This window comes from Amblyomma maculatum, chromosome 8 (genome assembly GCF_055883805.1).
Source record: "Amblyomma maculatum isolate TAMU_Amacu chromosome 8, ASM5588380v1, whole genome shotgun sequence".
In the NCBI taxonomy this organism is placed as follows: domain Eukaryota; kingdom Metazoa; phylum Arthropoda; class Arachnida; order Ixodida; family Ixodidae; genus Amblyomma; species Amblyomma maculatum.
Genome location: NC_139351.1, coordinates 92,439,937 through 92,728,294, shown reverse-complemented (window position 1 = coordinate 92,728,294; position 288,358 = coordinate 92,439,937). Strand labels below are relative to the sequence as shown.

Here is a 288,358-nt window from a genome sequence, read left to right as displayed (position 1 = left end):
GCAGATATTTATGCCATCGGCTTTCAAGAGATTGTCGATCTCAATGCACAGAACATCGTCAATGCCAGGTATGGTAAAGGGGCTGCTTGTATGTCTGGTTTAGATTTAGAATACAGAGTTGTTGCTTGCTAGGAAAACATTCGGAAAGTTCAGTTTTGTACTGTGGTTCTTTGGTTAGCACCAGATGAAATGCGAACGAAGATTTGAAACGAGGACACAAACAATGAGAATATTTTACTTCAGGTGCACTATTGAGCTACACAGCATTTATTATTTCTCATTTTTTGAAAAGGGATCCTTTCTTCTAGGCATGAAATGGCCCTACCATACAGTCCAGCAGAGAGTTCAGATGTATTCTGCATCACTGACTTCACGAAAAACCCTCTGGACACTTCCGAAAGAATGTTTAAAAACTATAGATACTATGTTGTAAGGGGGATTATTATCGTGAGTTGATCTTGCCAGGAACTGCTGCCAGCACACCAAATTAGCCTAGCATGGAAGACTGGGGAAACAGTAACAGAAGTCCAGCGATGTCATCAGATATTTTGTATAACAAGTTCTTGTCATTTTTTATAGCAGTAACACTAGGCAGCACAATGCTTCAGCATTCTTCTCCCTCTCCTCCTTGTTCTCACTCTAGCTCTTCCAACCAGAAGGAGTGGATGGTGGAACTACAGAAGACCATCAGCCAGAAGCAGAAGTATGTGCTGCTCACTTCGGCACAGCTGGTCGGCGTCTGCCTCTTCGTCTTCGTGCGGCCTGAACACGCCCCTTTCATCAGGTCTGTCGCTTTTTGTGCCGCAAATTCCTCTATTATGTCCTGATGCATGTTGTGCCCTGCGGCTAGTCGAGCCGAAGACTTGCATCACAACAGTAGATGATTTGAGCAATGGCTTTGTCTCCAAATTCATTTAGCCTTACCTCCTTAGCCTGGGCCTCCTTGGATAAAGTGCAGTGCCATATCTGCTGGCGTAACAATCAGAATTGATTTTTAGGATTTCCTGCATGCCTATCAAAAAAGCTTAACCCTATGTATTGAAGTGGTCATGCAAAAATTTGATTCACGTTTAAATTTTGCTGTTTCTTCCAAAGGTCTCGTCCATTTCTGAACGGCTTCAAAAATAATTTTTTATTGACTACTGGGCAGTGATGATAATGCAGAAGGCAGTGCTTGAAGACAATTTTTAGCACATAAGCTCTACTTCTTCCATGCCAGACCTCAAAACGTTTGGTGTTGAACTCTTATACTGTGCAGCAAACATTGTCGTCTTCATTCTCTAAGGTCATTCATTTGTGCAAGCTGGGTACTGTGCCTCATGTAAAACTGCAATACACTCTCATGTTGTGCACTGAACAACGTCGTCTTCATCAAGTTCCATCTGCGTTGTTCCTTCATTTAACCTAGATAGTAAATATGCATAGACATATGCTATCTCGGCGAGCACGGGCGAGGTCCGCAAGCGTAGTGTTGGGCGAATACACTAGGTGGCATGTGACAGGGAGAAGAGGAGTGATGTAGAGCAAGTCAAGACAGAGGCCGCAACTGTTCCAGACAGGCTGCCGAGACCATCGAGCAAAGAGAAGCTAGACTAGCTCGTTGCCAGGAAGCTTACCAAGTGCAGAAGCGAGCCAAGACCAAAGCGGCAGCATCGGCGGCGGCTTACACTCGTGAAATTTAGATAATGAAGCATCTTAAATGTATGATTACATAGACTAGCAAGCATGCTTTTAATGCAGTTGAGCAGTGTCAGGTAATGTCTCATGCTGCATTGCACCAGCGCTTGCACCTGCATTTTTGTGGGCAGTTTGTGCCCAATACTTTTGCTCCATGGTTATAGCATATTATGTTTGGAGACAGAAAAAGAACAAGCTTTCAGATTTTTTTTGCTCAATAAAGAGACTGTGAGATGAACCCTTCCTCGACTTTCTTATTTCACCTACTGGACCGCATTCTCTTTGAGCATCCTATGAATGTAGGTGTTTTACATTTTGACCTACTATGACTGCAACACTGTTTAGCACAGAGATAGTAATCGACTACTGCCCCTCCCCCCCTCCCCCCCTCCCCCCACCCTTTGCACATACACACACACACACACACACACACACATAAAAACTCAAAGATGGAATTGCGTTCTCTTCTGCAGGGACGTGGCTGTCGACACGGTCAAAACGGGCCTGGGCGGAGCAACAGGCAACAAGGGTGGCGTGGCCATCCGGTTTCTCTTCCACAGCACCTCGCTATGCTTTGTGTGTGCACACTTTGCGGCTGGGCAGTCCAAGGTGTCCGAGCGTAACGCCGATTACGCTGAGATCACCCGCAAGGTCACCTTCCCCATGGTGGGTTCTGGAGTAGACAAGGACAGGGAAAGGGCTTATTATAACGTATGCATAAAAGCAGCTGAGAGTTATTCAAACTGGGAAAGGCATAGGGGGGGGATGTTGTTGCTTTTATAATGGTGGTGCTGACAGCAGGCATTGGCACAAGTGTGTCAATGTCCGTGAAGGGGTGCGCCAGAGGGATGCCAAGAGTCTGAAGGGCACTTTAAATGCTCCTAAGGTGAACTTAAGTGTCACCCAAGTCTTCTATTTTCTTTTTAGGGCCGCCTAATGAAGGTATAAAGTTTCGAGCTGAAGCATTTTGTCATTTCATTGGCTACAGTTGCGGTTAGAAGCATTCCACAATTTCACTGTACTGGTTTTTAAAAAAAAATATTTTTACTGAACAAATACGGGGTACTTTACGACCGGGGGAGTGGAGAGTGCCTGCTAAAATGTGGAAAAATCATGCAGCACTGTAGATTTGGACGCAGACTGGCCTCCCCCGTCAGACGCAAAACTAGGTAACAAACAGGCAATCGCGTGGAGACATTAGCAAATCTACACGTACCTGCATCCGGTTATGGCAAACCACATGTTCCCCTAATGTCAGAAACGATAAATGCATAAATTCAAGCACTGATGTTCTTTTATACGAATGTTTTTTTTTTTTTTGTTTTTTTTTTTTTTTTATTGTGGATACCAGACGATATGAATATTCTTCAACATGCCATGAGATTCATATCATTGGGCTAACTTACTTTTCTACATATGGTACAGTGAACCTAAGCAGCGAATGCTGTCAAGTTGTGAGAGCATGTTGCAGCGGTGAGGTAACCTGCTTTGGCATTACTGTTCACGGTTGGCACGTGTTGTCACAACCCAGGGAAGGACGTTGAACTCACACGACTATGTCTTCTGGTGCGGGGACTTCAACTACCGGGTAGACTTGGAGAACGACGAGGTCAAGGACCTGGTCAAGCAGGGAAACTGGTCCGAACTGATCAAGTACGACCAGCTCAGGGTACAGCAGCAGCAGGGGCAGGTCAGTCTTCTGGTCGCTACCACTGAAGACCATGAAATGAGAAAAAAAAAATATGCCGGTCTGTGTTGTCATCTTCGCTGAGCCGTCTGCATGCAAAAACAGTCATTCCAAGTTGGAGAGACCACTGCCGCTAATCGTAATTTGCATGCTTTTCAATAATTTGTAGTTAAGTGATGCACCAAGCCACCGTTTTGTATTTTGTGGAAAATGGTCATGACTGACCGTATTTAAACTATAGATTATCGGCCGGAATCGATTGTTTTCTTTCTTTTTTATGGGGAGCATTTAAAGAACTCAAGCAGGGGCTTATTTGGAACTAGCATGGTGCAGATAAGTGCATACTATAAGATATTCAGAATGGAGCCTTGCTGCAAGTGTTTTTCCTTTCGTGTTTTCTACACTCGGCCTTGTGAGCTTGAACCAACATTTTTGGTTCATGGCCCCTGTTCCCAAGCATTTCACCCCAGAAGAGCCGAGCACCAGGCCGGGGGAAATCTTGTACCCATTGCCACTTCTTTCTAAGTTAGGAAAAAACAGCCGAATTGCTTGCCAAGATATTTTGCTTTTCTGGGCCTGTTTTCTGCAGTAGTGGCAGTTTGGCTTGCGTTTCTTTTGTGAGACCCGTAATCTTGGAGCGAGCGCATCTCTCTTTTACTTTTTTTTCTGACATGGCAGGTGTTCAAGAATTACCTGGAAGGGGAGGTAAACTTCGCGCCCACCTACAAGTATGACCTCTTCTCGGACGACTACGACACAAGCGAAAAGTGCCGTGTTCCAGCTTGGACGGATCGGATCCTGTTTCGCAGGCGGCGGCTGCTTTCAGAGACAGGTAAGGGAATTTTCACTCGTCGTCAAGGATTGTTGTTTTACTACAACAGCAGTTAATGGGGCAGATTTTTTTTTTCTGCTGGATTGTCACCGTGATGTGAAAGAGAAAGGGTGCCGCTGCTTAAAGCAACAAATGGTGCATTGGGTGGTGCAAACAGCTGCTGCAGAATGTTGCAGTAGCTGTACCATATGGTAATGGCATTTTAAATTCACCTTTTCTAGTGAACTTGTAGATGTAAATCGCAACATATAACAGGGCAGGAGTGGTGGGATAGCCTCTCTTGTTTTGTGTTGTGACTTCATCGCCAAGTTTGCTTGAAAAGATGAATTTAGGCTGTACCATGGAGTCTCGGTCAGTTTTCCAATCCTTTACCAATCTCTGTGCAGTGTAGTAGTAGCTGCAGTGATGTAGTGGGATATTTACAGTGCGTGGAATAGTATATGCAGATTATGCCGGGAACCACTCATGACGTCTTTGGAAATGGTTTTCGAAGGTCGCGACAAATGCACAGTCCGGGAGAGAATACTGTGGAGCATTCCTCATGGTCAGCATTTTGTTATGTCTTACCTAGTGCAAACTGGCAAGTACTTTGTGCCTGGTTTGCTCGTTCTGCTGGTGTCGTTACCTATGAGCCCAAAAAACAATAGTGTCTTCTTCACAGAATGCTTGTGAAACTTTCAAGCACCAAAGTTTTTCTAGGTGCCTTGTAATGTTAACAGTGTCTCAGCCTAGTACTCGCAGAGTACAACTGTTGAAGTGCTGCTCGTTGTCTTTTCTAGAATTGTGAGTTGCAGACGGCGAAATGGCGAACAATCCTTCACCTTGTTGTGTAGATCATGAAATTTCAATTTTATTCGACGTGGCTTCAGAGAAAGGGGAAAAACTGACTGAAAGGGGGCATGTTTAATGCGCGTTTCGTTTGCTTACTTTCACCGGCTACAGAAACTGTCATGTATTCTAGAGACTTCATTTTTCAGTGGGTATTCCTGGAGGATCTTTTTCAGTTTTCATTTCTTTTTTTTCTAATTCTGACTACTCGAATGAAAATATTTTTCGCAGAGGACCCCTTTTGGAGCCCTGGACGCATTGCACATTATGGCAGGGCCGAACTAAAGACGTCTGATCACCGGTATGCATTTGCTCTGCTTTCCTGGCTTCCCTAGCTCTTTGTCAAACTTGATTAATCAGGTTGCAAGTCGTACAACACAGATGTAAATTCATCATGTCTCAAAGCATCATAGCCAAGGAGAGTTATGACGACTCGTTTGCCTTGTGACCTTATTGATATTGCATACTTTCATACTGATAAGATAGAATGCTCGTCATGTCGGCTGGTGCCTAAAACTTGATTTGATTTGAAATGATTTTTGGGTCTGTTATCTGTAGCTGCTCTACATTCGAGCTCAGTACTCTATATATTCATTGCCCCTTAACGTAGCTCGCGTGTTGTCAGCCTTTCTTCAGCATTTGGGGAATGTAAACAGCTTTCAAAAAATGCTGAGGACCTACGATGCACTAATACAGCGCAAACAACACAGATACATTGGAAGAAGACAGAACAAGCACTGTTCTGTCTTCTTCCTGTGTATTTGTGTTGTTTGCACTGCATTAATGTACTGTAATAAACTATCTTGACCAACTAGTCCATATTGCTACCCTTCATCAGTTTGCTGAGGACCTGACATGCATTCAGATGCACAGGATGAATTCTGTTGACAGTGGTGGGCTGTATATCCACTGTAAAAAAGTAGGGTATGGTTAGCCTCAAAGCAATAGAGTACACCACTCTACTGGCAAATAGGCTACTTTCCCGGAGAACGGAGCCGTAAGTGGTAAAAAGAAAAACAGAATTAATGGTATTACTACCAACACCCATTTCAGTAGCAAACGGCATTGACATCAATTATTTTTGACTCAGACCTTTGAGGCTAAGACACACCCAAATACACTTCCAATAGGTAATAAAGGGGTCCTTTTTCTTTATTGATGTCACGAGTTTGAACCAAGTTGCAGGGGAAAAAAGTACTCCATTTTCAAATTCCGTTCCCTTAGCGGAAAATGCAGCTTTTAGTGCTCCTTAACAAACATCAACATGGCCACAAAGAGCCAGACAGTTGATTTTAACTGAGAAAAAATGATTTGGTGGAGTTGTTTGCTGTGTTTCTTGTAATGGACACCTCTGCAATGACAGCGTACCTCTCAAATGATCTTTTTGTCAGGCCCGTGGTGGCGGACATCGACATCGAGGTCTCCAAGGTGGACGAAGCGGTGCGGGAGCAGACGTTCCGAGAGGTCGTGGACATCATGGGCCCACCGGATGGCACCGTGGTGGTACACCTGGAAGAGGAAGGTGCCGTCTTTGAGGACACATTCCTCGCGGCACTCATCCAGACATTTGCGACGGTCGGAGAGGTCATTCTGATCAGGTTTGGAAACTTACATTTCGGCATTTCGTGTCCTCCTCGGAGGACGAACGCATGGCCAAATCCTCTCTTTGTCCGATAGCGTGCAAAGATGGTGGGGCTCCATTCTTGAATGACTATAATATTAATAATTGTTATGCTATGCTGTGTTTGTTATAATTGCTGTGCCGTATTTTGCTATGGTATGCTGTGCTAAGCCAAGCCAAGCATAACTATGAACAAGTTTTCACCTCGGTGTGACGCATAATCTGGTGCACTGTCTCAGTGTAACTGAGGCTGCCTTATTGCATAGATAAGTTTCATTTGGGGTTATAGAGCTGCTTTACAACACTTCCATAGGCCTTGCGGATAGGCTGGTTTAGCAGGGAACAGCTATTCTCCAAGGCCAAAATAGAAGCTTTCATAGTTTTGAGAGTCCGCATTATTGATTTCATGTTCAGAGGAGACGTATGTCGGGCTGCCGCTGTCTGACCTATGTCAGTGGGTTGAGTATGACAGTGCATCGCTATAGCAAGCTTAAATAATAATAATTGGTTCACAGGAAGGGAAAGGCGCAGTATCTGTCACACTTGCTCTTGTGGATACCTGAACCACACCATAAGGGAAGGGAGGAGGGTGGGATTGAAAGTGGAAAGAGAGAAAGGGGAGCCGTAGTGAAGGGCTCCGGAGTAATTTCGACCACCTGGGGATCTTTAACGTGCGCTGACATCACACAGCACACGGACGCCACTTCATTTCGCCTCCATGGAAACGCAACCGCCGTGGTCGGGATCGAACCCGGGAACTCGGGTACAGCAGTCGAGCGTCTTACCACTGCACCACCTAAAAACAGTGATATAGTTAGGTGAAACTAGGGCCCCATTTCGCCTTCCATAGGCCACTGCACGTTATCTTTAGGTAACATCTGCACAACTTTCTACAACTTTATTATGACAGTTTTGAAAAATTTTCCTGCATCAACTGGAGGCTTGTTTGTGGTGAAACCATGCACAAAGCTTGCCTATTGATGCCCGCTTTTGTCTCGTACCAAGTTTTACAACAATACTTAGTTGGTTCCGTCACACATCATGCAAAAACGGAATAATAGGCCTCCAAATGAGGCGGGATAATTTTTCTAAACTGCTACAAAGTTGCAGAACACTGTATGCTTATTAATTTGCTTAATAAAGAAGCATTTTGAAAGAAGACCACTTCGCCATGTAGACGCATTTAGAGCCAAATGATGAGGTCTTGGTACAGGCATGTTTTTCTTTCATTGCAATAAGTTACACTAGACAACCAAGGAAAAAAAGCCAATTGAGAATATGTTCTTCCTGATGTAGAAACCTCCATCTGCAGATAGTATTCAAACTGTTTCATCCTGAATGAAATTGCTGACTTTTCTAGTTTTAAATCAGAAAAGTTCTCTTGTTATAAATCTAAACGTTGTGGCATAGTGGAGACGAGGGACAGTCGTTGAAGGCTGCCAATATGCTTGTGACATCAATTGGTGCATTAACTTAGCTGGTAATTTGCAAGTTAAGCCTGACTTTCAGAGAGTGCAACACTGTACATTCTTCATCTGTCAGAATAAAAAAAAAAAAGTTGGAGGAAGTAATCTTCCTCCAACTAGGCAAAGCCATGGCTTTTACATCATCCTATGGTTGTCCTAACGCACAATGTGTGTCTTGTGGTTCCAGGTACGTGGCTGACATGCTCTGGGTGACATTCCTGGAAGGCCAGAGTGCGCTTGCAGCTTTGCACCTCTCAGGGACACAGGTGAGGTACCGGATCCCACCACTCCAGGGTTCGCGCGAACGACGCACACAGAACAGAAACACACACACTGACCCAGAATACTGCTCAGAATTATTGCAATATACAAAAAAAAAAAAAAAACTTTCAGGGGAGCACTTATTTTTGGTCGCCCTGCTGCAGTTCTTGGAACGGCCGTCATTCCTCTAGAGAGAGGGAGAGAGTTAAAGAGAAAGAATCTTTCTCTCACAGAGAGAGAAAGAGAGACTCTCTCTCATCACTTTCACTATCTATCACTAACTGTCTCTACCGGTTACTGTCCACCAGTGACAGAATCCCATTGATATCTCGCGGGCAGATCGCGCCTACGAGAGATTTTTGCCGTGAGCCAAGTAAGGCTTTCACTTTAAAAATCCCGAGACTTCTCGTTCTATTTAAGGACAACTAAAAGGTGGTGATAAACTTGTGACCCCATTTCTTTCACCGGAGATGATATGATAAGACATTGTGTGCAACCACGACAAATATAATCCCAGAGCGATTTTTTTTATCTTCTGTACTCTTCTTATTCCATTAGTTTTTGTTCTGTTTCTTAGCATGAATTTTTATCGTTTTCTTGCAGTTGAAGGTTTCTCTGTCTGTGGTTGCAACCATTTAGATACCTCATATGTATTCAAAAAGACAACTAACTGTGGATATAAAATACAAACAGTGCTGTTGCCCTTGGCAAGCAATCATTTACGGAGTGCGTCACTTTGTGCTATTTGCTTGTCAGGTGGATGGCCAGCGCATTGTGGTGACCCTGAAGACCACCAACTGGCCACAGGCTGTGGACCACGAACTGAAGCTTTGCTGCAACAATACGGTGCCACTCGTGGAGCCCTCCAGCAGGGACGGCGAAGAGGACACCACTCCACCAGAAGCTAATGACGGGGCACCTGACGGTCTGTTTTCCACTTTTTCATGATGACAGTCGGCCTTCAGTATCTGATTGGGCAGAGGATCGAAAATTAATTTAATATTTATGGAGATTGATGCCGATGCCTATCCTGCTTATGCAGAATGTTGGAATTCAGCTAGTTCAAATTGATTCAGCGAGTCCACAGTTAATTTTTTCTTCCTTCGTTCTTGGCTGTGGTGGGTTTCGTGCGGCAAGTTTCTGTCTAGTGACTGACATGGCAGACTGTTTCAAGCAGTGTTCCAAATGTGCTAGCCCAGCTTCTTTCCTGCTGTGTTTCAAGAAGACCACAGTTCCACTTGGCTCATTTTTGCTCTTTTTTCCTCACCAACATGCAGATTGGTCGAACGACTACGAGTGCCATTCACAGTCTTCCTCGGGCAAGAGCAGCCCATCCTTCTCGGGGGAAGTGGGATTTCCCCCTGAAGAGTCATCTGCACCACCGCCTGTGCCTGGCCGGTCAACGCCCACAATGAATCCGCCAGGCAGGCCTCCTCCACCGCAGAGACCACCACCCCCACAGAGGCCTCCCCCGCCCCAAAGGCCTCCGCCACCTCCAGAACAAGAGTGCAAGGCTGCCTCACAGGAGCAGGTAACTACACAGTCACTTGCACCCCTGGTACATGTTGCCACAGTGCTCACATCAGTTCTTTTTGTGAGCCTTGACTACTTGTGCCCAAAGGTGCGAGATCGAATCCCGACTTCGGCGGCCGCTTTTCGTTGGAGGCGCTAAAGCAAGGCGCCCGTGTGCTGTGCGATGTCAGTGCACATTAAAGAACCCTAGGTGGTCGAAATCTCCGGAGGCCACTACGGCGTCTCTCATAGCCTGAGTTGCTTTGGGATGTCAAACCCCACAAACCAAACCAAACTAGCACTGGAACTACTTGTTTTTGCCCCAGACAAATTTTTTCGCATGGCCGAGTACTAGTTGCATGCTTAGATCTAAAATCTAAAATAAATTTACCAAACGTAAATTGCATAAGGTCTATTTCATTTTCATCACAGCTGCATCTGTTGAGTGTCAGGAACATGGTGATGCACTCTCTTGTTGAATCATTACAGGTGTCATCGGTAGCCCCTCCAAGACGAGTACCTCCACCTCGTCCTGTGCCTCCACCTATCCGGCCACCGCCACCGGCAGCAGGTCCTGATGCAGTGGCTTCAGGGGCTCCTCCCCCAGACACACCCCCTCCCCCGCCTCCTCCGCCTAGAGTGGACTCATTCGAGAAGAGCCCCCCGGATGCAGCAAACGGCGTCGAAGATGCAGACGAGGAAGAACCACCGTCATCCCCATGGCAAACCTTGCCCCCTGCCCCACCTCTTCCCACTCACCCGCAGATGGCGGACCACACCCACCAACACCCTGTACCCTCAGCCCCTCCCTCCCAGACTCCACCTTCCTGTCAAGTGTCGGGGAAGCCACCGGCTCAGGACTGGCACCCTCCTCCGTCTGCGCCACCTCTCGCGCCACCCTCCTCCCACCAACCTCTACCACCTGCTCCCACACAGGCCCCACCACCCGTGCCGCATTTCCCACCACCGCAGCAGGTGCCGCCAATGCCGCCTTCGTCAGCTGACGTCGTGTCTTCTCCACCTCATATGGCTCCACCCACTGGGCCAGCTCCCGGTCTCCCCCAAGCTCCGCCCATCCCTTCGAGGCCCAAGGTGATGGCACCTGTGGTGATGCACGCTGGCGACGGAAAGCCTCCACCGATTCCTGCGAGATCAAAGGCTGGCCCACCGGTGATGAGCAGGCCAAACTGAAGTTGTCGACGTTCTGTGCCACCGATACCAGAAGAGCAGACGTCGAGGAGAACTGCCGGAGGCCCCGATATATGCATTCCATTTGAGGGCACAGCTTCAGCACGTAACACACAATGCAACCAATATGGCACACTCTGAAGGCGGTTTTTCTTCTCCGGACTGCTGGGGAGAGCTCCTAACTGGCCAGCAGAGTTGAAAAAGTTTAGCAAATACTACTACTACTACTGTTGGACGGTGGTATGGCATAGGAGCACAAACCATGCCAAATATTTAAACTGGCGAGGCGATACCTACGTAAGGGCCGTAAAGTTTGATTTGCTGATATGTTCTTCTGTTCCTCTGCCTAGATCTTGCGGTGTGTATGTTTGCCCCGCTCTTCTTTTTCTTCTTTTTTTCTCTAAATGAAATGAACTTGTTTCAGATCCTAATGCAAAGGGTACCCTTTGTGGTGTTGGACTATAGATTACCGTATCAGCCATTGATAGCTCCCGATGCTGGTTGTGTGTGTATGTCATCATGTGAATTTTTTTTTTTCTGCCTCCCTCTCGTATGGTTTTGCATGCTGTTGTGTCTCTAGTCAGGCCTACATAGTTTTATTTTAGCCGAGGCATTGTGTGGGCATGTTTATGGGAGCCTCTTCTTAGACCCTTAGGTGCTCTCTGGTGGGCATCCATGTTTGTGAGACTTACTCCCTCTCGCTTATGTCGATATTTATATTTCTTTCTTAAGTTATACACAGTCGCTTGGAAACTGAGCATGGAAGAGATTTCAAGTTACCACACATTATATTTTAGGTGCCCTCATGACGATTCCTTCTACATTGTTACTTTGTCACGTGACTGTTTACGCTATCATTTTTCTTGCATTCCAACATTGCACTGTATTGTGCTCCTCAAGCTTTTTACCTTTTTTGTACCTTAGCATTATTTTTTGTTTTTCTTGAGGTTATGTGAGGAATAGCTTGCCCTGACTCGTGTTGTCTTTCAGCGTGTAATAATCCCTTGCTCGCCCTAAGTTAACACTCCTAGATGCCTGTTACTGCTGATACAAGGAACTCATATTGTTTACTTCTGCTGCTGTCTGTTCTGTCACTGTTGCAGCTAGCTGCTTGTGGAAGTGTACAAGGAGTACTACCACTCTTGAGAACAGTGTCTCTAGTCTTTCGAAGGCAAACAATTAATCTTTTTGGTGGCGTATACGTAGTGATCGTTATTGATGGTGTCTCTTGACTGTTAGCACGCTGCAGCAATCAGAAATACTCCGATGTCTGCCACTGGTTGCGTCAACTGTGTCACACGTGTACGTCCCTGTCCCAGTGCGTGGCAGCAGTCTCTCAATAATATATATACACGATGTGTAAAATACTTTTAACTCCTGTATACATTGCGTGCATACCATATTAAGAGTGCTTTATGTGAATCTTGGATTTTGGCATTGCATCCGCTAGCGTTTTGCCTGGGGTGTGGTGTCCTAAGCTATTTAATTTAATTATGAAATTTCAGAGTCACATCTCTTTGTTATTTTCTTTTTGGCTGCTGGGCCATCAATGGTTGCTGTTGCAGAATAAAACGCATCTTTATATTTTACTTCGTGCCTTCGGTGCCTTTCCTCATTTTGTTCTTTCAGAATAAGCCTTCCTGCTGTATCACACAGCTTTAATAAAAGCTTTTTAATTTTTATTTGAGATTGTCCAAGCTCTGCTACACTTAAAAGCCAGACTTGCAAGCCTTAACAAATGCTAGTAGTGCAAAGACGCAATTATTTAAAAACATGGCGCCTGTTTGCCCGTAATATCCTTTGTTATGGACAACTATGCCTTCATACATTTGTCTAAGATTAGGACTCCATCTTCTTCAGGCCAATATAATGTCATAACATGTTTTGAATAATGAACTTTAAACTTTCTTGTTATGTTTTTAGTCCCATGAAAGAAACAAGCAAAAAGTTGATGGAAACAGTGTATATGTAGTGGTTTTAAAGCTATGAGAGATGCCATATTTGAGGTCTTCAGTGATTTCAGCCACATGAGTGTGCATCGCAGCATTTTGGTTTAATTGAAACTTGGCCACCATAAATCTAAATGAAATTGCCATACGGTTCACCATTTTAGCTTGGTTTTAAAAGATTTTTTCAGCTTTGGGCCCTTGGGCTAGAATGGAACATGAATATGGAAATGATGCCACATATTTGGACTTACAGTACACCAACCTAGCTCCAATAGCTTGTTTGAAAGTGTTAATTTCATACAGTGATTTTTTTATGCAAAGTACACAGACAGGAATCGAAACGGTAACAAAACTTTGAGATTAAGTTTTAAATTATTTTTGTAGGTTGGTTTAGAAAAGAAGGATGACAGCTTATTTTAATCAGTGCTTTTTGTTTGAAACACAATGTAAAATGGCAATAGGTCTATCTTCAGTGGCAAAAAACAAATAACTTGCATGATGTAAATAGTGAGAAATGTTAAAAGTCAATATGGGATTCAAACTAGTGTCGTTCATGTTTAGAAGGAGTAAGCCAGCATAAATATCCTATTTTCTACTATGTTTTGTGATATACTTGCGCATGTACCATTGACAATAGACAGAGGAGCAGGAGGAGGAAACAACTTTACTAACGGAAATGTGCGGACTGATATATGACTAGATAGATAATTATTAGCATCTCCTCTTTAACGAGGTGGTTAAAAGTCTCCTAGCTTGTAATATATTGAGTGCTCAATATTTTTTATATGTTATTGATTATTTCCTCTGCACAGTTCAATATTAATCCTTTGACCTTTTCCACCAATCCTCAAGTCGCCTCTTACTTGCTTCCACTGTTTCATAATTTAGCCTGCCATGGATGTTCCGAAACTCTAGTGCTTCTCGAATCCTTACGTCAGCATTGTGCACTGGTGGTTGAAGTGCCTTACATTCTATAATGCTATGTTCGATCGTTTCCCTGCTTTGCATGCAGCAGCAGCAAATATCATCTGTGCTGTGAAATGTTTGCCGGTAGCATTTCAAGCTCTATCATCGGTTTGTCCAGCATTTCTCTTTTGCCTATGGGCATTTTTTGAGGATTTCAATTTTTATTTCAAGGTGTTTTTTTCTATCGTTTTCTTCTCCATGACATTTGTATTTATTTGCAAGCCATCTAGTTCTTATCCCCCATGTCGTATCAATACTGCACTGGTGCAGGTACCTGAAAATCTGTGCCGCCTAGCTCTTCTCGTTCATTCGCCTCAACCGTTCTTCATAGTGCATTTTTCTTTTTGCCTCCCGCGCTTCGAAAGTCGTTCATCTCATATCACCTTGAACTGCCTCATTAGCAGTGGCTCCATGTGTCCCCAAAGCAAGTCTGCTGACTGTCCTCTGCTTTATCTCAAGCGCTGAAGTTGTGGCAGATCCCAAGCACAGCACAGCGTTAGCAAAAGTCAAGCCTGGTACCATTGCGCCTTTCCTCATTCCTTGAATAACTTCATATTTGACACAGGCTGCATTTTTTCATGACAGCATGTGCTTGTTTTTGCTTTCTTTACAATTCCCTCTCTGCGATTCCGCAAGTATAGTCTGTGCTATCGCTTATCCAAATACCAGGGTGCTTGTACGCTTTAACCCTAGGTAACAAGTTCTGTAATGTGATTGTTCTGGGCTCGTCATTAAAAAGCATGAATCCTGATTTTTCTGCGCCAAATCTTATGCTCAAAGCATCTGCCTCTCTTCCACAACTGTCTGCCAAGTCTTGGAAGCCTTTCTGGCTATCTGCTAGAACATTATCTGCATATGTAAATCCCGATATGCAGTTAGTTTCCAATTCACCCCCCTTCCGTCATGACATCGTAAAACCCAATCCCATATAGGTAATATATTGGTACATTGGTACTATATTGGTATTGCGAGTCCGGAACTATATATTAGTGCAGTCTGCGCCATCTATCGCGACAAGCTGGCTTTGCGAGCGGCCTCCACGATCAAGCCTACCGTTGCTCGGCGCGCTGCAGGAGCTGATAGCGAAGACCAAGCGTAGCGCTGGGCTCATAGCCTTGCCCCTTTAGGTCCCAGCCGCCATAGAGTTAATATTTACTCTATGTCAGCCGCACTGTTCAACGTTGTACCCGACTGCCCGACGCTCGCAGCACCGTTTAATTCCCTGCATATTCATGGCATTCATATTCCTTACATCATTCACTTTATGTATGATCTCGTTAGGTTATGCAAAGGTATACACTCCAAAATTCATTGCACAAAGTTAATGAATGAACAAAGCTTACAAGCTTCGAAGTGCAAATGGCGCTGCAATTGCCAGCGACGAGTATCATCATCATTGCGCTGTGTCATTGTTTTTGTTTTGCGGGAATGCGAAAGCATGCCATGCATCGCCGGATCGGCCGGATCACCCTGCCCTAGAGGCCCTCTAGTCAACAGCTGATTCGCCACGAGCTCGGGGTAGCGTTTCCTTGATCTCCAAAAAACAAAAATGTGACGCTGTCGCTGGACTCGCTTTTACATTCAACTTTCAAAAGACAAGTCCGTGCCTTATCGCTGGTATGTAGCATTCGCTTCTGTTTTGGTTGCATTCAGTTTGCGTGGGAAGATAGAGCTGCTTGCTGCTGAAATTTTTGGACTACAAACCGGCTGTGCTTGTGAAGAAAGGAAAGAAGCCCTTGAGCATCGAGCTTTTCCCTTTTTTTTTTTTTTTTTTTTTTCAGAACTGCTCACCCTCCGCGCGGTTTAATTACTTAATTACAGGCGAGTGAGCTACGTTCGACAGGCCTCTGGTATTTATGTTTTGTGCTGTATTATTCCAGCTGCGCTTTCTGTAGCCATTTTTTTTTCTCTTCACCTTTTCTGCAGCTTCACTGAAAGCGCAGTGTATGAACTGCCTGGCGCACAACAGCTTCGTTAAAATTTCAGCGTATGAGCTACTTCGGTGGTGTTTCATGTAGACGCTTTCTATGGCGTCTCCCTCGAGTTCGAATTCAACCTACGTGAAAATTCGCATGGACATTTCAATGATCTAAGCTACAACTAATTGGAACTATTTAGAATAGGGAAAAAATTCAATTGGATTTGGTTAAACATTTCCATTATAATTCCAACTAGAATGGCAACTGGTACTAAGTGGAACCAAAAACTAACCAGTTTCAATCGGTTCCTTTAAATTCCAGTTGAAACAATCTTAGTTAGAACCAATGAAAAGGGAAAATTTATTCCAAGTTGTGCATAATCCGAATTAATGGGCACCTGCCAATAAATTCTGACAGCAAAGTGTTAGTTTGAATAACAGGGAGTGAACATTAACGAGATTGCAGTGTGGTTCAACTTTCAATTTGGGCGCAGCTTTGTGGATGTTTGTTTCAGGTGCATTAGCGAAGCCATGCCTGCTGCGCTCAAGATGGAAGTGTCGCTGGAGACGCTTCCCACTGAAATCCTTTTCAAGATCTTCTCCTTGTTAGATGCACAGTTCGTTGTTGAGGTGGCCTCAAAGCTGTGTACCCGCTTTGCACGCTTGTTGAGTGACAACGGTTTCTGGAAGGCAAAGCTTGCCACCACATGGCCCAAGCCTTATCCCGTGTCTTTAGGTAAGCTCACCACTTCACAAGAAAAGTACTAGGCATATGCTATTGCAAGACAAGATACTTACAGAGTAGGTTTAGTGGGACTTGCTTTCAATGCATTTGTTTTGAGGCCTTGTTGAGAATATGCATGAACTGCTCGAGCTATGCATGCTTCCAGCAAATGCCTCGAGCCTGTAAAGAGTGCAGAAAATTGCCTTTGTCCATCCCACCAACAAATTCAAAGCTTGCAATACTCTTCCTATTGCAGCTTGCATTGAAGAAGCCTTAGTGCTCTGGGTGCCGCTGTTGGATTACAGATCATATTAGTGTTGTCAGACACTAATCTGAGTTGGTAGATCGACTGCCCTGGACAGGCGGTGGTTCGTGGTTCAATCTCAGAAGTTTTGCAATGAAGTTTGAGAAATCGGTATAGGAAGAAGAGGAGGTACACTTCAATAATTAAACATGATGTCTTCATAGTCAACCCACTGGGCATGCCACTCCAGATAAGAGTGAAGAAAAATGAAATGCAACACATGCATCCAAAGCACACTTTGTAGACCTTTTTGGAACTCACCATGCACTCTTGGACAGCATAGGACAGCATGCCAATAACTGTCATTGCTTTCTGTACTTTGGGTGCATATTGATGCCTGTTCTGTGCCAAGAAGCTGGATTTATAGAGCATGGTTTTGCAGCCTTTACAAAAAATAAAGTCCTAACTTTCAAATGGCTGAGGACAGGCGATCTTCCTCTCTTTGCAAGATTTGGAATACTGGCAGTTCATAATGAACCATACATCATTACTCGAAAATGGAACTGTTGACCTGTGAACTTTTTGCAAATGCTGTACATGTGCAGTGCCCGTTCCCAAGTGCCCCGCAAAGGTGCAGAGAGTTGTCAAAACATCCAAAGGCCTTTACAGAGGCTGTTTAGGTGTACTTAATGAAAAGCTTGTTTGAAATTATTAATTTTGCAGCTAACATTGTACGTCTGTAAGGTCATATTAGTGTTGTCAGACACTAATCTGAGTTGGTAGATCGACTGCCCTGGACAGGCGGTGGTTCGTGGTTCAATCTCAGAAGTTTTGCAATGAAGTTTGAGAAATCGGTATAGGAAGAAGAGGAGGTACACTTCAATAATTAAACATGATGTCTTCATAGTCAACCCACTGGGCATGCCACTACTTAACTGGTCCCCTAATTTTCTTCATATTTGCAAACGTGTAGCAATGTAGGCATTAGTCGAAACTTGACCACTAGAGTGGTGTTGATTTTGAGCTTGCGGCCTGAACTCCCGTAAGAAACCTTGGACCGTGTTTACCAAAAGTCTAGTCTTCACGCACTGAGCCAACATGAATACCTTTAAGCCTCTAGAGCCACATTTATAGGCAAACAGTCAGTGGAAAATGTTTTTCTTTTCTCGGTCGGCAGTACTTGCATGTTCTCATTTTTTGTTTTTTCCACACTAGCGGAAGACTTTGACTGGAAAGAAGCATGCGTTGAAAGGGAGCTCCAGTTTAACCGATGGACCAACTGGGAGGAAGAAATGAAGTCAGTCCACATCAGCGAGGCGCACATTGGCATCATAAATTCAATCTTGCTGATGAATGTACGTAAGTCTGTGATGTGTTTGGATGGCAGTGGCTTTACTTATTTAAGTTAGTCAAGTAAAGGTTAGGGTTTATACAAATAACATGAAAACTGCTGCATTGTGATAGCATTGACGTACCTACATGAGTTCTGTTGCAAGCTCAGCCTAAATTTTTGTGTGATATATTTGCTTCGTTACCTGCGCTTGAGTTTCTGCATTTACTTTGGCCAGCCGACTGCAACCCTTTGGCGGATGTTTGTTTTGTTTATATGTGACGTCATCATGAGCTAGTGGCAATGAGACACTGAAGTTCTCACATTAATAAAAGACAGTTTTCTGCAGTGCACAGTATAAAACCTCAGGTAATCAAAATTAATCTAAAGTACTCTAGTACATTCTCCGTCATAACCAATTTGCCACTTTGGGATGTAAGAACTCTCCATAAAAACTCACTTCAAGTCAACTCTATTCCTTCTAGTGCTTTACTGATTAGGAAGATGGAATGGTAGTACATCTTTTTAACATTTTATCAGTTGAAATGGATTTCAGATATTACCACAAAGCAGAAATTTGGGCAGCTTAGTACATATTCATTTTACCCTACAGCACACCTAAGATGGGACACAGACAAAACAAAAGCATTTTTTTTTTTACATGAACGTCTACACAAATTAGGGCCCAGTGTACTAGAAGTCACACTGAGTGAAGCAGAAATTTGGGCGAGTTGGTATATTCATTTTGCTCTACAGTGCACCGAAAAACGGATGAAACAGGGACAGACCAGCACTCCCTACAGCATTTGTCCATGTCCCTGTCTTGTCCCTTATCTGTTCCTTATCTAGCGAAATGAAAAATTCTACTTGCCATGACAGCGAAAGCTACTCCTAAAGTTTGGCTGTTACAAATGCTTAGCATTTTGAAAGCCAGCCCCTAAAACCTTTATCATGTATCTTCAGCATCTGGTACTACCCTGATAGGGTGCCTGTGATTGTGATCTAACATGCTGCTGCTTTCTCATTACGGGCCTAATTTATTTTTTGTGTAATTTTGCCTACTCAGTGCATGCTTAACACGTTTTCTGGTACGTGCATTTAAAAGTAACTACTTTGTGCTAACAATTCAATTTAGTATTCATCCATGGACTCGTTTTTTTCTTATTCCTTTTGTGATAAAAAGTTCTTATGCTCAGATTGCTATGGCACGCCTAGTGAAAAGTCGCTAGTTCTCATAGTTGGTTATTATTTGCTGTAAATATGGATTGCATACAAATGAGGTAATGGCTAAGAATGGTCATGGTTCTAACCTGCATGGTCTTCCAATCTAAGTGTCACATTCAACATTCCATAGTACCAGCACATTTTTTTCGCTGTCTCGCCGTTTGAATATTGTTTTGTTCGTTCATTTGATTCGGTGTCAATCAAACGTGAAGCAAAAATAAACGGTTTCCTTAACCTCATCGGTCTTGGAATTCGCCCTGGAATTGAAACTCTTATAGCTTATTCCGCCCACGTGGAATTGTGATGTGCTCTGTTAGAACATCAGCAAAATTGGTGTGAAAGCACCGGTACTTGATCCACTCTTGGGTCCGTCGGCATTGTTTGCTGCAACAAAAGATGTGATGTGGGGGTTGTGAATATAATGATCATTGTTTGTGCAGTGTCCTTGGAAGGGGATGTGCTTTGTTTCTATGAATCCGGGTCCAGCTGCAAGAAATTGTTTTGGCATTTATATGGTCTAGTTGGTCACAAGCTAGCACTGTACAGACACCGAGCATTCGCCATGAAGTTTTTTACTCGAACTCCACATATTGTCGCGATATGTTAGGGAAAAAAAGGATTGCCTTGTGCTGTATGGAGAAAAATGTTTGATTTATGAAAGGCTGAAGAAAATTGATAAAAAATACAGTTGAAATTCATGTAAAGAAAAAAAATATTGAAGAAATCAAGGAATTTCGTTCTTTTCACGTTTCCGCCGCAGGTCTCGGAAAAGCAATACTCTGCGTTTTTATGGTGCCATATTAAAGAAGAAAGAAAAATCTCGAAAACTGGAACATTGAAAGTATTCTAGGAAATTCAAGACATTTTATTTTGAAAAGATATATATATATAGGCGGCTAACCATATATATATATGGTTTGGTTTGTGGTGTTTAACGTCCTAAAGCGACTCAAGCTATGAGAGACGCCATAGTGGACTCCAGAAATTTCGACCACCTGAGGTTCTTTAACGTGCACTGACAAGGCACAGCACACGGGCGCATTTCTTTTCGCCTCCATCGAAAAGCAGCCGCCAAGGCTGGGATTCGGTCCCGCGTCCTTGGGAACAGTAGTCGAGCACCGTAACCACTGTGCCACCTCAACGGGGGAGAGGGATACATATATATACTTATATATATAATACTATATTCTTTTTTCTTTCTTCAGGGTGGCTCTACATGCGTGACAGGTTCTCGAGATCGGTCACTCAAGATCTGGAACATGGAAGACCAAGGCGCAGCAGCAACAGAAGGAGATCGTCTCTTGCATACTGCTCATGATGCGCATGGGGTGAGTAGGGACACTCGCGAAGGAAAGATCACTTCAAAGTTTCTCATTGCGTGCATTTCATTTGTTGCTCTCTTTCTCTTATTCTAGGGATGGATCTTGTCGTTGCATTGCATTGGCAACACACTGATGTCCAGCTCAATCGATAGCACAGTCAAGTTATGGGATGTCGAGTGTGGCCTTTGTGAGCTCAAAAGCTTCACGTAAGTTCAAGGCGTCCCATTATTACTGCTCACTTCAAAAGTGTGTGTAGTCTGCCAGCAGCAAGTGCGGAATCCTTTTAGTCTTGCACTTGCCTTTACGAGTTTGGGGACATGTCTGTGTAACTAGCAGGTCATTCTTGAAGCAGTTTTTTAGTAAAAAGATTACTCCAGGTTGATTTTGATGCACTGTTTTCATGAGAAAAAGACTGAAACGTTTACGCCCGCTCAATTTTATGCACCATTTGTTTTTCGCAGTTCACAAACTCTTTATAACTAATAGTGGACACAGCTGGTATCTTGGCACTGAAATGGGGTATTTTACCTATTCATTTGTGTTTCGTTCATATACGCATTTCTTTACTTCAGTACAGAAATACATAATGCACTCCGAAGCTTATGTATAGAAGGGAGTGTTGTGCTATTCTCAAAAAAGTAAAAATAGAAAAACCACTAGTGTATTTTTTTAAACTGCAAACAACACAAGCTACTACTTGAGGTTTGTTAGTCCAGCTAGCTGGCTTCATATGGTCTTTGCTGTATGGTCAGTATATAAAAAGAAATTTAAGGGGGCGCCATGACGTTCGCCAGACCACTCATGCCAACCGGCCTCTATAGTTCCTTACACTTTTCCGATGCCCCAAAGCCCAATCATAACGGCAAAATTGTAGCGCCCAATATTTTAATCCGCTTCAATAATCAGCGTTTTGGCACCGATGTGAGCGACACACGATGGCGAAGTTCGTTAACGGATATGATGTATCCTTCTCACTTGGGCGCTGCTTCGCTGATAGGTTGGGTACGCACTTAAGATTTTAATTCGAATGTTCTTCAAGGTACTATGCAGAAAACAAATATAAGGCGTTTTAATTCCGCTTGTGTTCGTGGAGTGCTTGTAAAGATGGGGACTATAAGCTCAGGTAAATGCGGTGTTGTCAACAAGCGCGATAGAGCGTCTGCTTGCTGTGATGATGGTGATGGTGGCTTTGCCCTTCGTAGCGGGTTGCCGCTGCCATCTGGCGCGGCGGAGCCAAAAATTGAAAAACAAAAAGAACAGATAAAGAAAAAAAAGTCTGTCAATTCGCTGTCCAGGCTCTACGGTCAACAAGCACAAAGGTCACTCTTACAGGCTACCCCGCCGGGGTGGCGCAGTGGTTACGACGCTTGACTACTGTTCCCAAGGACGCGGGATCGAATCCCGGCCTCGGCGGCCGCTTTTCGGTGGAGGCGAACAGCAAGGCGTCCGTGTGCTGTGCGATGTCAGTGCACGTTAAAGAACCCCAGGTGGTCGAAATTTCCGGAGTCCTTCACTACGGCGTCTCTCATAGCCTGAGTTGCTTTGGGACGTTAAACCCCACAAACCAACCAACCAACCTCAAATCCCAAGGCAACTGACAGCGTTCGGAGGTTGGCAAAATCGCTGGACAGGCCAAAATCGCGTGGTTGATCGTTTCTGCCGACTCCACAGATGGCATTGTGTGTGTCGAAATTGCTCGTGAAGCACGCTCGCTTCCCTACCCTGTACAGGTACAGGGTAGGCTTCGCCTTAGCTCATGTACGCCATTCCCCTGTCTTCACCTTTCGCACTTGTCGAACGTTCTCACAACTAGCGCTCGAGTGATCCGTGACAGCAGCAGCGACGGACGCCGGCGGAACACCAAAACGGCGACGCAGATTTGCTGACCGTCGGGTCCACCTTGTCGACATTCCTGCAATTGGACTGGAAAACATTTATTGTCAGCATTTAACAATAAGTGGGCACTACACTCAGATGGTAAAGATCGTTTAGAGCAGCGTTTGGTGGGCTAGGCTAGCTTTGAGCAGACGAAGAAGCCGGTCCTCATAGCTGTGCTTCGCAGCTATGGTAACGACGCTGCCAGAAAGTGTGGCTGCAGGTTGGGTTGGACAGGCAACCATGGTGGATAGCTTCCGATACGTCAGTAGAAAGCTGCGTTTCTCATAGGTTCCATCCAAGTCGAGCGCCGGGCGAGCGAGATGGGAGAGGCTCTCTCTCGCGCCAGCTCAGACGCGCTGTTCTTTTTCTCTTGTATTTAGAACTTTATAAACCGAATAACTATCGTTTCCGTGCGTCGATTTTTGCATACCTTTTTTTGCTGACATCAGCACGGTGCAAAGAACCTAGAGGTTGGCTGGAATTAATGGCCTTACGCACATCACTGTGCCCCTTTAAGCCTCTCATGACGTAACGAGTTCTTATTCCAATGAAAGCAATGTTGCATCACCTGGACCAGGATTAGACTGAACGTTGCCCGAGCATTGTAGCGTAAAACTGTTGCATCGCATCTTGCATGGCATTCGAGGGCATGGCGGCAAGAACAAACAAAGCAGCAAGCACCAGGCTGCTTAGCGAGCAGTGAAAGTTTTATATTTGTGTTTTATATTTATATTTACCAAAGCACAAATCATTACTCTAGCTCCAGGTAGAAAAACCGAGGCCAAATCGAAGTCTGTCTGTATTGACTGATTGTTGCATTCTACCGAAGAGAGATTAACAAAGTGCTATGATGTTGCAAGCGTTCATTGCAGATTGCGCCACCATCCACTTCCAGTGAGAAATCATGGAGTTCTTAATGCTCTTAGTCATCATTAGTGTCACGAGCTTGAATCAGCTGGCACGAAGAATAAAAGCGTCTCATTTTCAGATCCCAACTTCTTTGCAATAAATGCATGTTTTGCAGTCAAATGGCATCAAGACAGCCTCGAGAGGCCAGAGAATTGAATTCTACAGGCAAAATTTAGATGGAACTGGCCTTGATGTGTCCCTGAAAAGTGTGTCATGTGTGATAGTAATAAAGAGCATGATGGTGATTTGTGCAGCATCTCTGCTACTAGTACTACATCTGAGAAAGATGCATGGCTTTCCATATTTATATGATTGTAACCAATGTCTGCTTCAGACTAGTGATGATTAGGAGCAGTGTTTGAAGAGGGGCTCTCACACTACTCATAAAAGGCATTAAACAAAGTTTCAAGAAAAAAAAAACTACAGAGGAAAGCTTGTTTAATGGCTCTAACTATTAATGGCATGAATCCGCAGCATAGCACACTCGTCAGTGTCCACACAACTAAGGACTGTCAGGATGGTATGAGAGGAAGAGGGGTAGTGGTATAGGAGATAAGCTGTGCTTTTTCGCGGTGCTGCTTTCTTGACCCGACATTGTTTTCATTGTGCGTGTAGCCTAGCATAACAGCCATTGCTGGGTCGCTGACGAAGCGCCGCATTTGAAACTAGGTCTCTGCTGGTGACGCTCACCGTCACCGGACTGTTGCAGCATGTCTAGGCCAACACTGGCAATGAGCTGGTCCGATGGAGAGATGATCCTTGGTTGTCAAGACGGGAAGGTGTACCGCTACGATCCACGGGAGCCCGGAGAACCTTCCCTATGCTACAAGGCCCTGCGCAATGCAGTCATCTGCATGGCTGCTGACGATCGTATGGTTTTGGCCGCCACCACTGGACCATGTGTGCACGCCGTTGACCGACGGTGCTGGCGAATCAGGCGCGATTTGAGCATGGTGAGACGAGTTTTTTGTCATTGATCTCTGCTTTTATTTTTGATGCGTCTTAAATTTCCTATCAATAGCAAGAGAAAGGCCCTGTGTAGGACATCTAATCTGTTGAGCTGAAAGCAGTTGGTCAACCTGTTAGGGCCAGACTCTTGGGTTCCTTGGAGCACTCTTTCTTTTTTATTCTTGAGCACCTTTTCATTAATTTTTCCTGATTTATAGTGAGACTAATATGCCACTACAATAGACCGAGTTCATTAGCAGTTGCTCTGCAGCACCGCCGTAGCAGTGCACTGTGGGAGTTGTGCTACTCCAGCCAGCGAGCCGAGTCAGCGCGGTGTGCAAGAGAAATTGTCCTCTCTATGTTGCCACACGATGCTTCTTTGCACGGATGGCAGATTTGTGTTGCAAACTAGTTGACTGGAGGGCCGTCGTGCGCTCCTATAGCTGTGCGAAGTGCAAGGCCCCGGATTTTTCATTTTTGTGGGAAAAAAAAATGCTCCCTAATTAAGACTGATGAAACTGGTTGTGGTAGGCAGCTGCGAAAATTGTTCTGCACATTTAGTTGGGTTCGATGCCGACCGGCGGTGGCTGCGTTTCGATGGAGGCGAAACAAAGAGGCGTCCATGTGCTGTGCGCTGTCAGTGAACATTTAAGAGCCTCAGGTGGTCGAAATTACTCCGCAGTCCTCCACTATTGCTCCTCTTTCTGTTTTCACTTTCACTCACACCTTCCTCCCTTCCCTTACGGTGCGGTTTAGGTGTCCACAGAAGCAAGCGTGACAGATACTGTGCTATTCCCTTTCTGTGAAGCAATTATTATTACTATTATTATTATTATTTAGTTGTCTTGTCCCCTTTGATCGGTGAACATTCAAAAACTAGTTTCAAAATGCCTTTTACGTGCCATTATTGTTTAAGGCAGGCTCTCATATGGGCAACAAGGAGGTGGTCTTTCAACCTTCATGCTGTTGTCAGGCCACATTTTGATTGATTTCTGCTTACTGTAAAGTTACGGTTGATGGACTGTGCTAATTTTATTTTTTTCATTTTCAGAAGTTTAGAAAGGAAATCTGTGCTTCATGCGCATATTTGCTTCTCGCAGCTTATTCTGGCATAGCAATGACAGTGATTTTTCTATTTCATGTGACCAGAGAGTGTGGCTTCAAAACACTACAAATATTGAACAATTTGTGTTAATTTGTTGCTCATAATTCTCTGATCATGCCTAATGTTGCTGTTCGAGCAGTATGGCGTTTATGTCTGAATGTAATTCACATTTTACTCAATATTTCATGGAGCGGAAAAAGATAGCCATATAACATTTACCCATCAGTGAAACGTATTCAGGAGCTACCTGAGCGGTAAAGATCACCATATTTTCCAGTGTATAGGACACAGCCTTTCAGTTTTATTTCGCTGAGCACTACACCGAAGTGCTCAGCGCAGCAATCATATTGCTACAAGCTCGAAGAGCTTTTCTTTTACTTCATATTTTTTGTTTGTGGGTGCAACTATGGTACAGATATACTAGTCATGAATAGCTGTGCAAGGCTGTATTCAGTGTGATCCAAAAAATTTTTGTTTCCTCCTAAGAAAGCCAATTTTGTACTTGTGTTCCTCATGCAGACATTCAAGGGTGACTATGTGACTGCCATGTCATTTGATTCGCGGCAGCTGTGGCTGGGCACGAGGGGCGGGAATGTTCACGCCATCGACATGACGTCAAGTCCACACAGGATCCTGGAGGTATGCCTCTGCAAGGTGTTGTGGGCACTACCCAAAACTGTTGTTTCTATTGCACAGTGTTTTGGCCAAAGGTACGTTGCAGTGACGTTAGCGGCACATCTGGTCATGTCTAATAACCAGAGAAGGAATGACATCATATCCGGTCATGACATCACGACTTGTGATAACATCACCAGGCATAGTTAACCCTGCCTGGCATTCGATCCAGGTGTCTGTTGCAGCCCATTTTTCTCCTCTGAGGTCCAGGTCTTTAGTCAGGGCTGCTGCAGAAATGCATTAAAAATGCACGGACGAAGAGCATGGGCATCATTGTTCTATGCAGTTGATATCTTGGGAAGCCTATATACTGGTCATCGCTGACTGCATGCATTGCACCTCGACTCAATCGCACATCTGAATTAACCGGAACAAGGCTAGCCAATGTCCAAATTAACGAGTGTCCAACGCCATAGTCTTACACGGGCCTCGGCCGGGACCATGCTCTCAGTTCGAATTATCCGATTTTTGAATCAACACGATTGTATTGCACTTATGTTCAAGAAAAGCAGTTACGCTCATGTACCAAGTGAACAGCGATTAATGGACCCCCGAGGGGTTTTCTGAAAAGCTCGTTGTTAGCTGTATGACATGATGGCTACTCCGTTCATGAGGTTTTCTTATGGGACAGTCGATTGTGGCAAGGAAGATTGAGGCAGTTGCTCACGCGACAGAGGTATTAGTATTTCGAATCGTTATTGGCAGGCAAAATGAAAATGAACTTACCCACCTGCATGCTGTTTGTTTGTTCTTTTTCATGGCACCAGTCTCTAGACATTTCGTTTCTACAAGATGGCCTACATCCACCCACACCAGTGACTGGCATTCGACACACTCTGGGTAGTGTGCTAGTGTCATTTCAACGCGCTCCCATGATCGTCTTGGAGCCAACTCTCAGCCCCGCTGTGATTTTCAGGGGCGCTGAGTGGCCGTATGTGGCACGCGTAAGTACACTGGCTGTTACCTTTCATGCACCGTTTTACGGGACTTTGTTGGACGCCATGGTTCTCGGTCTTTTACTGAGTCAGCTGCGTTTGCCGTATCATATTTGCACAATTGTAATGGGAGCTTCTTTTCAACGTGGTAGCATTAAAGACCATAATTTATAAAATATGGTGTCGGCATTACAAGTGAAAAATCATGTGCATGGTTTTGGCAGGTGGTAGTTGGCAAATGACATGGCCGAGTTGGTAGGTGCTGTGTGAAGCCTGAGTTGGCAGGTGCTGCTCGCATTGCCTAGGGGTACTTAGTTTAGGGATCCAAGGGCCCTAGAGGTCTGGATTCCAATTGCACTCTCCTGTCTTAAAACACTAGGCCTGAGCTTGCAGGTGAAACTGGAATCCAGACCTCTAGGGCCCTTGGATCCCTAAACTAGGTACCCTTAGGCCATGCAATCACCTTCATATGGCTTTATATGAAGCTTTATAACTTGGCAAAAGGCATCCGAATGGTGTAGTTTGGTGCACAGCTCATGACGGTGCTATTCTCTTGCCTTTTTTTTCTTGCACAGTTTGACTTAGAAGGCGGGACGTTGGCAGTGGCACACGACGAAGACCTCCAGGTTTGGCGGCCAAAATGTGAAGCAATGTAAGCATGCAGGAATAACTGTGCGCTGTGATAATAAAAAGGCCAAATGGGTCATTGTCATTATAAGATTTTATTAGTTAAAGATCTGTTATAATTGTTTGGTGCATCTCTGAATTGTAATTCACTCAGTGTGATCTAGAGCAAAAAAAAAAAAAGGTATTTTACCATGTTTTGCACAGTGCTGCCAAAATTTCTATGCAATTTGGACATTAGTGAACTCATTTAAGTGCAAAAACAAGGTATGGCTTGATGTTTTGAGTAGTTATGTAAGCTTTAATTTCCAGTTTAGCCAATGCAAATAAGTTCACTGAAAATGTCCTCAGTTCAGTTTTTAGGATTATTTGTGCCGTAAAAAGTTTTCAGGACAGTGAAAATTAAGTTCTTGCATGAGACGAGGACCAAAGAAGTGTTGCTAATGCCGCTAAAGCGTTTTCTTTTTTTTTTTTTGCAACAGTGTGTCTACTGGTTTAGGAATGCAAAGTTGTGCCTTCTATCTCAGGCCTCGTCATATAGAACAGTGCTGTTTTGTAACATTTTTATATATATTGGCTTGTATGCTGTGCTGTTTGTTTTATGAAGATTATGATTGGAGATATTTTTCTGCGGCCATCAAGTGTTCCATGTTGCCAGCATGAGCATAATTTGATGTTCAGGTGTGCGTGTATATTTCCTGTTTACGGTACCATGTGCACATGGCTTGTTGTTAAACGAAAGCATACCTCCTTTTGATGCTAGTGTAATATATATTGTATGTTTTTGTGTGTTTAACTGACCAGATTTACAGTATATGTGTAATTTATATTTGTGATTAATATTTATTGACATTGTTCTATCTCGGTGTTCTGCTCTCGACCAAGGCGTGAAGCCAGTTTTCATCATTGTATACAATAAAACTTTTGTCTAGTATGACTCTTTCTGACAAGAGTTAAAGGAAAACTGAAGAAGTGATTGTATTGTATTGTAAAGGTGCTCCTCTTAAGGGGTGTTGTTACCCACTCCAAACTCTTGTAGCTTGCACGTGGTTGTGGGACGTTCTGCTAGAAAACCAAAGACTGGAAAAAAAAAAATTATTTTCTTGCAATTCTGGAAAACATTGCAGATGAAGGATCATATTACTAGCCACATTCTCATTTCTTTTGCTGCCGTTGTTAAGAGAATCAGTAGGAAGCACGGTACAATGGGAAAATTAATTTTACCTTTAATTTTAGGGGGAGCTTATGAGCTCGCGAGAAATTTATGAGATATCTCTTATACAATCTCACTGTTCAGGCCAACCATAGCAGAGGGCCACCGAGAAAGCACAAGCAATGTGCCAAACTTATACGCAACAAATAGGTCGATGTTTAATGACAGTGATTCAGGCGCACATACCTCAACTGAGTGAAGTGAAATCTGGTCGCCGTGCCACTGCTACTCTAAATTTCTGCTTAACCAGTCCTGCATGCATTTTGTAGCGAGAACTAAATTGGCCAGTCTCGCCATTTCGCCATGCCTGTCCGACGCAAGCCGGCAGACATTGTCCGGCGGCGTCTCAGGCCAGCTGGATAGAAGAAGAGACGAAAACAAGCAGAAGAAAAAGGAGAAGAAAACAGATAACTCGGTAGTTGGTAGAGGCGAACGACAACAGCGAGTTGCTAGGACAGAAGGTTCGTTCGAATGTTACAACGGCGGTGTGCCCCGGAGTTTGATATAGACGTGACGACGTCTTTCACTAGAAGTCTTCTACACCCTGAATGAGAATGGCCAACGACGTGAAACAAGGCATGCTCATACATGAAGTGATTTAAGTGAAGTGATCCAGGTTTAACCAGAAGCTAAACCACAGCCACTTTTTTTCATATTTGCTTTCTTTACCCTTCGAATGCCTTGCAATTCTCAGCAACCCACACAGCCTTCTTTCTACGTCCATACCCATCTTGCTTTGCCCTAAGGTCATAGAAAGTTTTCTCCAAGCAGCTCCTCAGACTGGTCGTAAAGCTCGCTTTAGCTAAAAGAAAATTTATGCTACATAGCCTGAATACAAACAAGGTGCATTATGAAGCACTATTTGATGTATCTGGCAGAATTTTGTGAATCCTTTGTTCTCAATCCACAGAATTTAGTATTTTCCGCCACAGAAAGTTAGGGGTCCTAGTAGCTGCAGAACATGTTGGACTGATTTATGAAAAAAAGGTGAGCATTTTCTCCAGAACTCTAATACCTCGACGCCGTCAGAAACACACAGCTGAAAACAAGACTGTGGGCAGTTTCTATAAGGACAGATTTGTAAAATTGTGAGCTGATTAGAGCAAGGCATGTTATGCGTATGTTATGTGGCATCTTCCGCAATCCTACACCTTTGAACAAGATCAGACATTATGTATATCCCCTTCAGGGGATATATAACCCAAATTTCATATCTTTGCATGGAGTGCGAATTTCTGCCTTTGAATTTGGCACCAGTTACATTTGGACTTGCCCTGTCGAGTATGTGGCGATATCATGTTGCTACTGCAAAATCTTTTTAAACAGCAAGCAAAGATGGACATCACAGCGTTTTACGGCGGGACGACACAGTAGTTCTTATTTTTGCATGCCTCTTTCTAAACAAATGCCTAATAAATACTATTTATGGTAATGATTGTGTCAATAAGGTAATGTAGATGTTGCATGCCAGATTTCATTATCTTAGACGTAGAAAAAAGTGTTTCAGCGGACTCTCAGAGTTTCGCGTCCACAAATGTGGACACGGTGTCTTAATGCCGAATTTGTTGAAGTGGCACATTCTGTCCACGGCGCTTTATTATTTCGTGCAAGAGCAGTACGTAATATGTAGATTGCTTGCAGGAGTCCGAATCTTGAAGGCATCAAGGTATTATCAGTGGAAAATATTCATGCTTAATGATCAGTTAGAAAATGTTGCAATGTTTTCACTCATGTAGCAGATTTGAGGCGCCATATCCACATATGTGGACGCGAATAAAATATAAACGCTTTCGCGTAATCTTTTACGTTTGAATTATGCCTGGCCTACTTATCATGCATGGTGCAAAAAAATTTTTTCCTTTCAGAAACTTTAATTGCCACCTGACGGGGATATATTTAGGATTATCGGCAGCGCAGAATGAGACCTGTGTTTTATGATTGGAGCCAAGGGTTCTTGTTTACAAATTTGAATTCAGCAAGAGCAGTCTAATTGAATGCGAGAAAAGACTCAGTAAATTGAGAATCTTGATGCACATTGCGAGGGCACTATTTTGCTGAATTTCACAGCTGCAGTTGAGGACTGGAAACGCTCCTGAAGAGGTTCAGTCAGGGTCAGTGTCTATCGCACAGCTGGACAAACAAAAACTAAATCCTCGCAAAAGATTGCAAAAAAGCAGTTTATTCAACATCTAGAAATGCAGAGAGAAAAGAAAAGTTTAAAAGATAAAAATGGTACTTTCTTTGGATCAGGGAATCGAAAACTATTTTGGTCTTGAAGCAGAATGTGAGACGTGAAACCACGCCGCAAAGTTAAAAGTGTTCACGTAATCATGTAAAACATTTGGGTTGGCTTAATTGAGCAATAGCAAGAAAGAATACACAAAAATTGGACTGTAAAGGCAAAGTAAAACTTGCTAAGAGCAGAGAAAAGTCTTCTGCACTATATCCTGCCAACAACTGCATCTTAAACGTAGGTAGATTCTGGACTTTAGAAACCAGCTCTGTATTCTATATATAATCATATTTTGCACAATACCCTGGCTGCCTACTGCATTTAATCAACACTTTCAAGCCACACAGCAAGCCTGAGTAAATATTTGGCAGGCACTAAATGCACTGGCATGCTCCTATTTCCATATATAAAGCTATAGCTTTTATATTAAACTCAAGTGGACTTTGTCTCCACAAAATTTTAAAATTCATCAAAAATTTATTCACAACTTTCCCAACAAAAGGTTTTCCATATAAAACTATTTCAGTACTTGGAGAGGTAAATACTGGTAGTAAAAGCTCGTTGATTTGAACTTCATGGGACCGGAAAAAAAGTTCGAATTATTTGATGTTCGAATTATTGAATGGCCTCGAAAAAACTGACAAGAACCATTTGCATTATGGTAAATTTACCGTATTTACTTGCGCAACGAACCGGCTCACATAATGAACCCACCCAACTCCGATTTTTGCCCAAGAATTAGGGGGAAAAAAAGGCAGCGATAGCATCAGGGTGTGTTTACCATTTGATGTTAGCACTAGCAAGGGGGTGAGCGAACTTGGTCGAGTGCCAGCGCTTGTCCTGTTGCGCAAGCTGCATTATCATGCCATGGGCGATTGGGGCAGGCACAGTCTACTGCCACTCAATTATTGAAACGCACGATAGCAGCAGACTCCTTTTGACTCGAACGATGCTAAAAGCCAGCGTCATGATCGTGTGCTGTCGTTGACGGCTGATGTAACTCGTAGCGCGCGCCCGTCCAACGTCGTAGCTTCTCATGGGGGTTGGCTGGAACCGCGCCGACAGTGCTTATCCCTATTTCCAAATTAACAGGGTTCGAATTAACGAACATTTAATTGAGAGTTTCGGAGGTTGCGCGAAGAGAGCAGGCAGCCGCGGCCGCCAGCCCCTACCCTCCCGCGCTGCCAGCTGCCGCGCCAGTCATGGCGCCAATTAGGCTTTACCCACTCTGTCATGGTTTTAATTTTCTGTCTCCGTTTTGGACATGCGCAGCCTCTATGCCGGTGTTGTGTGCTAAGGGCGGCACATAGTTAAAATTATCCGTAGGGGAACAGACTTTCGTTCAAATTAACGGCTTTTTTTGTACACAGATCTCTATGGAGCTTGGCCGGACCAAGTAGTATAGTTCGAATTATCGAAAATTCGAATTAATGAGGTTCTAATTAACGAGCTTTCACTCAAATAGGTTGCAGGAAACGCGAGTGCAAGAAAGAGACAAAAAGATTTAGAACGTTTACCTGAGCACACGCATAACAATTCGAAGCCATATTTAACAGCATCAAACAGGACGACTGTGCAAGGATGCACAACAAACTCCTAGAAAGATGGAAGCGCATTGTCAAAACTAACAACACCAAAAGCGGCATCTAAGGCAAAGCATGCGACGAGAGGAGGCATGCAGTTATGCCGCTTTTTCCCAATCAACGAAGGCCCTTGGTCCCAGGGACTGGATGTCGCCACGTCCATTGGCAGTGATCACAGTGCCATCCCTCTTGACTACAATGAGAGTGGGAATGCCACTGATGTTGTACTTCGTCTTCAGCTCCCTTCATTTTGGAAAAGAAAGAGGGAATAGAGAGAAAAAAAATTTTTAGAATTGGTCGCACACTGAATTAAGCACAGCACGTTAAAGTCTAGTGGTGAGAAAGAAACCCTATCGTCCTCAACACCACGTAAAAATGCAAGCACGAAGTATTACCGGTTAAAATAGGCTACGGCTTGCTGAAATCATCCGATGAGTGTCACTGCAATGACCGCTTAGTCGTTTAATGGTCGACGTAACAGACATGGATGGAGCAAAAACAGGTAGCCAAGCACGTACCACACAGCAGCATTCATTAAACCCCCTCTCTCCTTTGCTTTCTTGTATTGGCTTCGATTGGCATTTGACAATGCTCAGAGTTTATCCATGTTCATGACTACAAAGCTTCAGCTACAGTTTTTGATGCGCTCCCAATAACGGTGTTCACCACAAAACAGTGAGTAGCCTAGCTGTGGATACCTCACAATTAGTCTGTAGCTGCGAGAGCACAAATGTGATTCATTTTTCGCTCTTATTTGCTACCTTTCCATACCCCAGCTTGTTTTTCACCATAACGAATAAGTTTATAGCTGCCTAACAGCCAGCTTTGTTACCAGATCACTTAGCTCTAGCGTGAGTCACGTTCAAGAACCATAAACTTAATATTGAGGACGGGTCACAAAAGTCCATTGCCACAGATTGGAAGAGTGATGCTTTGCGAAACTTGTTTATGCTCAAAGGCACTGCAGCACGCTTGTTATATATGATGCTGGTTTACAAAACCCGAGAAAACAGTGCTTCGATGCCCCGCCTTGGTGGTGCAGTGTTAAGATGCCCGACTACTGTGCCGGAGTATCCGGGTTCAGCCCCGACCGCCGGCGGCTGTGTTTCGATGGAGACGAAACAAAGAGGCGTCCGTGTGCAGCGCACGTTAAAGATCCTCAAGTAGTCGAAATTATTTTGGAGACCTCCACTACGGCACCCTTTTCTCTCCTTCCGCTTTCACTCCCACCTTCCTCCCTTCCCTTGTGGCGCAGTTCAGGTGCCCACAAAACAAGTGTGACAGATACTGCGCCTTTCTTTTCCCGAGAATCTATTATTATCGACAGTTGCAACTGTTGTTAATTTGGCAAAATTACCCAACTTGACATAACAAGTAATTTCATAACTGTATTGGCAATGACAAAGCTCTCCTTGAAACAGTATGCAAGGAAATCTTCGAGTGATGCTTTTTCTTAACTTTTTTTTTTTTAGTAAGAATAACATGACCAAGGCCAAATAAATCTATTAAGCCTTGAAATGATGTTAAAAGGCTTCAAAAATCTACTTTTAGGTTTAATCTCAACTGCAGCAACGATGTTTCAATGGAGGCTAAATGCAAGGCGCACATGTACTGCGCAGTTTAACTGCATGCTAAAGAACCCTCAGGTAGTCTAAATTATCTGCAGTGCTTCACTATAGCATCCCTCATAGCCAGAGTCGCTTCCTACATTTTACACATCAGTAAGCTGAACCAATTTAAATTAAAGGAGCCAGGAAATGGATTTAAAGGTTTCTGGTAAATGTGTTCGATGTGGTGAAAAAATGGTTTGGTTCATGGAGTTACACCCCAAAATGACCCAGGCTATTAGAGATACTGTAGTGGAGGGCTCCAACAATTTCGACCACCTGGTGATCTAACATGCACCGACATCGCACAGCACACAGGCACCTTGCATTCAGCCCGAAAGCTGTTTTCTATCACCAATATCTCAGTTGCTAATGAAGCTAGCTAAAAAATTGTGCCAGTGAAGTGACGAGTGATTGAATACCTACAGCTTGGCTGCTTCATTTAACCTCGGTAAATGGCAATTACTGGTCCTTTATGCTTTGTGTCAATGGCTTATCAAGCAGTGCTGACTGATGCATGTTCAAACATATTGCAATCTAAGAGAACACCATCTTAGGATAAATGACTGCTCTTAAGATACGGTTGAATACTTACTGCACGAAAGGGTCCCCAAACTTGACAGCATACCAATCCCCATGACTCTCCTTCATGTAGGACAGCATATCTGCATTGGCACGATCCGAGGAGACAAAAATGACCTCAACGGAGGCCGCATTCTCATCCTTCATCTCCTTGTAGGCCTCGGCCAAAGAAGGCGTGAACATGCGACATGGTGGGCACCAGTGCGCCGAGAAGTAGAGCGCCACCACTTTGGTGTTGCCGAGGGCCTCGTCGGCCAAGCATTCGGTGCCGTCCTTGCGCACCAGCGTCTTGCCCTTGAACAAGTCCATGTTGCAACCTTGAAGAAATTTCGTTGAGACGTGTCAGTGTTAGCCAACATTGAAGCAACACAGATGCCAAGAGTAAAACTGAATGTAAAGTACAGTTCGCTGTTAAAGGGAACACGAGATCGCGTGGCCCAAACAGTTCGCAAAGCACAGCCGCCGACCACTGGCAAGAATGGACAGCACAAAGGGCATGTTCGGGAAGAGCAGTCTGCCGTGCCTACTGGGCATGCACCTTATACGATCATTTGTGGCTGGTTCCCTCGGGAATGCTTTGTAAAGTGCGGCAGCAACGCGGCCTCATGTTCCCTATAACAGTGAACCATACTGTACACATACCACATAGCTCCTGAGCCACTGTGCCAATTTGACCACAAGAAAATCTTGTGCTCGCTACAGTACTTCAACTGAATGTTTATTTCCGTGTCACTAAGTATAAATATATAGAGTACGCCAGTCTGGAAACACACACAGATGATAGCAACAGAAACTTCACTTGGGAAAAGGTCAATAGAGATTATCAGCCCCCAGAAGTTACAGCTCTTTTTGTGGCAGTGCTACAAAAAGGAGAGGTGACACACATATTTTGTTGCTTCAATGTTTTGAACGGCCTGATTATTTCCCTTGCAGTTTTGTCCTCATTTTACTGCAATCACTTAACACTATACATCTAGAATATGTGGAAACTAAAGTGACGTCTCCCTACTGAAAAAGATTTATTTATTCAATATACCTTACATGCTCCTAAGACATAGCATTGGGTGAGGGGGACACATGAACAGTAAAACAAAAATGGTTTTTTGGTTTGTTGGGTTTAACGTCCCAAAGCAACTCGAACTATGAGAGACTCCGTAGTGGAGGACTCGGGAAATTTCGACCACCTGGGGTTCTTTAACGTGCACTGACATCGCAAAGCACACGGGCACATTATAGGCTTGTCAGTACATGAAGCGGGCATCAAGGCCTAGCAAGGATCCCTACAATAACCTCTGATGAAGATCCTTTTCAAACCAAACTGAATAAAATTAAATCAAAAGTACTTCTTTCATGAGAAATAAGCGAGCGTATAAAGGAGAGTGAACAGGAGAGGCATCAGTAAGATTTGTCAAGCATGAGATAACACTTATGTTTGAATATAAGAATACTCCACAGATATTTTCTTGGTTGAAAATGAACAAGCTAGTAACCCATGATTGCAGCTTGAGAATACTCTAGACAGATTAGAAAATTGAATGCAGTAAATCTTATGTAGGAATTGAGCACAACCTACAAAACAAAACAATATATATGCGGCGTTATCGTAGCTATCAGTATTTTGAAATATTAACTTTGCATGGCAGACTGGTTGCAAAAATATCTTGCCACTTTTCTAAGGGTTCTTCAGAAAGAAAATGGCAGCATTCAATACCAGAATAAGACCTCAATTTCTGCCATCACTAGTTGAAAACAAAATGGATGTAGCTGACTTTAAAAATTAGTTAACTTGAAAATGCAAAAATATTAGCACTAAATATTGTAATAAAAATATTAGCCTATGATGCCGATCTGAACGTATGGTTGTGTTGGATAAAATCTCGAAGATTTAACGGAAACTGGGCGGGGCTTTGGTTCATATCTGTCACATAAGAGCACTTTGAATTAACTACACTTTGAGGTCTATACCTACACAGGTTTGAATTATTCCGTTATTTTGTCGCAAAAACTAAAAAAAAAAAAAAAATAACGGGCAGCTGTATGCTCTTACAGCTACATATTATGCTAATATGGAAATCGTGAAACACGAGCGTGTTTCCACGTCAAACTGAATTTCAAAGTACAGCGATAATGACTTAACTCGTCATAAGGCTTGACAAGACGCGTCTGGCACGCGCTTGCTCATCGCGAAGGCCGCATACGGAACCTAGGGGCGGCAGCTGACGTCACGAATATTTGCCGCAAAGTGGTGAAACGGTACTCCACACCACCGGCGCCAAAAGGGGTAAACTTCCTCCTACACGCCTGTTCAATACGAACGGAAAGACGCGCGCACAATCGCCAAAGCTGCCTCATAAAAAACACCTTGGCCAGCTCCCAGCAACCGAAAACACTCCTTGCCAATCCCAAGGCAATGAATTTTTGTATATTAGCTCTATGGAATTTGCAATCCAAGTACACGCAAGGCGCGGACCGCCCTCACGAAGAAAACCAGACCGCCAGACCGCGGCAAATGAAATTGATCGAAAAATTGCAGCGTCGTTTGCAGTTAAGTAATATCAAAATCTAAAGCAGCGCTGATGAGTAAAGAGTTGAATACACCTCCTCAAGCTGCGCAACTCGCTTTCATTTTAAAGCCATATTTTTCTACCAACCACGCCGTCGCTATTTCAGAGCACAACATAAAGTTTCGCTGCGTGGAATGGGCCTAGCTGTGACTCGCCAGGCGTCCGCTCGAAATCTACATTTGCAGGAAAATCAGTGACCCCATTTGTGAGACGGTCGAAACTTTTGCGGGACGATCAAAATCCACATATTCGGGACAATCACAACACACATTTGCTGAAGAACTAATTTCCTCTCAGATGCCGCCTGAAAAGCAAGGGCGGAACTCATACCGCAACATGGAAACCGTAACTTTCCGCAGTTATGCCAAGATAATAAACGCGATGAGTAGTACTTGAAGAGTCAGGCCGTCAACTAGTATAGTCGTATAGTTTCTGGGTTATATACTGCAATAACTACAACACGGCTCAGAAAGGACGAAGCCATAGCATTTGAAAATCTTCGACAAGTGAATCTAACTCACGACTGAAGGAAGAATGCGCTCAGGGGCTCAGGTAGCAGAAAATTACCACGGCAGGCAATCCGCTCCGCTCTGTAGCTTTTATACCGACAACAGAAAAAAACGAGGGAACGAGGGCGTGTACTAGACAGATATCCAGCATTAATCCAGCCGGATCCACCTATTTGATGAACGGCTTGTCTCGCTTTATTATACAGTAAAAAAGTACCCCGTAAAAAAATTAGACATTAATTGAGCATAAAAATTTGAGAAGTCGTTCAATAATATGACTTCAGTGCTCATTAAAAGGGTAAAATTTTTTTTATAGTATTTACAGCGCCTCTTGCGGCAAAGACGCAAACTGGACACATTTTTTCACGGCCGGTCTCGAGGGAGAAGGGGCTTTAGGGAGAGAGCGCTTCTCGCGCCCTCTCCCTCGAGACCGGCCGTGGTTCGTGATACCATCGGGGTCCGGGGTTTTTAGGTTGAACAGTTCTTCCCTCCCCTCTGCCTCCGTAATGGGAGCATCGAGCATCTCGTTTGCCGCTCCCGTGTACACTGGGAGGGCGTAGGAGGCGGTATCCCCAATGTACATTTGCTTTAATTTATCCATGAATTCGGCGTCTATGCCTTCGTGCGCGTGCCCCGCTTTAGCCAACCAGATGCCCGATTGGGTTTTGGACTTTGTTGAACCGTGTAGGTGGCGTAGCAGGCCCCATGTCTTGGAAAAGGCCATACTCCCGTCCATTTCATCGCACCTGTCACACTATTTGTTCGCATAATTTAATCGCGTAATTCTCGATTTCTTTCTTTTGTCTAGCTAGCCTGCTGCGAAGGTTCCTGTTCCATTTTTTATTTTTAAGCCTACGTTCCATACTGTGTTTCGCCTCGTACATGTGGAGCTGGTGATGTCATGACCTGTCATGACGGTACATCGCGCTCCTTGTCAAACACATTCAGCATTTCATTGAACGCATCAAAGTTCACCGGCGTTTTGTAATTCGTTAGCAAGAAAGGATAGGCGCACTATCTGTCACTCGTGGAATCCCGCTATCATCCTCGCGGTAGACAAGGGGAATTATGAAAAGCGTTTCACAATCCGGGGTGTGGCGCTGTTTTGTATTTATATTGAGACCTTTTGTATGAAAATAATGAAAAACGAAACCTATAATGAGTTTAAGTTAAAAGCAGCCGAGGTGAAGTTGTTGGCGTACGCGGACGATGTTGCTGTTTTTACGGTTGACCAGGAAAGCGTACTTGAGGCTGTCAGATGTGTCCGCGAGTTTTCCCATGTTACCGGTAGTGGTTTGAACTGGGCCAAGTACCTTGGGCTATAGCGTGGACAGTGGCCATCGAAGCCTGACCACTTACTTTGCCAACGTGACGTGGGCGAAGACCCCGACCAAGTACTTAGGTATCGAGCTGGATAGTTACCGCCAAAGCGAGCAATATTAAAAAGGGAAGACGCAAGAACTAGGGAGAAAGTCGAGAAGTAGAAAGGCGCCAGCATATCCATTTTCGCCAGAGCTAGTACAGTATGTGATTGTTTTTTCATCAGCAAGCTATGGTACGGGTTGCAAGTGTTGTATTGTTCACGGGTAAACTTACAAAAGCGTCACAGGTTTTTTTGCCGTTTTCATTTGGGCGGCGGAATGGGGACGCTGCACCAGGACGAATTTGTTCCGGCGGGTTGAAGATGGGGATTTGTGGCTCGGACATCTCTTTTTACGTCAGGTGATCAATCGTTTTTTGTTTTTCCACGACGTTTCCGACCCATTCTTGCGCACCGTCTGCCAAGTTAGGCTGCGGCGCCTGTTGCCCGAGTTTGTTATCTCCACCGAAGGAGTAGTGTGTGGGATTTATGGATATTACAGGGAAGTCATCGAGAGTGTTAGAGTTCTTTCAGTGCGTTTCTTTCTGAAATATTTGTTTGGTGTAAAGAGGAAAAAGTGGAGGGGAAGGGCGGCTGTTCTTGGCCCTACGGGGCTGGTACTAGGATGTCTCGATGTAGCACACCGCGGCGCTGGCATCGAGGCACCCTAGCTGGGACGGTAGGTCAACGCCGCTTGCGGCGTGGGTTCGCCAGCCACCAAGTTTTTATCTGTTGTAGGCCGTCATTGCACCCGCCACTGCTTCGGTGGTGGAAGACGGCTGTTGTTGCGACGCGCGTCTTTCTCTCCCTCTTCTTTTTCTTTTCTTCTCTATTATCTCTAGGTGGCTCAGCTACAGAGCTAGTAGTAGGCCCGTGCATTTTCTTTTGCTTCTTCCTACAGCAACAACGAGGAAAAGTTGTACCGCGATCTGTGTGATATTGTCTTCCCAGAACCCTTCTACAGGGCCATATACAGTTAATGCCCTGGCACAGATGTATTAAACAGAGTAAAGAAAATGCAAGTTCCGCCAGGAGCTAACACCCTTTTTTTTTAAATTACATATCGGAACATTACCAGTAAAGAAGTTTTTGGAGGGGAGGGGCATTTTTTTTTTTTTTTTACCGTGGGGAGCCCAGTGTTTAATCTGTAAGCAGCCGGAAACAAATGTGGAATACGTTGTTTTGCAGAGCCAAAAATGATCCAATTATGCATCATGCGGTTAATATTTCAGCTAAAAACAAAATTAATGGATATCATGAATGATAATTGTAAACATATAACCTTAAAGAAAATAAGTTTCCAAATGCAATACCGAAATATAAACATGCAATATTCAATCTGCATCAGTTCCTGTCGGAAATCACCAGTCTGACATGTTTTCAATCAGATATCCGTTGCCTACATCTTTTTATCCTCCAACAAAAAGACTGCGAGAAGCAAAAATTGTGGCGTCTGTTTGTGTCAGCTTTCCAGGCGCTGGAAGCCCCTTGGAACGCCCATTCACACTCTTTGGTGTGCAATATCGCAGATAGAGAAGTGCAGGAGCGAGAGGCATAGAACGGTGTAGGTACGATGACCACAGTAGAGTCACTCGATAATTTTCAGAGTACTGCGAAGGTCCCGATGTTCCGACGCGTACTGGCAACCATGACCGGCGCGGCCACGAAGCTTCCAAATGCTCGAGGAGCGCTTCTGCCGCGGCTATATTCAAGTCAAACTCAGATGACATTTTGAAAGCAGGATGGGCATTTGCCTGTGCATTGCCTTGAAGAGCACCGCAGCTACTTTAGAAACAGTAGAATTTGCGAACTGTGAACGGTAAGCTTGTATGGAAGGCTGAGTGGCGGTCTGCATGAGGATTATTCCAGTCCTGCCAAAGAGCTATATCGATTAATCTGACACCTTGCCATTCTGTTGTGATCTTCGTGGTATTGTAATCATTCCCATTTTCTTGGCCTCTTCGAATACCACTGTAAATGATCCCATTGAGTGATTCTTTATGACGAGCGATGCAGATGCCAACTAACTGTACGTCGTCGCGTGCACACTTTGACACAAGCTCAGTCGTGCTTTCTTGTTAAACATCTTTATTGACGCAATCAAAATCATTAACGTTAATCATTATCCCTCATCGCTAAGCATTGTTACTCGTTTCCAGCAGTGGCGGTCATTCAAATAGTCGTTTGACGTATTGGTCGTATCGTAGTTGTGATGAGTCATGCCTAGTCATTTTAATCATTATCACTCATCGCTAAGTTTTACTCGTTTTCAGTCAGTTGTGGCCATTTAAGTCGTCGTTTGACCTTTTGGTCCTTTCGTAGTCACGATGAGTCATATGCCTAGTTTTTGTAATCATGAACACTCATACCGAAGCATTTTACTCATTTAATACAATCAGTTGCGGTCATTTGAAGTGGTTTTACATACTGGTCGCTTTGTAGTCATGAGCCATTCCTAGTCACTGTAATCATTACCGCTCATAGGAGCATTTTACCATTTCCAATCAGTTGCGGTCATTACAAATCATCGTTTGTCATATTGGTCGTTTCGCAGTCGTTAGCCGTCATGATGAGTTATGCCTTGTCATTTTACTCATTTCCAATAAGTTCCGATAATTTCAAGTCATCGTTTGACATATCGGTCATTTTGTAGTCATGATGAGTCATGCCTAGTCATTGTAATCATTATCACTCATCGCTAAGCCTTTTTACTCGTTCCCAGTCAGTTGTGGTCAGTCAAACCATTTGACATATTGGTCGTTTCGTATTGTCATATAGTTACTGTAATCATTATTATCTTTAAGCATTTTTACTCGTTTCCAGTCAGCTGCGGTCATTCAAGTCGTCGTTTGACATATTGGTCATTTCTTAGTCATGATGAGCCATGCCTAGTCACTGCAGTATTACCACTCGTAGCTAAGCATTTTTACTAATTTCCAATCAGCTGCGATAATCACAAGTCGTTGTCTGACATATTTGTTGTTTCGTAGTCATTATGAGTCATACCTGCTTATTGTAGTCATTACCACTAATAGCTAAGCATTTTACTCGTTTCCAATCAGCTGTGATCATTAAGTCGTAGTTTAACATACTGGTCCTTACAAGTCATTATTAATCATCATTATCTGTCATTAGCTATATCGATGTCTGTTTGTAACTTTTATTCATTGCCTATCACCATCAATCGTTTTCATTCTTAATCTCCCTCCTCGTACGTCCGATCTTCTCGAGCGACAGTAGTGCACAGATGCGACGCACAGATTACGTGCACACATTTTAGCTAAACGAGCTAGCCTAGAAAGGCTCTTAAAAATCTTTCCGGACTCATGCAGGCTGCTGCACCCGAAGACGCTGTTGCTTGCCATTCTGCTGCTAATTACTTCTTACAAGAAAAAAAAAAGAAAACGAGCAGCAAAACCCAGACGCGAAATACAGCAATATTCGCACAAGCACTGCGGTGAAAGACGTTCAAGCTGTGACTGTTTGGAAGCTTGATCATTGATGGCGAAAGCGGGCCACGGAGCCCCACGTGACCCATGCTACAGTCGGTGGCGCAGCGGCGCGGGGAAAAGAATCGAATCGCGGTACTCTGAAAATTATCGAGTGACGCCAGGCCGACATGCCTTAATGATTACTGTTTTGGTAATAAAAGTTGTTTCTCTCTCTCTCTAGACCACAGACCTTATCAGCGCCCCCTTCTGAATGGCTTCCTGTGAAACCGCACTGGTTGGCGTGATTCCGTTCTCTAAACGGTAGGGTCTAAAGTAGGGTCTTTTGAGCAGTGTCACCTGGCGACAAATATTGTCAAAACGAATAAGAGCGCATTTAAAGCCCACTATCCTACACAAAAAAAAAGAAAAAAAAAGCTTCTGTGGCGCAGTGGAATAACACTACAACGGTAGGGTCTAAAGTAGGGTCTTTTGAGCAGCGTCACCTGGCGACAAATATTGTCAAAATGAATAAAAGCGCATTTAAAGCCCACCATTATTACACAAAAAAAGAAAAAGAAAGCTTCTGTATCGCAATGGATTACCACTACTTACCTGAGCACTAAATCTTGCGTTCTAATCTTGTGAAAGCAATATTTTTAATCTTTTAAAATCGCAGCATTCAATTAAATTAATAACACTTTTCCTGGGGTGTGTTCCCCTTTAGGTTGAATTATGCGATGTTTTTGATTCTTAATAGCCGAAAAACCAGCCTTGAACAGATCCAGGAGGGACAGTAACGCAACGGTTACACTACGTAATTTCCTTCTCTGTAATATTTCCTGCCTTCAGCGAGTGTATATGCTACCTTTAGGTTGCGTTCAGAGACGCCTCTCAGCAAAACTCACTGTTTATCTCTTAACAAAATTAACTTATCAAAACTCGCTGTTTAAGACACAAACAGTGAGGAGAAAGAAGTTGCGGGACCCTACCTTTGAGAGAACAGAATTTCGCCACTGGTCGCCTAGGGCCGGCACTGATTCCGTTAGAAGCCGCGCACGCGATGCTGCTTATCGCAGAGCACCTTCGATGTCTGCTATGTATAGTGTGCTGTTTCTGCAACCATGTACCATTAAATTTATTGCAGTTACTGCATGGGCTTTGTGGGTGAGCGTTATTTTTACCTTGCTTTGTCTGTGACAACGGCCAAGAGGAGCAGGATAAACTTTACTATCGTAAACAAAAAGTAGGATACTGGAGTGGGGTTATGCGAAGCAAGTTCCGCGATTTGCAGCGAGAGTTCTAAGTGTAGTTCTCAGTTTTATAATTGACGCGATATTAAAAACCTTTGCTAAGTAATATCCTCCAAGTTTTTTTTTTCGTGTATTTTAGTGTCAAAGAGTCAGAGAACAAGGGCGCTTTAATGAATCGACTGAGACTAAAACTGATTCACATTCTATTTATTTATTTATTTCTCAAAGGTCTCTTGTGAAACATTACATGAGGCAGTGGGCGTTATATGGGCGAAACAAGTATAACGGAAATCACAATGAAAGGTTTTCAATGAGCTGCTTGAATACTTTGGGGTCGATGAATATTCAAAAATTTTGGTGAAACAGCAGATAACAGCCCGAAATGCGGGAATTTTTTTATTAGTCCGTTTTCTTCACTCCAAGCCGAACCCCTGCTATTCATGTTCTCATGAAACCACATTATAGTGCTCCTGCCTGTCATTTGCGACACAACATTACGTTACAGTCACCGATAGAATTTCAAGCGTTCTAGTGTTTGCTTCAAAAATAATAATGAAAATTACTGCTAAAGATAAAATTCTGCAGAAAAAGAGCGCTTAAGCGCCGAAGTCTATCTATTTATTTATGAAGGGTATGAAGTAGCAGCGTTAATGGCTCCCTCTTGCGGCTCCCCCTTGTTATGGTAATATATACTTGTGAATCCTGTAGTTCACGCACATGCTCATGTTTTTACCTTACTGTGTACATCTGCTATTATCTCACGTATTCTTATTAGCATACATCTGACAGCTACAACGTTTTGTGTGAGACCCCACGAAGCGTATTGCCGTTCCCCGAAAACAGCAGCGACGGAAGTGCCGGGTACGTCACTAAAAGATAAAGCACAACCTTACGTTTTGTTCGCAAATTGAAGTGCACTATTAATAAAACAGATTTCTGGATTACAATCACTTACAGTAGACAGCTTAATAGATTGGTTGCGTCGGTCGCGCCATCTTTGCCGCGTTGAATAAGCTTGCATATCGGCGCGGCGTAATTCTAATTTCTCAACGGTAGGGTCCCGCTACTTCCTTCTCCTCACTGGTTGTCAGTGATCGAGTTAAACAGTGATTGTTGCTGAGAGGTGTCCCTGAACGCAACCTAAATGTAACATACATTCACTGAAGGCAGGAATTGGTTACGGTGAAGGTAATTGCATAGTGTAACCGTTGTCATACCATCACCTCCTGGCTATGTTCACGGCTGGTTTTGCGGCTATTAAGAATCAAAACATCGCAGTATGCAACCTAAAGGGGAACACGCCCCAGGAAAGATGTTGTTAATTTATTCGGATGTTGCGATTTATTAAATATTAAAATATAGCATTCACAGGATTTGAACACATCATTTAGTGATGAGATAAGTACGGTTATTACTTATTGCGCCAAATAAGTTTTTTTCTCTTTATTTTCTGTTAACAATGAAAAATACAGTGGGGCAAAAGTCTCAAAGTATAATACCACGAAGAGTGCTAGCAACAAGTAAGACTTCACAGAGTTTCAAAAACGCTTTAGGTTAGCCAGCTCGGTCAAAACTGGCATCGATTCAGGTTTCTCGCCTTTGGCATTATAGATGACGTTCAGGTAGCTTACAATCTCAATGAAATACTTCCTCGCGGATCAAGCATCCACGTCCGCGTGTCTCACAGCCATTCTCGTTTTTCATACACTGTGGAGGCAAAGCAACATGAATAAGTCGTATGGCACACCCCCTTGATTAAGGACCGGCAGGAACCGTATACCATATGGTGCAATTGGCAAATCTTTTTTTAAAGTCTTCTGCAATATATCACACAGAAAGACTGCATCCCAACAGTCAAGGAAAATATGGTCTATGGTTTTCCGTTTATGGCAAAGCAATCAGTCCACCGACCACGAGACAAAGAAACCTTTTTCCCTCAACCACGGCTTAACAGTTAATGTACCACTATGTAAAAGGAAGAAACTTTTTGCTGACGACCATACTGGCATCCTTACCTTCCCCTCCACAGTTTAATGATAGATACAAGAGCACTGGCATCCTTACATTGTACCACAATGTAAAATGAAGAAGAAACGTTTTGGTGCTGGTATTCTCACCTTCCCCTCCACAGTGTAATGATAGATACAAGAGCACTGGCATCATTACATTAATCAAGTCCTTATATAGGTGCTTTTGGGTTACAGCACTTAAATATTCCAATGAAAATCTCACTTTTGAAATGTTTAAAGGAAGCCACAACCCCAAAATCTAGCGCAAAAAAAAAAAAACTCAGCCTTTTGCGTTTGATGTTACTAGAGGACACCAAAAATTCGGGTAAGTCTTGGATTGCGGGCTTTAAATGCGCTCTCACTCGTTTTGATGCGCCACCGTACATTATTCAACGTGCTAAAGATGGCGCGATGGATGCAACTGGCATGATCAGCGGATTACTGGACGAAATTTTAATCCAGCAAGCTATTTTATTGCGTATGCATTATAGAATGAACTGCATTATATACTCAACAAGACATATGGCTTTATTGATTTCCTCTTTGTTATGTTTTAAGCTTAGTGACGCACCCGGCACTTCCGTTCCTGAGGTTTTAGGCGAATGGAAATACGCCCCCCCCCCCCCCCCCCCCCCCGCACCCCACGATTTAGATATAAGCCGTACAGACGTACCCGTGTGGCTTGCCTTCGCTACCTTCGCTTCTAAATAGAGCCACCAGAGTTGGCAGCTCCTGCCATGCCATGTAATCCCGTGACGTCATACAACATGACGACCAATCAGTGCCCCGGCCATCTTACCTGCCAACTACCGCCTGCCATTGGAATGCGTTGTTTTTCGATAAGAATTGCGGCTCGAACACTGCGATTTTTTCAGCACAATGATTCTTTTCAACGCTGGCGTGTTAATAAAAGTGCCAACTGAAATCTACAAACAAATCTGAATATAGTAACCTAGCGCACCAAGCGGCAATTTCTTAAGCGCGGACGGTCGACCAGCAAGAGCTATGTAGAAAAGGTCTTCGAACATCACAGGTGGTTTACCCTGTGGCGGCATCTCTGTAGCAGCCGGAGAACAACCTCCGCGCATGGTCAGTGATGCTCTGCCCGCGGAGTGTGCGGAGAAGCAGCAGCACAGCCCCGCTGCCGCCAACGCCGCCGCTCTCTCCCCATGCAAGAGCAGCAGCTTGCATTCGCCTATGCGAGTGGATGCGAGTCGCTGGCTGTCAGCTCGTTTCCATGTGATCCCGCCGCCCGATGGGTTACGAACGCCGTACTCCACCGGGCTTGCCCAGGCTCCGACGGTGCCCGCTGGCATGACGGTAAGCGCTGCTGCCTTCAGTTTCTTTTCTTACCACCGTTTCGTTCACCGGTGCATCGTCGCCTCGCAGCAAAAACAGTGCGGTCAGAATCGACGACGCTGCGACGTTTGGCGCGATCGCCTTGGGATGCGGAGCGCTGGAATTTGGGGGCGAAAGCGGAAAGGTATTGTTTTTATCGCGTCCGAGGCAGCGAGCAGTTCGCAGCAGCTGTTTCTCGATCCTGTGGCGCCGATATAATGCTTGTGGTGCGTGCGCTTTGGTAGCTGCATGCACGCGTTGCTCCTTTAGCTATTTTTCTTTTTTTTTTTTTTTTTTTTTTGTCGTGTTGAATATTCGCATCCGCCGTGCCGTTGACTGTTGCTTCGCGTATGTCATCGCCGTTCGCGAAATCACCGTACAACTTGTTCGCGCTCGCATTATTATTGCCGCGTCGGACACGCAATTCTGATAAGCTCGTCCCCCAAAACTTCTGTGTTCGTTCAATCCTTAACGCCTGACGATACACGTCTTGCCGTTCGCTTCGCTGAATTTTGTGGTATAAACGTTTCGCGCACTGTTGTTTATCGGAAGTGGCTTTATGTGTTTCCTTGTTCTGTTTGGTACCATCGATCACTTTTGACATCTACGACCGGTCTTGCTACTGTTTTATTTGTTCAGCATAGAAGCGCACACACATGTTTTCTTAAACGCGCGAACGTGTAGCAAAGGCCTAGCAGACGACGCGTTGCTTCATGTGTGCGCGCGCTTCGAGAAATTTGGACCGCTTGAATTGCGTTTGGGAATCGATTAGACTTCGCTTGCAATTCTCGAGTGAATGTATTAAACATCGGCTCCTAGCGCCTGACAAAGAGCATTAGCATTCGCTTTAACCATGCTAAGAGCCTCTATTGGATATACGTCTTGCTTTAGTGGCTTAATTAATTTTGGAAAAGTCACATTGAGCCAGTTCAGGCGCTGTGATGTGAAACCTGTCAGATGGCTCCGTTACGTATTTGTGAAAGCGGACCATGGTTTGCTGTAGTCAAGTTCTTTTGAAGCACGTACAAAGACTCAACTTTTGGTATAAGCTGCTATCACGACGTCACTTTGTATATTGACGTCATTTGATATCGGTGATGCCATCATTATGCGACTTGCCTTTTTGACATATGAAAGAATGCGCGATGGTTCGAAGCAGTTTTATGCGAACATTTTTGCTTCCCAGTGGCTGACAGTGAATCGATTATTTTCGGTACGTGAGCCAATTAAGCTTCATGGGCAGGCTATTGGCGATGTTCACATGAGCGATCGAGTTGAACAGGCACTGTGCTGAATGCAACACGTCCTTCGCACTCACTCCGAAAACGGCTCACGTGGGCAGTTTGGAGTGGATGTCTGATGTCGTTGGGAACCTTCGGGAAATCCTTCACAAGATTGTGCCACTTGGTTCCTATGATAATTGCAGAGCAACAATTTTAACGCGATATCGTTAAGTGTCCCGTTACAGAGAAAATCTGGCTTCGCGAGCGAAAAATTGCGGACATGGCACCGGCAGGTGGCAAATGGCAGCTAATGCGGCCGAGCACCGACTTTTAGAGGTGTGTGAGATTTAACGAGATCACATGTCAGAAAATTGGGATGGGGCTTGGGTTTATTTATTTATTTAAAATACCCTCAGGGTTCAGATGTACGTTACAGAGGGGAGGTGCGCATACAGGATGTATATATATATATATATATATATATATATATATATATATATATATATATATATAAAACAGAAGGTTAATACAATAAGCGTACAAATCTCTGAAAAACAAACAACATAAAAAAGAACAACGAGGTACATGGGTAATTTAGGAAGACGGCATAAGTGTAAAAAAACAAGAAAATATAAAAATAGAATAAGCAAAACAGTATACAATGAAGATAAGCAAATAACCATACAATAAGTTTTAATACTAGGCAAGAAATAAAGTTTGTAGCGCGGATTAAAATTTTTCTTCTTCAGTTATACTTGTTAGGGATGCAGACAGGTTATACCAATCATTACAGGTGCGGAGAAGAAACGAGTTAGAATAGGCAAGTGTGTTTGAGTGTGGAATGTTAACCTTTTGACTGTGGTTACGGCGAAATGAAATGTAGGATGGTGGTTGAACCCATAAGGAGTGCAATGTTGAGTTATGGTAGTATATTTTATAAAAAAGTTGCTCATTCAAGGTGGTAAGTTGGAATAAGGATCAACCTTCCACTGATCTTGGATGCTGAGTCAGCCACGCTTCTCCTATAGTACACTCAGGCACGTTGACGTGGCTTGGTTAAAGCGGGGCTTCATATGTCGGGTGGTAGCGTACACTATCACGGTACACCCTTAAAGGCGGAACTTAGGTGTCCCCCATAATTTTTAATTGCTAGTTGTCGGCTATTTAATTTGGGTAATATCACTCCTTAGATCATTGCGCACCAGTCTGTGATTGGAAGCGTCTATAAGAGAATTTTTGAAGCGATTTCGTTGGTTTCATTTAGACACAATTAATGGTCGAAAGCGCCAGTACTGAACCCCATCACATATACGGGGGGGGACACGCCATCCTATAATGAAGTAAAAATGGAGTATTATGCCATCTAGCGAATCATATCAGAAGCAAGGTATGCAGCTCAAGCCCTGGCCTACATTTTTCATCACCAAAAAGCGTGATAGCCATGGTCGGCAAAGGAAGCAGAAGCTCTCGCTGTTGCAGATATTTTACCCCAGATTTCAAACTCCTCTAAATGCTAACCTCTAGATATCTAGTGTCGAAGTTAAATGACCCATGCAATTGCTAATTGCATCAAGTGAATGTTATTTGTGTTGACAATATGCCTTTGTTGCCAACAGTATATAATTCTGTAGATTTATTGTGCGAAAATCTGTCCCGAGGTTTGAAAAGATACCCATGCTTCTATAGGGAGTGCGCTATAGGACACTGTACTCCATTTTACAGCCTTATAGGGTTATTACTGGCGACCCTGTCTGGTTGCTGCACAGTTTAGGCCCAAAGGGCCTTAACGCAGTGCGCGCGGCAACCGCCAATGGGGTGCCTGGTGTTGTGCCCTGCCAAAGCAGCCCAGAAATTCAGCCGGACGCCAAACTTCTCCGGCGAACGCCTCCTTCACAAAATCCGGATACTTTTCTGCAAAGCACCGGTGCACTGGAGGCGAGCCGTGCCAAGGGGACAGAAGCAACGTGTTTCAACATGAGCTGAGCATCCAGACAGCTCGGCGCCGTGGCCCTGGCGCTGGGCCCCCTCTCGCCCCGCGGCATATTTGAATCAAGAGCGCAGCATGCTCTCCCATTGGCCCTGCGAAAGTGCTGCCGTCGGATCGGACCATTTGAGCGTCAACAGTTTCTCGGTTTACGGAGCCTCAAGTGCTTCCGCTCGAGACTCTCCAGTGTGAGTTCGTCACTAACGTCCAGCGGCAGCAGTTCGCCTCCTGAGAGAGCGGACGCGGTGGAATCTCCCCGGCCGTCACTGCGCGAAAACAGTCGCGTATGGCTATGTTAGCTTTCGGCCCCAGAGCCGAACTCGTGTAAATGCTTGTATATATAGTGTATAAAACCTTTTCTTCATCTCACCAACGCCGACTCGGATCCATCGCTACCGCCCAGGAAGCTGACAGCCCTCGTTCACGAAACGGGTGACGAGCGCTACGCAACCAACTCCTTGGCACAACCCTGTTGACGGTGGGCTACTGTGTGATAACTCCACCGGCATAACACAGGCTAGACATCCCACCTTGTGATTGCAAAGGTGTGACCTTTCAGGCAACGACACCTAAGACCTCTCTTTATATATACCACATTGAATATTTTCACCATCCCACCCCGACACATGTTCCGAATACGCTCAGTATTAGACGATTTTCAGCATGGCGTGAACACCGTCACGAGGAAAGCATGCTAACGTTTTATACATTCTCTAGTCCACGAGGACAAAATAATAGGGTCGTAACACTAGTGATTAAAAACATTATATACTTGGCCGCATGAATTAGTCCTTTACAGGATAAAGTCCTGTAACAAACTAAGAAAAAAAATCTTTCATGGTAGAATACACTCGTCCAGATTGTTTAGATTTTACAGAACAAATTTTTTGTCTTGCATTCTTCTTACTTTGTCCTGTAAAATCTAAACATTCTGGACGAGTGTATTCTGCCATGAAAGAACTTTTAGAGCGCAGCTCTTTGGCGCTCGTTCCTGGGTTTCGCGTCGGCGTCGGCCTCGTAACCAGCGCCTCCCCACTTTCATCCCCCCAGTTCGAGCCGGCGCTTGGCAACCGAAGCCTCGCAGGAAGCGCGGAGCAGCCGGAGAACACAAGGAAAGGAAGGGGGTTTGGGGAGGGGGGTCGCCGGAGGAAGCGCTAGCAGCGACTGTCTGATGCCGCTGCCGCCGCTAGCGAGTCAAGACAACGTGACCGCGTAGATAATAATAATAATTGGTTCACAGGAAGGGAAAGGCGCAGTATCTGTCACACGAGTTCGTGGACACCTGAACCGCGCCGTAAGGGAAGGGAAGAAGGTGGGAGTTAAAGTGTAAAGAGAGAAAGAGGAGCCGTAGTGGAGGGCAACGGAGTAATTTCGACCACTTGGGGATCTTTAACGTGCGCTGACATCGCACAGCACACGGACGCCTCTTCGTTTCGCCTCCATCGAAACGCAGCCGCCGAGGTCGGGTTCGAACCCGGGTATTCCGGACAGTAGTCGGGCGTCTTACCACTGTACCACCCCGGCGGGGCATGACCGCGTAGAAAAACTGATTTATTTTTTATAGGAAGGGAAAGGCGCGGTAACTGTCTCACTTGTTTTCTGTGGACACCGCAACCAAGCCGTAAGGGAAGGGAGGAAGGCGAGAGTGAAAGTGGCAAGAGAGAAAGAGGAGTCGTAGTGGAGGGCTACGGAGTAATTTCGACCACCTGGGGATCTTTAACGTGCGCTGACATCGCACAGCACACGGACGCCTCTTCGTATCCCGTTCCTCTCGCTCGTAACGCGTCCCACGGCTGTGACAACCTCGCGAGGCACTTGTATAGATCTCGTCTTTGAGAATCAAGCATTGGTGTACCAAGTCGAACAAATATTAGTCTATTTCTCCGACCACAAAGCTTCCTTCATGACTGTCAAGAACTGTTAGTGGAGTCTTTGTTAAAGGAATACGTGTGAAAAATAAAAAAAAAAAATTCTGTGATAGCGCATACATGTGTTGCTCGATTTCTTTGCCTCAATCTATCGAAAAGGTGAAACAGCTTATTTGCTGCGCTCAAATTTCGCATTAGGAAGTAACGTAATCGTCGGTAATTTTTTTTCTTAGTTTGTTACAGGACTTTATCCTGTAAAGGACTAAGTCCTGCGGCCAAGTATATAATGTTTTTAATCACTAGTGTTACTACAAAGGTTTTGTCTTGCATCCTTTTTTTATAGCCCGCCGGGGTGGTTCAGTGGTAAGACGCCCGACTACTGTGCCGGAGTACCCGGGTTTGATCCCGACCTCGGCGGCTGCGTTTCGATGGAGGCGAAATGAAGAGGCGCCCGTGTGCTGTGCGATTTCAGAGCACGTTAAATATCCCCAGGTGGTCGAAATTACTCTGTAGCCCTCTACTACCGGCTCCGCTTTCTCTTTCCACTTTCAATCCCACCTTCCTTCCTTCCCTTACGGCGCGGTCCAGGTGTCCAGAGTAACTAGTATGACAGATACTGCGCCTTTCTCTTCCTCTGAACCAATTATTTATTATTATTATTCTTTTTGCCAGGTGACTATCTATCCCTTGCAGGCTCTAGAGGGCTGGTCCAAATTGTAAGGGAATCCCGCAAAATTGAGATCTGTAAATAAGGGAATAATATTACCACCTTTTTACCGGACAATACTTCTAATCACCGCTACAATCCGCTTCCACTTGTGAAAAGTCGGGGGAGGGGGAATGATAAATGGGGAACCACAATTAACGCGCGAGGGGGGAAGAAGGATGCGGTGCATTGGAGGTAGGTTCTGGACAAATTTCGACCGCCTAGAATTCCTTAACGTGTACTGATAAAACGACGTTATGAGCAGGGTTCTATAAAACCCTGCATTCCTTAATTTACGGTCGCCGGCCGAATCTTCCTATGACGTGCGTCATAGAGGGCATATTCTATGCCCCAAATGTTCGTGGCGTTGGCGATAATCTCGGCAGTGAAAGCGTCACGTAAGCTGTCAACTTTGCCGAGACAACTGACGCTCGTTCGTACGCACCCATGTCAGAGCGTAGTTCTTTGTGCGCTCTTCTGTCACAGCGGTTGCGAGCGCCGCGGCCTTTGGAATGGCGTTCTTAATTAAGCACGTGCTGACCCCCGAACCTCGTCAAGCATATTTTTCGGCTGAATTAGAGCTCTTGCAAAACACAAGCACGTTTTGGACAACGAAAGATTATACTAATAATAATAATTGGTTACACTAATAATAATAATAATGACGTCATAGAGGTCTCGACCAATCACAGAGCACCACCACAGTATGCGCGAATGCGTGCCTTAAATGGCCATATGTCAATCAATTGCCAAATATTAGTTATTTGCTAATTAATTACTATTTAGGAATAATTATTGAATAATTAATAAACACCTAATAATTAATTACCTACCTACTTAACGATCAATTACTAATCAGTGCCAGTTGCGTGGCAGAATGCGGCACTCAGGTTTTCGCCTTTCACTACTTTAGTCTCTAAAGTCCCTCGTAATTTTTTCATCGCCGTGGGTGACTGCGCTTCCGTTAGTCCGATGACAGTTGCGTATGCACTTGTCACTCAGATCTCCGCTGCAAATTAGGGAGAAAAGTCCGGCAATTTTCTTTTTTCGGGCTTCCCGTGCTTCGCGTAACTCTGATTCCAACAGTCGTTCTTGACGCCATCGCTATTTGTGGTATTGAGGGTGGTCTTTATTAGGGCATTGCGGAACGCGACATTTAGCCATTTTCCAGACTTTGTTGCTTCGCGGAAGCAAAATATTTCTTTTAAAAGTCTGTAATGGCTCATGCTGTCGTGGACAAAATGTGTCCCACGTTTGCGGCGGCTCTGATTGGCCGAGCCGGGATGACGTCATAGAGGTTTCGACCAATCACAGAGCACCACCACAGTATGCGCGAATGCGTCTTATATGGCCATATGGAAATCAATGATCATTTTCTAAATAATTAATTAATCACTAATTAATGACTAATTAATTTATTACTTAACTAATTAGTGACTAATTAATCAATGATTACTGATTGGTGCCAGTTGCGTAGCAGAATGCGGCACTCAGGCTTTCCCCTCTCACTACTTCGGTCTCTGAAGTCCCTAGTAATTATCCTATTCTCTCTTTTGGGTGCTGTACCGAAAGCGGTATAGCATGTGCACCATATAGCTCTCACAAGCCGACGACAGTTAAAAGCATGGCTACCACTCGATCATGATTCGGAAATGCTTGGAACACCTGCTGTGCCTGCAGGCGTTCTGTGGGAAGCGAGCGGTCCAGCGACGCTTCGATGGACAAAGCACGCCACGTGCTGTGCTCGCCTTTCCGCACGATCGACATTCATTAATTTCCCACCGCTTACCAAGTTTCCTCGCTAGCGATTATTTCCAAGCATCGAACGTTGAACATTGTTCTTGGAGTTTATGAGAGTCTTATTTGCTTGTGCACCGTAGAACCAAACGCAATAATGTAAACAGATTTGTTGAAGCGATCGATGCTTTGGGCACGCTGTATTGAGGAGGTCCCGACGTTAGCAAGGCGAGATGCTTGCTTTGCTATGTTTGCGAAAACGTGTGCGCAAGACGTGGAAGCAAAACATGCAAGGAAATATAACGTGTGATATGACGTCACATTAAGCTGAGACTGGTAGTCACGAATGTGTATGTAATGACAAGTGGTGTTATGTCATGCCCAGTCATGTCTTGTGAGTCGCTATAGCTTAGTCAAGAGGCATAGTCACTTGTCGATAGTCAGTCAGATCGGAGATCCTATATGCATGGCTATGGAGTCCATGGCTTCTAATTCAACTAAAGTCATGTGCATCACCAGTGTCATTTATTGACTCTCAAAAGTGCTGAGTCATGACATTCTAGGAGCTGCTAAAAAGCAGCCAACACACATGCTTTCGAATTTGTGCAGTGCAGATCTCTGCACTTCTCTCGACGTTTTTTCACGGAGTTCTTTGATATGTCATTGAATATCAGCGCATGAGTGTTCTTTTAGTTTCGTCCAGAGCCAGGATCGAACCCCTCGAGCTTGAGCTCGGCGTCCGAGAGCCAGTGGCCGGAATCTAGAAACTGCTCAGGTCATGCCCGGAAATGGGAACTGCCTTTACATGAGACGTTGTGCTAGCTGTGTTTCGTTTCTTGATTGCGAATGGTTAGAAACTATCCGAACGTTGCACTTACTGAAATCGCCGGGCTGGAAAAAAAGAAGGTGAATATGGCCAGCGCGGTTGTACTTGGGTAACGGGTCGAGACAAGTACTATACTGTCTGTCATTCTTGTGTCGCCTCCTTGTCACTTTAAAATGTGTGATCTTACTCCAGCACAGTCAGCATGGGAAGGATCGTGGGGCGACAATACAAGAATAACATGCACACCATTCATTGTCCTGTAGGGCAGACTGTACGAGGTCCACATCAGTGGTGATTAGCGACAATTCGTAGCCTTAGGAAGGCGAAGGCCTTTAGACAGAGCCTTCTGCGGATGAGTTTCAGAGTAAACTGTTCACGTTAAATCACAGGACAGCATAGACCATCAACATTTAGTTAGGAAGGCGAAGGCCTTTAAACGGAGCCTTCTGCGGATGTTTTTGATCGTAAACTGTTCACGTTAAATCACAGGGCAGCATGGACCATCAACATTTAGTTAGGAAGGCGAAGGCCTTTACACGGAGATTTCTGCGGATGATTTTGAGGGTAAACTGTTCACGTTAAATCATGTTAAATTACAGGACAGCATATACCATCAACATTTAGTTAGGAAGGCGAAGGCCTTTACATGGAGCCTTCTGCAGATAATTTTGACCGTAAACTGTTCACGTTAAATCACAGGACAGCATAGACCATCAGCATTTAGTCACACAGGTGTTATCTTACCGTTTAAGAGGGGTAAGTCCACTGACGCACTTGGAAGCCCCTTTGAATGTAACATTGAACCATCGTGGGGATTTAAGTGAGAACGGTGTAAATTTAGTCTGTTGGGGAATAATGTTATGCCATTTGGGTTTCAAAACTATTGTCTACGTGGGCGCCCGAAGGAGAGAAGACGGAGGAGGGGTGCATTGCGCGCCACCATATCCGCATATCTATATATATATATATATATATATATATATATATGAAGGAAAGAAGCCAGCAGTCAGCGAAACCAAGGAAAGCGTTGGGGATGGTACTTTATGTCTTTTTTTTTTAATGTTTACCTGGATAATCACAGAAATTAGTAATGTAATCTGTTTAGGGGAAAGATAATTAAACACAAACTAGAAGAAAATATATATATATATATATATATATATATATATATATATTGTAGGGGTGTGTTTATTCGGTGAACCCAGGTGATTCCAGCCGCTCAGGGGAGACTCGCAGCGAAGCGTCAGGCGTGGCGAAAGAGCAAGGCAGCGAACAACTTCTTCGTCCTTGAGAGCGGCAGCACGCGACGTATGTCAGTGGTTATATCGATGAAGATTACCACACTACAGTTTCCCCCCGGGCAGAGAAGGAGCCATCCTGGCGACTCATGGTGCCGAAAGGACAGACGGATCGTAGTAAGGCTTGATTCGGTCCACATGAACTATTTCGCGTCCACGGCGACGCAAGTCCGCAGATGGCGTAACCGGCTCAACTACGTAGTTTACAGGAGATGTTTTTTGAAGGACTCGGTATGGACCGTGATACCGAGCAAGAAGCTTCTTTGACAGGCCGGCGGTTGTGGCAGGAACCCAGAGCCACACCAGGGAGTTGGGCGCATATGAAGGCGCCTCACCAGTGTCACGATGGTGTTTTTGTTCCCACTGATTTTCCTTTGTAAGCGAACGAGCGAGCTGACGGCATTCTTCTGCGTACTGGGCGGCGTCCGAGAGTGGCGTCGATTCAGAAACATCAGGGCGGTAGGGAAAAAGCGCGTCCATTGTGCAGGTTGGCTCGCGCCCGTAAAGAAGAAAAAAGGGAGAAAATCCGGTGGTGGTCTGTATCGCAGTGTTGTACGCGTAGGTTACGAAGGGAAGAACGTGGTCCCAGTTGGAATGAGCGTCGTTGACGTACATGGCCAGCATGTCACTCAGAGTACGGTTGAAGCGTTCTGTCAGGCCATTCGTCTGAGGGTGGTAAGAAGTAGCGGTGCGATGAATGATGCGACATTCTTTCAGTAGGGCCTCGAGAGCGTCGCACAAGAAAACGCGTCCGCGGTCACTGAGCAGTTCCTTCGGAGTCCCGTGGCGAAGAATCAAGTTGTGGAGAATGAACAAAGCAACGTCTCTTGCAGAGGCAGAGGGTAACGGTGATGTTTCAGTGTAGCGAGTCAGATGGTCTACTGCCACAATAATCCACCGGTTTCCAGCAGGAGTAGTCGGAAGAGGGCCATAGAGATCTATGCCAACGCGGTCAAACGGACGAGCAGGGCAGGGTAACGGCTGCAACGAAACAGAGGACTTCTGAGGAGTTTTTCGGCGTTGACAAGATTCGCAAGCGCGCACGAAATGTCTTACGAAGCGGTACATTCCACGCCAGTAAAATCGCAGACGTAGGCGCGTGTAGGTTTTCAATACGCCACCGTGAGCACATTGTGGGTCACCATGGTACGCAGCACAAATGTCGGCACGGAGATGACGCGGGATGACTAGAAGCCACTTCCGTCCATCAAGCAAATAATTGCGGCGATAGAGAAGACCGTCACGAATGGAGAAGTGGTGGGCTTGGCGGACGAGCGCTTTGGATGAATGACCGGGAGTAGGACTTGAGAGAAAATCCAAAAGTGCATTGATCCAGGGGTCATTCCGCTGCTCGGTAGCCATGTCGATAGTTGTAAGAGTCGACAAATCGTAGGCACAGACGTGGTCAGACGAATTATCTCTAGGCAATGGCGAGCGGGAAAGAGCATCCGCGTCCGTATGCTTTAGGCCTGATCGATAAATGACATGAATGTCAAACTCCTGGAGACGAAGAGCCCAGCGAGCAAGGCGACCGGATGGGTCTTTCAGAGAGGCAAGCCAGCACAAAGCGTGGTGATCGGTCACAACGTAAAACGGTCGACCATACACATAAGGACGAAATTTTCCGATAGCCCAAATAATGGCCAAACATTCCCTTTCTGTGACTGAATAGTTAGATTCTGCCTTTGTCAATGTTCGGCTGGCGTATGCCACAACATACTCGCTGTAACCAGGCTTACGTTGGGTAAGGACGGCACCAAGCCCAATACCGCTGGCATCAGTGTGGATCTCCGTAGGCGCAGCCGGATCAAAGTGGCGTAGAATGGGCGGCGAAACCAAAAGGCGGCGTAAAGTGTCGAAGGCTTTATCGCAGGCTGGAGTCCAGGCGGAAAGGTCGGAGCTGCCGGCAAGGAGCTGGGTCAGAGGAGCGATGATAGAGGCGAAGTTCAAGATGAAACGTCGAAAGTAGGAGCAGAGGCCGATAAAGCTCCGAAGCTGCTTCAGGGAGGTTGGCTTCGGGAACTCTGCAACTGCGCGAAGTTTGGTGGGGTCGGGAAGAATGCCGTCCTTAGAAACTACGTGGCCTAAAATTGTGAGTTTTCGGGCGGCAAAGTGGCACTTCTTCAAATTCAACTGAAGCCCAGCGCCGGCGAGACACGTGAGGACATCCTTTCAAGATGTGTCCGATCTTAGCCGCTTCGGACATTACTGGGTCGACACGTTTGCACAGGTCAACGATGTCCTCTATGTAACTTGTGAATGACTCTTCGGCATGCTGTGTGCGCTCACGCAAGCGTTGTTCTGCTCGGAGTTTGCGAACTGCAGGACGGCCAAACACTTCCGAAAAATTCTTCTTAAATGCAGACCAAGATGGCAGGTCTGCCTCATGGTTGCGAAACCAGAGGTTCGCCACGTCGGTCAGGTAAAAGATTACGTTACCTAGCTTAATAGTGTCGTCCCATCTGTTATAACTGCTGACACGTTCATACGCCGACAACCAGTCGTCGACGTCTTGGTCAGCCGTGCCACTGAAGAGGCATGGATCACGCTGCCGTAGAACGCCAGAACACAGTACCGTGGTTGGTAGGGGCGCCGATGTCGAGGTGGTCTCGTCTGGCATGGTGGAAGCAGTGGTCAACGTGCGGCTTCTAAGTTCCAGGGTGGATGGGAACGTACCCAGCACCTCCACCAATTGTAGGGGTGTGTTTATTCGGTGAACCCAGGTGATTCCAGCCGCTCAGGGGAGACTCGCAGCGAAGCGTCAGGCGTGGCGAAAGAGCAAGGCAGCGAACAACTTCTTCGTCCTTGAGAGCGGCAGCACGCGACGTATGTCAGTGGTTATATCGATGAAGATTACCACACTACAATATATATATATATATATATATTTCATATTCCCACTAGCAAAAGAGCACACAGCTTGATCAGCATGCTCAGGTCACGCATACTCATATAAAACGTCTTTCATGATTGCGAGCTGGCTTTTTACGTTACACACTATGACTAATTTTGCCGGTCATGTGACTTCAGTGAAAAAAAGACTCGCGGCACTGAGAGTAACGTTTGATGTTTTATTTTCCTACTTTCAACAAGATTCGTGAAGTTTATCGCCAGAAGGTGAGTTTTGGTGTAAATTGGTGGCTAATTTTGGCAGGAAATGGAGAAAGGGAAGGGGGGGGGGAGATAACACGCTCCTGTAACGTCACATCTCGTTTTAAACCACCTCCGTCCATCATATTTAAACAATGGGTGCCTCTGCCTTCGGGCGCGTAAAGCAGCACCATTTTCACCAGTGACTGAAGCGTGAGCTTCTTATTAGCATAATTATCTTCTGTAAGACGGGAGTTGCTGGTTAAATGTCTGCCGCTGAAGAGGTGCTGAAAAATGAAAACTTCGCACATTTTGCTTCTGTCTCGGTTGCATATGGCTTCTCTAATTAACTTTCTCTCATGAGTCTAATTAATTGCATCGCTTAATGCATTGCAGTAAACTTGAAAGTCTCGTAACTGCTGCTTCTCCCACGAGTTGCTAAAATTGCCGTCTTTCGGCACACACGTTGCAAAGGGAAATAAAAAATAGAGAAAGCACACTTCCATTCAAGTTTCCGCTGCCTCGGCAATTACCTCCATATATTTGCTTGCTACGTGAAGCGATAAAGTTTGCAATTTCTCTGTTGGCTAGAGAACTTAAGATGGTGTTCGAAATTTTCTGGAGCCTTTGCTATTTTGCGCCGTTAACTTGCCAGCCCCAAAGAGTTACATGGACACGTAAAAATTATTGAGTATATAAGGTACAACACCTGATTAGTTAATCATGCAAATCAGTTAGTACTATGGGCCTCGTCTAAATGTAGCCACGATTAAAAAAAAAAAAAGAAGACGGGTTGCCCTAGCCACGAGAATTCAACTGAGGCCCGTCGAGGGTCGCTTGTACTGTAGTTAGTATGTAGTATTTTTCGCTCTCCAAATTTGCTGATTAGTGAAGACTAATTAGCTAACTTTCCAGTTATTTTCTTTAGAAACAAAGAGTCAAGAAGTTGTAGATCGTCCTGAAAAACAGCTTACTTGAATGTTTACACTAGGTTACTGATTGCGTTAAGTACAGCTATATTTACTAGCGTTATAAGTTAACTCGCACAAAAAGAAATCTTCCACTTTTCAGCGATGCCATTCCTCCATCGCAAAATTCGTCTCATAAAAAAATCAGCGAGATTAATCATCGTCATCATCATCATCATCATCATCAGCCGGATAATACCCACTGCAGGGTGAAGGCTCCTTCCATGTTCCTGTACTTAATCCGGTACTGTGCTAGCTGCATCCAATTGAACCCTGTGAACTTCTTAACCTCGTTCACCCACCTAACTTTCTGCCGCCCCCTGATACGCTTTTCTTCCCTTGGAATAAGGTTTGTTACCCTTATCGACCATCGGTTATCCTCTCTTCATAATACATGCCCTGCTCATTTCTTCTTCGCCCTGCCGTGGTGGTGCAGTGGTTAGGGCACTCGATTACTGTGCTCATGGATGCGGGGTCGAATCCCGGCCTCGGCGGCCGCTTTTCGATGGAGGCGAAAAGCAAGGCGATGTCTGTGCTGTGCGGTGTCAGTGCACGCTAAAGAACACCAGGTAGTCGACATTTCCTGAGTCCTTCACTACGGTGTCTCTCGTAGCCTGAGTCGCTTTGGGACGGTACCCTATAAACCAAAGCAAACCAAACCGTTTCTTATTCTTGATTTCATTTAGAATATCAGTAACTTGAGTTATTTCTCTGACCCACTCTACACGCTTCCTACCTATTTACCTTACAACTAACATTTTCTGTTCCATAGCTCCCTGCGTTGTCCACAGCTTAAGTAGAACCCTTTTCGTTACCCTCCAGTAAGATTCTTGCGGCCTAAACGCTTTGAGACCTACTTTAGCACAGCAGGCTACGTGGAGACGTTATCGTCGGTGTAGTAAAATGAGGGACATGGCCTTCGAGTCAGAGTAGGGGACACTAATGTATCTGACATCTCTGATTGCTCCTTGGTTGGGGAAGGCGGCATCTGTGAGGTGTTTCGCTACTTTTACGCATACCCTTTAGGATCTGACAGGCCTGTTTTACACTTGAGCTCCGCTATATTAAGGCAGCATTATTCGTTCCCGGCTGTGGCTCGATTCCCACGCAGATCCTGTTCCGTGTACATTTGTGCCTCTATATTGTCCCACACTCGTTAGCATGCAGTCGCAGGCTACCACATTACTTGAAAGAGGGTTTGGCATATGTGATTTAACGTCCCAAAGCGAGTCAGGCTATGAGGGATGCCGTAGTGGAAGGCTCCGGTAATTTTGACCACCTGGTGTTCTTTAACGTGCACTGACATCGCACAACAAACGGATTACGTGAAAGACAGTGCGAAATAAAGCCCTCTTTTATACCGAGCCAAGCGCCCGCTCCTGTTTTGAGCGGCGTCGTTGTAGGCCTGACCTCTGGGATGATACAAAGTGGCCCATCAGGGTCCACCCAGTTATCACAGTTGGCTCTGGCCAACCTATAGGGTGCGACATTCTGCTCGACCTCGTGCAGCCCGCCATGATCATCTGGAATGCAGAAGTCTCGGACAGTCTAGTAAATGGCATGGATGGGATCCAGAGGGAACTATTAACTTTATTACGTCATATAAAGACAGTAAGGCCCAGCGTGAGCATCCTATATGTTGCAAGTGGCAAAGATCAAGCTGGTGCACAAGGTTCTACTCTTCTTCGGGCTACCTTCCATGGTCATACGGAACATTGACGTCTTGAACAGCGTGGTTCACGGCAGCGTATAGGCATCCTTAGAGACCCCTTGACGCGTGGAGGCTCCACGATTAACGCAACAGGAGCCCCTATAGACTGCCAGTATACGGCACTTGCAGAGACCACAGCATAGCAGCGGGAGTGGCCATCTACCTGCGTAATGCTCTTGCAGTACCGATCAAGGCTTCCAATAGGGTTGGTGAAGTGCGGATTGCAAAGTTGGACACCAGCTTGCCGGCAGTGGCTGCCCACTTCTCACCTGCCGTGATCAGCGAAGGAGTCGTACACTTACTGCACCACACATTAACGGCGCATAGATACACACCGGTTTTGGTAATGGGGAACCTCAATCTACACATCAAAAACTCAAGCCACATATGCGCAAAAAAAACAAAGTCCCGTTCCTCTCCCTCGTAACTCCTCCCAATGCTGGGACGACCTCGCAAAACACAGTATACTCTCTTTCAGAATCAGCCATTGGTGCAGGAAGTAGAACATATTATATTTATACGACTATGCGGGTTCCTTTACGATCAAGGACTGGGGGAAAAATGTGCACACTGAAGGACGAGTGTGTCAGAAAATTAAAGCTTGTTCTTCAATTGTACATACCTACACGGGCCTCAATACACCTAAATAAATGTGCTCATGTTTTGCATTGCAGAGTATCGTAATCGTCGGTACAGTTTTCTCACTTTTGTACCCCCTTACCTGTATGTGTTAGCATAATTCAATTACACAAAAATTACACTAGCCTGAGCCGATGAATGGTGCAGTAGTAACGAAAGTATAAACGAATTCGACAGTTCGAGTAAAACAACATGCTCCTCCTAATGATGTAGTAATGAAACCATTTATCTCAATAAAATATTTCGTTTGGCTGGGAGTTCGCGGTGGCGCCAAGACACCGACACCAACGGTGGCTAACCGAAGTGCTCCTGCGAAATGCCCTTAATCCATTCAGCATCGAAACGGACCATGTTAAGCTCGGATAACCACGGTGGCGCTAATCACCGAACAGCCACTTTGCTGCTCCTGTGGTTTGCATTCCAAACCCGGTCTCAGGACGGCCAAATCCCAAGTGCTGAGGTCGAGAATACAAGGCGCACGGGCCAACGCTTGCCAGGCCAACGAAGCACAGGCGCCGCTCGGAGTCCGCGGTGGCGCTACGCACCGACACCCAAGGGCCAACAGAGGTGCTCCTGCGGAGTCCTGTTTCGAACGACGTGGAGGACATTAGCTCGGAAACCCACGGTGTCGCAACTCACCGACACGCCACACTTGGACGTGCTCCTGTGGGAGGAAGGTTTTGCACTGAGCATGGATAGCAGCTTCGACCAACCTGGGTTGCTATACCTACCCTCACGCAAGTGCAGATTCCTACCTGCTTCGTAGCTAGTGTCTTCGTAACAGAGTCTACATTCCACGGCAGTTGTAAGGCTGTTGGGCCTTCTTATACCGACAAGGTTCACACGTTGGTGAGTGCAAATTTGCACCTTGGTGTAAACATGCCTTAACTACCACGATATATGGCATGGGACGGGAGAGGGAAATCAAAACTCTCCCATTCTCATGAGAAGATCCTACATACGTTTTCATGTTCCAGCTCCTTTTTTGTAAAGTGACCACACCTAACAAATTCTAGAGAGAGTACGTCGTAGGCGGGCATAAGAGTGCATTGCATGGGGCTGTCGAGTAAAGGCGGGACAGCTAGCGGCAGAATGCACTTACTTAGACAAAAACTTTATATAGCTCGAGACAAATTCTTGTCCTCAGAACGTGTCGCGGAAGTTGTCCACTTGCAGTGGTACCTAAAGTTGTGTTACGTCAGTGTGAAACAAGTATCTGTTCACTGTCCCACTTGCCGCATCGATGGCTCGACAATGGATAATGTCAGTTGCTGCGATTCGAGCGAGGGACTCGAACCCACGACCTTAATTTACGACTCGCACCTATATCTTCTCTCTCTAAATGGTACCAAAGGTCTTAGGGAGAGAGAAATAGAAGGTAGAAGATACGAGTCCCAAAGTATGATAAAGGGTTCTAGTCCTGAATTAAGGTCGTGGGTTTGAGTCTCTCGCTTGCGTCACAACTGTGATGCCAAGCATTGTTGAGCCATCGAAGCGCTGAGTGGGACAATCAGCAGATACTCCTGGGCAAGGGCTTATCCACTCTTTACAGCCTCTGGCGCGCCATTTGATTTTTGGGTATCACTAACGAACCTCCCTCTGGCGGCAGGTTTAATCTCTTTCGTGTAAATTTATGACGCAACCGTATTTTGGGCAGCTTTCTTGGTATTCACCCTTTCTGTGGCTAATTAGCATCCATCTGCTAGTATAGTAGCGATATTCATTCGAAACGGCATATGTGCCTGTATGTCCTAATAATATCTCACTACACGACGTGACCTAGCGCGACGGTCGTTTTCGAATGGGGTGTTATTGCGCTAGCGAGCTTTTGTTTTTATGCACTTACGCAGTCTAAAGTTTTCCGACATTCTTTTGTCGTGTTTGCTGCTAGATAGGTATGGTGGCCCGGGTTCTAAATGTATACACGAGACAACGTATATATCTTTTATTAGTTCAGCAGGCGCACCTATGGGTACTCCATTTTATCAGTCATATTAATTAACCTTCTTTGCAATTCGTGGGCGAACTTCTTAGGCAGCAAGCATTAATTGCATAAAATAAGCGTGCCATCGTGTAGTTGCGAAAGCTGGTGATCAAGGGCAAGAAAGGAAGGCAGTGTCGAATTTTTTGAAACAGGAGTCTATGTCCAAGTCTATGTCTCATGGCAACTTGAGCTGCACACGTCACGACCCTCCTCACGAGGTTGCCACTGACAGGTAGTAGTTGGGAGGTAGCAAAACCGGAGTTCACCTCTCTTAAAGTTACTTGCCTGCTTGTTTGCTTACATTAAACATGTGTGTGTGTGACGTCAGCAGCGAGCAGTGTTTCACGTGGTTTAACCGCATAAACTCGCATGTTGAGCCAGCTGAATTCAGACTGCTTGGAAATAGATAGCGAACCTTGTCCATCGCAGCAGCTGTCGTCGGAGGCTAATATCCGCCTCGCCAAGCGGCGCTAACAACCGTGGGTGAGAAAAGAGCGACAACGTCGACTGTACATTAACCGTCTAGCAAGATAAACTGCGCTAATCTACTGCCTTCGCACCAAGTTAAACCTCTGCCTTTTTTTTTTGTTTTACTTTTCTCTTTTGGGTTGCGTCCTGGAGCCGATGGCATGTGCGCTACATAGCTCGTATGAGCCGGCGGCAGATGAAAATATGGTCCGCACGCAAGCTTGACACGGGAATGCTTAGAACACCTGTTGTGCCTGCGTCCTGCGCGAAGGGGTCCAACGATGCTCCGATGGGCGAAACACGTCACGTAATGTGCTCACCTGTCTACACCAGTCACGTCGGTTCGTTTCCCGTCACATCAACTGCGAGCTTCCTTGCATTTTCGCTCGCTATAGCGATTATTTCCAAGCACTATTTAACGCTGTTCTTAGCGCATGATTGCCTTAGTTGCTTGTACGTCATAAAGCCAATCACAACGGCACATTTTCACGCCAGCCATTATATGCGCTCGAACACCAAAGCTTAAGACAATTTGATGGGCTAGCTCGTATTACATACTTGCATTTACAAATCTCGACATCGAACATGAACGAGGCGGGAGGCAGCGCAAAGCACTTAGTGGCGTCTCGCCACGTGTTCATTTTAAGCCGATAGCGTTAAAGACACTGTTTTCCAGAGAATATGACGTCGGCGTAAGCGTTGTGGGGGAAAAATAGTGGAGGTTCAACTATCCTTGAACTAGTTTCACGAACGTATCGGCAGCAGTCACTGTTGCCGCTTTGATCTTGGCTCGCTTCCGCACTTGGTAATTTAGAGGCCGGATTTTACATTACGAGCCAAATTTTGATTATTCCGGAGCCCTCCACCATGACAGTACTTTCTATATTCTTTCAGTCCCTCTTTCATCCCTTCTCTTGTGGCGCGGTTCAGGTCTCCATCCAGAGGTGAGACAGATACAGCGCCTTATCTTTGAACCACCCTGTATAGAACGGCGTTCGTATGGGGAGGTTCGTTGGACTACCGTCTACACACCTCCTCTCCACTGCAGCTGGAGCGCGGCGTACGAAAGTCCATGAGAAGTACAGTTTTGTATGACAAAGGAGGTTGGTGCGAATTCGGAGCGTGCACTAAGTTCTGACTTAGTAGTTTTGTACTCCGTAACACGCTGAATCGTATGATACCACGAACCTTCTGCGTCAAATAAGCGGTCCAAAATATTTATACTAATGACGGTGTTAATTGGTCCCACCTAATGGATCACAAACTGGAGTATAAATATCGCAACGAAAGCAAAACGTTGCACTGCAGCCCTTGAGTGGTGCGAGCAGTCGGGTTGACGCTGTAAAATCGGGCATGGCTCGGAAGGCGGAGCTTGCAGGTGACATGGCCATGCCGGGTGGTCTTTCGCATATCTGGTATCTTACGAGTTTATACCAAAGATGTAAGATCTTATAGACGTACAAACTAACATATTAGTGACAATCTGCAAAGTGCATGTACGCAAGCAAGGGTCCGCTGTGAGAGCCGCCCGCCCTACGGCTCTAAAAGGCGGAACTTAAACCCATTTCTCAAGCCGATCTACAATTATCGAGTTCAGACTTTATTCCTTGATATACACGCACGCTCACACACACTGTAAGAAAATAGACCTACTTGGTTGCTTGATGTATGCACAAGTAAAAAAGGCTGCATACTGCTTCTAGTTTTATTTTTATTTTTTTAGACCCTCCCCAACCCTTAGGTAATTCCACTAGGCTAGGACACGCCGTCTTTCTTGAAAGTATTAGATTTTCCTCGGACGCCTGTATGTATGAGGTTGGAGCTGCAGGCGCACGCCAATACAGAGGAACTGTGATTTCTCGCTGTTTGGGCAACGCTGGCTGCCTATGCGGTCAACTAATGGCCGAAGTGAGAAAATTTAAGCAGGTAAAGTGACACGAGTTGCGGAGAGCGTGGGAAGAGAATCATTTTGTATTTGTTGTTTGATGGCCGCGCGTCATGGATTAGATCGGTTCACACTATCCTCGGCTCGTGATGTTGGCACGCGCTCCGCTGCTCGGACCAGGGCATCCAAGCTCGGGTCACTGAGTGGGCCGAAGAGATCACCGACAGGATGCAACTGGCGGCCATCTGGCGCGGCCTAAAATCAAACTGAACCCTCACCTCTAAAAACCGACGAAAAAAATTTATACCCCCCCCCCCCCCATGTCACGCGCCGTAGTAGTGGTATCGTCATATGACCTACGGGCTGCATGACCACTTTGTCATGACGAAACTTTCACTTGATGGTTATCCCCGACGTCCTTGGGCTACCATCCGGTCATATGATGACCTGATTCACGTCACCGTTGACAAGGGATCAGGTATATGTTAACGTCAGTGGTGGTGGTCCCTTGGTGATGTTGGTGGTGAATACTTTTATTGAAAAGAAAAAACGAGAGTGCAGGCCCAAAAGGGCCCTTTACATAAGGGGAGTCCCTAGCCTGAGTCCTCTCTGGACAAAACCGCCGCCCTTGCCCGTTTGGCCAGAGCCCGTTAGGGCTCTAGCGATGAGCAGCTGAGCAGGGCCGCCTCCCATGACACTATGATGGGGGAAGAAGTAGTAGGGGGAAGGGCAGGATTTTTTTACATGCCCGCACCATGTGGTAGACATGGTGTGGGCATGTAGAAAAATGGTGGTGCTCCCCACAGTGTGAGCACCACCCATCTATCTTATTATCAAAACACCTTACAACTGCAGGTCACAGCAAAGGTGTTGGCCTGCAGTCACCGCAGGGTTCATTTGTTCATCCTACTCAGGCCCTTTGCTGGAGCTGGGTAAAGCTGCGGTTTCGCTAATCAGAATTTTGCGAAACCGCCGGAGCGGTTGTCTAGGCTCGGAGCCGGAAAAATCTGGAGGGGGGGGGGGGGGGGGGGGGCGTTGTTCTATGCGAACGACACTATCTAACCACACCCTACCTTTGAGAAGTTACACTGGATAAAGACAGCAAAAAATTGCAGCATTGCACATAGCTTCGCTCAAGGGTGTTTGTGTACTCTTTATAATTTCATTACTTTCTTTGGTTTTGTCATCAGAACCTATTGCGGCGTCCTTACCGGAGAGATTACGTTGACGTCAAGACCTATTGCGATGTCCTTACCGGGGAAATTATGTTGTTGACGTCAGGACGTATTGTGACGTCTCGTTGACACATCTCGGAGAATCTTGCGGACACACCTCGGAGACGTGAGATATTCACCATGAGCTTATAAATGCTTTCGCCTTAAAAAACACAAAAAACGAACCACCCAGTTTTAATTGTGTGTTGATGCGTTGTTGATGTTCACAACTTTAGGTACGCGTCGACAGATTAGCTGCGACAGCGTTGCCATTATTTGTATTGTTCCTTTAAGCTCGTATTCTGACATTCCCTAGACAACTTTCCAATGAAAAGAACGCCGCCGCGGCGTGGTTTAGAAGTTTTCCCAGTAAATAATTCCGAAACTCTCCTCGCTGTTCGCGGCGCTCTATACCACCGTTACCTCGAAGCCTTGCTGAGGGAGTTACCCGCGAGGATTCAAGCTTTCTCTCGTACACAATGTACCAGTAGACTAGCGTTGAAACTTATTCCTCGCTCTTTCGATAGGATAAATATCCTATGTGCCCCCATATTCCGATGCATATTTGCATAACTTGCAACGCATGCCTATATTCGACCGACATAACTGGCGAAGCGACACTAAGTTACAGGAGCGCTGCGTTTAAGTACGAACTCGGGCGGCGTCGGCCATGCTCGCTTCAGCGACTCGTTCGATGCTAACGAGCGCAGCTTTGCGCTGTAAGCAGTAAGGCCTCATCGCTGTGCTGGGACACAGCGTTTTTATTGGGTGTTTGTGTTCGGGGGTTCTTAGCGCCGCGAACTATATGTAATGTCGGGAGTGCGGTGTAGTGCGTTAAGCTTTACCCAGGCAGCAAGGTTCGCCGTGCAATCAGAGCGCTGCGGACTAGAGCTCTTTAACGTACTTTTAAATTTCCGTAGTGGTTGGTCGGCTATCAGGGGAGGAAAAATGATTGGCTATCAGGGGAGAAAAAATGCACGGTAACTATCTCGCTTCCGGGCGTAAGCCCTAACCTTGTCGTGGAAGAGGCGGAAATAAGAGTATACCCTATAGGGGAGGGCTGCGTGAATTCCAATTGTATGCCTAGGGTTGTTAGAAAATGTGGTCGAATCCAACAAGCTCAGCAGCTTAGCGTTAAGCCTCTACATCACTTCATTGCGGTAGGCGTTGTTTGTAGCTTACGGGTGATTTGCAAGTCTCACTGTTAAGTGCCATTCTTATTACGCGGCATAGCCGTAGCGCGCGGTGCGCATGTATGTTTGGTTTGGTTTGTGGGGTTTAACGTCCCAAAGCGACTCAGGCTATGAGAGACGCCGTAGTGGAGGACTCCGGAAATTTCAACCACCTGGGGTTCTTTAACGTGCACTGACATCGCACAGCACACGGGCGCCTTGCTTTTCGCCTCCAGGGAAAAGCGGCCGCCGAGGCCGGGATTCGATCCCGCGTCCTTGGGAACAGTAGTCGAGCGCCGTAACCACTGCACCACCCCGGCGGGGCGCATGTATGTATGTATGTATGTATGTATGTATGTATGTATGTATGTATGTATGTATGTATGTATGTATGTATGTATGTATGTATGTATGTATGTATGTATGTATGTATGTATGTATGTATGTATGTATGTATGTATGTATGTATGTATGTGTGTGTGTGTGTGTGTGTGTGTGTGTGTGTGTGTGTGTGTGTGTGTGTGTGTGTTTGTGTGTTTGTGTGTGTGTGTGTGTGTGTGTGTGTGTGTGTGTGTGTGTGTGTGTGTGTATGTATGTATGTATGTATGTATGTATGTATGTGTGTATGTATGTATGTATGTATGTATGTATGTATGTATGTATGTATGTATGTATGTATGTATGTATGTATGTATGTATGTATGTATGTATGTGGGAGAGGGGTGTTCAGGCGAAAATGCGTTTTCCCCCAGTGAGCCTCTGCGTACAGACTACACACTCACCGCCGTTTTCAAGGAGCCCAACTACCTCCACCCTCCTTCTTTCTTTCTTTCTTTCTTTCTTTCTTTCTTTCTTTCTTTCTTTCTTTCTTTCTTTCTTTCTTTCTTTCTTTCTTTCTTTCTTTCTTTCTTTCTTTCTTTCTTTCTTTCTTTCTTTCTCTCTCTTTCTTTCCTTCTTTCTTTCTTTCCTTCTTTCTTTCTTTCTTTCTTGTCCCATATGACTCGTCTTTTCCATCTCATTTCGAAGACAGCCGTCTATTTTGTATGCTGCGCACACGATCATCCTTTCGCAGAGCGCAGCGCGATCGGACCCGAAACGAAGCCACTTCCGAGTGCCTTTCTCTATACCACGGCGGAATACGCGCAAGGGGGAGGCCCTTTTTTTCGGGGGCTCGCCCCCCTCTTGATGGGCGCGCAGGAGGCGGCAAACTGTCCGCGAAGGGCAATGAAAATTGTCGCCTCCCTCCTCTCAGCTCGTTTGCCAGGAAACGCTATAGCTCCGGCTAGGCTGCCAGGCGTGGCACATGCCTCTCTTTTGGCTCCGTTCTGTGCTTGTCGCCTCTGCGTAGGCGGCAGCCCATGCCATCTCGCAACAGACAGTGCTTGCACTTGTTTGCGCAGTCCGTTAATGAGGAAGCGCGGTGTCCTTTCGGCAACTCGACCGGACCGATATCCGGCGGTGGTGCTTTTCCGGCCTCGGATGCCCAGAGGTGGGCCCTAACAATACAACAATTTCATTTTGGTTATATCCCAAGTTTCATTTACTGCGTTACTGGTGCATTCCTCTTTCGGCGAGCAGCCGTGGTGCGTGCGTGCGGCTTTTGTGTGTGTGTGAGACAGAGAGAGAGCGAAAGAGAGAGAAAGTCTCCACCAATAAGGGGCCCAGGCAACAGCACAAAAAATAGAAACCGACAGCGATATTGAATTCCAGGACGTCGTGACAAGGGAGGCTCGTAGAACTGTAATGGGCAACCAGTACTTTAACGTGTATTCTTCGCATCACATCGTGTCATCGCCTGTGGATTCTTCCTTCTTTCTTGCGAATTATTCAATGGGTGCTGCCACCGTATAGCTAGGTGTTGTATTATAACGGGGATTCACTCGCGACGTCATGATCTCTGTTTTAGCGTATAGTGCGTAGGTTCAACATGTGAACCGAAGGTGGTGGCTGTTGTGGTGGCAAACGTTTATTAGTGATTTTGTGTTGGAAAGTATCTGCTCCTATGCCCTATTGGCCCAGGTTCTCGCAAATTTATGTGGGTAGAGCTCCTATTCCGAAGCCCCAATGGCTCCTAATGCCGCTCGAACCTTGGTGACTAAGGTCCGCTGGGACAGTAGTTTATGGCAGCTGAGCAGCGCCATGTCCCAGGCCTCCCTAAAAGGGTAGGTGATGAAGTAGGGGGAATAGGGCATGGGGATCGGAAGGGCAGGCGCAGATCACGTGGAAAATTTCCGAGAAGGTCGCTCCACACAGGCTGCAGCCTTCATAAAACTGTGTTGAAGGGCTTCAACTCTGCCGGGCACAGCATTGTACTTAAAGCGATAAGCTTTTTAGATATGCGCGCGTCTTATCGCCGGGGTTAGGGAGCATAGTCTTAATACTGAACTGTACAGTACTATACTATACTATACTATACTATACTATACTATACTATACTATACTATACTATACTATACTATACTATACTATACTATACTATACTATACTATACTATACTATACTCTACCTAGTCTACTCTAGTCTAGTCTAGTCTAGTGTAGTCTAGTCTACTCTGCTCTCCTCTCATCTCCTCTTCTCCTCTACTCCACTCTACTCTACCCTTACTCTTACGCTTACTCTACTCTACTCCTACTGTACTCTACTCTTACTCTACTCCACCCCACTCTACTCTTACTCTACACTACTCTTACTCTTTAGTTTTACTTTTACTGTTACTCTTTCTTAGTTTTACTTTTACTTTATTATACTATACTGCATTACACTACGCTATACTATACTATGCTATAATACGCCCTACTGTACTATATTACACTGATGTTCGAAACTATCTGGAAGCCTCAACTGCTACGTTCTTCGCCTACGTGGCTTTGAGAAGTTAGAACACATAAAACGAAACTATGCTATAATCTACTGTACTATACTTTTCTGCACTGTACTATACCTTTTATAATATGCTATTTCTATTCTGTGCGGTGTTTTGCTGTTCTGTGGTATGTTGTGGTGCCCTTACTCTGTTGCGCAATATACAACGCCTAATTTGGTGGAGTACAGTCGTTAGTGCCTAGGAGTTCGTGAAGGAAAATGGTAGACAGTATGGGCGCTCGCTCACAATACATCCTGCAATGCAATAGGCTGCTGCAATGCATCCAAATTCTCATAATGCACGCGAGTTCCTTTCCGCACCCCGCGTCTTCCCCTTTCGGAACGCAGGGGCCTCCGAAACGGGAGCACAGGACGGGAAACTTCTCTGCCGATTCTCAGAATGGGTTGATTATGCCGCGCGGGAGGCTGCGATTGCGAGTGTACTGAATGGGGCGCGGACAGGGAGGGAAGAAGGAACAGGGGGGGGGGGGGGGGGCACGAACGAAGATGACGGAGCCTCCTGCGCAGGCCTTTCACCGTTGCGTGCAGAGCGGCAGGCTGCGAAGAAGTGTGGTGGAAGACGGAGGGCAGTATAATGGCTCGCGTGCCTCTTTCCTTTGTGTCTCCCTTTGCGTACGCCACGGTGCCAATATGGATAGTGAAGGGGGATTGGAAAATCTTCGGTACAGATGGATCGGCAAACTGCATTATGTGAGTGCACACTTAGCCGCGGCGATCGAAGGCTCTTGGAGACGGATATTGAGCCCGTTCCAGCGAGGAGGCACGTTTCGCCCATTACTTTTGTACAGCCTCTGAGTGTAAGCGCTCTCACGAACTCCTCTTCGTGCCTCATAATTGCGCACTCGAAACTGCCGGCATAGCAATCAGTATAGAGACTGCCGTCGAGAGTTCGTTGGGATAATTGGAAAACGCGAGTTAGACGGACTCTCCTTTTGGAAAATGGTTAGTTTCGAAACATGGATCACTAACGATGTAAACGTAACATTACGTCATTTGTGTGGATATCTCTAGTGATATATCGAAACCGTTGTCGAAGGGGTGTAGGAAGCCTACGATTCGAACTAAACGAAGAAAAAAATGTATTATTTAAAGTTTATTTCATATAACGAGTTATCCGCGCGGGCGAACTCACAGCGGAGGCTGTGACGTTCCACTGCGGAGGCGTACAACTACTGCCGCGGCTGCAGTAGTTTTCGATGGAGATACTACGGCGTATTTCGTAGCCCTGGTGCAGTTCGGGGATCCCCGCGCATGCCATCATCACAAGATGGCTATGCTGCGAGCAGTCACGCCGTTTACATTCTTTTTACAGCGAAATCTAAAGCAGGATCGATGTATAGATACATACTCTGCATGCATTCTGGTCTGAAACTTGTGCAGTCTCAGACGTAATACCTTTATGGCAATATTAATGATTTTCAATCAGCTGAATCAATTCATTTCAATTAGAATTGCACTAAAGTATGAACTACCTGCCGCCTACCACAGTTGGCAAGTGATCCGTCGCGGTAGTGTGACTGTTAATGCGCCCGACTGCTGTGTCCAAGGATGCGGGTTCGAATCCTGGTCACGGCGACCGGCCCGTTTTCAATGGAGGCCAAAAGCAAGGCGTCCGTTTGCTGTGCAATTTCAGTGCACGTTAAGGGACCCCAGGTGGTAGAAATATCCGGTGCCCTCCACTACGGCGTCTTTCATAGCCCGAGTCACTTTGGGACGTTAAACACCATAAACTAAACCAAACCAACTGTTGGCTACCATGCTGAGGGAGGGTCAGTCAGCCATTGCCAGTAAGATTTGCGCTGATTAATGCGCCTGTTCGGCAACCTTAGCTCCACGATTTCTTTACCGACATTATCATTATACTTATTATTCGGGGGAAGTATCTTTGCGAGTTTGACCGCTTTTGTCGGACTGAGCCCATATAGCCTCATCGCATAATCCCGCGAGTGCTGCGTTTTCGTTCTTTCCGACGCATTAGATTGTGAGACCGGGTGGAAATCCTCGCTGCGTGCTTCTTTTCGAGATGAAAGGCAGCTAAGCGAGGGCCGGCGGCGCGACGGAAGGGTCAGGATTACGGCGGGCGTTCGAGAGCGGCCAGCTGTGACGCGACGCGCGAATGAATGCGTCCTCCACTCCTCCACTTATTATAGCACGCGGTCGTTCACAGAGCCCAGCGCTGCGTTGGAGTTAACGACCATTTCGCGAGCCTGATTGCTCCATTACCCGACTCCTCTTGATATCCGTCTCTGCTCAAATGAAAGACGGAAGGACCGTTAAGCTCGTCGTTATGAATGGAGAGACTGTCAACGGTAGCGAATTCCATGGACCGTGCTCCCGTCTCACAGCATTTTCTCATTAGCAAGAATTATTTCTGAACTAGTTTTTATTTCTGAAATGGGTCTCTTGGAAGACTTTTCTGCACAACGTCAGTTTATATGTGGTTTATTCGGGTGACGTCACTGTTACCCGCCACGTTTAAAACTGCGAACGTTCGTGCTATTGCTTTTTTTAAGACCTTGTACAGCTCATCGCAGCTTGCTCAAACACGCAATGTGCTGGCAGTATACAATGCACCGTCTTGGTGATTGACGCCACTTCCGAGTCATCTACAGTTCGCTTTGTACCCGCCTCGCAGTGTAAACTGCGAACACTCAGGGATTGCTCCGGGCGTCCGTTAATACGGACATTACCCAGGCAATTTCGCGGCGTCCGTATCAGAGTTGTACCTCTGCAGAATCACTAGTGTTCACTCAGGCTCACTCACAAAATTTTGGCAAACCATGTTGGATCACTCAGACTCACACATGCTCGGGCTCACCGAATTTCACTCAAACTCATTTAGACTGACAATTCATTCGGACTCACTCCGATTCACGACTCATCCAGACTTAGCCACTCGTTGCGGCTAACGGCTCGCTTCGGCTTGAGGCTCACCTGGGCTCACTCACTCATTTCGGATCACAACTCATCTGGGCTCCACTCATTCCGGCTCAGTCACTCATCTCGACTCATTACTCACCTGCGCTCACCAGTCATTTCGACTGGCGACTCATCTGGACTCACTCACTCATTTGGGCGGAGTCATTTTGACTCGATAGTCATTTGGTATCACTCGCTTAGCTGAGCAATTTCTTCAGCCCAAGTGCCCTGACCAAGCTTCGCTTTTTGAGCTTTAGTTAGGTTGATCGTTTTTAATGGGACTTTAGTGCCACATTTGATTTTTACTTTTTGTTTCGAACACAATCAACTGTTCAAGTTATAGGTTGTTTCCGGGCTTAGTAAAGAAGATTATTCTTTGCAGCATAAACAAAATATGAAAGAATTTGACTAAGCCACTATCCATCTAAAGTTTTATTCCGGTGGCAACAGTCATCCTGTGTAAAATGCATAAAATATGCCTGGGAGCGCACGTACGAAGACGTTACAGATATCTCTCTTCCGGTCACCGAGAGACGATGCTACGCACCAGGACACATGACCTTGACTTTGTCGTCAGCTGACTTGACCTTGACTTTGACAGTGGTCACGGGCCACTTTGTGGCCTACGTGACTATGTCCCAAAGTCACATGGCGGCCATCAGATCACTTGGCTTTGACCTTGCCAGTGGTCACGGGCCACTTGTTGGCCTGCGTGCCTACGTCCTTAAGTCACATGGTGACCACCAGTTCACGTGACCTTGACGTCACCTTACATGACCTTGATAGTAGTCACGGGCCAGTTGGCGGCCTACATGAATATGCCCCAAAGTCACATGGCAACAAATACACTGGAGGCCAACTCGATCCCATATTCCCTCGATTTTCCCATCTGTTGTTCCATCCCACCCTCTTCCGTCCATACTGCAGCACTTGCGGAAACGCGCAGCCCTCCCACACTCGTATAAACTACATCTGGGATAGAGTCGCTGCATACCTATAGATACTTGTTACCTTTTGACCCCAATATGGGAATGGCTACGCGCAGTTAGTGTCTCACCCAATCAAGCATTCTGGGGGACCGTCCATCTTCCCGCATCAACCGGCCACTGCGAGGGGACGGTCGGGGGGGGGGGGGGGGGGCGAGACCAGGGGGCTTTTTGACTTTGAGATGCTCCATTTGGAACGTTTTTAACAGAATTCCTAAATGAACTTCATTGCTGTGAAAACATTAAAAGAGAATCCTGGTGTCCCTCAGAAGGTGGCCTCGTAAGATCATCCGCCACAATCAGTTGAATTAGTTAATTGAAGTGAATTCAAATTTATTTAAATGCAAACCAGCCACTACCTGAGAAAAAAGTGGAGAAAAGAAGATTCGCTTTACTTCGGACCTTTAAGATAAAGAACATTCGAAATAAAGGCCATTAGATTTCAACGTTTGAGAGAGAGCAGAAAACACTCTAGATGCCATCGGGGTTCAAAAGTTTCGCATTAACAAGACTTAAGATACTTTTCGGCAAAGAGAGCCATGGCTAGCATTGACCGCCTAATTAAAAGCAGATACATCAGACTGCCAACCAAGATCCGTATAACTCGTGCTATGGTCTTTCCAGTTGTGATGTATGGGTGCGAGAGTTGGACTGTGAAGAAGGCTGACCGCCGAAGAATTGACGCGTTTGAATTGTGGTACTGGCGGAGACTCTTGAGAATTCCTTGGACTGCCAGAAGATCAAATCAGTCAATATTGTCGACCATAAACCCTGACTGCTCATTGGAGGGTCAAATTCTAAAGTTAAAGCTTAGCTACTTTGGTCATCTGATGAGAAAATAGGAGTCGCTGGAGAAAGCTTTGATGTTGGGAAAGGTTGAGGGTCACCGGAGAAGGGGTAGGTAGCGAACGCGATGGCTAGATGGCATCCTCGAGGCGCTGCAGAGGAAGTTATGTGATGTTAGGAAGATAGTGACAGATCGTAAAGCGTTGCGGGATATGGTCCTTAGGGTCACGAAGAGTCGGACACGACTGAACGACTGAACTGAACTGAGGATACTTTAAGGTTTCTCAGCAAGTTTTTTTTCTCTCTCTCTACCTCTCTATAGCTGTCTGTCAAAACTCTGTCGTCTATTTCGTTAATGAGCGAGAAGAGACACTGAGGAGGAGCAGAGGGCAGGTGAAGTGGGGGAAACAAGCGGTCCGAGACGTGGCTTTCCTAACTGGAGCATTTCCGCGGTGTTGCGACCTCGTCTTAAATATGCCAACTGAGAAATTAAATTGTAATCAGCACCCTACAACTTTCACCTTTAGATCGTGATAAGACAGAACAGGACTTTTTTTTTTTGTTATGAAAATTCGAATGTGCGGACATTCTAAATGATACAAGTTCTAAATGTTAGAACTTTAGATAGAAATTTATAAATTGTGCATTTAAACAGTGACAAGACTGAATTTTAACGGAATCCCAATTACGGCGCACAATAGGAATGTTTATTGTTTCTGCATGTTACGAGAGGCCAACGTTTCTTTCCGACAGCTTCGGACAAGAAACGTGTAAGAGCACCCCTTAAATGCATCCTTCAACAATACCCTTTCACATTACATGGTTCGGAGTCGCGCGTAGTACGAGAAATGTTTGCAAGCGCCGACGGTATTGCGTTGAGATCACTCTGCAAGACATTTGACACCTCTGGTCTAAACGAATCCGTTCACTTTTTTATTTTTATTTCAACCCTTATTTCTCTCCCCCTCTCCCCTTTCTCTCTATTCGCGAGTCCCGAACAGAGTGGAGATAACGTTTGCCCCGGCAACGAGTTCAGTTGCAGATTCCAGGGAGCGGTAGAGGATAACATAGCAAAGGGAATTCAAGAGCGAAAGGAAAAATAGATGAAAAAGCAAACATAATGGAAGAAAAAGAGAAGTGAGGGAAATGGAAAAGGAAAGAACACTCGGAGAGAAGAGGAATCCGGACAGGTTTATAAGGGAACCTCGGAAATAGAATGTGGTCTCCGCGCGACGGCGTTCTATACCTTAGTTTCATATCGCCCCGTACCGAGCTCATATTTCTCGCAGATGTACGACGACTGTTCCCATTTCGTTTCGTTTCTTTTTTTTTTTTTCTGTGCGCTGGATCGCAATAACCGCTGAGATTTCCTGCCTATGCTCGCATTGAATAGGTATAGGCACGGTTATATCAGTATAGTACCCGGGCGAAGGATTGTTGTTTCTCGGTTGTACGCTTTTCCTTTTTCTTTCTTTTTCTGTTAAATCGCCTGAACCGCCCGGAAAGAGCCAGGGATGGACGGAAATAAAAGGTAAAAAGTTGCAGGACGACTCAGGTCCGATGTGGCATATTATGGGCGGGGCTGTATATCAACAGAGCAGGAAGGAAGATACGGGGAAAAAATAAAAATGAAATAAAATGAGCGGAGAAGCTATGACTTTTTTTCTTAGTGACATGGCAAACCTAGTGACAGGAATTTTTTTTTATTTTTTTTTTTCTGTTGTACTTTGCTCTTTCCTTTTGTGTTTCTCCCGAGAAACGCGCAAGATGATTCCGGGGGCTCTTATATATGACAAATCATTTGCTCTCATATTTGCTGCTCCACTTGCGCAATTCATTGTCCGCCTCGCATTTGAATTGGGTTGCAAGCGATTGTGTTCCGTTTGTAACTGCCATGCTCTATTTCCTGCGTTTCCTCGAAGCCCTTCGAGTGAGGATGCTTTTCCAGATGCGCATTGTTGCGTTAGAGGATGATTCTGCCAATAGCGCACATTTATTTTTTTTTTTCATACGTACATCGCCTTGCTGCTGTATTCTTTTGCGTACCTTTGCAGCAGTGCGCTCTTTTTTCCTTGCGAGTTATTTGGGCGCCGGAAGTAGCGCCGTCTCCTCGGTGTCCTTTCTATAAACATAGACACAGTGAAGGACCTTTACTTCCGGCTAACCGTATACTCACATGATATATACTACTTGAAAAATCCGACTGTGCTTTCTTCCCTTTTTTTCAGTATAACCAAGCTTAACCATTCCCTCTCGCTACGTATATCCTGGCATAGCTGAGCTAAGTTACAGGCAATTGTTTTCCTGGTTCTCTCTTACACGCTGCCTTTATTTCTCTTCCTTGCCTTCTCCCGTCCTTTCTTCCTCGCCTTCTTCCTTTCTACTCTTTCCTTTCTATCTCTCTCTCTCATTGGCTTCGTTTTATCTTCCTTTTTATTGATTTTTCCTTCAACCTTTTTTCTGTCTTCCGTTCCGCCAGAGTCGCTGTGGGACGTTAAATTACGGAAACCGATCATTTGCAAGACTTTTCATAAGGTAAATTTTGCTTATTGCTACAGTCATTGCCAGACTCTGCGGAGCACTGGCTTGCAACGATCACTCGCCAGAGAGAGATGGAAGCTAGCAGGCCAGCCATCCACTACTCGAATGCCTGCCCATTATGCACTAGGATATCTGTCCATGACATTCAGTGTGCTTTATAATCTCTTCTCTGAGGTTAAAGAGGTTAATAACTTTTCTCTTGTTCCCGGTAACTTTCCTCTTGTTCCCGGTATGGAATACAGGTGGGGGAGGGGGGGGGGGAATGAACACATGATGCTATAAAAAACACATACATTCACATCTGGCATGATAGGCTTGTTGCTTATCTTCGCCACATGCGCACAAAGGTCTCACCTTTCGGTTTGTACCTTACCAATGATGTTGCGGTTTTCGGTTTGTGGGTTGTCCGTTTGTTAATAGTGGGCAATGCACGGGAAAACACAGGTACATGAGATGCACACAGCGCGTTTTGCGTCTGGCTATGTGCTCCTGTGTTTTCTGGTGTCGTATTCTTCATTCCATTTCCAGTTGTCGCGATCAGAGTTACCTGTATAGTAACTCTAGTCGCGGTCAAAAGGCAACGACATCGCTTGCTTCGCACCGTTGACCAGACGGTACAAAGAGTGGGCCACTGATCAATCCTCCTGGTCTTAGTCTGGTCTCGTTTTTCAGCTGCATTCTCTATACAAATTTCGGGCCCCGCCGCATTCGTAATAATTCCTGGCTTCATCGTTGACCTCTCGTTAAATATGGCACTGAGTGAAATGAGTATTAGTAATTTCTCTTTCTCTATTTTGTTAGTTAGATGCAAGAACACGTTCCTACCGCACCCTAGGAAGTGACACGTAGAGATGTGCAGGCTAATCAGTGCCGGCCACCGTTTCCCTGCACACCATCTCCATCCTCTTGATAAAGCCTCTTGATAATCAGTGCCACTACTCTTCGGACCAAATCCGGAGCACTCATTTGCAAACAGCATAAGGACATTTTTTTTTCAAAGCTGTGCTGCGTGATGGAACAATTTCGCAAAAGAGGTCGACGACGCAGAAGAACACTCGCGTTATCGTGCCATTTCCTTCGTCGTATTTTTTTGCGCTAATTTTTCGTCATGCGGCAATGATAATTTTGCACTGCAATTTTAACCACACCCTGACGACATTTGTGTGTCTTTTTTTAAGGTCAGGGTGCCCGTAAGTGTTACCGAATTTTCTTCAAAAAGTTTCTGAACGCTTGTTCAAACAGTCTTTTACTCCTCCTCCTCGGTAAACACTCTTGGCCGTACAAGAATGTACCGGAGGAGGCCGGCACAAACACCTATTCGCTCTATAAGCCGTCTAGGCACAAACTGGAGCGTGTTAGAGAGTTCTAGTTGCGTCAACCCTACGCGTACCGACGTAAGCAGTGACGACTTCCGCATTCTTTGCCAGCGAGATAGGAACTCCCCCCTCGCTTCTCCCTTTCTTTGCGCGAAACCAAAGATCGCTCTCTCATGTTTCCTAGCGTTCCGCTGTTTTCATTTTACGGCGAACAACCACCTCTCATCCTCCCCGTAGTCGTCTGTAGCTGTTCCTATATCCGGCTCGAGTATCCCTTCCACCCTCAGCTGTCGGGGTGGACGGCGAAGTCGTAAATTGTCAAGTGCGATTAGAACGGCAAACCGTCTATGGAGCCTGCTTCTCTCCAGCCTACTGCGGTTCTGGCAGAATTTGGTGCATGCGACTACCAATTAGTTGAAGCATGGTTGGGGCACAGTGAAGAGAACGCTGGCCAAAATCGAAGCTGACCAAAATCGATCGATTACCACGTTCCAGTGACAAGCTATATTTCCCGCAGTAAACGGAGCCTTATATAGGGCCAGAGAAGGTCAGAAAATGACATTGACATCGCCGTTGCCTTGCCGCTGTGGTTAAAAACCTGGTTAAGATGCTTGACTACTGTGTCGGAGTTCCCGGGTTCAATCCCGACCGCCGGCGGCCGTGTTTCGATGCGAGACGAAAAGGCGTCCGTAGTTGTTGTGGCTGTAGGAAGAAGGAAAAGAAAAACTTACGAGGGACTTTAGCGACTTCGCATTTTTAGCGACTTTCGCATTTTAAGGCGAAAGCCATTAGAGATTTTCGCTTTAAAATGCATGGGCCTGCTACAGGCTCTGTAGCTGAGCCACCTCCGCTGCCTCATGCGGACAGAAGAGATAAAGTAGAGAAGAAAGAAAAAGAAGAGAAAGACGCGCACCGCAACAGCCGTCGTCCACCACCTAAGTGGTGGGTGGGTGCAATGACGGCCTACAACAGATAAAAATTCGGTGGTTGGCTAGCCCCCACCGCAAGCGGCGTTGACCTACCGTCCCAGCCCCGTAAGGCCAGGAACAGCCACCCTTCACCACCTCGACCTGCTGAGCCACCTACGCTGCCTCGTGCGGACAGATGAGAGAAAGTAGAAAAGAAAGAAAAAGAAGAGGTGGAGAAAGACGCGCGCCGCAACAGCCGTCGTCCACCACCTAAGCGGTGGCGGATGCAATGAGGGCCTACAACAGATAAAAATTCGGTGGCTGGTTAGCCCCCGCCGCAAGCAGCGTTGACCTACCAGTCCCAGCCCCTAGGGCAAGGAACAGCCACCCTTCACCACCTCTGATCGCGTGCGTGAGCTATGCGATGTCAATGCCCTCCTGTCAATGCCCCAAGGGGTCGAAATGACTCCGTAGCCCTTCACTACGCCGCCTCTTTGTCTCTTTCCACTTTAGCTCCCACCTTCCTCCCTTTCCTTACGGCTCGGTTCAGGTGTCCACAGACCAAGTGCGACAGATACTGCGCCTTCCATTTCCCGCGAACCAATTATTACTGTTATTATCGCCGTCATAGAGTTTCTCTGCATTGCACAGAGGAAAGAGTGGCGCCATCCACTATGCGAGTTTCTTAAGGAGCGCTCCATCCACCGCGGGAATGCCGGGAAGACGCTGCTTCATATTCGGCTTGACTATTGTGTCGGTCCGAAAACGTGGATTCTGCCTCGTATTCGGAAGCCGCGCTACCACGATCTCCCCTATACACAGAGGGTCCCTGAAAAGCAGAGTTCAGAGAGTGGCCATCATATGTGTGCATTGTGTAGAGGAAGTAACACTGAGTGCGCGATAATTTGCTAGGCATTATTAAAAATTCGCACTGTCGCATCGCGCTGCGACGCGTGGTCCCGGGCCTTCGCCCGAGTTCTCGCATGTACGCTCTTGCGCAGGTGACATCGCAGCAGAGACTGTTGAATAGCGCTAGCGTTGGCTCGCCGTGCCTCAGAAATGAAGGCAGGGATTCTCGTCTGGCTCGACAGGAAAGAGCGCCGCGTCTCCGTTTGCATCTCTGCTGTCTCGCTGTTGCGGGGGGCATAGCCTCCTCTATTTTTCATGCCTGGGCATCAGCTCTGAAACGGTCGTTCAAGAAAAATCAAGGCTACCAGCAAGGATTTTAGGAGAGGATGTTACGATGCTCCAATGGACGCGCTGCGGGCCGCGGGCACTCGAGCTCTCTTCCCGCCGCGAGCTTACGTCATCGCCATGCGCCTACTTTCTGCGATCGCCGCGAGGCGCTGCTCGCAGCCTTGACAAAAAGTGCGACGGTCGGCACCCATTGACTTTGGCGGCGATGACCAGGTATGGAAAATAGAGGAGGCTATAGGGGGGAGCAAGCAGCAAAAAAAAGAAAAAAAAAACGAAAAAAAAAAACGAGACATTTAAGCTCCACCTTATGTATTGACGCTACTGGCCTCGAGATCGAGCAGAGTCGCCACCTTGCGGCTCAGCGGCTAAACCTACTCAGTGATGATGCGTTTTCGCGTCGCGTGCCAGCCTGCAGTGATTTACGCGCGTGCATGCGGCGTGTACAGGAGTGTTTTTGTTTGTTTCGCAGTTCCTGTGAACTTTTGCTCACCTATATGCCTCTTACAAAATAAATATGAACACTCTATTACCCCACGCTTCATTAAAAAATATATATATATTTCTCCGTACCGAGCATGTCATGCTTGGATAAGGATATCATTCATCGCGGTCTTCGGAGCTTGAGATCCTTTGACATGCAATGTCTCAAACGAAGTGGTACTGTCGTTACCGCCGTGTCAAAGCAAAACAGGTAATTGCCTTCAATAAAAGTTAATGCAAACGCTCAGAAATCGCATATTCCCGTTTCTGTTTGGAATACCGCAGCTACTAAAACATATGCCACCGCAGACTGCTTCATATAGCAGAATGCAGTTTGAACAGACCACTCTCTGCCTACTACGCCGTCTGTATGCACGATAGAGTTGTGTGAGTACGTTTTTTTTTTTTTTTTTTGCTTTTGCTTTTAAACTTCTGTCGCGGTGTCTCAATGGTAAGGGCGACTGCTGATTTCGAGAACGGGGGATTCAATCCCAACCGTTTCGAAAGGCGTTCCCCTGCTGTGGGATTTGACTGCACAATAAACAATCCCACGTGGTAAATGTGGTGTTAATAATAATAATAATAATAATAATAATAATAATAATAATAATAATAATAATAATAATAATAATAATAATAATAATAATAATAATAATAATAATAATAATAATAAAAGACACCAAAACCAGCCTCTGCAATCATCCGTCATAGCCGATGCCGCTTTCATGCGTTATACCCGGGCCAATATGGATTTCTTTTCTTTTTTTTTTGTTGTTGAAGGCTTCTGTGCATCCGTAAAAGTTTTAGTGAGCACATTTTGCTTTAGAGAAATGCTCGAATGTTTGATAAACATATTCCCTGCACCTAATTGTTACCCTAAATATTACATAATACACCTAGATCAATGTGCTTTACTGGTAGCCTATTATATTCATTATAATCCCTTTTCATCCAAGTGCTATCTTCCGACAAAACTCGCCATTTCTGATAAGGGGAGTAAAACAGCTTCATGCGGGCTTAAATATCAGTGTTTAGTTAGGGAATAAATACATGTTTATAGTCGCATGCATGACCTCCATTTCTTTCGGAATAGTTTTATATCTGGCATCTGTTTTGGAAGCAACCCTAATATTTTACTTCGCATAAGATTTAGTCACTGCTAAATAATTAGTGATAAAGAAATTCTCAGCCTGTAAAATTGCTTTCCAGAACATGACAGTGCCCATGCGCAGTTTATAACGATGTCTTCGCAGCAATTAATTCGTAGCTTGCCCTTTAACGTTACTGAAAATTAATCGCTGATCATTGTAAATTCTGTCAAGTGTGTAAAAGGTCTTTCACACGGTGAAATTTATTCACATTGCAAAACAAAATAATTACAGTACTAATTTACCGTTATATATTAACATCACACACATCAGAAATCCCTTATACTTTCCTTGGTTTCAGGAAATCATTTACAGTTAGTGGCGCATGCATTAATACACTATCACATTCTATGACAGTGGCCGCAGAAAGCATCTCGGCAAATTCAATCCACTCAGCGCTGTACAAGTGAACAATCAGCTTTCCTGTGCGGCGAGGTTTCCTGTATAGTGTCGGCGTGATCTCATTTTTGGGAAATACTTGTGCGTGGTTGTCTGGAGCCAGAGTTGATGTGCACTCAGTCTAAAGCAACTCGCCATGCAGTGCGCTGCCAATGCTACATTTAACCTGCTTAATCCTCGAGTCAAGTACGATATAATGAACCAGGCTTTCTCGATTCAATCTAAATTACTGCAGGTCAGAGCACGAACCTTGTATCTGCGTGGGCTTGACACTAAATTCGCCGGTCTCACTCGCATGAGACACGCGCAAACTGTTTAAAAGTCGATAAGAAAAATAAAGCTGTCGTTATAGGCAGGCCCAAGCATTAGGCGCGTGAGCGCGGTACAGCGCAAGAAACGTGGAAAGTAAATCTAGAAGACTGGTGGTTGCGTGCTTTGTTTTCCTACAATCCGCTCTTCTTCTGCTGCATTGGCGAAATCCTTGGATTTTTTTCTGCAATATTGCAGAAATACTGCAGAAGACACGCTTTCATCGCCAACAAACCTGCCGTAAACTCGGAAACAGACCTACGCAGCGTTCGTTTCTGCGAGCGCCGCCGGCTGCGGATCCACACTACCGGAGTGACGGTGGCGCCGCCTCTAGGCCGATCTCGCGGCGAATAGCGACCTGTGGCCCTTTTGAGTGCTTCCGCATTGAGAAATCGACGTTGACGCGCTCTTTCCACTGCGGAAGCCGCTTTCAAACTACTTAAAACCCCTTGATACTTTGAAAGTTACGCCAACGATTGAACTTTGCCGCCGCCGCGCTACCTCCTCTCCTCCTCCTCGCCCCTTGCGTGCCCCTTCGCTGAAGGCCGGCTCTCCGCCCGATTTCCTCAGCGACGATTGGTCTCCCTTCCGTTGCCATTGGAAACCGACGCGCGTCCGGCGTTTTCCTTGTGTTTTCTTTTTCCTTCGCGCCATTTTTCTCCTAGTCTCGGCGAGCGAATATTGCGCGCTGTGCTTTTATTGCAGCGTGCAAGCTCTATGCCGTGCTGTTGCGCGTACAACTTCAGCAAGCGGCCTGAAGATGGTTATGCGGTATTCATGATATCTCAAGGCAAGCGTGACGGCTTGAGCACGAGTCAATGGATTCGCAAGATTAGTCGAAAGACGTTTATTCCTGGAAACAACAGAGTTGTTTGCGATTTCGGGTGCCTTTCTCACTCCCCGTAATAACGCGTCACCTGACGCTGCGTTTTTTATTCCTGCTTGCTCCTCAATATTTTTGCGGCGGCAGCATGTTCATTGTATAAAAATAAGGTTGTCCTCTGCAGCTTGCTGAATATTCTGCGAGGCTCCAAGGCTCCATCATTTAACACGCTTCGACTTCTGTACAGTCAGAAACAGGGCGCTATAATCTGCGTTTTGCTGTCAGAAATAACTGGAAAAGTACAGTCTCTCGATTGCATTTGTCGCGATTATGCTAGGATCCCTGGCCTCATTCACTAAAAATCAAAATTCGGGCTTGTAGAGAAGCTAGCCTTTCCAGCTTGTACTTGTAGTGTGCGTCAGTTACTCAGGAGCAATTAATGCTGGCCCTGAAAAACTCTTTGGCAAGTAAACCCGAGGTATTGTGGGTAATTTGCACTAGTGAGGTCGTACGGCATTTTTTTTTTTCAATTCTTGAATGTGTCTTGCCATGCTTCGACGCACGCGTGGGTTAAAAAATATGCGTTCGTTTTATCAGGGATACGGCCAATGTGCAGGAGGTTGTTCATATGATCACAAACGCTTCACTTTGACCATGGCTACTAGGCGTTGGCAGATTACCTTCGCTTTGAAAGCTGGAGCTCTAAAAGCGCGATTCCGCGTATTCATTTATTGCGAGAAAAGTTATCCCATCGATGTCAAATCAGCCGGAATCATTGCATCAATTTTCTGTATTTACGAAACTTAAACAATCAATAGTGATTATAGTTATGTAAAAATAGGGGAACATTTTGCGAGCAACAATTCTTAACACTGTAACATGTTACTCATTTCAATTGTATGCAAGAAGATTTTTTTTTCACCTAGCCTGAGTAATTATCTCATCGCTCTATGTTCTAGCTACATTTCACTGAAGACCAGTTTGAGCCGCCAATATTACACGAACTCGAAAAAAAAAAACAGGCCAAACGCAGTTCCATCAATTTTCTCTCACTGACCTGTCCTGAAGTAAAGGAAGCCTCCTCGACAGAGACATGAACCTCGCGCTGATAGTAGTCAGTTATTTCTGTGGCTTGCTCTTTTCCCACCTCCATTTATGAGAAAACAAGAAAGTATAAGCATTAAAAGTCAATGTATAGTTGTCTCGTCAGATATTATGAGATAAGAGATATGACTGACAACGTAAGTCAATGAAAATTGAAGTATATCAATGGGTCATGGGACGGCATCAGATTAAATAGTGATGGTTATGAATAGTGATAGGTAATGATGGTGACTGTTACGGATAATAATAGTAAATTATAGTAATAAGCCCGGATAGTGAGGTGATAGTTTCGTTGCGGATAGTGACAGTTACGATAGGTCTCTGGCATTAGTAGATATAGTGATAGATAGGATAGCGATAGTTAATGAATTGGTAATTATATGCTTTCTCATTTCCGCACGTTGAAAAACTATGTGCACCTTGTAATTTTTTTATTTGATTGTTGCGTTCAATGAAATCAAGCTCTTTTACACAGCGCATGAGACCACAGCATGCTTGCCCCAGAACTTCAGTGTATCGGCAGTAGGGCCCACCACTTCTCCCAGTGTACCCTGCTGTCTTTTAACCACATGCGAAGTCAGTGAGGGGCCGCGTACTCATAAATTTATTTAATTCCTCCATCCGCATCATATCAAGACTGCCGTGGCAAACCTGTTGCTTGCCTCGAAGCAGCAAGGAACAGCTCAAAATTTGGTTTTATACAAAATAACTAATGAACGCAGATTATCGCGGATCGCTAACTAGCACAGTGCCATTACACTTGGCCTGAGCTTTCCAACGGTATACGGTTGGATGTTACAGCTAAAATTTAGATTTTAATTGCAATTTACTAAATATCAAATTATTTGGCCCAGTAATTGATCGAAATACATGTACAATTAACCAATAATCCAATATCATGGTTGATCACGTGACATATACTATGGTTAGAGAGATAGCTTGACAGTAGCGAAATAGACTAAGTCCTGCTTTAACCTTCTCTAATCTTGAAGTTCAAAGCACCAGCCTGGATCGTTGTCTGAAGTTTTACCGCGGTGACAGATTTCACACTCTAAAAAAAAACAAACACAAAGTCAGAGGCAGTACTAGATTAAGTGCACAAAGTAAAACCTTATCATGAGACTTAAAAAGTGTCTGTAGCACAGAACTCGCCTGAAAGCTTTGTTTATCAGTATTCCCCATTCAAACAGTTCTAAGAAGAAACCAATCAATTCATGAACTTTACTTTCGGCATTCTCAACGCTTTTCTCGCAATTTTTCAAAAATTTTGTGCACTCCTGGAGCGCAGACCTGGCCCAAAAGCTCGCGCTTCACTCACTGCTGCGGCCGGCCGGCGGGCGTCAAGGGGAAAAAGCGTGTCGTGCGCAGCGCTCGCCGCCGCCGCGCGAGGGGAATCGAGGAGGAAAGCGCGGCGCGGAGGAGAATGTCGCTACTTTCAAATTATCAAGGAACTACGAACATGGAGGCGCCATCTGTCTTGGTATCGACGTATCAAGTGTCCATTTAGTTGCGGTGGCCGCCGCGCCGCACTTGGGCGCCACAGGATATTAATGCGAAAGCCTTTAATGGCTCATCGTTGTCCGTCCGTCAACAAAACCTGGCACACTATAGCTGTCAATCATCCCGCATCTTTCCTTTGGCACTTTCTCGAACGCCGTGCCATTTAACCTTAAAGAATAAAAATTGTGCTCCAGCGGGAATCGAACTCCCTACCCCTCCGATTACCAGGGAAGCGCGTTAAAGACAGCGACGTCCGGCACGTGACGAACGCAATTTAGTTCTCCTTAATATAGTGGCTTGCCAATGCGATTGCCATGGAGACCGCTGCCGCTGAAAGGCCGTGCGCGTCGCATCCGCTTCAGGCGCTTACACCGCGCTGTAAAGGCTTTCGCCTCACCGCACTTTAGTGGTTCAAAGTACCCCCTCTAGTTCTTTATTTTCCGAGACGTTTTTCTCAATTTCGATGTTAGGCGACGGGCTTTTGCGTCGAGTGAGCACTATGCGCTATCGCGTAAAATGTAAACTGGGCCGGGTTAACTGTTAACGCTTTCGCGGGCGGAGAGCCGTACCAGTCTAATATTTGCTTTTCTCGCTCAGGCCTGTCTATGACCTGGGAGGAATAACGTGGAGACCGTTGTCAATCGCCCGTTTCTCTGGTGCTACATACGCTAGAGCCTAGAACGAATATTTTTTTTTTTTTGGGGGGGGGGGGGGGGTGTATAATAGACGATTTAGTATCAGCATCATCAGCTTATGCTCGACGGGCCCCATTTCAGTGCCCTTCTAGATTATATCAGTGGTGCGCTATAAGGCAGAAGCCTTACATGCCTCACAAGTGGCGTTAGCTGGAAGTGTGAGCAGGAATTGATACCAAAGATATCACTTGATTTACTATCAAAATGTGACGCAACCGGCATTTGTGTAACGTCTAGTGTAGTGCCGTGGCATCTCAAATTCAAATTCCTTTATTTAGCACCGCGTACATGGTGCGGTGAGAGGAGGAGGAGGAAACAACTTTATTCAACGCATTACTAAGCGTCAAGAATGTCCTCGGCCAGGCTCACCAAGGCCAACTGATCATTCGGCTGGTCGGATGCTAACCAAGCCCGCCACGTTGGGGGAGGAGGGTGTGGAAAGTGGGGTGATTTAATTGCGACAGGGCATGGAAACATGCAATGTTCCAAGTTTGCATAGTCTTCGGAACTATTTTGGCATGCGGGGAATGTCTGAATCGGTATAAAAATGTAGCCAGCACGAACGCTGGCTTGAAAAATACCACACACCTATTTATAATGACAGCTGCGAAGGCGTCATTCCACAAATGAATAAAATCTCAAGATAATGTTCTTAAGAAAGAAAAGAAATAAAGCAAAAAGGCCATCATTATCTCCATTGATTTGTACGAATCAGAAAAGAGTCCCGATGCAGTTACAATAACAGTATAGATGACTAGTCTGCGCCAAATTTATAAGAGTACCATATGTGAAACATTGGTGAAGAAAAGATTGCAAAAATTTAGTTCTGGTTAAACTCTGGCTAACCCTAGTTGAATTGCGATAGCAATGGCGGAAGCTTCTTCTGCCTGCTACATTATTCCCCTATCACGCCCTATCAGTCTAAGGTGCTACATTATTGGGGACACTTAAGCTCATCCTTTAAGAGTATGACGCGAGAGCGTAGGCTACGAGCCCACATATAAATGAGGAGGGTTCAGTGCTGCTGAAACCAGTGCTGCTGAAGTTACCGACATTCTAGTAGAAATTAAGAAGAAATGGACATGGGCAGGACATGTAGTGCGAAGAGAGGATAACCGATGGTCGCTGAGGGTAACAAACTGGATTCCAAGGGAAGGAAAGCGTAGCAGGGGGCGGCAGAAAGTTAGGTGGGCGGATGAGATTAAGAAGTTCGCAGGGGTCAAGTGGATGCAGCTAGCACAGAACCGGGTTAAGTGAAGAAATATGGGAGAGGCCTTCGCCCTGCAGTGGGTATAATCAGGCTGATGATGATGATGATGATGATGAACCAAATTTGGAGCGAAATCATTAGCTGCCAGTGACCGAGCGTTCTTCTTCTTCTTCTTGTTCTTCTTCTTCGTATTCTTGGTCGTCTTCGTCTTCTTTGAGGCTTTTCAAGGTCAAACGTGGCCCTTCCCGGGACGACGCGACGGGCCGAAACCTGGTGCAGTATTGCTATCACAATAAAAGATGGAAAGAGTGTACAACCAAGATAAGCAACATGCATTGTTCGCTCCTAAAACCATAAGATAACACGACATCGATACAGCAGCACACGAAATGGAACTGACAGAAATCGTAGTTCAAAATGCATGCTAATATGTAAGGCAGTGAATTTCCCATGAAAGAGGCGAAAATGAATCAACATGAATATTTAGTAGGTGTAATTTGTTTAACACATGATGTAATTGGTGCTTTAATTTTGGTGTTCATAACTGGATCTGCTGAATCAAAGTTACCAGGCGGGATGCATCGCAGCGGTCTGATTTCCTTGTTCGACGTTAATCTTGCAGTGTGTTCTAGTGGTGTTCTGCTATAGTAGTCGCTTCCATTCGCATCTGCAAGGTAGATGCTAGTTTTAGATAGGGACTCCAACCGACGACATGTGTTCCTCCGATTGTATGCCGCTAATTGTAAGAGGTGCCCGCCGAGACAATGTGCCTTTGCTTTCCTCAAAACCAACCCGTTTTCCCTTTGAGAAAGACACACATTACCAAACTCTGTTCAAGCCTTTCAGTGCTTGAGCGCCAATCAATACAATGCGAAACAGGAATTTCGCACGTCTTAATAGGTTTAAGTGGACTCGAGTCCCATTGACACTCGAGTCGCGAAGGGTGAGCGACCGGGTGTCGCATGTATGCGACCATGGAGCTGCTCATTTCGACCGATGTTCGCGCTTGCAAGGGTGACTCATGGGTCACTGCCATCGCGACCACCGTGCGATGACAGCGCGGCGAGCAGGAGCGGCCTAGGGTGCCTCGATGCGCGCTCACTCTCCGCTGGAGTGCATCGAGGCACCCTAGAGCGGCCGTTCGCCCGGCCGCCGGCGAAAATATCTGGCCCGGCTTGATCGGCGGCGAACGGCCGCCGGGCGGCAGTTCGCAAGGTTTACCGCGAGAAAATCGCTCCATGTGGTTCGGCCTTAAAGCAGTTGCCTTAATTGGCAGCTCCAGGAAACTGTAAAGTCAGGTGGTCTCGTTACGTCGCACAACAGGCATGCTTTTTATTAAGGCGAAAGCCTTTAATGGCTCATGCTGTCGTGGACAAAATGTCCCGCTCCTGCGGCGGCTCTGATTGGCCGAGGCGGGATGACGTCACAGAGGTCTCGACCAATCACAGAGCACCACCACAGCATGCGCGATTGCGTGCCTTATATGGCCATATGGCAATCAATGAAATAACTACTTATTAATAACAAGTTGAGTAATTAAACGAACAATGGCTAATTAATGAAGTAATTACTTTCTGGGTTACTAACTAAATAATTGGTACCTAATAATTCAATTACTAATTAGTGCCAGTTGCGTAGCAGAATATGGCACTCAGGCTTTCGCCTTTCTCTATTTTAGTCGCTAAAGTCCCTCGCAATTTTTTTTCTGCCACAACACCGACGAACTTGCCCTAGCAGTATCTGGATCAGCCCTGCTGTGGTGGTGCAGTGGTTAAGGCGCTCGACAGCTGTGCCCAGTGAATGCGGGGCCACGGCGGCCATTTTTGGATGGAGGCGAAAAGCAAGGCACCCGCGTGCTGTGCGATGTCGGTGCACGTTAAAGAACCCCGAGTGGTCAAAATTTCTGGAGCCATTCACTTTGGCGTCTCTTATAGCCTGAGTCCTTTTGTGACGTTAAACCACGTAAACCAAACCAAACCAGTATCTCGATCTATCGTCCATCGGGACCGCTTCAGCAGGCTTTCCGCCTGCAGACGAGTTCTGCGGCGATCAGTGCGCTAGAATTTTGATGTACGGGCCAGGTGGGAGGATTTCGAGACTGCTGTAATCAGACAACTTTGAGATGGGGAGGTGGGCGGGTGGATTAAGGATACGATAGAAAGTAGTAAGGGAAAACTAAAGTAAAGGAAGAAGTGAGGAAGGAAACGTTATAAGGTACAAGGAATTAAATGTGAGGATAGAAGGAAAGGAGGAATGATGCCAGTGAAAGAAGCAGTGAAGGAAGGAGAGGAAGAACGATGAAAAGAACGAAAAAGAGGAATAAAAAGAGGGAATGAGAGAGTGCACGCATATTTACAGGTACATTTGCGCCTTCTGGCTTCCATCGCTACGCCGTTCAGCCAGCGTATAAGCGTATAGGCGATGGCGGCGGGCGGCTGTCACGCGTCGAATTGGGCCGTATATCTCCCGCGGCGAGAGCACTTACTGCAAAGCGCCGATCGGCCTGTGCTTCACCATCTCTTCGGATTGGCACTTCGTCTCCGCATAGGCCTTTTCTCAGGGAAATGTGCTTCGATGCTACGGCTCCCTCGCCAGCATGTATTTTGAGCGGAGGGGAGGAAGTAGGGGGCCGCTGTACTTATTTCGTTTTTTTTTTGTTCGACGTATTGCCTGTTCTTCCTTTTAATTTTTGCTATTGTTTCAACGCAGCAGTGTTTCCTCGTTTCTATTAGTGGCAATCTTTCTGGATGTTTACGGGATTAGCGAATTTTATCACCGCGGACGGCATGTTTTATTAAACGTTGCATGAATTTCGGTGCTTTCAATCTGAGGTGAATAAAACATATTGGCAGTGGCTTAGTTTGGCTATGCCAGGATATACGTAGCGAGAGGTACGTTTCTCTGGCTGAGCTTGTTGTGGTCAGTGTATGTTTAGCCTAGTCTCTCTCATACACTACACATGCGTCCAAACGGATTGTTTACGAAGTCTGCTTCGAATGCCCGGGTGGCAGATGCGCTTTCGGAAACTCAAATGGTGTGATCAGTCATACGACGGGTCTTCACATCCTCTTCTGTTGGTTCCTGCTGACTGACGTCTTCCATAGGCTCCATCTTGGCGGATATGCGTCGTCTAATACGCTCGGCAGTCTGGCATCTCCGTTTGGCAAGCCGTTCCTCTCTGCTCGGGCGTCTCTGCTGCTCTCTTCGCCTTCTTACGCTCATTCTCTCTTTGCTAATTGGCTAAGTGCCAGGAGACAACCCCAAGATCGGAAGGGTTAAGCCTCGAACCGGAGCGCGCAACGCCGCTCGTCCTCTCTGGTATTTGGGGACGCGGTGAAAGCAGCGGGGGCGCCAGAACATTCTATATACGGAGAAAGTGCGCGCGTTTCGGAATCTTTTGGGCACAAAGTCTCTTGAATAGCGGAAACGTTTCCGAGCTGGTTAGCTGATGCGAGTGATGCGCTATCTTTGCAGCCTTTTTTATATTTTCTACGCTTTTTAATTTCTCAACCCGCTGCTTTCTTCTTTTAATCCTTTTATTTCCGTCCTTTCCCTGATCGTTTCATTTCCGCCGGTCGCAGTTTAGCTGCTAAGAGGCTCTGCGACTAGCAAACTTGTTTCTTTATTCTTTTGTCGAATTAGCAGGAAAGTCCCTTGAAAGAAGGCAGCAGAGCAGGTAACAACACAAAGCATAAGAAGCACACACAAACACAAGGACAACTCTGCACTGACAACTATATTGACAAGAACCCGCACATCTTCTCCCTTCACTTCGTCAGCAGCCAACTTCTTCCTTGCATTTAACATCCTGCCGGTTTGCGCAGAAATTCTAATTCCTTCTTCAACAAAACCACTGAAGGCATACCGACACATTGGTCTCCCGAGTCACAGATTGCATATGCTTCATAAATTTTCCTTGCTAACTTATCCTTCATCCTTTTCATAACCTTAACATTGTGAAGCTCAACGTTCGACTCTATTATTAGCAAGAAAGTGTTCTTGACGCTAAAACTTCGTTAAAACTTCAAGTTGGGCTAGTTGGTAATTTCTTGTTGGAATCATTTTCTTAACGCATGTTAGCCTTAGTAGCGTATGTGCCAAAAACCCCAACACGTCAACTCCAAGAGAGTAACAACACAAGATAAAAAATTAACAGCGCTGGTATGCACGTGTGTCGCTCTACGCTGGCCCAGTTGCAACTCGTTCAATTAGGCGAATACGAGCAGCCTCTGAATTTCAAGCCTCAACAGAAAGTGATTCACCTTGGCAGCCTTTCTTGGGAATTCCGAACACTGCGCTTCTAGAGAAGGGACAGGCAAAACTGAATACCAGTGCAACAACGGCAGCATTTGGGCAACAAGCGAATTATATTCATTGCGGCAAATATTTACGAGATGCCACCTGGGAAAGAAAAACTATCTCAATGCATTCACCTGATGTTTATGAAAGTATGGAGGAACATGTCCCACTTGTAGACAACGATGCCTTAAATTGGTTGTGAACTCTGTTACTCAGTGAAACAGCGTTACAAATTTTCTTTTAGAATACGCATCTCGTAAGCTTTTGCTGCCGGTAATAAATAGGAGTATGGTCACAAAAAACAGCGCTTTCAAAGTAAGCAAATCTTACGAATGGGCTATATAATTGTTGATAAAAGCAACTTTCATGCCAATATGGTATAATTTAGGGTCACTATTAAATAAGAATCAATTGTCCATTTTCTATTTCATCTGGATGCCTGCATTACGGTAGCATCAGACTACTAACTAACTAACTAACTAACTAACTAACTAACTAACTAACTAACTAACTAACTAACTAACTAACTAACTAACTAACTAACTAACTAACTAACTAACTAACTAACTAACTAACTAACTAACTAACTAACTAACTAACTAACTAACTAACTAACTAACTAACTAACTAACTAACTAACTAACTAACTAACTAACTAACTAAGTTTTACTTACTTACTTTTACTTACTCTTAATTACTTGCTTACCTACTTACTTACCTACTTACTTACTTACTTACTTACTTACTTACTTACTTACTTACTTACTTACTTACTTACTTACTTACTTACTTACTTACTTACTTACTTACTTACTTACTTACTTACTTACTTACTTACTAGCTAACTAACTAGCTAACTAGCTAGCTAACTTTCCGGACTAGCGCACCAGTCCTTTCTTCGCATTTCGCGCACCCTCTGTGTTCGAAGCGATACGGGGACTTCTCTTGCTTGGCGTATGACGTGGCCGAAAAAGAATTAAGGGTGGAGGAAAGCACGTGATGCCATGAATGTGTGCCGGAAATTGCTGCTCTAGCTTATCGTCAGGTTTACTTTCCCTAGTTATCGCCACGAACACATATGCGGCGTCGGTCAGCTTATGCTTTACCGCAGACTCTATATTCAGAGCCAAGCAGATATGCCATAGGCGTACAAACTCTTGGAGATCGGAACCTTCTGGTTCTTGGGTGAACGCCGAATGTAGCTGTGCACGATCCTCATACATAATTAGTAACCTGTGTTGAAATTGTGCGATCCTGTTTCCTGCTGCTCATTATATCTGGCTGTGAGTACAACACCTTCTGGTTTTCTTTTTTATTGCCCTGTTTAAGTATAGGGCCATATTCTCGGTCATGGCACTATAGGATCGACGAATAACCATGGTTTATGGAAAACGCTTCCCGTCTCTAACATTTGCAGATATGTTTTGTATATAGGGGACCGTTCCGTAAGTTTTGCGATGGCATTGACTCCATTTCCAGAAAATCAGATATTCTCTTTGTCGGAATCGGCGTTGCGAGAAAAACAATTACGAGGGACTTTAGCGACTAAAGTTGTGAAAGGCGAAAACCTGACTGCCGCATTCTGCTACGCAACGGGCACTGATTAGTAATAAACAAATTAATTAATAATTAACCTATTAGTAGTTATAAGTATGAAATTAATTAATTACCGAAGCAAATAATTCATCATATAGATAATAATGAATTATTTATCAACTGGTAATTAATTAATTAGTAATTGATAATTGGTTTACATATGGCCATATAAGGCACGCGCATACTGTGGCGGTGCTCTGTGATTGGTTGAGACCTCTGTGACGTCATCCCGCCTCGGCCAATCAGAGCCGCTGCAAAAGCGAGACATTTTGCCCACGACAGCATGAGCCATTAAAGGCTTTCGCCTTAAAAATCAAGGCCACGGCAGGTGTTGGTGGCTGACATGGACGAAAAGTGATTGGTCGGTTGGCTGACGTTACGCGACCACGTGATATGGCCGACTTGGCAGGAGCTGCCAACTCGGACCTCTCCTTCAGATGGAAAGTTGAGATCAGAATCAGCTTTCCATGACTTAAAATTTGAGTATGACACGTTACCCCTAGGCCGGGCAGATACGTTCCTATAGCTTGGTTAAACAGGCGTTTATGTCTGAGTCAGGTGGGCTTTCACAAACGACTGTATGTAAAAGGGTATGTGTGAGTGGCTAGAGGAAAAAATTAATGGTTTAGTAATTACACGAATAGCAATGTCCATGAACGATGATCCGGTAGGAGAATTAGCAAACTGGATCTATACCCTTAAAATCAGAACTTAAGCATGCCCCATTTATATAACATACATACATACATACATACATACATACATACATACATACATACATACATACATACATACATACATACATACATACATACATACATACATACATACATACATACATACATACATACATACATACATACATACATACATACATACATACATACATACATGCATACATACATGCATACATACATACATACATACATACATACATACATACATACATACATACATACATGCATACATACATACATACATACATACATACATACATACATACATACATACATACATACATACATACATACATACATACATACATACATACGCACATACGCACATACGCACATACATACATACATACATACATACATACATACATACATACATACATACATACATACATACATACATACATACATACATACATACATACATACATACATACATACATACATACATACATACATGACGTCCAAGCTAAATGTAACCAAGGTTTTAAAATATGCGATGGATCCCAGCCCATTGAAACCAATTCAAAGTTCAGAATCGTCTATGCTGATCTACACTTTTTCGTTCACCAAACGTAATCGACTAATTAGCAATTTTTTATTTATTTCCTTGAGAGAAAGTGTAAATGCAAAAGTTGTGCACCGCCTCAAAAAAAGAAAAAGGCCAGCTACGTTGTTTCCATAACGCTATGACTTGCGCATCTCTTTTTCAAAAAAGAAAATGGTGACCCGTGACCAGCTGTTATTTTAAATCATTCGCCAAATGCGTACAAGCAGCTTCATCGGAGGGAGCACTGCATAGAAAAGATGGTTTTGTTATCTGGGACGCTTTTCGGGCTTTAAAGTGGCGCTGCTGTCACGAGGTAGATTTTTCTTTTTTTTTTTTTATTGCACCAGATATCGTTTTCGGCTGGTAAAAAAAAATCACTTTATCGCTGTCTTTGCCAAAAGTAACCAGGCTCCTTGTTCTGTTTCCGAGTCTGGTAGTAGAGAATTCACACCACTTCTGAAGGTGTAAATCTGTGCAAAGTAAAGGCGAGCTCGTGTCCTCACTTCTCATCAAGTTGTGATCCCCTGGGAATCCATATCGGCTTTAGAATACAAGCGAGAAGCAAAACATGCTGCCTGGTTGCTTTTGGCAAAGACGGTACATTCTATTTTGGCATTTTTCGAATAGACCTGCAACTTATGCAATGCCACTTTTTCTCTCATGGCAGCAATTAAAAATAGCTAATTAGTCTTCGGTAAAATAGCTCCTCCAAGCTAGTAGCCGAGCGCCCTAATCATTGATCTGCTGCTGTGGGGGATTACGAGGAATGTCGGAATGCTGACCTCAGAATCAATCTCGGTCACAGCGGGTTATGTAGCGACGTGCCGGATTTGTGAGCAGCTTTGTCATATATGGAAAAGCGAGGGAACGGCCTCGTTTGCATCGTGCATTTCTGCAGCTTTGTTCTTGCCAGAAAAACGGGCTTCATGTCGTTTTCTCTTTTAAAAGTTTTGCTTGACGGACACTCCTCTTCACCTCCCTGTTTGCAAACGTAAGCTTTTCTATCGAAGCTAGCAGGTGTCAGCTCTGCCAAGAATTTGTTCGGTTGTCTATATACTGGTGGCGTGTCTTTCTTTCCCGTGTTTAAAACAGAACAGTCTTGAACAGCTGCGCTTTGCTTCTGAAAGTGTCTGGGCTATCTGCATATAGCCGTTTTTTTTTTTAACCAATAACTGCGCCGTATTTTGCTAAATGGATCCTTTTCGGTGAACTTAAAGGGCAACTCCGGTGGTTTTTTCATCAATTTGTGTTTTTGGTTGAGTGACATTCCTCGGCACGCACCGTTTTTCGAAATTCCAATTAGAAGTATTTTTAAAAAAAGAGAAACAGCAAATCGAAACCGAAACTGTTTTCACAGCTAGAAATGACGTCCCAGTTGACGAATTGGTGACGTCACACTCAGTATTAGAAAAACACTCGTACGTGCGTTGGATGGTGAAAGTAAAGTATGGAAATCAGGACGCACTGCATAAAATGTCGCAGGTAGTTCAATATAAGCCTCACCAATTCCATAATTACGCGGGAAGTGGACAGTAAATCCGGCATACTGCTTGTGATGTCAGAAACTCAGTGTTGTCAGCAGAAATAGTCTCAACTTAAGCCATGAAAACGGCATATTTTAAAGTCGTGTTGCGCGTGAACAGATTATCGCACGGCGTCCAAATTTTGTAGAATGCGTCAGGACGGAGAGGAGCACCTACAGTAAAATTTTTGCTAGAATATTCGAATGTAAAAAAAAAAAAAAAAAAACCTCCGGAGTTGCCCTTTAAGGACTTATGTGTTCGGCCAGCTGTGGAACTAAATAAAGATATAGGTAGGGAAGAAGTAAGGGAAACGAGGGGAGCGTCCACGAATGGGAAATATAGTGGAAATACCTAAATGGGTGAAGCAAGCGATAAAGGAAGGAAAGAAGAAAAGAATCAAAGGGAGGCGTAAAGTTTGAAAGCGAAATGGATGCACGCAGATTTGCAGCTGCATTGGCGTTTTCTGGCCTCTATCGCCGCACCGTTCAGCCGGTGGGAAAATGTATAGGCGATGCCGGTGACCGGCTGTCACGCCTCGAATCGGGTCGTACATTTCCCGCGGTGGCAGTACACTTACCACGAAACGCCGGTCGGCCTCCGCTTCACCGTCTTCCCGGATTGGCGCCACGTCTCTGCGTGCCGCTTGTCACAGGATATGTGCTGCTTTACTGCGACCGCCTTCGTGCTTGTGTGGGTGCATTTTGTTTATTTGAGAAGAGGGTGGGGTAGTAGTCACTTCGACACTTTTCTTTGTTTTAGTGTTCGATTTATTACTCGTTTTATTTCATTTTTGCCGTATTTTCAACGCAGCATTTTTTTTTCTCGCTCTGATGTTTGGCCATATATATATATATATATATATATATATATATATATTGCGATTACGCGACATTTTGCACCTACCTTTCCAGCCCTGTTCCGTTTCAAGGTTCGTAGGTAGTACGCTTCTTTTGGTACCTTTAGTAAATTGCTGAATAGAATATGGATGTGTCTTGTGTCCACTGAACAAGCGCGCATGTGCGTGCGTGCGCGTTCGTGTTCACGCGCGCGCGCGCGCGCGCGTGTGTGTGTGTGTGTGTGTGTGTGTGTGTGTGTGTGTGTGTGTGTGTGTGTGCGTGTGTGTGTGTGTGTGTGTGTGTGTGTGTGTGTGTGTGTGTGTGTGTGTGTGTGTGTGTGTGTGTGTGTGTGTGTGTGTGTGTGTGTGTGTGTGTGTGTGTGTGTGTGTGTGTGTGTGTGTGTGTGTGTGTGTGTGTGTGTGTGTGTGTGTGTGTGTGTGTGTGTGTGTGTGTGTGTGTGTGTGTGTGTGTGTGTGTGTGTGTGTGTGTGTGTGTGTGTGTGTGTGTGTGTGTGTGTGTGTGTGTGTGTGTGTGCGCGCGCGCGCGCGCGAAAGGGACATTGCGTAACGTCCCAACGAGGCCCTACAGCAAGTCAGAGGCGTATGCGAAATTTATATGAATGGATAACGCTACGGTGTGAAAGGACCTGCCTGGCGAAGCTTACGTAACTCGCGATTGTTCACATATCCTCCCAGCCTATACATCCTGCCTGCTGACACGACTAGTTGCTGAGCATGTGAATGCTTAAAGCAGTGCATTGCGTCCGAGGGTGGAATGTTTTATTTAGTCGTCGTGCTTGAGGAAGATGAGAGTGCAGGCTGAGCACGTGGTTAATCTCGTTGACTAATGATGATGCGGAATTGTTTGTACATTTTGTTTTGTTAGAGCGGCACGTTTTTCGTTTCCTTTATTTTTCTTTCCCGCGTCTAAATATCCGCCTAGGTACGCAAGCATTATCGCGTCCTGGGGCAACGGTGCTTCGTAACGAGTAACGCAGGAGCATTTTCAACCTGAAGACAACAATCTCAACTGAAACTGTGGACAAGGGACTTTTGTTATGTGGCATCTCCTCTTCGTTTCGTATCATAACCTATTATCTTTTCTTTCTTATCCTCTCCTGTAATCGGGGTGGAATTTCAGCCACAGCACCAACAAGCAAATTTAGCACTAAAACCTAAGCTGTAATGTAACATAGCATTGCCGTATGTCCATATGCATTGTTGCTGATAGTCTTAAGTGGTGCTACTGCTAATTCGAGTGTTAATTAATAGTCCAAATTCATGGTACTAACCAGGACTGCTTAGAAATCTAAATAGTAGTGCCTAGCAGTGGAGGTAAGTAGTGGTCCTAGTAACAACTAACTGTTGCTTTAATGTGTGGTTACTGTCCCTTCGAAAATGTGAGGCAGGCACGTAAGGCATCTAGACTATTGCACTGAACGGACGTTTTTGAGTCCCGACGAGGTAGCGCACATTGTCTTTGTACCTAAATGGCTTATGCAGTTCGATTCCCGCTCCACCTCCCTATCTTTTCCGCAAAAGAACGTTGAATTTTCTCTCCCCCTGTGACGTCATCGCCACGCTAACCGACCAAGGAATTTCGCTCTGAGCTTGCGGGGTATTCGGGGGACGCGCCATTTTGTCCAGCCGCCCTCATATTTAATTGGTGTGCGCGGTGGACGCATTTTCAGTGCTGCTGCGCCTTATAGTGAGGATAAAAGTTGCCTGAATGTCAAGATTAAGCAATGGCTTGGTGAAATCTTACTTGGACTTTTCGCAAGTCAGCTCCTCTGTAACAGAATCACTGGAACTTCGGTCGTGACGCATGCCAGTTAACTATTTGGGCGGCTGTACAACGTTATTACGTGCAAACCGGGAGTGGAGTTTCGCGCCAAAGATACAGGCAGGCTGGCAGCCTTAGCTTATATGTTTCGTTTTAGTGAAGATTGACTCTAATGTCGCACCTCACTTTCATATGTGCAGCGTGTGCGTTGTGTATTGATCACTGATTACTGCCCGATGCAATCGTAATGTTGACAGTGATTGTGATGGAGTTTCAAGGTTCAAGGGCACTTTTTGCCAAAAACCGTGGTGGCAGTGCAAATTCTTGACACGGGGTGGAGTCGGAGACCCTTTTCCCAATCAATTCACTCCACATTCGGATAAGCCCATAAGCACCAGGCCGGGGGAAATCTTGTGTGAATTTTGTACCACTGATGGTTACCAGACGGCACCGGAGCTCGAATCCCGCATGCGAATACGATGTGATCGCACGCGTACTCGGCGCTATATGCGTGTATGGAACTTCATACTTCGTATACAAGGGGAAATCTAGTCTCGCGATCCGCAGGAGAAGGCTGAGCCATTCGCCGCGGAAGTGCTCAAGAAACAGACAGCCCAGAAAAATGTACAGGTATTCATGCGTAAGTGTCAAAACTGTGTCGACTGTTCCGTTCGTGTTTCACGATGATCAGTGCTCCAATAAATGTATCGAAAGGTGAAAAGTAACCAAGCTTAGTAATTCGAGGTCTGCATCATAATGACTTGAAGAATTACAGAACAATTAGCTTGCTATCCGTTACATACAAGGTATTTACTAAGGTAATCACTAAGAGAATCAGGACAACCTTAAAGTTTCATCAAACAAAGGATCAAGTAGATTTTCGGAAAGAATGCTCTACTCTCGATCTTATCCCTACTGTCAACCAGGTGACAGAAAAATGCTCGGAATATAAACAGCCCCTATGCATGGCATTCATTGATTACGAAAATGTAATACCTCGGCAGTCATGCAGACATTACGAAATCAGGGTGTAGACGAGCCGTGTTACGAGACGAGACGAGCCACTATATATATGAATAAAATAAGCCAACAGTCGGCGAGGCCAAGGAAAGCATTGGGGATTGTACTTTGTCTTTTTTTTTAATTTTTACTTCGACAATCACATAAATTAGTAATGTCATCTGTTCAGGGGAAAGATAATCAAACACAAAGTAGAAGAAAAATCAACATGCCGATGGTGAGATCCGAACCCACGACCTCCGAATATTGCGTCCGGTGCTCTTCCAACTGAGCTACATCGACCGCTGTCCCCCCTGCTACTTTCTTCGGTATTAATGTTGTCTGTATACGAACCTTGAGAGTGTTCACCAGCGCCACCCTCGACCAAAGCGGCGGACGTGGAACGTCCTGTGTTACCGCCAGCGTCACGTAGAACGTGATCAATAGCGAGAGCGCAAGCTGTGCTAGAACCCTCTTACGCTACCTATGGCTTCAAGACTGCCAGAACCGAGACCCCTGTAAGCTACAAGCAGATAAATGAAGGGGAAATGAGGGTGCTCGTTATAATACATGAATGAAAGAAGCCAACAGTCGGCGAGGCCAAGGAAAGCATTGGGGATTGTACTTTGTCTTTATATATATATATATATATATATATATATATATATATATATATATATATATATATATATATATATATATATATATATAGTGGCTGCAGAGCAACCACAGTTCTGCATAAAGAAAGTGACAAAATTCCCATAAAGAAAGGTGTTAGGCAAGTAGACACGATCTTCCCAGTACTATTCACAGCTTGCTTAGATGAAGTATTCAGGGAGTTGGAATTGGAGCAGTTAGGAATAAGGGTCGATGGAGAATACCTCAGTAATCTGGTATTCGCTGATGACATTGCCTTGCTAAGTAACTCAGGGGATGAACTGCAAAGAATGATCGATGAACTAGACAGGAACAGCAGAAAAATAAGCTTGAAAATCAATATGCAGAAGACTAATGTAATGTTCAACAGCCTTTGAAAACAACAGCAGTTCACAATAGGTAGCGAGGCACTGGAAGTGATAGGCGCGTATGTCTACTTAAGACAGGTAGTAACCACAGATCCAGATCATGAAAGAAGAATAACTAGGATAAGAAGGTTGGGATGGAGTGCATTTGGCGAGCACTCGCAGATTATGACTAGCAGCTTACCAGTATGTATAACACCGGTGAGTATATAACAGTTGCATCTTTCCTGTACTCACCTATGAGGCTGAAATAGGGAGGTTGAAGAAAAGGGTTCTGTTTAAGGTGAGGACAACGCAGGTAGCTAGGGAACATAAAATCGTAGGTGTGCAGTGTCGATCAGAGAAATAACTCAAGTTAATGCATTCTAATGGAAATCAAGAAATGCACGAGCAGGGCATGTAATGCGGAGAGGATAACCGATGGTCGAAAAGGATAGCAAATTTGATACCAGGAGAAGGAAAACGTAGCAGGGGGTGGCTGAAAGTTAGGGGGGCGAATGAGGCTAACAGGCTCGCAGGGGTCAAGTGGATGCAGCTAGCATAGACCGTGTTAATTGGAGGATTATGTGAGAGGCCTTCACCCTGCCGTAGGTATAGTCCGGCTGATGATTCATAAATCATAATGCGTGGGTCAGAATCACGCACCGGCCTCCTTGTATATCTTTCTCGAAAAGCGTGCGTGAACCTAATTATAATGGGCCTCGTGTAGTATAGTAGGCTGGTATAAGAGGAGAGTGTTGTGTATTTACGTCGTTAGCAGTAGGGAGCCTGTAGAAGTGGCTTGGAATGCTCTTCGCCTGAGCACCTGTCTCTTTCTGTGACATATGTGGGGTAGGAAATATAGCGGCACTATGCATGCATAACAAGTTTTTAAAAGATAGGAGGTAGGACCTCTTGCCGGTTTCTCATTTCTTCCCAACACAGCGACCGCGAAACGGCGTCACAGCTGCAGCTGTCACACGTCTTGAATGCGGTAGCATCAATAGCATGCAGGGCTTTTTTATTTCTTGGGGGATGGGGGGATGGGGGGAGGGGGTGCATCTGTGCATCTTAGAGTAACCTGTATTCACAGCCCGGGAGCACTTCTACAGCGTCGATTTGCACTCCATGGCCACGCCAGGTCCTGGTCCTGGTCTCTCTGGCTACCGGAGCTAGAGCATGCAGGATGAACGCTTTTGTCACCTTCAAGCCAATGATAGATAAAATTGGGCTAAACGCAACTTTTGGTCATCTGGATAAACGTCCATATATTGCCCGCGACGGAGGCTACTCTTTGCAGTTGGACTCCAAGGGGGTAATTGTTGGCCCTTTGAGGGATTAAGGACAGTGGCGACGCAGTGCGTTTCCAGAGGAGGCGTGACACATTCAGTCCTGCCTCTGCTTGCTCGCTTCGGTCCGAAGCGCCCCTGTTTTTCGAACACGAATTTTTGCTATTGTCTTTGCGCAGCAGTATATATTTACCCTGTATGCGCAAACACGCTAAAATGAGACTTTAATTGCAGCAACTGATCATTACGACGAACGGTCAGTCCTTGTGATACCTTCTGACTGGGTCTTGAAATGGAGTGAAGGCTCGTGCTTCAGGAAGTAACGGCCCATTTCTTCCCTGAACTCCAGTTAGGCTTGAAGGGATTATCCCCGTGCGTCTTCACGTTTCGTCTTTTCTGGGTTTGTGAAGTGTAATGTTTGAGCCAGCAGAAGACGCGTACCTTTGTGCGGTCTCTTTAGCGACCCGTAAGGCGCGTTGTTCAGTAGACAAGGGTAGAAAGTTGAGAGCCTCGTTCGATGAGTGTATGTCAAATAAAGTTTGAGGTAGCGCATGTAAGAAGCCTCAAGCCAATCTGAGCCGCAGCACGGAACGGCTGGACAGTTTTGACGGCTGTTTTAATGTTTTCCTTATGACACAGTGGCGGCGGTGTGGGGAGGTTCTTAATCGTTTTTCTACGCCACGAACCCCTATTAGACAATTTTAATTACTGTTTGACTGACCTTTTGACTACTCTACTTACTGGCCGACTATTTGCTAACTATTTCACTGAATAGTTCAGTGAGTTTTGATTACTGCCTGTTTTACGGCCCGTTTGACTGGCTATTTTCATTCAGACAGGCGAGTAGAAAAAGCCAAAGCCCTGCGCAAGCAATACCAGTCCAAACATGACGTGGTCTATGTCGATGCAGTCGAAAACGCGGACCGTGATGCATTCACGATTGTGACTGTAAATTATCAGGGTCAACAACTCACGGCCGGTTCAGTCATTTCCAACCACCCGGAGGAATCGGAGGAGGCTGCGATCGCCCTCGCGATAAGCTCAGCCTCAGCCCTTCATATAATTAGCGACTAGAAAACCGCAATAAGAAATGACAGCAAAGGCAGGATATCCCCTATAGCCCTCAAATTGCTGCATGCCTCTCAAACAACTCACCGTTCAATACAACTAATCTGGACACCAGTATATCCCTCGATCCCTTCCTCGTAATGAGGCTGCCGACAATTTCACCCGAGGACTCGTCAGCCGGGCGACGGGACAACCCCTCATGAGGTCGGCGAGAGACCGTATAGTTTTCTATCAAGAAATTACACTACACTTCCGTCAAACACGTACCCTGTACCCTCCAGGACAAAAATCTCTTACAAAGGCACAGGAGGCCACCTGGCGAAAATTCAGACACATTGCTTTCCAAATCCAGTCACCTACGCCCATGCATACCCTGCATTATACACCCCTTACTGTAACTTGTGCCACCAGAGGGCCAATTACTTACACCACATACTATGGGCATGCCCACGAGACCCCCTTCCGCGGGATCTGCAGCTCTCCACCTGCGAGCAGTGGGAAGCCGCTATGCTCCGCTCGGACCCGGTAATCCAACTGCGGGCCATCGAGCGTGCAACCCAGGTCGCCAGAGCTCAAGGGCTCCTGGCCATCTAGCGCGGAAGCACCTGCCTGCCTGACTTCCTCAAATAATAGATGTTAATCCTCCTCCTCCTCCTCCTCCTCCTCCTCCTCCTCCTCCTCCTCCTCCTAGCCTATTTAAACGACAACAGTAGCCACTCTTGACTTTTTTTTGCCATCCACACCGTGCTTTCGCGCCACTGAACGAAGCGCAGTGCTCTGCGAAGCCTTCATAGTGGATAAAAAGCAAAACAACGCTGAAGAGAAGCGAAACAGCTGTTGCGAGCAGCGGTTGGTGCCCGCTTGCGTATGCCCTCGGCGGGCGAGTGGAATATGCAGCCGGGCTCAGCGCGTGCGCGTAGTAACGGCTTGGCACAGGTGTCGAGTACGGACATCCATCCCTCTGCTCCCTCTTCACTCCCGCTTCGCCCTGTAAGAGCGTTTCCTGCGACGCCTGTGTTTGCCTCTAAACCTAATTAACGCCGTCTCTCTTCAAGGAAACGCAGGTGGTGATTTCAGGGTTTAAGCCATGGCTGTTTTGCAACAGCCAGTTGCGAATTGCCGAGGTCTCGCTCGAGCCAGTCGGTTTGTGCTCGTCTTGGCCGTGCGGCTCGACACGTGCAGGCGCAGGTAACACGGATGTTACGTTGTAGGGCACACATTAAACAAAAAAAGTTGCTCATTTTATAGGCGCAGTAGTACGCGGCGTGCTTATCATTCCGCTGAATAGTAAGGATAATTAGTTTTTTAATAATTGACGATACCAAACAAGCCAGGCATCGAAGTTCTTACGCTTTTAACTTCCTCTCGTGGCTAGCTTAATATTTGGCTAACAACAGACTACTTCATGTCGGAGATGAAAGCGACTCAGGCTATGAGAGACGCCGTAGTGGAGGGCTCCGGAGATTTCGACCACCTGGGGTTCTGTAACATTCACTGGCACCGCACAGCACACTGACGCCTTGCTTTTCGCATCCATCGCACAGTGGCCGCTGTGGCCGGGATTCGATCCCGCATCCGTGGGCACAGTAGTCGACTGTCTTAGCCACTGCACCGCCACTACGGGACCCTTCGCAAGTGTATTCGATACGTATGTCGCTGTTTCAAATGCTAATTTTTTTTTTCTCATCATTTACCTGCCATGCCAGTTTCATTTATTCAATCTCCTTATCCTCGTAGGACTCTAAATAATCTTTAGTGGCGCTATGTGTCTCAAGTCCGGTCGCAAGGTCAGGTAAACGGAGTGAGACCGGAGGTCTGAGCAGGTTTTGAATATATATGCAGTTTATTTGCACACTTAAAAAATTTGGTCGACAAAGCAGGGTGGAGTTTAACCTCTTTCTTCCTCTGTGTACTGTGTGTGCACGTGCCGTTACACTACAAAACGCGCACGTACCTTCTATTGTGTTTATCATGCGACAGCTTTCGCCATGAGGTGGTGGGTGTGGCTTGCTCGTACCGGTGGCAATCCTTTGCAGTCGCCGCTCCGAGTTGCGACTACGCGAGAGTCATTTCCTGTGCGTCATCGCACCTGTCCCACAGGTGAGTGCCTTGCGCGAAGAGGGAAGAGGCACGTTTTTATAACACTGATATAGGAGACAAGGAAGGCGAAAAAAGCTCGCGTGTATAACGGTGGAAAGTACCGACGGTTATGTGGCAGAACGTCAGAGGAAATACGGGAGAAAAAAAATAACACCTTGTGGAGTCCTCTGGTTGTCTCTCCTCGTCGAGTTTAAGCCAGGGTCGTGACTTGTGCATATTGTCAGCCCCCTAGATTTTTTTAAAGCTCCTGTCTTTATTGTTTCCGAGTTCTCAGTGCTGTCTTCAAAAGGCCTTCCACCGGTCGCCTAGACGGACCTGCAAACAATGGCAAGTGCATGATGACGCTCCGATAGGATCTGTAAATTACTTTTAGTCGCGATGCTGCAGCTATTTAATAGTTGGCTTCGACGGTTAAGGGTCGGTTAAGGCTCACTTTAACCGAAACCAGCGCCTCCCAACCACCCTTAAAACGTAATGTGAGTGATTATTCTGTTATTCGGTGACCTTGTCCAGAGTGAATTCGTTCCACAGAAAATCTATATCATGACACGGATACGCGGATACTACGAGTGCTGCTTTTCAGAGCAATGTGCAGAAGAGTGCAATGATTCCTCGGAAATCAGGTCAAAGCGGTGTTCTAAAAAGGGATAAGCATATTCACAAATGCTTAGGTAAATGTTCCGGTCGTATGAGAGCCACATTAAGTTATGCATGTGCGTGGTAGCTCGGGGAGAAAAATAAATGGCATACGTGTACTATATTAGAATACAACTTAAAATGGAAAAGAACATATGCTAACGGTAGGCAATGGTTCCCAGCGTGTGTATTACTCCGCTGAAGAGTAAACAGAATCAGTTTTGGATGTTTAAATGAACCAAACAAGCCAGAGGCATCGAAATTCTTGCGCTTTTAATTTGCTCTGGCGGTTTGACTTTTTATTTGGGTTAACATATAAGTCCGTGACCAGTCCCCCTTCATGGATCACTGCCTTGTCGTGGCGGAGGGGCTTGCGAAACTCGATGAAGTCGTGAGCTCTGCTGTATAGGGCCACCCAAGATAGACAGGTCACGGCAGAGAGTTCTGACAAAATGTGATTCACTGGAGATGGTAATGGCAACCCACTCCAGTATTTCCTGCCAAGAAAACCCTATGGCCAGTCACAATACCATTAATGATATGGCGCCGGAAGATGAGCCCCCCAGGTTGGAAGGCGTCCCACATGTTACTGGGGATGAACAAAGGGCGATTCCTAGTAGCTCCAGGACGAATGAAGCGGCTGAGCTAAAGCCAAAAGGACGCTCAGTTGTGGATGTGTCGGGAAGCGACCGGAAATTCCGATGTTGCAAGGAGATATATCACATAGCAACATGGAATGTAAGATCTATGACGCAAGGTAAACTGGATGTCGTCAAGCGAGAAATGGACAGATTGAACATTGATATCTTGGGTATCAGCGAGCTCAAGTGGACCGGAATGGGAGAATTTAACTCCGGCGACCATTATGTCTTTTTTTTGTGGGCACGAATCCAAGAGAAGGAATGGGGTTGCTCTCATAGTAAACAGAAGAATGGGCAAAGCAGTGCTAGGGTACCATCCCGAAAACGACCGAATGATTTCACTTCGGATCCAAGGTTAGCCTTTCAACATAACAGTTATCCAAGTTTATGCACCGACCACTGCTGCTGAAGAAGCTGACGTTGAGAGCTTTTATGCGGACCTACAATGCCTTTTAGACCGCACCCCATCATCAGACGTCGTTTTTCTCATAGGAGACTGGAATGCTAAGGTCGGGAGTGAAGAAATATCCGGAATTATAGGCAAGTTCGGTCTCTGCGAGCCAAATGAAGCTGGGCAGAGGCTAGTAGAGTTTTGTCAAGAAAACAACCTGACCATAGCGAATACTCATTTCAAACAGCCCAAGAGGCGCCTGTACACATGGACTTCACCGGACGGTCTGTACAGGAATCAGATCGATTATATTCTTTGCCGGCAGAGATGGAGAAGCGCTATACAAGCAGTAAAAACAAGGCCTAGGCCTTGTTTTTACTGCTTGTATAGCGCTTCTCCATCTCTGGGGCCGATTGTGGCACCGATCATCAGCTTCTTGTTGCCAAAATTAAGCTTCGATTGAGGAAAACGCAGAAAACTAGAAGGCCTTTTAGGTATGATCTGGATCAAATTCCATTAGAATATGCTGTGGAAGTGAGGAATCGATTTCAAGATTTAGATCTGGAAGACAGAGAGCCCGAAGAGATGCGGACTGATGTTCATGATATAATACAAGAAGTTGCTACTAAGGTAGTTCCAAAGCAAAAGAAATGCAAGAAAGCAAACTGGTTATCTCAAGAGGCTTTGCAAATAGCTGAGGAAAGGAGGATGGCAAAAGTTATGGGGGAAAGAGAAAGATACAAGGTTCTCAATGCGGATTTTCAGAAAATAGCAAGGAGAGATAAGAATGCCTTCCTGAATATACAGTGCCAAGCAGCTGAGGACAACAGCCAATTAAGGAACACAAGAGCTCTTTATAAGACAATCAAATATATCAAAGGAAGCTTCTGTGCTAAGCTGGGCGTGATAAAGGACAAACAAGGCAAGGACCTCACTGAAGCCTCAGAGATAAAGAAGAGGTGGCAGGAATACACAGAAGAACTGTACAAGAAGGACCCGAATGTGCAAACCCAACATAAGACGGTTGTGATTACTGATCTCGAGCCGGGCATCCTGAAGAGTGAAGTTGAATGGGCCTTAGCCAGCCTTGCTAAGAACAAAGCTAGCGGAATTGATAGCATTCCAGCTGAGTTGCTTCAAAACCTCAACCATGACGCTGTTAACATTCTGCATACATTATGTCAGAAGATTTGGACAACCCTGCAGTGGCCACAGGATTGGAGGAGGTCAGTTTATATCCCTATTCCAAAGAAAGGCAATGCCAAAGATTGTTCCAACTACCGCACGATCGCGCTTATTTCGCATGCTAGCAAGGTGATGTTGAAAATCCTCCAAGGTAGGCTGCAGCAGTATGTGGATCGGGAGCTTCCGGACGTGCAAGCTGGGTTTCGCAAGGGCAAGGGAACTAGAGACCAAATTGCTAACCTTCGCTGGATCATGGAAAAAGCAAGAGAGTTCAAACTCATCTACTTCTGCTTTATTGATTATGCGAAAGCGTTTGACTGCGTAGATCACAGCAGATTGTGGCAAGCTCTCCAAGAGATGGGAGTTCCAATTCACCTCATCTGTCTCCTCAGGAACCTGTATGAAGGGCAAGAGGCCACAGTCAGAACTGGGCATGGTCTTACTGATTGGTTTCCGATCGAGAAAGGAGTGAGGCAAGGCTGCATACTGTCGCCCTGCCTATTTAACCTATATGCAGAGTGCATCATGAGGAAGGCCGGTCTGGACGAGTCTTCAGCTGGAGTGAAGATTGCTGGAAAACGTATCAACAGCCTTAGATATGCGGATGATACCACTTTAATGGCAGAAAGTGAAGTGGAACTCAAGAGACTTCTGATCCGCGTACAAGAAGAGAGTGAGAAGTTTGGGCTTAAACTGAACATTAAAAAGACAAAAATCATGGCGTCTTGCCCTATCAAGTCCTGGAGCATCAATGGACAAGAAGTGGAAGCTGTGACAGATTTTCTGTTCTTGGGCTCCAAGATTACCTCGGAGGGAGACTGCAGCCATGAAATTAGGAGACGCCTGCTTCTGGGAAAGAGAGCAAGGGTTAGCCTTGACCGCCTAGTAAAGAGCAGAGACATTAGTCTGCCAACCAAGATCCGTATAACTCGTGCTATGGTCTTTCCAGTTGTGATGTATGGATGCGAGAGTTGGACTGTGAAAAAGGCTGACCGCCGAAGAATTGACGCGTTTGAATTGTGGTGCTGGCGAAGACTCTTGAGAGTTCCTTGGACTGCCAGAAGATCAAATCAGTCGATATTGTCGACCATAAACCCTGACTGCTCATTGGAGGGTCAAATTTTAAAGTTAAAGCTCAGCTACTTTGGTCATCTGATGAGAAGAGAGGAGTCGCTGGAGAAAGATTTGATGTTGGGAAAGGTTGAGGGTCGCCGGAGAAGGGGTAGGCAGCGAACGCGTTGGTTAGATGGCATCCTCAAGGCACTGCAGATGAAGTTATGTGATGTTAGGAAGATAGTGAGAGACCGGAGAGCGTGGCGTGACATGGTCCATAGGGTCACGAAGAGTCGGACACGACTGAACGACTAAACTGAACTGAACTGAACATATAAGTCCAACATGGGACTTCTTTTTGTTGCCCAGAAACTGTATTTGGCGGTTAGTACAGACTTAAGCTTTACCCGGCTATATGAGATTTGATGCCATACGACCTGCATAAAGCTTCTATTCTATGAGAGTTGTGACCAGCTGTTAGCTTAAACGTAGTTTTTGGCATCGAATATTACGCATCTTAGTAAGAATTGGTTACTATAATCTATACTTTCCGCACTGATCTGATTTACTCTCAGAATGCTGCTTATGTCCTGCTTGTAAAACTGAAAAGTTTTGCTTTAAAAACTAAGAGATGCCACTCAGCATTACTGAAGCTGTTCTAAGCGACAGCATGAGAGCCCCGCGTCGCAGAAAACCCGGCGCCAAAAGAATATGTTGTCAGTGATCGAATAATCCGAGCAAAATCAGTTGGAACAGTGCATGGAATGAATAAACCAAAGCGAAAACTGTTAACGTGGTTCCTGTAACACAAACGAAGAGTATCGAAACTTGAAGTAAACTAAGACGTGTATAGGGGGCCGAACTCATGTCCCTCGCTTCGCAAGACAAACGCGCTGCATACGCGCGCGCGCGCGCGCACGCACGCACACGCACACGCACACGCACACACACACACACACACACACACACACACACACACACACACACACACACACACACACACACACACACACACACACACACACACATTCTCACATTCTCACACACTCACATTCTCACACACTCACACTCACACACACACACACACACACACACACACACACACACACACACACACACACACACACACACACACACACACACACACACACACACACACACACACACACACACACACACACACACACACACACACACACACACACACACACACACACACACACACACACATTCTCACATTCTCACACACTCACATTCTCACACACTCACACTCTCTCACACTCTAACTATCTCTCACACTCACATACACTCACACTCACACTCTCTCACACACTCACATACACTCACACTCACACTCTCTCTCACACTCACATACACTCACATACACTCACACTCACACACACACACGCACGCGCACACGCACGCGCACACGCACGCGCACACGCACACGCGCGCACACACACACACACACACACACACGCACACACACACACACGCACACACACACACGCACACGCACACGCACACACACACCCACACACACACACACACACACACACACACACACACACACACACACACACACACACACACACACACACACACACACACACACACACACACACACACACACACACACACACACACACACACACACACACCCTCTTGTGAATTAAAAGAAAAGAAGGGAATGTACAGACGAAATTATGTCGTTGTGCGAGTTGACTGCAAGATATACAGGTGGTAGCGGATGACAAGAAGGAAAGCGGCTCCTAAGTGTCTCTGAAGTTTTTAAACGTTGGGTAAAAAGCACTGCCAATGGGGATTTATATTGGATGGAGCCTTGCATTGCAGGGGGTGGCCGCCCACGTGCTGGAAGGCCACTGTTTGCTTTTTGGGTCGGGTGGCCGGGACGACGTGATTAATTTTGAGACTTTAGTAATAATTAAGCATCCATAAATTTGTAACTAAAGGTAAATGAAGTTGTTTCCAAACGCTCAGGTACTACCAAGAAAGGTCTGGATGACAGTCGCGCAGTAATGGTTCTCTCAGCCTTTTCAGTCTCTCGCTTCACTGTGTTTTGTTTGCCGCTCGCTCGCACACAAAGCACACACGAGAGAGTACGCAGCTTCCGGGAACGTCCTGTACCCGAAAGAATCCTGTATCCTACTCGGGCCATTCTTTTGAAATGGGACACCCCGGATGGTTCACGATCATGCGAACCGCTATACGAGAACTTCATTTCCCTGGCTTCCGACAGGAAACGCGCTTTCCGCTATCCGTCGGAAGTAAAGAAGGGGGGGGGGGGGGGGGATTGTCAATTACCGGCGGCACAAAATGTTCGCTAGTGCAGTGTAAAACGGGAACAAGATTCCACAAGGACGTTCGAAGCAAACTCGCTTGGTATGCATGTGCAGACTCTGAGCGGAAATACACGCAGCAACCAGGCCTGCATCCTTATTGAGCAGAGTGGAAAGTTTCCTAGATACCTCGACGGAGGGGGAGGGGGGGGGGGGGTATCTACCGACCGCACTCGTTGGTGTGCTAGCCATTGGGCAGCCCTAGTATGCCAGCGTCCACTCTTCTCCACACGTAGTGGAGCTGTCCAAAAGAAAACGCACTGAAGATATAGTAATGCCGCGAAGGATATCTTGCTCGTAGTTTCGGTTTGTTCGTACATTTTTGCGTGAGAGTCGTAACTCAAGGTGTGAGCATTTATTTGCCGGTATTTTTGGAGAGGTACGTTTCAAACAGCTGTATATTTCCAGTAGTCACCAGCGTGGGCTGAGCACGGAGGTGGACGGAAAAACTCGAGATAAAATTGAATAGGAAGTGAATAGGAAGAGAGGGTTGGAGAGCGAACTAGAGTTAATGTCATCCTAGCGGATGGGGGAGGGGGGGGGGTGGCGGGCAGAACATTTATTAGTGCGGACAGGATAGATAACCGACGGCCATGTATGGTGGTAGAATGAAGTCATATGGGGAAGGAAAACGCATATGGCCAGGAACGGCGATTTTTGATTTAATGACGTCTCCTCAAATGTATAAAGATGTGGGATGCTGGCGGTTGAGGAGAGCGCCCCTGACACGGACCAGAGCTGTAGTTGGAGAATCGAGAACAGCATTTTTGCTCCTCTTTGCATTGTAACTTGGTCGATATTATAACACGGACGAGAGGAGAACAGCTTTCCTTCATCACTGTCTCGCAGAGCTTCAGAAATAAAATTTCTTAAATTGCTCTTGTTTTTTTTTTTTTTTCACTTCGCTTTACGTACTGTAGTAGCCTCAGAGCTGCTGACAATAATAATAAAAAGATCATGGCACGTCGAGTTGACGTTTTATTTTTAAGGCGCGGTTAAGCGTTAACTTGAGGCGTTCGTTTCCAACAAACGTCAGTTAGCAGACGATGACAGACCGTTATGTTTTTGATGGCCTTATTTATTGGGAGTTTATTATAGGTGATATAATAGTGTCAGAGTGGATTCTGAGCGCGAACGAAAGTGAGATACAGGTCAAGCTTATAAATTTTGTAGGAGGACCTTGGTCGGCTGGTGCTAGACAAGAGTTTCAAGCACTATGGTAAGGACCGACTGACCAGCATGCACGTCACGTGGTTGTGCACCTACGCGTCTGTCTACCACGGTGTCAGAATGTGGAAGGTGCACAGTCTTGTTGTGCCGCATGATCTCTTGCCTTTCATAGTGCTGCAAATAGCGTGGAAACAGAGTTGGGCAGCTCCGTCTATCGGTTGGAATAAAGCCAGACTCAACGTCGCGCTTATCCACCGTAGTGGGAAAACCCCGCAAGCGGACATGGCGGCTGCGGAAATATGTCGCTGAAGATTCAGTTTCGGCTGCGGTTGAGTCTAAAAAGAGACTACAGAACAATGTAAAAATTATGACAAAATATTCTGTAATTCTGTCGTACACGTCAGATTTTTCTGTAGTCCTGCCATACTTTTCTGTCGTTCTGTAGTTTTTCTGTCGCAGATTTCTGTTGTCTGTATTTCTGTAGTACTTTTCTGTCGTATTTATAGAAAACGGTTATGTATACTACAGGAGTTTGTTACAATAACAGGATCCTTGTCAAAAACGGGACAGAAATTCTGTCTTGACAACAGAACATTTTGTGTAGTTTTTTTCCGACTGGGAGGGCTTAGCGTATGTGGTAAGAAGCACTGCAGTTATTTGAGATATTTGAAACAGAGAACATGAATGCTGTCATGTCAGTCTTTGGTTGGACGGTGTAGTGGAGGGCTCCGGTTATTTTCGAGCTCCCGAGGTTTTTACACGTGTACTGACAGGAAAGGAAGGAGTGTATACCGTCCTACCACGTGCTATATGGATGACCCGGCCGAAGGCAATGACAGCAGGCGCCAGCTCACATGCGGTGCGCGGGCGGGATAGATTCTGAGTTTTGCGAGAACGAATTCTAGCGGTATAGTATCATTTCAGCCCGACTGAGCGGGCCTGCTAAAATATATTTTGTGGGCACCAGGTGATGATGTCTGTATGATTCTTCTCCGCTACAGAAGAAAGGGCGGGATAGTTAAACGAGAAAGGAGAGAGAGGACCGGGAGGGAATAGAAATAAATTAAGAAGGAAAATAATAAAATAATAAAGAAAAATGATCCGATCACGCTTTCTAGGCATCCGAGCTTCTGTATCTTGTGAGTCTGCAGCGATACAAGTAAATATTATTGGCAATCCCCCTCCCCCCTTAACGCTTTCATGGACTGCAGGTCCCTTTAAATAAATAGATAAATTAGTGGGTGACCCTTATGAGCAATACGACCGGTAGGCACTGCCAGAATCCGTTTTCCTGAAACAGGCGTAAATCCAAAGCTGGTTATGATGAGGACGAAAACGATCTTCGTGCATTACCTGAGGTTACACCGGAGCCGAAGGAACTTTTATCACGCCAGTCGCGGGCCGCTCGCGTGGCGCCATGGCTTATCAGCGTGAGCAAACACTGACGTTGCTCACTATACAGGTATCACCTCCCTCCCTTCTGGGAAGTAGCTGAGTCAGAACAGATAAGCAGGGCGTGTAGGTAAGGGTTTGCATATGGTAGGGGCGCTTCGCCTGCCGTCGCCGTTATCTTCCCATGAGAAGCTCACGACTACCGCCATCACTATCCGCTCCTTTCTTTTCTGTCACATGCCGATATCTTTCTGTCGCGCGACATGTTTCCGCTTTTGGCAGGTTGCCTAGCCTAATCTTTATCGTCAGCCCCCCCCTCCCTCCGCCCCCCCAACCTGCCTCCCCCAAGTCGACAGTCGGCAAGTGATCACGCTGGACACGACGGAGGTGGCGAGATCCCGGTTTTAAATTTTTCTCTTCACTTAGTTTTCATAGTGCAAAATCAGCGCTTCGAAGTTTAGTCCAGTGGGCCGTGCCCGCAATTCCGCGTCATACTTTAAACCCAAGTGGGCCTGCCTTCAAGGAGACCATGGTTCGGTGTTTGACGAAGTGTGCGACGCGGTGAGACCGAGCCAAGCTGTCATCGGCCACGTTCATCTTCGCAAGGGTGCTGACTGGTTCCAGTACACGTTTCAACGAAATTAACGCCGTTGCGTGTGTAGCTCGGAGAGCGTGTGCCTTAACGGGCCACGCCGACTGGCTGAAGCAAGAACGTACGTAGTCGAACGATTAACTATTAGAATTATTAGTAGATGAATCGGAGAACTCCCGCTCCGCCTGAAGGAGCTTAGACACCAAATTTTGGTGCTGTTTTTCTTCTTTTTCGTGATGCGTGACACATTCACGTACATGGATCCACCACGTGGTCTTGGCATACGACTGCTAAACACTTTCTAATTTTCTTTTCTCACCAGTTTCGGTTGCGGTTTCAGCAGCCGTGAGATAGATGTGACGTCATAATCTAGTCAAGGTCACGCGCAGCATAATTCGTGTTCTTGAGGCAGTCTGGCATTAAAATAACCCACATAAACAGGACCTTTTTGACAGTATTGATACTATTCAAACTCGCGCCGTTAGATCGGTCTGTTCCGATGTTTTATCCTATACCAGCGTAAGCCAATTACAGAACCATGCCTTGCCGGCTTATCCCCCCATACTAAAGTACCGCCAAAATTTAACCGTTTAGGTCCTTTCACCAATCCTACTATTCACTTTATGCAATGTTTATTCAAAATCTATCCATACCTTTGGACGCAGTCTGTCTAGAATGAACAGGCTGCGTGTCATACGTCATGAAATACCTCATATATAGTCAAGGCATGGCGACTAGAATAGTTCCGGCACGCGTTCTACAGTCAATTCAAGCGACGGAAGAATGATTATATCGTTTTTTTTTTTCATCACTCACGTGACCTATAGACTAGACTTTGACGTCACAGCCATCGCTCGGGTGTTGAAACCGAATCAGATGAGGAAAGATACTTGATTATAAATTATTCAGTAGGCGCAGGCGATTATCACGAGGTGATACGTGTACCGTAATGTCTCGCGCTTCATTAAACAGGGATAAAACACGTACCCCAAAATTTTGTGTCTACACGGCTTTAAGTCATTCGATTATAAGTGAACATTCTTGTTCATTGTTTAATTTTTTTTTTGTATGTGAGTGTTGTGAGCGATTCCTTTGCCCGAGGGAGACACAAGGCACACAACGGGCCGTGAAAAAAACATATCTTTATCTCACTGAACTTGACGCCATCCGTCGAGGCACGTCCGGGGGTCGCAATCGGGAATCAGGCAGGATCCAGGCAGGAACCAAAGGGGGTGCGAGGCGCCGGCGCATCTCTCTTTATGATTTCCGAGTGAGGGACCGGTTTTCATTTGGAGGGAGAGGGAACAACTCTTCTAATGTCATTCATTTCAATTGTTTTAGGTTCACGAATCTGCTGGTGCCTTAGCTCGAGTCACCCGGTTGTTGATCATGATAACACAGCGGAATCTTGTTTGTCCGACCACGCAGGTCCGTTTGCACAACTTGGTAAAATAGGGCTTTATTTCATTTTCGGGTGGCTGTCTGCTTTATAATGTTGTAGCTTAGGACTCCGTCTTCCTAATAAGAATGTGTGAGATATATAAGAAGGCACAAATTAAAGAATCGGTAATTCAGTGAGCAGAGACTATATGTACGTGAACGAGGAACCGCAAGGGGAATAACAGGCAACAGACTTTAACCCTCGCGCGTCATACCCTTAAAGCTAGGGCTTAATTTTACTCATTTATAAATACTGCAATACCATGCGGGACTTAAGCAGGGGGGGGGGGGATACAGCATTAATGCACAGTAACATAAGCAAAAAAAAAGAAGGATACAAAGTTCAATAAAGGCAAAAAACAAAATAAGTCATGAAGATACTCCCCAATTCTTTTTTTTTTGTTTTTATTTCTCGCGTAATGAACGCGCTTACGTAGTAAAAGCGTACCTTGCATTTATTACGAATAGTTTTCAAATTTGTAATCGTCCACAATATTATTTTTTCTTCGGGTAATAGACGCGCTAACCACCGTATAACTCCTCAGGTTTGCTTAAAAAAGGATTTCATGTATTGTAATAAATTATGGTTTTAATCGGTCGTTTGCGCATCAGTTTCATGATGTGCGATAGGAATAGAGATTTAAGGCGCGCGTGTGGTAGGCGAAGTCTTACGGATGAAACCTAAAAAAAAAAAAAAAAGTCGACTTTTACGCCTGAAAACACGGAATGTAATCGGGTTGGACGCCTTGAACGGGAACGAATTTCAATTGGCCGAAATTTTAATCTCCCCCTTCTTTTTTTGTATACCCGGGGGTTGCTGTTTCTTGGTCGAGCTACATCATCATCATCATCATCATCATCATAATCGCTGCCACCACCATCATTTATCATCCTCTCATCACTTTTCATAGCTCATTACGTAATGGGTGTTGAGTCGTTATTGAAAGACTGGAACACATAGCTAACTAAATACGTATAGTGTCGCTGCATCAGTCCACATCACGATAGACACCACCTGACAAGGAGTCTCCCCAACACACAACGCGGAACTTGGCGAGCCTTACCGCAACCGCGATAAGAGACGACCTACGTCGCGTTGTACCGCTTACTGAAGACGTGTCATGATCGTTCTGTGCACCACCTGCAGGCGGGCGGTTGTCGCATCTTGATCAAGCGAAAAAAATAAATGTGGACGACATAGGCATGACCGTCAAAACGACTTTAAAGTTAGTTTCTCGCGTCGACTTCAGTTCGGCTTTTTTTAGGCATCCACACATGAATAGAGCGCGCCCCCTCTCCGAAGTAGTGGTTTTGACTATCGTGACCTCCAAGTAGCCAAGCATATTGTTCCAGATAGCCCTGCACGTGGGTTTTACCTCGGGAGCGATATAGCCTGCGGCTGCTGTTATCGCCATTATCTTAAGAGCTCCCCATTTTCGAGTGTTTTTCCGCCCCCGCCTCGTTCACGAAGCACTCGCTAGCCTTTGAAGGGCTTCGGAGAATCCTATAGCATCGCCTACATGGTGTCGATGCCGAAGGGCAAGCTCTGTCGCTAAGTTCCCGGTTCGGCTGATTGATGCAAAAGTGTACAAAAGACTAAGGTCGTATGATTCATTATTACTCGTCGCATGACCTCCAACAGTCATCTCAGTGAGGTCGTGATGACGATTGGTGACATAAGCTGCCCTCAAGAACCATCCTTAAAGGTAACGTGACCCTTTAATGGGACCACCATTTCTCATATTCATAAATTCTTAGTTATGTCATAGACCCACTGTTGAATTCATGGCATATTATTTGATATTATCGATATGACCGTCTTAGCAGTCGATATTGAAAAAAGCACGGCAACACAGCGGAGTCGCACTAGGGGCGGCCTGTCGCGTTTTCCCCAGTAACATTGCTCGAGGGAGGATTCCCAATCCCGCTTCACAAGTACTCACTGAAACAAGAGAATCTTCTCTTTTGAGAGATATCGAACTAATTGGACCCCAGCTCATGTAGGGAATTCGGGAATTGAGGCTGCCCACCAATACGCTCGAGAATTAGCTGGCCGAGCGGTGGCGCAAAATAAGGAACTGGAACCGTTCGGTGAGCCAGTCATATACTACGAACTCGCTACACATTACAAGGAGACTTAAGCGCACCTCAAAAAATTTTCCCACACGCTGCTCTCTTTGAGGACCCTCCGTTCGGTGCGTTCTCTACGTATCCCCGTTCTGCCAGAGCAACTATTCTTGCCTTGAACGTTGTGACAAAGTGTTTTAGCGCCCGTAAGGAGTGGCTGGAAACAGTGTGGTACTCCTATTAAGATATCGAAGCCGGTACGATGCATGGCGAAGTGGCGCTCATTGTATTCTCGTGTTTCTTTTATATGCAAGTGTCATCCTCAAGGTATCACATGATTACTTTATTTATTGTTACACGTGCTCCGCACGCTTATTGTTCGGTTCTGTTTTGTCTTGTTTATGTTTGTTTTGTTTGTTCAAGATTCAAACCTTAGACACTGAAATTATATCTGTATGCTTTGCCCTCTCCGGTAATAATCCCGAAAGGCGTTGATAGTATTTCAAAATAAAATAAAGATGTGAACGTGCAGTATATATGGCCGATGCATCAAATACACTGTACGCCGAGGAAGAGCGCACGTGCTTGGAACCTTCAAAAACTGAATAGCCCATATGCTGTCGCACCTTTCTTCACTATAGCCACATTTATGACTAATGACAAATGGAAATGCTATCAACCATCATCTTACACACACCTAGTGCTGCATTTATGCGTGGATCTCGGTAGTCATATTAGTGAAGAGTGCAGCAGCCTCTCAAGTTTATTGCTTTACACGATCAAGATTGAGGTTCCTTTGTTTTGTTTTTTCTTTCGCGAAAATGGTTTTCTGCGTCCTCCATGGGGGCCGCTGTGGACATTGTTTGGAGAAATCTTGTTTAACAAACCGTGTCGGGTCCAGCGGGAACTGCGCGGTCTGCTCTCCTGACTGCGCTCCACATCAACATTTCCTTGCAGCGCTGTGGAAACTATACGCGCCTGCTCAGCCAATCAGGAGGGAAAGTACAGGCCTTGGACACGTTCTTGCGCGTCTTGTCATTTGCGCGCTTGATTTGCATATAGTAAATGCCTCGAGCAGACGCGTTTCTGCAGACGGCGCAGTGTTCGCTTCAACCAATGAGGAAAGCGTGCAGGTCTCAGACGTGTTCTTGTGCGTCTCGTCGTCTGCTTGTCGTCTGCCTGCGGCATTCGCAGATGCGGAATCCAGACGAATCACTGCAGACGGTGCACTGTTCGTATGCACGCCTGGAGGAACATCAAAACAGTATCTGACAACCAGAGGGCAGCACCGCAGTAAAATTTACATTGCGAATGCCTTTTGTACATACCGTAGGCCTGCAGTCAAGAAAGATATATACTTATTTTGGTACTGTTTTCTGCCGCGCAGAAATGTCGCCTTTGCTGGCTTCGTGTTTTTGACAGCGCTGCAAGGAACCGCTGAGATGGAGCAATGTTCTATGACGAGGCATATAGGAGCTAGATTTGTCGGTTTTCTGCGGCCACGTGGTCAAGGTTCCATCGTGCAGTGAGGTGCATAGGAGGCAGCGGCGCCAGCGCGTCCAGGTAAAAACAAAAACACAAAAATCCAAGGTCACTGTGGGATCTACACTACAGAAATGCGAAAGCAGGAGCGTTGCTGATACACATGGTGCATCACGTTTGTTCGCATTGTCATTATCAACTAAATGCACCGTCATTACCATTGCTATTGTCATCATTGTCACTATCACTAATTGCAGTGTCATTGCGATCGCTATTATCATCGTCATGATAGACAAAGAGAAAACGAAAAAGAAATGATGTGCGTTTCACGATCCCGGACGTGGCGCAGTTGTTTAAAGCGCCCGGCTGGGGGTCCGAGGGATGGAGTCCCGATTCGCGGTGTAGACAGGATTTTTATTCCTATGATAACGTCATTAGGATGACTAACAGCTAATCCCCCCCCCCCCCCCCCCCCCGTCATACATTATTAGCAAGTGACACATCAGCGCACAGATCCCGAGCACATCTCGCGTACGGGATTTCGTTCCCAAGGCTCTCTCTCGCCTTAAAAAATCGAAGACGATAGATACTGCGGTCCCTTGCATTGACTACGAGAAAGATGGGCTTATAATTTTTCCCATATTGAATGGGGGAGGCCCTCGAGGATTCCGGTGTTCTAGCATAAGCATATTACCTCTTTGCTCAGCTCTTGCTTGTCTGCACAAGAATCACGGCAAAGTGACATCCTATATGGGCGCCATATGTCGCGACCTCGTAAATTTTGGCTTGTGGTGAAGTACTTGTGATTGTGTTAAGATGCAGCGACTTTTAGTGTTACAGTTGCTGTTTTTGCCACTGAAAGAAATAATTTAACCTCCTGTCATTACCGCAGGAGGCCATCGTCTCCACTAAAACCTTCAAATGCAGTTTCATTATGCCGCGTACCTTAGTGCTCCCCATAGTACATCAGGCCTCGGGGAACAAAGCCCGGATGTGATTGCTCATTTGCGCATCTGCCCTCCTCGGGTCCCGCAGCAGTGTTCGACGATCATCGCCTAAACAAAGGCTCACTGGAAAGGAACGTTCCGAGCCACCTACAACGGCACAGTGCATTCACAGGGGTGATAGGACCCGTTGAATATTGCGCAACAACCGCGGCGCAGCGAATAACGAGGGATTTGTAACGGGGCAGCGTTAAGGTTGTCATTGAGCGCAGGACCTGGCGGCGTGTAGAGAAAATTCCGCTTGGTCGAAAAGGTGTGACGTCATACGGGGAGCGGCGGAATCGAAAAAGTGAGTGAAACGTTACATAAATTATAATTAGATGTCCGCAACACGATTCAAACATCTTTAGGACTTGTATGTTGAGAGGGAAATTTTCGGTAACATGCAAATAGAACCTGCTGGGACTGATGATCCCGATGCAGAAACGTTATTCCTAGAAGCCGCGCAGCCACGTGTGTACGGCGCGTTTAAAGCGGGGCTTTATATTAACGTCGGCTTTATATTAACGACTGTGTGCTGATGAGTGTATATGAGATATAGAGAAGCACTAAAAATTAAAAAGCACTGCAGAATCTGCATTGGGGTAATGCGAAAGCACGGATGCTACTATTGGTTGCTTCTAGTTGCTTCTATAGTTGCTTCTAGTTGCTTAATTCACTTCTTCTTTACCCATTTTAATCGGATAATTTCAAATTGCACGCCAATCCCTTCTTATGCCCATTTTCGGCTCTACTTCCGGTTGCGTGATGTCACATCCTTGACGTCACCCTAACTGACTGCCTTAATTAACCAATTTAGTCTTTGGTACTTTCAAATTGCCCGCCAATTCCTTTCTATGCCCTTTTCTGGCTCGACTTTAAGTCGCATCTTTGACGCCACCTTAATTGACTGATTTAATTAACTATTTTAGTATTTGATACATTCAAACGTTTAGCCAAGCCATTGGCTAATGAGACCATTTTTGCCTATAGTTTTACATTTTGTCTGTAATTAATCACCTGATCAACAAATTAGCCTAATTATTTTTTCGGACACAACGTAACCCTCTGTCTATTGACAACACTCATTAACATCTACCTCTTCTCAACTGCTGCGGACAACTTTTACATTTGTTGCTTGTAATTAATTACCTAATTAACTTATTGGCCTAATTATTTTTCGGACACAACTTGCGTCATCCTCTCTCGATTGACACCCCTTATTTACCTCTACCACTTCTCAATTACTCAACTGCTGCGGACACAATTTTGCTGACGCGGTCTACGGACGCGACCTGCGGACGCGGGCTGCGGACAGAAATCTGTGAACATAGCGAAGTAATGTTTTCGCATTAATAAGAGCTTATAGTGATTAAGCGAATATCAGAGGGTATGTCCGTGAGGGGTGAGTAAGCGACCGAGGATCCGCGGGAGGAGAAACTGGCGGGAGCCATTAACGTTGTCACATCATACTCTTAACCTCCTTTACTCCACGCCGAAATTTCTCTCTAGTTGACCGCGTGCTGGGCGGTATAAAAGCTGCCGTTAATTCTGTCAAAATTGTTAGCTTGGAAACAGACCTTGATTTGTTTTGTTTACAATTATGTATTCCATCGAAACGCTCAAAAATATTTGCGAATGCAAGATGCCTTGACTTCATATACAGGCGCGTGTTTTTAAAGATGCTCCGCTTATAAGCGAAATTTTTAAAAATTCCATTTATAACCGGAATGTACGTGAAACCAGACTAAAAGTGAAAAGAAGTATAACTACGTTTCGATGAACACGTACCAGCTCTTCTCGTTATCACGGTCACCGTCAGCATTTTGTTCTTCATCGTCGGAAGGAGCGTCCTTATCACCGTACACGTCACTTTCGACATCACATTTCAAACACGAGTTGGATAATTTGTTCTGCGGTCAAACCACGAGTGTTCTAAGATCCCAGATTTGCACGAGATGAGGACGCGAAATTTTTGCTATTTAGAAAAAAATGTGCCCCAACTCTGACATGGGCATCTCTGTCAGAAATGCTTTGGTGCGGTCTGTGCAGGACAGTAAACACGAGCTTTTTTAACTAATTAACTTTCTCTCACGTAATTTCAGGTAACAAAATTGCGCTGCGAAATCGAAGGCCGTAAAGAACCGAAGGCGAAGGGAGTTGGGAAATATTCTTAATCGCCAGTGCGGTTCAAATAATGGAACGTGAAAAACTGTGCATATGAAGGTTCGTTGAGCTGGCTTTCTCGCGTCGGATTATTTATCAAATTTTGCCGTTCACATTCTTATGCCTCAAACACAGACAACTTTTGTGCATTGTATAAAATGTAACACAGAAGATCATTTGATTTAGTCTACAATACCATGTGCAGCGAAGCCTTTCTCTGAGTAAGTAAAATGGGAAACTCATGCAGCTTTTTAACATGCATTTTTGACGTTCGATATTTTAAACCGCATGGAGAATTCGGAAAATTTAAAATGGAGCTAACATTAGACGCTGGCGGCCTTCAGTTTCGCTAGTAACTTTTACAATAAACTCAGAAGTAAAAGAAAGCTCCGATTAATTCAATTTGGCTAAATTATCGTCAATTACACCTCTATCACGTACACAGCGTTAGCCTTGTACTATCCGCGCCTGCACTGACCCTACCAACGTATCTAAGTTGTCTCTATGAACATCTTGTTAATAGATTTAAAAAAAAAATTGGTCTTTATAAGTGGACGCGTAAATTTCCAAGCAGGCTACGCGGTTCCACATAATACTCTGGCTATCCAGATGCGCGTCAACTGGTCACTGTTGCGCTTAACAAAGAACCTTTTAAAAAAAAAGCTCCATTAATGTTCCATTTAGAGCAACTCAGAATCGGCGCGCTATCTCTCACAGTGTACATCGTGTAGTAACGGAAGAGATCCAGAATCGGCCGAAGCTATACGTCGGTTGCCGCCAGGAGCTTTGCCAGGCATCCGTCTTTCGGGGCCACCACCTCCACAGGCGTGAGTGGCCATTTTGCATAGCCAATTATCATCATCATCAGCCTGACTATACCCACTGCAGGGCGAAGGCCTCTCCCATATTCCTCCAGTTAACCCGATCCTGTGCTAGCTGCATCCACTTGACCCCTGCGAACTTCTTAACCTCATCCGCCCACCTAACTTTCTGCCGCCCCCTGCTACGCTTTCCTTCCCTTGGAATCCAGTTTGTTACCCTAAGCGACCATCGGTTATCCTCTCTTCGCACTACATGTCCTGCCCATGCCCATTTCTTCTTCTTAATTTCCACTAGAATGTCGGAAACTTGAGATATTTCTCTGACCCACTCTGCACGCTTCCTATCTCTTAATGTTACCCCTACCATTATTCGTTCCATAGCCCTCTGGGTTGTCCTCAACTTAAGTAGAACTCTCTTGGTTATCCTCCACGTTTCAGCCCCATAGGTGAGTACTGGTAAGATACCACACACGATAAATGTTTTGCGGTGATGTCCGCCGAGAATAAATTGTTCACCAGTATGGAGAAATTCGGAACCTTTGCAGCATGCACTTTCGTTGCCTGGACCAATACTTTGCGGTTAATTGACAACTGCTGGACATTAGCATGAGTTTCCGTGACTGCTAGAACGAATGTTTCGCTTTCTGTCTTTGTTGACCTGTCCGGAGTTCGGCGGTTTCAATATGACCGCCCTTCGCTGGCCGAATTAAGTAAACTCTGGATGCTCTTGCCGGTAGAGTGCACACGCATCTGTGCACGGCCGAACGCGCGCGGCTTGTTGCTATTGGAACGTGGCTCCTCGTGGAGAACTCGGCGCCAGCTCCATATAGTTCGCGCGCGCGCGCGGCGCACATCGAGCCGTGACATTCGGAGTGCCGTTAGTTCGTGCTGCGCGTGTGGCAGCCCCTCCCCCGCTGACGGTCACGTCCCCATGTTCTCTCCCCGCGGTTCGTGCACCCTGCTTTGTTTATAGCGCTTCTCGTCTTTTCTTTATTTTCTCTGCGCGCGCGTTGCTCCCATTGTGTTGCGCTTGCGTGGCGCGATCCCGTTTGTGACGTCACATCGTACACACAAGGACGCGCTGATAATACGTGCGCGGTAAACAGTACATCGTTTCTTTATCTTTTTTTTTTCCCCCGTGTCGAGTGTTGAGGCACCTACATTGCCTATGGACAAGATCAGGGTCGCCAGTGTGTAGCCCTGCAGCTGTCGCGGGTGGCAGGTGCCAACGCTCTCTGTTACGCATTTTGTATGTTTGTTTGCCAGAAAACTTTCCGCACTTCATTGCGCAAGCGATGAAGTATGTGACAGTCGCCAATGGCTTCATGACACGTCCACTTTGTTCTCTTTGCTTTTTGTTTTTCCCCTCTCTCTCATCGATTCGGCATTGATTGAACACGTTATGTAACGTTTACATATGACTGCATGCGCGCCGCTTCAGTTTATTAGCACTCTGAGAACCGGAACTTCGGCTCCGTCTTCGCTTCATTGTATTTATCAATCGATGCGTTTTACAGACCCTTTGTAGGTTAACGGATGAAACGTGCTCCACTGAAGTACCATCGAGTCACTATTTTCCCGATCAGAGTTGGCCTCTGAATGCAACGTGCAGCAGGACATATCGAACCGATAAATAAGTGCGTGTCGTGGCTGACAAGGCCTTCGTCAATCTTTCTTCCTGCTCTGGAGGAGCTGCTTTATTTAGCAACAAAACGAAGTGAAGTCGGCTTTATCTGTTAGTTACACGGCGTGGCTTGGCCGTCGTATGAAGTTCACTGGCCAGAATGTTTGCGCGTGCAGTTAGCAATCTACTGGTCGCCTCATTCAGGCCACGCTTATCGTTCCGTTCATAGGTCAAATTGAATTGATGATGGAAGAGAAGGCGTTGTAATAGTCTCGTTCTATACTTCATCACTGTTGAGAGAAGGAACGAAGTTTTTAAAGTGTAGGGTTACAGACCAACTCCACTCGATCTGATCTATAGACTAGTCAGAATCGTGCCACTTGAGCTAGTCTATATAGGTGGTGGCACCCAGACGCAAATTGTTTCATGATATCGCACAATTGGTCCCCCATTTATGAATCTCTTCTGCGCGTCTGTTCCGAGATTTCGGATTGTGGACCATTCACAGCAGGCTTGACTGTTGCCAGGTTTGTATCATAGGAATTTGCGCACATGACTTCACGATGTGGGGCTAGCAGCGTTTCCCTCTTAGTGCATCGGTGTACCAGCGCTCGCACTTAGTTTTTGTGCATCCAAAATAAAATATTTAGCTTCGCAGTCGCAGGTCTTCGCGGGTTCACCTTTTTTTAGCGTTAATCATGAAATCTATTGCCTTGACACTAATTAGCCAAGGGTACGCAGCTCTATTGGCGCGTATCAGAAAGGCATTCGCGTGCTAGGCAAATGGTCTTGCCGAAAGTTGTATACGTTGTCGCCGCCACTGCACGCTCACCCACTCGTGCTACTGCTGACAAGAAGGGTGAGGTGAGAGAGTATTGTGAGCGGAGGGAGCGAATACACGGGGAAACACATGCGTAGCTCTTATTTCACGGGATTTCTCGGAGATGGCATATTGCATCGACACGTGGAAACCGCCATCAGGGGAAGCGTGCTACACGCCTGCACACGGGACTTCAAGTTGTCCGTTGTCTGTCGATGCTTTTCGTGGCGGCTCTGTGCCGTGGCAATGATTGCCGACGTTCTGCCGCGTAGCCTTGGGAGCCGTTTCATTAGTCGTTGCTAATTTGTAATGACAAATTTGGGCGCTAACTGTCATCCCTACATATAATATTAGATGAGAGGTGTAGTATTATGAAGCGCGCCAAAAGAGCGCCTGCTAAACCGGCGGCGGGCTTTGATGTTCCGATTTTGAAGGGTGGCGACCGGTGGTCATGTGCTCTTCGCTCAAGACAGTCGACTTGGTGATCCTGCGTTCCGCTATGAACAAGCGACCACTGATCCATGAACTACGCCACGTATAGGTCACCGAAAAAGAGTGAACGCTTGGCTCGCGAGATAAGGCGTGAAGCGACCTGCTGTGTGCAGTGAGTCTTTCGACTCCTCTGTGCTCTACTGTAAATATTGCTTTATGCCGCAACGGCGGACTCCAGTCCTCTTCTTCTCTTTCTTAGTTCGGCATGAAAAAAAATTTGAGATAAGAGTAAGACACGTAAGATTTGTCGCGCTACACCCTGACTGTTTGTCTCTTTCCTTTGCAGCGGCATCGATGAGAGTCGTCGCGGACCCGCTTGGACACTCCCTAGGGTGAGTTCGCTTTCGTCATTTCACTTCCTAGAGTACCATTTGTTGCTATGTGTAGCGTATGCAGCTGAAAACTGCTAAAAAGTTCTCGTCAGGCTTCTTACTCCCAGCCTGTTCGTCATGTTCGTCATCACGAACTTGCCAATGTCCGTCCTAGTTGCAAGTATGTCACTGCGGACTTCTTGGAAGCGAGCAGGGCCTCATTTATGCATCGCTTTGCCAGAGTACTCCCTCTTAAGGCAAAAGTGTTTGCACGAGCCGACTTGCGACCAACCTGTCCACCGTGCGGTGGTCGTGAGGACACTTTGTATACCTTCATGCAGTGTCTTCTCCTTGCAGCTTTACTGCGTCGTGTAGCTGACCTGTTACAGCTTTCAGGTGTGCCATATTTGACAGTTTGACACCTGAACCCGTTACTCAGGCATGTATTCAATCAGTTCGTCCTCCTGCTCGTGGAGTGCTCATACCAAGTATGGTTGGCACGCTGCGGGGCTGCATACGGCAGGGAAGTCACACGGCCCTCCATGAAGCGCTTGCAATAGTGCGGAAAGAGGTATGGTTCTCCCTGCAACGGTTAATGCGTCTCCATGGTGAGCAGAGGTTCACGCCCTCTTGGTGTCAGCTGTCTGTGCTAATATGATGGCTGCTAAGGAATTGGTCACCCTTCGAGGCACTCCAGGTGCGATGAAGGTTCGGTCACTCTGCTGGCTTGCTGCCACAGTGGTGACTGAGGCTGTTTCGGTGAATGGCGCAACCAACTTGGGCGCGTCACCGGCCCTCACCTCGAACACAAAAGCTCCCCCACCCAGGGGAGCTTTAACCCAGGGGGGGGGGGGGGGGGGGTTAACGAAGGTGTACACATGATGACGGGTCGATGAGTTTATGTAACTCCGGGGCAGGGTGCTTTCGGGTGCCAAGTCTCCTACCATCTGACAACGGTAACAGCTGACAGCTGATGAGAGCGAGGAGGGCATCGCGGACGGCATCACGCGGCCGTCTCACTCAGATACCGCCAGAGGGCAGTACCGTTTTCTAGAAGGTGTCCGACTTGGTTGTTTGTTCTATTCAGAGGCAGTCCTGGCGGAGGTCATCCGTGTGCCTTCGCTTCCCAGCTGCAGCCGCTCGCGAAGACGGTGGAGATATTTAAACACAAAGCTAGGAGCGAGGTAGAGGCGCAAGAGCAAGAATGGCTGACAGCACTTGTGTTAACAATATCGTCACTCGAGTCGACTGGAGTGGCCGAAACAGCTGCGATATCAAGAGACGGGAAGGCGAGAGGAGCTGCGCCCGTTTATGTTTGTTTTTCTCTTTCTGTTTCTGTCCCTGACAGCGTCTCTCCATTTTCTCCCCTTACTTTCTCACCACCGTCCATCTCCATTTTCATCTCTAGTGGCCGTTGTGACCACGATTTTTGGTGGATGGACCTCATCCTCGCGATGGCTCACGGTGGGCTCCGTATGAAGGCTCACACGTCAGCAGGTACGCCGTAACTAAGGTATCATAAATCTTTTAATCGCCATTCGCTTCAATTACGATTTTAATCCTACACATTTCACCTTGTCTCCTGTCTGCTTGAGCCCGCAGTCTTCCAGTCGCGTTTGCTAACTTCTATACCGCGCATTCACTCAGCTGACTTTGTTTATCTCTAAGCCATAGAACCTCAGGGAGAGTGACTATATGCCTGCGTCGACATCCGGATGAATACCATCACATTAGAGTATACGATGTTCAATTGTTTCTACGGATTTACCACACTCTACGCGTGCGTCATCTTCTTGGTTAATCCATTTATGTATTCACGTGTGACAGGAGAGTTGTTGCTTATTCATGCGATCTGAGTGATGCTTGTAAGAGCAAGAATAGCACAGAATGACGGAAGAACAGCAGGCAAAGGATACCAGCGCTCTTTATTGCCTTTGAAGTTTGAGCTTTTTTGCATCATGAAGAAGGGTGGTCTGGGTACAGTACAAAGGATTATGTAGGAGTTTCCGGAAGAAAGGAAAGCTGTTTAAGTAATCAGCCACCGATTCCAAGGGAAAAACGTGGCGGCGAAGCTGTGCTTCTATGTGCTCCTTGTCTTCTGCTAGCGTGTGTGCAGAGTATTCCTTTCCAACCATTCCAGTTACTTTTTTCTTTCGAGAAGTCTAACCCATTTTCTCTAGAGCTCCTTATCCCCCACCATCACAAATAGGTTTGGTTTTGGTTTGGGGGGTCTAACGTCCCAAAGCAATTCAGGCTATGAGAGACGCCGTAGTGGAGGACTCCGGAAATTTTGACCACCTGGGTTTCTTAAACGTGCGCTGACATCGCACAGCTCACGGGCGCTTTGCTTTTCGCCTCCATCGAAAAGCTGCCGCCGAGGCCGGGATTCGATCCCGCGTTCTTGGGAACAGTAGTCGAGCGCCGTAACCACTGCGCCACCCCGGCGGGGTTCATCATAAATAATTGGTAAATAATTGGCAAATAATTAGCATACGAGAATAGACGAAATGCAAATAAACAGATGCCTATAACACCTACTTATTTCGGTTGCCTGGAGTGCTGCTTATACCCTCGGCCAAATGGCGAATATTTCTTGCTGTTGCTATTTTTCGACTTTGCTGCCACGCGCCATGACGGGCGTATATTAGATATAGCAGCCATCGCAGTTCAGTAAACAATGCTGCAGTTGTAGTGCCTTCAGCAAACAAACATCCGCCAAAACCCCTTGCAAAAACCATTTAATTGGCTTAGCGGAATCTGTACGCTGTTTACTTTAATTTATCCTGCACAGAGAGCAAATCATTGCATTTTGAACCCGCCGGCGCAACCGCGCATCTTGGTTACACGTATGCCTTGTGGTTATCAAAGCTTTGACATCGCCTTTCACATTCGAGAGACTGTACACCGGTAAGCGTAACAATGGTTATACCGCTTTCTTACAACGTTCACCCTACTGAGGACCTTACTGGTTGTTACTACTTTTGCTTCAGATTGCGATGGCACTTATTGGACGGCGTTAGCAGGGATTGTTTAGATATCCCAATATTTTTAAGGGAATACACCTAGATGAAGTAAAATTTGAAATATGGAAGTAATAGCTCACTGGCGCCCACCCACATTGGAGTTTACCCGTGGACGCTGTAAAGCTTTCCACTGTAGCCATATGGCTGCGCTTATTGTAGCACCTATAAGCACAGCCATACGGCCACAATGGAAAGCATTACAGATCTCACAAGAATTTCGAAGTTGTAGAACATTCGATTCGTCCTGATCCAGTTAATTCCTGGTTCTAGTCGTCTCCCGCTCTTCGTCCGCGGAGAAACTCCAATGTGGGTGGACACCAGTGAGTTATTACTTTCACATTTCAAATGGCCGCTGCATGCAGCCGCAAGTTGGAGAGTCTTATGTGAGCTGGTCATTTTCTCGCTCAGTAGCGTCATTTCTTTGGTCACGTTAAGAGCTTTCCGGAGGTTTGCGGTTTCCGAATCGGCTGAGTTGAGCTTTTCCATTGCTTGCAGCAGAGCATCAAAGAAACGAGCTCTCTCAAGTCGTGCTGAGTGAGCACCCAATCATCGCGTCTTTTGATCCTTTGTATCAATCTATCCCCGCTCTCGTGCATCCCCAGACGCCCCATGCCCATCAATCCACCTATCTCCAACTTTCCGCAATGCATCCACCCATTAGAAGCAGCATTGAAATGAAAAAGTGAAACGAAACTGAATTCGAAGAGGCAATAGGAACGCTATGGCTGCTCTTGAGAAGGAGCATCTTCCAATCACCTCTGCCCACCATCAACCCCATCAAAAATTACCGTGTGAAGCCTCGAAGTAAAATAATTCACCGTCTATAGTAAAAGCATCGAAGTCATCATCGAGGATAAAACCTGCTGCTGACATCGATCGCCTCATAATTTTTTCCTTCTTTCCTAGGTTATCAGAATTTCACTGACTGGTGGAGTCTTCCTCACCGTACCTCCAAAGCAGCCGCAGTCCACTGCGAGTCTGGTGAACCGCGGCGCAGAGGCATTTCGTTCTCGCCTGCCTTACTGTCGTGTCTACAATCCATTCACGCTTTATGCATCGCTTGCGGGTCAGTGAATGGCTGGCTTGCTGCGCCCCATCGGCCACGTCGCTATCCATGCGTCTATTTTCGGCCATTCTTACTAGCGACCCGTGTCCGGTTGGAAGCCATTTGGAAGTTGCGTTGACCGCCACATGATGGCGCAAGTGGCGCAAGCGCATGACCACGCGACTGCGAGGAAACAAGCTATCCACTAGATAGGGCCTGTTGCGTCCGGCAGTGGCGTGCCCTTTTAGAGAGCGCCCACTCGGTGGCCGTCCACATGCTGAGTGCATGGGCAACCGTTTGCACCGGAAGATTCAGAGCGAAGCGCGTTTTTACAGCGTCCACTTAATGGTCTCCGAACCTGCGTGGGGCCGCGGGGTTGTCGGAACTCCCCGTGCTTCACATCCGACCCGAGTCGCTGCCGTTGTCATCATCGCTCAGTTGCTTGGCCAGCGAGGAAGTAGAAATGGATTCCTTGCACGACATCGCGGCGGCCCTGCGCTTTTACGGGCCGAATGACCTCTCTGCATAATGGACGACGAGATGTGTGTGTATATTATAAATGAACTACGTACGTGTGCTGAGAAATTGGCGCGATCAGGCGCGGTGCACTAATGGATAACGATTGTACGTTAGTGCGTCGCGTCAGGTGGTCACCAGCGGTAGGAAACGGCAACACGAAGCGCTTTCGGAGCTATGCTTGCCATATCGATCAGTGTTTGGTAGCGAAGTATACAGGTGACCCGATGTTTAATGGCTGCTGTTCTTTCGCGAAATAAGGGGGCCTGCAACGCTATCTGCCCTTTTACACGCCGATGCTTTTTTAAGCTCCGCCGTCAGCGGAATCGAAGAACAGAATTTTGAACAGCATTTGCCTGGAATCCCGTCGCGGTAATTTGTATTTGCAATGCAGCTACGGAAGCGCAAAGCACTTATGTACCGCGTCATACAAATGAAACGCCACTGCGCATGCGCGAGATGCTCAAAACGCGCGCACATACATGGCGTTGTATCACGCCGCCCGATCGGCAGTCCGCGACGTCTCGTGACGTTATGGCTGCGTGGTAAGGCTGTGTTCCGCGTTAACTATTGTATTTGGAGCTGTTGTAAATTAGAGAAGCTGAAGAAAACCTGGAGCGACTCATGCTTGCTTTCACTGTAGTAATGTGAACAATGGAGCAAGCGCTTCCGATCACGTGAGTAATTGGTCCACGATTGTGGCTAGCGATGCAAAATTCGACGTAGTAAGTTTGGGTCAATCTAAAAATTCTACCTCACTGTGCTAATTCGAAATCTGAAATCGCATTTCCACTACACTTGTTGCACGTGACAGATAGTGTTTATCAGATGATAGCGCGTGTCGGAAGTTTAGCTATTTAGTATACAGCTTAAAGAAACAGCGGTTTATAAATGTACAATGGTAGGCGGCATGTGTAATATTCCACTGAGCTGCAAACATAAACAGTTTTTGCGAAACAAGCCATAGGCATCGAAATTCCGAGTTTTTAATTTGATCTGATAATTGGCTTTTTATTCATGTAACCAGAAAAACCTCAACAGCGCTCTATTTTCTGCCGCGAAGGAATTGTGTGCGGCGGTTACTGCATACCTGTGTTGTATCATGGTTGCATCCGAATATAGTATGTTGGAGCGCTGCTTTCGTCAAGAAAATGTCAACGAGCGTTTTCTAAACTGACAAACGTTTATCCACAATAATTGCTTGGCTGCAATATGCAGAGCGACATTTTTTTTTTTTTTTTTTTGCTTCATTACATCGGCCAGTCGGTACCACTTTAATCGCGGCGCAAGACAGACTTATTCAAAGCTGGAGACAGTCTGAACAAAATGAAGGGACAAAGCGATCGAATATTCCCGGAAAATTAACTTCTCTTTCGTGAGTAAGGTTTATACGCCCAGGGGGAAACATCAGGCGCTCTTTCTCGAATCGTTGTGTTCCTGTGCCCTGCAGTGGTGTCCTTCTTGATAATATTTTGTCTTGGTACTCTTATTTTCCTTTTCTCCTTCGTACTCTCGTTTTCTTTTTTTCCTTTGAAGGCACGAGATCGCTATGGGCACCTGTCGATGCTTCTTTTGTCTTCCTTACCAACTGTGAGCCGGGCTACAGTATGTGTGTGCATCGTCTTCACCCTAATTGCGCTGTCAATGCCAGCTGGCTGCCCATCCAGTTTGCCCGTTTGGATATTGAAGGGCTGGGAAGGAGTGCCGTCGGCGTTTAGGCCCAAAAAGAAATATTTGTCGTAATCTTCAAAGGAGGTCGAACGTACACTGGTCAACTCTTACACGGGCAGACAAGGCATTCATGTTTAGTACGGTTCTATACTGCCGTGATAAAAAGCATCAGCTTTAGGGCGTTCACTTCAATCGACTAAGAAAATAAAATAAAAATACGTTAGCTGCTGTTGTCTGCAACATTAGCTGCAACAGAAGCCGCTAGTAGAAGCATCAGCAATGACCGGATTTGAAATGCGTGAATTGCTGATCTCTCGTCATATTTTAGAGACATGCTTCCGAGTGACATCAAAGTGCGTGGTCACGTGGTTGACTGGGAGGGCAGTGCACCGGACAGCTCCGTTCGCGTCGACGTCACTGCATAGGGTTGCGTGGAGAACGTGGTCGGCTGACGTTAATATTTTCATGTTCATCGCATGCCATCCAGAATCGTGAGTATGGTCACTCGACCGGTATCGTGGCCGCTACTTCGCCAATGTCTCCGGATGCAGCGGGCGTGATCAGAAAGCCGCGCATTAAAGGAAAGCAGTTAAGAAAAACTATAAATTCAGCTATCCAGCTAAACTAGCGCAAGCAGCTACATCCATTGGATGATCGGATTCGGCCTGACGCTTGCGCTGAAGCGAACGCACAGACGGCCCAGCCACCGCACCATTCATGGCGAGACTGAGCAGCGACCATCGTGAAACAGCGGCTATTCCCTTAGAGCAAGTCGCGTGATAGTGCGGCGTGACGTCACTCACACACCTGCCAGGCTTCGCGCTCCCATCGAGCTCAATCTCACGGCGACGAAGATGAATGTAATGACCTTGGGAGTCATGAAGTAGAACTTATGCTCTGAAAAGCTCACGGAAACGACTCGCGCCCGACCTTCCGGCTGTCGTTACAGCCCGGAGCATACGATGCACTTAAGACGAGCCGACCATTCGCTGGGCCGTTCTGTAACGACAATCGGGCAGCGAGTCCGCTTCCTGGTTTGTGGCCAGCCGCAGCTTCTACTCTGGAGCCAGCATGGTGCGACACTAACACGGGGAATGTCTCGCTCTTGTAAACCCAGCGACCTAGCAGCGAGTGATGTCAAAAGGTGCGAAGTATGCAGACATGCACCGGTACTACGCCGTCCGATTGCGGATGATGATGATGATGATGATGATGATAAGCTCATTATTTACTCCCAGAATAGGGGAACCAGCCGAAAGACTGGTTACACTGCTCAGAGGAGGTCAGCAGTGATCCCTTGGGACTCTGCGGTCTCCAATGCGCGCAAAATGAGCTGGCGCTGTTGGGCGAGTTCGGTACTGGTACGCAGGAGGGACTCCCACGCATCCAGTGTAGCTGAATTGTCTGCGTTTTGTTGTGTACATATGCACATCATGTAAATGAATGTGGCCTGTTGTGAGCAGTGTTTGCACAAGTGCAATAAGATTTGGCAAAAGGTTGCTATATAGGCTCCTGTTTGTATTTGGCGCCAATGGACGGCTTCGAGCCGGGATAGTCCCCGGTGTGCTGGGGGATATAGACACCTTTCCAGCCGATAGTGCTGGAGGATGTCCGTGTACGTAACAAGGCGTGAATGAGTGCCTTGGGGAGTGTCAGATGAAGCGGAAGGCTGAGGAGGGTGCTCCTCCCAGTAGTTGAGGGGCTATAGAGCATGCGCCTGTGCGTTCCCACTGAGCGTCTAATGGGCTGGGGCCAATATAAGAAGACGAGGTGTAGACGGTAAGGGGAGAGATCGGAGGATAGTGTGCGCCTGTCGGGATATACGACCTGCATCGAAGTTACGAATTGCTTGTTGAGAATCGCTAACGACTACTTTGGTGGAGGGGTCGGTCAGAGCTAACGCGATGGTAACCTCTTCCGCGGTGGTAACAGTTGCGGCGTTGATGACGCTGCAGGCATTGTGCAGGTTTCGGTGCGGTGCCAATGCAACCGCAACCGTAGCGGGGCGAAGGGGGGGGGGGGAGGCATCTGTGTATGTAGCGTCGGGGCGACCGGCAAAACTTTTCTGGAATTCCCGGGCTCGGTCGGCTCTGCGCTCTGTATGATACTCTGGATGCGTACGTCAGGGAAGCGGAGGTATACGAAGACTAAGTCTCTGATCAAGCGTGAGGTCCATGTACGTAGAAGTCGCCCTCAGAGGGGTGATTCCCACCTGGCGCGGCACTGCGCGGCTCGCATGTGTAAGCGAGAGGCGCTCATATTGCGAAGCTAGAGTCGCTTCAATCAGCTCGTCGACTGTGTTGGAGATCCCGAGGGCCGTCAGTTTGGGGGTGGAAGTGGACATGGGTAGACCCAATGCTGTCTTGTATGTCTTGCGTAGTAATGCTTTCAGTCGCTCTCGATATGTTCACGTGAGGCGAAGGTAAGGGGCAACGTAGGCAATGCGCGTACAAACGAAGGCTTGTACGAGGCGCAAAAGGTTGAATTCGTGCATGCCCTTATGCTTGTTATGTTATGTAGATGAAGGCCCAGGATACGGATTCGGTCGGTACGGGGTATGGGGGTGCCCTGTACTTGCAGATTGAAGGATACCAGAGGTGATCTGGGGCGTCTACCCTGGGTTGGGACAATGTGTTCAGACTTGGTGGCCGAGCACGATAGGCCGACTGTGGCCAGGTAGGTACCAACGCGATCGATGGCTGCCTGCAGAGCCTCCTCGATCTGGCCGTCACTGCCATGTGTAATCCATAAAGTGAAGTCGTCGGCGTAGAGGCTGTGGTGCAAGGGGGGGGGGGATATGTCTGCCAAAAGATTGGGTAGGCCAAGCAGCGCAATACTGAATAGGAGTGGTCAAAGTACCGAGCCTTGGGGTGTACCCCGGCTCCCAGGAGAGATGATGGAAAGGTCTCCTGAGCCGGTGTCAAGTTGCACTGTGAGGTTCGTGTGAAAGTCGCGTATATATGAGGTTTGTGGAAGGGAATGCCATCGTCTGTGAAATTTTTATTCCTAGCACATCGTGCCATCACGTCGAACTGCGCACAAGATGCCAACCCACTCACCCTTGGGTGCGATGTGGCTCGCACAACAGCACGCCAGACGCCACAGCTTTTCAATCTTTTAATTCGGCCGCGATCACACTTTATTCAGCTCTCGCCACATCCTTAATATTTCCTTGGCCCGTGCTTTTCCTCCGCCTCTCACTCTGCTCCCTTCAGTCCTTCCGCGGACGCTGACAGGGCAACGCCGAGATTTATAGCATTAACAGCTATTGCTGAAAAACGTTCCATGAATGCTGTCAGTAGCGGACCCCATAGAACCGGGTACATTCGCGCGATCTGCAATTGTTGTTGCAGCCCAATAACGGCTGGCTTCCAATAGGCGTTATCCTAATGGGGCTACCACTAAGGTTTACTCCGGCGGCTAGCAAGAATGTTAAGGGTGTGCATGGAGCTCAAGTCCCGCTCTCGTTGCCCAGGTGAAAATTTCCAGTTGGGAATCAGCTGGTCCCAACTCAACTGATTTTTTGGACAATTCCCAACTGCAGTTGGCACCAGCTGGTGTTGGGACCAGCTGCAGTTGGGACCAACTACAACTGGGACCAGCTGGTGTTGGGACCAGCTGGTGTTGGTCCCAGCTGCTGCTGGGCTCAGCAGCAGACAGCGGAACAAGCTGTGTTGCACCAGCAAGAAACACACTTCTCAGGTGCAGCAATATAGAAGCCGCAATATAAAAGAAGCCAAAAATATTTATTTCAGTGCCGACGGGGTACATGTGCAGCTTTCAAGACTAGTGGCTTCTGTCTTGTATTTTCTTCGAAGCTTTGGTATCATAAACAGCATCGCCACTCCGTCCATATCTTTCAAACAGCCCTTCAGTGGTGCGCGGCTGAAATAGAAAACCGGAAAAAAATATGTTACTCACACCAGAAGTTTAGCTAAATAATTTCGTGAAGCGGAAAGCTAAATTAGAAAATGCAGGTTTCCAGCATATCACATGCACAAAAAGCCGACGTTTAGATCAGCCTAACTAAAAGCTATAAGTTCAACGCACAGCCTGTGGACAATTTGATCCCTGACTTCATCTTTATTTAATGCAGTTTTTGATCGAGGACTAGCGCGGCAAAAAATTATTTTGCTTCAGTTCACGCTGTTTACCGCATATCGTGGAGATACAGCAGCGCGAAAATTTAATGTCCGCGCTAAAGCAACTAAACTTATATTTTAACTGCACGGCAAAAATAATGCCACGGTAGAGCAACGAAAGTTGCGGATGATGGCCTGGACAAATGAATCGCAGGCCAGTACGGCACTCGTGATTTGGCATGACTCGAGCCGTACCAGAATCATCGAACCGCTCTTGGCCGCGCTCAGTTTCATGGGGACGACACTCGAGATGAGCTCCGGAAAGCAGCGACAAAAACCTCGAACGTCATGAAAACAGCTGCGCGATTATCTTTTCAGAGAAATCTTGACTGCGTATTTTGTAGCTGATATGGTCGCGTGCTCCCGTTTAACTGCAGAACACATTTAACGAATAAATAAAACAACCTCTTCGGTTACTTAACGTGCAGATATTAAGAACACAAATAAGTACCTCAATATATACACTCTTCGGGCAGCTCTGCTGATCGGTATCAGTCTTCGCCATGCGATGACATCCAAAGTGTTGTCTTCCTCTCGCCTAGAAAACAACTGATGAACTATTTCGACTTCAGAGCAAGTTTGTGAAGAATAGGCGCTAACACGAGTTTCTTCAAACAAAAAATTACGCTCACGCACCACACATATCAAATCGACAAGTCACGCCGTGCACGTGTGTACGGCCGCTCCTGGCCGCCGCCATGGCCGCCATGCTGCTGTTAATGCTGTTTACTGCGTACGAAACTAACTCACGCAATCTTAATTTTATATAACATTATGTTGCTTGCGGCAGCGGAAAAAATATAACATAATTTTACCTACTAGTTCGTTGCTAATATTAGAGCTTTTGTTGCAAATAATAAAGTACGCAACTGACCACCACACTGAATGCCAAATTGCTCACTGGCCGGATGCCAGCGGAGACTATTGAATGCTAACAAAATTATTCCTTCAACTTATACCTGTGTAAACTGTTACTAAAACTAAAACCAACGATGCTACTGTTACCATCAAGCCCGGAACAAAAACAACACTTGCTAAACTAACTACCTTCACAGAAACCAACAGATGCTGTTGGGACCAATTTCTGCTGGGACCAGCTGGCCCAGTTGAAACCAGCAAGGTCGCTGTTGGGACCAACTGAAAACCACTAGAGTTCCTGTTGGGACCAACTGGCCCAGCTGAAACCAGCAGATTCCCAACTAACCCCAGTTGGAAAGCTGCTGGTGTTGCTGTTGGGACCAGCTGGCCCAGCTGAAACCAGCAAGGTCGCTGTTGGGACCAACTGAAACCAGCTGATTCCCAACTGGAATTTTTCACCTGTGTGGAGTTGTTAGTGCAACTCTGTGATGTGCGCAGAACTATTTCTTGGCGCCGTCTTGCAGTTTTCAGAAGCTGCCGTGGCGCCTCCTAGCGTTGGAGGCAGCAGTGCTGCCAAGAAGGCCGTATCGTTCCGCCGTCACTGACAAAGTCGCCAGTGCGTGCACGCGTTGCTCGTGCAATGCGCTCTGAGGCGAAAATGATGGATGGGGCATTTCAGTGACTGGTGGCGACAGCTGAGAAGGAAGCACCCGCTCGCGTAAGAACCGAGAGGAAAGTAAAAAAAAAAAAAGAAAGGTGGCTTTTGGGTACGCGAAAGGCGACTTTGAGATTCTCTTGTTGGCAAGAGATCGTCGCGCAAAAGCTTCCGGGAACAGGAAGCGAAAGCAAAACGTATTACGAGCCGGAGGAAGTTGCCTGCATGGCGGCGCAAAATAAAACCGGAGCCATTCTTAGCATGCCTGTGTCACAAATGGGGTCCTCGCATAACTTGCCGAGAGTTCCTGGGAGTTTCTTCAGCTGCTTCTGTCAACATGGCTGGGAACATTCCGGGCGTCTGAGTGAAATGTGACCAAACTTTTAATGAAGACGGAATGCTCTGTCCAAGTGCAAGCATCCAGGCGCCGTTGAAGGTGTCGGTGCCTAGCCTGCAGCACCTTTTGCGTTATCAAAAACTGATGATTGGTAAAGATTAAGTTCTAGATCACCTTCAAAAACGGCTCGCTGGAACGTTTCCCTCTGTGAGATTTCCGCATCTTTATTTAGCCGCCTAAGTATTAAGTCCAGGATTAAAGATACCACGTGGCTGCTGCTGTCATACTTAATCGCCCAATGTACACCCAAAGCTTCAGCGGGGACACTGCGCTCCGAAGAACGGGTTTTGTTCTCGTGGAGGCTCGTGTTTGAAGACTGAATTAGCATCGCAGTGACTTAGCTTTACTTTAAAGCTGGTAAACAAAGCTACGTGATTGGTCATCATTGTTGTCATCAGCCTGACAATGAGCCGTGAAATACAAAGGACTGTTCCGTATTCCTCTGTCCTGCGCAAGCTGCGACCCACCGCATCCCCGCAAACCTTCCTGATCTTATCTGACCGCTAATCTCATCCTAATCTCATCCGCCCGGTCATCTCTTGGAATCCAGTCAGTTACCATCGGCGAATGCCGGTTATTGGCGGCAAATGTATGGCGCACCGATCTTTTCACACTATTTCTCTTGATCACATAATTCTTGTCTCTGGTGAACGAAAGTGAAGTTCAGGCGCCGCATTTCTGCATTTTCAACATTTCGAGCCAAGCGCGTACCTCACGGAGCGGAAATTGGATGTCACCCGGCGCCTGATCAACGGCGAGCCAGTGGCACATTGAGAGTGGTCACTGCGCCATTCTCACAAGGAGACTGCTCTAGTTGAAAAGGGAGCTTTTGTAGGCCAGAAAACGCGACAAATCGAAACGCAGCTGTCGCCATCACCGGCCGTCTTCGCAGGCGCACAACGTGTGTCGACGCCGAATTTTTCACCGCCAATCGCAGAGGCTACGCTACGCCTCAGTTCACTCCAGAATGGCGGCAGTCAGCTTGTCTCAGCGTGGAATTAATGATTTTTAATCAGTTGGCCAGAAAGCTTATAAAAAGTGTTGGCCGACATGTATCCTTTGCTGTCGGACGAACGTGAACATAGCCAGGAGGCAGATCGCTTTTAATGCAGGGGTATTAGGTCTTGTCAGGTTTTTAGAATTTAACGTCCCAAAGCGACTCAGGCTATGGGAAAGCCGTAAACGAAGGCTCCGTATAATTTCCACCACCTGCAATTCTTTAACGTGTACCGACATGTAGCGCAGTGTACGGGCACCATGCTTTTCGCCCCATTATCACGCGTCTTGGTGAAGGAATGCCGGGAAGGCGAAAATAGCCCGGCGTCGGCGTTTGTCTGACCACCTGCCCACCTAAACAGGGTGTTCAGGGGAGAGAAGAAAACTCCCTTTTCACTTGAATAAGAGAGGAAAGCGAGGCCGGGCTAAGAATTGCTCAGCAAAAATGACTGTCTGTACAATGGTGCTCAACTACTGCGCCCAAGGATGCGGGATCGAATCCCCGTCTCGGCAGCGGCTTTCCGGTGGAGGCAAAAAGCAAGGCGCCTGTGTGCTGTGCGATGTCAGAGCACTTTAAATAACCCCTGGTGGTCAAAATTTCCGGTGTCATCCACTATGGCGTCTCTCAAGCCTGAATCGCTTTGGAGCATAACCAAACCAAAACCATTTGCCCTAAAAATAGGTGGGAAAAGAATCTCATTAAAATTTCATTCGGATGTTAGGACAGAGGTTCACAGTGATGTTTGATTTGGAGAATTGTTTTTCTCTCAGAAGCATAATGGGCGAAATCTGGCAAAAAATGAGTTTCGACAGTTTCAAGTTTTCGCCTTTTCCAAATTGACGGATTTTTTAAGTTACTGCCGGAGGAAGGAGGCCTGTAATATGAAATTCGGGGTCTGATCTGAGGGAGTTTTAACCCCAGAGCGTTCAATTGTCCCCTTTCTCCAGAAAACTCGGCGCCGGCTTTGTTCGACACAAAAAAATATGACCACGCCTCTGGCAGGTGGTAACTGGCAGGTAACATTCGGCCGGGTACTGTTTTGTCGGCAAGTTGTGTGAAGTCGCAAGACCACGTGACATGGCCGAAATGGCAGGGGCGGCCAACTCAGGCAGCTCCACTGAGATGAGTGGGTGAGATAGAGATCAAACCTTCTGGGAACCTTGGATCCCGAGTCGGACAGGATAGTCCTATAGGCCCCGGATTGGAGTCACAGCGGGGATTTATATCTGTGTCAGGGGATCTTTCACATAATGTGGTAGCTTACGACTTTAATGGTTTATATATATATATATATATATATATATATATATATATATATATATATATATATATATATATATATGTGTGTGTGTGTGTGTGTGTGTGTGTGTGTGTGTGTGTGTGTGTGTGTGTGTGTGTGTGTGTGTGTGTGTGTGTGTGGTAGATATGAGACACAAATAAGTTTACTAATAATTAGGCTAGGAGTCAAGAACATGTACGCGGAGGAGGATCCGCAAGGCAACCTCAGATGAGATCAGTTAAAGCTGCCGCGTCATACTCTTAACTGATATATGTTCTACAAACTACTTTTTAAGGCGAAAGCATTTAACGGCTCATACTGTCGTTCGCAGAAGGTGTCACACTTTGCGGCCACCCTAGGTCACGTAATGCCATCCAAAATGACGGCCACCATAGGTCAAGGTGGGCCACCTTGGGCCCACGCCCCCAAAGGTGGACTGTAAGGAGCCTTAATACGTGCTTTCGTTACTTGGGAGGCGGTAGCTGGCAGCTGACATGGCCGAGCATTAACTTGAAGTAAGGCTTCCTGACATTACGCTTGGAAGGCGCTGCCAACTCGGGTCTCTCCTTTCATATGGGAGGGTGATATCAGAATCAGCCTGCCGAGACCCTTGCATTCGCGTTATGCCTAGCCCACGCAGGCGCGTTCATACGGCTCAGTTAAAGCGGGGCTTTATATGTTGGCTGGTAGCTTACGCTATCGCGTTATACCGATCCAGGTGTGCATGCGGCGCCTTTCATTTGGCGCTTCCTCGAACGCCGCAATACACAGCCTGCAGAAATAGACGCAGTAAAACCAGGAATCAGGGAAGTTTCAAACAAAGGCTTTCGCCTTATCGAACTTTAATGGCTCAAAGGGCCACAGAAATTTGTTAATGTTCTGTGTTGCTATCGAGTGCTCCTCTGTGCTGCTGCTGCTGCTGCTGGACCGCGGTCGTGTGCTGCCCGCAGGTCGTGACCGTAGCTGCGGCGCCATGCTGCTCAACGGCGTCGTTGGCCGCGGAGTGTCCTCCTGCGGTGGCGGTGGGACGGGCGGTAAGACATCGCTGCACGAACACCGGGTCACACTGCTGGTGTCGTTCGCACTGCTCACGTACTTCATGTGGATGGACGTGGCCCTCTACCACCGCATCCAAAGCCTCAAACTGGTCGGCCCCACGCCCGAGCCCACCGGACACTTCTCGCCGTTCCGGGGGCTGTCGGTCAAGATGATGATGCTTGACCACGTCAACAACTACATCGCCGTGCCGCTCGCCAATCTCTTCGACCGGGTGAGCAAAAGCTCGTTGCAGTATGTGGCCGCCTAAAACCCCTGCTGGACAAAGAGTACGTTGGTTGCGTAAATGTCAGCATTATGTCGACCTCCATGGGTATGCGCACTGGCTTCATAGAACGTGCCGCCCATATATTAAACTTACCCGGTTCATGTGGGTGACGCGACTCATTAACAGTGACATAATTGCACGGTTCTCGCAACCACTTCAAAGGCTGATACTGAGAATGCATTACGCGAGTATCCACTCCGCACTTCAGTGCGATAGTATTAGAAGCATCATTGGAAGAACAATGTTTCGTCGGTCATTGGTTAGAGCGTGGAGAGGTAGAGACGTCACCAGACCGGAACTGATAACTGTGCGTTTCGATGTAACTATTTTGCGTCAGTGTCACCACCTACAGACAGCTTTTGGGAAACGTCTAGGTACCAGCTAGATGATACGAAGAGATGTCCGGTTGTGCGCAGACGGACGTGCAAAGGTCCACAAACACAACTGAACGCAAAATTCGATGTAAAGGCGTCGAAGGCTTATAATGATATCGCACTGCCAACACACAGAGTAATTAGCTTAAGGCGAGCAGGAAAGTTTGCTTTAGCGTTCTGCTAGGTTTGCAATATATCTGCTGGATGACTTCCGAAACGCGGCAGCGTTCCCGTTCTCAGGTACCTAGGCACGGTTTTTGAACTCGATGGAACATTTGGCACGGTATGCAGAGGCAAATATTATACAGCAGTGCTGCTACGTCGCTCGTACTTGCTTACATGTGCGCTGATATTCCACGGATCTCTGTTACAGGTTACACGCTTCACGAAAGTGTTCTACTTTGTCACACCCAACATGATCAGCGTCGCGGGGGTAGTCTGCGCGATGGCTGCCGCCAAGCTGGTGACATCAGAGAGCCTTGGCATGCGGCAGTTCGCCGTGCTCTTCATGACGCTGCGCACTTTTATGGACTCCCTGGATGGACAGGTGATACAACATTGCATGCAAATATAGTAACAGTGTTTAGGGACGTTTCGCTTAGTTCCCAAGCCATGAGTGGCAGACAGCGTCTGCTTTGTCTTCTCAAAGTATGGCTGACCGCCGTGTATGGCTTCTCAAAGTATGGCTGACTAGCTTTATAAAAAGGATAATTAAATCACGCTATTAAAAAGTTGTAACAAGATGTAATTAGTGACGTTATGAATTGACGTCTATAAAAAGGAATGAACTTAAATATGTTACTTGCCAAAAGCATTGCAGTTGTCTTATGATCCATTTGTTTCTCTTGACGCATGCGAAGTAGCTAGCGAATACCACCCTAAACTTTCCAGGCTTATTTGTTTCATTGTACGGCAGGAGCGACTGAATTTCAATGTGGCCTGGAAAATTTTGTTCCGCTCTGCTGGTACAAAGAGCAGGAAACTTGGTGGCACAAGCAGTAGGGATGGCCTCATAGAGTAACTTCGAAAGTATTTAATTGACTGAATTTCAAAGTGACATCGAAAATTTTGTACCGCTTTGCTGCTACAAAGAGCAGGAAACTTGGTGGCACAAGCAGCAGGGGTGGCCTCATAGAGTAACTTCGAAAGTACTTAATTACTTTACCTGCGAAATTATTGCCCCTAAGTCATTTGTCATTAATCTGGCTATGCCCACTACAGGGCAGTGGCCTACCCCACAGCTCTCCACAAACCATTTCCTCTACCCACTGAGGCCATGCTTAAAATACCAGACGAGGCAAGCAAATTAACTGTTTAGTTAAAAATTACATGGGAATAAATTTGGATTTCATTGCAGTAATTGTTCTTACTACCAGGCGTCCATTGTCTGTTTTGCTCCCAAGCATGGATAGACCTCCTGCCTGTATTGACATTTCTTGCCTTGGCTTACCTTCAGGCATTACAATAATAGGTCTTCAACCTTCTGTAGGCAACTTATCCATGTATAGACCTACTATCCACGGTAGACGACCCATGCATCGTCGGTAGACCTCCCATCCCCATAAAACTAACTTTCCGACAGAGCACCCAGCCAGACCCTTAGAACTGCCAGCCGCTGTAAAACTGCCAGACCTTTTAGAACTCCCAGCCCCCTTAGAACTCCTGGATCCGGTAAAACTCCTGGACCTGGTAACACTCCCGGACCCGGTAAAACTCCCGGAACCGGTAAAACTCCCGTATCCGGTAAAACTCCCATATCCGGTAAAACTCCCGTACCCGGTAAAACTCCCGTACCCGGTGGAACTCCCGTACCCGCGGTAGAACTCCTGGACCCGAGAACTCCCGGACCAGGTAGAGCCTTAGAACTTCCAGTCACCTGAGAACTTCCAAACACCTTAGAGCTTCCAGACCCGTTCATTAGAACTTTCAGACCCTAGATCTGTTCGTTAGAACTTCTAGACCAATTCGGTAGAACTTTCATGCCCTTTAAAAATCCCCGACCCGCTCAACCACCAACACTCGTACACTTTCCATCCCCGATAGGCCTCCCTGATCCGTAACATCCCATCTCCGATAGGCTTTTCATATCCACTAGACGTCCGAATTCTCAGTAGGCTTCACTAGCCCCAGTAGACCTCCCCTGCCCGGTAGACCTTGAGAGCCCCGGTAAATATCCTAATTGTGCTGTGCTTCATCATTGCAAACTCTCTCATGCAGTATATGCATGGCATCTAAAGTAACGAAGTAAAACAGCGGTGTCACAAGACCTATTCCTCTCGTGCACGCGACACAGGTGGCGCGCTCGCGCATGGGAATCGTGCGGCTCATGTCGGTGCGGCAGACGTCGGGCTACGTGGTGGACGGGGTGGCCGACACCATCGGTTTCGCCGCCTTCCTGGCTGGCTGTTTCGTCCACCTGCGCCGCCGTCTACTCGCATCGAAACTCTACCTTCCCATGGTGCACGCGGCCGAAAACGGCGACAAGACCTCGCCCAACGGTACGTGAATCGCACGGAAATCCGTCTCAGAGCAGGCCGAGGTCAAATATTCGTAGCGGCAATGACTGTAACGGGCGTTTCATCTATGGTGCATATATAGTAATTTTCTAAATGGACGTTTTTATAGTTCTTACAGCGTTGACGACCGTTCCTCACTTTCGCGTCACCGTCGTCATCGTCCGCAGCGCACTTTCTATGATGGGCAGGTGGAAAAGTAGAGGGAGGGGGATATTCCCCTCCACATTTAGAGAAGAGGAGGAAATGGGGGAGAAGGTGGCAGGCAACAGATGGCATGTAGTGGCTTGGGAGGTTGAGGCGAGAGCGGAGGAATGTACAACGGGAAGGCGGCTGCCACAAGGACACACGGTGGTGGGTACTTTGGAAGGTGGAGGTTATGACGAGAGCACAGGAATTCGGAGGACACGACAAGCACTGTATCCAAACAGGCGTAGAAATGTTTAGGTGTCACTGCAGCTGTAATCTATCGTTCGAACGAAGTTCTCTTCATAGCGCCACTGCAGTTCTTGGCAAGTACAGATTCACCTCCGGCATATTACAAGAGAAAAAATGAGAGCATGTCCGTTAAAATTTATTTACGGTTAGACCACAGCTAGGGCTTAAACATTCACACTGCGCTGTTGTAACCGTCCTGTGATTTTTTTTTTTTTTTTGCACTGCTGACATCTTTAGGCGTCCTAATTAAGCAGACGTTTAGGGCTCACCGTTAGTAACGTGCATACTAGTTTTCATATTTTTGAGTATGCCATTATCGGCGGCGCTGCAAACGGCGCTGCATGTAGCGCAACGAAATTTGGCCGCCTACGCGCGCCAAACCAAAATCGCAAAGCTTACGAGCTCATGCATGCAGGGATGACTACAGGCTCTTTCCTCGACAGGGCGCAAAGTCACGTGCTTTCTTCTACTCTCCCCTCCATGAACAAATGTCAGTTTCCGCGGCCGGCAAACATCTTTTGTCATTCTGCTGCTGCCTACATCTACCAAGTAGCATCTTGATCGGTTGCCATAGTGACGGTTACGCAGCCAATCAACGCCGAACCAGAAGCGAAGCCGAGGTGCTAATGCTCTTTGCACGTCGGGACTAGACCGCCTATGCGGACTCGACTGTTCATGGGCCAAATTACGCACTGATCACATCACAAATACTATCACAAACCTGTCAATTAGTCCCCGCTCCAATATAAGTCGACATGTCCGCCCGTGTGAATCGACTTGTATGAGAGCGCAACTAATTGATCAGTTTGTGGCAGGTTCTTATGAGAGTTTCTGTGATATGTAATTGGTGCGTAATTACGCCCTTGTTCTGTTCTCTGCACAGGATGCCTTTGTGCGATTGGTAACACTCGCCGCGAACTAGCGTATTCGCGGTTACGCGCTGCCGTGGTTGGATTTGAACTTCACTTTGACGCATAGGATCATCTTCGGACTAAAGCGCTTCATCATGGCTTCTTTTCTGGGCATTGTCGTCCCTTCCTCGCGGTCCCTTCTTCGCGTGAGAAAATTACGCTCACATGCGTCTGAAAATGTATGCGCTCGCTGGGGATGCGCGAGAATTGACCAGTTCCAAATCCTCCTCTCCCCGGGATGTTGAAGCAGCATCGGGCGTGCGCCTGCTGGTGCTGGGTGAAAAAACATATTTCAGTCGTTTGAACCTCAGGTTATTTCGACGGGACGAAAGAGCGCTAGTTCGAATAAAGCAGAAGTTCGAATTATGCGAGTTCGATACTTTGGCCTGCGTGGCGCCATGACGTGCAGCGCGTGAGTTATTTGCGACAGCTAGCTCGCATTCCATAAAGCCATAAAGAAGATCACTAAAGTATTTTCATGTACCAAGCTTCCCATGGTAAATTTCTTTTTTGAGGAAGGAACATTATTGAGAAAAGTGTACTTGCGAAAACACCCACAACTTGGAGGGTGGGGTTCAACTCCCCATTTTTTATTTTTCAATTCGGAACGAGTTATTTTTAATACTGATGACTACCGAAAATCACTGTTATTTATCCTTACACTAAGCCCCACCATCCCCTTCCTACTTAAAATCCTTAGAAAATCTCTGGGGGCGCGCAAGTATTCGGAACTTCGAATAATTGCGATCAAAATTAGATTCCCTGTTCGATTTGATTCGTACCGCACATTTGCTATTCGAAGTATATTCGAACCTCAGTAGCACTTAAAAGTAGACAAATTTCGTGTGGATCTCAATTCATGAGGTACCATACATCACGGCGTTCCTAAATAGCGCTCACTCGTGCCTGTCGCAAAAATTAACGTTTTCCCTCAATGCATGGAGTCGGCTGTGAGCACGCGGCAAAAGCGTACGCGTGCGGCTGCATGCTAGGCCTTGTACAGTTGCGAGCACGGTGGTCGCGAGTAAAAAAATATTAACACAAGTGACTGGCTACCAGAGCTGTGATATCTCACCACTTGGCGCTGCGGTTCAAAGACATGCCTATCGGGCCGTTCCCATTTTTGCAGCACAGGGAAGGGGGGAGGGGAGCGGCAACAGCCTTTATCAAACGTGCCATCACTCGAGTGTCGAAGTGCTGACCTTACGTGACTGTGCATGTGGCATTTCTTTTTGACTCTGTCATCATGAGCAACGATGGCTTCTTTTATGTTACTTTTATATCAGGAAACAAAAGTTTTGTTGAGCCGTGAAAGTACGCTGAACCCCCCTAATAGTGAAGAATGGGAACTGCCCGGTACTCTCGCTATCAGTCTCTTCGTCAACCGCAGCGCCACATATGTTGCCACTCCGGCAATCGTGGGATCACTTGCGTGTGCCAATCTTTTTTTACTCGCGCATGCACGCAACGATTGCGTCGAGCTGATGTGGCGAGGTGGCTACGCACTCGCCGATAGCAAAACAGCACCCGGCACGTCTCCCGCTGTGACTGGTTTTAATTAATGGGTTTAACGTCTGAAAGCGACTCAGGCTATTAGAGACTCCGTAGTGGAGGGCTCCGAAAATTTTGGCTACCTGAGGTTCTTTAACGTGCACTCACATGACACAGCATACGGACGCCTTGCTTTTTGTCTCATTCGAAAAGCGGTCGCGATTCGGTCCCGCACCCTTGGTTATAGCAGTCGATCGAGCGCCCTAATCACAACGTCACCACGGCGTGATGTGCGAAGAAAGCGAACGGGCGTCAGTGTCTTCGATCAGAACCCTAAGACACGGTGCTCACAGAAACGGGCCTTGCAGTGGAGAATGAAACGGACTAAGACAAGACAGTTGTTCCGCGGTAGCACCTTTAACCTTGAACAGTCCTTGCCTGTTGGAACATTTGTCATTCAGCTGCAGGGGTTAGGAGAGAAGTGGGTAACGGAAGCAAAAGCCTGGGAGCCAGCTCTATGCAACAGCGTTGACTGCGTATCGCAGAACGGCTCAAGTGCACTCTCTTGCGGCGTAGTTGTATAGTTTCGTTTTCGCGCCTCTTTTGGATTCGTCTCGCGGCTTGTCGATATGCGAATGCTAAGCGCGCTACGTACATCCCGTTGAGAATACTGCATGTTTGCTAGTCTTAGGTAGGAAGCGTAGAAACGGTGGTTCCTCTCACGTGGTAGCACGTGGTGCTGACCTTCGTCCGTTCCGTGAGGCAAGCACTGCACCATGCCCTGCCGCAATAGCACCCTCTGAGGACACTTCGCAAGCAACGGGATATTTGGCTACTTAGAGGTCTTCATTACGACGTCCAGTATATATAAGCTCCTTTGCATAAGAACTTTACCAACCCTGCCACAGTGGCTCATTGGTTTAGGGATTCGATTGCTCAGTTCGAAGGAGTGGGTTTGATCAATGCGGCTACGTTTCGAATTGGAAGCGAAACACGAAGCGCCTGTGTGCTGTGGTATGTCAGTGCACATTAAAGAACCCCAGGTGACCGAAATTATCTGTAGCCTTCGACTACGCCACCCCTTATATACGCCATGCGCAGCGCCTATAGGGGCGCCACTGAAAGCCGCCTAGCGGCGGCCGTCGGAACCCGAGGCGGGCCTCATGCGGCAAGCCTGGCCGGGGTGCGCGCGGGCGATCTGCCGTTTGTGCGCGTCTCGCGGGCACTTCCGCGGTGACAGTGTGTGCAAGGGGATCGCCCTTTATAATAGTGGACATCTGTTTGATATCACGGCCGTCTAAAACTGCATCTTCACCATATGCATCAAGTGTCTCCTGCAGACTGGCGTAAACAAGGTTCGTATATATACGAAGTGCAGCTCATTTTGGGTGCCACCCTAATTCGTTCATTCCTTGACCTATGAACCAATGTTCTTTCTTTGATTCATGGTACACGCTTGCTTCGTTTACATGCAATAAATTGCTACAGCAAACTAGGTAGCGTCTTCGAAACTGCGAGCGGTTTCGTAGCGGTGCGACCGCAGGAAAAGCCAGTGAGCTAGCAAACCAGCATTCTGAGCTTCAGATAAATAGCGCATATTGGGCTCCTGTAGCAAGAGTTCAGATTTTTCATGCTTGCGCTTTACCACTGCCTGTACAGCATGGATTTCACGTATTCCGTCGTCAAAAAGGCAGATCGGGTAGGTAATTTCATGGGGGAATGAGATATCAACATATCTGAAAAGAAGCATCACAGGTTAGCCAAGAGCATATTAGATTTAAACTTTATATCCTATTTTATTATTGTAATATCATGTTCATTTCATTTGTATCACCCTCGCGCCCAACTGCAGAATTACAGTGCGATTTATAACAAGCTCTAGAACATTTAGATTGAATATCAAGTACAGCGACATGTTATGTTTTCGTAATCTTGCCAGCCAACAGGAACACTGGCTCTGGTCTTCAAAGTAATTGCATGACAAGTTTCAAAACGCCTATTGGAAATTGTCTGTTCAATAACCTGCCGCAGCGGCTCAGGCTACTGAGGAAGATCGGGTTATCAGGACCGAAGTCGACCGCGCCGCCCACGTAAACGCAAAATGCAACCGTGTGCTGTGCGTGTGCTGTGCAAAATGCAACCGTGTGCTCCTATAATTGTGCAGCTTGTCATGTTTGTGAAACATACCAAATATCATCGTAAAAAAAAAAGGACAAAACTGGCACCCATTGCTGCTAGCCAATCCGTAGCCACCGCACCCAGCGCGGGCGGAACAGGTCGCTCCTGCTGCCGCGGTCTGTCGGCGCCGAGTTGCCGACACGGCGAATTTCTTTCGCCACCTTTAGAAACGCATGCTCTGTTGATTATGGATAATAAGCGCCTAATTTGATGAAGGAATAAAAAAAAATACTATTTCCAAAGCGTTTCCAGCTACGGCTTTGATGTGAAACCGTTTAGGCATTTAGGCATAGCGACGACTAGGGCCTAGCACGCGGCCAGAGCGCCGTCGTCCGCTGCTTTCGCGGGAAGCGTCGTTGCGGTAAGCTCGCGGTATCCGATGTGGCAAGCGTTACGAATTTGCCATATGCTTTCTTGATGAGGCCAAGCTCGGGCATTTTTCGACGGGCCTTAATACGCAGAGCGAACGATCCGGTGAAAACGTACGGGAGTCAACGAGGCCGTAGTATGCCTCGTCGTATGGCGATACTCGAATGTTCTATAAAAGCGCCGTCGGACAGTACTTTAGATACTGCCTATTTTACGTGCTGCTCTTGACACTTGCTTTAGTGCGCAAAGTGTACGCGTTGTTGAAACTCGTACGCGTTTCGCAGTCGAGCGCAGACGTGTGCACCTTCCGTGCCCTTTCGTAAACAAACGCCGCCGACATTGCCGCTGACTTCGTAATTGATAGTCCTAATCAACAGGTTGGTTGCAACGGTATAAATAAGAAGAACTGAACAAGGGTAAATAGGGTACGCCTCAGGTCGCAGATGAGCCAACGTTTCGACAAGTGGACTTGTCTTCGTCTGGGCATAGCGATCATCACTGGCAGGGGTTTAAATACGCTTTTGCTTCCAAAGAAGAAAAGCTGGGGAGGGGAAATTGGGTGCGAAAGAGTGGGGAGGAGAGGATGGGTGAGAAGAAAGTGGGTCATGAAGTGGGGAAAAAATAATAAAAAAAAAATATTGAGTATGTACTTATCAGCCATGGAACCAGGGATTCTGTAGCCTGCAAAAGAAGTAAAAGCGGCAGTACCAGGGGAAAAAAAAAGGGCATGCAAGACAGGAATGTCAATTTAAAGCCTGCTTTCGTTTACAGCGCAGTGATCTTCGCAACATATTGAAGGCGCACCAACATTTGCATGTCAATCGCAGTTACCATACTTTAGAAATGGCATTAGCTTTGGTCGTCTAGCAGCGCGTCGAAAAAAAAAATGGCATTAACCCGAACAAATGTAATTCGGTGCGATTGCTTGCTTTCTGCGTCGAAAAACCACGATTCACGGCCGCCGTCCTTCTCGTGAAGCATCACTGGAAACTTATACAAACGTGTTCCTGGCAAGGTTTTATGTCTGTTTGAAAAACCAACTACGCAGCAATTCTTCCCGGAGATTGCTAAAGATTGACAGCGGCGTTATATCTGTTAAACCACGACCAAAGACGAAAACGCGACGCGCGCGCACAGAGGCTGACATGAACAGCGCCCGACCGAGCCCGCCTACGCTTTGCGGCTTTGGCGACAGGCGGCGTTGTCGGCGTTTTGCGCATCGCCTATAGCCCATATAACTTTGAGATGTTAAGCCCCACATACCACACACTGTATATTGTACCATATCATGCATGTAATATAAAAAAAAAAAGTTACTCAAGGCATAAGTTCAAAAGTATTGTTTAATTTGCTCTTTGTACACGGTTCTCACTCCCCATTCTTATTGAATGCCTAGCTGGTAAACCTCTGATAGAGCAGACAACAAATAAAATTTCTTCTATACATACCTGGTGTTTCACCGAACACTTTAAAAAATTCGTATAATTAGTGGGTTCAAAAATAAGAGAAAATATTTGCAGAGACCGACTCTGCCGCGGCGGAGATAACGTGCTTCGAAATTTATCTAATTATCCAGCTAATCAATTGAAACTCACTGAATAATTTTTACTTATAGCAGTTCGGTGGTTTTATTCCCAGCAGGGAGTTCAAATCTGTAAACAAGGCGATGCCAAAACAGTTTTCGAAACGAATAATAAATTCATTTTCTAAAGCCCTGTAGCGCGAGGGATTGCGGCGCTTTGTTCCGTACGAAACCGAAACTGAGCGCAAAATACCCGCAGGAAGCTCAGTGTAGTCTCGACGCCCCGGGGATGACGTGCGCGATGGCAACAGCGCCAGGTTCGAACTTCCTCCACTATTGTGACGTGTCATGTACTTTATTTCGCCCATTGCTGTACAGGTAACGACCTCGCAATTGGGAATGACTGGTCTTTACCTTGCACCAAGCTGCGAGGCAAAAGAATGTGCATGAGGTAGCGCATCACCGTTTTCAGTTCAAAGTGAGTGCCGTAATCACTGCACAAGTGATCACTGGACGTCACCCGAGCTTCCTACGTGCGTCTCTTGCACTCAGTTTCGGTTTCGTACGAAAAAAAAGCTGCAGCACTGCGAAAGGCAGAGGAGCCCTTTCAATTGTGCTCCTAAGTGCCTCTCGCCTGTGCGCACTATAATAGAGAATTGTGCTCCTACTGTCACCCCCGCCAATTTGGGGGGGGGGGGGGGCGAGAGGGGCTTAGAAGCACAATTGCCTATTGTACGCGTGATCCTGGTTGGACCGGCTGGGGTGCCTCTGCCTTTCGCTGTGCTGCAAACATCTTGTGAGACGAAGTATAGGCAAGGGAGGGAAGGCTCTTGCCCAATTGTCAGGGCGCGTATTGTTCGAAGTAGTGGTGCGGTGGGAAGAGGGGAGTTCAATGGGGCAGCCCATGCTGCGCAGGACGGGGACAAACTCCCTCCCCTTCTCTGCCTGGACACTGCTGTGGAGCCTCAAAAACCTTTGAAAGTCCACGCAGCAACACAAGAAAAGCGTTCAGGCAGCTCAAGTCGAGAGAGCTGGGTTGCTGGGTACTCAATTCCTCAGTCATGGATTTAGTGGCGTAGCCTGGTGGCAGAATCTGAACTACTTCCAAGATGGCGACCGTAGAACCGCCACCTTAAGAGCGTTAGCTCTTACTCCCCCGGTTTCTCGTCCGTTTCTCCGTCGCTCTCAGATTCAAGATGGCGGCTAAGTCACGTGACCATAGCTTTAGTGCTCTATATCATAGCTACAGCATTGCAAATAATTTCTTAGCTACTACGTGACCACCCATACGATGAAGTCCACCACCTGGTCCACCATGCGTGGCGTCATGATTTCCCAAAGCCACATGACCGAGGCTCCACATACACACTGCATTGACTACTATGCTATTGACTGCATGACCTTACATACAGCACTTGGGAATAGGTGTGTGTGTGTGTGTGTGTGTGTGTGTGTGTGTGTGTGTGTGTGTGTGTGTGTGTGTGTGTGCACGTGTGCGTGGCGCGCGCGTGTGTGTAGCATCATATGGCGCACAGAATCGTTTTTCGAGCTGAATCCTAAAATGTGCAATGGATTCGCTCAGGCGACCTCTGGTTCTCGAAACCGTGATGGGGTACAACCTTCGGGGGGCCGTGGCGGACGAACCAGTGGTCGTAGAAAGGTGCGGGTGGTACCAAACGAATTATTTCGTGATGTGCATGCTGGTACCAAAATTGAGGGCCTGGGATTAAATTATGTACAACTCGAGCAAACGCTCTTAATCGTATGCCAGCTGCAGCAATCGAGCTTCTGAGTTCATAGCTTTGAACTGCCCATTTGGTTTACTACCCAACTGCCATTATTAAAAGTCAATTAGTTAGTTTTAGTTGATTAGTTGGATAATGAGAAGAATTTTGCAGCATATTTCATCTTATGCTGGAGAGAGTTTGCTCCTACAAGAATTTTTTTTATTGTTCTATTCTGAGCCCATCACTTTGAGAAATTTTTGGAAGTGTTCGCTCAAACACTAGGTATATTAATTCGCTTTCACATGACAGCTGTGTTTTATTAAAAGCTGCTATTTTAGAATTGTATTTTACCTAGGTTTTTACTGAAAGTATTAAATATGCTCAATTCAGTTTTAGCAGGTTTAGATTGTATATTTCTGTTTGTTCACAGCCAAGAATTTGATATTTGTACATCTTTATTTTTCACAGCGACATCATGCATTGATTCTAGCTGCCTCATTTCTGCACTGCAGATGGGGCTCATATACCCTTCTAGTTGGCCAAGAGCTCCATCATAAAAATGATGCAGAATTTCTTGCATCACTTGTTGGAGGAAAGGGTGAAGGCATCAGAGACTTTTGGCCACAACAGGACCGTCTTTTTATGCTGAAACAATTCTGGTAGAGTTCCAAAACAATAAATACCTATTGCTTTAATTTCTCCGTTCGGTATGTCCAAATTCAAGGATTACTTACTTTTCAGTCTCAATATGTACTTGTTTTTGTGCAACTCAGTTGTGGAAATGATAATAATATATAACTTGATATAGTGATTAAAAGCTATAAACAAGAATCAACAAATAAATAAATTTTTAGAAACTAATATTTGGTTGAACAATGTAGTTGTAATTCTGGCACATGAACAGCATTTAGGACTGATTTTGCTTCCATGCTGATGTACAAGCTGTACAAAGGTGCGAGGTTGAGGCTCTACATTGCACTGTTCCACTTATTGTGCGGACATATAATGCACATTTTAAACAGTTCTTCACATCATAGCTTGCACCCAGGCAAACTCTCTTCAAAAAGAAAGAGTGTGATACACTTAACAGTGCCCAGGGTATGTGCACTGATGCTGGAGTCGGACTAGCCAAGATAGTAATAAAGTATAACATTCAGTATGTTATTTCGGTTAGTTTTATTTATGACATTTCCAGCGGTGATTTTTGACCCTGTTTCTTGCTGAACTAGTCCTGCCATGAAGCCTGGTTGTATTCTTACAACTCGCAGAGCTTTTCATATGTGCCCTGCTGTACGGCAGCACATCAATCGTCATCAGTTGCTGGTCTTTTTCTTTTTACAGAAGTTAGAAAACGTGTTTTAGAACATGGCTACTGCAATATAAAAAACAAGTTTGGTACTGCGACTGATGTGTAAAGAGGTTTAGTATAGCATGATCCACGATATGCCACTGTTACCCTCTACCGTGCACGGCCGGTGTCCGTGCGCTTACTGGTCCTGACGTGGCAGGTTTATGTGCCCACTTCCAGCATGTGGTACTATCTATCGTCAAGAGATCTGGGCATGTGCAGTGGTGGATCATGGTAGTGGATCGCGGTACACTATAGCACTCTAATGCTATGTGTGCACTACTAAAATGTCATATATATATCATAACCATATTTTCAAATTTGTAAACCATATGTATGCTTTTTTTTTCTTATCTCCCTGTCGCTGTGGTAGGGGGTGCCACATTCTCTGTGGCTCCGCACCCCGTGAAGAAGATCATGGTGGTGGTGCTGTGCTTAGGTGCCCAGATGGCCATCAGCTGCTTCTTTTGGGACCGCTACATCAACGAATACCACATACTTCTAGAGCTCCCTGGCTCCAGGAAAGAGGTGCGTGGTTTTTAATTTGTCTATTCTCTTTACACGTCTTTGCCTGGCCTCACTATAGTGTACAGAGCTTTGCTCACGACAGCAATGTAAGCATGTTCAGTAGTGGTCTTTACATCCATTACTTTAAGGCTTCTGCTGAATTTTTGTACAATCCCTGCCTTGTGCCCATCAGAGTGGTTGGTTTAGGTTTCCTGAAAGACCCCATAATTGCACTCTAGATGAGGTTTGACATGTCTGGCATTAGCATTAATTAACTGAGAAAAACCATAGTACAAAGGTAAAGGTACTGTAATAATACTACATACAACAAATGTTACCTCGCCATTATTTAATCTTCAACCTTTGTTAGCTGAAATTCTTTTGCATGCTGCTGAATAGTGCATGACTTAGCATCATATGGTTTATGGATACCTTAGAAAATTTATCTATGATGTTCCAAAAACTTTGCATCCATGTGTGAAAAAAGCCAAATTTTTCCCCCTTGCAGTCTCCTGAGGTAAGTATACGTTGTAAATGCGTAAGTATGTGCATATGGCACGAGTAAGGCCATTATGCAGTGCATGAATCGAAAGGGAGCCTTAAACAGCAAAACAATGGTGTTGAAAAGCTTCCGGTATAGTGAAAGGTACAGTTACAGACTTGCCTAAAATACAACTGACTGATTTAGATAGTGCGGTTATCGACAGCTTTCAATTTTGCCAGTTTACAGTTGCAGTAAATTTAGCGTAGCTTCATAGCCTGTGCTATAAACACTGAACTGCAGAAGAAACATAACTCAGCTACCGCTTGGCCTAAAGGCACAGATTTTTGATTGTTAATACCTCTGATGGTATGGTGGGATCAGAGTTCACCTAGTCTTATGCTTGTATTCTATTCTCAGTAACTGCAAGTGCCTATACCTCCATCTGGGTGTTTGGGTTTCTGCTCGAGGGGTGGTACATGAGCCTTGAAGTGAATTTTTTTGAAGGATTCAGCTCAGAAGACTTGGATCATATATAACCAAATGGTTAATAGTGCTCAGAATGTTAGAATGCAGATCTTTGCACTGGGAATTTGATTAATTCGATTTAAGGTGCGGGAGTGTAACGTCTGGATGTTATTGTTAGGCCTGCGTTTCATTATGGCAATACAGTAGAACCCTTTTATAGCAAAGTCACTGGTACCAGCAAAAATATTTACTATATCAGGGTCTTTATTATATCAGTTGGTGATGATATGGTCCTGAAGATGCTGTCTGGTAGTTAAATAGGCACTTACTGAACACGTCTTGTTGCTGAATTAAAAAAACAACAACTCTGAAATACCTTCCATCTCACTTTTATCATCTCTTCGTGCAATTTTCGTGTTATAAAATTTTTTTTACATCTTGTGGAAGTGCCCCTTAAGCATGAGGACATGCAACCAAATTTGATTTCATGTGCAAACCAAAGCCTTGCATGAACGTGGTGTCACATTTTGTTGCTTCTGTCTTTTAAAAGGCAATGAATGATAAATGCGTGTGGCAGTCAAGTGCTGTAAGACTGCACTCGCCGCACCTCCACTTTTTGACTCCGCTGCCTGATGATTCGTGCTGCACAGTGCAGTGAATGCTCACCTGTTTCTTCCCCTTCCCTAGTTCTTGCTGCACCTTTACCCTCCTTTACTTTCTGAACGAACCACGCCGCCTCCTTTCCATGTTTGTATACAGCTTTACTTTTTTTTTTCCTATGCGCTGCGTGCTTTCCCTCACGGCTCTAAAGCCTTCGTAAAGTAGGCTTTTTCTAAATGTTGCTAAGCCTAGTGGTAAAGGCACCTAAACGAACACTGTTATTTTTCTGTTTTCAAAAACAAAAAATTTTTGCCTCCCGATTCTATAGGTAGTGCGCGGGCGGAGATGTCATATCGTGGAGTCGTCGCCATGGCCAGGCACACTTTACTATTACCAATCTTTACCAAAAACGTCTTTACTATAAAGGGGGAAAAATGTACAGTTGTCTATGGAAGATGAACTCGGACTTCAGTTTCACTTCACTATATCAGAGTTTTTGCTATATCCGAGTTTACTATAGCAGGGTTCAGCCTTACCCCCGCAGGGGGCACCTGTTAAAGCAGGTGTTTGTGTGTTTTGTGCGACACCACGGACCCCGAGCACCCACGCTTAGCCGTGCGTGGCATCGTCGTGTCTGGGGAAAAGGGGATCCTGGTGGTTGAGCCGATGCCGAGTGTTTGGACCTTTAAGGCCCCTCGGCGGAGGCAACACACCACTTTGGCCCACGCTTCCCATAGACGGCACCTCCGGGCTGACCCACCCGGGGGAAATCGGCAGTCGCCTTTTCCTGTTCTCCCCTCCATCTTTCACTTTCCTATTTTCTTTCTTAGAACTGTCCTGTCCTCTCTTACCTTCTTCATTTCTTCCTACTTCCAGGCGGCGAGGGTTAACCTTGTGTGGCTAGCTACCCTGAGTTACGCCATATTGGGTTATAGTTGCGGTGTACAGCTGGCGTGGGCAGGAATAGACAATTTCTGTCCCGTCCCCTCGTTGGGCTCCATGGTGGGTGGCTGGCACTGCAGCCGAAAAATACACTTTTTATGGCATCTAAACGCCTTAACCCCGATCGTCCTCCTTCTAAAAGGGGGCGCACCGAGACCACCATGTTCTTCTCAAAGAACATAAACAACTTTCCTCGTTTCCACGTGGTCCACAGTGACCACGAGGAAATCACTGCACGACTTGTGTCCCCATTTGTTGTTTCTCGAACGTTAACTGAGGCCATTGGCCAGGGCTATAAGATAAAGAAACTTGGAAACGGTGACCTGCTACTAGAATTAATATACAACCATCAGTATCAGAAGCTAAGTGCAGTCGAATCATTTGGAGAAATACCGGTACAGATTAGCCCGCACCGATCACTAAACACTGCCCGAGGAGTCATCTCTGATGATGACCTTAGGTACGTCAGTGAACAAGAACTTCTTGAAGGCCTGAAGGAACAAAATGTCACAGATGTTTACCGGATAAAGATCAGACGAGATAACAAAGAGATAGAAACAAAGCACATTGTACTCACCTTTGCTGCAAGCACTCTCCCAGAATCAGTCGAAGTAGGCTACACAAAGATAAAACTGAGGCCCTACATCCCTAACCCACGCCGCTGCTTCAAATGTCAGAAATATGGCCATGGCTCTCAGAGTTGCCGTGGCCAACTCACATGTGCAAAGTGTGCCTCGCACGAACAGCCTACAGACAACTGCGAAGAACAGCTGCTTCTCTGCTCAAACTGTGAAAGTAACCACCCAGCTTATTCACGCTCATGCCCATACTGGAAAAAAGAAAAAGAAATAATTACACTGAAAGTCACCGAAAACATATCTTACGGAGAGGCACGAAAGCGGCTTTCTCTTCCTCAAAAGCCACAATACTCCGTTGTGACGCAGCAGGGCGCGGCATCACAGCGGTCGTTGGCACCTGCCCAGGAAGCACACAGTTCTTCCAGGGCAGCGCCACCTGCGCCCTCGGTGGAGTCAGCTAGCGCTACTCCACCACCACCCGCAAAGCTGGCTGCGCGGACCCCCAGGTCAGCCGGCCCAAAGGCCTCGACCCATGAGTCGAGGCCTAAAACTGACAATCCTGTGCTTTCTGCACAGTCGTCCACCACATCTGAAGATGCGATGGACACAACTTCTTCACCCCAGCTGCCTAGGCGGCAAAGCTCACTGGAGCGAAAAAGAAAGGGAAAAGTCCCAATAACAGGTCCCAAGGACCTACAAACCTAAATTTAAACTTGTCCCTTAAATAACTTTTAATTATGGCGCTCCTCATTTATTGGAACTGCCGAGGACTCTTTAAAAATTTAGATGATATATATGAAATTCTTGCGGACTATCAGCCAAACATACTTTGTCTGCAAGAAACCCATTTAAAACCAGCAGACTCAAATTTCCTTAAGCAATATAATGTATTCAGGAACGACAGGCAAGGCAGCTCTCACTCCTCTGGTGGCGTTGCCATTGTAACACAAAAATCAATCCCCTCTCGAAACATCTCACTCAACACAGACTTAGAGGCAGTGGCAATCAGAAGCTTAGTTTATGGCAAAATAACAACCGTATGTTCCCTGTATATTGCTCCAACTTATAAGCTAAGTAGCGAAAGTTTTGAAAAATTGATTGATCAACTTCCGGAACCTTGGTTGCTGGTCGGAGACTTTAATGCTCACCACCCATTATGGGGATGTACAAGAACGGACTCCCGAGGTGTTCTAATCGAAAAATTCTTATTGTCCTCGGGATCATGCTTACTAAACACGAAACAGCCAACTTACTACAATATAGCTTATAACTCTTACACATCCATAGACCTAGCCATTGGCTCCTCGATGTTCCTGGCAGCTACAGAGTGGACTGTCATTAACAATCTATACGGAAGTGACCATTTTCCGATCTTAATAAAATATACTGGGAACGGAAATGAAAATGTGTCGAATCCCAGAAAATTCAAAGAAAATGCAGCCAACTGGAAGATGTTCAGGGAACAGTCATCATTGGCCAGTTCATCAGTTACTGACTTAGGCGTTGATGAAACTCAACGCTTAATCACGCTGCACATCATAGAGGCAGCAGAAAAATACATTCCACAGACGTCAAGTAAGCCACGAAATAAACGAAGACCCTGGTGGAATGCAGAATGTAAGACTGCTCGTGAAACTCAAAACAGGGCATGGTCGAAACTACGCCGATACCCCACAGCCGAAAACCTAATAGCCTTTAAGCGTGCAAAGGCAAATGGCAGGCGTATTCGACGCATCTCCAAGCGAGAAAGCTGGTCATCATTCCTGTCTTCAGTGAACTCCTATTCTGACGCACACAAAGTTCACAACAGGATAAGAGCACTTAAAGGATATAGCACAGTCCCAACGCCCCTTGTCAGCACCAGTGGTGACTCTCTTGAACATCAAGCAGACACACTAGGGCAACACTTTGAATACATATTCAGCTCAGCACACTATACAGATTCCTTTTTGCGGCACAAGGCAAGAGAGGAGAGGAAGCACATACATGATAAAAGGCCATCCTCAGGAGGATACAATAGCCCATTCACCATGCAGGAGCTGAAGATTGCACTAGACACATGTGGTAACACAGCTCCAGGTCCTGACAGGATCACATATGGAATGCTCAGGCATCTGCATGTGAACACTGTTGAAACCCTACTCTACCTGTATAATAAAGTATGGGCCACAGGACGCTTTCCTAAAGCATGGAAGGAAGCGATCATCATCCCAATATTAAAACCCGGAAAAGAACCCACACTTGCTGCTAGTTATCGGCCTATCGCACTAACCAGCTGTCTATGCAAGCTTTTTGAGAAAATGGTAAATCGTCGCCTTCTCCATTTCCTTGAATACAATGGTCTTCTTTATCAAAACCAAGCTGGTTTTAGAGCTGGGCGATCAACAGCTGATCAGCTCATTGCCTTTGAGTCTTATGCAAGGGATGCTTTTGCACATAAACAACATTGTTTATCTGTCTTTTTCGATCTTGAAAAAGCATATGATACCACTTGGCGCTATGGTATCATCCGCGACCTCTTCTCTCTTGGCATCACAGGAAACATGTTGAGCACAATTCGAAGTTACTTGTCTGAACGGACCTTCAAAGTTCGTGTTGGCAATGCGTATTCAAAGCAGTACATTCAAGAAAATGGTGTCCCTCAAGGTGGTGTTCTCAGTTGCACACTTTTTGTAGTCAAAATGAACTCTTTAAAAAGCGTGCTGCCAAAAACTATTTCTTGTTCTGTATATGTTGATGACGTCCAGATAAGCTTCAAATCTTGCAACTTGGCCATCTGTGAACGACAAATTCAGCTAGGTGTAAACAAATTGTCCAGGTGGGCTGATGACAATGGGTTTAAATTTAACTCTGGAAAGAGTGTTTGTGTACTTTTCTCTAAGCAGCGTGGCATCAGGCCTGACCCCAACATTACACTGAATGGCCAGAGCCTTGCCTTTAAAAAAGAACATAAATTTCTTGGCGTAGTTGTTGACGAAAAACTTTCCTTCATTCCCCACATAAAACAGTTGCGACTGAAGTGTCTCAAAGCGATGAATTTGCTAAAAATTCTCTCTCACCGGTCATGGGGCACAGACCGCGACTGCCTTCTGAACCTTCTGAATAGTGTAGTTCTATCACGCATTGACTATTGCTCGATGGTTTATGGGTCAGCATCATCCTCTGCGCTAAAATTGCTCGATCCCGTGCACCACCTCGGCCTTCGCCTCGCTACAGGCGCTTTCCGAACTAGCCCAATTGCTAGCCTCTATGTCGAGGCGAACCGATGGTCACTGCAACGAAGGAGACAATTTACTTCTCTAACTTATGCTATGAAGGTACTATGCCAACTGGACCATCCATGTCGTCGGCTCCTGCTTGACAAAACTGGCACAGCACTTTTCTCAAAAAAACCATCTCTAACACCACCATATCCAATCAGAGTTGCCACGCACATTGAATATCTGAATGTTTCGGTTACCAGTCTTCATACAACTTCCATAAAAGACCTAATTGCTCCTTGGGAAATGCACGGTGTTAATTGCGACCTGTCGTTTCTTGAAGTGGGCAAACATGCATCCCCTATTGCCATACAGCAGCATTTCATGTCACTTCAGGAGAAGTACACTTGTGATGAATATTACACTGATGCTTCGAAGTCTGCTCAAGTCTCCTGTGCAGCACATGGACCACAGTTTTCACAGTCAAAAACCCTGAACAGAAATACTAGTATATTTACCGCTGAATGCAATGGTATCCTTTTAGCTGTGAGACACATTATAGAAAATAAAATACAGACGTCGATCATCTACACAGACTCCCTCAGTGTTTTAAAGTCACTATCCTTTTGGAAATGGCAAAATAAGAACCCAGTACTGAACTCTCTTTATAACACCCTTATGTTTGCCCATGAACAAGAAATTAAAATTACACTGTGTTGGGTGCCAGGCCACCGCTGTATACCTGGTAATGAGGCAGCTGATAGGCTAGCTGCTTCAGCTGCCCTTAGAAATGACACAGACATTGATAAGATAACTTATCATGACCTCAAACCACACATAAAAAACATGATTCGACAACAATGGCAAGAGGAATGGGACGCAGCATCAGAAAATAAACTACACACAATAAAGGCAAAAATAGGCAGGTACACCACAGAAAAACAACACAGATTTAAAGAAGTAGCCCTGTGCAGGCTGAGAATTGGCCACACATACATAACCCATACATATCTTTTAACCAACTCTCCTGCACCACACTGCTCGAGATGTGGTGATCGACTCACTGTCATACATGTTTTAATCATATGTGCACAACTGGAACCAGAAAGAAGACGTCATTTTCCCTCCTTATTCACTCATCAAATACCTGCACACCCATCCATTTTTATTGGCGACAACCCAATGTTTCCTTTAAAACAGGTGCTTAAATTTTTATCACAAGTAGGCTTTTTACATGAAATTTTTTATTGACGTGGGTCTCAGCCCGCTCCTCCTTGAGAGGACGGATGAGATCTTTTAATACATCTACTTATACATTGCGCATCCATTATATATCACAAATGAATTTTAGGCCCTATACACCATTGTTTTTAGCGATATTACAGAGCGAATACATTTTTAGGCCCTATACACCAGTTTTTTATCCCTTCATGAAAAATCACAACATTCCAATATAAACTTGAGTGCACCATTAACCTTGAGTTTGGCGCTCTTTGGCCTGAGTCGCCCTTGCGCCATTAAAATCCATCATCATCAGGGTTCAGCCTTACCTAGCTGTGCTTTCCATTGACTGCACATATATTTTCACTCCTATCTTTTTTCTTTCTATTAGAGCGAAAACCTTCATTTCCTCATTGTTGTCGTCAGTAAAAGTGTCACGCTTTTGCGGTGGCTCTTATTGATCGCTACGGCATGACGTCACGAAGGTCTCGACCAATCACAGAGCACCACCACAGTATGCGTGAATGCATGCCTTATATGGCCATATGCCAATAAATGATCAAGGAAATATTAATGACTGAATAATTATTTATTAATTAATCAGTCATTAATTATTTATTAATTAATCAGTCATTAATATTTCCTTGATCATTTATTGGCATATGGCCATATAAGGCATGCATTCACACATACTGTGGTGGTGCTCTGTGATTGGTCGAGACCTTCGTGACGTCATGCCGTAGCGATCAATAAGAGCCACCGCAAAAGCGTGACACTTTTGCTGACGACAACAATGAGGAAATGAAGGTTTTCGCTCTAATAGTTGTTAATAAATTGCTACTATTATTTAATGCTAATTACTTGGTTAATTACTAGTTACTAATTACAAACTACTAGCAAATGTCCAATTGATTATTAATCAATGACAGTTGCATAATTAATTTCTAAATAATGCCGCGCACCCGGTAAAATCAAACACACAACAGTAAACATATAAACAACTGTAAAGCTACAAGGAGCATGATCTCATCTCTACCAAGCAGAAATAACTAAATAAATGTACCCGCAGAATATGTGAAAGAGTAGTCGCCCGCTTTACTTGTAGCAGCATTCATCGCTACATGTGCAACAGTCGCGTAGCAGAATGCAGAACTCAGGCTTTCGCCTTTCATCACTTTAGTCGCCGAAGTGTCCTCGAATTTTGAAGCTGAATGCCAATCTGATATGTTCAGGAAACTGTTTTGCACTTAACAAAGATATTTAATACTAAAGAAAGTTAGCATCAGAATTGATATGTATTTTTCTTGTTTAAGAAACCGTAAATTCTTCACCAAGTTAAGATTTTCACATCATTAGGACATTTTCATTGTACTTTGCCGAGAATTCTGATTGACTAAACTGTAGCTGCCCAGTATATCTTGCAGTGCTAATTGCTGCCTGTTAGTTTCTACCAGAAGTAGCATCATTTCAGTTCTCTACCTTCCTTTTTTTCTCTTCCCAGGTTGCTCAAACAGAGGTGCTGCGTTCTTCCATGATGTGGATCATTATGTGGTTCTGGCGCATATCCAATGCTCATGCGCTCATGGAAATGTTCCTGTTTGCAATCTTCATCAACCGCATGTGGGTGAGTGATGTCTTTATGCAGATCCATAGTGACTGAACTCTTCAGCTGGAAAGAAATTATGTAAAAGATTGGTGCAAGCATAGCCATGATATGGAGGTAGTTATACGTAATATATGGTAGAGAAATGAAAAAGTTAACAAAAATATTTCATTCATATTGGGTGAATATCTATGTTTCAAAGACAAATAAAAGTCTAGGTGGCAAGCTTGGTTGGTGCTTAATGAACTGAACATCATTGAATTCATTGTGATTTCTGGCTATTACATTATATGTGACGTCTGCACTTGATGAATATTTGCTTCAACAAAATGCAGAATTAAGCGTGTGCAGGTATATGCTAGAACCGGACAGTAGGGAGGGGCCAGAGCCCTTGCAAGTATTCGTATGTGGAGGCTGAACTCCCCCCCTCCCCCCTTTGTCTAAATTTCTGCCTTGTTTACATTTCTTTTTGCTATAACCTATCCATGGACCTCTTTACCATGACGTCGTAGTAGGCAATTTGATGCTAATGACGCATACCTATAAAAGATGAAAAGAGGTATGGATTACAGTAGAACTCCGCTGTAGTAAACTCGGATATAGTAAAAGCTGAAGCCTCAATTCATCTCCCATAGATGACTGCAGTTTTCCCCATTTATAGTAAAGACATTTTTGGTAAAAAGCGGTCATAGTAAAGTGCGTCTGGCCATGGCAATGTACTTCCGACGAAATGACTTCGCCGTACGCTCGTTGCCTATAATCACGAGGCAATTTTTATCACTACGCGTAGCAGCACTCAGGAGAAGTCAACTGTACGTATGCTTTGGAGCTGTGAGGGAAAGCATGCAGTGCGTAGAAATATAAAGAAAAAAGTGGAGCCGTCTGCAAACATGGAAAGAAGACGGCACAGTTCATCCAGAAACTAAAAGAGAGTAAAAGTACAGTGAGAAATAGGGAAGAGAAGAAACGGCCGAACATTCGCAGCACTGTGCAGCACGAAGCACAAGGCAGCAGTGGCAAGAACTGGAATGCGGTGTGTGCGGTATTGCAGGACTTGACTGCCGCACGCATTTCTCATCTATTGCCTTTTAAAAGACAGAAACAGCATAAATTGACGCCGTGTGCATGCAAAGCTTTGGTTTGCATCAATTTTCTATATCTAAGAATGTTGGTTTGCACATGAAATCAAACTTGGTTATATTCGTAGTCACGGTTGTATTCGGTTTCGTTCTGCGCAGACATGCGAGAACAGGGAACAAAGTGAACAAGCACTTTAAAAGTGCATAAACAATAAAAAATAATTTCTTCCAGTCCCCACTGCCTTTCTTCCATTCCCTGACAGGAAATATACTTCTGGTGTCGCTGAGTGTGCTCTCCCTCAAGCTGTAAATGCATGCAATAAAGATGCATGCAGGGTTTTAAAAATAAATTGTGCTAGCTACAAGGAAGTTAAAGAAATTGCATTTTATAAGATTGGAAGTCATGTTTCCCACTTGGGGGCATGATGTTCCAGCTTTCTTTCTGTGAAAGTTGTGGCACCTGCATTCATGCTTTTGCTTCTTGCCCTCTTCCAGGAATTCCTTGTGTGGATCCAATACATTGGCTTCGCAGTACTTGGAACCCTTGTTTTATTTACGGAATTTCATTTGAGGACTGTACGTATCTTTAATGGTTATTTTAATTGGTCTCTATATTCAGCACAGCAGCAGTTAGCAAGCACGTAGCCAGTCAGTTTGCTTGTGCGAGGTTACAGAGTACAAAAAATGACTAAGATGCTTAATGAAAAATGGACAGATGCTATGCCTGTCATGATAGATCAATCACTTGATTCTAATCTTTTTTTTTTATTTCGCTAACTTGCCATAAGCCATACTATAGAAAGTCATGCAATTGTATTTTATTGTAATATTCACCAAAGCTGGAACAATTCCTTCCGCAACATATTTATTGTTTATAACATCAAAGATGCCTAAATTTAAAAATAATCCATAAAATTGAAACCTCTGTGCCTATTATCTTAAAGGCATTTTCACATGTTTTTGATTATTGTACTTGGTAGAACTTGAAAAGACGCTAGTGACGTAGTGCTGTGGGAGGGGTTGAAAGTTTGTTCATGCCTAGATTAGGTGTACAGCGAGACAGGCAGTTTCAAGCCATTTTACTAAAATGGGATTTGCACCACAAAGAGAAATATGATATAATATGACATCATAATGTCCTCTTTGAAAACATTCACTAGATAGACATCAACAGCTCATGGCAGAGCGAGCTAATATACGAAGGTATGACTTCAAGCAACAGCACTGTCGATCAGCTGTGGTTTGGGTCATTCTCTAAGTCATGCCCAGAATCATTCCACGCCTGCATCATGTCCCCAGTCGGGCCCCTAGGCTTGCATTTAGTTAGAGAAGGGAAATCACCATGGTTGTGAAGGACCTAGTTTTGTTATAGTTAGCAGTAGTAGTAGTATTGGAGAAATTACTATATTTGTCCATTCAATATCTAGCAACAAGGGCTCAGGACCAGCATACAAAGGACAGGCGATTTTCATGGTTGTAGTGTAGCCATATCCCTCCATGATCTTGTGGTCATTTTCTAGATAAAGTATCATTTCATTTAGATAGATAAAATGACAATGTTCATGGTGCAGCATTTCGTAGTGTGATGTTTTTTCATAGATGCATTGTTTGAGACATTAAACCTTGTATACCAAACTGCATTTCATCATCATCATCCTCAGACTGACTATACCCACTGCAGGGCAAAGACCTCTCCCATATTCCTCCAATTAACCCGATCCTGTGCGAGCTGCATCCACTTGACCCCTGCGAATTTCCTAATCTCGTCCACCCACCTAATTTTCTGCCGCCCCCTGCTATGCTCTCCTTCCCTTGGAATCCAGACTGTTACCCTAAGCGACCATCAGTTATCCTTTCTTCGCACTACATATCCTGCCCATGCCCACTTCTTCTTGATTTCCATTAGAATGTCAGTGACTTGAGTTATTTCTCTTACCCACTCTGCATTTACTGTTTACCTATTTGTTTTTTTTTTACCAAGAACTCTGCAAGATTATATGTTTGTCATAATTTAAAACAATTATAATGCAAAATGTGAAAGCACGTATAATTAAACATCACAAAAAATATTCATGTGTAACTTGTAAATAAAAGAAAGAATATGGCCACTGATGTACTTGGCTAATTCCCAGGGTACATACAGCAAATGGAGGTACAATTAGGGAAAGCGAATAGAGAGACATCAGGTAGTTGCACTTGCACTGATATTTGTTGAAAGTGCATGCCATGATTGTTGGTTTCCTGTGCCTGCCATTTGGCTTAGGAAGTTTCCTCTGTCATTCTTTGCAGGTCCGGAGCTACCTTTTATGAAAGTGGCATATCATTCGAGAGGGGAGGCAGTTCAATAAGAAGGCCTAGCCACCACCACTCATATCATGAAGCATTCCATACACTTGAAGTGGACAAGACATTAGAGAACCTTTTCTGCAATTTTCTTTTTCTGCCGCACCCGTCGCTTCGTGCTGCTAGCTCTGGTGCCACGTTGGTTTGCCCAAGTCACATCGTGCATGCCGGAATGACATTTTCAAGGCCATCGAGTGAAGGCCTTCAAAGGATTCCATCAAAAATTTTCCAAGGCCTTCTGTCAAAGCAAGGGGACGACCTTCAGACATTTTGAAGGCTGTGTGCTCACTGTCAAGTCACAGACATCTCCAAATGACATTTCAAAGGCCTGCTATATGGCCTTCAGGGCATGGGCGGCCAGATTTGAAGGCTATCGTTCTCCGTACTGTTGGGCGAGTCGTTTTCACATTCCTTGCGATTTCGTTTAGTGTGGCAACTTTTCTGCCTTGGCGGTAATTACAGAGCTGTGGCTTTAAATTACCGCCTCTGCTGCATATTACATTTCAAAGCGATTTTTTTTACCCCCTTGCTTTAACGCTGCTAGACATTCAGTGACACTTTTGGTCATGTTGACATTGGTATATGAAAGAAACAGCACAATTGTAGTAATGCCTTGATCAGAGTTGTGTATCAGTACACAGCAGTATCTTGTTACCTGCATGAAGTTGAGTGTTTCGCACCCAAATGTTTTGGGCAATCGTCTCATTCTCGTCGTTCACGCATTTCCGTCTATTCTGTGCTTCCACTGCTGTGCCATCGCTTATGTGGTGTACAATCCTATGGTAAAGCAACCACTGACCTCACGTCTGGGCAAGTTAGACTGCATACTAATTGAATGTTCTCTCTGCCGAGGCCCTGGTTGTCAAAACAGGGCATTACAACTACAGTACTGAGTTCGCAACCACCAAAGAACCCTGTGTGGTGCCTTTGGAAGTATTTAGCACCAGGTTAATTTTTACTTAATCAAATAAGTTTTTTAGTTGTTTGCTTCAAGTTTGACGGTCACCTCCCAGTGGAACAGTGCACATGACTTGTGCCTTTAGGTACGTGGTTAAAGCACCAACTTCTGCAGCAAGTGGCAGGCATGTCTTGGTGCCAAAGATAACTTATTCAGTCGACATGCTGTGACAGCTGAAGAAGAATGCCAGGAATTAGTTGCTCCGTGCTATTGTTTATGGGTGGTAGGTGTGGAAAAGAGGTATTAGAAGAGCAGCTATGATTTTTATAGTACAATTGTGTTGGCACGTTATTTTGTGCTGAGAGGAAAAAGAGAAAAACGTTAGCCACTGCAATAATTCATTACACAGTTACCTTGTTGTCTTTGACTAGTTTATGTCACAGAGTTTTAATCTTCTTGCCTAGTCAACAAACAATCGTGGAGTGAAAAACGGTGAAGAGTTGGAAAAGTGAAGGAGTTATGACTATGCAGCCATTCATGGGCGATATTTATTGTGATATGTAATACTGCTTCAAAGTAGGATCGTATGTGTACAATGAATGTAGTAGACATGTACAAAGCAATTTATAGCTGTTGAACCTCGAAGCTATCACAATTCAGGATGAGCATGTTACTTGCATGCATTTGTTACGTTGTATGCATTGTACAAGTGAAGATTAGATTTGAGCAATTTTTTTTACATGTTGGTTCACGGGCATCTTGCAAAGAGCCTCACTGATGTATGTTGTATATGCAGCAAGGAAATGCTGTTCTTTCTGAGTAAGACATCAAAGTAGAGCGTCTAGCAAATGAAATCTGTATGAATAAATATGTGAGTAAATGTTTGTAGTTATTTATAAATAAAAGATATTTTTTTACTGTGGGTACACCTTGCCGAGCCCCTAGGATATATTACTTGAAGCTTTCCAACAGACGAAAAGGTCATTTAATCTTGCAGCATTGTATTAATGCAAAACCAAGACATATGGCACGAAAGATAAAAATATAGTGAATGTTGTAGTTCACGGGGAAGGCACATGGTGAACAAACTGGCATTTTGCGTCAGTGCATGAAAATGATTGAATACTTCCAAAATATTCTACCTCACTAGCCACCATTCTCGACAGGCTGCATGTTATGTCAACAGCTCTTAGCTTATGTGAAACAGCCAAACCAGAAAGTTGAATGCAATGCTACAAGGTTACAGTCAATTGCATTTGCCAATGAAGTACTCTGCGTTCATTAGAAATTTTTGGACATTTTTGATTTGTTGGTGGTTCATTTTCGATGGAGGCGTATGCTGTGTGATGTCAGCGCAGCACGCTAAAGATCATGAGGTGGTCAAAATTACTCTCTAGCCCTCCACTAAGGCTCCTCTTCCTCCCTTTTCACTTCCACTCCACCTTCCTCCCTTCCTTTACTGCACGGTTCAGGTGTCAACAGAACAAGTGTGACAGATACTGTGCTTTTCCCTTCCTGTGAACCAATTATTACTGGTGGTTCATTAGCTCAAAATGCAGACAGTAAAAATGTCCCTTACTGCTACACTATTTTTCTTCTGGGTTTAAAAACATTTCTGGACAACATGATTTCCTGACAACCATGTTCAAAATTTAGATGAATTCGAGCCATACGGGCATGCTTAGCGACTAGCAGCCCACGTAAACATGCGAGTGGGTTGAACATGAGGCATAAGGTACGAGCTGGACTGCAATGACAGCCACTTACCATAGGGGCTATTCCGCACTGCATACCTGCAAAGAAACTAAGCATAAAATATAGTGTCAACATATGTGTAATTGTTGCCATGGGAATATGGTATGAAAAAAAAAAAGTGTCACCGCGGCAGGTTGCCGCTATGCAGTAGTGCAAGGGCCAAAGCACCGAGAACAAGGTAGAGATCCCAGTTACTTTGGCATTGCTGCTGACAAGCCAGGTACGTTATAGGCTTTTTTTAGTGCCTTGGACTCTGCAAATGTGGACCTGAATCCATGAGCACTAGGAAACGAGCTGTTCAGACCTTGTGCTACAAAACGTTAATAAGTATCTTTGCAAACTAAAGTTGCCAAAATAAATTCTGATCTCACAAAAAAAATTGGGCAGTTTCAATTGTATGTTTCTCCGGATACACTTTCTTTGCATATTAATGTAAAAATTAATGTATCAACGAGGTCTTATTGTATTTTCATTTAGTAACAGTCCCTGGATTAGAGCCTGGTGTCTGTTTACATGTGAGAAATGTATTGGAACTGCTATCATCCATTTGATCTAAAAGAATGACATAACACTTACTAATTAACATATCATTTACATGTAGACTAACTAAGGCACCTGCTGCGGTGGTGCAGCGGTTAGGGTGCTCGACTTCTGTGCCCAAGGTTGCGGGATCGAATCCTGGCTGTTGTAGCTTCTTTTCAATGGAGACAAAAAATCAGTGCGCGTTAAAAGAACCCCAGGTGGTCGAAATTTCCACAGCCTTCCACTACGGCGCCTCTCGTAGCCCGAGTCACTCTGGGACGTTAAACCCCATAAACTTACCATATGTAGCCTAACGTGAATCATAGTCTTTATACTGTCAGCCATGTTCCATCCTCTGCTACCATTGTAATAACTTCCACAGTCAACACCAGCAAAGGATGCTTTTGCATGGCCTGAAAAAAAACCTAGCATTTCATGCACTGACGAGCTTTCCTGAATGTTACTATTTTAATTTTTATCATTTAAAATTTGTCAGACACTGCACACGCACTGTGCTCTTTACGCCGTTCTCTTTCTCTGTTAGTTTGTGCACAGCTTTTGGTGAGCATGCAAGGTATAGCGAGAAAGTGAAAGGGTTTAGGCACTAAAAGTGCTTATACTCCGTTTCATACATCAGGTGCAACGCAGCGAAAGCTACGCAAGTAGTCCGCAAGGAAAAAAAACAGGAGACGTATCACTACGCGCTCGTTCTGTAGGCGAGTGGTTCCTGCCGAAACGGGCTCTATTCCGAGCATACACGTTTGCAATAACATGCTTCGCATGCTTAGACATCTTCACAGAGCGGATCTTATAGAAAAAATGCGCACCAAAGAACCATTTTCTCAAAAAGAGATGCGCAGCGCGGAGGGCACAGCCAGCGCCATCTGGTGGCACAGCTGGCAAGGTTGTGGGGCAGCAAAACGCGGCACGAACAAAAACTACATAAAAAAACATACAAATTAGCCAAATCCGACCTTTTCTCCCTAAAAAAGGTGCTTTTTATGAAGTTGATGGCAAATGTAAAATGTATTAAGCTTGCAGACAAAGCAACTATTATTTTCTCTCGTCAAGAGCTGGCACTATTTTTTATCGCGGATGCGGAGAGCGTAAACAAGAGCTGTAGCTTTGGTAGTGTTGCACTTGATGTATGAAACGGAGTATAGGCACATCTCTATTAGTGATGCAACTGTCCGTGCATCGTAAAGGCGGTCCTTCTCTGTGTGGTTGAAAAGAGAAGCCAATCGCATGGCCTTCCAACTACTGCTAGAACACTGTCGAACAAAGGAGAATCAAGGCTCAGGGTGCTGTGAGCACTGGTGTCAAGTCAGTTGTACGTGTATCGCAGCCGTCCCACAGAAGACTCATGTTTGTGTGTACAGCGCAACGGTCTAATATGGTATGTGGCAGCTTTCCAACATACCCCCACACAATATTGAATGCTTGACAGTTGCTGAATAAATGCACACATGTTAAGCTACAGTCACGGCATTTGTAATTTGAAACATAGATGAACGTAAATTTTAACCTCGAATGCTTACTAGCTGTCCGGTCATATTGTACTGCACTGTACCTCATATGAGACAAAGTATCTGTGCTTCCTGTTATACGGACAAAAAAAAAAAATGTGTACATATTTTTATCGCTGCATTATGTGTTTTGTGTAGTGAATCAATAAAAATGTTCTAGCTCACACATTGCGGACAATCTTACATGTGTTCAAGATCCCACTATGAAGTCGCTGGAAAAGTAACTGTAGGTCCTCTTTGTGCACATATGTATTGTTGTAATAAACACAGCGTTTATTCCAAGCATCAACTGAAATAAAAGCTCTGCACATGTGTGACCATGTTAATAAAATTAGTTTGTAGCTACCAAAAAACTAGTCACCTGGATCCTTTGTACAAATATCACAAAGCTAAATCGATTTACGAAGAGCTTACAAATGCATGCCCATATCGACGAAGCGAAGGGTGGCTTTCTAATATCAAGTAACATCTTCGTATTAACTCTTGCAAAAAACTTGCAAAAGAGAAAGACGATGACAAGCACACATCCCTGGGTTTGGCTTTGAGAACCTGAACAAGGCATAAAATACCTAGCACTTGGTAATAAAACTTTGAAACTTAAAACCACGTTCACCACAGAAAAGCTGTATAGCGTGCGTTCACAAGTCTCGCGACTAGCGGCCACAACTGGCAGTAGCAGCTCTTGGCAAACATTTGAAGCACCAACATTCAAAATGCCACACTGCATGAATCATACGCTTTCCAAGTTCCATGCCGCGATACGCAGCAAAGCCCTTGCACTACATGCCCGCAACATTCACAATTCCGGAGCCACGCCCCACTCGTGGTCCTCATCAAACAAATGCAATGGAATACGTAGTGTTGCACATCCCAGCCAGCTCCTTGTCAGAGGCATCTCGCGCGGACCAAGCCAAGTGTCTGCTTGTGCGTCGTAAACCTCCATAGTGGCATGGTGCTGGTCCCAACTCTCTTCGCCACCGAACACAAAGATTTTGCTTCCTACAACGGCTACCCCAGGCTTGTACCGCCGCTCTTTCATGGGCTTACAGAAGCGCCACGTGTTGGTCCTCGGGTCAAAGCATTCGACCTTGTCGGTGTTCTCTTCAGAAACATGCCAGCCACCAATCACGTACAGCTTTTCATCAAACACGCACGCTCCAGCACCCGACCTTGGCATGTGCATTGGAGTGAGCTCCTTCCAAGAGTCTGTTTTGGGGTCGTAGCACTGAACACTGTCTTCTGTGCATTCCCCTTCCTCAGAGTAAGAACACTTAATAAGTTCAGCATTGCTGTCAATATCTACATGCACCACACCTGAGACTATCAATTTGCCCCGAAGAGATGCCACAGCGGGGCAGGTTAATGGGGCCTTCATCGGCTGCACAATCTCCCATCGGTTGCAAACGGGACTGTAACACTCGACGCAAGCCAAACGTGACGAGCCGTCCCACCCACCCACGGCATAAACACAGCCATCAAGTGCTGCGAGCGCAACTTCTGACCGTGCTACATTCATCGGTGCCACTTCACACCAGACGTTCAAAGATGGGTCAAAACGCCACGCTGCTTTGCTGACAGCACCGTCTGGGTACTCTCCACCAGCCATAAAGAGGACATTCTGTCCAGTAGCAGTCACTCCATGCTTGCTCACTGCATAAGGAAGCGAAGCAAGGCTGAGCCAAGTACGACTGCTGTGGGCATAGCAGTCTACGTTTCGTAAAACCACTTTCTCGTCCTCCCCTCCGACCAAGATGGTGACTTCGACCATGGAAGAGTTCCTTCGGACAGTTGTCCACGGCAAGTTGCGCTCTTTCCGCCTGTCGGGCAGCAAGTGATATGCTTTCGCCTGCTCCAGCAGCTCGCAGCACCTCTGATTCCGGGACACAGCCGGCGTCGTCGCCACTACGTCCACGAGGTAGTATGGGCTCATGAGGGGTAAGCGAATATGTTCAAAAATTTTTTCGAAACCTCCCATTCGCGATTCGGGGCAGTGGTTAAGCCAAGACAAAGCGCCTTCGAAGAGAAGTTCTTCTTTCTTTATTCTGAGGTTGTCGGACGAAATGAATTCGATGAGCTTGTTGGCCGAGATTTCGAAAAACTCCTCGTGACACATCACTTGCCCGAAGCAACGGCAGGCGTAGTCCTTGGCTTTGTTCTGAAGCTCGGCGCAGGCGTGCATCTCTGCAAATGTGTGGATACCGAGGCAGTTCGTCTCGTCGATATGATGCTCTAGGAAGGCACAGCACACACTTTTGACTTGAGCCACGTCCAGGAGGTTAGCTGCCGACAAGAGTGATTGGACGTTGGCCCGGGTAATCGTGATGTTCGACGTGTAAGCGTAGTCAATGAGGTCACGGAGTGTGTCTGCCTCCACTCCATTGAGAACTACACGATTTTGCGTTTGTTCGGCCATCTGACTGGAAAACATAGCCTTGAAGTATGGACTGAAAGACGCCAGGACAACTTTGTGGCACGGATATTCGACACCTTCGGCACACAGAACGACATCGCAGAATGCTCCGCTCGCTCGGAAGGAGCTGAGGCCCTTGAGAATTGAGTCGGAGTGCTCTTCGTTTGCGTACTTGTACTCGTCCTTCATCTTGGTTTCGCAGCTTTCAGAGCTGAATGACTCCGAAACGAGTTCCATGTCGACCGGATCAACGGTCGTACAGAAGGAGTTGAGGGAGTCGCTGCACCGCAGATTAAAGTTCATTGGCGGGCTGTAGCGCACGTTACTTAAGCTTACCTAACGGCGACGGGTGCAAGTGGCGGGAGGGACACTTCCCCCGTTGCACAAGTCAACTCCGCCAACCCCGCTTTCTTTGCTGTCATTTGACTGCGTCCATGATGGCCGCCCACACGGACCACGGTTTCGTTTTTCGTTTCTGTGTGTTTGTTTTGCCACTGCTTACTGCAAAAGAGGTTAATACACACTATTGACGTTAAAATTCCTAAAGGTGTAAAAAAACTAAGTTCTGAAAAATATTTGGGCATTTTTGTTGTCATTGCGGTACCAAGAGAAGCAAAGACAGTTCCAAATGTGACGCTACACTTGCGCCTCGTAGTGTCCATGACTAGCATCGAGCAAAGCACCATGGACGAGCTGCTGTGTACCGTCGTATCGTTTGAAACGCACATGTGGATTGTTTTGTGACAAAGTTTCGAACGACATGATGATAACATAATCGAGCGGGTGTGCACAGTTTTCAAAACACGGTGTTTAGGTGTGGCTGCGACGTAAGGCGACAGTGCCCCCAGCTTTCATGGCGTCATTCGAAGACGATGTCTGCTTTTGGGAATCCGTGGACGTCGAAAGCGACTTCCAGGCAGACACAACGTGAGTGCCAACTTGTCCAGATTCGTTCTGATTGCTTCTTTTATTTGTTGGTCAAACACATCACGTTATTAGGTATTCATGATTCCGTGCGTTTTGTAGCAGTTGTCATGAAGCTTACTTGTCAAGACCGTGGAAAATGAAGTTATTTCAACTCTCGGTGCACCTAGCTATTTTTTTTCTACAAAAACACTCTTTTCCAAATTCATTATTCACCTTTACTGACTCAGAAATGTTTATGTACCGTGCGATCTAAGTTCGGACCATATTTTATCTGCTTGTGTCTGCGCCAAACATTGGCCAATCCCTCAACACGGGTATGTGCCATTCCATCAGGGGCAACAAAAACAACCTCCTTACTACTCTTGCGAAGGTGGAGTTTGTATTATATTTTCTGCCCCTTTATTTTAAAGTGTGTTGGTGTTGTGTCAGGCGGTTGGGCACTTACTACAATCTGTGCTAGCTATTATCTGGTGTCGACTATCACAACAGACCCTTGAAGCATTTCGAAAACAGAACGTGTGAACAGAAAGACGACAAATGGATTCATATTCTGTCATTGATAACCTATTGTTTCTGGAGGTATTTTAATGACCATTTCTTGTCGCCTTTACATCGGTGTATTTGTTTCTCTTTGGATGGTTCTTTTTTGCGTAACTGTGCATCTTTGCTTCTAGTATTGACAGCATTTGTGCACAACATTGTTGCTTCATATACATTGGCTTATGCTGGTAGAAAAATCACATGTGTTGTCACTGTTTGGTGTTGTAAGTGGCCTTACATCTTTTGCAGGCTCTTCAGAGATGCAAACTGTGACGATCTTCTCGAATTCAACGACACATTCAAGCCCCTGTGGCATACTGAAGCACGAATTGTAGGTTCACATGCTTATCCTCAGTTTTCGTCTTTCTTGTTGTGAACAACAAGGACAGTCACAGCTTCTTTTTATGTTCATGTCGAGACCAGGCCACAGGATATGCTTTGAAGCAGTTACCAGGTGTCTCAGCTAAATCTAACCAAAATTTTAAAAAGCACGCACTATCCCATCTCTGAAACCAACTGAGAGGTGTTGAGTACTTGGCCTAGTCTGCAATATTTTTTTTTATTCACAGAAGTTGGCCAAATATCGGTGAATAATTAGATGACTTGTTAACTATTGGTTTCAGGAACAGATTGTGAAAGTGAAAGTTGTAGGTAGTCTCGAAAAACAGCCAGCGGGGATGTTTCCATCAAAGTATAATTTGCATTGCATAATTTATTGTGGATTTTGTTCTCCGAGATGCGTCTCACGAGACTGAACTAGCACCACTGTCATCTCGAAGCTTTTCTAATTGCACAAGTAAATTGCTTGAGGCCCCTAAAAAAGAACTACATTGCGTAAATGGTAGCTTGGTGCAAATATTTTGATCTGGTGTTCTTCAAGACATTTTCTGATTTTTTCTTCCTGAAGCTGATAAATAAAAAGTTGTCTAACTAATCCTAAAGTCTGGCGAACAAAGAAAAAAAAAGAAAAGAAAAACAGTGGTCTAGGACACAGTCACATTTAGAACATTGGCTAAATTTAGGTGGACACCTGGCATACATAGCTTCCACTGGTGTCAGTGAAAGGAATAATCGTTGGATATGCATCCTCTGTGTTTAGATATTACCAGCTCTCGCATTGTGCACGTCGTATTGTTTCAGTGTGGATTTGAGTGAGATACTTAGTAGCTTTGCATTCACTGGTAACTGCGGAAGGAAAGCTCCAGCAAAAATAACCTACGCATGGAAGGTACCAGAGGGCTAGTGGGAGTGATTGAAGGCCTGCTGAACATGGAGCTAGCATGTTGTATGCATGAACATGGCAACTTCGACCACGAGAACCGCCCGCACTGATGTTGAAATCATCAGTATGATAATCATTGTGACCGCATTGTCCCATCCAATCTCTCATCCTTGTCTTTCCGAGCACTTTCAAATTGATTATAAAAGAATCGCTGTGTAATGTGATTTCTTGCATTGAAATCAAAACCACCAAAGTACCCGTAGAATAGGAGTCTGAAGCTCATATTGCTATGCAGGATGTATTGAGAAAATTGTGTCTATTGCGGGCCAGAATCCTGCAGATAAAAGAAATAGCTGTAAAAATAAACAAGAACAATATGAAAATTAAAACCTATGAATAAAAATAAAATAACCCCCCTCCCCCCCTTCCCCCATATTGTTCCCAGACTACGCTCTCCCTTTCTTCTGGGAAAAAAAAGTAACACGCTCTTCCTTCTGCCTAAGCGGTGGATTGTCGCCACTTCAGGATGGGTTGCAGAGAGCTACTGAAGGGGTACAACAGTTAATGTCAAATTCACTCAACCTCAAAACGAAAAAATGCGGACTTGAAGATGAGAGTGAGAGCGGGTCGTCTGGTGCTTCGCTCTTGAGAGCAGTTGACTCAGATTAAGGGGTCAGTGCCTTTTTTTATTCCCACAAAGAATGCGTGCTGTCTGGAGATGAAGCCTGTTGTGTCATAAGACGGTGCGCAGGCAGAGCAGTTTATTTTATTTTTACTGCCCAAACTATTACATGTCTGGGGATGAGGCTTTTGAGTTGATTTTAGTTGGAAAGCGAGTTCTGTGGTAAAGCTGACTCATGAAGACAGCGCATGCTTTGGGAACAAAAAGCAGAAAATTTGGAGCTGGCAGGCTGCATTCTACAGCTGCGTAGACTGCATTCTGCTGTGACAGCTATGAAGCTATTGTGAGGTTGATACTTTTCCTACTCTTGATGGAGGTTTTCAGGTTCGGAGGTGTCGTGAATGTTCCACGACATGGACCATGTGCTGACATGTGGTGTAGGAAATTTTACTGATCTAGTGGCTTGCATGTCATCATTATAGCTTAGCATTAGAAATAGCTTGCTTGAAAACTATTCTGAAAAATGCTCTGTAAAAGTGTAGTACTCTCACTGTCCACAGGCGGCACCGGTTGAAGGAGCCGGAGAAGGTGACACTGGACTCATGGTGGTTGCGAATGCACCTGAAGCCAAGTACGCATTTGTCTTTTTAATACTGAAACGTGTGAGCTTTGTTGGCTTAACATTTCGCTGGCACATACAGGTGCATTAACCCTTTCGCTGTCTGGCATTTCTGGTCTTGACGCACCCCCAGTGTCGGCTTGGTTTCAGGCAACGAGCATAGTGATTTATTTTTGATTATGATTGCTATGCAAATAATGTAGTCAACTGAATATGTACACTTCAGTGTTCTGCAGGTGTTGTTAATTAAATCATCATTATCAGCCTGATATAAATTAGATAAATGAGGATAATAAAAAAAAAACTGCTCGATACCTCTTGAGAGACCAAATCCGAGCTCGACTTGTATTTATAATCAAAAGAGCCATCGCTCCAGCCCGCAGTCGAAGGTCCTAGGTTTGGACCTCCCAGGAGGTCCAAACAACCTCCTTTGCTGCTGCTAGCCGCAAGCAAGGGCGCGGCAAAAGAGAGCGAAAGCAGCGATCGAGTCATGTGTCAACCTATTGGAGAGGCAATGGCGCGAGCCCCTGAACGTGACGCGTCGTAGTAGACTCGCCAACTGAATAAAAATAAAAGCCTGCAAACCTGCGGAGGATGGCAGAACAACCCTTGAACCATGCCTTGAACCCGTAACTGCACACACGCATCGCACAATGCGCGCACCGCATGATCGCTTAGTGCGATAGAGTAGCACGCACGGAGCGACCGCGTCTCCTAGCAAAGAAGGTGGCGGGGGTGGGCGCGGTCGCTCCATACTCTTCAGTATATACGTACCAACACAACGCGGGGCAAAAATACGAACTTGTAGAAAGATTTGACAGATAGCGCAGCCTGTCCAAGCGCTCCAGTGTCGCGCTTAGACGTGAAGTTTTGAATGCACGACTGAGAACATACCGGTACATCGGTGACACTGTAGGGAGGAAGCGTGAAAACGTACCGGTACGTTCATGACAGCGAAAGGGTTAATTCCCAGCTGACACATTAATTTGGTTGCTTGATTACCAGTGAGATGGTCGCTTTTACTTTCTGTCTAGGACCGAGAAGTGGTCGTCAGCTGCGTCTCCAGGCACCAGCGGAACATTGGTGCCAAGGAAAAAATGGACTGCTGAAGAGGAAGCCTTGTTGCTACAATGCATGGCAAGCTATCTTTACCTATCTTGCTCCAAGTAGCATTAAAAAGGACTGGAGATTTCACGCGTCATTATTCTAATGGTTCCATTTTATCGTTATTCTTTATTTATTGTTAAAATTGCAAGCACATGAAGGTAAGTCTGCTAGGTCTAAAAGAGCAAGAAATAACAGTCCAGGCATTTTTTTTTTATGTGGCATAGAGACTTGCATACATAAGTCTGAATAAATTTTTTTTTAGGTCCTGTGTCATTGCTGCTGCTGCAACTGCTTTACTATTTATTTGTTAATACAAAATACTTACAGTGTCCCCACTTTAGGCGTTGTGCCATTGCTGCTGCTGGTACAACTGCTTTGCTATTTATTTATTTATTTGCTCATATAAAATATAGCATCCTCATTGAGGCAGTGTTTTAAGGGGAAAGCACCATGAAAAAACACATGTGCAAATTTTTTAATGCTTAGCCATAGTGGTGCCCTTGATCGCCAGCTGTTTGAGGTGTTCGTAAGTTCTGCTTGTACATAACCGTATTATGTGCATTTTAGGAGTACAGTAAAGTCTCGTTACAAGAGACATGGTTAGAAGAGACACTCGGTTATAAGAGACACTTGAAAATGGTTTGGTTGGTTTCCCTATGTTTGCCATGTTAACAACATTGCATACAACAGACGTGGTTACAAGAGACACTCTGTTACTAACGGCAACTTTTGCAGGTCCCTAAAGTAACTTTTTCACCGTTTATTAGACACACAATTAACCCAGGTATGCTCATGCAAGGCAGCTGGCTCGTACCAACTCATATATGTGGCAGTTTTGATTTCCTTATCAAAATTCTGTTCCATATCAGTGTCCTTTCTTGCTGCAATATGTCAGGAACCCAGAAGGAGTGCCTCCTCTTGACTGGGAAGTCAAAATGTCTCTGTTGTTTCAATCACCCAGGAATGTGATGACAGTGGCTGAAGCAATAAGGACATTTTGACTTCCCAGTCAAGAGGAGGCATTCTTGGTTCCTCACATATTGCAACAAAAAGGGACACTGATATGGAACATAATTTAGTTAAGGGAATCTAAACTGCCGCGCATACGAGTTGGTAAGAATTTTTGGTTGCAAGAGACATCTTTTTCGGGTCCCTTGAGTGTCTCTTGTAACGAGGTTTAACTGTATGTTTCTCGGCTTTGTACTTTTGTTGGCAAAATATTAGTTTTGCTAGAGTTTTGTGGGTACCGTAGTGTCATGCAATCGACTGCAGCGTGACGTGACGTCAGCGCCGGCTTATCTGTATAAAAGCGTACGGACAGATCTCTCGTGACTCCTTTCCAAGGATGGCCCAGCGTGCCGAATAAGCGCGCTACTTAGTCGCTCCATTTGTGCTTCGCTCACCGCATTTACAACTGCCACGCTTATTGCTCGTACGCTAGCAGGATGTTAGTGGCACTACTTACTTGTTTTTTAATGCTCTTGCATTACTGGCCACAGTGAGCATTTTTTAGCTGCAGAAATAAAACTCCGTTGGAAAGAATTTGAGCCCTGGAAATTCTCACGTGAAGCGAGCACGAAACCTCATAGCTATGGCAGCACTGTGTTACATTAAGGATTGAAGCGAGCCTAGTTGTTGTGCTTTGGTGAGTGATAGAAAGGCGATGTCCCCTCATATGAAAGTGATGAAAAGCCTCGACGAAATCAAAAGTAATAAAACTGCTCAGTGGCGATCATACATGACTATCCTAGTCATTTCCAGTAAGCGGAACTTTCTGCGATTTCAGTGTAGCTGGCGTGTGTGAACAGGGGCGCGAAGGCAATTTGACAACATAAAGCCTGCGTGTATCTTTCCATGAGTGAATGAAAGAGGGTGTTCGTTATGACCTACAAAAGGTGTTTGCAGTGGTGTGAAAAATAGTCAAGTAACCATTAGCATAGTTTTGCCAGCACATTCAGACCTTGCTCTTGCAGAGCATGACTGATTTTTTTCTTTCCCTTTGATTCCTCTGCAGGAGAAGCATGGGAATAAATGGAGCAAGATATCTGCAGTGATTAAAACAAAGAGCACCATCCAGGTTAAGACGCACGCACACTACCTCTTGAAAAAAAATGTAAGTGTTCTGCATAAGTGACAGAGTTTTTTTGTTGAGGTGCAGTGTCATGTTATGTGTGTGGCTTGAAAATTGGGCTCAGCTAATTCCTTGAAGGGCTGAGGGAACAGTGTCTATAATGGAACTTTCGTTGCTCATCGTATGATTTTGGGAAGTTATTTTCCAGGCTATTAATTTGCATTTTTTTATTTATATATTTTAATCGTAAAGAAGTGTTACTTTTCTTTTGTAAGGGTACTATTTGTGGGAGCTTGAAGGGTTTGGCGGCACCTTTGGCTCTAAGCATTTAGCTGCATGGTCAGCAGTTAGTTACCTGACAAGTTATGGCTTCAAGGAAGCATGCGTGCTCTGCTCTTGCTTGAACAGAGAAGCAGTGTTGAAAAAGGAATCAGGTCTTTGTGCAGACTATGTAATTTGAATGTGGAACCAGTGGTTAGACCTGTGCATAATTTTGAATGCAAGGAGATGAAAACACTGCACACACAGGTGGGAACTAGTATGAATTCGTCAGGCAGAGGGATGAGGTCGATATGAGTTCCTCTTTATTCGAATTTATGACATCTATTAAACATAAGTTTTTTTTGTTTTTAAAGGGAAGTGTAATAGTGTGTTCGTACCTGTGGATAGGTTGCTTTGTGTTATGAAAGGAAGTTCACCTGTAAGAGCACAGATCCAGGAGTAAGTTCTTAGTTAGTATAACCTGAGAGTACATTTTTAGCATGAGTGGGATATTCTGCCGGTCTTGAACTGTCAGTTAGGGAAATCGGATTTCTCTGCTATTTTCAGCTTCTAATCTGCCCCTGCTTTGGGCAGGGATTGACCCCTCAAGATAGGATGGTTTTTCGGATCAGACTAGTGGTTTTCAGAGTACACATTTTGTGGCTTTAGGGCGGCAGAGGTGTGGCAGCTCCGATAGAAATGTGCTAGTGTTGATATGTGTCTCGTAGCTAAGACTTTTCTGTGTAGCTTATGGTTTGGCTTAGCTGTCCAATACAGAAACTTTTCTTTTGTTACAGTGTTTGCTAATGGTAAGCTACTAACCATCTAGCCATAACCTGTTACGGGTAATCATGTACTTATTTTCAAACGGGAAGCAGGTACTAAAATAAAGGAACAGAATCGAAGCATACATTGTGAGTGCAGAGGCCATAGATGTGCTAGTGCTATATTTCCAGGTAATAACAAGAAAATACAGATATAAGTTAGAAGAAAAGCTGGTTCTGCTCTCTTGACATGCAAAATATGAGCGAACAATGGAAGGTATTAGCTCCATCTGGTTTTTCCAGCAGACGTGCAGTCGACCCTGGACGTAATGATAAGAGGTTGCAAAGAATTAGCCTATTGTAGGGGGTACTGTGACAGCGTATTTCATGAAGCAAGCATTAATGCATGATTACTATTCCTGTAGCTGTTCTTGGTGACAAAATGGATTGGTTTTTAATTTTTTTTCTAATGTCACTCGTACCAGGCCCAGCATGGAAAGTTCCCTAACCGTGCCAGTGATGCTTCCAACCCCACTGGTGGACTGAAAGGGCCTTCAAGATCACCCAAGAAACCATCTCACTCCAAGGTGAAGCAGCAAGGGACCGTGCGCAATGAGAACGTGATTGTGCTGAAGGAAGCCGAAGCCATCGAGACGCTGAAGAGCAAATTTCCGGAGAGTGAAATTGTTAGTATCGACAAGTCTGCCGACGAGGAGGATGACATAGACATTGATTGTGACGGAACCGACGACGTCGTATTCTCACCCCCGGGCTCGCCGCTCAGGAGGAATGACGTGTCTGAAGGAGTTTCAACCCCTAAGCTGGCAACGGACTCCTCTGCAGATGATACTGAGAGTGAGACGAGCCCAGACAGGTTGCTTGAAGGCCACGGGGAAAGTGTAATGGCCATGAGGACATTTGAACCTCCCGTTCAAGAGCTTGTGCTGGACAAAACTACCATCAGCAAGGAGGAGAAGCTGGTCCATTCAGAGTTCTTCTCTGGAAGGTCCTCTAAAACGCCTGAAAGGTGGAGTGAAATTTGAACAGCATATCAGAGTGCATGTGGGGCAAGATAAAGGGATGTGAAAAAATGAACTTTGTAAAGCTTATCTTTGTACACTCTTGTAAGAATAGATTGCCCTTTCAACTTCCATCAAAATATTCATGTGATTTAATTATTGTAAAATATAAATTAAGAAAAAGAAACTGCTGTCGCCAACTATGGGTAATGGTACACGAGGTTATGTGTATTACCTTAAAAACCAGCGCATAATATGAGGCTTTTATTTTATCATGTCAGATTTCTTTCTCGTATTATATTCGGATGCAAAAAAATTTGCAGCGTAAATTCGCTGTTCAGGCCTCGTTATTAACCCTTTATAGGGCGCAAGCAAACCACAAAAGCAATATTGTTTTTTAAAGGAAGATGTGTTTTTTCAACTCAAAAAAAAGAAGTTTGAAGCAACTTGGAAGATTCTACTTGATTCTAATAATGCACGGAAGGTGGGACAACGTATGTCCCACTGTACGGATAGGGGTATAAAGCAGGGTGGGACAACGCATGTCCCGCTGAGCATGAGATGCTGTTATTTGTTGGAAGGTTTCGTTCAAAAAGCGTTCATTTGCCTGAATGGAAAGGCGAGAAACACTGGACACATAATGGCACATTGCAATCGGCGCAGACGAACTTTGTGCGCACCTCCGAGCGCTTTGTGGAGCACCAGCGGCACCTCCTCCTTGTTCCAGATGCTTTTGGGAAGTGATCCATGTTGGCTTGCATAACTATTTGTCTCTTCAACTATCATCTGCCATACTTATTCATCAAAATAGAAGGTGAATGCATCACACGCTCTGCTTTGTGGATTCAAGTTTACAGAAAATGTCGGGGGCTTTTCATTGATATCAGGAATGTCGGTCGGCAATCCTGCAATCCACCCTGTTGATTGAGGTTCTTCATTTTCATTGATGCAGGATCATAATTGATCCCTTAATCAAGCACTTTCTTCCCTTGTTTTTTCTTTTTTCGACATGTTTTACGGATTTTAGGCGCTAGCTCGTCAATGCTATCACTTTTGGATGTTTCGATCGGCACAAGGGCTGATGAGGACGGCATATTGAATTCGTCGCTTGAGGAATCAGTGAAAGGATCACTACCGTAGTCATCCGGGAGGCTGAAGAGTACTTCTAAAGCCTCTTCAGCAGTAAGGGTTCTCTTAGCTAAGGTAAAAATGAATACATCGGGTTTTTTCAAGCAAGTACAGGTACTAGGGAGTAAACGTGAAGCAAACAATAACACGTGCTATATCAGATTTTCATATATAAATCGTGGTTCGCTGTATGCAAACCGAAATACTTGTAATGACACAATCTAGACACATACATAACCACGGGGAATGGAAAATAAGTCTTACCATCCATTTGGGAAGGATCATACGGAAGTCCGAAAATCACCGAGAAAGAAACTCCACACCTCAAAAAAAAAAGCGGCACATTTGAGCGCTTGTTGGACTGTCTACGCCACCTTGTCTGGCGAATATAAACTTGGATATAGTTAACTGATCTGTTCATAGATGGCACAAATAGTACTTGACGTTCCAGTTGACTTCAGATTTTCGCTACCGTGTTTTTCCTAAAACCATCCAGGTGGGACACGGGTGTCCCTATGAGGTATAAAGGGTTAATCAGCGTTATCAGCATTAGGCTTCCAGCCAGAGGAGTAGCTATCTAGTGGTGGCATCGGCTGACTGTTTCGATGGTTTCGGTTTCACCACGCAGACCCCACGATCCTCGCGACCATGGTGCTTGCAACGCACACGCGACCGGAAGCAGGCCGGACACACCTCGCACGATTTAGGGATAGCGAAAGGATCACGTTGCATGTTGCATGGGTCTCTCACGGGCCTCTCCAGCCATGCTTGCCATGCTCTACAGCCAAATTGCGGACACTTCACGAGCATTCCCAAGAAGTGCGTCGTTCACGCTTTCGAGAAATGCTGGACACCGAATGCGTTTGGAGGTGTGAGAAAGAAGTCTTTAGCAAGGGAAAACGATATACCGGACGACGATCGCAAAATCACTGAATCCAAGAACACTTCCTGGGCATATATGCCATGCACCTGCGTATGGTGTTAGGGGCAAAGAGGCACGAGTGCGTCACATCTAGCCGGCAGCTCGTGCTTTGCCGCACTGCGTCCGAGCTGGAAGTGGCATACTGGTTTCAGAACAAACTGAGGACCGTGTGGCTTCTGCGATTTCTAGGGTAAACGTGAGCTGCTTTTCTCATGGTGCGTGAAATTCTCCGATCTAGTGTGTCAGTGCAAGAAGGGGAGCGAAGCAGTACTGGCATATGAATGTTTGTGACACTATTCAGTGCCTGTGGGTTAGTGTTGGATGCGAAAGCGCAGAGCGCGTAGGTCTTGAGGTTCAACCACAAAATTTAGTGCAAATAAATACTTTTACTAATCTTTCCCTGCTCACATTATACACGGATGATATATATTTTTTTTAGTTTTTGTTATCCCGAAATTACACTTTTTATTATGCACTGGTTCATATTATATGCGGATTTTTGTGGTACTCCGCTGAACAGTAGTAAAATTAGCTTTTTATATTTGACCATACCATACAAGCCAGGTGCATCTATATTCTTGAGTTTATAATTTTGTGTAATGGTTAGCTCTTTATTTAGGTAACAAGAAATGCCTTAACAGTGGACTTCTTTCTGTCGTGAAGGAATTGTGTTAGGCGGTTACAGCAGACTTCAGTTGTATCCCTCTATAAAATTTCTGCCAAAGGTGCTGCTCTTTGAAACAATTGGACTTTCATTCACTCCCTTCCAGGTACCTGAGAATAAGGAATTTCATAATTGAAGCCTGGAACAATCAAAAGCCTCGGTACTTGAACAAGACGCAGGCCAGGCAAGGACTGAAGAACTGTGGTGATGTCAACTGCATTGGAAGAGTCCACGACTACTTGGAACAGATAGGGGCCATCAATTTTGGTTGTCGTGAGTCGTTTACACATGCTTTCTCATTTACCCATCTTTAGGGGCTCAGCTGTAAAAATTGAGATTTGAGGGTGTTGAGATTTGAGGGTATTGAGATTTGCTAACTGGCTTGTGTTTCTTAAAGCAACAGCTGATGCAGTTTAGTTGAGTGAATGCTAAAAGGATTATTGCTGGGCCAGTAGATACACTACATAAATTAAAGTAGTGTAGCAGTGGTGTACTAATCCCCGTTTTAAATCCTTCACTGAGCTCTTGTCAGATTACTCTTTAAGAAAAGTTTGCTTCTATTATTTCATTTCATCCAAAACACAAACAAGCACATTAAGCAGGTTGTTCAGGTACCCAAGTTTATTTGAGCTATTGTGCTTAATCATATTAGGCATCTTAGTGTCACTTCATGTTTATTATTTGGAAGAACAGTTTGAGTCAGTAGTTCTTTTTGAGGGCTAGCAGCCAGAGATTGAGCTGTGTGGATTTTGGCACGTGATCGGGCTATAGTTTCTGAAATTCATCGTTCTTTGCTCCTTTGCACAGCTCAAGTTGCGTACCAAAGGACGAAAGGGCAGGTTTCCCAGGCAAAGTCGGTCCAGAAACGAACAGAACTGAGGTCTGACATTGAGAGGCCACAGAGGCGAAAAACAGCGAGCCTGGGTAAGTCGTGGCTGTGCATAAAGAAAGATGCATATTGCTCAGCGATTCTAGTAAAGCTGTGTGTTGTCTAATGTTCTGTGTGCCGTGTGGGATATTGTGTAAAAGGGTATGTGTTGCTTTACTGAACAGCAAAAGGCAGTAGATAGCAAAGGCATTTAAAGAACACTGACTTCTCAGAAGATTGTGAGAGCCTGAAAGGCCAGACTGTAAAATCTATTGACTAAAAAATACATAAAATAGCAATCGTCACCACCAGCGGTTTTTTTGAGCATACTGCGGTGATGCCAGGCCTACTTTTCGGTTGTGGGGAACCGAAAACGGAGGAGTCGAGACCACTTATAGTAGAAGCTTGGTGCTGCGAACCTGGTTGATAGTACGAATTTCGGGGTGGTAATGAATTTATAAAATTTCTTTGGCCAGAGTGCAGTATGTACAGCGTGCAGGATTTCTGATGTTTTGAGCATGGTCCTTCGCCAGCAATATGCAACTGGCAAGGAAGTGTGACTGTTGCAACCAATAATTTGTCGAATGAATGCGTCTTTTGCTCTCGACCAAGGGCAGAGAGGTGGGGTTTTGATAAGAAAGTAATGAGAGGGGGGGTTCAGATATTCCTATTTGCCTGATGAATGGAAAAGTTTTAAGCTGCGAATGGAGTGTATTTTTGCATACCCTCTATGTCGTTATTATAGTATTTCTGTGTTTGTATGAATTCGACATCGTGAGCGCTATTATTGATGTATAATGCTTACTTACCTTTGTGTGTGCATCGCGTAATGACGGAAAAGTCTGGCAAAAAAGCTGGAAAATATTGCCTCTACAAGCCTGCACTTCCTGACACGCTGTTCAGTGTGCCACACAACGTTGAACGCCGTTTCCGTTTTAAGTACTCAAAGATTATTCTTGTGTCATTAAATTATGATTCCCGTCATGATAACAGAGGCACAAGAATTTATTTATTTTTCTTAAATTTAATGAATACCCGTCAGAAAAAAAAAATTCACATCAGGCAAATCTTGATTCCTAATGTCCCCGAGTATTGGTTTCTGCAAAGTGATTCATTATGTAATGATGGAAAAGAGTGCTGAAAAAGATGGAAGGTTTCTTCATTAATGACTAGATTGTTTGATCCACTGTACAACGGGAGAAAGGAGATGGCTACACAGTATAAAAGAACGCTAAACGATGGTTGAGCGGGAGCCTCAGTTAGCAAGTTGAGCCAGCGTTTTGACAAGGGGACTTGTCTCTGCCCAGACAAAGACAAAACTGAGGCTACCTCTCAACCCTTGTTCAGTGATCTTTCATACTAGTATATAGATTGTTTGACATTTTTCAAAGCATTGGTAGATGAGAGAATAATTTGGTATGGTGAAAAGACATATGTTTAAACAAATTTTCGCTCTGCTTTTCTTTAAAATCATTTAAAATGAATACTGCAATTGTGCACCTGTGGTTCATTGCTTGATTCATTGCATTTGTGCGTGCTGGCTGAGATTATGTTGACTTAACCTGATTGGGTCTGGTGCTTGCTGCAGGAGACGTGCTCAGCATTGATGTCAAAGGAGGCGGTGTTACGGTGGAGCACGGCTCCGGAGGAAGCGTCATCTCTCAGACTCTCGTGCGCTCCAAGCCCAAGCCAAACAGCAGACAGCAGAACCCCTTCAAGCTGATACCGTGCAGAAGCTACGACAAAGGCCAGGTGACTGTTTGAAAACCGGGAAATATTATCGCTATGACCGATTATCGTTATATCTGGACCCACATATTTTCCCATGCATGTAGGCTTGCCTACTTACCAGGGACGAGTGAATTGGGTTGAACAGCACTAATCATTGTGAACAGCACTAAACACTTTCTTACAGGGCACATCAATAGCCATGAAATTACTTACGCATGCTTATAAAAGAAGTGTGTGCTTGCTTGAGCGGCATGTGAAGCTTGACAATCGCTGTGAGCACTGCTTCCAATAACACGTACGCTGGTGCAGGTCCTTTTTGCGTGCATTAAATCTATCAGCGACTGGATGAACTGCAGGACATCCCCAGGCTTTATGGTCCTCAGAGTCGTAGAGTTTAAATGCCCGTATTTTTTCGCGAGGCAATTTTGAAACCCTGCCAAATATCTCAATGAATTTGTTGTTTCATCTCGAGAGCTATCACGTTGTTGTTGTGGTCGGCGTCATCTTCCGCGGACGCACAATCGGCCATGGTGATGGCGATATGGCCACAACCATTGCACTGCGACATACAGTGAGTGCGATGATGATAGCGCTTATTTCCTAACCGTGCACAATGGTACACTGTGATTTCTCCACACCTGTCCATTTTTGCCGCTTACGTTGAGTTTTCAAGTCATTCTCTAAGTATTTTATTTTTTATCAAACATTCACACAAATTTTAACAGTAAACATCTACTAATTGGCAAGAAAGCTATCGTATCCGATATATCCCTGATAATCGATTGTTACATGTAGTTTATTTTTACATAGGGGCAATGGGAAAGCTTATAATTTCAAAGAATTCGATCGTTATAAGTGATATATCGTAATATCGTTATAAGTGGATTGTGCCGCAATTGCAATTGATTGTAATTTAGTCGTAATTGTTTAATTTAAATATTGTTTAACTGTTTAGCATAATTGCTTGTTGTTTAATTGTAACAACTTTTGGGAGCGGATGCCTGCAGGCTTGTGTACAGTTACAGAAATTGTTTTGAGCCAGCTGAGGTGGTGGTCGCTTGCTGCCACTGTCTGAACGGTGCAACAGGCTCCTATTTTTATGGTGGTAAAAAAGCTGATGCACTAGTTTAGTTTGGCACAGTGTTCTAAAATACTGCTGGCCTCCTGCTCACTTTCCTTCCTTTTTTTTGTTTTTTGTTTCAGGAGCCGTTCAGCGTTGAGGTGTCGGTTGCTGCTTTTCTGCGGATGGACATCCATGCGCACCTCTTGAACACCGAGGTCATTGGCCTGCTTGGCGGCTACTATGATGAGCATCGGAGTTGTCTGGTCATCTCCACAGCGGAGGCCTGTGACTCTGTTAGCACAGACCTCGAATGTGAAATGGATTCTGGTGAGCACCTCTATTCCATGCTGTGCTCGTTGCGTTTTTGTCTTATACGACAATCTCTGGAAGTTGTAAGGTGGTTTTATTACAGGGTGGCTGAAAAGTACTGCAACATGAAAAACTGACCATAGCTTGCACAAATGATATAGGGTGCACTTTTTTTGATCTGACATCATAATAAACTTCGTACAATAGTGTCTGGAATAATACAGAAACAGTTGCGGTTGTCTGCGATCATTCGATACTAACCTTGGCAGGTGCTCAAAACAACAAAAAAAATGTCAAAGGTTTGCGGCAAAAACTATTTATTTCAGTTTCGAAATCTATATTCTCCGATACAGGTTTCTAGATGCTGAAAAGAGGTGAGGATTTGGGCTAGTGGGTAATTGGCTTGATTATGCATAGCACAACAAACCAGGTTACGAGACACGAGCGTTTTAGTCTTCTCCCTTCGTTTGTTGCTTTATGAATCACCAGTTCTAAATGCTGAATGTTCTTCAAAATAGCTGCAATGCCTTCTGCACTGATTTCACTGCTGACCATCTCCGCAGCGTGGTCCAGTGGGTCATTTTATTTTTGAGCATGCTTTGTTCTCCACTATCCCCCAAACAGCGAAATCCTGCGGACAGAGATTGAGGGGAATTTGATGGCCAAGCTACTTCTGTCCAGGGGGTTGAGGAGGTTCGTCTCACACGACGTGGGTGTTTTCTCTGTGCCATGGGCTGTGGCCGGGTCCTGCTGATAGCACTAATCAATGTTTCTGGCATTCCTTTTAGCCCAGAGAACAATGTTAATGTTGCCCTTTAAGATTAGCTCGCAGTGTGTTTCCGCACTGACTTTTGATATCTGTCTGCACAAAAACAAGTTCTTAAATCCTGATATCTCAGCAAAAGCTATGATGCTCTGGAGGAAGTTGTTTTTTTTCTCCACTCATACGGTTGGCACAGAACCGTTTGAAGCATGTTTCGATGATTTTACGAATTTCAGGCCAGTTCGAGAGGGAAAATTTTCTCTTTTAATGTTCTGTGCACTTCGAGCCCGAGGTCCTGTCTGACGAGTAGCTGCACGGTAGAGTTGCTAAGTCCGTGCTTCTGAATGAGTTTTCTCGTGCTGTCCAGGAGACCGTTGCTTAATTTGTTTTTTTTTTTTGTTTTTTTTTCACTTGGCCAATTTCATCTCCCTGGTTCTGACTGTTCGAGGTCTTCTTCTCTGCTGCCGGCCCTTGATGCCTCCTGTCTTCTAGAATAGGTTTACGGCATGACAGGCGTCTACTTACACCAATTTAAGCCTCTTTGCAATCTCCAGAATTGGCATTCTCTGCCTGTGGCACGTAACGATGGTGCAAAGTAGTTTTTTCAGGGACCGTTTTTTCTGAACACTACCACACCAGTATAGTATTAAAAATAACAGATTTATGTGAAACAAATTGCAAAGAAAATGAATGCATCAACTTTGCTGCTGAAAAATTCTAACTAAATGAAATAAATGAGATTCAAAGCTCGTTACAGCACTTCAGTCACCCTCTACAAGCCTTACAGGAGCAGTGGTGCACTTAAGCTCCATGTTTAGTATATTATGTGAGTGTTCAGGGCTCCCATTTGCAGACTGCTCCTGTGGAGCCTCGTTTGCATGCATGCATTTTGCTGCTAGCTTGGTTGCTGATCTTTCAATTTGTGCCTCTATAATCCCCCACTCAATTACAGGAGCAGACACACCTAATTTCGGTGGCATTTTTCTTTTGGTGCATAAGACTGCTGTAAATGGGCCACCACGGGGTTTTCACCTATGACTGGTAAATAGTTTTAATTGAAATTCTCTCCTCGCCGGTTTCGGTTTCAGCAGCAGAGAGATGGCTATGACACCACAATCAAGTCTGGGTCAGGCGCGGCTAAAAAAAAACGATGATATAATTGCTGACTCTTCACTTGTTGCAATTGCTGTTCTTGAGGCAGCCTTGCTTTAGAGTTGTAGGGAATTCAAATGACAGAGGAACGATTATATCGATGCTTTTGTCATTTTTCGCATGACCTAGACTGTTTTTGACGTAGCAGGCATCACTCACCTGTTAAAACCAAAACAGGTCAGGAAAGAAATTCGATTATAGATTACTTGGCAGTCGTAGGTGGATATCACATGGTGATCCATGTACGGTAATGCCTTGTGCGTCATTACAAAGGATAAAACACAAACTCAAAATTTAGGTGTCTATACTCCTTTAATAGTTACATCCGAATCCGGAACCAGCATTGTAAAAATAGTGTGAACCAGAAGCTTTGGTCAGAGAGACAAAAATGATGTTGCTCTCAGCGCTCAACAACCTTCAGCCTTGCTGCTCATGTTGTGTGCGGCCTGGTTCATTGTAGCTGTGATGGCACATGCTTTAACGGACTTTTGGTGTGTGCAGTGTCACAGACCCAGGCCATGGAGTCCCTGCTCGAGCGAGGCTGCGACGTGGTTGGCTGGTACCACTCGCACCCGACGTTCGTGCCCAACCCGTCGGTGCGTGACCTGGCTACCCAGCGAGACTACCAGGCTCTTTTCTCCAACCAAGGCAGGCCCTTCGTGGCAGCCATCTTGAGCCCCTTCCTTCCCCTCGACACTGCGTCGCCTCCCTCCAAGGGGCTTGCCACCCGCACCAAGTGGTGGGTGGTGCGGGACGACGATGACCTGGGCTTATCAGGTGAGGTGAAAAATTGTAGGTTGTGGGGTTTAACGTCCAGAAGTGACAAATCTGCTCTGAAGGACATGATGTTGGCAGGTGGTAGCTGGCAGCTGACATTACCGTACTCATTGCCTAATATAATATTAAGTTTGGCAGAAGCTGCCAACTCGGGTCTCTCCTTTCATATGGTAGGGTGATATCAGAATTGAGCCAACGTGGCCAGACCAAATCGGTTTGTGATGGCTAGGCACGGCGGGTTGTTTAAAGCTGTGACATGGTACGCAGACTGAGAGGTAGCCAAAATGGCAGCTTTGTATGATGCAGTTGCGGTTTCAGACCTTTCGTCGTGTCAAAAAGTCAGAAAAATTGGCCGGCGGGGGGGTTCGAGCGTCCGAAGTTTCAGATGCCCTTATACATTGATTCCATGGGGCTCGTGGTGGTGCCGCGAAGACGTCCGGAATATCGGGCATGTCCGAAAATTTGGCCGTCCAAAAATTCGGTCGTTGACTGTAATTGAGCACTCACTAAATTTTTTCGTACAGCCTAGCAAATTTTTTGGGGTGGCGACCACCACTTCTTGCCTTCCCTTGGCGCAGTCACTGTTCCTCCATAAAGAAGCATGGTTTCTGTCTTGAAGGTCACTGTTCCTCCATCAAGAAGCATGGTTTCTGTCTTGAAGCTCTTTTTCAAAGTTATGATGTCGCTGTGTCTCCTTGGTCTGGTTGTATCTAACCCAATCCTTGTGTAGAAGCAGTTAGCAAATGATGAATGCTGTGACTGTCTACTTGGCTACTGTGAAATAAACTTTTTACCACAGTTACATTTACTAACTATCCTACTCTTATTGCTATAGCACATGATGAACTGTCTGCAAAGGAATGTCCAAGTTGCCTTTTTGGGATAGGCCTGCAAGCCAGGCATTGACAAGAAGCTGATGGTTAGAGAGAGAGAGTGATGGGACCGAAGAGAGTGGCTTTTAACACCCCATATTTCAGCTTGCTGACATTGCGAAAGAGCCAAAATTGGCGTCCACAGTGCTGCAACTGGAAAGTGGTGTAACATGAGTCTATGCAGTAGAACCCCGCTATAGTAAACTCAGATATAGTAAAAACTCAGATATAGTAAAGTGAAACTGAAGTCCTAGTTCATGTTCCATAGACGACTGTACATTTTTCCCCCTTTATATAGTAAAGACATTTGGATAAAATCGGTTATAGTAAAGTGCGTCTGGCTGTAGCGACGGCTTCTCACGAAATGAAATCTCCGGAAGCAATTATTAAAAAAAAAATACACCGAGTGTTCTTTTAAATGGCTTTACCACTAGGCTTGGTAGCACTTAGGGGAAGCCAACATTACATAGCCCTTGAAGTTGTGAGGGGAAGCATGCAGCGCATAGGAAAAAAAAAAGTAAAGCTGTCAAGCACAGAAAGAAGGCCGCGCTATCTGTTCAGAATGTAAAGGAGAGTATAAGCGCAGTGAGAAATAGGGAAGAAGAAACAAGCGAACGTTCATAGCACTGTGCAGCACGAGGCAGTACGGAGGCGCGGCATGTGAGGTTTTGCAGCACTCGACTGCCACACACATTTCTCATCTATGGTCTTCTTATTGACAGAAACAGGACAAGATGACGCCGTGTTCATGCAACGCTTTGGTTTTCGTATTCATAGCCACATTGCCCTCGCACTAAAGAAGTACTTCCACAAGATGTAAACAAAAAATTCAGTTACCAAACGGCATCTTCAGGACCATGTTATCACGAACAACTGATATAGTAAAGACCCTGATATAGCAAAGATTTTTGCCGGTTCTAGTGACTTTACTATAAAGGGGCTCTACTGTTACAGCCTGTCCGACACAACTTCAGCCATACCGCTTGCATAAAAATACCATCTTGTATACTAGTGCTCAAGTTCGGAGGCATTGGTGAATTTCACCCAAAGCAAGCAATATAACAAAATTTTATTTTCAATGACCCATTAAAATGCACAGCGGAATGTATATCCACTGAAGGGCTCGAATGCAGATCAAGTTTGGATCAAACCTTTCATGTGCTGTATATGTCGGGCATGATTGAAGCTGTATATGCATATATTTTGTCATCTCATAATGACCGGGCTTGTTGTTTCTGTTTCTAGGTAGTGGCAGCCCAGCTCTGGTGCCTTACAGCTTCAGTGTGAAACTCCTGAAGGCAGAACACTCGTTTGTCCAGGACGTGACCTCAGTGATTTGCCAGCTGGTCAGCAGAGTTTCACCTTGCCCGGCCCGTGTGGAGTTGTCAAAGCCTTACCCCTGGCGGGCTTCCCTTCGCTACTTAGACAAGGCAAGTCACTATCTTCTAATGTCCAGAGTAAACACATCAAGTTTTTGCATGAATTATTTTTTCATAGCGGCGTGCAAGCCAGCAGCATAAATGGGTTTCCTAATCTGCTCTACATCATTCCAAAGGAAGAACACACAGCTGAAATACAGCATGGCTGTTCATTTAAAGGAGCGCTGAGGGCAAATCAAACCTGGCCTGGATTGGAAGGTTGGGGCACTGCAATCACAGAACGTGCTGTCGCTGTAAGCAGAAGGAAACAGAAATGATGCGAATGACGTCAGGACAGTTTCTTTTTTTCTCTGCAGATCTCTGAAGCTATGTGGTAAGCTGTACCACCATTCACTTCACAGTGGAATCACAGAGTCCCTTTGTTTTTTTTACTGGCATCAGAGAAGTGCTGAATTGAGTGCCATGGAGGAAAAAGAATGTTCCATATAAAAACCCAGCTTTCGCTGCTGCTCTCACGCCAACATAGCTGCAAAGGTCCAAAATTGATTTTCGCAAAGAACGAAAGTTAGATGGATTTACCCGCACTGCTGCATTAGGAAGAAATAAAATTCAAAAGGTGCACCACATTGTCAAGCACCGCACTTACATGTAGTGATGCTTTTTATATTGCAGTCTGGGAGGGCACTCACTTTTTTGCCTAGAGTGGCTGCTTATCGGATTTTCATGAGGTTTCTTTTATTCCATACCTCAATAAATATCTGAGGGCATAACAATTTCCTTTTTTTTATATATTGTGTCTGAAATTAGTGACAAACAATTAAAATTTGGCTAATGCAGGTTTGATTAATAACACTGATTTTGGGGCGCTGCCTAAATTTTTCAGCGCGGAAATTTGGAAAAAGAGAATTGTCTTGCCCTGGGGTAACTATCCAGGAAGGACCATAATGAATTTCACAGTGCCAGCACGTTTTGCAATTTCTCCAGGCCTGCCCCAAGGGACCTATGCAAACCATCTTGATATACTCCTCTAACTTGAGAAACAATGAGCCCAGCTCCATGAAACTTAGTAATTCTTCAAATGTTTGTACTATGAGCCTACCCTGAAAATTTCATTCAAGTATCTCAAGAAATAAAAAAGTAGGTGTTCCAGGATAGCGTCCCCCCTTAAGGCCTAAGTGGGCATAAATTCATGAATAATAAATATCACGTGCTGCGTACATTGCCAAAACAGGCGCATTGCGAAAGCGTACAGAAACCAGCAGGTAGACTGAGCAGAAGCAGTTTATATAATATGCCTTATGGCAAGTTTGCGTTAAAAAAAAAAAAAAAAAAAAAAAAAAAAAAAAGCAGCCGACATACTCTCCAGGAGAATACCGAGAGATGGCTCAGCCATTCCGTTTGCTCAGCCTACTGTACTGATTTGGAAATGCACTAAACTAACATTGTACACGCTTGTGCCGTAGTACCAATTGTGATATAATGTCAATGTTTCCGTAATAGTGTAATATTCCAGAGCACGATCCGCGAAATTTACGAATGGACTATATTCTGCTGCGCATTGCGCTGGTGCATTTCGGCTTTGTAGCTTTGGCTGCTTAACCAGAAAAAGTTGTCCAGGAGTATAGCTTGCTGTGTTATGTCCATCTTCAATGAATCGAGCAGGATAGCTCCATGAGGTTGCAAGTCAGTGAACACCTGCTGGGAAGCTTAGATGGAGACATAACTTTGGGAGAAAATTGCAGTGCCTTTTTTCTTTTTTTTCAGTGATAGTGCTTTGCTTTAGACCCGAGGGAGCTTAGGGCATATTACAGAACTTGAGTAGACCTGAAAGCTGGGCTGGTTAGTAAACGTTCAGCATTGTGTGCAGCGCGAGAAACAAAGCGTTGACTATCATCTGATTTTGTATCGCGAAGACCTCGCGTTTAAAAAGGCTTCAAACGCAGCCTCACATAGGCAACATAAAGGATGAAAAAGAACAAAAGCTGGAATAAGCCAAACCACACGTGCGCATTACCTCATTGCACTGGTAGTTACCGCGAATATACCATATTTACTCGAATGTAACGCGAGATTTTTTAATGATTTTTTGCTCACAAAATCTACCCTCGCATTATAATCGAATACTGCGATGCGGTTGGCTAAAGCAGCGCTGGGGTGCAGCCATATTGAATCCGCAATCGCCACCATTTTATTTTTTTCCACTGGGCAGTATGGAAAGTAGCTCCTTGCGTTACATTCGCGGTTGCTTTACATTCGAGTAAATACGGTAATTTACCTCTGTCTGGTGTAACGCCACCGAAAGTTTTGCAACATAGGAGGGGCTCGATGTGGCGATCTGATATGCCTCCACTATTCCCCGGCACATTTGATCCCTGTGCATAAAAGTGACGTCCGCACACCCCAAATCTGATGCGCATACGATATTATTTTCTTTGCTGCAGTCACGACAATGAACAATGAACCGAATGTGATGGCATACCCGTATATATCTGCGGTCACTTAGCTAAAGGGTAACGTTGCAGTCCACAAAATTTTGACTGAAAATGCAGTTAGCTTCTTGTTGTAGACTTCCATATTCCTTTTTTTCTTAGAGCACCACTTTGAATAGTTAAACATAGCTTGTGGGTACTATTGTCAGTCTGTGTTCTGCTGTCCTTTTAGGGAAGTGCATCTGCTTTCAGCACGCAAACTATTTTTGTTCTTTTCTCCCAACAGATGCTGGCAAGCCTGCAGTTTCACCTGACGAACTCTGAAACCTCCGTAGAAGATGCCACCGAAGTCTTGCAAGCCATTCATGCTGCTTTGACAGGGCTCTAGCCATGGTGTGATGAGCACCGCGTGTAGGAAATGCGCGGTGGTACAGTCAAACCCACTTATAACAATATTGAAGTGCCAAGGAGTTGTCTTTTGTTATGACCGATAATTATTAAGCTGGCTTACGTCGAAAAAAGAAAAAAAGGAAGACGTGACAAACTTCAGAGCAAGGAAGTGGCGCTCCCTTTTCATTTCGTCGCAGAAAGAAATCCGTGCCAGTCAGCTTTGAGTGGTTCAGGGCAACTTCATTCACAGCTCCATGAGGTACCTAAAGTACTGCACATAGCTGATTGGCGATCCTTAGTCAAAATGAAGTCCTTAAGGGACTCCATTGTTGGTTGAGGCTTCTTGAAGCCACTCGTCTGGCGTAGTAGCTCCCCATCGTCGTTGTCCAAGCCGTGGAGAGTTGCAATGATCGCTTCTTTGGCGAAGCCTTCGTCTTCTTCTTTTTTTTTTTTTTTACGTTTAACGTCCCAAAGCAACTCGGGCTATGAGGGGCGCCATAGTGGAGGGATCCGGAAATTTCAACCACCTGGGGTTCTTTAACGTGCACTGACATCGCACAGCACATGGGCGCCATGTTTTTTGCCTCCATCGAAAAGCGGCCGCTGCGAATTCGATCCCGCATCCTTGGGTACAGCAATTGAGCGCCTTAACAACTGCATCACCGTGGCGAGAATGGTGCAGGTACTATAGCATTTCTATGTTGTCACTTCTTTTACGGTTGGCTCTCGTTGAGCAGGTTGCGTTGTTGTAACCGATAGTGAGCTATTGACGGCTTTGTTATAAGTGGTTTATCTTACGGCAAAACACCTGGTAAAGCTGCCATTGCCATGATTTTCCACTGTGATACTATATCCGGTACGGATATTGTTGTAAGTGGGTTTTCTGTATTTTTAATGTGCGTTGCTTTCGTTGGGCTTCATGTAGAACATGCTGGTCAGGGCTGGCTCTGGCGCTCTATGCAAAAAGTAAGATATATGTGTTTGTACACTGTGCATAATAGTTTTGCTCTGGAGATGTTTATGCATTTGACGAAGATGAAACTGATAAGGCCTCCTGACCATGCCCACGGTAAAATACTATCCAATTTTGTTAGCACTTGGGCATATATGGTTAAGCAGTAAAGAGACAAGCTTAGGTACAGAGGACTCTGCCTGGCAATGCAAATTAAGCACTTTGAATTAGAAAGCAAGATATTCCACTCAGTGCTTGCAATCAGCTATTTAGTGATCACAGGTTTGATTAGACTTTTCTGTGACTTCTCTTCTTTTTATTCTGGCTCAAAGTGAATTTAAAGTGAGTATTAGATGCTGTTCTGTAATTTCAAAATGAACAATTTGAATAGCTCTTTAAGCCACGAATGTCCAAAACAATAGTTCAATGTTTTTACAACCATTTATTTTCATTATGCATAGGGTCATTGCAAATATACAGACAGAAGGAAGAAAGACTGTAAATGTTTTAGCACAAAACTAGTATTTTGTTTTAGAAAACCTACATTAATGAGCATTTTCAAGCAGCCTGGGGCCCTCTTTGCATACAGTCGAACCTGGATATATTGAACTTGACCGGGATCGCGAAATAGTTAGATATATATCGATAATTCGGTATACAGAAATTGGCTTGAGCCGCAACTTACGATTGTGAAAAATGATACTGTATTTGTTGCAGAATCGACCCACTCGCATTATGAACCCACCTCCCACTTTTTTGCCCCCGAGAATTTGAAAAAAAAAAAAAAAAAGCGTTCGGTGGCCTGTTTCTCCGTTTTGACCGTCGCATCCACAGCTCATTTATTGGCAGCGCGCCAAGATGCTACACAGTGATAATGTCATGGCGTGTTTATCTTTTGACTATACTTTTGATAGATCTTGCGGTGGCAGGGAGCTAACTTGGCAGAGTGCTCGTGATGGCTTGATTGCACAAGCCTGGCTCGATTATCACGACGCGCTTGGGGTAGGCGTAGTCCACTGCCACAAAATCATTGGAAAGTGGGATTGCTGCAAATGCCGTTTGAAGCGAACAATGCTAAAAGTCGGTGTCATGATCGCAGCTGACCGCGTGCTTTCATTGATTCGTAGATGTAAGAATGGACGGCTCTTGCAAACAAAAAAAAAACCTGCTGCTTCTTAACATCAGCAGCTGCCATAGCTTACGCTGTGTTGCATGTTCAGCACAAGTAAGAACGACTCTTGCAAAAGAAAAAGAAATTGCTGCTTCTTAACGTCCGCAGCCGCTATAGCATATGCTATAGCGCGAGCTGCATCAGTCGAAGAAGCCCAGCAAAGGCAAGGGCAGACTCGTTCTTATACACGGAGAATGGAGTTAGCCAATGAGGGGGGCGTGACGTTATTTCAAAAATCACGTGGGCATCTGAAGGAAAAAAGAAAAAAAAGCAAATGAGTGGTGCATGCAAGGAGGGCGTGTGGTATGGGTGCGCCCCCCTCCCCCAGCGGTCTGCGATGCAAAAAAATAAGACAGAGGCCACTCACCCACTAAAATTCGCAAAAAAATTCATAGAAGCGATTATGTGCTCTCAAAGTACTTCGTTTTGAAGCAAAAAGCTTCACTACGAGGGTTGGAGCCGAGCTTCGCATATACCGTATGCCGCGACCAAGTGACGTCACAGCCAAGGCCAGCTGCGCAGCCCCCTTGCCAAGCTCTGCTGGCGTTGCCTAGTAACGCTTAAGAGGTGTGCGACTCCTCCTCATTAAAAACCAAAAATTAGTCTCCATCCGGGAATCGAACCTCCATCCCTTGGATCCCCAGCCGAGCCTCTACCGCTGTGCCACTCCCCGTGTCATGAAACGCTCTTCATAATTTTGCTTGTCTACCGTGAGGATGATAGCGGGATTCCGCGAGTGACAGATACTGCGATTGGCGCGCAATTTGAAAGTACCAAAGATTAAAATAGTTAAGCCACTCCATTAGGCTGACATCAAGGATGTGACGTTGCCCATCTGCGGTCAGCTATGAGGACCAAGTGGGAACGAGTGCGCTCCAACGCCGCCGGGCAGCTCTTCTTGGCTTCCGCGAGTGACAGATGCTGCGCCGTTCCTTTCTTGTAAACAGCGGCTGCGGACATTACGGTGGAATACTGAAAGCAGGGCTGCGGCATACGGTCATTTGAACGGGGGGTAACCTAACCCCGAGAGTCTCCGCATGCACACTGCCATGGTAAGCTCGAACTCCGCTTCAGAAAAGGCGCTCTTCAAATTATAGAATGCCGGTGAACTTAGACGCGCTTGACATGGAAGCCAAGGAGAGTTTAGCTACTGGCGAACAGCGCAGAAAACTGGAGAAATTAACTTTTTCTGATCGCGAGGTAGTCACTGCTTTTCGCTGCGTATATCCAGGCATAGCAGAGTTAAGTCATGTTTCATTTTTGAGGAAATGTTAGTGCTATGGAAGTTTTACGGGGAATGCAAAATACTTCGTTGTGGCGAAAATTTCGTTGAATCGGCATTCATTCTACCAGGATTCAACTGTATGCTCCTAATTGTAAGTGTAAGGCTCTACCAAGAATTCTGACAGGTACTGTGCCTTCCGTTCCCAAAAGGCAAACCAACTAAAGGCGTTTAACTCTTTACCAAACTGACTCTATGGCAGTCTCTCAATGCCAAACTGCCAAGAGAAACCATGCCACACAGTGCTTAATAAGTTTAAGCATAGTTAAACTGCGGCTAATTTTATACGACAGCGTGTACAGCCTGTTCTGCCGGAGCCGAAAGGGTGCAGTTGCCATGACGTTGCAAAGCACCAACAGCCACGAAACGCGTTGCAAAAGCCCATGCTATCGCATTAACTCGTAGGCAGTGCTTAACATCTTCTAAGGTTTTTGAATACCGAATATCCATTTTGAATCGACTTTAAATAATCTGTTGTTTGAACAAATATTGAGAAATTTCTATTATTTGCTCACCCCTACTTTTATCGCATAAGAAGACAAAATAAGGGTCTGTCCATTGCTTTCTAAGACTGCTCACGACGTCCACAATCAAACGGGTTGCTGTGCTTAAAAACCAGAATGTTCATGCTTTGTATGAACTAAACTGTGTTATTTGAACTCGTTACTAATATTAGGTATCCACACTGTTTTTATATGCTTGTTGTAAAGCAGATAATTAGCATACTGCCACCCTTTAGATTTTTGTGTATTTCATTACCTATTGCCTTGTTTGAACAAGTCCATTATCATTCAGCAGTGTCAGCTATATTTGTGAATGTCTTAGCACTATTACTTTGATAGTGTGGATTTGTCTATTGATTTGCCTTGAAGGTGCATTCATATTTTAATGTTATCAGTTGATGATTTTTGAGAAATGTCAAAATCTGGCATAAAAGATGCCTTGACTTTCAACATGGCTGCTACTTTTTTTTTGTGGCAGTCTACCTGCCTAGAAGACTGCTTCAACACAGTTTTACTGCCCTGTTTGGATTATTAGTTCTGTGTTTTTTTTAAACTGCAAGTTTCGATAAAAAGGTGCTTTCAGGTTTCGGCTTTCATCTAAATATACAGTAGAACCTCGGTGATACGAATCTCACGGGGCCGCGAAAAAATTCGTATCATCAAAATGAACAAAAATAAGTATGCAGAAGTATAGGAAAGGCAGTCGTGCATATCTGTTTATATCGAGAAGGTTTATTACGGTTGCGCGGTCACAGCGCGACAGGTGATCGCTACGTCGGCGACGCGCGGGCCCTTCTCGCGGCGCGTACAGCCCGACAAAAGATGGTGACATGCCAGCCGCACGGCGCCGCAGACTGCTCGCGATGCGTACAGCGCGACTAGCAGTCGCGAAGGCTACGACATGCGCACCCGCCGCCGCGTGTGCCGCCGACTACTACTCACGGCCGCTGCAAACCTTTCATGGCGTGGAAAACGATCACGATGCTGGCGATGCGCGGTCCGCCCGCCTCCGCGTACTTTTCGCGACACCTACAGGCTGGAGATCGCGACATGCGGGCCGTGCGGCATCGCAAACTGCTCGCAGATCGCGATCGCGGAGCTAGCAATGTCCGGTCCGTGCGCACCCGCCGCATACACCACCGCCAGCTGCAACGTCTGCGGTTAGTGGGCCACGCGCTGCTGAAAGCTTTCCGCGGTGTGAGCCCGACAGAAAATCGCGACGTCGGCGAGGTGCGGACCACGCGTCACCGCAAACTGCTCATGATGCGTACATACAGCGCGGCTGGCGATCGCGGAGTCATTGATATGCGGGCAGTGCGTAGTGGCGCGGAGAGTGTTCGTACCGTCCGAAATTTTGCACATTGTACACAATGCACTCTGGCTAGGGAATTTTGCGAATTCGTATCATCCCGAAATTCGTATCAACCGGATTTGTATCACCAAGATTTTACTGTAGTTTGTAAGCGTTCAGGATACGTGGACTACATATCTATGTGCTCGATGAGGTCTCATTGTCTTTTGACCTCGACAGTGTTTGCACCTGCAACTCCACCATGTTTAATAATTTCAAGATCGTATTGGTTGGCTGACTAGTTGACCCCTTTGCATGCCTTTAGTGCTTGCAATCCGTAAGGTAAGTCTTTTTTTATTTATGCGACATCTCTTTGCAGTTGAGTCGCAATTAGGGATGTGTAAACATTGAAATTTTCAAATATGAATTGAATATGAATGTGGGAAAAAAATGCTTTTGAATATTGAATGATATATCAAATACCTGATATTTGTAAAAATTAGCAGATATTGTTATGCATGAAACAGGATGGAGCTGTCATATCACTGCCAAATGCAGTTAACTATCACTGTACAGTACACGCGGTCATGCATTGAGGTGAAATTCAAAACGTTTTGCCGTATTCAGTAATTTTTTAATGTTCGAAAATTCCGAATATTAGTTTTTCAAATACAAATCAAACAACATATTCAGTTCAAAATTTGCAATATTTGCACATCCCTATTTGCAATACCAGAGTCCAAAATCAAACATGAACAACTTCATTGAAACAGGATGCATATTACACATTTTCACATTTTTTTTCCTTTTGAACAGTATAGCCAGGCATCAATAAAGTCCATTTGATACTTTCACTACGAAACATGCCAGGGGTTAATTTTTGGCATGAACGTACAACATTTGATTATAAACTGGCAGAATTAAGACCCTCCTGGGGGTCATTGAATATATTTTTTTCACAGATGTACGTGGTGCTAGAAATTCGGGAGGGAAAATATTGACATTTTCGCCGATGGCAAAATCAGTCTTCCTGTTTGCCAGGAAATGGCGCGAGATGTACTGTTGCACTCAAGGTTGAAAAATATAACTTGCTGTGCTCACTGCTTGGTATAAGAAAAGCACCATGTTTAAAATTGGCCACAAAGTTTGCCCGAAACAAGAAATATACAGTGCTAGGCAGAGCGCACACTGCAAAAAAGGCTGCAAGTTCGCAATGTACCCCTGTGGACAAAAGTGGTATACTCCACGCGCTCCGAGAAATCTGCCCGCCAGATTTTTCTGACAGAGGAGCAGTTATTTCTGAGATATGCATGACGTACCCTCTTTGATATACTTTCCATCTTATCCAAGCAATTTTGTGTGGCACATTTTCTTATACTGAAAAAATGCAATCATTGCAGTTCGCGTGGAGTATACCACTTTTGTCCATGACGTACAGCCTTTGTTGAACATATACAGCATAAGAGTTTTGCTTGTGATCCCCGCAACGTGGTTCGTTGCGCATCTCCTGCGTTGGAAATCTCGTATCTTTTACTTGATCTTCTCTAGCTTAATATTCTAGTATTACTTCCAGGATACCCTTTACAGGGCTTAGAAGCGAACCCCTTGGTCTGTGCATTTTCGACAGACTGGTTTGGTTTGGCTTATGTAGTTTAACGTCCGAAAGTAACTCGGGCTATGACAGATGCCGTAGTGGAGGATTCCGGAAATTTCGACCACCTGGGGTTCTTTAATGGTCCCTGATATAGCACAGCACACAGGCACCTTGCTTTTCGCCTCCATGAGAAGACGGCCGCAGAGGCCGGGATTTGACCACTCTTTCTTGGGCATAGTAGTCGAGCGCCGTAACCACTCTGCCACCGCGGCATTTTTTTGACCATGACTGTGTCGATTGTAAAAAGCACAAAAAATGATTAATGTTCGTGGGCACAATGAAGAGGCATTTAATGATTGGGTATCTATGTTTCACTGCACGGTCAAGTTCAAATGCGTGAAAGTTTGTGCGCTTGAATTATGTGTACAGTAAACCCTTTTTAGCTCGAAATTATAAAAACTATGAACTAAAAATATTGAGAGACTCAGTTTTGAATAAAAGTGTATCATTCACTGTGAAAAATATTAGTGTTCTGACAAGCCTTAGTTTCTAACACCATCCTCACATGCATATTAAGCACATAATTATAATAAAAAGGAGTCATGTAATGGAACAGCATGACAGGATTACTGGTTTGCGCTAAGACCTGTGGAGTTAAAGAACGCACCAGTTAGTGTACTATGCGATAATTTCGACGTAGTATGCAATTTGAGGTTAATGAGGAATATTAAATTTTTTAGCCATACAGAACGAGGAATTTGACTGATGTACAACAAAAAATGCAATAATTTTAGAAAAGCCATCTTCTACACTTGAAATATGAAGGATAAAGGCATCGAATCTAGATTCCACATTTTTCTCCTTGAGAAACGTTCTCTGAGTTTAGTCCAAGCGCACTGGGAGTCTTTTTGTAGATTTTCATGCGAGCTAGGTTTTATTGAAATATTGCAGATACACCTTTTACTGTTGTAGCGAAACTTGCAATAGAAACACCTTGCAAACAACAGCATCTTCTTGGCGGACCATTCAACTAGGCACGTACCTGAAAAGAAGAAAGTGCATAGCTAGTATGTAGAAAGTACATAGGAAAGAAGATAGTACTTAGCTTGTACGTAAAAAGTACATAGAAAAGAAGGTGGTATGTAGCTTGAACGTAAAAAGCACATAGAAAAGAAGATAGTACTTAGCTTGTACGTAAAAAGTACATAGAAAAGAAGATAGCGCATAGCAAACATGTAGGCAGCCAAGCACAGACTGGCAGATATTGTAAAGCCTCAGGAAAACTGGTGAGAGTAGATGCTAAAACTTACTGCTTTCTTAAGAGCTTGCTCAATGTCGTTAATGAGGTCATCAGAGTTTTCAATGCCGACCGAGAGCCTGATGAGGTTGTCCGTGATGCCCAGCTGCCTTCGCTGTTCTACGGGCACTGTTGCATGAGACATCACCTCCCTGGGGAAAGGGAAATATAGGCCACCCGTTCAGTTATGCCAGCTTATAACATGCCATCGTGCTTGTGTTGTCTAGGATTGAATGTCTTGATACATGTATGCCTGCTACACAACCAAAAGAAATATATGTCTGTGCATTATTGTGTGCAAGAGTTTCAGCCAGGTGGCAGAAGCCCATTGTAAATGTAGCATGTGAGACCAGTCATCGCCTTGATTTCACGATTTCGAGTCTTGGCACCTGTAAATAACTTCTCAAAATAAGACCTCAGAATCCGAGATATCTGTGTGGTTTGATTTGTGTGCACTCGGGTATTTCTTTATTAATAGTTTTAACAGTAAATATATCATATGCATCTTGAGCCCTGTGCTTGCTCATAAAAGCTCTGCTTTGGGTATTGATACTGACCAACTTTGCCATCAGTGTCACTTTAGGTGTCTAATGGTGGTGGCACAGTTGCATCCTGAATATATAAAAGAACATTTCAGAGGCAGTAGACGCACTCACGGCAGCTCGACAAGGCTCTCTACTGCGCCCAGACTTTCGGCGAGGGTGAAGATCTTGAGATTCTTGAGGAAGAGTGTGGATTCCTTGAGGCCGCCTTTGATCAAGAACGTCACCATGCCACTGTAGCCAGATCACTGGCGTTTGGCCACCTCGTGCTGTGGGTGGCTCGGCAAACCTGCGAAGTCGAAAATGTTGAGGTCGTGTTTCAGTACATTGCTTCGAAATTGACTTGCCACTAGTTGTCAGCACCTTTTGTTCAGTTACTCAACCTGGCCCTTGTTTTGCCATATCTGAGTGCTGTTGTTAGCTGCTTTTTTTCCTAGAGCACTGAACGAAACATTTTGAAATAATTTTTTTCTCCTCTCTGTTGAACCAAAAAATTACTTATTCTGAGCTGAAATCTTGAATTTGCATTCCTTGCTAATGGCTGTGGCTAGCTTACTGCGATGGGATTGTATAACTTGTTCACAGTCAACTAGGTTCTTCAAGGGTCAATGCCGAACTGAACCTACTGTTGGCTCTGATTCAGTGGATTGCTTACATCTGAAGATTTAAAAAGTGCTGTTCTTACTTATTCTTGTTTTCTTAGGGATTATGTAATATGTAAGTTTCTTGTGGCAAGCTTTCGAGAAATTTTACTGCAAGGAATTTGCTGAATGGCATTAAGGGTAAAGTTATGGTTCTGTCTGTCATAAAATTAGATTTTCAGGGCTTTGAAATTGCTACCCGTGTATGTTTCTTTCAGAAATTTTTATGGCTAAAAACTTATAATCTTGTATTGTCCTGCAAACTGACTTTGGCTATTGATTCTAGTTTCAATCATCTTCGATTGAAGGTAGTCATTGAAATTTACGAAAAATTTTGTTTGCTTATGCCTTACAGTTACTGAGAAAAAGACAGGTGTCGAAAAGTAGTTATAAAAAAGGGCAGATATGGGTTCTGTCACCTCCCTCCATTCTGCTTGACGTACCTAGAATAAAAAAAGATCTAAGAAAGAAAAGTTTTTGAAGTTGCAAATACCCAAGTGCAATACATTTTCTGAAATCTGAAATGCCCTATCAGATAATTACAAAAAAAGAAAATTTTTCTTTTTTGACACAAAATTTCACCCCGCCTTGAGCGCCTACAAAGACGTTTAAAGCTTTCACCTGGATGGAGAACCTTCTCGACGAGGGGATGTGCTTCGAGGTACTTTGCCACCTTGAGGCCGTTTTCCATGTGCCGCTCCATGCGAATGTGCAGGGTCTTGAGGCCACGGTTGACAAGGAAGCAGTCAAATGGTGAAGGCACAGCGCCAGCAGCTGCGTTGCAGTCAGGCAATTTGTGTGAGGACCTTCTCTCTTTTATCAGATTTTATTTGTAATCATTGATCTGCCGGTTTTAAAGAAGCTGCAACATTATAAAACTGCTTTTCAGGATTGTGTGATCTGTACGTGCATAAAATGGTAGAAGTGCCTGCATCTCGTTGCTCAACTTCGAATGAAATTGAAGTTCATTTGCACAAGGTGTGAAGCTGTCGCAAAAGGACAGCTGCACAGAGCCTTACACCACAGACTTGGCATCTGTGCAGCACAAGCATAGACTGTGTCCATGCATAACATAGCACCACATTATACTAACATTTACATGTACAGGGTCATCCAATTCTAGCTATAACACGGGTACTGCATTCAAAGCAACATTGCATCTCACGCAAGCACATATTGAAGCAAATCGATGCATGCATAAAGGGATCCGGAGGTGGTGGTTCGCATGGCCTGCTACTTAGCTTTATTGCGAGGCCGGGTTGAATCTAGTGACACTTTAATAGCAGTGAGCGCGTTACAGCTAGAAGTGGACGGCCTTGTGCATTTAGAAGAAAATGAGTGAGTGAATTTATCCTTTTATAAAAGGGGTGGCACTTAAGCCTAAGAGGAGAAAACCAACTGACAAGTATAAATTTAAACAAATGATAACAGTGGCAGCCAGATTTCATTTATAGTTGCAGGACAAAATAATGTGAGGTACATGACTGTGCCAGATATTTTCGTATTATTTGAATAACTGGTGACAAGGTGAACACAAAAGTATTCACACAAATTCCTGAAACATCAGGCAAAAGAAAATACACTTAGATTGAAATTGACTTTAAGCAGAAAGTGGTATGCAACAATCCGGGTAATATTTTGAGAAATGTATATACAGTGAAGAAAAGCTGCTTGATTACGCTATGTAATATGCATTAACGTGAAGGCTTTCATGCAACAATCCTTGTAATACTTTGAGAAATGTATATACAGTGAAGAAAAGCTGCTTGATTACGCTATGTAGAATGCAATAATGTGAAGGCTTTCTTAATAATTATTAAGAAAACCTTCACATTAATGCATATTAAATTACGTGAGGTCATGTTGTGATGTCATTAGATTTCATTGCCGTTGATCCATATTGATCCATCGCCTAACGTAACAATAAAATGTTTTCGCATTAAGCCTGATGGTGCAGTGGACAACCATTAAAAAGCACTGCTTTGTCCTCAGGGTATGAGCAGGAACTCGGACAGGAAAATATATGTTGCTGCATCAAAAATTTACCATTCTGAAAGTATCGGAGCCGGCCGGCGAGCTCCTTGTCATTTGTACAAACAGCTCCCATGACCACGTCTGAGTGTCCTGTAATTTAGAAAAGGAGGCACGGTTTGGTTAGAGCTGTGAACAAATGAAAGCAAGACGCATACTTCTTTGAGAGCGGCAGTGAGAATGATTGAATATTAACACTTTCCATAGCTATCCTTCTATTGAGAGAACATAACATTGCAGCAGAGCAAAGAGAAAATAAATACTGGTTCGACCATCCTCATACGATTTTACAAATCAACCGCATGCATTGCCAGAGAATTTCGGGGTGTGGATCACAGAAGCTATGCTACAATGGCATTCATTTCAAAATAGCAGCTGCTTTTTCTTAGTGTGGACATGAGAGTTTGAATTGACTAGTGGGAAAATTTGAATTAAATTTGATTTTCTCTGGCATGAATGCACCTTCTGCTCTAGGGCAGACTTCATGATAAGCCAGAGAGAACCAGAGAATCAATATTTATTCGGGGCAGTAATAAGATGTAGTCCGCAGTGCCTTAAGGGCCATGAGCGGAAGTGCAGTATGAAAGAGCAAAACCATCCTGCAGTTTATTTTCCTTGTTGTAGTGCTCGTTTTATTTTTTGGCTGCCTATGTTTCAGCTCTGCAGTAAAAGTATTAGTTGGGGGCCAGAACCTATGTTAACTGTTATGTCTTTACACTCTATCTTCTTTAGTTAAGTGAGTTGCATCTTTACCATAGTAACACAGCCCATGCTTGGCAGATGCTAGTTAAGGATTGAAGTGAGGATTGGTTATATTTGAACAGAATGTGCTTACCATTCATATACTTTGTTAGGGAGTGGACGGAAATATCGGCTCCGAGCAGAAGCGGTTTCTGTGAGCAGCGAGCAGAAAATACAGCTTTTTTTTTTTTTCAAGTAACGAAAATAGGCAGTGCATCGATTGTCTGTCATTAGGACTTCTCAATGAGAGAAGCATTCACACCTGGAAGTAGGAAGACATGAAGGTGTTGTCGACGGCAACGACGGCCTTGCATTTTTTCCGGACAATGTCACAGACCCCTTTGATGTCAACGACTTTCATGGTTGGGTTGCTTGGTGTTTCCAGCCACACGAGCTTTGTGAAGAAAGGGCAGTAGGAAAAAAAGGAATAATCACAATTATTTGTGAAAATATTGCTACAATTTAACTACTGTTATTAATTAGTTTGGAGCAATAAACAGCTGAAGCATCCTTTGAGGACAGGGGAAGTAAGGAACCTTTTTTTTTTTGCCATACCTGCTGCAACTATTTCTGCAAATTAGGTTTTATTCAAATGAAAAATTTAAGGCGTAGTAATGCACAGTCCTCATATTTAATAAGTCAGTCTTGCATGCTTTAAATAATTTGTTTTGCAGAGGCAACTTAGGAAGGTTTATCTTCATTAAGAGGTAGAAGTAGTAGTATTAATATGTGGTTATTTTATTATTAGTTGGAGAAACTGAATTTCAGAAAACGCGATTTTTTTTTCAGTTGTCGGTTGTTTTGCGATAGGAAATTGGCACCTTAAATGCAATTTCTGCTTCTAGCAGTCCGCACATTTCAATTTCATTTTAAATGCTCAATATTTTGTCCAAAATAGTATGGCGAGTGCTACCTCAATAAAATGTCTGCCTTTCGTTTTATGCATTTCAGTAGGTATCCAGAGTTAGCTTGGAGCAGAAGTTGCTTAAAGGAGTGCGAAGCTCCTGTGCTGTGCCCTTTAAATATCATCAATCTCTCTTGTCATGACAAGTTATAAGCAAGGTGCTAGCAAGATGTTGATGGGGAATGTCTTTGCAATGCACAGATCTCTAACAACTTTAGTTTTACAAGTAATTTGTCCTTGGGCATGCAAGTTTGTCTTGATGCATGTGCAATGGCAAAAACTGCACATCATTTTGGGCAAGTGCCACTACTCCACTTACTTTTGTGTTCGGCCTCAGGACTGCCTCAAATTTCTTCAGGTCTGTTGCATCGACAAAGGTAACTTCAAATCCCCTAGGCATAAGGAAGTGCTTGAGCAGCCTGTTTGTTCCTGAAACGGGGACGTGCAGTGTCACACTCCACAGCGTTTTTTTTTCTTGCACCAAAGCACTTAATTGTTATGTGTTTCATTTCATTACCTCCAAAAATGTCGTCGAAGGTGACCACGTGATCACCGGTGTTTAGGAGGTGTGTCGCATTGTCTATGGCTGCCAGTCCTGAAGCGTATGTCACAGCTAACGAAAGAAAAAAGAAAGGGGGGGGGGGGGAATTAATCAAAGACATCAGATGTCTGCAAGGCTTTTCAGAGCAAAAGGAACTGCTCTGCTGATATATTTTTGGGCGAATTTTGGGCATCGCTGACTCTTGCATGGTACGAGCATACCGCCACTGGTCGTACTGCCATGCGACTGTTCAGCTGTGCGTATTCAGCAGAGCGTGTGGATAGCGATATATGCTAATGCGGTTTCTTGTTCTGCATTATATCGACCCGCTGGTACTATGTTAAAAAGAATTTCGGTGGAGAAACAAGGCGGTCCCAGAACACATTCAGAGCAACTGCGCATGCGCAGTATCCTATGATACATACTCTGCGATCTCACTGCGCACCGCATTTCGTATTGTGCCATTGAGATGTCTACGCACGATGTTCCAAGCGAAGTGTGACAGTTTCCAATATAAGCATTAAAAAATCTATCGTTGGCGTGCCAGTTGTGTTTTAAGTTTACGTCATCTCCCACCAATGGTGGCAAAAGGTGTTGATAAAGTCAGTTTTATTCGCATACGTCGGACACCGTCCATCACACTTGATACTACAGTCTAATTCGGATATACCGAACTCGAAGGGGTTGAAAATATTTGGGTACACATAAGCTTAATTATCTTTAAACTTTAGCGATATGTCTTGCAACAGTGCACATGTGCCACCCGCCGGCGACTTGGCAGCTCACCGTACGTAACATTGCGAGCTAGGACCTGCTTTGCATCGAAGCCTCTGCGTACACTACGCTTCCTTGAGCTGGAAATAACTGAAGAGCGCCGCTAAATGTAGCCCCGCTTGCGGGAGCACAGCTCCTAATACGATATATCGAACGGCCGGTGGAACTGTATGTAGCTCGGTATACAGGGCAACTTTTACACAGTATTCTCAGAGGTTAATGTGTGTTTGATATAGCCACCAATTCGAAATATCCGCTTTCGGTGTGTCCGAGCTCGCAACTGTTTAGAATGAAACTAAAAACCTAATGGACGCCGAATTTGACCTCAGGAAAGGGAAACGCGATAAGGGACTCTCAGTCTCAACACCGTTTTCGTTAGCACACGGTATGTCTTGGGAGACACTTTGTGTACATACTTAATGGGAGATGTCTCATCACGTACACTTTAAGCCACCTTTAGCCCATCCGAACTAGCGGATCGGTGCTGTAAGGGTAGCTCACGTGTCTGACTTGTGTTAGAGTTTCAATTCCAGCTTCACCAATTTATATATATTACTCATGTGCGGCACGGCTGACGTCACGGCCCTCTCGACCAATGAGGATTTGCCGTCAAGCTGGACAATTTACGGGGTTTTCGCCACTACGGGACCTCTAAGCTATCGGGCTAAAACGGGAACACGTGATTCTTTGTACAGCCGCAACCACCAAGCAGCATGCTTGCAATAAGCTTATGACATCGGTGTATCTACATGGCCGCACACAGGACGGCTTGTTGTAGCTGCCAAGGCCCCCAGTCAAAAAAAATTGAATGGGTCCAATTGGGAATTTTGCAATTGAAATGAATTGGTCAAAAACCAATTGTGTTTTCGCCACCCGTTGGGCCTGACCAGTTTATATGAATTAGTGCTCCCAATTGAAAATAATTGGTCACCCATGAAGACCAAATGGTTCACCAATTGAACTCAAATGGCATACCCATTGAGCCCAAATGGTTTGAACTCGCATAGCCAAAAAAAAAAAAAAGAATGGAGATGCAATTTCAATGTTTTCTGCCCAGAAGGTATAGGGGAGCCGACTTTTATACAAGTGGAATGAAATACAATTTTTTACAGAAATCATGATAGACAAGAAACATTACACACGGAACTAACAGATTCAATATATATATCCACAGGTTTCATACTTATATACTTCATTCTTTGAACAGTGCTTCTGGGACCAGTGACACATCTTTGTTATTCAGAGTTAACTTATTTAATTATGCCTGCACTTACATTCAACACGATATAATCAATAAGATTAAGCGGCATATACTTTTTATAAGAACTGAAATTTTTCACTGTTGTCTCTTTATAGAGGTATGTATATCTGTGCACATCTCAGTCAAGGATATCACTGACGACTTTTCCAATTGGGAATGTTTGCTTAGGACCAATTAGAACCAATGGGAAGCCCAGTTGGAAGCCCAATTCGTTACAAATGGGCATCTCAGTTGGGAGCGAAGGAATCCCAATTGGGATTGAAGTAACCCATTGGTCTTCCCATTAGCCCAATGGGTTTTTTCAATCCCAATTGGGATGCCCCTTTGGTTTCGTCAGTCCAAATTAGGACGCCCAATCGGTTTCTTCATTCCCAGTTGGGAGTCACGAAACCAAGTGGGCGTCCCAATTGGGACTGAAGAAACCAGTTGGGTTGGACAGTACCCATTGGACAAACCATTTGGTATTGGCAGAGCCAATTCAATCTGACTAGTATTCCCAATTTGGCCCATTGATTTTTCTTTTACTGGGCCCTTCTAGCGCCGACGTGGTGCGAGGTGCCTCAGCTTTTCCTAGAAAATCACTTGCCTTGTCGGCGGGTAGGGCGAGCGGAACGACAATGTCAGTCTTTTCCCCGCAATCCTGCTTGTTTTTCAGAAGACGCTTCTTTAATTTCTAACAAATTAATTTTAGACACCAATGGCCACAAAAGTGCCAGCGACTGAATATTTTGCTAAATTTAAAGAAGAGGTGGAGAGAACTGATTGGAAAACCCCTGGATGGCGCCGTTTTCCTAATTTTCTGCGGCCGCTATCTGTGGGTGCGACGACGAAGCTACAGTGAACTAGAATTTCACTGTAACGAAGCTTCGACTACCAGATGATCTTGTCATGAATGGAGGTCTAAAAGCACTTGCAGCTGGGCTAGTTGGTTTCGGTTCATAATTAAATAGTTTTAAGGCGCAAAAATAAGACACAAAGGTAGGTCGCTTCGTTCCGTCACCTACCTTTGTGTTTTGTCTGTTTTTGCGCCTTAAAACCATATAATTATGATGAATGGATGTATAGTACATGGATCGGAGGGACTGGAAGGCTGGAAACGAGCCCAGCGTATGGTGGCTTTCTAGCCACCATACCCAGCGTAGAGGATCGCCCACTTACAGGGTGAACACACGAGCGTGCGGTTGCTCTATATAGTGCGCCGTTCCTTATCTCTGAGTACAGGCCGCTGCAGATTACGTTCTGCGTGCTCTTTATGGAATTTTAAGTCCAATTGTGGAGCAACTTCCATTTACGGAACTTGGTCTCTGGAGTGTCCGCGTCCGCTGCTTATCACCATACATATACACCTTTCGATCAACTTTCTAACCCGTTTGCTGTAGCGTGGGGAAAATTAGCATAGAGGCGGCACCGTTTATGGAATCACGCGTAGCATGATAGCACAGATACAGCGCGCACTCTCGCTACATTTCTTATCTAGTTCGCGCAGGAAGACACGCGGCCTTTGATGTACCTCACGACACTTACGGAGGTCTTTGGTTTTCTTTAGGTGCTGTGTCGTGCTTCGATGGTGGATGAGCACTCGATTATTGAACTTTCGAAAGAAGTGTTGGAGTGAAACGAACAAACAAACAAACAAAAATCAAGTTTCCTGCTCTGCATTTTCGTTTTTTGAGGCGCAGGCTGCCACCACTGCGATAAACTCAGGCTGCCCATACTCGCGTGCTGCGACGCCGATATACTGTTTTTACTCCCCTTGCTTGCCCTTCATCGGCGTAATTTTTATTGCAGAACTTGCGATAGTTTCTTGAGCCCTGCACTGCATCTTCGCACGCGTCTTCATTGACGCCAACGTTTACTGCCGCTGAGCGAGAACGAATTGAACAAACAGGTTTTTCTGTCAAGACACGGCTTCGCGTGCTAGTTTTTGCTACTTTCAGCCTTTTTTTTTTAGTATAACCTGATTTTACCTTTTTCCTTATTAGCTGTCTAAAGAAGAATAGGCTGCTGGCCGTTGAAGTGCTCTATTTCTAAATAAAAAACAAAAATGATCCGGCCACGGTCTGGAAGACGTTGAAGCAACCAGCTTTAGCCCTTTGGTGTACTATAGATTGATACGATTTATATTAAAGCGAGGTGCTCCTATAGAAATACGAATTTGTCCGTTTATCTTCCCATATGATAAACACACTCACAAACATTTCACATGCACATATTGCAACCGAGATGCCGCCACCGTCTGGAAGACGTATCGTTCTTCGGTTTCTTCTGCTAATATGCGAGTTCGCTTGTGTCTCGTTCACTCTGCTGTCTCGTCTTTCCTCCCTTTTTGGTTTCGGCCGCCCGGCGTTGTCGAAAGTGTCCGAAATGTCTGATCTCTTGGACTTATTTGCTGGATCTTCTTCGGCCGCGGCGAAAGACGTCGATGGTTTGGGATCATCCGTGTCCTTCTTCAAACACACTCTGGTGGTGAGAATGTATCGCGAAACGAGCGCATCTGAGAGGAGCTCCCGTGAGAGACGGTTTTTTACATACGCCTGCACGCACGCCACGCGCCATCGATCGGAGAAATTACGATCACGCGACTGGTTTAATCTACGAGTCGTTTTGATAGTTCTGGTCAAGACAAATCTTTTGGTACCGGTCTCACTTTGTACGTACTACCTGTTTGGGAACCGAAAAAAGCAAAAAATGAGAAACCCCGTTGGCGAAGAGCGCCGGGTTGGCGCGCGTCTGCACACGACTGTTTCCCATCCTCGCACGTGCTCATGCTCCACGTGCACGCGTGGCGGCGCCTGGCACGTGCTCCTGGGCGAGCGGGCTGCGCCGACTCCACAGACAGCCGTGCGCTGTGCGGCAGCGGTTGCGCGTAGGTTTTGTTCCTCCCCCCCCCCCCCCCCCCCCCCCCCCCGCTCGGGCTAGCTCGTGAGCCGCCTCGTTACCAGGGACGGCAGCGTGGGCGGGTGTCCAAATTAACTGAATTTTCCTATTTATCGTTCTTTGGGTGAGGATTTTGGCCGCCTCCGGCGATATCCTCCCCTTCCCAAAATTTTGAATAGCAGTTTTGCTGTCGCTAATTATGAGCTTGGCTTCTGTTCTTACGCAAGCTATCGCTATCGCAACTTCCTCCGCAGTCTCTATGTTGCGGCCTCTGATGACTGCCGCGGATACCGGTGCCCCTGGGCCATCAATTACCGAAGCTACCGCCGCACCTGTTCTGCCACTTGCCGCATCAACATAGACTACTTCCTTTGCTCCCATGTTCTTGAACCGTCGCTCTAGAGCTTCGGCTCGTTTGGCCCTTTTTTCGACATTAAATTCTGAATGCATATTCCTAGGGAAGGGGGGGACTACCAAGGCATTTTTGATTTCACTATTAATTGTGACTTTTTAGAACTCCCCTGTCTGGGTTGAGGCCTACTTTTGCAAGGATTACCCTGCCCGTCTCGGTCGTGCTTAGTCTCTCTAATTGGGAGACTCGCACTGCCTCCGCCAATTCTGCCCACGTGTTATGCACCCCGAGTTCGAGCAGTCGTTCGCTCGAGGTACCCATGGGCAGTCCTAGCGCCTTCTTAATGCATCTTCGAATCAGGCAGTCTAACTCTACTTCCGGGTAGCCGTCGAGCCCCCCGAACACTGGGCATACGACGAGCGTCTGCAAAATTACGGGGAAATCATCGACCATTATAAATTGGGATGTACACTGGTACCCCCGCCAGATGTTAGACTAAATAATAGAGAAGCTGTCGCGTGGAGGCGGCTACAAACTAATACGTTCATAAACCCGGCCTGGGCGTTTCACACGCTACCAGACCTTAGGGACAGTGATCTCTGCAAACACTGTGGGGCGAGAGGGACCCTCGACCACATAATTTGGGAGTGCCCACAATCTCCAGGGATAGGGCAAAATATTACAAGTAGAGAAGCCTGGGATACCCTGATGCGAAGCGCGAACCCTGCGATCCAGCACCGCACCGTCCATCTGGCGGAAGAGGCCGCAACAAGCCAAGGGCTACCTGCCAGCCTCTAATCCGCGGGCGCACGACTCCCCGTTTCCGATGAAATTAAAAGTTGTACAACCAATCTCCGCTCCGCCAGAAACCGAGCGCTGGCGTCGTGGAGCAAATAGAACTACTATATAGGCTTTGCCAGAGTTTCGCGTTCCTTTTCTTTCGCCGCCAAGCAACCATGTAGCACCGCGAAACCAACCCAATGGGCACCCCGGCTGCATTGCATCATCCGTCGTGCATGCGGCGTGCCGCATTGTTTGCGAGCTGTAGCAACGGTGACTTATTTCGATTAGAAAATACAAAGTAATCCCTTCTTGACGGCTTTTAAGTCTGGCTGATCGGCTCCTGCAAAGACGACGTGTGGCTCCGCTGCACAACTTGGTTGCTTATGCGGCACCTTCGCGCAACTCTGGCAAATCCTATATAGGACCAACCTCCCTTGGCTATCACGTCACATAGAGAGCCGTTGTCTTGGATTTGGGAAACCGAAAATATAACGCCATTTCGTCCCCTGACGTCATAATCACTGGCTCCACCTCTATCTGCCATATTGTACTGTGACATCATCATTGGCACCCGAATATGTCCGCGATATTCGATTTGAGATTCCGAAACTATGTCGGCATCTTTGATTATGACGTCATAATCACATGGTTTAATTCCTGTCCGCCATCTTGGATTATGACGTCATAGTCACCTGCGCCATAAGTAGGCCGACGTCGGATTAATTAATAATGTGATCAATTAATTGCCATCATTTACCTACATCTTGGATTTATGAGTGACATCATCAATCAGTGACCAATTGGATATATCAGTGACGTCACCAATCAGTCACCAAATGGGTTGCTATTAATCTACTATGAGGGCCGCCATTTTGGATTTATTGGTGACTTCATCAATTGGCGGCCATATTGGATATATTAGGGACGTCACCAATCGGGTATACTAATGACGTCACCTATAAGCAATTGGGTTGCTATATCGATTTACTACGGGGGTTGTCATCTTGAATTTCCGAAACAAAAAATTTCACGTCGAAGGGACGTGGTAGTAGACCCCAAAAAATCGAGAAACGCGATGACTAAAAGCTAACGCTCTTAAACAAATACGCTGGGCGCGATAGGATGCGGCTCGAAGGTGCCGACGATGATTGATCAGACAGCGAAAGAGCCAAGTTCCGAAAACTTTCTTCGAATGGTCGGCTTGTGGCGTGTTTATCTTCCAAGCCTTCTCGAATGCATCGAATATCTAGCACGAAATATAATAGGCAATCACATAACGCTGCCGGCAACATTTTGTTGGGCAAAGCCAGAGTCCTTCGATGCTTTCTGGGCAAAGCCCTAGCTGCATCTGCGGTGCAAGCAGCAGCGGGCGGCACTTGGCCGCTTAAACGCACGTAACGCAACAAAACCAACAAAATACATGCACTACAATATCGATGCATGTGCAGACGATTTGCGGCATGAGTACGTACCGTACTTGGCGTGCTCCAGTGCAGCCAGGCCCTCCTCCAGGCATTTGCGCGTAGGGTTGTCGGTCCTCGAGTACTCGAATTCCTGCAACGGACACACACACACGAATTTAACGGTCGATCACGCTGTTCAGCAGCTCGCGTCACAAGGTTGCGAATCCAGTCGGAAAAAACTACAGAAAATTTTCTGATGTTACGACAGAATTTTTGTGCAGTTTTTGACGGGAAACCTGTTGTGACAACAGAACGTTCTGTCGTAACGTAAAAAAAAATTCTGTAGTTACAACAGAAAAGTGCTACAGAACTACAGACAACAGAAATATACTACAGAAAAACTACATAACTACAGAATTGTACTACAGAACTACAGAAAAATCTGATGGTTACGACAGAACTACAGGATATTTTGTCTTATTTTTGACAGAGTTCTGTAGTATTTTTATACCGCGCGCGACATTTTTACTCTAATTTTCATCAAATGTCGCACGATAAACATGATACCTCTGCAAAGAACGAGGACAAAGCATGAGGGGCTCAACTATTAACGCCGGTATGTCTACCGGTAGACTCCACAAAGTGTACCCCACCGGCAGTCTACCGGTGGGGATGTACCCCATCGGGGTGGATTCTATCGGTCGACGCCACTGGAACATTGCCCTTATCTTTTTTAGCGCCGATAATGCGTACTGTATTGCAAAGCTAAATATTCAGATGCCTGCTTCATTTAAACGATTATAGGCACTAATTCCTTGGTTGGACGTTTTTCCTTTGTAAATATAAGACAGAATAAATGTATGACCACGTGTTATACGCTCAAAACCGCTAATTAATGTATAATAAAATTCCATATCTCATGCTGCTTCAGTTTCAACGGCTGACTGAACCATGGCGTTGACGTAATACAGGTCACGTGGGGCATGAGACTGCGATATAAGCGCCGCTGCTTCATGTGGCTTCACGTGTGGTCATTCTGATTCTTGAGGCAAGCTGGCAGTAAAAGTCAGTTTCTTTGTTTTTCTTCTATTATTCTGCACCTCTTCAAGGTGCTCATCGAGTTGATGGCCCACGTGTAGTTCACACACACAATGAGAGACGAAGGATGACAAGCTTGCAGTGACAAGACGAAACTACACTTTACGCAACAAAATCACGAAGTACAGAAAACTTATTACAAAAGACAGGAAGGAGACTACACGTGACAACAGAGACTTACTTACTCCACACTCAGCTACGCAAGCAGGCGCGTTAACATGAGCTATTAAGCCGGAGCCTGCCAGCTACTGCTACTGCAGCTCGAGAACCAGAACCGCCGATTGCGGCGCGGCGCGCTCTCAAATAACCGCCGCGGAATGTTCGAAATGCAGAGGAGCGCAAACAGCGCAGCGTTGTGAAAGCTATGCTCCTCCCCTCCGGCTCGCTAGAGAAATCCAGAACTTTCTGGAAGCCCTGGGCTGCACGCGTGGCCTACTCAAGGACACGGAGTGAGAAGGGCCAAGTCCGTGCGGTGGGATGCATGGAGGAAGGAATCAACTTAGGAGAGGCCTTTGCCTTTCCCAATGCATTGGAGAAAGTGTGGCGGAAGTGACGTCAAAATTTAGGGTTAACCAAGTCGGGCCATTAGCAACGGCGACGCTGTTGCTATGAAAACTCGGGACACTAGCAACAGCGTTGCTAAAGGCCCTAGGTACGTGAGGGTCTTGGAGAAAGTGCGAAAGGGAGGATGAGAGACGTTGCAGCGTCCGGTCGCGGCGCGACTGCGCCGGCTTAAAAAAAAATGACGTCAGGGCCCCTCCTAAGGTTTCCTTCCTCCATGGTGGGATGTATGTGTGGCGATGGCGATGGGGCCGCACCCTTTGGAACGGGTGATCACAGCATCACTGTCCGAGCTGAATCTGGCACACACACAAAAAAAGGAAAAAAGTAGTGGGCCAGCGTGCCTCTTCGCCCATGTCGATGGGGGCGAGGAGGCGCAGCGCGGTGGCCGGGACTGCGCAATCGGCTGCGCTTCCGTCTGAAAATTTTTCTATCCTTCCACGTGCGCTGCTTTCTCTGACGTTCGCGCCGAAACATTGGAAAATGGACCACCGCGGCCTTACGGTGGCTTTAGAATTAAAACGAAGAAACAGCGATTATACTTTCGTTGCCTGTACTGACGTCGCTGCCATCGCACAGCTGTTGAACAAGAAACAGAGAAAGGATTGAACTGTCAATTATTTAGCGGTAATGCATATACACCTTTTATATTCCCCGCCACGGTGGTGCAGTGGTTAGGCCGCTGGACTTCTGTGTCCAAGGATGCGGGATCGAATCCCTGCCTCGGCGGCCGCTTTTCGATGATAAGGCGAAAAGGCGCCCGTGCGCTGTGCGACATCAGTGCACGTTGAAGAATCCCAGGTGGTCGAAATTTCCAGAGTCCTCCACTACGGCGTCTCTCATACCTTGATTCGCTTTGCGACGTTAAACCCCGTAAACCAGCCTACTTATGTCATATAAATGCGTAAGAATGTTTTAACACCGCAAAGAAAACGCCTCGTCAGATGATTGCCCGGACAATACATGGTTTATATGTTTTCAAACTGTCATAATAAGCGGAAGCTGCATGCGTCTATTCATGCGCGTTTCCCTATGTACCTGCTGTCATTAACACCATTCTGACTCGGCAAGGCCATTGAAGAGTTCCTTATGATATGTGCCGACTGTAGCGTCTCATTTTTCAGACTTACTGTCCGTGTGAGCCAAAACCACCTTTCGAATAGTCATTTCTCTCTTCGGAGCCAAAGGCGCCGTGAAAGTGGGCCGTGATTAAAGAGCAGAAAAAATAAATATCACGCCGCTCCAGGAGGAAGGATAATGGTAGCTTTTCATTCGACTCTATGGGCGTATGCTCACACAAGCTGTAACAGGGGGAAAACGATCAAGAATACGACGGAAACAAGGAAAACGGGGATCTGCCTTTTGGGTGTACATTTACAGCCAGGGACGGCAAGGCGCTTTTCTGTTCCATCGCATCTGTGGCTAATTGTCAGGGCCGGGGCCATAATGAAGAGAAACGTTCAGTCTGGCTGCCGACGATTTCGGACGGGAAGAAAGTTGTAAGCCTGTGCATTTGCCAAACACTTCGCTTTCCTTTGCTCTCGCAATATTATCAATTACAATGTTGCCTCGAAATGCGCGCTTCGTGTTTTTTCTTTCGCTTATTTAGCTCCGACTTCTGGTCGACGAAGAGCACGTGCCTCGGTTCTTGCGTGACATGCTGCAATTACAAAGCAATGTCTACCAGCATTTGGCTGCGGCACAGTTGGCTTATTAGGCGCATGATCGATGACGAAAGCAAGCATCCAATTATCCAATTACACGACCCATTAAAATGTCTCCTACTTGACTTCGCAGCTTTAAGCCTAAGCGGGAGGTTTGCGGAGACAAGTGCAGCACTTTGATGGTGCCAGGGTCAGTATGGACGTAAGGCGTGCTCTTACATTTTTCGAACAAATGTACAGATATTCGATACAGCGTGTTTGTTATGAGGCCCGCTATTCGAACCTTCCATTAAAGGGCAACGTGAAGTGATGTGCATCACCAGAATTTGAGATTTAACCGAATTATTTGAGCTGTACTGCTAATCGCCATTGTATGAACGCATATCGACGCTATAAGGCGCATTATTACGGCGTATATGACCGTATAGAAAGTAAGCGAATCCTGAAGCGAGTATTGAATGCGCGGCCTTTATGCCTTCTCCGTTTAATTGCATCACTTAATTAGTTTTACACATCCCATACAGTGACTAATTACGTGGCACATACGCCAGCACCTTGTTACTGCGCGAGCCGGTTGGCTGAAATCTGGCCTCCTTGGAGCAGCTTTCTTTTTTCTTTCTTTTGTTAAAGTGTTAAACAAGTTACAAGGATTCAACGCTGCTGAACCAAATATTGAGCGAAAGCATTAGCTGCGGGTGGCCGAGCGTTCTTCTTCTCTTTTTCTTCTTCCTCAGCCCACATATAAAGCCCCGCTTTAACCAGCCCATATGAACGTGCCTTAATGGCCTACAGGGGTAAAGTGAATGCCAGGGTCCTAGCAGGCTGATTCTGAGTTGACGCCATGGCGATCGGTTGGTTAACACCCTGACCCCTGACCGCAATAAGAAAACAAACGCTCGTGTACTGCGCGTTGTCAATGCACATTAAAAATCACCGAGCGGCCCAAATTTATCCGGAGCCCTACGTTACGTCGTACCTAGCCTCCAAAGGAGGCTATGGTCGTACCTGAGAGGTGCTCAGCTTCAGGGCGTGAAACCGCACACGCCTTATAAGGTACCGCAACTCTGAGAGACGGTAAACCCGAGGGTAATTACACTAGCATAGAAATTCTACATGCCCCGCTACACTACCGGTAGCCCTCCTTCGGTCACCACATGAGCGTTCAGTCCTTGTGGGCTGTTGACGGATATGCTGTTGATGTCGACTGCCGTCTAACGATAAGTCATCGGAAGAGCTAGGCGGGGTCTTTTCGACGCTTCGGCGCTATCTCGTGTCATCCCGCGGCGCCGTCCACACAAGCAAACCTCGTTGGCCCCTCGATAAAGAGTGGCACTGGTCAATATAGGACTGCCTCTGACAAGCCTCTGGTACACAGGTGGTGGAGAATACGGTTATATACACAATTCACAAAGCGCCGGTCATGAGACCAGCATCATCTATCGCTTTTTGCTGACAAAAAAAAGAGGCCGACCGGGAGGTGTTGGGTTGCCACGGCTGAGCAAGCTGTCACGTGCTCGGTGAAGCTCACACTGCAGACAAAATCGCGTCATCATGGATCGGCAAATAGGAGGGGCGTTGACCGTGATTAGGTATTGCTGTACGCTGTCCGTATATGCGTATACACGGCAGCATGCACCGGAGGCTCCGCATACATCAAACTCTCGGATATAGCGAACAATTGGGAACACCGCGTGAAGGAGTGACAACGGCTCGACTGGACACCCTCAAGATAACGTCCACTCCCACATTGACCCAGACCATGCGACCGCATATTGCATGTTACTCTAAGCGCCCACATTTTGGCCCCCCCCGCATGCTTGTTTGTGGACAAGGTGCGTCTGAACAGCATTCCTATTGGTCAGCAGGTGAATTCGAACTTTTAGGTCGCATTCTCGCATTGGACTCGACGGGGAGAGGAATTAAGCTAATTCGGACTTTCGTTTTATTCGTATAAATTCGTTACGTCGGTCCCGTTAAGCATATTGAAAACGGCTTCCCGCGCATAACCTGAAGATATGTTCGCCCTCTCCTGAATCTTGTAGAAGAGTAATAGAGAAAGGATAGAAGAGCTAAGTGGACTATATATAGACACAGCGATGACTCGTATGCATTTAAAAAGCCCATAGTCCTGAGAGCAGACATTCGAGGATTTTTCAAGGTCAGATGAAAACGCGCCACTGAGGAATAGTGGTAAACAAGAATCTCTGATCAGATTCCCCCTTTTCGCAGTGAGGGCATCGTTGTTACGTTCAGCAAAAAAAAAAAAAAAAAAAAAAAGAAAAAAAAAAGATTAGAAGGGTTCAACGCTGCTGAACTGAATATGGAGTGAAAACATTTAGTGCGGGTTACCCAGCGTTCTTCTTCTTCTCCATTTTCTTCTTCTTCTGCTTCTTTACGGACACGGGCACGGCACACAGTGACAAGAGGTTATAGACCTGGCGTAGTATTGCATTCGCAGTAAAAAATATTTAGCGGATCTGATGTGCAGCCATAGACAAAAGTTTGCAGGATGTGGGTTCGCGGAACAGAAAAAAAAATAATTTAAGCGCGGTATGAAAGAGGTAAATAAAACGTACTGAATTCACAGAAAAAATATCGGCTAGCTGAGTAGCGGCATGATGGAGAAACCTTTTTCCCGCAAACTTTGGAACATGACTGTACAGAGTAGATGAATGGATCTGTGTTACATGCCACATGTGGCTTGAACGGAACTTCTGTACTGAAAAGCTAAACTCAACGCGACCATATGTGTTCAGCGCTGCTAGATATGACTCGACTCACTGAGCCATTTTCCAGAGTATTTCACATTCACTTGTGCACGCACAGTTAAACAGCACGACCGTTATATCGAAGGGGCAAAATCTGCCTTTTTTTTTATCCGACGACTGTGGCAAGGCATTCAGTGCATTCACTGAATGCCTTAGGGCTTTGACGTTTCAGAGGTGGTTGCGCACTGTGCGCACTTCACTTTTGCCTGAGTTTATTTGTGCCGTGGACCTACAAGCGTTTGGCAGAAACACACCAGTAAACTAGCACGACACATGTAGTACATACATGCCAAAGTAGAAGTCTCGTACAGGTAAATAGCTTCCGCTCTCATGCAAAAATGAGCAATTTAGGGTCATTTCTGAAAGTATAGGTAGAACCAAGCTACGCGCGTAATGACGAGCATACAATCAATAAAATCAATATACCACCTGCCAATGTAGCCGTGTGTATTCGCTCCGTTAAAATGCTTGGTTTCGTAGCTAAGGTATCTTTTGCAATGACTGGACTTCTAGCAGGTCTCGCACCTCTGGCAGATGGCGGTTTTAGTTGGTTTGATATATTTATTGAGTTTATATGATTTAACTTGCCAAATCGACTCCGGCTTTTGTGGAAGGCTCCTGAAATTTCGACTACCTGTTTTTTTTTTTCTTTTTTTTTCTTTTTTAGCGTGCACTGACATCACACAGTACACGGGCGCCTTGCTTATCGCCTCCACCGAAAAGCGACTGCCGCGGCCGGGAATCGATTCCGCGTCCTTGGGTTCAGTGGTCGAGCGCCGTAACGATTGTGCCACCTCGGCGGGCCTCAGGCTATAGGAGACGCCGCATTGGAGGTCTCCAGAAATTTTCATCACCTGGAGTTCTTTAAAGTACACCTGCATCGCACAGTACAATTGCACCTTGCCTTTAGCCTCCATCGAAAACCAGCTTCCGTGGCCAGGATCGAACCCGTTCTTCGATAGATTTTAGGGAATGGGTCTGCACAATAGTACATGGCATTATGTAACTTATGCGTATGTGTAAAGCCCAAGGGGTCTGCTTCTGAGACGTGTGATGACGCTTATTTAGCATTAGTGGAGGTTCTTTCCATTGGAGAGGGTAGGACAAAAATTATCTTACCATCAAGAGATTCGGAACATTGAAAATGCATTACAAGCCACACGAAGTGGCAGAAGCAGACCGCCTGGGCTGTACACTTTTGACACAGACTGTACTTCATAGGCGCTTATAGCTTATATCTCAAATGAATGAAAAAATGCATTTTTATCAGCTGTAGTACACATATCGGGCAATGCAGGGTTAACGGGAGTTTTGGATAAATAAATTACAAAGTCATATCGGTGCACTTTCGTGCCGACTGCCTAGGCTAGCCACCCTAGACTGCCGATGCCGGTGACAGCATCGATAGGGCTACGTATGCCGTATGTACCAGGACTGCCCATGGGATAGGCTCGGGATGAATACTTGCAACTGCTACGTGTGAAAGGCCTGTCAGCATCGCGATAATGAACTGTCCTACTCAGCTGACGCCACGGAAACACTATCGTTCTCGAGTCACATCAAGAACGGCTTCTTGATAGCGAGATTGGCATCGAGGACACATGTATCGAGGTATTACCGCGTTCTGGTAACAACAACAACAACAACAACAACAACAACAACAACAACAACAACAACAACAACAACAACAACAACAACAACAACAACAACAACAACAACAACAACAACAACAAAAGACCATACTCAGTGAAAAACAGGGCTGTCGTAACAAGATACATGTCGAAGAAAAAAAAAAAAAGACGTGTTCTCAGCAAGGCTAACTGTGCAAGCCCAGTATAGCCGGCGCAATCAACCGACACTGATTTCTTCCTTCTGTCATTATTGAGTGATTGATGTCCTACTGTCAGCCCGGCTGGGGGACGTATTTTTTCGATATAGATTTCTGATGTTTCTTTTGTCCTCGTCGAACCGCGGTACACGGAGTGCTAGAAGAGGGGAAACCAGACAACACAAAACAAAGTGAAAAAAGTATTTATTTATTTATTTATTAGATACTGCAGACCTTGCTCAGGTCCAAGCAGGGTGGTAAAATACAACAATATTACAAGTGAACAATACATTAATCAATGGAAACAGGCAACAGCGAGTCATTCCAATGGGTGAGAGCCGCCGTCCTCTATAGTAGACTGTTTCCGCAAGAGGGCCTCTCTTCGTTTTTTAGTGATTGATGCGCTGCTGCGCTGTGCGCACCTTTTCGATTTGATTTCGTTTATTGTTTTTTTTTCTTCAATAAAGGGCATTTGACAGGTCAGTCGTCGTATGTTTGTGTATTTTTTCCCCTTCCTTCCTCTAGTTTGGTTTCCTTTTAAGCTAGTAAACCTGAGGACTTTGGACGAATGCTTAGACTGTATGCGGGCTGACAGGTTTATTTCGACCGGTCCATGCTGTCGTGGCTTGTAAGGACTGCTGATCGTTACGATTCGGTACGTCCGTCATCTCTGCTCACCGGGCAAACAACCAAACACGTTAGTCGGTCAACGTACTGAGCGCGGAGAAACATGCCGCAGCTCGCTATCTTATCTCGAAGGTAGACGAACTGACTTTCGTGCCGCTTTAATCGACGCTCGCAGAAGGGGAAAAAGTGCGGCACAAAGCGACACACCTCGAAACGCCCCATACACAAGAGAGCAGACGCTGTTTCGAGTGAAGTAGTACACAAGCGTTTGAGAGGGTACTTCTCTGATGACGACCGAGGCGGAAACGCACAATGGCGTGTTAGCGCAACTGGCCACTCATTCAGGTGTCTACGACGGGAGATAAACAACGCGATAGCACGACCGCGCGTTAAACACTCATTTCGTGCTGATAGCCGATGCTATATTACAATTCGAGACAGCTGATTTCTGTCTCTCCGGCGCAAGCTCATTCAGTTCATTCCCCTATTTATTTTGGTGTGCCAAAGGAGGGTAGAGAACATAATTTTTGGGTTCGACTTCAGACCCAAGTGAAAGCCAAGTCTAAGTCACGTGAGGCATGAAAAAAAAAAAAAAAACATAGGTATAATCGTTCTTCTGTTTGAATTCGCTCAACGCTAAAGCCAGACTGTCTCACGAACAGAAATCACAACAAGTGAAGGATCAGTGATTTTATCACTGTTTTCTCACGCCGCACGTGGCCTAGACTTGAGTGTGACACCAAAGCCATCTATGGGCTGTTGAAACAAAAACTGAAACTGGCGAGGAAAGAAAATTCAATTGTCAATTATTTAGCGGTCGTAGGCAAAAACCGTGTGGCGATTCATACGCGGGAATGACTCGCGCATCATTAAAAACAAGAAAAATGGCATCCACGTTTTGGTGTCTATACTGATTTAAGACTTTATAGTGCTTATATTACTGCGGAAGAGAGACGACGAAGCCAGCAGCGGCACTGGGCGGAGGCTTCACCGCCCATAAAGTACGCGTAGTCGAATCTGTCATGTCCTCTCGATCGTCATTCGGCTTGTCGCCGCGTAACAATACAAGATACGAACAATGTACCCTCGTAATTATAGCGCTGGTTAGTATCTACTTTAGATTAAGCGGTCAGCCATAGTCATCATCATCATCAGCAGCAGCAGCAGCCTGACTATACCCACTGCAGGGCGAAGGCCTCTCCCACATTTCTCCAATTAACCCGGTTCTGTGCCAGCTGCATCCACTTGACCCCTGCGAACTTCTTAACCTCATCCGCCCATCTAACTTTCTGCCGCCCCCTGCTACGCTTTCCTTCCCTTGGAATCCAGTTTGTTACCCTAAGCGACCATCAGTTATCCTCTCTTCGCATTACATGTCCTGCCCATGCCCGTTTCTTCTTCTTAATTTCCACTGGAATGTCAGTAACTTGAGTTATTTCTCTGGCCCACTCTGCACGCTTCCTATCTCTTAATGTTACCCCAACCATTTTTCGTTCCATAGCCCTCCGAGTTGTCCTCAACTTAAGTAGAACTCTCTTGGTTGGCCTCCACAATTCAGCCCCATAGGTGAGTACAGGTAAGATACAACTGTTGTATAGTTTTCTCTTAAGCGATACAGGTAAGCTGCTAGTCATAATCTGCGAGTGCTTGCCAAATGCGCTCCATCTCAGCCTTATTCTTCTTGTTATTTCCTTTTCATGGTCGGTATCTGCGGTTACTACCTCTCCTAAGTAGACATATTCGCCTACTACTTCCAGTGCTTCGTATACCTAACGTAAACTGCTGTTCCTTCTGCTGAACTTCAGACATAGTAGCTGAAGTTAATTAGTAAATAACGTAGGTTCCAAAGCCTCAGACAGATTACGAGAGGCACGTCGGGCTATGCTTTAATCCATTAACGGCCGCCACAGCGGAGGGCTCCTCATCAATTTCGACGGTCCCAAGTGCCCTTTAATGTGGACCAATGTCACGGCATGCCCACATACGAAAATGCCTGCGTCTGATGGGTGCGACAGGCCAGGAATCGGCCACTATATACCTGTTCCAAAGTTGCGAGGGAGAGCACTTCTATTTATTGTACTGTAGCTCCGGCTATGCGTCTTCTTCTATTGCTTTACCGGAAGCAGCATCTGCAGCGAGTGGAAAACCGCGTGCTTCTAATAGTGAGAAAAATTACAGGGACACATAATTAAATTATGTGCGATATCAATAAAAGCTGCGGTGATGCTTTGACATCGAGTTTTGTGTCACTCATTCATGACTATATTCCCCGACCCTTACACGTCTGGCTGCACACTGCCAGACACGTGTACTAGTCGTCTAGCTTGTGGTTAGCAGTTTCCTTGGAGGTGTCTAAAGGTGAAGACACATGGACGCAATGAAAATGCGTCGAAGCGTATCATTTTTAATTCTCGTGTGTTGTCGTAATTTCCCTCCAGCCAAAGGCCAAATTTTATTACAGACGACACATTTTTTTCTGGTGCTGTTGTTTAAAGCAAACGCGCACTCAATCAACTTTTTTGCTTCAAAACCTTTCATCCCGACCAAAGTCACGACAGCGATGACAGGTGATGCCAGTATTGAAAATTTAGTGTTCCTATTATTCTGTCCCAGGAACTAGAAAAAAAAAAAAGAGTGATCTATCACCTCAAACAGGGCAGGCGTGAAACATCTGTCTGTACTGATAACTACCCTTTATAAAGGGGAAAATATAACTCACAGGATAAACACACTGGCAGGAGAAAGACAAGGGACAATCTATAACGTGAGCATAATCCATGAACCACCTATGCTGCCCGCAAGGTTTGTTGAAACACCACACTGCTCGCGAAATTTCTTGACACCGGTTCCACCTGTAGCGATTTACCGCCCGCTGCGATTTTTCGGAAATGCGGTAATTCACACTTGCGAATTTCGCGTTCTCATTCGGCACCACACATGCAGGCTGCCGCAGGTGCTGGCCCATTAAGGACTACAAAGGAACGAAGCGGCAAACGTGGTGCCCGCGCGCTTATCCTCCCGGTACCCACCATCCGATCCCCCCACGACGAGCTAGGCCTACTGCTGCTGCGGTTCTGAGAAACTATTGACGACTGCAAAGCTCGGCACCAACGGCACCCATATCTGGCGAAGGGGCTGTCGAAGGCCGACATTCGTTCTGCGACAGCTGCAGACCAACGCTTTCTGATGTCCAGTCCAGGCTGTTCGCTAGGATCCAAATGTGAAAACCAAATGTCCGCACTGTAAACTGAGTAGTTACTATTTATCCCACATGATGTGGGCATGTCAATCTAGTCCCCACTTCCCTCTCCATCCCACCCCCACTGAAGAGGCTTGGGAGACCTTCCTCCTCGGGTGCTCGTCGGTCGGAGCCCAAAAGGGCACTGGCCCGCCATGCTCGCGAGGCGGCTGGCACTTGCAGCGGCCCGGACTGGGGCTGCTGACCAACTGAGGCCGGCGTTCACGGTCTTCGACGGCTCGCGTCCTGTTATTACACGAAATAAAACGTTTCACAAGCAAGCACAATCTTGGAACTTGCGAACCCCAGTGGTTTAAAACCCTCTTCATTCTCAAGAATAACGGAGTCACTTTCGCAGAAAAGCAGTATCATGAATGGTTTCGTGAAACCATTCAGAGGCAATAGTCAATTAAGCCGAGTTTTTCCGATTAGTTCACGATATCACAGTCGTGCCGGCGTTTCAAACCAGAGCGAATATGTTTTCGACCGACAGTCATGCTAAACTTTGTGCAAAGATCGCGATGAGACCATTCGCAACTGATTTCATCACTTGCATTTACAAACGCTGATTGGCGACGCATGCTACTAAACTAGCACACATGAAAATAGTTTTGATGAGACGTCAGTTTCGCTCGGCGTAAACTGCGTTCTCTTTACTGCACCCATCGATCAAACCTAAGACCTCCGCGAGAAAAATCACGAGGCAGAGTTATCGAGAAAAAGCATGTCTTCGAAGTCGGATTAGGGTACAAGTTTGTAAATGAGCTTTGTAGCGCGAACACAAACCCCTGAGTCTTAGCTCGACGTCAACTTCGACGGAAATGTCGGCACCCCAGCGAAGCTGACTGCACGCTTGCCTTTCTGGCCCAGTTCTTACAGTGCACCTGGACATCTTGATGCATGCAGGCACATTCAAAGAGCTAAAGGTTTATGCACAGCACACTTCCGTTTGCATGCTCTCAGCTTTCAAATGGCGCATAAGACATTGGCATGCCTGCATTATCACGCGGAATTCGCCTAGTCGCGCCTATGTTTATCTCCTCACATGTCCTAACTAAACCTTCTCATCGTCACCGTTGTCTTTGTAGGAACCTAAATAAAGTGAGATAAATATCTCCACTCTAAGTTATTTACAAGGTGTAAGTGCATTGCAGGCGCCTAGAGTTACGTTCACTTATATCCTGCGTATCATTATAAACAAACAAACAAACAAACAAACAAACAAACAAACAAACAAACAAACAAACAAACAAACAAACAAACAAACAAACAAACAAACAAACAAACAAACAAACAAACAAACAAACAAACAAACAAACAAAACACTGAGTGTCTCTGTAGTGTTTTTATGTACTTTGTGCACCACTACACAACATCTGCAGCGCATACTTTGTCTAGATTCACCCCCCCCACCCTATAAGCGCCGCTGCGCAGTCCCAAACCTGTCTGTACTGCTTTAGGCACAGCTATACATTACGTTCCAAACCTGTCTGTACACTGTGTATAATATCGGTACTCTTTTATAAGCACCGATTTTTATTTATTGCCAGGCTTTGACATACATCGAAAACATTGCAGTATAAAAAAGTAAAACCGCCAACTCCTACGAGTATGCCACTGTCACACTACAGTTCTCTAAGCTCAACCAAGCGCTCTAACCTTAGTAACCAGCCCGGTGCACATGTTGGATATTTCAATACCTCTACAAACTTGTGAATACTTTCACGAAAGTACATGCGTGCGCTAGGCTACACCACAAACTTGTTTTTATATTCTATATAATGTGCACGTTTCTAAGCATCAGTCACTCTGCTACATGCTTAATCACACACTATGACCTCAGGTTGTTTTTTTCAATGTCTTTTATCCTAATTCTCTTCTCTGTATTCTGTCCAGGTGTTATATAGGGCCATAACATGGACCTAGAGCCCCGTGCTCCTACTCTGTACACGACAACAGGCAAACAAGCTCCTCGGCGAGACATCATCTGGGAGTCTAATTACAGACCCGTCATCTATCCCCCTCTTACTACGCCGCTATCTGGCGACTCGGCACATCGTTGCCGACTTCGCGGGCAACATCCTCTCCGGCTGCAGCGAAAAAGACATCCTTATTTTCTTTGTTGTTCACTGCATCGAGTTCGCCCCGGTGCGCGTGAAATAGACCGGACAGAGAAGGGAGGATGTGCGATTTCTCAGGTAGACGTGCGTCGCATGTCTTCCGCCTTCCGTATGCGTGCCGCGCGTCGTCAAACGTCATATCATGCGTAGGCGGCGAGCTGTTGTGCTCGGTGCATTTATAAGAGGTATACGCGACAGCCATTACAATGATCTATACGTCATGGCTCGCTCGCTTCCTGTTACATAGCGGCTCAGATGTGAGGGACGTTAAGCGGTTCACAGCAGCACAAGCTCGCTGTCTTTTGATTTGCAGGAGTGGAAATAAATTTGCTTACCCAGTGAAAGTAGAAAGAGTAAAGGAGAGGAGCGAAAAAAAAAAAAAAAACTTGTGAAGTCACCAAGTAGTTATATAGATCCGCTCTTAAGGGTAACATCATTCAGTTCGACAGCTCGAAACGACGTGTTCTGCATGCGGAGCACAGGCTGGAGAGATATAATTTTACGCTACAGCTACCGCTCAAATTAGTGTAAAAGTGTCCGGAGGATGACGTATAAGGTAGAGGCTGCAGAAAGGTCACGAAGTGCGCATGCGCATATGACATCTTGCAGGAGCGGAATCGGGATCTGTGGGGTGATGTGCAAAATGTGAGGAGAGGAAAGAGAGATTGTGTGGTTTCGAGGGTCTAACGTCCCAAAGCGACTCAGACCATGAGGGGGGCTATGAGGAACGGCTGTGAGCACTCCACTATATACGGAGTCCCTCGTAGTCTGAGTAGCATTGAGATGCTAAACCCTAAAAACCAAACCAAACCATCTGCACCGTCGATAATAAGGCCGAAAGGTGGTTCGAAGAAAGTGAGCAAAATTAGATTGATGAGACGTGCCAATCAGATGCACCATATAAGTGCGTACAACAATGCCATAACTTCTCGGTACAGTCTGCAGCAGTCGTTCTATAGCTATTAGAGAGAGATAGAGAGAGAGAGAGAGAGAGAGAGAAGAGGGTTAATCAAAAAGTGTTAGTCCTCGTTGACATTAAATGCTTAACATTAAGTTCCCTCTCAGGCAAATATTGAATTGAGTACGAGTATTTTGTAAAAAGAAGCAATATTGCACAACGCAGCAGCAAGACATTGCTTGCTGTTGTCGACGCCCATCTGAAAATAGAAAAAAACAAACGATAGTGAGCCTGTAGCGTTAGGAGCTATTAGGCCTTTAGCATAGCGTAAGCGCATGCTGCTGGTGGAAGCGGACATCTGCGCATAAGCTGCTGGTGGTTAACGGTAACGGGTTACGGTAAGGATATTATAGTAATCTCCATTAACTGTCGTAAAAATTATGCGGTAAAAAATTCTGCTTGGAGCCAAGCTGCTACCTATAGAACGCTGACTTTAATTACACCCTACAATCTGCCCGCAGTAGTATAGTGAAAAACTTGTGAGAAAGTGACGTGTCGCAGTCACTTAAGTTTATTTGCAAGTAAATGTGTAAGACCTCATGTGAAATGAGAGAGAGAGAGAGAGAGAGAGAGAGAGAGAGAGAGAGAGAGAGAGAGAGAAAAGAGGGTTAATTAAGGACGTCGCCTGCTTTGTAATTTCAAACTAGGTCTACTGCGACCTTTTTTTCATTATTCCGACTTTTCTGCCGCCTTAAAGAAAATATATAGGCACCTAACGATATTGAAGTCTGTGGCGACGCATTCTCTACAGCTCAACTGCACTGCACTGACGCAGGATATTCGTGCCTCTCGTAAATGGTAAGCCACTGTGAACAACATGTTTACACGACACGTCATGCCGTGTCGTGTCCTCACGACAGAACAGAGCCTGAAAAACCACTGGAAATTTTCTGTCGGCACAAAGAATCTCTGAGTAGTTTTTGACACTGAACCTGTTGTGACAACAGAAATGGCAGTATAACGCCAGGATTTTCTGTTGTTACAACTAGAAAGTACTACAGCACTACGATCTATGAAAATTACTAAGCAAAAATGCTATAGAACTACAGGAAAGTGCTACTCAACTAAAGAAGAGCCTGATGTTACGAGAGAACTACAAAATATTTCATCTTATTTTCGAAACAAAATGCGAACAAACAAGGGAAATTTTATTCTGTTACCCGCCGGGGCAAGGAGGTGATAGCGATAGCGATATCGCAATCTCTTGCTACACGTGTAAGGAACCAATCTCAAGCCACTGCGAACCATATGTTTACGGATGACTCATTCCTGCTAACAACAACTTTCCGACACGCGTGGTCGTCTAGGCGAGATTGATAGCAGTAAGTGGATGAACAAAATGGGTAAATTTTGACTACAGAGCTGTTTAATCTAGGGCCAGGCTCCGGGACATCACTATCGGTGACGAAAGAAAAAAGAGAACAAAAACGCAAACAAAAAAGAGAGGGTGATGAAATGAAGGAGACGCAAATAAAGTAAAGGCAAACAAAAGAAGAATAAGCGGTTCTCGAAAGTAGACGTCACGCCGAGCGCGCCTCAGTTTTGCCGACGTTGACATATATGGTGCAGTTGCTGCACTTTGCACTATGGGGAAATGGCGAAAGCGCTTGTCTCTACTGCACCTGTTAAATAAAAAAGAAGCCTGTTCCACGTGCTTCTGCAGTTATTTAACTTCACTGCTGGAGTTTTCTTTTTCTTTTCAGCTCACGCCAGCTGTGAAAGAAGTCGAGGGGCGCCGACGATGAGTACAGAGTGCAATAAGAAAAAGAAAAACACGAATAAAATAACGCAGCTTTCTACGACAGAACCCCACTGCAGGTTGGGGCTGGAGATGGTCATATGATCATCATTGCAATCGTATTAAACCGAAATGACGGCCTGATAACTTGCCTCACGAATGCACACTTTAAGAGGCTATTAACCTGAGCTCCAAGTTTTTCTTGTTATTCTGGTGGCTTATTGTCACCAGCTTATTGTCGGGCTCGCCTATTGTCCCTTACCAATAGACGCTCGCGCCGCTAGAACAGACTGCATTGTCTAATCTCCGTATTGAAACCAATAATAAAAATCTCCCTTAGTACTCCTCTAACGGTAAAAAAGCCTCTTGTGACGTTAAACAACGATGCAAATTGGTTCACACTCGGTCAACAAAGCATTTTACCCCCAAGACTATTCTCGCGTACCAGCTGTCGTTGGAGTAAAGCCACGTGGCTGCTTTACCGCCAACACGTGAGCCCTAATTACTATGTTTATCACGCCGCCACGTGCAGCATGCACATCTGCACCCCGTTCTATAAACTTTATGGCTGTACATACGTCGAGACCTTTAGTTCTAGGAGACTTTCACAGGCTCACGGCACCTCCTTCTGCCACGTAGCTGGCTCTTCTGTATCTGTATGTATTATGATTTAACGCCATAGACCGACTCTGGCTAATGGAAATATAGGCCACCTGAGAACCCTTTATAGGCAACGCCTGAGTTTTTTTTCAACACTTGGAGTTTTTGATTGCATTACTCGGTGTACCCTGACTCCAACACAAAAAAACTGCTTTTGGAAATTTCATATAGAACTATTTTAAAAAGGGAAAAACAGCAAACCGAAACTAAAACTGCTTTCGTGACTAAAAATGATGTACCAGTCGACGAAACGGTGACGTCACATATAGTATTGAAAAAACATTCGTACGCACGTTGGATGGTGGAAATAAAATATGGAAATTTTAACAGAGTACATAAAATGTCTGGGATAACCAAATACAAGCCTCAAAATTGTGGCCAATAAGGCGTGTGTATAGGGAACTAGAATACTGCAATAGAGTATTCTAGGACACCATACGCTTGTGTACTGTTTGTGACGTCACAAACGCAGTGTTGCCCGCAGAAATCGTCGCAACTGAAGCCACGAAAACTGCACATTTTAAAATCGTGTTGCGCGCGAATGATTTATCGCACGGCGCCCAAATTTGGTAGTATGCATCTGGGCAGAGAGAAAACCTACAGTAAAAATTTTACCAGAATATTAGAATGTCGAAAAACCTCCGGAGGTACCCTTTAAGGTGCACTGACTTCGCACAGTACAGCGGGTGCCTTGCTTTTTGCATACACCGATGAAGGGCTACCGCGGCCGGGACTGATTGAACTACCGTCCCTGAGTTGACCAGTAGAGAGCCCTAACCACCGTGCCACCGCGGCGGGTTTCCCATACTTCAAGCTCCAACAAATTAGCGCGGGCCAGATTGGACATGTTAATAAGTGGACACCAGCGCAAAACGGGCCCAGTGCTTGCGTGCCTTCCCTTGTGGACACGACAGAGAACACGTGCTACATACCTCTACTCAATCGTATTTGAAGTTGCGTTTCGTGCATGATAACTTTAGTTAATTTGCTACTTTGCGTGTCATAAAATCGAACGCTACACAGAGGGTGCCGTATCGCAACGCCATGCTACTGTGGCTACATGGTGCAAGCCGCAGATAAGCTGTGAAGCCGTCGATCCCAGAGCTGGTGTTAGAAGATAACCTGACTTCGCGTTCATTGCAGCGAAACATACACGAATGGATGTTTGTGTTTCTCGTATGTGCCAATTAATGCACTAATGATGGCGTATGAGGCTGGCTGCACTTCGAGTACATAGGATACAATTTCGATCGCCTGGGGATTTTACGTACTTTTCTAAACCTTGGCACACGGGGGTTTTAAAATTCCACCTCCACAGAAATGCGGTCGCACCCGCCGCTTGGATCGAACCCGCCACTGTATCACGAAGAGCGGCCCTATGCCAAAACCAAGCAGCCTTCCGCGAGAAACTTCTGCCGAGGCGTTGTTTTCTGCAACTACTGTGCAATGACTCGCTCATCCCTCCTCTCCCAGATGTAACAATCGTGTTGCGCAGCATCGCGTTACTGCTTTGATGACACGGGGCAGTAACCCCTCTTCTTATCGTGGCAAAATTCCCACCGTGCGAGCCGACGCTGGATATGATGTTGGGCCCTTGACCCCACAACTTGATTTCGGTCGACGACTCCGCCACAGCAAGCGTTTCCCCGGGCACGCAGAAGGAATTTCAATTAACTTAAAGCTCTAGTTGAATTCAGAATGAAATTCAGCATGTGTAGTATATGTACTCCGTAAAATTCCAAGCGTGTCCCGCGAACCTGTTTGAATTAAAATGAAAACGTTAGCCTCGAAAACTATGCCAGCGCGCGCCTCCGCTGTCGAATTCTTTAAAACTATGATTGTCGCAATTTTTCGCCGCAAATGTGAAAAAAATTCGAGCTTGCCAGTTCCTCAGTGATCAGCTTTGCTCATTATTGTACTCGCATAAAGCGTTCACAGCATGTTTTTTGGATCTCGTCATCACATTACTGTTTTTACACGCTCCCAAACTCACGTTTTGCGCAAGATTTACTAAGATCAGCTCGATATGACACACTGCGTTTTCGGTATCGCGGCCAACTGCACTTTGTTTGCTCATGTTTGTCAAAAAATGACTGTAAAGGTCAGGGTAGAAACAGAGAGAAAAAATATCTACACTGTATGAAAGAGCACTGAACAAGGCTAGAGGGGGAGCCTCAGCTCGCAAGCCGAGCCAACGTTTCGACAAGTGGACTTGTCTTCGTCTGAGCCCAGACGAAGATAAGTAAAAGGTCAGTGAGTTAGGCTTCTTGCGCACGGGACGGGCGTGCAGTTTTCCTGAGAGGTCATCCGATTTTTCGGTTGGGTATCATTCAGATCCGTCGTGCTGGACCTCTGGTTAATTCTTGTGCCTGTCGAGCCCCAAGTAGCGGGATCTGGTCCTTGTGGCGCTCTGATAGAGACGAAATAGAAGTGACGTTCGTGTGTTGTGCGATACGAGAGCGTGCAGAAAGAACAGCATTCGGCCATAGCCAGTCTGGAGCCCTTCACAACTACATGGTGCTTCGGCATTTAATAGTGAATGATGACATGCACATACACTGAGACACACAGTGGAGGGTTCCTGATTTATTTTGACAACCTGGAAATCTTTACCGTGCGCTGACATCGCTCAGCACACGGGCTCTTTCGCGATTCACTGCAATATGAACATCTGCTTAGGAGCCAGGCACTGCGACCACCAGGGCCGGGAATGTATGACTCCGTGGTAAAGTGCCGCCATACCGTGGTAACTGTGAACAAGCTGTCGTCCTGTAGTTTGAACGGCGCGGCGCGTTTTGAAAACAACACATGGCGGCAGATCTATGCTTACGCGGCTGGGGCGAGAGTAGCGCGGCCGAGACATATTTTTACAGACACGCCGCTTATTCTTTGCATTCACTAGCTTAACATTGTTGAGTGAAAACACGATTTCTCCTGCTCGCTCGCTTCGCCGTGCGGCCCCTGCTTCATCGGCCCGGCCATCTATAAACATGTTTATAAGGGTCTATAAGCGTTAGGCCTGGCAGCCTGTTCACGCGCCTGCTCTCCCGGACAAGCGTATGTTCGGCACGCTCGGGCGGTGGCGCGCGTTCATTGTCGTGCCTCCGCCGCTCCCTTGGCGATACTATAGGCCTTCCGTGCATCAGTGTGCGTGCTTGCAGGCGACCTGCTGCTGCTGCTCCTTTGGCGTTCCTAGCCAGCCTTACTCCATTAACCTGCTGACTTCGCTCCGCTGGTCTGCCCCCACCCCCGACTGCTTTTTTCCCGCCACCACCAAGGCCTTGCTTCACCGCGCATTCGTGGGGCGACCTCGTGGCTCTCTTTTGGCTTGCGCCTACCGCTGCGCATCCATGGCGTCTCCCCAGTCTGGAGATTCCTCTGTGGCTGTTCCTCCCCTGATACGAATTTTTCGTGGCAGCAGGACTGAATGCCGGCGGTTCGCTGTCCCGTTCATGCCTGGCTACGCGGAGGACCCGCTGAGCCAGGCATGAACGGGACATGAACGGGACGGGGCATGAACGGGACTTAACCATGTGTCTTTCTGTGCTCGCAATGCCACTGTCAAGGCAAGTTCCCCTCGCGGTTGTCCCGTCCCAGACCTGCGACAGCTCGATCTGAAGGCATAATGACGCAAAGAACGCCGGGTAATTACCACCGAACTACCTACCGACTGGACAACTTTCTGTAAAACCGATGCTGTCTGTCGATGACACTGCATGCGCAGATGGAGAGAGAAATAAAGGCCCACCAGTTCGGTCATATCTCCCAGTATTCCTAGGAGCTTATTATGTCCCTCGCCATCTCATGGTCTATTGCCGTGGCTGACCTCACAGAGCTACTGGCAGACCAAGTCGCTGCCGAAGACGCCCCATTACTCCCATTATCTGGGCCCCTTCCGGAACGCACTGAGTCCTCTATGGACCCTCTTGCATCCCCTGGGCTGGGCTCCCGCTTGCTTGTTACCACCCCTCCTATTGTCGTCCAGCAGCAGATCGAGACCCTCTGCTCTGCTGACATATCCAGTAACGAGCTCCTTGCTACCCTCCACCAGTTCAGAAAGTGTTCTGCTTCTGGAGCTGATGGCATCACCAACAAGATGCTGCGTAACCTGGACACTCCTGGGCTACAGACCTCCTAGACAGCCTCAACACCATCTGACAGGCTGCCTGATTTTCTGACTGGCTCCTGGCCCTGGTTATACCTATCCTCAAACCAAGAAAACCCGTCCGGCTGTTGTAATCATACCGGCCAGTATAGCTCGGTTTTACTGCCTGCAAAACTCTGGAGGCAGTTGCATTTGCCAGGCTGACATGGATTGCCCGAGCAACCCACTTTCCTGAAAAGCTGACCCGCTGACCGGCCTCCGGCGTCACCGCTGCACTGCGGACTGCTTCGCCATTGTGGTGTTCACTCTAGAGGACGGCAACCGTCATGCTCGTCCTTATGGATATCCAAGTGGCCTTCGATACCCTGCCTCACTGCGCCATCCACGAGGTCCTGCACCTACTCTGTGTGAAAGGTGCCCTGTGCGCCTTTATCATGGCCTTCCTCCAGGGACGGACCTTCCAAGTCCGTGTTGGGGCCACCCTTAGCTCCCCTCGAGCCGTCACAGTCAGAGTGCTACAGGACTCCGTACTGAGCCCGTTCCTCTTCAACCTGCCCGTGGAGTCGCGCCCAGCTTGCCTACCATCCAACCCGAAACTCCCCGTTGGCTGCTCCGCTTGAGCCAACGACATGGCACTCTGGGTTCGTGGTGCCTGCCGACACCACATGTCGGCCAGAACTGCCCTAAAGGGGTCACTAGATGCTGTAAATGCTTTCTTCGTGCGTATCGGGCTATCCCTCTCTTCCACTAAGACAGATACCTTCACCTACCACCCTAGAGGAGCTCGGGCAAGAGTGAGCAAGCTCAAGCTGGCTGAAGCGCGTCTACCCTGAAAGGGCCAGGTCAAGTACCTGGGCCTCCTAATTGTCCGATGTCTGACCTAAATTCCTTCAGAGAAGGCTCTTCTTCCCCTGCTAAAAGCATCTGGCAAGGCTGTTCATCTCCGAGCAGGAGGAAATGGCTGCTCGCCTTCCTGGGCCCTGCAAGTGGGCGGCTGCCCCGTTTGCTCTACGCCCTCCTTGTTACCCTACGGCCTGCCTGAGTGAAGGCTCTTGAAGCAGCTGATCGGATAGTCACCTGTTCATGCCTGGGTCTCCCTCGCACCTCCCACATAGCGGCCACTATGCATTTGTCCATTCAGCTCCTCCAAACTGGGCTTCGTCACGTGGACCAGATTCATCCCGCTCCAGATGGCGCTTCTCTGCTGTTTCGGTTTCGTGGCGCCCCTCGTCTCGCATGGGGCACCTCTGTGCCTTGTGTAGGGCACCATAGGAAGAACACCAGCCTTCACGCTCCTCCCACCACATCTCCCTTGGAGATTCAAACCACACTCCCTGGATGCAGCAAGTAACGGACTTTGGATGCGGCCATACGACAGACGGTCGCCTTCCTGCTCCAAGAGGCTTTGAAGGGTCACATTCGTGTCTACTGTGACGACGATGTCTTGCCCCCGGGCAGGTGGCGGCAGCCCGCTTGACAATTCCACCTTGGGGCTGTCTTCTTCCTGTCGGCTCTACTTCCCTGCAAGCTCTATCGCTGCTGAGACGGCAGCCTCCACCGGCTGTTGACGTACTAGAACAAGCTCCTGGGTACCAGCCTGCTGCCATTATTTTTTGACTCCCGAGCAGCCCTGCTGATTATAAAGAACGGGGGAGACATGCAGCCGACCTTGCCTCTCCATCGGGGCACGTATCTTGGCCATTAGGAACTCGGAGCACCCGGTGAGCCTCCACTGGCTCACATCGCACATCGGTGCTCCAGGCAAGAAAGAGGCGGACCGACTAGCAAAGGCAGCTCATGAGGAGGGCACACCTACCTCCCCGCACGTGACACTCTTCGGCTTCTCTCGGAGGGTGCTGAAGCAGGCTGTCTCGACACTTCACCCCGACGCAAGACTTACGTCGGGACAACGGCTCTACTCCCTACCGGACAAAATCCCATGGCCTAACCGGACCCTGCTGCTCCCTTTCACACTGGTTCCTCATGGCCTGCCTCCAGGTTATACAAACATGGGCGGGCACCTTTACTCTTCTGTTCCTTCTGCGGGCAGTACGAAACTGTAGCACATCTGCTGTGCATATGTCCTTCTTTGGCCACCGCCCACAGCCTGCTGCGGGATGGACACCGCCACCTCGGACTCCAAGCAAACATTGAGGCGGACTCATCTTCCCGAACCTCTCTCTGCTGCCGGCATTTAACCTCCTGGCTGACTTACTGAAGACTACTGGTCTACAGTCTATAGTTCCCTATAGGGATCCTCCCTCGCTCCTCCCCGCCGAACCACCAGCGGAGCCCAACTCCAGGCTATATCTAGCATTCTTGCTGGCTTCTACCTGCCTGCCGCTGGCAGGCCCTCCATCACCTGAACAGCTGACCTTGCTCACATCCTGCCCTGCTGCGTCTTACCTGCTGTATCTACCAGGTAGTCTGTTTGGTGCCCGCCATTTTCTCCCTCAACCACGGTGCTGTTCTCCCACTATCCACCTTCCCCAAACGGCTCCAAGACGTGGTGACACAAGATAAAAAGCATAAGGGGAGCCTTTCTAAACATCTAGCCACTATTCTATTATATTCTATTCTCTCTATTCTATTCTCATTCTTTTTCCGCCGGCGTCACCCGCGCTCCTTTTCCGCCGTGCTGTTCGCCACACTTGGGGCGACTACTATTTTCCCATCAAGGGAGTCTCATGAAAGAAACAGAATACCGCGCGCGCGGTTTAAAGGGCAATTTTGCGGCGTATATTTTTTATACCGCCCAAGCTGAAGCACACGCATAATTTGAAATGGGGATGTTATTCTTGCCGTCACTTGAACAACATAACGGAAGCGACAAACAGCTGGGCAGAATGAATGGCGCACGGCCCCTCCCCCTCACACTTTTTAGCTGAAAGCTTTACTGCCACGCTTTGCTCTCATGTAGAATTTATTGCCCTCTGCCGCACGTGAATTTCGTTGAGTCTTCTATCATACGCACATTCAAGCAACCCAAGAAGCGCTCCGCTACTGTCAATCAGATATCACAGCAGCAGCAGCATAACATATACTGAACTCGTACTGCATTTTTAAATATCTGTCGAGGCAGGCTCCAGAGAACAGTCCAAGCTGACTTACGAAGATCTCGCCCGGAGCCCGCTGCTTGAACGTACTGGCCATCGAGATGGGTGGTACGACGGCGCGAGAGTTCCATTGATCGGGATCCTGACCGACGTGGATGGCGTTGGTGTCGAAGTTCAGCTTGCTGTAGTCTAGCCGGTGACTATCGTCGAAGCTGCTGCTGCTGCCCATGGCTCTCGTGGTCACGCCGTCCTCTTTCCTTTCTCCGCGTTATTTCACCTCGTTCTTTCGTTCTACTCCAGCGGATGCGCCTCCTGACGATTCTCGCTACGGACTGCCGATAGTGAAAGGGGTCTCTGGAAAAAGAGCCGAGACGCAGGACGCGCTCACTCCTTTCTGTATGTCGAGACATTTTCTTTCTTTTGTTCTTGCAGTGCCTCGTTGTCCGGCATCTGGGACTGCACCAGCATATTGCGATCTCTCTTTCTTTTCCTGCCTGTCTGTCAGTCTTCTTTCGCCCTTTCATCCTGCTAATCTTCGGGCGTTTTCTCTTTTCCACAGTCCTTTTCCACTACGGCTACCCGCACAGTCATAGCCTGAGTCACTTCAGGACGTTAAACTCCTTAAACCGCTAACCACTTGTCCCTCTTCTTTTGCTTCCCAATAGAAATCGTAAAGCGTTCGTCGTAGTGCAGCAGTCTGTCTGTCTTCTTTCGTCCTTTCGTCCTATTAATCTTCGGAGGTTTTCTCTTTTCCACAGTCAATCTCCACTACGGCTTCCCGCACAGTCATAGCCTGAGTCACTTCAAGACGTTAAACACCTTAAACTACTAACCACTTGTCCCTCTTCTTTTGCTTCCCAATAGAAATCGTAAAGCGTTCGTCGTAGTGCAGACGTCTGTCTGTCTTCTCTCGTCATTTCATCCTATTAATCTTCGGAGTTTTCTCTTTTCCACAGTCAATATCCACTACGGCTTCCCGCACAGTCATAGCCTGAGTCGCTACAAGACGTTAAACTACTTAAACCATAAACCATCTTTGACTGTCTTTCCTATTTCCTTTCTATTCGTTCTTCCCTACTTTCATGATTGTCCCTCTTCTTTTGCTCCCAATAGAAATTGTAAAGCGTTCGTCGTCGTGAAGCAGAGAAGGGACTGGCGCATGACGGCCAGGTTTATGCAAATACGATCTTTCCAATTTTTTGGATGTTTATTGCCTCGGGACATAAAATGATATGTTACGATGGATGAAGAGTATGGTCAAATAAATAAAAAAAGGTTAGCTGATGCAACGAAGTCCAGCAGTGAACGATGATGCGGTCCCTGTGTCCAAGCGGCATATTACAACGGATTGTGAAGGGAGAAACCAGCTGCCACCAGGTGCCGGATAGACGGTTGCTGCTCTGGAAGCCTCGTGTCACACTCGTAGCTCGCCTACTGCATAACAATTGTCGTCATAATAATAATAATAATAATAATAATAATAATAATAATAATAATAATAATAATAATAATAATAATAATAATAATAATAATAATAATAATAATAATAATAATAATAATAATAATAATAGTAGTAATAATAATAATAATAATAATAATAATAAAAGAAACAGCTCATGTGGAATTTCATCTATCTTACTCTATGATGCAAGGAGGGTGAAATCAAATAGCAAACTGTTCGACACGTAGTTCTGCGTGCCCGGTTCGTTAAGCATTTGCGCCGGTTTACCTGCCACGACGGGGGATTGTTCGTGCGTCGTGTTTTGGCGTGTGGTGGCATATCTTTGTTTTTCTTTGCCTTGCTTATCGGTAATCTCAAGTGTCTGGGCGAGTGCAAGCGGCTGATACAGAGGAACGGGTGAAGAGGGGGGGGGGGGGGGGGTGTATCGCTTACTTTCCTTTTTTTGCGTCACTTCCGTGTTTATTTAAGGCAAAATGCTTTCTAGGCTCATGGAACGAAATCAATCCTGTGCGCTATAGAGTGTGCAACATCTGCGCGCTGATGCGTCACTTGATAATAACGGATGCATGAGGAAGGAAATTAGCTGTCAATCATCATGATGACGTCACCTGAAAAATAAAAATCCTGTCTCCATTGGGAATCGAACCTTCATTCCTCGGATTCCCAGCCGAGCGCTTCAACCAACAATACCACGTCCGGGATAGTGAAACGCACATCATAATCCTCCTTGTCCACCACGAGGATGACAGTAACGATGACAATGACGCTGCAATGAGTAATGACAATGATGACAATAGCGATGATAATGAGGGTTGATAATGATAATAGAGCAAACTTGATGCACCGTGTGCACCATCGACGCTCAGATTTTCGCATTTATGCAGTGTAAATTCCACAGTGCTCTCGGATTTTTTTAAATTTTTAGTTGACAAGTCGTTTCCTTTTCATTCTCGCTGTCATTCCCTTCTTTCTTTGCTCGCGTGCTCTATTCGATGTTCGTCATGCGTTTTTCATTCCCGTCACGTTGTTGGTATTCTTTGCGATAGAACATGGCGCTTCGTGTGAAATGCTTTGCAGCGAGTTTGTGCAATGGTTTACATTTCATGCGCGTTGCAGCTGGTGTTAGCAGAATAGCCGAAAATTACGTTTTTTCGACGTATCACCTTGAAAGGCATTGCCCTATTGCCCAAGGCTATAAATAGACGTCGAAAAAACCTATTTTTCCCGCCTTAACCAAATATAAGTGATTTGGACTAACTGAGCCATTGGTTCTTTCGGGAAACAAGTATTGCGTAAGAAGACTTCGCAGCCGTGTCACACATGTGCTGCAAATGACAGTGAAGGAAGAATTGCTCAAGACTGTCAATGCCATTCTTTAAGGGTTCGTGCCACCCGTCAGGATGCGATGTCATTATACTCGCGTCACAGGGATGACAAGGTCTACAAGTCAGTCAAATTTTTGCCTGATTATAAACATGTAAATGTACGCACAAAATGATGCATGGTGTTCAGAAACATTACTGAAATAGATGCAGTGCACGGAATAATCGTGTCACTAGACTGCGCATTCATTATTAATTTAAACAGCGCGAACAAGAAGACAAAGGACAAGTTAAAAGGAAGCCCCAGTACAAACGATGTGGCTTCCTTTTATCTTGAAGTTTGAAGTTTATTGTATTTCAAAGGTTAACAAAACATGAATACAGAAGGAGGTCCCAAAGTCAAGGACTGCGGAACGGGACTTCCTATAATGATTATTGAAAAGAAATACATATTGAGCAGTTGCAGAAATTATACAATATTTCGCATCAGTGGGTTGGGGCGAATGAAACATGAATTAGTACAGGCACTATTGATGTAAAAACAAATAATAAACACCTAATCACATAAAGAAAACATAGGAAACAATTCATAAAAAGATATAAAGGATAACACTGGAACAGATTACCTTGAAAATTACGATAAGTGTGATAACAAAAAGTGACGAAGAGCGGATTTAAAGGCAAAAATAGTTAATGATTGTTTGATAGTTGAAGGCAATGAATTCCAAATAGTGGTAGCAGAGAATCGGATTGATTGTTTCCCATAAGTAGTGTTTGGTTTAGGCAGCAAGAATTTGTTGTTGGCGAAACGTGTGTCCGTACGACGCGGAATTTGATCATAGGTGGTTAGTGAGAACGGAAGTAGCTCTCTAACAGATTTGTACATTAGGATACATAAACTGTAGTCGATTATTTTCTTCACAGAAAGAATATTGTGTGATTGGAGCAAACGAAGGGCATTTTCTGAGCGGTGACTACAAGCAATAATGCGTATAGCTTGATTTTGGATAATTTGCAGGGAAGATAAGTGCGAAGGGTACGTGTTTCCCCAAGATGAAATGCAGTACTGAATGTGAGTGGGGATGAACGAGTAATATAGAGAAATGAGCGTGAGAATATCAAAATACGGCCGAACTTTAATTAGCACTCTAATGCCATAAGCCATTTTACGAGAAACAGATGTGATGCGAGTCCGAAATTTTAGATGTTTATCAAGTTCCACACCTAAAAATGACACATGATCAGAGGCAAAGATACAGTTAGAGCCGATGTTAACAGACGGGGTTTCGCAGATAATTTTATGAGATGAGCTGAAAACTATAAAACTAGATTTGGATCCATTAATGGACAGCATATTATCCCGGCACCAGCTTAATATATTGTCTGCATCAGCATTCAGTTTTTCAACCACCAAGTTTATGTGTGAACCCGAGGTTAAGATGGTGGTGTCATCTGCATAAAGAAAACAGTTAGAATTATTAAGGCGCACAGGGAGGTCATTAATGTACAATAAAAATAAGAGAGGACCAAGAAGTGAACCTTGCGGAACTCCAATGTTTGTGGTCTTGTATTTTGAATATGTCTCTGATATGAATACCGCTTGTTTTCTTTCGAATAAATAGCTTTTGATTAGAGTAAGGGCAGGCCCAGTTATTCCGATAGCGTCAAGCTTATTGAATAGAATAGTGTGGTTAAGGGAATCAAATGCTTTGGAGAGATCGATGAATAATGCACCAGCGATGTTACCCGCGTCAATGACGGAATTAATTTGATCAGTGAGAGCAATCACACCTAATTCAGTGGAGAATCCTAATCTAAAACCAAATTGGTTAGGCGAGAGAATGTCAAATTTAGATAAATAGCTATTTAGTCGGACAACAATGGCTTTTTCGATGATTTTACTAAAAAATGACAGAATAGCTATAGGGCGGTAATTGGAAATGTTATGCTTATCTCCCTTTTTGAAGATAGGAATGAGCGTAGTCTTTTTCAACGCAGTAGGAAAAATTCCGGATTTGAACACCAGGTTAATAATGTGAGCGAGGACATCGCAAATGAGATGAGCAATCATCTTTATGTGAGAAGAATGCATATCATTCAGACCTGGACTGGTGTTCTTCAGATTGTGTATTATTTTGCAGATCTCGTCAGGTGACACAGGAAAAAGGAAAATGCTATGGGGAGATCGTTGTAATGTATTACTTGTAGCAATGTTAGAATTACCTGATGGTAAATCAAATGAGTCACTAAAGGCTTCAGCAATGTCTACAGGGTTGCTAAATGTTTTCTCGCCTGAAGAAATTGCAGATATGGGAACTTTTGTGGTGGTTCTGTTTAGGAATGCTTTAATAATTTTCCACTTCTTGTTAGCGTCATTTCCGGCTAGATTTAACTCTCTTTCATAGTATTTTTTCTTAGCTGTTGTGAGGAGCATGCTTAATACATTAGAATAATTCTTATAGCGTGCTAGAAGTCTCATGTTGAATGGTTGTTTTTTGCTCTTTTTATAGAGGTTATCTTTTTTTCTTAAAATGTTTAATAGGCTGGATGACATCCAGGGATTAATCGGAGCTGAATATTTTTTATTGCGCGTAGATACAGTGGAGCATTGATTAACAGCATTAGAGATAATAAGAAAGAACTGGTTAAATGCATTATCAGCGTCTTCAATGGCCTTGATTACTGACCAGTCAACACTGGCAATCCGTTCAAGGAATAATGCAGCACTCAGTGTTTTTTTAATGCGGAGTGTATGCCTATCCTGGTTAACACAGTTATCCAGCTGAATAAAAATAGGGCAGTGATCAGTTAAATCAACCTCTATAACACCTGCGTCGGGGGCGGTTATTAGGTTGGATAAGGCGTGATCTATAAGTGAGCTTGAACCACTCGCCGAAACGCGTGTCGGAATGGTAATAAGATTTTCAAAAACCATGAATGTTTAAAACATCCAAGTAATCTTTATGTGAAGGGCAGTTGGGGTCTAATGTGTTAATGTTGATGTCACCCATTATAATTACATTTTAGATGTTTAGATTAATAATGAATCTGTACATGTGTACCAACTCGCCCAATAAAGTATCTTGGTAAACTATACTGCGCAGCTGTTAAATCACTCAATAAATCAGACTCATCAACAATAAAGAAACTAACCACTACCACGAACGTCGCCATGAACTGTACGAAAATATTTCATTCGTATATATAAAATCGACTTTTTTATATTTACGAATGAAATGTTTCCGTTTGGCGATTGTATTCATATGGAAAGATGAGATGACTAGTGCATAACACACGGGACCCTTGCACCACCTGTTTGAAACCTCGTTGTCTAGAAAAAATCAGCTTGATGCTTCTGAGAGACGACATGGGAGTGTCTATTTCTCTTACCACTAGGCTATGATAATCCCATTGAATCCGAAACCTTCATCTTAAAGAATTGGGGTCTAGGTCACGTCAAAGAAAATTGCCATCGTTAGTCGGCTGAAAGTACCCATTGAGCCAATTACTCCTGGCACTGTGCTCCCGGCTCTGTTCTCCTTGTTTCCTGTAGTGGGAGAGCCGCTGGCCACCCCGAAAGGCGGAACAGCTTGTTGAGTTCCACTGCAGGGCATCGAGAATGCGCTCAGGCGACCAAGCCATCCGGCTGGTAGACCGTGCCTGGACTGAGCTGGTGCTGGGCTGATCTATTATGAAGACATTTGTACTCACTTTCATAGGTGTACTGATGTTTATACATCTTCTCACTATATTTTTCTGCGTTATGTTTTCAAAGGCTCCCTTTCACAGCATTTCGGCGGTTGAGGTAATGTGAAGTAATTAAAAAACTTGATAGAGGCACAGAGGCGCTTATGACTGATTAGGTGTAAGATGACTTATGAGTTACCTTGCTTTGAATTAGATTAGTTTGTAAACTAATGAGTCATGCAATTTTGAATTATCACTAAGTCATGAATTATGACGACGAGGAAGGTTAAGTGCTGAGTCATGCTAGAGCCAACCAATCAGTGACCTGCCACTTAACCCGCCAAATACCACCGGAGAATGGGATGCTCGTGAGGAACAAAGCGACGTATGCCGCCCTAGTTTTGAACGAGTGGCCAATATGCATATAGCCTCGTACTAACCGAACCGGATGAACGTGACTACATCGGCTCGAAGTAATATCTCAGATGAGCCCAAAGCTTTTGGTGGGTTCGAATCGGCCCCGCTGCCTATGTTGCCAACTCCTGCATATGCGACCCCACAGAAGTCGCCAAACAATTGATGCCCGTGGCCATGCCACCCGCGAAGCAATTTCTGCCGGAATAGCGCTCGTGATTTCCGTGCTTATGGAGAGCCTCTGATTTTCCTCTTCGTTGAGTTTCTAATGGTGTTCTAATGGTGGGCGTCTAGCCGGCTGTGACAGATGGCTGTTGGCAGGTGTTTTTTTATGGCGGTATTTTGAGCCGAATTTCCCTCGTATCGGGGTTTTATATTCGATCGATTCAATTGACTGTGGCAGGTGGCCACTGTCACCTTCACAGAAAATTCATTGTCTGTCTGCGTGGGTGTCTGCAGTGCGACCCTCTTCGCGAGCATGCCTCTGGAAGGGGCTAGTTGCCAGCTGACGTGGCCATCTCCACGCCTGCATGCAGTCCACCTAACTGGCCGAGCACCACCTGCCGGAGGCATACTGGTTAGGTTTTGTGCCATGTACTCCAGATGCAACCAGATTTAATGACAATAAGGTGCGTTCGTCCCGCGTCTCTCGTTCCTTTGTCCTGTGTATTTTGCGCTAAGTAAAATATGCTTTCTACTTACCAAGACTAACTAGCTCGTCTTTCCACATTAAAAAATAAATTGATTGATTGCAGGCGGTGCGAAGGAAAGAACTGCGATTCCATTGTGCTCGGACGGCAGTAGCAAGACGGAACACTCAGTCGAGCAGGCCACAGCTTGGTCTTGCCTTTCACAGCCGCCAACTGCGAGACAGTAGGTTGCTTTTGTTTTTTACTCTTGCTTTCTTTGTAAGCGCAGATGCCAGATCGTGGGGACTTTTTTACCCGAGCGAAGTGGACTTTATTTAGATATTTATTTTCGCAGATTCCTCTGCCCCGATGCAGTATTTTCTGAATAACCGTCGACTTAAACGCTGCTTCGTTTGTTTTCGTGGGCACCATGTGAAGAGGAGAGGCCCAAGTGATGGAACGCAGTAGAAGGATGCCGAGCTCGAACATTTGCTCAAATTCAGCACGAGCGATATTGAGCTTGTCCGGGGCGAGTCGGCGTGGACGGGAAGACAGGTGGTCCAGTGGTAACCAACTTGTGACGCACCTCTTGCGGATAGGCAGAGTCCAATCTGGTGGAACTGGGAGAATCGAATATTCGCCGAATAAAAGGCCAAAGGAGGATTGGGAACTGCAGTCAGGGGTGGAGCAGCATCATGAGTTGCCCGCGTTGCAAGACTCTGGATCGAGAGGCGAGTGGTCGAATCCAGCAGACAGTGAGATTTGACGTCGACACGTAGACCATGGTGTGTGAGGAAGTCGGCGTCGATGATAGAGGTGCGGATGTCAGCAACTACGAAAATCTACCGAAACACTCGACAGAGACTCAAGTTCAGTGTTACAGAGCGTTGCTCGTAGAGTGGAATGCGAATTCCGTTTGTGACAAGCAGATGAGTGAGTTGTTTCAAAGTAGTCATGGCGCGTAGCAGATAGGACACTGATTTGGGCACCGGTATCAGCCAGGAATGTGGTGCCGGTAATTTTGTCAGTTATGTAGAAAAGGCGACAGGGTTTGATGCCTGGACCGCTTGTCGCCGCTAGCGGTCGGCCGGCTCGCTTCCCACTACAAGAACACGTAAGTAGGTAGTGGAGGGCGTTGACACCGAATCGGTGGTGGTAATAATGGTAGATAATGGTGGTAATAGATGGTAAGTCCGATCTGTGCTTTCGGGAAGCGGACAGGGACGATGTGTGCCGTCGGTGGTGTAGCCGGGTCCTCGGCAGGCTGCAGACCAGGTATCAGCGATCAGCTGCTCGAGGCGTTCTCAAATTTGATCGACGATGCTGACGGGGTGCTTCTTGAAAGGGGCGCTTCTCGAAAAATCGCGTACCTATATGTAGACTTCCCGCACATAACGGAATTCGCGATGGGTGAAGTCTTGGTATACGTGGACTGGACGAAGTAGGAAATTTATAGAAACAGCCAGGTTGTATGAATGTAATTTGGGGAAGTTTGACAGAATCAGGGTCGCAGAAGGCGGGACATAAGCACCCGATGGCATAAGAGATCGGAGCTCTCAACCTTCCGTTCAAAAGAGACATGCTGTAAACTCTGATCCATCGCGGAGGTGTCAACATAAATAATTTACTTGCATTATCCTCCTCATAATCATCGTCATCAGCCTGATGATGATCAGCAGGGCGAAGGCCTCTCTCATAATCCTCCAATTAACCCGGTCCTGTGCTAGCTGCATCTACTTGACCCCAGCGAACTTCTTAACTTCATCCGCCCACCTAACTACCTGCCGCCCCCTGCTACGCTTTCCTTCCCTTGGGATCTAGTGTATTATCCTAAGCGACCATCAGGTATCCTCTCTTTACACTACATGACCTGCCCATGTCCATTTCTTCTTGATTTCCACTAGAATGTCAGTGATTTGAGTTATATTTCTCTTACCCACTCTGCACGTTTCCTATCACCTAATGTTACCCCTACCATTTTTCGTACCATAGCCCTCTGGGTTGTCCTAAACTTAAGTAGAACCCTCTTGGTTAGCCTCCACGTTTCAGCCCCATAGGTAAGGTAATATGCAACTGTTGTATACTTACCTCTTGAGCGATACCGGTAAGGTACTAGTCAATCTGCGAATGCTTGCCAAATGCGCTCCATCCCAATCTTATTCTCCTTGTTATTTCCCTTTCGTGGTCCGCATTACTTGCTGTTACTTGGTGCAGCATGACCTTAATTTCTGTAGTCATGTCGAAAGTGGCCTTACGCGGTCGGTCTTGACAGCTCCCTTGTTACATGAGACTATCCGCAGACCGCACGTTGCTGTGAAGGAGGTTGGAAGTGCTTGCCATTACGAAGGAGAACCAGCGCTGTTTTAGTACGCGACGTTCCGTGGTGGAGCTCAGTCAGTGGCAGAACACGTAGCACAAAACAGCTTATGGACGATATTATCCAAAGTGTCCACTTACAAGAATTAATTTTATACAGTTTAGAAACAGCTGTCTTCCAATGTAAGAATTCCACCGATTCGGCTGACTTATGAAAGTGAAAAAAAGTCACATAAAACATTGTGGAACATTTTTTTAACAGAATGGTGGTGAGCAAACGTAACACTTAACTGACTGTGGCCACTGCAAAGGCAGAATAGTGTGTGTTAGTGTAATGTCTTTAGGCCTGTCTAGTGACCATCACATAAGCTTGCTTATTTATTAACGGCAAAACTGAATCTGAATTCATTTACCGTATATTAGCTAGTAGTGCATAAAAAGCACCACTCTGATCGTTAAGCCCTAGCCCAATGGGCGATGTTTGATTTCCTTGTGTTTGATTTCATTGAAGCGCGCGTTGCACGCACATGTGCTCTTGATTTTCTGTACTCAGTGTATGAGACATTCTCTGTATTTAGCTACTACACCCTTACTCGAGGAGAGACGCGTTCCCATTTGCAGACGAGGGATACCTGGAGGGTGAGTGGCTGCGACCGCTGGGAGAAAACAGGTGGCGAGAAAACATTCCGGCCACATGTCATCAAGGGTCCTGGTGAGTATTCAGGCCATTATTTTCGGTGTTTACCTGTTGGCGCGATTCAGCGCTCTACAACTGAACATCGCATCTATCGCAAGAGGGGCAGAAACCTGGTCAATAATACAGCCTTTGTTAAATTCAATTACCTATTTATTTGAAGGATGCCTCAGTTTCCTCACAGTGACATGTATTCGACAAATTCTCAGTATTTGAGGTCATATTGCTTACAATAGTCTGTAGGAAAAAAAAAAGAAACAGCAATAGCACTGATTTGGAGTCAGTTTTACCGAGGTTGTACTACGTCGTTGTAGGCAAAAATCACGCGTCTGGCAGATGATGTGGCCAGGCGCTGATTTCTTTGCAGGCTTGGTGACGTCACGATACCACGTGAGACGGCCGAGAAGCCAGATTCTGCTAATTCGGGAATTCCTTCGAGGTGGGAATTGATTTTTTCGGTTATCCTCGGAACCAGAGTGAGTTGCGCCACTCCTGCCTAAGCCACGCGGGCACGCACTGCTTGGTTAAAATGGAGCTTACTATCTGTGTCAGAAAGTCTTTCATGTAATGCTCTAGCTTATAGTTATATGCTAGGGAATATGTGTGGGATACCAAAAGCACTAAATTAAGATACGTGCGATTAAGAGGGTAGAGAATTGCACGTACGTGAACGATGATGCGCAAAGGTAGCTACACAGACGGGAGCGAATCAAGTTGTCGTGCGATATAGCCTTAAAAACTAAGCTTAAAAGTGCTTTGCAACACTTACCCGCTATCCTTTAGATGAATTATTCATGTCACAAGATACGAAATAAAAAAAGAATTACAGGAATCGGTGCACTAGTACCGGAGTTATTAAGGAATGAATTTTCAAAATACAAGCAAACCGAAAATTGCTCTTAACTCGATTTTCCCGGTCTTTTGCTTTTCTATTTAATTCACCCAATGACGACACGTGTGGCATCAAGCGAAGCTAAAGCCCCTCCATGATGCTTTGAAGCGGCAGCGAACAATAGAGGGGATTTGAGCTAAACAGCCTACATGAGCACGTCTCGTCAACGTTGCGGAAGATGGCTTCTCATGGTTTCATCTTCGTTGTAACACGTTTTTATAAATTTGACAACCTTTCTTCCATGACTAAGGCCGCGTGGGCACCTCGCATAAATAGAATTGGTGGTGGTGGTGGTGGTGGTGGTAAAACTTTAATCTCCAACAAATATAGGAAAGGCGTCAACCTATCCGCCTACACGACGGCCTGGAGTCCTTGGACCCGGGCGGCGTGTTCGGCCAGTCGGATTACACCTAGCCGAGTCTCAGGGTGTGAGCTCAATAGTAGTGTCTTCCACATTTCTTCCATTTTTGACTGTTCACTGACATTTTTTTATTTCTGGACACGTCCATATCATATGTACCAGATCCGCCTTATCCTGACAAAGTTTACACCTATCTGAGAATTGTTCCGAGTACCACTGAATTAGGGTAGCTGGATTCGAAAAGCCTATGTTCGTAAGCGCCTTCTTGACCGCCCCTTTCCCTCCATCAGCAGGCATCCTACAATAGCAAGAAGCCAGTGGCGATGTTGCGAGGTCGTTGAATTATTTCCTGCCTAACTTAGGCTGCACAGCCATAGGTAACTGTCCACCTGGACAAATACCAACAGGCAGTGCTGAAACCGTGGTGCCTAAGTCAGCCTAAGTCAACTGCCAGACAGTATATGCAAGACAAAGTGCTATATCCACCGCTACAGCTTTCTGTACTATATATGGATCCAGCGGAACACAGTGTGTCGAGGAAGCACCACATTTCTTCTTGGAAACTGCAAACTTTCAGTTTCATTTTAACAGAAGCAGTGTATGAACTCCTGTTTATTACAGTTTCATTGTAATTTGAACAAAATTGTTGCTTGTTCTCTTTCCTTTATGAGCTTTAACGTCCCAAAGCATCAGGTTATGAGAGACGCTGTAGTGGGGGACCACCTGGGGTCCTTTAATGAGCACTGACATCGCACAGCACAAGCGGCTGCCGCGACCGGGATTCGATCCTGCATGTTTGGGCGCAGACGTCAAGTGCTATATCCACTGCACCACCACGGCGGGGCATTGTTGTTTGATCGACCTGTATAGTTTCACTCGAGCAAAAAACGAAACTGAATCATGCGAAACTTTTGTACATGTGAATATGCAAGAAGTAAAACAAAACAGAACGAGGTTAGAAACATGTTTTACCGATGTTCATCCTTTGACTGGAATATATATTTTGGCCTGAAATTACAACTTTGATTCTGGAGCAGTTGTGCATTTTTGAGCACAGAATAAAGAGTTTGACTAATGTACAACACAAATTGAAGTCATTTGAGAAGGTCATCATCTACACTTGAAATATGTCAAGAAGTAGAGACGTCAAATGTAGAGGCCGCATTTTTTTCCCCTCAAGAATTTATCGTTGTGCTTTAGCGGGTTCAGAATGCAAATTAAGCTCACTTGCATGCACTTGAGAGTTGGAATGCAGAGGGTTTTACTTATTTGAAAAAAAAAAAAAGAAGTACCACTAGTGCGAGATAGGCAGTTTTATTTGTTTCATTTTTCTCGCCCACACTAATTTACCTTTGCTAGCATTGCAGTAGAAAGGCGTGCAATGGTTCTTGCCTTCTCTTCACCTGGAGAAACGGATGGTTTGCAGCTGAATGTGCAAAGTATTCGTTTGCCACTATTACATCTCCTGGTAGCCTTACAGCATTATGTTCAATAACTTTGCAGTAACCCTTAAATGATATGAGATATGTAGGCAGCTTGATCTCTACCTTTAACAGTTTACTGCCTTCCACTGCTCGTACATTTCCTCCTTGTCATTACTTTCACATCTGGCTTAAATTCAAAAGGAGCTTGTGGCTAGCACCAAAAGCTACTCTCCATGAGAAACTGCTGCCACATGACCTAGTCTAGTTGTGCTCCTCACCAAAACATTAAATCACAGCCTAACGTAGACATTTCATTATTTAGTGTTATAACTTGTGAACAGGCACAGATGCTCTTTCGCTCCTTTGTAGATTTTTGGGGGGCTTCATTTAACACCTGCGGTGGTGTTGTGATTCAGGACGAAGTGATTTATCTCAAATAAATGTTTTATTGTTACATGTATAGTAAATAATCTTGTGGTAGAAACACCTCGCAAGCAGCAGCAGCAACATCTTGATGGCGGAAAACGTTTCAGCTAGGCACGCACCTGGAAAGATGAAAGTAATTTTTGAAGAAAACATTCAGGCAGCCAGGCACAGACTTGTAGAGCTCCAGGAAGATTTTCCTGCAATTGGATTCAACTTACTGCTTTCTTTAGGGCTTGCTCGATGTCGTTGATGAGGTCATCACAGTTCTCAATGCCAACCGAGAGCCTGATGAGGTTGTCCGTGATGCCAAGCTGCTTTCGCTGTTCTTCAGGCACAGATGCATGAGTCATGGTCACCCTGGGGGAAAAGAAAAATATGGGTCGCCACTTCATTTAACATAGCTTATAACATATTTTATACCTAGCTTATTACTTATTATATTACCTAGTTTATTAGTGTTATCTAGGACTGAATATTTTGGTACACATGCCAATACGCTTGCTACATGCCCAAAGAAATTTATGCCTGTGCATTATTATGTGCAAGATTTTGAGCAAGGCGCAAGATGTCTAGTGTAAATGTGGCATTTCAGGCAAGACATCGCCTTGATTTCAATGGTTTCAAGTTTTGACCCCCGTAAACAACTCAAACTGAGATCTCAGAATCCCTGAGAGGAATGTGCTTTTATATTTGTACACTTTATTATTTCTCATAAAGAACAACAGTATTAGCAGTAAAAATACTGTCCTTGAGCCCGGTGCTAGCTCATAAAAGCTATGTTGGAAGTGATAATCGATACAGGGCAGTGCCAGTGTGGTAGTGGCACAGTTGCGTCCAGAATATCGAAAAAAGATATTTCAGAGGCAGAACAGTGGATGGAAGGGACACTCACGGCAGCTCGGCAAGGCTCTCTATGGAGCCAAGACTCTCGGCGAGGGTGAAGATCTTGAGATTCTTCAGGAAGAGGGTGGACTCCTTGAGGCCGCCTTTGAGCATAAACGTTACCATGCCGCTGTAGCCAGAGCACTGACGTTTGGCCACCTCATGCTGTGGGTGGCTCGGCAAGCCTGCGTGTCAAAACGTTGAGATTGTTCTTCAGGGCTGCACTCTGAAACTAAATTACCCCTGCTTTCTTTTGTGCCACTGGCCATTAGCCTTATAGTTACCCTACAGTTACCGAGAAAAAGGTACATAGACCTCCATAAATATTTTGAGAAAAAAAAAATTAGATACAGCTTTTGCAAACTCCCAGCTTTCTATTTGTCATCACTGAAAGAAACAATGAAAAAGTGTTTTTGATGCCACAAATGTCCGAATGTAATATATTTTTCGAAATCCAAAGAAGTGCTTTATCAGGTACTGGTACCAAACTGATAATAAATTTTACTTTTTAACACAAAATTTCATCCTACTTTGAGTGTCTACAAAGACATCTAAGGCTCTCACCTGGATGGATGACCTTCTCGACGAGGGGGTGTGCTTCGAGGTACTTCGCCACCTTGAGGCCATTCTCCATGTGCCGCTCCATGCGAACGTGCAGGGTTTTGAGGCCGCGGTTGACGAGGAAGCAGTCGAATGGTGAGGGCACCGCACCCGCAGCTGCATTGCAGTCAAGTAGCTTTTGTAAGGACCCTATCTCATTAGATTTCATTTGTATATTTTATCTACTGTATATTCGTTAAGAGAAGTTGCAACATTATCAAGCCAATTTTCAGGAGGGTATGTTCTGTAGGTGCATAAAATGATGGCATGCCGTGCAAAAGAGCGCCTCCAGCTTGTTCCTTAACTTTGAACTAAATTTAGGTTTATCCGCACCGGGTGTGAAGCTGTCTCAAAATGACAGCTTCACAGATCCTTACACCACGCACTTGGGATGCGTGCAGCACATGCATATACTGTGTCCGTGCTTAACATAGCACAACATTATATCAACATTTACATGTAACTGAGAAGGAAGTGAGCAAGTGAACGTGTCATTTTATAAAAGGGGTCACTCTTAGGCCTAAGAGGAGAAAAATAACTGACGAAATAAAGTTAAATACATCATGAACACAGCACAAGATAGTGATGGGCAGATTTCAGTCGGAGCTGCAGGATAAACTAATCTAAGCTGCAGAACTGCGCAGGATATGTTTATATTATTTGAATAACTGGTGACATGGTTAAAACAATAGTATTCGCACAAAGCCGCTGAAACATCGGGCAAGAGGAAACACATTTAGATGAAATTATTTTTAGGCAGAAAGTAGTTTTGAACAACCCAGGTAATATGTTCCGAGAACTGCATATTCAATGAAGGAAAATTGCTTGACTGTGCTGCATACTGTGCAATAAGGCTTTCTGATTCTTAAAGGCTTTCTTATTATTTCGTACTCTGCCCCTTTAAGGATTCACTATTTCACCCTTGCTTCAACAAAACATTTGAGGTCACTTAAGTCTACTTACATCATGTGATGCGAAAGCTTTAAAGCGACATGACACTGGATTTTGGACATCAAATTTTTCCAGCACAATGAAAAGATTGCTGTCTAAACTGTTCGCTGCCATGGCAGCCGGTCTTGGTAGAAACGCTGCAGAAAACTGTTACTGATTATGTTTGGATCAGTGCATGTGCCCGTTTTTATGTAGTCCGATGCTAGAAACCATGAGCAGTGACCACGATGACATCTGGCGGTCGACAAGAAAGACGTACCAAAAACATATTTCGATTTCGCCTACCAGACAGTAATTCGACATTTTTAGTGTTGAGCAGCATCCATTTGAGTTTTCATATTCAAGGCTGCTTCAAGACAGTAACGTGCGCCTCATCGATGAAGGTTCCAGTGGGCTCTATCACATTCCCTGCTTCATCCAAGGAATTCAAAACACTGTGGTGCCATCTAGTGACGAAAGCTGAAAGCATTCCAGAGAGCGATGCGAAAGAAGCGGTGGTTTTTATTTAATGGCGCACTGGAGCTAGAGCGCAAAATATAATGAAATATAACAAGCACTCCTGGAACGAAAGTGTAAATTTATGAAAATTTTAGTGATATATTCATGAGATGTAAGCACGTGGGGTACGACGGTGATAGTAAAAGCAAGATGTCACCTCACTTGTTTTTATGCCATTTTCAATGGCAAATTAAAATCATAAAGCCTTGTTTCTTTGATATTTTAGTGCTCGATCTGTGCTATATGAGACAAGATCTGTCATTTCTAGCATAATTTCGTAACATATTTTGGCCAGTGTTTTGTCCCTTCAATGTTTCATCGCGAGTTCTTTTGGAAAGTTAACTGACCACACCACATGCATATACACCCCTGCATGTTCCCCAGTTGGCCAAGTGTGCATTGCATGATCTGGGCTATATAGTAACGGTAGTGGGTTTGAATGTCAAAACTCAAATTGTTCAAGCAACGCTAATCACTTTATAAAAATAATTTGCATTGCATCTGATGTTTTAATCGCTTTAATTCCGTGTCAGACGCCACATTTGACATGAGCATATGGTGAGCGAAATTTCTGCGTGAGGTGATGTGGCTGTGATGTCACCGGCTATTAATATGACGCCAGGTTTCATTGCCGATGAGCCATAAAGTGCTTTTTGCAATAAGCCTGATGGTGCAGGTGGCAACTATTAGAAAACACTGCTTTAATTGTCCTCGGGGCGTGAACAGGAACTCTGACAGAAATCTGCCAGAAATATTATGTCGTAGCACTGACAACAAACTTACCATTCTGAAAGTATCGCAGCCGGTCGGTAAGCTCCTTGTCATTTGTACAAATGGCCCCCATGACCACATCTGAGTGTCCTGTAATTTAGAAAAAAGAGGGACGGTGTAGTTAAGCTACGAAAAATAAAAGCTAGGCGTGTACTTCCTTGAGAACAGAGGTAGGAATGACTGCTAACACTGACACATTCCATAGCCATCCTTGTATTAAGAGTGTTAAATTGTGTGGCAGAGTGAAAGGAGCGACAAAATACTCGTTTCATAATCACCATATGATATCACAAATAAATTTCATACACTGACAGAGAATTTCTTGGCACAGCTCCCAGAAGCTATGCTGCAATGCGATTCATTGCAAGATGCCACAGCAACTCTTTCTTTCTTGGTGTGGATGGCATGAGTTTGAAATGACTAGCGGAAAAAATTTGAATGAGATCCGAGTTTCCCTGGCGTGAATACGCCTTCTACTCCTGGGCGAACGTCAACACCGCCAGCCAGATGCCAGTAGCGATGAGAAAAGAGGGGTGATTTTATTTAAGGGCGCACTGGAGCTCACAATTTATAAAATATGACAAGCATTTTTAGATTTATATAATTGGATGCAGCTGTGTGGTGTCCTGTTAAAGGCCGTGAGAATCCATGTCTCTACAGTTACATCACTTCCTTTGTTTTAATGTTTCTTTATTTTTTTGCCACCTATGGAGCACTCGGCAAGAAAGGTATTTAGTTGAGAGCCAGAACCAGTGGCAACTCTTACGGTGATGTCCTAGCGCTTTTTATGTACGGGCTGCTGGGCACATGCTAGGTAAAAAACTGAAGTGGGAGTGCGGACAATAAAAATGCGGACATTAAAAATTCATAACAATATATTTCATACTCAGGTCCACTAAATTTTGTGCAGAAGGTTGTTGCAGAAGGTATGTTGAATGAAATGCTTACCATTCATATATTTTGTTAAGGAGTGGACGGAAACATCGGCTCCAAGCAGAAGGGGTTTCTGTAAGCAGCAAGCAGAAGGAAAATAAAGTTTACCTTTTTTCTTTTCAAATAATAAACAGACAGTGTATCATTAGGGCTTCTGAATGAGAAAAGTATTCACACCTGGAAGTAGGAAGACATGAAGGTGTTGTCGACAGCAACGATGGCCTTGCATTTCCTCCGGACAATGTCGCACACCCCTTTGATGTCGACCACTTTCATGGTTGGGTTGCTTGGCGTTTCCAGCCATACGAGCTTTGTGGAAGAAAAGGTCGGATAATAAAAATTTAATAATCACATTCGTTTCTCAAAATATTGTTAGCACAACTATTTATGCATTCCCATTAATGAGTAAGATGAAGTTAATAATCATACCTGAAACGTTCATTAATGTGATGGGAAGTAAGAAATTGCTCTGCCAAAACATGCTGCTGTTAGTTGCACAAATTACGATTTAGTTCAATTAATTCACAGTGCTATTTACTGAGTCAATTCTGTCTGCTTTAAAGAATTTGTTTTACAGAAGAAATTTACATGTTTGTTTTCATTAAGAGGTAGAAAGTTGCAGAAACTGAATTTCAACAAATTAGGTTATTGCTGTTCTTGCTTATTTTGAAATAGAAAATTGGGGCCCTGAATAAAATTTTTGTTGCCAGCAAGCCGTTCATTTTAGTTTTTTCTTTGTATTTCATTAAGTATCTGGCATTAGGCTGAGCCAAGCTCCTGTGTTGGGCCTTTTCAATATCAACAGTGGCTCTTTCATCATGCCAAATTTGAGCAGGCTTCAAGAAAGATGCCTATGGGGAATATATTATGATACACACAGTGCTAATGACTTTTTACAAGCTGGTCTCGTGAGCGCTGCTCAAGCTGGTCTTGATGCCTGTGCAGTGATAAAAACTGCTCATCCTATTGAGCAAGCAGGTACCACAACCCCACTTACTTTTGTGTTCGGCCTCAGTACTGCCTCAAATTTCTTCAGGTCTGTTGCATCAACAAAGGTAACTTCGAATCCCCTTGGTATAAGGCAGTTCCTGAACAGCCTGTTTGTACCTGAAACAGGGACATGCAGTGTCACACTTCACATTTTGTAAATGCAGGAATGCATTTAATGGCTATATTTCTAGGTCCATTGTCCGTCACGGTTCTGTCCACCAAGGCATATCGTCCGCACATTGTTGACCGGTAACTACTAGAGGGTGTTTAGAAACTTTCGTATGTTATTGTGTTACTTCAAAATAATGGCTGCTAATCAAATGTTAAGCTTTGAATAGTCTTTAATTTACATGCAATAATGCATCGCGATGGCACAAGAAGGTTATTCGAAAAATTTAACCCGGTGCCAACGTTGGACTAGTGTCGCTACCTGGCGCAGTCAATGCGTACTGCAATTTGGTTTGTATTGCGTTTATACATGAATAAAGTTTGTTTCTTCCTCTATGCGCTGATATCACCAGAATGGCGCCACATGTCCTAAAAGGAGCCATGTACTCGTGTATGAACAATCATGTTGCCTTTTTGTGTATGCCTCTCGTCAACTTCCACCTGTTTTGCAAAGACGCTGTGAGCTGACATAATAGCGTCGTAATAGGCAGAAATTGCCACGAGTGCTGCTGTGGATCGCCGAAAAAGCTTTCAACGAGAAAGCTAACCACGGAAGAAGGCTAGAAGCTCCTGAATTCATCTGCGGCGACTTTAACGTCGACGCTAAGAAATCGCAGAGGCCATTGGCAGTCTTCATGTGCAAACTAATTGGGGTCACAACTGTCAATAACCCACTTCAAGGCACTATCAGAAGTGTATCTTGTATTGATCATATCTTCGCACCAAGAGTCGATGTAACCAGCATGAACTATATGTGTTACTTGTCGAATGCTGCTACTCGCCGTCCAACGCGATAGCACAGCAACACACGTGACTAAACCTAAGTTTCCTCGTAGTCTGTGCTATGTTCATGCTAACAGAAAATAGACCAGCACGCATGTATTCCTGCAGTGGAATAATCTAGGTGTGGCACGGATTAGAACGTCATTTTTTTTTTGAACCGATGTGCTCGTGTTGCATTTCATTACCTCCGTAAAGGTCATCGAAGCTGACCACGTGATCACCGGTATTGAGGAGGTGCGTCAGGTTGTGTGTGGCTGCCAGTCCTGAAGCGTATGTCAGAGCTGAGGAATGAAAAAAAAAGGGGAGGGGAGAGAGGAAAGGGATATGAACAGTCAGATATTCACAAGGCTTTTGAGAGCTAGATGAATTGCTCCGTTCACATATTTTCACATCACATCACATCACTGGGATATAGCACATTCCTGCAAGGCACGAGCGCGACGCCACCCATCGTACTGCGCCTGCGCATATTCAGCAGTGCATACACAGATGGTACCAGGCGCACAACGTGCGGATAGCGATATGCAGTCTCTTGTTCCGCATTTTATCTGCGTGCTGCAACTATGTTAGAAAATTTGCACGGAGAAAGAAAACAGTTTTTTTAAAGGAGGTTGCAAAACGGAATCGACGCACACAATGCCTGCCTTTAATCCAGCTGAACTAACGTGCGTCGGTGGTGTAGGGGCATATAGAGCGTCGCGCTATGAGTTGACCCTGAATGAACCTGACCAGAGGTCCGACTTTCGCTTCACTAAGCCAATTTTATAATACGTTGGTCATGTGCATCACGGCTGACATGGCCCTCTCGACCAACGAGGATTTGCAGTCAAGCCGTGCACCTACAGGGTTTCACTGCGGCTGTGAGTGAGTGAGTGAGTGAGTGAGTGAGTGAGTGAGTGAGTGAGCGAGCGTGTGCGAGCCACCACAATCAAGCATCGCCCGCGATAAGCTGCGGACATGCAGTGTCTAGATGGCAGCGCACTGGACAGCTTATTGAAGTTACACGAGGCCCTTCTGTGGTACTAGCGTGGCGATGCCTGTGCTTTTCCTACAAAATAACTTGCCTTGTCGATGTGCAGAATGAAAATGCCAGCTATGTCCTTACGCATCCTCCTAGTTTTTCAGAAGACATACTTCGTATATAGTGAATTATTTTTGCACATTGATGGATGTCAAAATGCCAGGTGTTTTCTATCCTTACCTTCGCCCTAGAAATTAAAGAGGGGGGGGGGGGTGCATTACCATGGCAAACCCCTGTCTAGAAATTTAAAGAGGGGCAGCTATAATGGGAAACCCCCGGAAGCTGCCGTTTTCTTTATTTTCGGCAGTCGCGCTATCTGCGGGTGCGACGATGAGGCTTTGACCACCAGATGAAAGATGCGCGCGATCTAGCCTTTCTCTTCAACTACAAAGTTATATATGGCGTGATGCTATGCAGTTTTCGTTGATGACATGACAGAACGAAGACATCTACCATTAAATTAAGCAGACGCCAATACTAATACAAAAATTACTTTACAAAATGGGAAACAAAATGCACGCGCCTGTCGCCTTGAATCTGAGCATGCCCACGCGTTCACAGGGAGCATGGCAGTGCAAACAGCTGGGCGAATTAGAGGAAGCAACCTCAAGAAGCAGCAGTTCTGTCCATTTCATTTTGTTTATGAAGAAATAGCACGAAGAAAAAAAAGACACGGCTATGACAGCGCCACCCCGCTCGGCCGAAATGTGGATACCGTAAACGTCATAATAAATCCGAGGTGTCTAGCGCCATGCCAGTGCTATATGGACAGTGACCGCGACGCTGTGCAGAACGACGCCTGTGCTACCTGGTGCACAGGAAGACGAAACGACGCCACGAACATAGCGCACGTTCTCGTTTATTGACAGGGTGCACGCTCGAGCAGGCGGGCGCTCTCCTTCGGACGCCGTTGAGCCCGACACGGCCTTGTCTCGCAGCAAAATGGCGAATGCATACAGGGGTCTGCAGGGGTGCCACGCATTGGCTAACGCTTGGCTTCAAAGTGCGGCAGCCTTCCAAAGAGTTGCTACGCGTGCGCATGTTCGCTCTCAGATTGTACTACACTGTACACATATAAGCAGCTGATTGCGGCCGCTACTGTATAGGATACGCGCTGCTGCGTTCGCCTCTTATTCCGGCCTGATAAGAACGTCAGCAGTATATCATTGCCCCGAGCAAAAAATTCAACGACCTCTCATTGTGACGGTCATCGGGAAAATTTGAACAAGCTATCATTGTGACGGGCGATGCACTCGAATTCGTTATCGCGGAGTAGAGGCCTACTCCAGGCTGCGTTCTGTGTGCACATTGTCGAGATTACCAGTTGGAGTGGAGTGACTGCCATTTACTGAACTCGATTCAAGCCGCTACTTATCACCGTACATCTTGTCGAACAACTTTCGAACCTGTCGGCTGTAGCATGGAATAAGTTAGCATAGAGGCGGCACGGCTTATCGAATCACGCTTTACCATGTCACGTACCATGATAGCCCAGATACTGCGTACTTTCGCTACGCTTGTTATCTAGTTCGCGTAGGAAGAGACAGTCTTTGATCCATCTCAGAACTCTTAAGGTCTCCGTTTATCTTTAGGTGCTGTCTCGTGCTTTTCTAGTCCCATGGCGCGACGCCGCTGTACCCTTTTTGTTTTTACTCTACATGAAATACAAATGGCTTGCTTTTGATCGGCTTAAATTAACTGCGGAACTTGTGGTAGTGTCTTGAGCCGCGCACTGCATTTTCTCACCCTTCTTCGTTGACGTCAACGTTCACTAGTGCCACTTTTGGTTTTTTTCTGACTCGATGTTAGCTTTGGCTCTCCTTCTAAATTAAAAATAAAAAAGCGCTGCGCGCTAAAGGACGCGCGACTCGAAGTTTCCGAGTTTCCGATGTTCATTAATCAGCGAAATTCTAAAGTTCCCTGAAATGTTTCCTCGAACAGACAGCTCGGGATGTGTTTATTTTCCAAGCCTTAATTCTCTAATGGATCAAAATCTAGCGTGAAAGCATAGGACAGTTGCGTGAATATAATCACTAATTATTACCACACTGCAAAACCAACCACATTGGCTAGATAAACAACTATTACTAATTATTGACAGTTGCGTAAATATAATTACTAATTATAACCACACCGATCACGTGACGCCACAGGCGCCATTTTGTTGCAAAACGCCAAGCTTCAGCGGTGCAAGCTGCGACAGGTGGCGCTTGTCCCCTTAAACGCAATGTAATAAAGAAAAAATCAACAAAATCTGCGCCCGACAAAATGCCACCTTGATGTCCGTTCATGCTCCCCATGAATGTGCGGCCGATTTGCGGCGAGCGTACGTACCGTACTTGGCGTGCTCCAGTGCTGCCAGACACTCTTCCAGGCATTTGCGCGTAGGGTTGCCAGACCTCGAGTACTCGAATTGCTGCAACAGACATAGGCACACCATTAACAGTCGCTGACTGTAGAGCTGCTCGCGACGAATGGTTAGGAGTATTTTATTTATAGCACGTGCGACATCTTTAATTTCTCATAAAGTGTAGCACGATGAACATCATACTGGCGTCAAAGGACGAGGACGAAATTACGTGGGGCGCAAGCGACTAACGACGTTATGTATATTGAGTTCACTATAGTTATCATGCTAAACTGGTAGACTGCTCCGGTATGACCACTTGGCAGACTGCTCCGGTATGACCACTTGGCAGACTGCTCCGGTGTAACCCACTGGCAGACTGCTCCGGTGTAACCCACTGGCAGACTGCTCCGGTGTAACCCACTGGCAGACTGCTCCGGTGTAACCCACTGGCAGACTGCTCCGGTGTAACCCACTGGCAGACTGCTCCGGTGTAACCCACTGGCAGACTGCTCCGGTGTAACCCACTGGCAGACTGCTCCGGTGTAACCCACTGGCAGACTGCTCCGGTGTAACCCACTGGCAGACTGCTCCGGTGTAACCCACTGGCAGACTGCTCCGGTGTAACCCACTGGCAGACTGCTCCGGTGTAACCCACTGGCAGACTGCTCCGGTGTAACCCACTGGCAGACTGCTCCGGTGTAACCTACTGGCAGACTGCTCCGATATAACCCACTCGCAGACTGCTCCGGTATAACCCACTGGCTGGCTGATCTTGTGGGCTTCATCGGTCGACGCCATTGGCGCTTTAAACATTTGACCTTTTAAGTCGCCGACATTGCGCTGCACAGTATTAAAAAACTGATTATCCCGATGCTTGTTTTAGTTAAGTGAGTATATGCACCGAATTTTCGGTCAGACGTTTTGTAATGAGATATACGACTACGTGCTACACGCCCAAAACCGCCAAGTGATTCATAATTTACTTCTATCTCTCATGCTGCTTCTGTTCCAACTATAGTGAACTTGAATGTATTCTAGCTAACTATAGATTTAACGGCTGAACCATGGCTGTGACGACAGTACAGGTCACATGAGGCACAAAACTGATATAAGCGACTCTGCTTCACTTGTGACCATTCCGGCTTTTGGGGCAGACTGGATTTACTGAGTTTGGTGTTGTAACGAATTAAAACTACGGATCAGCGATTAAACTTTTTTTTTTCGTTGCCTATACTGACATTGCAGCCATCGTTCAGCTGTTGAAGAAGTAGAGAATTGATTCGATTATAAATTATTTAGCGGTAAATGCGTATACCTGGGGGCAAACAAGCGACCGAATGTCTAGTGCCTATACTTTAGCCTCCTCAGATGGCTGCTCAGAATAGACGTTTTGTCGTGTTTATAAACTGTTATAGCAAGTGGAAACTGCGCACGCTTGTCTCTGGTTGCTTATCGTCTCTGTATGCGCCGTTTCCTTATGTACCGGCTGTCATTAACAGCGCACAGACGCCCTCCTGATTCGACAAGATCATTGAATGAAGAGTTGCACTTAACGTGTGCCGACTCTATGCCTTTTTGTTTCAGTTTTACTGTCCGTGTGCGCCAGAACCCCCTTTCGAATAGTCACTTCTCGCTCAGGAGGCAACGGCGCTGCGAAAGCAAGGCGTGGTTGTAAGAAATGAATAAAATCACGTTGCTTCAGGAGGAAGGATAATAGTACTCTTCCATTCTACTTATGGGCATGTGCTCACGCAAGCTGCAACAAGAGTGGAAACGATGAATGCACGCTAAAAATAAGGAAAGCGGGGTTCTTTCTTCAGTGTATATATAGCCGGGGAAGGCTGGGCGTTTTTCTGTTCCATCGCAGATACACGTGCGGGGTATCAGACGGGAGTTGTGGCTAATTGTTGGGGCGAGGCATAATTACGAAAAAAAAAGAGGTTCAGTCCTGCTACCGATCATTTCGGACCGGGAAAAAGTTGTAAGCGTGTGCATTTGCGAAACGCTCCGCTCTCCTTTCCCCTCACAGTCGTCGCAATTACAACGTTACTCCGAAATGCGCTTCGTTTGTTTTCCTCGTTTGTTTCGCCCCGACGACTGGTCGGCCAAATTCACGTGCTTCAGGTCTTGCGCGACATGCTGCAATTACACAGCAATGTTGACCAGCGTCTGGCTGTGGAGTGGTTGCCTTATTAAGCGCGTGATCGATGGTGAAAGCAAGCATCCAATTATCCAATTACACGACCCGAATTACACGAATTATCAATTACAATTACAAGTGGCGGAACACGTGGAAGCAACGCAGCATAAGATCGCTTGGGACAATGCGCCAATCATCGGAAAAGAAAAGAACTGGTCCTCACGCCAATATCTGGAATCCCTGTTGATTCAAACGACGAAACATACACTTAATCGCAACGCCGGTAATCTTCCGCCCACGTACGCGAGATGACTGGGACGATTAGTGCAATGCACGTAATCTTCGTGTTTTGAACATTCCATCCAGTGAACAAAGCTTCCGTGTGGAAGCCGAAACGTCTTGTTTTTTGACAATTACCTTCTTGGTCGGCGCCCCCCAACCATTCAGCTTTAAGCCTGAACGAGAGTTTTGCGCAGAAGAATGCAGCACTTTGGGGCGACAACATTAGAGAAACTCTCCGTACACTTCCTCTTCCTGATAAATCTCTCACTACCACGCAAATCCGCATTCTTAGACGCATACAACTAAATACACTGTTTACTGCTGCCCGATCTTTTCTATACAGAATCATACATTCCCCTGCATGCCCAAATTGCCCAGGACACTATGCAAACTTGGAGCATTGCATCTTTTCATGCCCTGTCGCCCTCTAATCTCACTTTCCACACCCTCCTCCCCCAACGTGGCGGGCTTGGTTAGCCTCTGACCAGCTGCAAGATCAGTTGGCCTTGGTGACCCGGGCCCAAGACATTCTTAACGCTTAATGTAATGCGTTAAATAAAGTTGTTGTTTCCTCCTCCTTGGGGCGCCACGGTGGGTACGGCGTCGGGCCCAAACCCTCCGCCGGAGCCATGTCCGTAGTTGTTCGATCAAACCGCCGAGATCAGATCTTCCAGAGAACAGGGCCGTAGCTTAACGCTAACGTGCCTTAACGTATATTACCGCGGTAACGCTGTCGCGTTAGGAACAAACACACATGCTCTTGTGCCGCCCATTGTCGATGCCCGTATTTATCCGGAGTCCTGTTTGTTCAGGTATTCAGCTTCAGGACGTGAAACCGCACGCTATAAGGTACTGCAACTCGCAAAGATGATAAAGACAAGGACAACTGCTGTAGCCGAGAAAAGAAAATACTACAGGCCCCGCTTCACCATGTACCGATGGCCCTCCTCCAGTCAACACGAGCGCGCAGTCCTTGTGGCCCGTTGACTGCTATGCAGATGAGGTCGACTGTCGCCTCACGATAAGCCATCGGAAGAGTTTGGCGGGGTCCTTCAGCCGTTCCGGCGCTATCGAAACGTTCCCCCGCGCGGCGTCGTCCACACAAGCAGGCGTCGTCGGCCCCTCGATAAAAAGTGGCACTGTTCAATATAGAGGTTTGCCTTTGGCAAACCTCTGCATATACACAGGTGGTGGACAATGCGGGTGTGCGCCGGTCACAAGACTGCCATCGGACGTCGCTCTTTTGTTACCCGGAAAAGAAAGGCGACCGGGTGTGTTGTGGCGGCTGAGAAACGTCACATGTTCGGGTACGGCTCCTCTAAAGACCAAATAGTACCACCGTGGATCGGTAAACAGGAGGGGCTTTGGACCGTGATCAGGGATTGCCCGCGGCGTCTGTATATGCGTACACAAGATAGCGCGCATTCGGGAGGCTCTGTTTACACCAAACTATCGGATGTACCGAACGAATGGAACACTGCGCGGAAAAGTACCTGTCTCTGCGTGGGCTTAAACGAAGGCAAGCCCTTCGCACAACGAAGACTAGTCTACCGGACTGAGGCGCCCCATCAACCCTTGCTGACCTTGTTTTTGTGTTCTCTTTCACTGTCGGGTGAATGATGCTCGTTGCAATGAGAATGCCCTGTATATAACAGCACAGCTGATAATCCGGTCGCCGTATATATGTGTGCGTTTTTTTATTCCCTCGTCCAGTTTGAGTTGTTTCCTTGAAAGCCATTCAACCCGAAGACTTCGGGCAAAAGCTTCGACTGTACATGTTGAAACATGTTGAAAGGCTTTGTTTGACCCTTCAGTGCCGTCGTTTCGTTTTGCTTATAGGGTTTAACGCCCCAAAGCGACTCAGGCTATGAAAGACGCCGTAAATTTCGACCACCTGGGGTTCATTAACGTGCACTAACATCGCACAACACACAGGCGCCTTGCATCCTTGGGTACAGCACCCGAGCGCCCTTAACACTGCACCACCGCGGCGGGGCCCGTGCCATCGTGGCTTGCCGCAACCAGTTTATAGGCCTCTTCATATCCGATTATCGCGCAGACAAAACACGTAAGTCGGTCAACGTACTGTGCGCAGACAAACATGTTACAACACGCGACCTTATCTGTCAGCTGGACTTCAACTGCTTGAGCTGACACTCGTGCAAGCTAAACGACGCTCCCAGTACCAGTTCCTCAAGTGGTACCGCTCAGGTGGCACCAGTCGAAACGCTACACACATGAGAGAAGACGCTCTTACAAGTGAAGTAGTACACAAACGCCTGAGAAGATACTTCTTTGGCGATGAGGTCGTAAACACACAACGACGTATTTGCTCAACCAGCCACGCGTTCTTATGGGCACGACAGAAGATAAACAGCGTCATAGCATGACCGTACTTTATACACGCATGAAGATGATAGCCGAGAAAATATTACCAGTTGCAATAGCTGATTTCAGTCGCTCCGGCTCAAGCTACTCCAGTTCATTCCCATATTTATTTGGTGGTTTTAAACGTGGAAGGGAATCTGAAGATTTTATAGTCTGTATTATTGCGGAAGAGAATGCGACGAAGCTAGCAATGGCTCTGGGAGGACATAGCCCATCTTACATTCTAATGCGCTTGTTTTTATACCTTGTTGATTTTTCTTTAACTTAAATATGTGCTTCAGAATAACGGCCTGGGGGGCGAGTTGGTGCATGATGGAATTGAATTGAATGGAACGTGTCCGTTTCCGTGTTGCGCCGCCGTTCAATTCCATCATTAAATATGTGCTGTTTTAAATAGTGTATTACCGACAAGTGTCTGCTACTTCAAGTAGTATTAGCTGTTATGAATTTGTAATTTTGTGTCTATAATCTTTTATATACTGTATATCTTGGTTTCTGAACGCCTGTGTAGCGCACGTGCAAGCACGTCGGTTTTCGTTCTGTTTGATTGAAGTGTTTTCACGCTCACCACGCCCTACCTTGAATTTTTTTTTGTAATGGTCACCTTGGCTTCGTCCAGCTGCCCCGAGACGCTTTTATCCCAGGTGCTCTAACCAGTACGCACCTGATGAAAATAAACGGTTTGATTGATTGGATATCATGCTAGGCCCGCTGTTCGTAAAGTACGCACCATCGCACCTTTCATGTCGTCTCGTCCTTCAGCCCGCCGCCACCCAACAATATATTCTTATACAGGATATTAAAGGACTATAGACACCAAATTTTGGTGGCATTTTTCTTCTTAATGATGCGTAAGTCATTACTGCATATCGATCCGTGTGCAATTTCCGCTAACGACAGCTAAATAATTTATAATTGAATGCTTTTTTTCTCACTAGTTTCAGTTTCGATATCCGAGAGATGGTTGTGACGTCACAATCATGTCTTGATGCGTGACATAAAAACAGCGATATAATCGCTCATTCTTCACCTGTAACGATTCCTGTTCTTGAGGCAGGTTGGCTTTATCATAAATTATTCAGCAGCCGTAGGTGAATGTAACGTGATCTGTGTACACCAATGTCCTAGACATAAATAGAAATGATAAAACACGAACCCAAAATTTAGGTGTCTATAGTCACTGAGGAGTGTTGCCTAGTCGGTATGGGTTCTGAACGGTACTACATTTGGATTACGCGGCCACCTATAATCGCTGGACTTCGATGGAGCGAATAAACTATGCTCCATAACCTCGAGCACTATGGGCAGCAAATTGTGCTAGACCTGAAGACTCCCATTTAGGTGGTTCAAGGAGTCCTTAAAGGGCCCCTGAAATGCTACCTGCGGTAACCTTATATTGCGGGAAATTGACAGAGGTAGTTATTCTAGATATGCGCGGCAAATTTGAGATTTTGAGTGGAAATTTTTAAAATGTGGTCCTGGCGACCGCTCGAGACCAATTTGGGCGACACATTCCCTTGCGGTGACATCCTTACTGGCGTCACTGGTGCTGCGGGCGTGCCCGCTCATTGGACGCTGCCAAATTGCACGGGCGGAACGGGGCGTGGTGGAGCGCTGTTGCGACTTGTTTCTTTCATTATTTCTTGTGCTCCGACGCGGGCTCAGTTAAGGGGGGGGGGGGAGGGGGCAGCATGTCGTTTTCGATCACCCATTTATTCAGAGCTAATGAAGATAGCTTAAACATGCTTGTGTTGCGTAGAGGATTGATGGTTTATTACTTATTGCTTGTGCTTTTATAATTTTAGTAAATAGCTTTTTAGCTTTTTACGGGCCCTACAACGCGTACCACAATCACGGCACGTGTTTTATATCATTGCGCTGAGCACGTAGAGGGAAATGCGTGCTTCCCACGGCCGCGATAGACCAGGAATCGACCACTATACCTTTTTCTCAGTAGTGACATAGTGCGCTTGCACTTGATGTAATACTGCTCCAGTTATGTCTGAGGCAGTACTCGCTCAGAGAGGAAAGTTGTGCACGGGTAATAGTCTCAGTGATTACATTATGTGCTGGCACTGAGATATCATTAGAAGCGGAGGTGATGAGTTTACATCGATGTTCGTGCCACTCTTTCATGGTTTTGTTAGCAGATCGTTCCTACACGCATTCCGCACAAAACCAGACCTTTCTTCGAGTCGTCTAGTGGTGGTTAGCCGGGCACCCCTCGAATATGCCTTGAGGTGACGGCACATGGACGCAATGAAAATACATGGAAGTGTATAGTTTTCACTTCCAGTTTGGTGACGTTACTTTCCTGCCAACGACCGAATTGTGTGGCAGACTACGCGTATTTTTCTAGTGATATGGCAAAAATGAACGCGCACTCTATTAAATGTTTTCTTCAGTGCCGTTCATCGCGCATAGAAGTCGCGACAACGATGATGACGGCAGTGTGGAAAATTTGTCAAAAAATATTTCACTATCACCTCCAACAGGACTGGGGCGGAGGTCCTCTTTGTACTGACGGTACTGCCCTTTGTAAAGTGGAAAATCAGATTCGCAGGGCAAACACCGCGGCGGGAAAAACACAGAAGACGAATGAGATCTTAAACGTAAGACATGAACCGCCTGTATGCTGACCATACAAGTTTTGTTGAAGCACTGCACTGTGCACAAAATCGCTCGGAATCAGGTTTATGAGGAACGACTTACTACCAACAGCGATTTTTTTCGGATATGCAATAATTCGCACTTGCGAATTTTGCGTTTCTTACTTGTATATACTGCAGCCCCTACATGGGCTGTCTCAGGAATGGACATATAGAAAACCATTGCAGGTACTACCAAACTATAAAGACATAGCAGCAATACGATACGTCTGCGTTGAATCTAGTGTTGGGATCCCTTTAAGCAACGCTAAGCTACGTGTCTAACCTGCACTGCAATCCATAAAGGACAGCAACACTGCGTCCTAAACCTGTTTGTATTCAGTCCAGCTCTGCTTCCCTTTAATCACAGCTAAATTACGTCAGCAACCTGCACTGCGCCCATTTAAGCGTCCATACACAAAGTCTAAAACTATCTGCACTCCATACTACGTCAGCCACAGGTTTTTTTCCCTGCCCTTTCATTCAGATTTTTTTATTATTCTATCCAGGCGCTATATAGCGCCATAACGTGGACCTCGAGCCTCGTGCACCTACTCTGTACACAGGCAAACAAGCCCCGCGGCGAGGACGACATCATGGAGTCTAATTACAGACCCGTCATCTGTCCCCTCTTACTCCGCCGCTATCTGGCGACTCGGCAGTCTTCGTTGCTGACTGCGTGGGTAACATCCCCTCCGGCTGAAGCGAGAAAAAAAAATGACATCCCTCTTTTCTTTGTTCTTCGGTGTACCGAGGCCGCCCCGGTACACGCGAAATAGACAGGATAGAGAAGGGAGGATGCGCGATTTCTCAGGCAGACGTGCGTCGCATGTCTTCCGCCTTCCGTATGCGTGACGCGCGTCGTCAAACGTCATATCATGCGTAGGCGGCGAGCTGTTGTGCTCGGTGCATTCATAAAGAGTATACGCGACAGCTATTACAGTGATGTATATACGTCACGCCTCGCTCACTGCTTGTTACAAAGCGGCATAGTCGTTAGAAACATTGAGTGGTTCACAGCAATAGCTCGCTGTCTTTTCATATGCAGGTGTAGCAATAAATTGGTTTACCCAATGGAAGCAGAATAAGTGAAGGAGAGGAAAAAGAACAGAAAAAGAAGCAAGTTGTGACGACAGAGGGAATTTATATAGCTTCGCTCTTCAGAGTAACCGTGGTTCAATTGCACAACTCGAAACGACGAGTTGTGCACGCGCGACACAGGCTTGAGAGGTGAAATTTAATGAAAAGGTTGCCACTGCTCCATTTACTAATTCACTGCATGCTCACGTTAAAGAACCTCGACTGGTGGAAATTTATGGAGCCTTCCACTGAGCCGTCTCTCATAACCTGAGTCGCTTTGAGACCTTTAATCCTAAAATCCAAACTCAAACATCGGCAATGAGGCCCTAAGAAGGTTCGAATAACGTCAGCAAACTAAGACTGGTGGTACGCGCGACTCGGATACGCCGCAGACATGCGTGTGTATAACACTGTCATAACTTCTCGGTACAGCCTGCAGAGGTCATCATGGGTATTTTTTCGTTGACATTTAAAACTTGCCGATATCGAGTTCGCTCACAGGCAAACTGAATTGTGTAAGTGTATTTTGTAAGACGAAGTAATATTGCACAATGCAGCAGCAGGATATTGCTGGTGCCCTATCGACGCCAATTTGAAGAACAATATCCAGTAGTGTTAGGAGGAAGAACTAGACCTTTAGCAATGCATCAGCGCATGGATGCTGTTATTGTTAGCGGATGTCTGCGCATACGCTGCTGGTGGTTAACGGTAGCGAGACACTGTATAACGATGTGCTGAAAATCTCCATCAACTAGGTGTTAAAAGTACGCGAAAAAAAAAAAACATCTGCCTGCAGCCAAGCTGCCACCTTAGAACGTTAGCTTATGTTACATCCTAAGACCTGCCCACAGAAGTATGGTAAAAGAAAAAAAAAAAAAACGAAGTGACCTATCACGGACACCTAAGTCCACTTTTTGCACGTCCATTTTTGAAAATTCCATTTTTGTGTTTTAGTGAAGTCGCATGCGAAGATAGAGAGAGAAAAAGGGCTAATCAGGACAGTCGCCTGCTTGTTAATTTATGGCTAGGTCTACAGCGAAGTTCTTTAATTTATTGTGACATGGCCGTCGCCTAGAGAAAATAGAAGAAATCTCCGATATTGCAGTCTATGACGACATACTTCCTACAACAGCTCTGCACGGACTCGTGGGTAATTGTGCCTTGCATAAATGGTAAGTGACTGAACAGCTTTGTTTATGCGGAAACGCTGTCTAGCCGTGTCCGCATGCCAAAAAATCAATCAAACAAAAACAAAACAAAGACATTTTCCCGTCTCGCTTGAGCGCAAGAGCAGACAGTGATAACGATATCGCAATCTCCCGCCACACATACAAACACAAAAGCAGCCATTCTTACGCCCCTGTGGTCAATAAGATTACGATTGATTGATTCCTGCCAACACCTACTTTCCGACTCGCGTTGTTACCCCAGGCGAGATTGATACCAGTAAGAGGAAGAACGAATGGTCCAAATTGCGACATACAGAACTGCTTACTGCAGGGCAGTGCTCCGGTATATCATTATTCGTGAAAACAAACAAACAAGCAAACAAACAAACAAACAAACAAACAAACAAAAGAACAGAAAAGCCGGACAGAAATTACACGGCGATGAAACGAAGAAAATGCATTTAAAATAAATACAGGCAAAAGAAGCAATTTTCAAAAGCAGACGTCACAACGAGCGCACTTCGGTTTCGCTGACGTTGATATATGTTGTTTAGTTGCTACACTCTGATCTACGAGGAAAGGGCGAGCGCGACTGTCTTTTTTGTAGCTGTAAAAAAAAAATAAATAAATAAGAAAAAGGGTCCACACGTTTCAGCGTTTCTTGTTTCACTTAATAGCCACATTTCACCATTCCTTTTTGGGCGCATGATAGCTAAAGTGCAGTCGACGACGAGTATAGAACGCAATAAGAAAAAAAAAATAAAATAAAATGACTTAATGCAGCGATCTCGCTCAAAAACCTGCTGCGGAGACTTTCGACGTACGAACCTGGCGGTGATGTTACGAGCAACATTACGATCGCATAAAACAGACAGGAATGGCGGCCTGAAAGCCAGCTGCCACGCGAATGCGCCCTTTACGAGTTTATTAACCTCGGCTGCAAGCTTTTTTTCTTGCTATTCTGGCGGCTTGTTGCCGCCAGCTTATTGTGGCGCTAGTCTATTGTCCCTTACGAGCAGACGCTCATGCCGCTCGAACAGACTGCATTGTCCAAGCTTCGCATTGAAACGAATGCATAAAATCACTCTTAGGACTCACTGTGTCGGTAGAACGCTTTTGCGACGCAAAACGACAAGATAACTTTACACCCTGCCAACAAAGCATTATTGTATCCCTGATACGCTTCTTCGTATAGAAGCTGTCGTTTGAGTAAAGCCACGTCGTCATTTTACCGCCAACACGCGAGCCATAATTACAATGCTTATCAGGCCGCCGTATACAGCATGCATATCTTTGTTCCGTTGTATAAACTTTATGGCTTTACACGCGTCGAGACCTTGATTCCTCTCTGCAGCCAGAGTAAATATACGCTCATGGCACGTTCTGCCACATAAACTGGTGCTTCTGTATTATTTTATGGGTTAACGTCCCAAACCCACTATGGCTATCGAGGGTGCTGCAGTGGATGGCTCCGGAAATTTGCACTACCTGAGCTTCTGTATATACGGTGCACCGACATCGCACAGTGCAATGGCGTTTTGCTTTTCGCATACGCTAATGAAGAACTGTTACGCGGCCGGGATTGTCGCTGGGTTCAGCATTAGAGAGGTCTAACCACTGATCCACCGCGGCGGGTTTTCGTATTTGGAGGTCCAACAAATTAGAGCGAGCAAGATGTGGACATGTCTACTCAATGGACGCGGCCGCAGCCCTCGCGGACAGCTACAAAATCTACGCACGGCCCTCCACTTAACCATATTTAACGTCGCGTTTTGAGTACCCCGTCGCGGTGGCGCAGTGGTTATGGCGCTCGGCTGCTGTTCCCAAAGACGCGGAATCGAATCCCGTTCGTGGCTGCCGCTTTTCGACGGAGGCGAAAAGCTAGGCGCCAGTGTGCTGTGCGATGTCAGGGCACGTTAAATAACCTCAGGTGGTCGAAATTTTCGGAGCCCTTCACTACGGCGTCTCTCATAACCTGAGTCGCTTTAGGACGTTAACTCCTGCAAATCAAACCGTATTGTGTACGATAATTTGCTTCCTGCGCGCCATAACAATAGAATGCAGCATAATTTGCTTCCTGCGCGCCATAACAATAGAATGCAGCATAGAGCGCGCCGCACCGCCCCGATACTGTACCGACTGTAGCGTAAGCCAGGGTTTGAAGTCGCCGATTCCAGAGCCGCATTCTGATGAACCGTTGCTGGAAAACCGACCGCTTTTCGATGGAAGTGAGAACTCAGGCATGTTAAAACAGAAGCTTGGGCATGTTGGTAATCCATTGTGTAGAACAGCGCGAAAAACGAAAGGCATGGATGGGTGTTAGGTCACTTTGCGCCAATTACGCATCGACGGTGGCTTGTGAGGCGCGCCATATACTTGGAGTGCCTCGGATAAAATTTCGAGCACGCAACTTAATTTTTGCAACCCATGGGGTTTTCACATTCCACGTCCACTGAAATGTGGCCGCCGCCAGAACCGAAACTGCGCGCAGCCGTCGAAACGGACCAAGATTAAGAGCAGTAGATGCAACTCCCGAATGCAACTTTCGCTTTGTTTTCTGGACGAACTGCGCAGTGGCACGCGCATCTCTCCTATGCGAGAGGGAATGGTCGTGTTGCGCAGCTCCGTGTTCTTTGATGAAACGGGGACGTAGCCCCACGTCTTATCGTCACAGAGACCATCGCGCGAGCCGACGCATGGATATGATTTTGGGGCCCTTGACTTCACAAGCTTGATTTCGGTCGACGACTCCGCTACAGCAAGCGTCGCCCTAGGCGCGCAGTAGGGACCTCAGTTTTACAATTAAAGCTCTGGTTGCATTGATAATAAAATCCAGTATTTGTAGCATGCACCCTATAAAATTCATAGTGGTTTTCGCGAACCTGTATGTATTCAAACGAAGATGTTAGCCGCGAAGCCGATGCCTGACCGCGTAACGGCTGCGCTGCTCAGCCTTTTCTTTCTTTGTAAAGCTGTCTTTGTCGCAATTTCGATTTTCTGGTCATTGTCATAGCACCACGGCGGGAGGCAAAGCATATATGCCACCGCCAAGGTCGTTATGAGCACATGCGACAACCTTGCTTGTACGGCCCCAGGAGTAGCTTCGTTTCGCTGACGCGCCCTTTCCCCTGCTTCGATCACCCTCCTCCCCGCTCGAGTTCATCTGTAATACATCTTAAGTTGCCTTCCATGGCATGCCTGACATTCAATCAAGCGTACTTCATTGAGCGACTGACGAGCAAAGAAAAAAATGACATAGCCGTGGCCGCACAGCTTATCGACACTATGCGGGATGGAAATTCCGGCGGGAAGGACAGCTGCAAAGATCATTGTACCAGCGCCTGCATGCTGTTATTTGGGTCAAAAAACGACCTCGAGGTACTTTGGCACCTGCACCGGATCACAGAGCCAACGCCGGGCCCCCATCCTGCTGGAAACTAACAAGGCTTTCGTATTCGTATCACACATTCTCGTCAATCGTGATGTACTTTTTATCAGAGGTCCGAGCCTTTACTTATCGTTCCCACCTGTAGCGGTAGACCTGTGGTTAATTCGTGTGTTTGCCAAGCGCCACATAGCGGGATCTGATATCACCCTGTCTCGTTGTGATAGAGGCGAAATGAAAATGACGTTCGTGAGATGCGCGATAAAGAATTTTGGCCGAATTCAATATGTAGCCTTTCAGATCCTATGCGTGCTTCGGAATTTAACATTATCATCATGGTGTGACGCGTGGCTAATGCAGGTTAACGTTAACAAAGCCAAAGTAATGACATTCTCTACACGTCGCCCTATGTTATTTTCTTATAAATGCTGCGCTTTTTGAGTGCGTTAATAAGTTCAAATACCTCGGTGCCATCTTCTCAATTAACATAATGAAAAAACAGCGCTAACCTATAATAAATTATAACCTATAATAAGCTAACCTATAATAAGAATAAACTAACCTAGCTTGGAATCAGCACGTTCAATACATCACTAGGGAAACAGCAGGATTAATTCGAAAAAAAAAAAAAAAAAAACTACACATGGCTACACCAGACAAGACTTCTGGTATATAATACCCCGGTCAGACCTCAGCTCGAAAATGCCTCTATTATTTGGAACCCGCATCAGTTTACTTGACGCAGCCTCCAGAACTGCAGAATCGCGCAATTCGTTTTATAACAAGCAACTACGCAGACGACATGTATTGCACAGCTCTGCATCTCCTTGAATATACAAACTCCTCAGCAGCGCAAACGCACTTCTTTACTTCTATATCACTTCAAACTATCACAGCACTTCCATTTTTCGACTTCAACATATTCGCACTGCATCATACATCTGTCATCGTACTGTCCATCGCTTCAAAATATACCTACCGCATTACAGGACTACCTTGTTCAAATTCTCACCTTTGCTTTTGGCTATTAACGAGTTGCCTATTGATATTGCGTGCGCTAACAATTACGATGCATTTTCTACCGCTCTTCCGTCTGTATAGGCCTGCTGTTTATGTCTTTGCATCCGGTCTCATCTGTGAGCACGCAATATTGTTCCCATCTTACGTAATACCTCTCTGCGCGTCTTTAATAGTATTGTGAATAAATAACTAAGTGGACTGAGTGAGTGCTGTAGTATCCACATGGAATGCGAGACACCGCAGTGAAGGGCTCAGGAATCATTTGAATCGTCGCCTGTATTTCTTTCAGGTGCGCTGACATCGCACAGCACACGGGCGCTTTTGAATTTTCGCCATTATGCAAGTTTTGCGGCTAAGATTCGAAGATGTGACCACCGGCTCAACAGCCAAACGCCGTGACTCCGTTCCAGGAAATAAAGCTGTCACTATTACCTGCTGGCATACTTGATAAGCCGCCGTACGGTCGTTCAGACAGTGCGTTTTGCAAAGAACACGTGGCAAATCTTGTCTACGCGCCTGGGCTGAGCAGCACGGCAGATACACGTTTTCACAGGCACGTCTCCGCCGGCGTCAGCTATCCTCCTTTCCCGCCCGCCACAGTTGGGTCGGCTATTAATTCCCCCTCAACGCGCTCGTAAAAGAAACAGAACACTGCGCGTGGTTTGAAGGGCGATTCAGCTGCATAATTTTTATTATACCGCCCACGCTTGAGCAGCACGTGTAGTTTGAAACGTGGACGATATTCCTGCCGCCGCTCGAGCAACATACGGAAGCGGCAGACAGCTGTTCGGAATGAATGACGTCCACGCCCTCTCTCTCTCTCTCTCTCTCATTTTAGGGGAAAGCTGTACCGCCACGCTTTGCTTTCGTGTGTCACTTTGTTCTCTCCGCCGCACGCGCGTTTTGTCAGAGTTGCGTCTCCTAGCATATGTTTTGCAGTCAAGAGAAAAGCAATTTTTGACGCACAACTGCTACGTTCGTTGGCGCGATCACCTGATTTACACTACCTCACGTCACATCACTGCGAGTCCGGTTTAACCTCGGCTTCGTCTCGACAAGTCTGAGATACCGGCTAATAACAGAGCTACGGACGTGTCGGAAACTTCTCGTGAATGCAACCTAACGAGATGAAATTGTAAGCGCACGGCTTCCAACTGCCAGTCAAGAGCTCACAGCAACGTCGACGTACTGAACTCGTACGTTTCTAGATTTCAGTTGATACTGACGCCAGAAAAAGAGCAAAGTTAACTTACAAAGGGCTCGGCCGGCGCCCGCTGCATGAATGTAGTAGCCAACGAGATGGGTGGAACGACGGCGCGAGAGGTCCATTGATCGGGCTCCTGACCGGCGTGGATGGCATTGGTGTCGAAGTTGAGCTTGCTGTAGTCCAGCCGATGGCTATCGTCGAAACCGCTGTTGCTGCCCATGGCTCTTGTAGTGTCGTCGACCTCTTTTGCTTCCTCTGCGTTTTATCACCACGTGCTTTCGGCCGACACGAGCGGATGCGCTTTCCCGGCCCTCGATGCTCGCCACGCGACTGCCGCTAGCGCTCTATTCCCGGCGAGCGAATCGTCTGCTGTTATGCCGCCACGCCGGCTGACTGGGAAGAGCCGGCGGATGCTACTGGAGCCGAGGGAAAGGGTGAGCGCTTAACGTCATCAGTGAGAAAGAGAGCTCTGTGGAAAGAGGCACTGCGCAGGACGAGCCCACTCTTTTCTCTGTGTCGAGCCATTTCTTCTTTTTTTTTTTTTTCAGTGTCTCGTCTCCCGCATCGTCTACTGCAGATTGCAACAGCCTTTCTTATGTGTCTCTTTATTTCTTTCTCTTTTTCTTTTTCCGCAGTCATTAATTCTTCACTATGGTCTCGCTTTGAGTCGCTTTGGGACGTTGTTAAACTCCTTGAACCGTAAACGATTTTT

At 45.6% G+C, this 288,358-nt stretch overlaps 7 protein-coding genes and 1 pseudogene across 9 annotated transcripts in view; 4 read left to right on the top strand and 4 right to left on the bottom strand.

The window, feature by feature from the left end:
• Nucleotides 1–12,661, top strand: part of LOC146181820 (synaptojanin-1-like) — a 24,402-nt gene extending 11,741 nt beyond the window's left edge. The window contains exons 13-23 of the mRNA XM_084576820.1: nucleotides 1–68; nucleotides 644–784; nucleotides 2,151–2,343; nucleotides 3,209–3,367; nucleotides 4,043–4,196; nucleotides 5,256–5,325; nucleotides 6,416–6,622; nucleotides 8,299–8,377; nucleotides 9,129–9,297; nucleotides 9,650–9,903; nucleotides 10,374–12,661. The exon at nucleotides 1–68 is cut by the window's left edge and continues 38 nt beyond it. Of these exons, the coding sequence (XP_084432946.1) occupies nucleotides 1–68; nucleotides 644–784; nucleotides 2,151–2,343; nucleotides 3,209–3,367; nucleotides 4,043–4,196; nucleotides 5,256–5,325; nucleotides 6,416–6,622; nucleotides 8,299–8,377; nucleotides 9,129–9,297; nucleotides 9,650–9,903; nucleotides 10,374–11,075 (2,196 nt within the window). The 3' untranslated portion in view covers nucleotides 11,076–12,661. The remainder of the gene's footprint in view (nucleotides 69–643; nucleotides 785–2,150; nucleotides 2,344–3,208; nucleotides 3,368–4,042; nucleotides 4,197–5,255; nucleotides 5,326–6,415; nucleotides 6,623–8,298; nucleotides 8,378–9,128; nucleotides 9,298–9,649; nucleotides 9,904–10,373) is intronic.
• Nucleotides 12,662–15,401: 2,740 nt separating this feature from the next.
• Nucleotides 15,402–30,034, top strand: LOC146181819 (F-box/WD repeat-containing protein 9-like). The gene is made up of 9 exons (XM_084576818.1): nucleotides 15,402–15,604; nucleotides 16,421–16,641; nucleotides 18,089–18,228; nucleotides 20,633–20,755; nucleotides 20,843–20,955; nucleotides 24,246–24,489; nucleotides 26,109–26,228; nucleotides 27,032–27,208; nucleotides 27,775–30,034. The coding sequence occupies exons 2-9, from the start codon at nucleotides 16,437–16,439 to the stop codon at nucleotides 27,853–27,855; spliced, it is 1,203 nt and encodes a 400-aa protein (XP_084432944.1). The 5' UTR covers nucleotides 15,402–15,604; nucleotides 16,421–16,436; the 3' UTR covers nucleotides 27,856–30,034.
• Nucleotides 30,035–31,194: 1,160 nt separating this feature from the next.
• Nucleotides 31,195–38,268, bottom strand: LOC146181818 (nucleoredoxin-like protein 2). Its single transcript, XM_084576819.1, has 3 exons — nucleotides 38,127–38,268; nucleotides 35,055–35,358; nucleotides 31,195–33,095 (listed from the first exon to the last, which is right to left on the bottom strand). Exons 2-3 carry the CDS (start codon nucleotides 35,348–35,350, stop codon nucleotides 32,951–32,953), a joined length of 441 nt encoding a protein of 146 aa, XP_084432945.1. The 5' UTR covers nucleotides 35,351–35,358; nucleotides 38,127–38,268; the 3' UTR covers nucleotides 31,195–32,950.
• Nucleotides 38,269–47,279: 9,011 nt separating this feature from the next.
• On the top strand, nucleotides 47,280–176,070 carry Cpes (Ceramide phosphoethanolamine synthase). Of its 2 annotated transcripts, none has more exons than XM_084576816.1 (9): nucleotides 47,280–47,484; nucleotides 130,858–130,903; nucleotides 146,416–146,735; nucleotides 147,537–147,710; nucleotides 149,457–149,661; nucleotides 160,034–160,188; nucleotides 169,159–169,281; nucleotides 170,835–170,915; nucleotides 172,629–176,070. In XM_084576816.1, exons 3-9 carry the CDS (start codon nucleotides 146,439–146,441, stop codon nucleotides 172,647–172,649), a joined length of 1,056 nt encoding a protein of 351 aa, XP_084432942.1. In that variant the 5' UTR covers nucleotides 47,280–47,484; nucleotides 130,858–130,903; nucleotides 146,416–146,438; the 3' UTR covers nucleotides 172,650–176,070. The 2 variants fall into 2 exon arrangements, with proteins under 2 accessions (XP_084432942.1, XP_084432943.1); XM_084576817.1 differs by lacking the exon at nucleotides 47,280–47,484 and adding an exon at nucleotides 118,457–118,797.
• A 1,054-nt stretch (nucleotides 176,071–177,124) lies between these two features.
• On the bottom strand, nucleotides 177,125–180,268 carry LOC146181816 (kelch-like protein 24). The gene has a single exon (XM_084576815.1). The coding sequence runs from the start codon at nucleotides 180,094–180,096 to the stop codon at nucleotides 178,180–178,182; it is 1,917 nt and encodes a 638-aa protein (XP_084432941.1). The 5' UTR covers nucleotides 180,097–180,268; the 3' UTR covers nucleotides 177,125–178,179.
• Nucleotides 180,269–180,455: 187 nt separating this feature from the next.
• Nucleotides 180,456–207,039, top strand: LOC146181815 (histone H2A deubiquitinase MYSM1-like). The gene is made up of 13 exons (XM_084576813.1): nucleotides 180,456–180,720; nucleotides 181,510–181,591; nucleotides 183,665–183,735; nucleotides 184,758–184,860; nucleotides 186,845–186,943; nucleotides 188,412–188,953; nucleotides 191,766–191,932; nucleotides 192,467–192,583; nucleotides 194,116–194,279; nucleotides 195,462–195,648; nucleotides 198,047–198,322; nucleotides 200,440–200,624; nucleotides 203,289–207,039. Exons 1-13 carry the CDS (start codon nucleotides 180,647–180,649, stop codon nucleotides 203,388–203,390), a joined length of 2,169 nt encoding a protein of 722 aa, XP_084432939.1. The 5' UTR covers nucleotides 180,456–180,646; the 3' UTR covers nucleotides 203,391–207,039.
• A 3,860-nt stretch (nucleotides 207,040–210,899) lies between these two features.
• LOC146181814 (cystathionine gamma-lyase-like) lies at nucleotides 210,900–216,948 on the bottom strand (annotated as a pseudogene). Its single transcript, XR_014700024.1, has 9 exons — nucleotides 216,859–216,948; nucleotides 216,661–216,770; nucleotides 215,700–215,831; nucleotides 215,532–215,589; nucleotides 214,712–214,789; nucleotides 213,287–213,439; nucleotides 212,139–212,313; nucleotides 211,496–211,634; nucleotides 210,900–211,227 (listed from the first exon to the last, which is right to left on the bottom strand). The product of XR_014700024.1 is annotated as a cystathionine gamma-lyase-like (transcript).
• Nucleotides 216,949–262,380: 45,432 nt separating this feature from the next.
• Nucleotides 262,381–288,069, bottom strand: LOC146181813 (cystathionine gamma-lyase-like). Its single transcript, XM_084576812.1, has 11 exons — nucleotides 287,693–288,069; nucleotides 272,312–272,393; nucleotides 269,142–269,237; nucleotides 268,013–268,122; nucleotides 267,193–267,324; nucleotides 267,031–267,088; nucleotides 266,095–266,172; nucleotides 263,827–263,979; nucleotides 263,273–263,447; nucleotides 262,599–262,737; nucleotides 262,381–262,499 (listed from the first exon to the last, which is right to left on the bottom strand). The coding sequence occupies exons 1-11, from the start codon at nucleotides 287,864–287,866 to the stop codon at nucleotides 262,488–262,490; spliced, it is 1,209 nt and encodes a 402-aa protein (XP_084432938.1). The 5' UTR covers nucleotides 287,867–288,069; the 3' UTR covers nucleotides 262,381–262,487.
• Between the last annotated feature and the right edge of the window lie 289 nt (nucleotides 288,070–288,358).

Excerpts from the sequence above, each read along its gene's own strand:
- LOC146181819 (XM_084576818.1), top strand. The coding sequence starts at position 16,437 with ATGCCTGCTGCGCTCAAGATGGAAGTGTCGCTGGAGACGCTTCCCACT. Across the intron at positions 16,642-18,088 it reads GCCTTATCCCGTGTCTTTAG|CGGAAGACTTTGACTGGAAA; the intron begins GTAAGCTCACCA and ends TTTCCACACTAG. Across the intron at positions 27,209-27,774 it reads AGTGGCCGTATGTGGCACGC|TTTGACTTAGAAGGCGGGAC; the intron begins GTAAGTACACTG and ends TTTCTTGCACAG.
- LOC146181818 (XM_084576819.1), bottom strand. The coding sequence starts at position 35,350 with ATGGACTTGTTCAAGGGCAAGACGCTGGTGCGCAAGGACGGCACCGAA. Across the intron at positions 33,096-35,054 it reads TTTGGGGACCCTTTCGTGCA|GGAGCTGAAGACGAAGTACA; the intron begins GTAAGTATTCAA and ends TCCAAAATGAAG.
- Cpes (XM_084576816.1), top strand. The coding sequence starts at position 146,439 with ATGCTGCTCAACGGCGTCGTTGGCCGCGGAGTGTCCTCCTGCGGTGGC. Across the intron at positions 146,736-147,536 it reads TCGCCAATCTCTTCGACCGG|GTTACACGCTTCACGAAAGT; the intron begins GTGAGCAAAAGC and ends TCTCTGTTACAG. Across the intron at positions 149,662-160,033 it reads CGACAAGACCTCGCCCAACG|GGGGTGCCACATTCTCTGTG; the intron begins GTACGTGAATCG and ends TCGCTGTGGTAG.
- LOC146181816 (XM_084576815.1), bottom strand. The coding sequence starts at position 180,096 with ATGAACTTTAATCTGCGGTGCAGCGACTCCCTCAACTCCTTCTGTACG.
- LOC146181815 (XM_084576813.1), top strand. The coding sequence starts at position 180,647 with ATGGCGTCATTCGAAGACGATGTCTGCTTTTGGGAATCCGTGGACGTC. Across the intron at positions 186,944-188,411 it reads ACTACCTCTTGAAAAAAAAT|GCCCAGCATGGAAAGTTCCC; the intron begins GTAAGTGTTCTG and ends CACTCGTACCAG. Across the intron at positions 200,625-203,288 it reads CCCTTCGCTACTTAGACAAG|ATGCTGGCAAGCCTGCAGTT; the intron begins GCAAGTCACTAT and ends TTCTCCCAACAG.
- LOC146181813 (XM_084576812.1), bottom strand. The coding sequence starts at position 287,866 with ATGGGCAGCAACAGCGGTTTCGACGATAGCCATCGGCTGGACTACAGC. Across the intron at positions 266,173-267,030 it reads CTTAACAAAATATATGAATG|GACACTCAGATGTGGTCATG; the intron begins GTAAGCATTTCA and ends TCTAAATTACAG. Across the intron at positions 262,738-263,272 it reads GAGAGCCTTGCCGAGCTGCC|GGTGACCATGACTCATGCAT; the intron begins GTGAGTGTCCCT and ends CTTTTCCCCCAG.